This window comes from Lynx canadensis, chromosome C1 (assembly GCF_007474595.2).
Source record: "Lynx canadensis isolate LIC74 chromosome C1, mLynCan4.pri.v2, whole genome shotgun sequence".
Taxonomy (NCBI): Eukaryota; Metazoa; Chordata; class Mammalia; order Carnivora; family Felidae; genus Lynx; species Lynx canadensis.
In genome coordinates, this window is record NC_044310.1 from 32,725,414 (window position 1) to 33,013,771 (window position 288,358).

General features: G+C 41.8%; 7 protein-coding genes and 2 long non-coding RNA genes across 14 annotated transcripts; 7 read left to right on the forward strand and 2 right to left on the reverse strand.

Annotated features, from left to right (window-relative positions):
- Positions 1 to 3,825: 3,825 nt before the first annotated feature.
- LOC115520118 lies at positions 3,826 to 15,984 on the forward strand. Its single transcript, XR_003970697.2, has 3 exons — positions 3,826 to 3,955; positions 11,298 to 11,502; positions 15,910 to 15,984. It is a non-coding gene; the product is annotated as an uncharacterized LOC115520118 (long non-coding RNA).
- A 927-nt stretch (positions 15,985 to 16,911) lies between these two features.
- On the reverse strand, positions 16,912 to 22,343 carry LOC115520117. Its single transcript, XR_004343962.1, has 3 exons — positions 22,290 to 22,343; positions 21,512 to 21,579; positions 16,912 to 16,972 (listed from the first exon to the last, which is right to left on the reverse strand). It is a non-coding gene; the product is annotated as an uncharacterized LOC115520117 (long non-coding RNA).
- Positions 22,344 to 22,698: 355 nt separating this feature from the next.
- On the forward strand, positions 22,699 to 55,767 carry RIMKLA (ribosomal modification protein rimK like family member A). Its single transcript, XM_030327130.1, has 5 exons — positions 22,699 to 22,861; positions 39,133 to 39,363; positions 43,662 to 43,748; positions 49,352 to 49,555; positions 52,244 to 55,767. The coding sequence occupies exons 1-5, from the start codon at positions 22,699 to 22,701 to the stop codon at positions 52,732 to 52,734; spliced, it is 1,176 nt and encodes a 391-aa protein (XP_030182990.1). The 3' UTR covers positions 52,735 to 55,767.
- A 12,819-nt stretch (positions 55,768 to 68,586) lies between these two features.
- On the reverse strand, positions 68,587 to 95,166 carry ZMYND12 (zinc finger MYND-type containing 12). Its single transcript, XM_030326209.1, has 8 exons — positions 94,740 to 95,166; positions 84,188 to 84,329; positions 82,900 to 83,071; positions 74,499 to 74,668; positions 72,624 to 72,746; positions 72,280 to 72,391; positions 70,566 to 70,711; positions 68,587 to 68,940 (listed from the first exon to the last, which is right to left on the reverse strand). Exons 1-8 carry the CDS (start codon positions 94,847 to 94,849, stop codon positions 68,815 to 68,817), a joined length of 1,101 nt encoding a protein of 366 aa, XP_030182069.1. The 5' UTR covers positions 94,850 to 95,166; the 3' UTR covers positions 68,587 to 68,814.
- A 183-nt stretch (positions 95,167 to 95,349) lies between these two features.
- Positions 95,350 to 98,759, forward strand: PPCS (phosphopantothenoylcysteine synthetase). Of its 3 annotated transcripts, none has more exons than XM_030326210.1 (3): positions 95,350 to 95,939; positions 96,111 to 96,214; positions 97,908 to 98,759. In XM_030326210.1, the coding sequence occupies exons 1-3, from the start codon at positions 95,432 to 95,434 to the stop codon at positions 98,229 to 98,231; spliced, it is 936 nt and encodes a 311-aa protein (XP_030182070.1). In that variant the 5' UTR covers positions 95,350 to 95,431; the 3' UTR covers positions 98,232 to 98,759. The 3 variants fall into 3 exon arrangements, with proteins under 3 accessions (XP_030182070.1, XP_030182071.1, XP_030182072.1); XM_030326211.1 differs by having other exon boundaries at positions 95,412 to 95,494; XM_030326212.1 differs by lacking the exons at positions 95,350 to 95,939; positions 96,111 to 96,214 and adding an exon at positions 96,237 to 96,433.
- Positions 98,760 to 101,384: 2,625 nt separating this feature from the next.
- Positions 101,385 to 147,028, forward strand: LOC116738255 (myocardial zonula adherens protein-like). 2 transcript variants are annotated; one of them, XM_032594268.1, is made up of 12 exons: positions 101,385 to 101,968; positions 106,589 to 106,644; positions 109,720 to 109,794; positions 110,549 to 110,605; positions 111,941 to 112,061; positions 115,746 to 115,939; positions 119,244 to 119,333; positions 121,144 to 121,297; positions 131,419 to 131,490; positions 138,337 to 138,452; positions 141,445 to 141,543; positions 146,660 to 147,028. In XM_032594268.1, the coding sequence occupies exons 3-12, from the start codon at positions 109,786 to 109,788 to the stop codon at positions 146,861 to 146,863; spliced, it is 1,116 nt and encodes a 371-aa protein (XP_032450159.1). In that variant the 5' UTR covers positions 101,385 to 101,968; positions 106,589 to 106,644; positions 109,720 to 109,785; the 3' UTR covers positions 146,864 to 147,028. The 2 variants fall into 2 exon arrangements, with proteins under 2 accessions (XP_032450159.1, XP_032450160.1); XM_032594269.1 differs by lacking the exon at positions 110,549 to 110,605.
- An 11,415-nt stretch (positions 147,029 to 158,443) lies between these two features.
- Positions 158,444 to 233,121, forward strand: LOC115521692 (coiled-coil domain-containing protein 30). The gene is made up of 14 exons (XM_032594270.1): positions 158,444 to 158,566; positions 159,920 to 160,057; positions 162,016 to 162,185; positions 174,210 to 174,453; positions 179,260 to 179,439; positions 188,560 to 188,769; positions 192,611 to 192,765; positions 203,487 to 203,652; positions 204,242 to 204,354; positions 219,465 to 219,606; positions 222,952 to 223,088; positions 225,965 to 226,079; positions 232,341 to 232,408; positions 232,763 to 233,121. Exons 1-14 carry the CDS (start codon positions 158,450 to 158,452, stop codon positions 232,959 to 232,961), a joined length of 2,154 nt encoding a protein of 717 aa, XP_032450161.1. The 5' UTR covers positions 158,444 to 158,449; the 3' UTR covers positions 232,962 to 233,121.
- Positions 233,122 to 235,111: 1,990 nt separating this feature from the next.
- On the forward strand, positions 235,112 to 251,764 carry PPIH (peptidylprolyl isomerase H). Of its 2 annotated transcripts, none has more exons than XM_030326409.1 (10): positions 235,112 to 235,220; positions 235,563 to 235,627; positions 235,949 to 235,972; positions 236,243 to 236,287; positions 236,557 to 236,599; positions 240,576 to 240,668; positions 244,015 to 244,102; positions 244,579 to 244,619; positions 245,443 to 245,531; positions 251,561 to 251,764. In XM_030326409.1, exons 1-9 carry the CDS (start codon positions 235,155 to 235,157, stop codon positions 245,509 to 245,511), a joined length of 534 nt encoding a protein of 177 aa, XP_030182269.1. In that variant the 5' UTR covers positions 235,112 to 235,154; the 3' UTR covers positions 245,512 to 245,531; positions 251,561 to 251,764. The 2 variants fall into 2 exon arrangements, with proteins under 2 accessions (XP_030182269.1, XP_030182268.1); XM_030326408.1 differs by having other exon boundaries at positions 251,585 to 251,764.
- A 4,962-nt stretch (positions 251,765 to 256,726) lies between these two features.
- Positions 256,727 to 277,190, forward strand: YBX1 (Y-box binding protein 1). 2 transcript variants are annotated; one of them, XM_030324718.1, is made up of 8 exons: positions 256,728 to 257,045; positions 257,746 to 257,809; positions 267,740 to 267,773; positions 270,601 to 270,690; positions 270,987 to 271,289; positions 271,565 to 271,647; positions 275,657 to 275,922; positions 276,802 to 277,190. In XM_030324718.1, exons 1-7 carry the CDS (start codon positions 256,880 to 256,882, stop codon positions 275,889 to 275,891), a joined length of 975 nt encoding a protein of 324 aa, XP_030180578.1. In that variant the 5' UTR covers positions 256,728 to 256,879; the 3' UTR covers positions 275,892 to 275,922; positions 276,802 to 277,190. The 2 variants fall into 2 exon arrangements, with proteins under 2 accessions (XP_030180579.1, XP_030180578.1); XM_030324719.1 differs by lacking the exon at positions 270,601 to 270,690 and having other exon boundaries at positions 256,727 to 257,045.
- Positions 277,191 to 288,358: the final 11,168 nt, after the last annotated feature.

Below are 288,358 nucleotides of genomic sequence, written 5' to 3' on the forward strand. Positions count from 1 at the left end.
CTCCCTATGGGTTGAGCAGCTACCCTGCCCATCTCTGCTCTTCCCATGTTCGAAGCATGAGGCAGTCACTGACCTACCACCTGGAGGAGTTACAGATCAAGGTCTCCAGGTGGTCCCATTGAAATGGTTCCCCCTTGAGAATGGGAAAATATCCCCTACCCCTGCTCACTGAGCATAGCTCTCTTCAGAAAAGTCCTCTTTACAAAGTTTTACAGCAACCTTAAACCCCTGAAGGTGAGAGGGTTGAGAATGTGTAAACTAGGTTTTTTTAAAGTTTATTTATTTATTTTGTGGGGTGGGGGGGGGAGGGCAGAAAGAGAGGGACACAGGGAGAATCCCAAGCAGGCTCTGCACCATCAGGACAGAGCCCGATGGGGGCTCGAACTCCTGAACAGTGAGGTTGTGACCTGCGCTGAAATCAAGGGTCAGACGCTTAACCAACTGAGCTACGTAGGCAGCCCTGTGCAACTAGTTTGACCATTTACTTTGAAACTTCCACAAGATGGTTTGCTGACAACTTTGTTATCTAATATCTACTGCCTTGGGGTTTCCGACTGAAACTTCTAATTTAAAATCCTATTACACTTGCATTTGTGAGCTAAATGCTACTTGGATGTGATGGATTATTCTTTTTACTATCCTAATGGATTACATTTGTCAATGTTTTATTTAAGATTATGGAATCTGCGTTCATAAATGAAATTGACTATACTTGTGCTTTTTCTGTACGAACCTTGTAAGTATCATGCAGCAGGACAGAAATTTGCATACTATGACTCAGATGTGCCAAAGAATATAATGTTCACTATTTTCTACAATAAATTCTTAGACTCAAGCCTCTATTCCTGCTAATAGCATGGGGAAAAAAACTTTTAATTATGTTTATGTCTCTCTAAGTTCAAATTGAATTTAGTCAATTCAAAATTCTACTCCCTGCTGGCTGTTTTACCCACTCATGACAGCAGGGGAGGAACCCCACGCTGTCCTGTGGCCTCCCCTGATCCCACTGTTACAGCCTACTGAGGAAAAGCTAGTCCTACCTTATCTTTTGCAGTATTGTTCTGATGTCTACTACTGAAATTCATCATCTCTGCATTCTGCACCCCCCATGACAACCTCAGGCAGGAAGAGAATCCAATTAAGAAGGGGAAAATGCATCAGGAGGTGTTTTCTAAACATTTTAACTAGCTTACTTATCTTTAAATCCAAGACATTTATTGTTCGTATGTTTTTGTGGCTAAATCAAGAATCCAATCACAGGACAGTTCCCAGTTATAATGGTGGGAGCGTTTCCTCCAAGTGCTTTACTCAACTTCTCAGAATCCTCTCAGGAGCCCTATGCTAATAACTATTACTTATAATAGCTCTGTCAGGTGCCTTACTTATATTTTTTAATGTCTTTTTTTAATTTATTTTTGAGAGAGAGAGAGAGAGGCAGGGGAGTGGCAGAGAGAGAGAGAGAGAGAGACAGACAGACAGACAGACAGAATCCAAAGCAGGCTCTAGGCTCTGAGCTGTCAGCACAGAGCCTGATGCGGGGCTCGAACTCACGGACCAGGAGATCATGACCTGAGCCAAAATCAGATGCTTAACCAACTAAGCCACCGAGGCACCCCTTACTTATAATGTTTTAAATTCTTGCTATAACCCAGTGGAGTACATAATGCCATTTCCATTTTACAGAAAAATAAACCGAGGTACAGAAAGGTGACTGTATTAATTAGGATACAGGCTAAGTTGCTGTAACAAAGAGATAACAAAAGACAGTGGCTTAAACAAGCTGGAGGTTTATTTCTCTCCCCAAACACAGCAGAGGCAGGCAGAAAGTCCAGGATGCAGGTGGCTCGGCTTCACTCACCCCGTACCTTTCTTCTGTCTCATTACTCCACCATTGAATCATCCATTGTGCCATCCTCATTTGTTTGGTAAAAGCTGGCTCACCACTACACATGCATGTCCCAGCCTGTGGGAAGGAGGAAGAGAGGATGAAGGACAGGCAGTTCCTTTAAGGAAATTGCACACAAACACTCAGCTCGTGTCCCATTGTCCAGAAAGATCATAGTCACATGGCCACAACTAACTGCAAGGGAGGCTGAAAAATAGAGGCTCTACTCATGCCTAGGTAAAATCTAGTGGTAGATAGATGTGGTAATGATTCTATTACTAGAAGGAGGGACTCACGGGGGCGCCTGAGTGGCTCAGACTGTTGAGCGTCCCAACTTTGGCTCAGGTCATGATCTCACAGTTCATGGGTTCAAGCCCCGTGTCAGGCTCTACACTGAGCTCTTGTTCAGAGCCTGGAGCCTGCTTTGGATTCTGTGTCTCCTTCTCTCTCTGCTCCTCCCCCGCTCGTACTCTGTCTCACTCTGTCTCTCAAAAATAAATAAATGTAAAAAAATTTTTTTCTTAAAGAAGGGAATCATGGACACTGGGGATTGGTTAGGCATTGCTGCACAGAATCTAATATGATTCCCTCCTTCCAAATTCTGAGCACTGTGTGCAGATGAAAAACTACAGTTCCCATTTGCCTTGCAGATAGGAGCCACCAATTAGATATCAACAGAAGTCACTGTGTGGGGCTCCTGGAAAACTTCTGTTGTCCTTCCTCCCTTCATCCATTCTGCTGCTTGGAAAGCAGATGAGGTGACTAGAGCTTCAAAAGCCATATTAGACCATGAGTGACCTAGAAGGTGCTAAGGATGGTGAGGCATGCAGAAAGGAACTAGAAACTTAATGATCAAGGAGCCACCATACCAAATTGGGACAACCTAACTCTGCACTTCTTTATTTTGAGGGAGAAATCAGCCTCTTTCACTTTTCAGCTGCTTTATGACCTACACACAGCCAAATGTAATTCTTAACGAATTCAAATTATTCATTTAAGCAACATATTCACAGTCGTGCAGCTAGGAAGATGTTTGTACTCAGATTTACCTGGTTCCAAAGCCCATATTCCTGCCCCTGCAGGTTTAAATTGGCCTTTTACAAGACAAAAATGGTATCCTTTTGTTAAGATTCTACAATGCAATGAAGAAATAGTGGTATAGTCTCCATCCTATTTAGGGAAAGATATTTATCCTTTACATCTAGAGTCCTTTATGTGATACAGCATTTTGGCTAGCAAAATATTTCTCTGTTGGATGTATGCAACATAAAATTACAGGAAAGCACCATGAGCTATCGAGCCAGGCATGATTTGTTATTCTTATCTTTGACTTTTTTCTATTAATTTTAATTGGCTTCCTATTCATTCCTTTTGTTGTCAGCTTGCACGTGCTGACAGGCAAGCGGTAGGAAGCACCAGTGTGAAGGAAGATTAATGGGGAACATTTTTGAAATGTGTAACAATCTATTCATCACTGTAACTTTTTCCCATTTGGAAAAAAAATCCATAATTATTTAACTTTTAATTCGAATACACTGGGCCCACCTTATGGGACACATAGTTGGAGATTCTCTCATCTACATGGTTGACAGATGAGCCTTATATGCCAGGATGGAAAACACATAGATAAGAAACAGGCCAGGAGAGCCACTATGACCCTATGAACCTGGATAAAGGCTTTATTCTTTCTTGTCTGGAGAGCATTTGGTTAAAGTAGGAAATCAACTACATGGACTGTTTAAGCCACATGTTCTAAATTGCTATTGGGGATGATATCACTAGAATTAGGAAAATTGTGCTACTTTGGGGGGGGGGTGGTAAAATACCAGAAAGTTGACATATGTTGTTTAGAAGGGTTTATTAGATAATATTGTATTTATCTCCTTTTGAGAAAAGGAGAGATGATTGTCAGAGGCTGTCAAAATACTTAGATTTAGAATGTCCTATGTAGTATAAAGGAAATAGGTAAGATTGTGATTTACCAGCAAATGTCACTTTTTCATTGTAGGGGTTTGTGGCAGATAAAAGAATGGCCCTCCAAAGATGTTCGAGTTTTAATCCCCAAAACCTGTGAGTATGTCACCTTACATAGCAGAAGGGGTTTTGCAGATGTGATTAAATGAAAGGTTTTAAAATAAGAACATTCTACTTTTATTTATTTGAGAGAGAGAGAGTGAGCATGAGCAGCAGGAGGGGCAGAGAGAGAGGGAGAGAGAGAATCCCAAGTAGGTTTCTGTGCTGTCAGCACAGAGCCCAGTGTGGGGCTCAATCCCATGAACCGTGAGATCATGACCTGAGCTGAAATCAACAGCCGGATGCTTAACCAACTGAGCCACCCAGGCGCCCCATAAAATAAGAATATGTTAAAGGTTGCAGGAGTCGAGATGCCATTGCTGGAAGGGGCCATGAGGCAGTGTGGATTGCCACCAGAAGCTGAAAAGGCAAGGGACTGATTGTCCCTCAAGTCTCCAAAAGGAGCGCTGCTCTGTCAACACTTGATTTTAGCCCCATAAGGCCCGTTTCTGACCTCCAGAACTGTAAGATAATAAATTTGTGGGATGCCTGGCTGGCTCAGTCAGTGCAGCATGTGAATCTTGATCTCGGTGTTGTGAGTTTGAGTCCCACGTTGGGCATAGAGATTACTTAAAATAATAATAATAATAATAATAATAATAATAATAACGACAACAACACCCAAGTGCCCCTCAAATGAGTTCATTTTAGATACAAGTATGCAAATCAGGATAAACTCTGGCTCCTTGGAGAAATGGCTGATTCTAGGATTGGGACAGGAAATATTCAAGATGAGCCTGAAGCATCTTGTAGTGCCAGAAAGTAATGGAGTGCTAAAAGACATATAAATAAATAAATAAATAAATAAATAAATAAATAAATAAATAAAATAAGACAGTGATGGGGATTTGTCAAAGAGGCAAAGGAAGCACCTGAAAGAGCTCCTAATGGCCGAAACTGGTACAATTTAAGCAACAAAATAAACAAAGTAGTATTGGGTTATAACCCAATGTACAGAATAAATATCCATGAGAATCCAATGTGATTCTCTCCTAAATTCTGAGCATGTGACCAGAAAAAAACAGACAAACTACAAAACTACATGTCCATTTCTTTTGCAGATAGGAATAGCAATTGAATATAAGAAGTCACTAGGTGATAATAATGATTGAATAAATAAGTAAATGGGGGAGAAGAGACAAATGTCCCGTGCAAAAAAAAAAAAAAAAAAAAAATATATATATATATATATATATATACACACACACATATCTATATATATATCCAAATAATTTATGTAGATGCTCTGCTTTTAAGGAGGTAGAACAACTCTTGATATCAGGTATCAACTGATAGGAGGTATCAACTCTTGATATCAGCTCAAGTCATGATCTCATGGTTGTGAGATAGAGCCCTGTGTCGGGCTCTGTGCTGAGAGTGGAGACTGTTTGGAATTTTCTCTCTCTCTCTCTGCTCCTCCCCTGCTCATTCTCTCTCTCTCTCAAAGTAAGTAAATAAACTTTAAAAAAAAAGGAAGTGGAATATAATTGCCTCCCCTTACGTATGAGCTGTGGAGTGACATCTATCCAAAGAGTACAGTATGGAAAGGGGGGAGGGGAGAGTAATTTTACAGTAGAGAAGCCTGACCAACACTACCTCAACCAGGTGATCAAGGTCAACAACAGTAGTTACAAGTCATATTGATAGTATGTATCCTTGATACAATGTGATGAAAACTGGCATCTATTAAAAAGAAAACCATAAGCCCAAAATGGCATCACTTAGACCAACTCACCAAACCTGGGCTTAATACCTAACCTAAATGCAATTTCAACCTCCCCCAGAAATGTAGTCTTAACAGGTCAGTCAAGAATTTTCTGGGGTGCCTGGTTGGCTGAGTCAGTGGAGCAAGTAACTCCTAAACTTGAGGCCAGGGGTTCAAGCCCCATGTTGGGTGTAGAGCTTATTGAAAAAAAAATTTTTTCTGATAAGCACCAGTGAGGTAATCTGTCACATGGGCCCTCACTGTTCCACACCGCCCAACCGGGTCCCTCCCTCCCCCCCCCCCCCCCCCCCCCCCAACAAAGGAAGAGGACGTAAAACTCCCTGCTCTTTCCACTAAGAGAAGTGACCCAACCTGAAACAATCTTTTCTTTCTTTTGCTAGTAACTTCCTTGCCCCACCCTCCTCCCTATAACAATCCTATTTTATACAACTCTTCGAGCTCCTACTTGCTGGCTGGGATGCTGCCCAACTCATGAATCACTTAATAAAGTGAATTAGATCTTCAAATTTACTCACTTGAATTTTGTTTTTAAAAAAATGAAAAATAAATGGAAGATTCAAAGACTATATATGCTCTCCAAGCAATCCTCCCTAAATACTGCTTCTCTGAGCCAAACTAATAACAATGGAAAGCATTTTGATTCCTAACAAGTGGTGGGTTGGAAGCTATTCTGCTCATGCTAAATACAGACCCAGCTGGGAGCAGCACTGACTGAACTTGCTTGTAAAAACTGAAGGGCTGGGCAGAGACCTGGGGCCAGAGCCTCACACAGGTGAGCAGAGCAAAGACATGGCCGGGACAGGAATCTCTGTAGAAAATGGTTTTGGATCCACTCCAACACACAGATATCTAGATGATGGAGACCCCAGAGTTCTCCTCCAGTTAGTACTGACATGGGTTAGGTCCCAGAAGACACTAGGGGCAGATTTAGCCACACTCCCAGCTCTGTCATTAAAAAACAAAGGAAACAAAACTCCCTTTGGATAACTAAAAATAAATAAGTCAAATTTGTTTTTTTAACAACCCTTACCTCTTGTGGTCTTCCTCCCAAAAGGCAATGACCTTTTATTCTATAATGATAATAATAATAATAATAATAATAATAATGTATCAATATTTTCATATGCTCATATATTGTCATTGTTCATATGTTCATTATAACAAATATGCCATAGTAATATAAGACATTACTAATAGGGCAAACTGAGCACAGCGTACATGGGAAATATCTTTACTATCTTTGCAAAATCTAAATTTTTCTGTAAATCTTAAAGTTTTACATTATAAAGCTTACTTAAATTTTTTTTTAACGTTTATTTATTTTTGAGACACAGAGAGACAGGGCATGAACCGGTGAGGGTCAGAGAGAGGGAGACACAGAATACGAAACAGGCTCCAGGCTCTGAGCTGTCAGCACAGAGCCCGACGTGGGGCTTGAACTCACGGACCATGAGATCATGACCTGAGCTGAAGTAACCGACTGAGCCACCCAGGCGCCCCTATAAAGCTTACTTAAAAAGAAGGAAGAATGTGGGGCACCTGGGTGACTCAGTCAGTTAAGTGTCTGACTCTTGATTTCTGCTTAGGTCATGATCTCTTGGTTCATGGGATCAAGCCCCAAGTAGGGCTCTGCTCTGACAGCACAAAGCCTGCTTGTGCTCTCTCACCCTATCTCTCTCTGCCCCTCCCTTGCATGCTCTCTCTCTGTCTCTCAAAATAAATAAATATTAAAAAAAGAAGAAGAATGAATCTTAGTTTCTGATATATCATCTGTGGGGATAACAGACCAACGATAAGCTAGTCCTTAATCTTGTGTCATGTTGAATCTGATATTCTTGGAGGATGTCCTAAGATCCTTCATCATTCAATTTTTCCTAGGATCTCAACAGGAATTCAGCATCTACCAGGTAATTATGCAATTCCTCAATAAGTAATTATTCAATTCAACTGTCACCACACCCTGTGGCAGGCCTGGTTATCCTAAAAGAGGAAGGTACTCTGGACATAGAGCTGGAAGAAAACAGGATGAACCTACTATCCTACTAATTCTTTATCCCCTGCACCCTAATGAACAGTGTTCTGCTGGGTGTTATGTGCACTTAATTATTTTGTCCCAAGGGGTAGGTTAGATGTGCTGTTTCACTTCCGAAACTTTAAGCCTCCCTATGAGACTAGAAAAAGGTCTAGGACTTTGTTAATGGGAAGAGTGGCTGATGGAACAGTGCTTCCTCTCAATTTCACACATCCCTTCCGTTTGGCAGGTGCAGTACTCTTAGCATAATACTGGGGAGGAGAGTAAGTTTCTGATTGGTAAGTTTGAAAGGAGAATCTGAGGCTGGACAATTGGTTCCTAGACCTGTTTGAAAGCAGAAACAACACTATAGCTTTTTTTTGAGAGAGACAGAGAACACACACACACACACACTCAGTGGGGGAGGGGCAAAGGGAGAGAAAAAGAATCTCAAGCAGGCTCTATGCCCAGTACAGAGCATGACATGAGGCTCAATTTTACCACCTTGAGATCATGACCTGAGCCAAAATCAAAAGTTGATGCTTAACTGACTGAGCCACCCAGGCACCCCAATAGTTGTATTAGTTATATTATTAACGTAGCTCCATGTTCTGTTCCCTACTTAATTATGTTTTATGCATGTCTTAAGCCCAGTGCACGACCAATCATTAACTGTGCCCTTGTAACTCTACCACTTGTTTGCACATTGATTATTATAAGAATCTGACGGGACACAGATGCTGACATTTGTCTTAAAACTATCTGATGTACCAAGTCCTGAATGGCACCTCATTGTCTGGAAGCATGTATACCTCCAGATGTTTCAAGCCCCGCCCCCCCCCACTTAAGGTTTCAAGAAACCCTTCACTCTCCTCTCATGAATTTATCTTCTTCTCCAAACATACATAAGCTGTGCCTAGGCTCAGCAGGGGAATGCAGCTGTTGGAAATGATCCCCTGCCTCCTCATCGGGCTGCCCTCTGATAACAAAGCTTTCTCTGCTTCAAAACCGGTGTCTCAAGACATTGGCCTACGGCACATCAGGTGCACAGACAAGTTTGAGTTCAGTGACAAAACTAGGTATGCACAGCAGAACCTCTTTCCTATCTCCTTCCTTTGGAGAGTGTGTCTGGCCAGAGTTAGCAGGCTCTATGCTCTGCTCCTTCATGTTCTCTTCATGCTCCCTTCCCTTATGGAGGAGTCCTACAGAATTCAGTGATTTCTCTGACTAGGTGGTAAATCCATCTAACTCTAGGTTTCAGCATTAAGAAGACAGTTGAACTCTCACATCAAAGCCACGTTCTCTGATGTCATAGAAACATAGTCTTTTGGCCTCCATCTACCAGCTCTTGCCTTGTTTATCAAGTGGTTCAGAACTTGGATAGAAAAGAGAAGTGTTAAGCATTACCCCTATAAGGCCTAAGCTTTGGAGTAATACTCCCCAGGGAAGTCAAGGCCATGGTGTATTGTGCTCAACTGAAAGCAAGTGTATGCAGTAGGATGCCTTGCCTTGATTCCAGGACTCTTGTGTTGGGACAGAGGATCTGCACATAGCCTGGGACTATCTCTTGAAATGCTGGCGTTCAGAAAGACTTCCTAGGTGTCTCATATGTCTCGTCTGCAGCCTGTGGGAATGTGATGCATATTTCCAGACCTAGACTGAGCCTTGTGTCCTATAAGCCAGGGCCCTCTCTCCTGTCTTGTAGACAACTAAGAGGGCATTTGGAACCTAAGCTGCGCCATCAACAAAGTACAGATCATATCTTAGGAACGTGAACGATATCAAGCAAGGCCGGGGGGTAACCAGTAACCTTTGGGTCACATTTAGGCACATCTACAATGGCTACAACAACATAATTCTTTATGCTAGTGTTAACCACTGGTCTGTTATGTTGTGTACAGCCTCAGCCTCTATAGGCACATGAAGAACTTTACTGTGTGAGTAGATCTCTTGGGATATATTTCTCTACAGTTATAATAGACAAAAGGGGAAAAGAGGCAAATCACAGAGCACTTTTAGATGTATCTATTTTTTTTTTAATTTTTTAAATATTTATTTTTGAGAGAGAGACAGAGCACAACAGGGGAGGGGCAGAGAGAGCGAGACACAGAATCTGAAGCAGGCTCCAGGCTCCAAGCTGTCAGCACAGATGCGATGCAGGGCTCGAACTCATGAACTGTGAGGTCATGACCTGAGCGGAAGTCAGACACTTAACTGACTGAGACACCCAGGCGCCCCTAGATGTATCTTAATCTCACACCTAGACCAAAAGGAACATTTAGGGAGCCCAGGACTAAGTATTTTCCCAGGACTGTCTGCCATGGCCCCTGTGCCCAGCCATCACACAGCTCCCTGGAAAACAACGGCAGACTTTGCAGCTCTCTAGCCTTTACCAGCATGGGCTTGTTTCCTCTGCTGGTGGGCTTAGTTCAGTCCATTTACTCCTGGCTCCTGGTATTTGTCTATGAGTTTCTCGAATACCTAGTGACGTTCCAATAAGACTATGGAATTATAGCATTGTAGTTTATTTTATTTTTCAAAGATTTTAAGCAATCTCTATACCCAAGGTGGGGCTCAAACTCACAACCCCGAGATCCTGAGCCACACACTCCACCAACTGTGCCAGCCAGGCGCTCTGGAATTATAGTATTTTAGAGCTGGCTTTAGAGATTATTTACATAATGGGTTATCTAATTTAAAATTCTTCATCTTGCAGGTAAAGACTAGTGAGGGTTAAGTGACTTTTCTAACATTCCATTGCTGGCTAGTTACGGTGCTAGCTTGCAGGACAAGAACGTGGGTCTCCTAATTCAGTAGGGTTTTTTTCCTACTACCTGTGCTGCCCCCCATGTATCCCATCTCTTGTCTGCTGTATACAGTACACTCTCTTCTACTGGACATGACTAAATTACCTGATGCTTTAGCTGGTATCAAGATTTTAAAAATAATACAATCTGAAGTCTTCAGAGAGACGGGACCAAAGAAATAACACACAGTGTGTTGTCCGATTCCCTGGCAAGAAGGGACAGAGTCAATTACTATTAGTTTTTCCAAGTAATGGGTGTGACTCATGCAACCTTTGCTTTTCATCAAGGGTTTAGTTCATCAAGGGTTTAGCCCCATGACTGCTCTCCCTTGGCAAACCAGTTTGAAAATGAATTATTCACAGATGTTTCACTCTCATTGCTGAAAGTATCCTTCTTCACAGTTTTTTGGTGTGTGTTTTTTTTTAATTTTCTTTAATTGTGAGCAGTCAAATAGAAGCTCCTGTGCCTCGGGCTGTCTATCTTACTATCTCCACTGTCTCTAGATTAGTTTCTTCCAACTCTCTTTGATGGATTCGGTAACCACCTCAGGACACATCCCTTCCACACCTCCCTCCTACCCTGGCCCTATCACTGGCTAGAACCCCATCCGATTTAGTTTTATGGAGGATAACACAAAAGGAGAACAGGAGAACGTCTGAGCAGCAGAGTAGGAAGCAGTCCTGTGTCTTCAATTTTACACCCTTCTGCCGAAAAATAAAGCCCTAGGGCAGTGGTAGGAGAGACACAGATTGAGAAATGTATACACGTTTGACCACCTTTGACTCACCACTCCAGGGGACACCCCAGATGGCAACAGCGGACACATTCTCCTCTATCCCTACTGGAGCGAGTGCCCACTGGGATCAAAGTGGGATTTGGGTACTGCTGGAGTGTTAACGAGATGACATGTCTCCCAGTTTTCTGCTGCATTCTGTTTTGCCCGATTGTGAAGGAGCCTTCCAGGAAAAGAACTCAAGCCATATCCACGCTGTGTATGTAGGTATGTCTGAGGGGCTGGGGGAAAGGAGGCAGGGGAGGGCTGACAGAAGCAAATTGCAGGCAGGACTCCAGATTCCCAGGAGAGCATTCATCACAAAAGAAAGGGTGCAGTATCATCAGCCACGTGCAGCATCAGGGCTACAGGTTTGGTTCGTATGGTAGTTCTGGGACCAACATGGTGGCTATTACCTAACCTTGTCAAACCCAATCTCTTGCCATTGGTATCTTCTCTATGTTCTGGGGAACAGGAGAGGGCCAGGTTTAAGCTGCATGTAACACTACAAAGGCCTGCCTTGGCACATCGGAGAGCCATCACGGTCTTAACAGTGTGACTAAATGTGAGCATGGCTTACTCTGACATGGTGTGATGGTCAGTACTTCCGTGAGATGGTTCTCACAGCTTTTCTTTTTTTTTTTTTAGTTTATTTTTTTTGAGAGACAGAGAGAGAGAGAGAGAGAGAGAGAGAGCAGGGGAGGGAGGGAAAGAGAGAATCCCAAGCAGATGCAGGACTTGAACTCATGTACCACGAGATCATGACCTGAGCCAAAATTGAGACCTAGACACTGAGACACCCAGGTGCCCCATGACAGATTTTCTTAGATTTTATTTTCTATCTTGATAAGAGATGTACCAGTTTCAGAAAACATAGAACCCCCAATGCTTCATAATTTCCACAGCTCATGACTGTGTGCTTTTGACAGCTCTGTCACATTCGTGATGGTTTTTCATTATTTGTTTGCTTTGGCATATTGAGAGGGCATATGAGGCTGTTATAGTTGGATGACAAGGTGGGATGGGCCTGTGATCCCTCCTGCTCTCCCGGTGTTATGTTTAACATAATGGCATTTCTTTGATACACTGGCAAACGAGAGGAAGCTGCTCCTTTGCTTTTCAGAGGAAACAGTAGGAGCTGTGCTCCTGGTAGCCTTCAGCTGCCTAGGGGCAGTCACAGCTCCTGAGGGCAGGGATCAGGACCCTAGTACAAAGAGAAAAAGTGCTTCTTCCTCCTGGAGAACACAGGTGGGTGGGTGGGTAACTCAACCTTAATGAACTACGTTTCGTGCTAGACTTTGGTCCCCATGCTTGCCCTTACTGGGTGCCCTTGTGCACTGCACAGTCTATACAACTGGACATAATGGCACAACTCTCTGGACTGGACCCCATCAGATAATCTGGGAAACTCACGGGCACATCTCCAAATAGAGTACTAAAAGGAGGTGCAGGAAAGAAACACAGCACAGGCATTGGCCTGAGCACCAGAGTGGCCAACCACGGTCCAGCTAAGTAGCATCAACAACATAAGCAGCGGGAAATCCAAGGGAACCATGGAGCAGGAATCCACACAGAAAGCAAGCAGTGATCAGTGTGGAACGTTAAGAGCGGAAACATCGAAAGTATGACATGAAGCCTGGGCTGTTTCGTGGGAACACTGGAGATATTTAGTTGGGGACTCTCAGGCATTAGAAAGGAGAATGTGGTGGAAAGTTCTTGTTTTGTCTGCCCAGACCCACACAAATTGTGTGAGTCTGGTGAGGCTGCCAACTATTCCTCCCCACTTCACAGCCACAGGGCCCAGCCAACCAAGGAACCCAATAGCCTTGGCTATGATTAGCCCAGAGGTAGGCCAATCAGGTTCTTCCTGGGGATTTTTTTTTTTTTTTTCCATTTAAAGGTAGAAGAAAAGGCATGTGGCCTTCCAGATAAAGAGTGTTAAGAATGTGAATGGGGGCCCTCTTCTCTGCCATGTAGAGGAAGGTATCTCTTGTAGAAGAGAATGGGGCCAATGTCAGAAAGAAGCAGAGCAAGAGTGAGAGAAAGGAAGGGACAGGGATTGAAAGAGTGAGAAAGACCAATTTTGAAAATGTATTTTAGTCCCCTAGATCTAGCTGTGACTGAAGTCCACTCCTAGACTTCCAAGGGTTGTAAGCCGCCAGTACATTCCCTTTTTGCTTATGCTAGTTTAAACGGAATTTGTTACTTGCAAATTGTCAAATGTACATGCAGGTGGGACCTATCTCTAACTCTTTAAAAATCTTTTTAAAAGTTTATTTATTTTGTGAGGGAGAGAGTGTGTGCACATGCACACACATACACATGTGTGCACATGAGCGGGGGAAGGGGCAGAGAGAGGGAGAGAGAGAATCTCAAGCAGGCTCCATGCTGTTGGCTGAAACTCACAAACCATGAGATAATGACTTGAGCCAAAATCAAGAGTCGAATGCTTAACTGACTGAGCCACCCAAGTGCCCCCCTATCTCTAACTCTTAAGTGACCTTTTAGAGTTGGGAACCTTCAGTTCATTACAAACTGCCAATGCATCTTCATATTCTCAAGGATGCTAAGAGTTACCTGCCTCTCAGTTCCCTGGATATTCCCAAGGTCTTTGGATGATTTGACCAAATTCCTGACTTTTTATGGTTAAACTTCCTTGCTTCTGACCCATCTCTTTGATATACAGAAGGACAGATTATGTGGCTGACCAAATCATCCATCTGAACTGGGAATTCTGCCTTACTGAATAATTACTAAAGTTGCACCAAAAGAGAGACATATTAATTCTTAAGATTTTACTGGCAACTCCTTTTGTAAAAATAAAACATATTTGCAAATGAGTAACCTGCTCAATACACTGGTTTTGCATACTCAAATATTTATATTTTAAGCTATATATGTTTGTGTGTGTATGTGTGTATATATATATATATATATACTTTCAAAATGTTTATTTTATATATTTTATAATATGCATTATAAAATAAATAAAAATATATACACACACTAGTAATTTTTCATCCAAAGAAAGTCTATATAAAGAAAAAAGTATATATCACTTTGTGCCAGTGATATGCCACAAAGCTAAGAATTGATTCCTATCTTGGACCAGTTATCTTCAAACAGAAGGTACAAACAATACTTATTAATCCTAACATGGGCACATTTATTCACAGGTCAAGCATGATAGAGCTTTAGCAGGATGACCAGTGGTGAATGGGAAATGGACAGAGCCCACCAGGAGCAGAACTAGGGAAAACTGACCTAGCTAAAGGGTCATTTGTCAACATGCCAAGATAAAGAATATGCCAGGACTAAGTTCCAGCTGGTTTCAGTATCAAGGAAGTACACAGCAGATGAAGCATAGCTTAGACCTAGTGAAGGGTCTAAGATCAATGTCAGCAAATGGCAGTCATACCATGGTTCTAGGTTGGCAGCCAGCCCCTAGAGGGTAACAAAAACAGGTCTTGGGCTCACGAGGGACAGGAATTCAAAGAGCTAGGATGAGGGTCAGGATCTTAGACCTGCTAGGGTTTCAGGCTAGTCCTTTTGTCCAAATGGGAAGAATGCCTACTTAGACAGCCTGGCCATTATGGATGAAAGCTACACCTCAGTGGGCATGCAGGGGGTCAGGCGATGGCACAATTTATTTCACCCACTGGCGGGAAAAGGAATTCAGCTCAACCTAGGTAGTAAGACACAAATATGACTAAGACGTAGCAAAATTGCTCTCAAATGGCTTACAGTCTAGACGGAAACAGAGCACAAGGAGATGATTTCACATGTGTGCAGATACTGGAGGACTTTGACAATTGCCAAAGGAGAAAAATGCATAGTGTGCTACCGTTGGGAAAATGAATACAGTTTTACACCATAAGATGGCCAACGGGACTAAAACAAGCTCTGGTCTCTAGTTTGGAGACCCCTCTTCCAGGTTCTTCTTGCCCTGTTTGCCACGCGCACAAGCCTGCCACAGATATGGAAGCTGACCACTATAAATTACCCTTCCTCCCTTCATTCGGAGCTCGGATCTTTGGAAAAACAGTCTCCTCTGAGCCCGCTGGTGTTAAATAAATCTCCGATCCACCAAGATCTCTGAGTGCCACTTGGTTTTTCCGCCAGCGTTCCAGCCTGGTTCCGTAACACTATCAGAACACAAAGAAGGGCACTTACCCCAAACTAAGATACAGGAAGATTTCCTAGGGAAGGTGCTACTTGAGCCGATGCTAGCAGGCAACGAAAGTGAGAAAGATTTACCGTGAACAGTCGTGGAGGTGGGACACAGAAATGCATATTCAGGGAATTTGAAGAAACTGGAGATTACTAGAGTGGCACATCTGTAGGGTCTCTTATCCCCACATAAGGATAGGGAGGTACGGTGGGAGCTGTTCTTCATCTTCATGTCCATTTCTTCTCTTCCTTTTAGTAACAGAAGCCCTTCTCACCCCACACTGAGTTTTAGCTGGGCACACACCTAACCAATTAGGGAGTACAGTCTCCAGCCTCCTTGCAGTAGATGTGACTATGGGTCCAGGTTCTTGGGATGTGAATGGAAGTTAGGAGTATAATGTTCATGTTACATCTTTCAAAGGCGGCCACTTGTCCACTTCCTCTTTCCTCTCTTTCTCCTTCCAGAGGCCTGGAACACAGATGTGGCCACAAGAGCCGGCCCCAAACATGCCAACAATGAGTTGGTGGCACACTAGGATGAAAGGAACCTGGGTCCTGGGTTGAACCAGTGAAGCAGAGCTACTTCCCCATCCCGGACGTCCTCCTTACTGGACTACTGAGTGACAGAGAAATTACTTGTCGAGTCACTGTCTTCTGGGGTCTTTTGTTATTGAGCATAGCCTGTTCCCTAACATGAGAGGAAAGGAAAGATAGTGTTAGGATTTCTAATAGAATTCCCGACTTGGTCAGAAAAGGCTAAGGAGCTAGGAAAGGACGACGGAACAACTGTCTTAATGATTACAGCTGCATGAGGCTGGGGCTGGCAGATAACAAGATAAGCAATTATGCAGCCTTGTCTCCAGACAGATAGGGCAAGCCCCTTGAGAACTATAAACTCCTACCCGGTTCTGGGAGCCTAGTTCATCCAGAGCAGGACAGCAGCCGGCAATCCCCTCCTGGACGTCTTCTTTGTACCCTGCCTTGCAGACCTGTGTCCGCTGTACTCTTCAAAAGCTGGCTCCAACAAGCTCCACATGAAGACTTCATGAAAAAACCCCATTCAGTCGTTTTGTGTTAATTAGGTTTACAAAAGAAGAATATTATTTATAATCGCCTTCTATTTCCTGAAGAGGGAAGATCCTGTAACTGGAAGAACTTGCTGTTTTGCTGAACATGGTCATTCGTTGGGCACAGGTTTGGATGTAGAAACTAGGATGAAATGCATTCCTCTGAATAATGAAGGGTTGAGGAGTCTACATAGGGCTGGTGGGGGGGAAGGTGAAGAGCAGGAAAGCTGGAGGCTGGGAGGTAGGATGGGGTAGGGGATGGGAAGAGATCCCTGTGGCAGAAGCGGAGAGTGTGTACTCTGGAGAAAGAGGTGTGTCATAGCGGGGTTCCAGCTGCTACAGCCCACGTGACATAAATCACGTCTCCCCTTCAGCAAATTCGATCTTGTTCACTAAGATGCTGGTAGGAGAGGGCATAAGGGGTGTGAGCTTGAATAAGAGGAGGAGGGGAAAACTGACACCTGGATTACATACAGCACAGAGAGAAGAAACAAGAGCACAGAAAGTCAGAGTCAATGCCAATGATGAACAGTTATAGAATTGCAGACACCTTCTGTTAGTTATTGTTTCTATAATTCAAAATTATGTGTACTGGACTGTCTTAATCTGAGTTACTATTCACCCAGTAGCTACCCATTGTCCATTACTGGAATAATCATCACTAGCACATACTCATCACTTACGAAAATTCAGAAACAGAGAGCGTTCTTCTAGTTGAGGGTAGGCTGAATTTAAGGAAGGCACCAGACAGGAACTGTATTTGAGCTGGGCCTTGAAGAATGGACAGGAATTGGTTATGCAAAGTCTTCTCAGAGGAAGGGAACAGCACGGATAATCTGACCAAAGCCAAAGTCATGCATTTTTTCCACATATACTTAGCAACGTGCACTGTGTGCCAGGCACTAAGCAAGGTCCCAGGGAGGTGAAGATGAATTTGGCTTCACAGGCTTCTGTTAATATATCCTGCTGTTTTTCTTTTCGTTCTGTTATTGGTTTGCCGCATCTATCAGGTCTTTTTTGGCCACATTTCTGCCCGGCCAGTTTTTCTTTCTTGAATTGTGTGTGTGTGTGTGTGTGTGTGTGTGTGTGTGTGTGTGACAGAGAGAGAGAGAGATGCTTCTTTTGCTATCTAATGCATTTTAACCTGCCATTGATGACCATTTCTCTAATTTATTGAGGTCAATTGAATTTTGATCTTCTATATACTTGGCACATCCATCTGCTTAGGGTCATATGTAATATTTATGAAGACTATCACTTTCTTTCCACTGTCCACACCCACATCTCAATACCCATTTGTGCCAGTCTATACTGAAGGTTAAAAGTAAGATGAGAAATATAGCCCCAGAATCCCAGGTTACAAAACCTAGTATACTTGACCCTTGAGCAACACAGATTTGAACTGTGTGTGTCTACTTATACATGGATTTGTTTCAATATAGTACAGTCCTGTAAGTATATTTTCCCTTCTTTTTGATTTTTTTAAAAATTTTTTTAATGTTTATTTACTTTAGAGAGAGAGAGAGAGAGAGACACGGGGAGGAGCAGAGAGAAAGAGAGGGAGACACAGAATCCAAAGTAGGCTCCAGGCTCTGAGCTGTCAGCACAGAGCCTGCCGCAGGGCTCAAACTTACAAACTGCAAGATCATGACCTGAGCCCAAGTCAGACACTTAACTGACTGAGCCACCCAGGCACCCTTTGATTTTCTTAATAACATTTTCTTTTCTCTAGCTTACTTTCTTGTAAGAATACTGTGTAGAACACATATACAATATATGTGTTGTTTATGTTATCAGTAAGGCTTTTGGTCAACAGAAGGCTGTTAGTAGTTAAGTTTTTAGGGAGTCAAAAGTTATAAATGGATTTTCAACTGTGCAGGGGGTCGGCATCTCTACCCACCGTGTTATTCAAAGGCCAACTGTTTATCTGTAATTGACCACAGTTTTGTCAACTGAAATTGCAATGATGTCTCTTAACGATGGTCATAACTATTATCGACAGTTACCTGAGTACCTACTACAGGTAGAAACAGTGATACACAATGCTTTAGCCCCTGTTCTTAAGAGGCTTACTGTCTAGATGAGGAGGCAAATAGATGGTGCACAGGCCACTTTTCTATTCCTCTTCCTAACAGAGTAAGAACAGAAGTGAGAGTGTGGGAACATAGGAAGGAATTCCCTTTTCTGCCCTTCTATTTATTTATTTGTTTGTTTGTTTTGAGAGCAAGTGGGGGAGGGGCAGAGAATGTCCTGTCTTCTTAATGGTTTCCTTCAGAAGGAAGAATTTGTTAATCTGATTGTTCAGAACCCAGTACATTAATGAGTTCACATTTTACGTGGTTACGGTCGCTTTGTCTTCAAAGGTCACGTGGCCGTGTGTGCTGCTTTGCTCCCCATTTCCTGCTAAGCGGCCCGGCTCAGTCTCTAGCACACACTAAGAAAAGTAAATCCGGTCTGCTTTGCAGATCTGATCATCTTCTCCCCTCTTTCGGCAGGCATGCCCACGCATACTGGCCCCGAAATGTAGAGGGGGGAAAGGGAACAGGGAATTAGGGAGCTTCACTGTAGCCTGAAACCTATGCCATGTCATTCAACCTAGTCTTCTGGCAGATTTCTGTTCTGGAGGTTATTGGGTGCCAGCTCAGCTATGAGTAAAATAATCCACTGGTTTCGATTCCAATTTCTTTCCTGTGCATAGTCCCCTTGGGAACTCTAAGGAGAGGAGAGATGATTAGCAGAGCAAGATTTGGTTATTTCTGGTCCTTGTGTGTGGCCCGCTGTGTTGTTGGTCACAGTTTTAAACAAATGTTTGCTGTCCTTCCTTAGTGATGCCAGAGTTGGCCAGAGGAACTTTTTGTGACCAAGAACATGCATCAGTTCCAGGCAGAAATATTAAGAACTACTGTGGGATTCACATGATCACTTTTCTTCTTTCATGAGACCAACTGTGTTCCAGATAAGGGTCCAGCGTGGGTCCCAGCATAAGGACAAACTAGAATATAGCCAAGTTGACCTGCCATGAACATGTAGGGTATTTCAAGAAAAAAACTTTGCTGTCGTAAGACACTTTGAGATCATCTGTTACCACAGCCTAACCTAGCTGACATATTTACTGTATTACCACATGTATTAAACACTGCTATTTGTCCCCTTAACATCTATTCTCCTTTCATTCCTCCTAAGAAAACCCCCATTTTGCCCAGGTTATTCACCTAAGTCTACACGTGCTTGGGGGAAAAAAAGTCTAATTCTCAGCCACAGGGGCGAATCATAATTAATTTAAGCCATTCATGATAGTTTCTTCCTCCTTGATGGTGACTGGTTTAGATGTCAGCATATGAGATCATGGGAAGATGGCTTGAAGAATTCCAAGACAGGTTTTCCTTGATAATGAAAGGGATACATGGGAAGAAACAGTCTCTCTACTTCTGCCAGATGTTACGTGTATGCATGTGTTAGGTGGAACTGTGGCAACCATTTTGTGACTACGAGGGGCACTAACCTAGGAATGTCAGAGTGACAAAACGGAAAGAATCTGGGTCACTGAGAATGTTATTTAGCTGTTAAATGAACTAAATCTAAAGCTGCCCTACATGCCACATGAGATAATATATTTTCCTTACTGTTTAAGAGAGTAGAATCTAGGGGCGCCTGGGTGGCTCAGTCGGTTGAGCGTCCGACTTCAGCTCAGGTCATGATCTCGCGGTCCGTGAGTTTGAGCCCCGCGTCAGGCTCTGTGCTGACCGCTCAGAGCCTGGAGCCTGTTTCAGATTCTGTGTCTCCCTCTCTCTCTGACCCTCCCCCGTTCATGCTCTGTCTCTCTCTCTCTCTCAAAAAATAAATAAACGTTAAAAAAAAATTTAAAAAAAAAAGAGAGTAGAATCTGGAATGGAGGGGAAAGAGTGAGTTTGGCTTTAGGTATGTTGAGATAATGGCAGGACAGCATTCTGTTTTATACTGCTGAAGCTCAAAAGATGTCAGGATTCAATGTGAATTTGGGAGTCATCTATGGAGAAAATTACATAACATAATACATCTGGGAAAAATAATCCTAAACCTGGGACCATATCTCTGTGCGTGAGGAATTTCCGTAATATAACAAAATGTTACCCTATACAAGCATAGCCATCTCCTAACGGGATATGCCGCTGTCCCACATCCTCACCTGTCACCCATCCTAGAAAAGGGAGACCACAGGGGTGGTATTAACTTGCTAGCAAGGAAGAGCAAAGACAGTGAGGAAGCAGACCCTGCTCTCCTCAAGCCTGGATATGCACCTGTATCTTCATATGACTTAAGTATTCTAGCCTCGTATAGAGAGCTATGGACATAGATGATAAGCAACTTCTAAATTTACAGACCCTTATACAGTTTTCAGTAAACAAGTGTGCCAGCACTCTATGGTTCGTCATCTCATAGACATGCTATGTGTGATACTGCAAAAGCCCCATAGGAAGCACCAGGGTCAACAAGGTGAATACCATGGAGCATCAAGGAAATGGCCAATGTAGAAGACAGAGTCTCTAGTGCCCAAGCTCATCTGTGGTTAGAAGATATTTTGGGGGGGGGGCACCTGGGGGGCTCAGTCAGTTGAGGGTCAGACTTCGGCTCAGGTCATGATCTCATGGTTCATGAGTTCCAGCCCTTCATCCAGCTCTGTGCTGATCGCTTGGAACCTGCTTTGGATTCTGTGTCTCCCTCTCTGTTGCACCTCCCCCTCTCACACTGTCTCTCAGAAAAATAAATAAACATTAAAAAAATTATAAATAAAAAAAAGAGAATTTTTGGAAATTACTAATCCATAGGGCACTAGTGTACTGATTCTTAAGAAAATACATGGTAGTGGGGGGGGGCATTTTGCAACACAAAAGGATTTAGTTAACCTTGCTTGAAAAAGAATTAATTTTGAAACTCTATTTAGATATAACTTTTCCAAAGGCACATCTAGTGGGGTAAATGCACACATCTGCATGATATTTACAGTGAAGCCTGTACCTTACCTGAGACATCTTAAGATGGGTTTCCAAGTCGTCACTGCTGGGCCTGCCTTGAAATTACTCTTGCTTCCCTAAGCCAAAAAAAAAAAAAAAAAGACTCTATTTTAATGAGCTGGAAGAGCAATTGCGATCTTCAAAGATGGCTAACTTCAGTCTTGCAGTTATTTAGAAGGGATCTGGCTTCAAACATTGTTTGCAGGCGGAATCTGCAATTGGCTAGGACCGAGGACGGTATTTAAAGATGACTCAGTTGTACGGCCTGTGGGGGTGGAGAGAGGGAAGACCAGCCAGTGGTCCTTCTAAAAGGACTCTTAAACCCGTTTTCGTCACATTGAGGTTCTGAGGCCCACAGCCGCCGCAAACTAGTTGGGGTGTCCAGTGCAAGAAAATCTGAGACCCTGAGAAATGTACCTTCAAATTATCTGAATGGGAGGCGGCTAAAGCCTAATCCCCCTCAGCACCCCCACCCTCCACCCCAGCTCCAGGCCGGGATTTCGGCAGAGAATTCCGAGGCCAGGGTCCAACTGGGGGCCTTCCCGGGTGACCTTCGCCAGGCCCCAGAATCCCCCTTGGGATGTCCCTGAGGCCCTGCCCGGGACTCTGCTGGGGCCCACCGGTGCCCCTCGGACCCCCGCTGCTCGCGACCGCGTTTGGGACGCAGCCCGCCGCCCGCTGCGCATCTTTAGCGGGGTAGCGGGGACACCTCCTCCGCCCCGCGGGCCGCCGCCCGGCCCCTCACCGCTCCCGCCGTCCCCACCCCGGCCGGCGACGCCACGCCCACCGGGGTCCCGGGCGGGGCGGGATGCCCTCCGGCTGCCGCGCTAGTCGCCCGCCTGCCACCCGCGGACTCCCCGGGGCCCGTCCGCCGGGCGCCGCCCCTCCCCCTCCGCCGCAGGCCCCGGCCCCGCCGCCCCTCCCGGGCGCCGCCCGCGGAGGCCGCCTCTGCAGCTGGCCGCGCGGCCGGCCCGCGCCCGCCGCCGCGCGCTGATTGGCTGGCCCGGGCCGGCGGCGGCGCTGAGTGGCCGGGCAGATTCGCTGGGTCATGCAGAGGCGCCTGGCGCACCGGCGGGAGCGGAGCCGCGGCTCGCGCTCGCCCGGGACGCCGGCCGGCCGCCCGCCCGCAGCCCGAGCGAGCGGCCCGGGGCGTCGAGGGGGCCCGCGCCGCGCCGGGCGCCGCCGCCCTGGCCGCCATGTGCTCCCAGCTCTGGTTCCTGACGGACCGGCGCATCCGCGAGGACTACCCGCAGGTGCAGATCCTGCGCGCTCTCCGTCAGCGCTGCTCCGAACAGGACGTGCGCTTCCGGGCGGTGCTCATGGACCAGATCGCCGTCACCATCGTCGGCGGCCACCTCGGTGAGCGAGGCGGGCCCCGGGAGGGCGGGGGAGGCGCGCCGGGGTCCCCGGGAGCCGGCCGGTGGGCGCGCGCACCCGGGCCTCCCCCAGCCAAGTCTCCTTCGGGCCCCGCAGACCAGCCGCCCTCCCCCGCGAGCCCTCCTAGGGTTGGAGAAAGCCCCTAACCTTGAGAGCTTCCTTTGACCACCACCATCTGCTCCGAGACCAAGATTTGAGAACGGAAATTTCACGTACTTAGGGACTTTGTTTTGGGAGGAACTCGAATTTCACCTGAAGCCGTCTGGAGGTCCGAGGAAAATTTGCAAATTCCGCTCGCATCCATACCCTGTCAGTATAGCTTTATGGAAACCCTCACTAAATTTACAAAATTGCCATTAAGGTGAATGTTTTTAAAAGTTTTCTAGGAGCGTGTAAGCGTCAGTAATGCACTACATAGAATGTCATTCCCAGACTAGGAACCTACATAGGGGAAGACATTTACGATTGGAGTCACCTCTTGAGTATGTAAGTGGGAGAGTGGACCGTGATGGCTTCTCTTTAAACTCATCTCCTTCCTAAAAGTGTTGAATTCTGATCCAGAAAAGCCAAGATTTCAGGTACAGACCATTCTGGCCTCAGATTCTCTATGCTGTGTCCAAGAGGCATTTTTTGGGTAAGACATGGTTATCATCTGTGACCCTGACCTCAAAAGGTTAAGTATGTTTTTAGATATTCTTAATTATCTTTAATACAAGCAGTCTCTGACAGGAATCCGTGGCTTAGGAACCTCCCTCTGGTTTGCAGTTTGAGTCGCTCCAGCCTCCACTCTGGAAGTAATCCAGCTACTTCAGGGGGATCAGATGTAGGGCTGGGGGTGTGAGGGGAATAGGGGCCCAGTTCAGGGTGCTTTTTGGGACACCATTCATAATATTTCAATCATTCCTGGTTAAATAAGCTCATAATTTGTTACTCTTCTTTAGCAGAGGAAAGGGATTCCAAATTCTGAACAGGATACTTACAGGCATTTTGAATGTGACCTGTGTAGAATGTATCTGTTCTAGATGCTTCATCCATAAATTTATCTAAACCCTTCATAAGTAATATCAGATTATATAGCCTGCTGGAGAATATACTGTAAACATTAGGTGTCACACATTAATCTAAAGCAATGTGTCATCTATAAGGGGTACTGTTTCTCTATTCCTGATTTGTTAAAACGCTTAACAGTTAATGTAGAGTTAGATTCCTGAATAAGGGTTCTGCAAAGCTGAATTCTTACCACAGCTTTGCTACTAACAAGTATCTTGGCTTTACCTTGGCCAGGTCCCTTTATGTCTTTGAATCTCAGGTTTCTTGTTTATAAAACAAGTGGTTCTTGCAGCTCCAAAATTCTTAAATGGAACAATCTCTTATATTTACTGATCTAGATCTAGTATACATTTTTCTACCCCCAAGGTCAGTTTGTTTGCTCTTCATTTTATTTATTTATTTTGCAGCTTGTAAAGATGCCATTTTTGAGATATAGTCGTTGAAATTCCACATCATATTCCTGTTGTAACCCATCACACATTCTGTGAAAGAGTAGGGAAGTGCTGTTTTGTATCTAAAATCCCCTTTTAGGGGTGCCTGGCTAGCTCAGTTGGTAGAGTATGTGGCTCTTGATCTTGGAGTTGTGAATTTGAGCCCTATGTTGGGTGTAGAGATTACTAAAAAAATTTTTAAAACATTTTAAAGAATTCATCCCAGAAAAAGAGAAAATTAAATTCTCGGTGCTGCAGAAAGCATTTAAACACTTCTGTTCAGTGTCTTAAAAGTTTATAGGAATTATGTGTGACTGTATCTCAATCTATTCACAAACTAGGAGTTACTTCTTCTTACAGTAGAAGAAAATATAGTTATTTGCCTAGTTAAAGGAGAAACGAAGACAGGTATTTTTGAAGCGTTTTAATCTGTTTGCTAATTCAGAGATAGCCACACACAATTTATATAATATAAACAAACCTATCAGATAACTATTTCCTCCGTCCAAAGGAAAGGGTGTGAAGGGTGATCTCGTTTGCTTGTTCAGTGCTGTAGAGATGACTGGAATAGTGTCTTACAATAATAGGCACTCAATATATATTTTTGAGTGAATAAAGATATGCACTCTATTTCCCAGTTTCTTCTGTAGTCAAACTATAGAAAAGACTTGGTGATTGGCTGAGCCAAGTATTCTTCTGAAATGAACTCTAGAAACTTACTGGCTTTGAAATACAGAAATAGTTACTGATATTAATGCCATTTCCCATTTGAAATTATTGAGTGAGAGCTGGGGAAGCCTTTGGGATTGTCCATCCTGACCCTTTCGTTTTACAAATGGAGAACCACACACTCAAATATACTCAGTGCCCACCCAGCTGGTAAGCAGCAGCGACAGTTAAAGACCTGGTCTGATTTCCAGCTGTGGGATCGGAAATAAGTCTGTGCTGGGGCATCCCCAGCCTGTAGTACCTTTTCTCTGGGATGTGGAATTGAACTGAATTAAATTACATTGAGGCTAGAGCGTGACCTTTTCAAAGCGATTTTAAGTTTAGGAGTTTAATGCACCACCTTTACCAAGTCTTCATTCATACCATTGCTTCCTTCATTCCTTCTTCAGATTAGTGTAGGGGTTGATGCAGGAGTCAGTATGGTCAGGACCTCAGCCAATTACTTCAGTTCTTTCCTGAGCTTCCCCCTGTGGAGGCTAGTGGGACCTTAGATCCAGAGACAGAATTTCGGGTTATATTCAGACAAGAGATGAAAAGTTTAGGATTTAAAGAGGCAGTTATTTTATTTTATTTATTTTTTTTTTATTTTATTTTTTTTTTTCAACGTGTATTTATTTTTGGGACAGAGAGAGACAGAGCATGAACAGGGGAGGGGCAGAGAGAGAGGGAGACACAGTATCAGAAACAGGCTCCAGGCTCTGAGCCATCAGCCAGAGCCCGACGCGGGGCTCGAACTCACAGACCGCGAGATCGTGACCTGGCTGAAGTCGGACGCTTAACCGACTGCGCCACCCAGGCGCCCCAAGATGGCGGTTATTTTAAACAAGATAATACAAGTAAGCTGAAAATGCCATGCAAATGCAAAGTTTTGTGATGAGTATTTTTTTTAGTGTTTATTTATTTTGAGAGAGAGAGAGAAAGAGAGTGTGCACAAGCGGGGGAGGGACAGAGAAAGAGGGAGAGACACAAAATTCAAAGCAGGCTCTGGGCTCCGGCTGTCAGCTCTGAGCCCGATGCAGGGCTCGAACCCATGAACTGTGAGATCATAACCAGAGCCAAAGTCGGATGCTTAATTGACTGAGCCGCCCAGGTGCCCCAGTGATGAGTATTTTTAACCAGTGATCTAGCTGCCCCAGCCTACCTTTGGATGGGGTGAGTGGGAATGGCCACTGGGAAGAGTGGAATGACCTTCAGGTGACTGAAGCAATCCTGTAGAAAACACTTTCCCTTCACCTTTCCGTGGGACGTAGCATCTCTGTTCCTTCTTAGAAACCACAAGTTCTTCATTCGTCCAACAAATATTTCTTAATTGTTCCTAACCACAGGCTAAGGTGGTGGTGCATGTGTCACCAAAACGCACATAGTAATAGTCAAAGCAAAATATGTGTAATGTTTGTTGTGTGCCAGGCAGCTGTTGAGGTTCTTTCTGCAAATTAACTCTCAAAACGTCACTAGGGTGTCTGGCACACAGTACTGGCTGGCAGTGAGGACCAGTACTCAGGAATTCCAGTCTCAGCAAATTTGTTTCCTCTCTTCCACTCTGCCCCATGCATCACCTGCACTGACTTCCCTGTGCCCCGTGCACTTGATTCCCTCGGCCCAAGGTGCCCATCTGGTGCAGTTCCCCTCACATGGCACACTTTCTTTCTTTCTTTTTTTTTTTTTAAGTATATTTTTATTTTGAGAGAGAGAATACATGTGAGTGAGGGAGGGGCTGGATGAAAGGGAGAAAGAATCCTGAGCAGGCTCCATGCTCAGCATGGAGCCCAGCGGGGGGCTCGATCTCAAAAACCATGAGATCATGATCTGAGCCGACATCAAGAGTCAGATCCTTAACGGACAGAGCCACCCAGGAGCCCCTCATGTGGCAAATTTAGTCCTCCTCCATCCTCAGCTCCCATGATTCACCTCTGTACAGTCTTTCTTGAACTTCCTCCCCTCCCCTCCCCTCCGGCAATCTCTTTCCCATTTGCTGCCAAGTAACGTTGTGTATCCTTCTAAAATAGCATCCATCGTATTTTATTGTAATTTATCTATTTACAAAGTTTGTCTTCTCTTTGTCTCCTGAAACGACTGGGGATCCCTCAAATGTATGTTCTGAAGCTGGCCTCCATACATAGTAGGCCTCCAGTTAATGTTTGGATGATTGAGTCAAGGGCATGAGAAGCTAATTTGAAGCGTATGAGACTTTTACTGTAATTAGGTTCTGTTTGGGAGATCATTTTTGGCCATGTAAATGTTTTTGTGATGAGCCATTCTATGAGGACAGAGCCACCAGTGTAAATTAAGTTCTTTGATCACCCACAGGTCTTTACAATGGCAGTTTATTGTCTCAAAAAACAAGTATAGTCACAAACTCAGGGATAGACATCGAGACCAAAAAGATGCACCTGACCTGGAAATGAGGGTGTGTGGCAGTGTGTCTCTTAGGAGCAGAATGACTCAGCATTCCTTGTCTTCCTTTCAGAGCTGAAACCTTGGTGGCCATATGGCAATTTCTAGGTCAGGTTCTTTAAGTTAAGGTGTTCTGGGATATTTTTCTTTGGTTCTTTGTTGTAATCAGCTGAGTAAGATGTAAGTGCTCGAGTGGGAGGAATCCGAACTGAATTTGATGAAGTGGTCGTGTCGCAGCCTTCCAGAAGATGGCAGAGGCCTCACAGAGAAGGGATGGTCTCCCATTGCTGTGCAAGGAGGCCCTAGCAGGCAAGGGTACATACTAACCTGTGCATAGAGGTTGATCTTTGACCTCGCGCTCTGCCCAAAGCCTGGGCCTGACACTCTGTAATCTGAATAAGCTACCATACAGGACTAGTGGAAAAGTCTGAGAGTGGATGGAAGCATCTGCCATATACTGTTTCTAAAGCGACGTGAGCACTGAATGGATACGCCTTACCGCATGGGTCCACATTTATATCTGTGGGCCAACCTCAAGGACTGAGGATGGACTGGATGTGTACTTTATGATTCTAACGGTAGTTTTTAGGGATACGTCATGAACTGTGTTGGAAGGAATTCTAGAACCAATAGATTGGGGTCCTTAGTAGATCTCAAAGCCTTACTTACAGAGTTCTGAACCACCTATTGCTGTTACCGTAACACTTCCTCCAAATTTGTTAGGATTGACTGGTGGAAGGGGTAGAGCCATCATCAGAGAGGTCCACGTAATCCCCATCCCTCCACACGTCCTTGTCACTCCCCTTATTAGCAGGGAGTCCAGTGACATCCAGGTATGTCAGTGCTAGCCTCACCCCATTCCACCCTCTTCTCCAGTGCTTAGGTACGCCAACCTTACCCACTTTCCTGAGACACGTCACCTTATCATGGGTTTATATTGTTTTAACACATAACTACAACATGATCTGAAATGTTTAATCTAGTCCCATTTGATCCTTCACTCTTAAAAAGTAACTCAAGCGATGCCTGGGTGGCCTAGTTGGTTGAGTGTCCGACTTTGGCACAGGTCATGACCTCACAGTTCATGGGTTCAAGCCCCACATTGGGCTTTACACTGACAGTGTGAACCTGCTTCATATTCTCTGTCCCCCCCGCCCCCCCCCTCACGCACTTGTGCACTCTCTCTCTCTCTCTCAAAAAAAACTTTAAAAAAATAAAAGTAATTCAAGAAGATCCCCCCCCCCCACCATGAGAAAGTGATAAATTTAAATTAGTTACTTTGCATTGAGGAACCAACAGGAATAATGGAATAACTATTTCTGTAACTCTGTTATTAATGCTTTCATATATTTTATGTGCCTTCATCTTCACAACAGTCCTTCCCATTCACAACTGTTGCCTGCCCAGTCTGTGCCAGGCACTGTGCTAGGTACTGGAGATGTGATGGAGAGTAAGAACAGTCTCCATCCTCATTGTTGGGATTTCGTTCATTCTTTTGGTCAACAAATACCTGTTGACTACCTATGTGTAAGGTATCATTCTAGGTACCAGAACAAAACAGGAAGAAATCCCTGCCTTTCCAGGAAATTAGAGTCTAGATGGGAGAGATAGGATACAAACAAGATAAGTAAAATATATAGTATGTTGGTGAAAAGGGCTAAGAAGGAAAAAGCAGGGAAAGGGGATGGCATATTTCTGGAGGCAGGAGAGGAGATGCAATTTTGGATAGGGTGGAAGGGTGTTCCTCACCTAGGAGATGATGTTCAGCTAAAGACTTGAAGGAGGTGAGGAAACAAGCCATTTAGATATCTGAGATTAGAGTAGTTTAGGCAAGAGGGAGTAGCAAAGCAATCAGTATGGCCACAGCGGACTGAGCCAAGGAGCAGGCCCTGGGAGAGAGGTCAGAGAAGTGGAGAGTGAGGGGAGAAGAGCCAATATATCGGGCCTTGTGGGTCATGGAAGGACTTTGTATTTTACTCTGGATGAACTGGGAATCCATTGAAGGGTTTTGAGCAGAGGGGTGACATGACCTGCCTTATGGTCACAGGGTCACTCTGGTCACAGTGTTGAGAATAGACTGATGGTACCAAGGGCAGAAGCAAGGAGATTGCTGAGGTCGTTGCTACAATTTGGGTGAGAGATGACGATTGTTGGACTAGAATGATTTCAGGGGAGGAGGTGCAAAGTAACTGGATTTGGGGTAGATTTGAAGACAGAGTTGTCAGGATTTGCCTACTGGATCAGATGTTGGATGTTCAGGAAAGACTAGTCAAGGAGGACTCCAATGTGTCTGTCCTGAGCAGCTAGAAGAATAAAGTTTGCCATTTACCCACCTGGAAAGGATGTAGGAGTAGGTTTGAGCAGGGGTTGAGGATCAGGACCGAGACTGAGATGCCCGTTAGACATCCAAGTGAAAATGTCAAGTAGGCGGTCTGTTATATCAGTTGGGATAAAGGGGAAAGCCCTGGCCCGAAGATATCAAAAGTAGAAGCATCTCCACATACCTATCAAGGGAGTGACTTCATAGAAAAGAGAAGAGGTCCAAGGACTGGGCTCTGGGGCACTCCAGTTAGTGGTTGGGGAGATGAGGAGCAGCCAGGAAGGAAACCTAAGTATAAGGGATGAAGAAATCCAGGAGAGAGGAATGTCCTGGAAGCAGAGTGGACAAAGTATTTAAAGAAGGAAGACGTGATCAGACTGTGTCAGATTTTGCTGATAGATCAGGTTAGATGAGGAGTGAGAATGGACCATTGGATTTAGCAACATGGAGTTAGCATTAGTGTCCCTGATAAGAGAAGCTTCATGAAATAATGGACAACAATGAATATACACACTGTCTTAGGAGTTTTGTTATAAAGGGAAGGTGAAAAATGAATTAGTAGCCTGCTATGAACTGAACTATTTCTCTCTCTCTCTCTCTCTCTCTCTCTCTCTCTCTCTGCCTTCTGATGATACAGCAAGAAGGCAGCTATCTGCAAGCTAGGAACAGGGCCCTCACCAGAACCCAGTCATGCTGGCACCCTGATGTCAGATTTCCAGTCTCCAGAACTGTGAGAAATATATGTCTGTTGGTTAAGCTCCCCAGTCTGTGGTATTTTGTTGTAATAGCCTAGCTGACTAAGACCTTGCTCAAAGGGGAGATGGGTTTGAGAGTCTTTCCTTAAGACAGAAAAAACAGTGTGTTATATGCTGGTGTGAATGATCCAGTAGAGAGAGAGAAGTTGGTGATGCAGGGGAGGTGGATTGCTGGAGCAGTGCTTTATAAGTGAGAAGGAGGGATTGGGATCTGTTACATATTTCAAGGAATTGGCCTAAGCTAGGAGCAAGGATGCTTCAGCCATTGTAAGAGGGAAGATAACCTACATGGCCCAGGTGCCAGTAGATGGATAGATGTGCTTGTGGGAGCTTATAGGGAAGTTCCTTTCTGATTACTTCAGTTTCTCTCATTGAAATAAGAAGGAGGGAGAAAGTAGCAAGAAGAGAAAGTGAAATCGTTCTTTAGGGTCAGGGAGAGTGAATGGACCAGGGAAATAGGGTGCTCGCCAGGCAGCAGTAAGAATGCCTTTGAGACCAGTCGGCAGGTTTTTGTATTTTTTTCTTCATGTTCCACTGCACAGGAGGGAACACGAAGTAGGCAGAGTTGGATTGGTCTAACCAGGGATGTGGTTCAGCCAAGCAAAAACTAGGTGCAAGATCTGAGGATGTACCGTAGATTTGAAGATGCATGCTATGGTGCTTTCCTATGAAATTTAAATAGGTTAAGGCAGGAAGTGAGGGTCTGAAGCGAGGGGCAGTAAAAAACAGGGATCTACACATGGTAGTTCCTAGGGTCAAAGTGGGGTCAAAGTTTGGCTGGAGTTGGGGGTACTAGAGAGAGTAAGCTGGAAAGATAGGAGACGGTGTTTGGAGACAGGAATTATGATGATTGCATCAAGTGTAGAATGTAACCCGGAGTGGTGGCTGAGTTGGGGTGGTGGACTTCAGCCAAGGACTTCCATCCTTGGAGGAAATGAGGTCAGGAAACAGAGGCATGGGCATTGGAAGAATTCTGCACAAGGGTACTGAAATCAGCATTAGCTGGGGCAGTGTTGAGGGGTCAATGAGTCAGGAGCTAAAGCTTCAGAGACAGAGGTGGGTGACTGGGGTCCCTGGATGGCCTGTACAAGTGGAGTGCTGTGCAGTCTGATGAGAGCTGAGCTGGGAGTTTTAGGGGAGAGAGAGGAGGAAGTTCTGGAAGCCACAATAAGGAGCGCATCTCTCCCACTGGCAGGTTCGCGAATCCCAGGTGCCAGGAAGAGAGCACAACCACAACTGGGAAGGACCGTTAGGGAAGCGGGTTAACTGGGGAGAGTCGGGGGTGAGCCACACTCAGGAAAAGAGGGTGAAGGGAACACTCACTGTAAAGGTTGAGGATGGGGGATTTGCTGCCCGTTGAGTCCCAGAGGACACCGCGAGGCGGAAAGGGGTGGAAGATGGGAGTAGAAAAGACAATGTCAGAGCCAGGTGGGGATTAGCGTGTAGGGAGATGAGGTGGCCTCGGAGACTGGAGTCTTGGATGACTGATGTGAAAGGGATAAAGGGCTTGAGGAGATTTGTCTTCGTGGTTGCAAGGAGGCTCGTTACGGTGAGGTAGGGGTGGGGAGGGTTTGGGAGAGGGCAGGTTGGTTTCCTGGGACCCTTCCATTTTACGGATGAGGAAACCGACACCCACAGAGACTTGTGTCTTGCCAAGTTGTTGAATGACAACGAGGCATTTTTTTTAAGTTTTAGATATTTATTTTGAGAGAGAGAACGCGTGCATGCTTGTGCACAAGTGGGGAGGGGCAGAGGGAGAGAGAGAGAATCGCAAGCAGGCTCCACGCTGTCAGCACAGAGCCCAACACGGGGCTTGATCTCACGAACTCCAAGATCATGACCTGAGCCGAAATTAAGAGTTAGGCACATAACTTAACCTACTGAGCCACCCAGGAGCCCCTAAATGACAAGGAATTGAATCACATCTCTGACTTGGAGACTAGCACTTTATCTCCTTCGTCATAATGGCCTTTCATCTCAAGTTGTCTTAACTTCTTCCAGTGCTTTTGCAAATACATTCACCCTGGGATATCCCTGAACACAGTGCTTGTAAGATGCCAGACCTTGACCATAGATTTATTTCTGAGAGGTGAACGTGCATTTATTAGTTTCACACATTTTTTCTGAGCCCAAAGGCACCATGAGTCAACATTTCCTTTCCGAAACTTTCCCTGATTCTCTCTCAGAGATTATCACTAACCACTCCCTCCTCATTCACTGTCACTGTGCCCTGACATATATACCTGTTCGACCACTTGTGTTATAATCAGTCACCTCCTGTCCCCACCCACTACCCAAACCAGACTGATAACTCTTCCTAACACCCAGGTACTCTGTACAGAGCATCGACAGCATTAACCACAATTGTATGTTGTCTTTCTTCTTAAATTCCAGGGATATCATCTGTTTCACCCACACCCCTCTACCCCCGTGCCCCCCTTAAGATGGTGCCTGTTCCTTAGCTGTGAGTGGCCCCCAGTGTCCCTGTTGCCCTCCCATTTGATGGCACTGGGACCCCACTTCTAACCATCAACACCCGAATCTCTGAGGGCTCTCTCCGATCCCAAGAGGCCACTTGGCCCATACATGCAAGGCAAGCCAGAAGGGCCAGGAAATTAATACCACGTCCCCGGAGCAGCTTTCAACCAAAGACTGAGTTGGTGCACAAAAATTATCAATTGCCAACTCCGTCACCCCTCATGTGGGATAACTGAGGCGTGTGCACTAAACTATTTCTTACTGTTACGCAGCAGGATTAAGCCCTGGTTGCCAAGGCGGTCCCTCACTTAATAACATACCCTCTATTTGCCACATTCCCTTCTCTCCTCTCGCACCCGTGTTTCCTGAAATTACCATCCTAATAATAAACTTTTTGCACCTGTCTCGGGAGCGCTTCTGGAGACACCCAAACTAACAGTGGACTCAGCCCAGAGTAGCTGCTAAATAGATAATTGCTGAATGGATGTGTTGAGTGACAGACTGAATGTTTACGTTGTGTCTGTATGTCCCTAAGGAGACTAAGCTCCTCATAGGCAAAGATCACCTGGTTCAGCTTGGTATTCCTGCTTCATAGTGTGTGTGACTCACCCCAACAGTTCACTAAAGGTTGAATTGAATTAAATGACCTGAAAATAGCAATTGGTGGAGAACAAAAGCAGCCACTTAATGACTGTGGGTTTTAATGAGGTGGAGGTAAGACCTCTTTGGGCCTTGTGACAAAGAACTTTAAAAGGGAAGGAGTGGTGATAGCATCTCCTTAAAAATAAAAATAACTTCCTTCTAAGAAATAACTTCCTTATGGGGGGGGGGGGCGGGTGGAGGCTAGAAACACGCAGGGAAAGCCTGGAACATCATCGAGAGGGGCCAGGTCATGTTTCAAATGACACATCTTCCTTATAACACGATGAGATCATGTGAAGCGCTCCGTGGATCATCCACTTACTTTACTTCTACTGTCGATTCCATTCTGACAACTTTCAGAGCTTCACTACCAGCCACTGTTACACAATCCTGAGTCTGGGTGGCTCACTCTGTTAAGTATCCGACTCTTGATTTCGGCTCAGGTCATGATCTTGAGGTTCATCAATTTGAGCCCCACATTGGGCTTTATGCTGACGGTGCGGAGCCTGCTTGGAATCTCCTGCCTCCCTCTCTTTCTGCCCCTCCCCCGCTCTTTCTCAAAAATAAACGTTAAAAAAAAATATATATATATATATGCATATACATATATATGTATATGCATATATATATATTGTGTGTGTGTGTGTGTGTGTGTATATAGGGGTCCCGAAAGCTGCCGTAAGTGAGGTCCTTGCTTGCCATCATCCTATAGTGTCCTGTGATTTTCTTATCTCCGCTGCTTGCTTTGTACATGAAGGTTTTTTCTAGTGCACTACAAACCAGTTTACTTTTTTTTTTTAATGTTTACTTATTTTTGAGAGAGAGAGAGAGTACGAGTGGGGGAGGGTCAGAGAGAGAGGGAGACACAGAATCTGAAACAGGCTTCAGGCTCTGAGCTGTCAGCACAGAGCCTGACGCAGGGCTTAAACTCACAGACCACAAGATTATGCCCTGAGCTGAAGTCGGACACTTAACTGACTGAGCCACCCAGGCACCCCTAAAACCAGTTTACTTTTGAAGCTTTCTCTCATGAAGCCAAGGATGTGTGCGTCTGTGCACATAGGGTGGGAGGTAACCCATTATGCATCAATGTGGAGACTTTTAAAGTCAGATCTGGGCGCCTGCGTGGCTCAGTTGCTTAAGCATCAGACTTCGGCTCGGGTCATGAGCTCGCAGTTCATGGTTTGAGCCCCACGTCGGGCTCTGTGCTGACAGCTCGGAGCCTGGAGCCTGCTTCAGGTTCTGTGTCTCCCTCTCTCTGCCCCTCCCCTGCTCGCGCTCTGTCTCTTTCTCAAAAATAAACATTAAAAAAATTTTAAAAAATAAAGTCAGATCTAAGGCAGGGATCCATATGACAAGAAATCTTTTGTTTATTTGTTTATTTTTAATTTTTTTAAAGTAATCTCTATATCCAGTATGGGTCTCAAACTCACAACCCGGAGATCAAGAGCTACACACTCTGCTAACTGAGGCAGCCAGGCGCCCCAAGGAATTTTTCCTTTAAATGAGATAATATATGTGAAAGTTCTTAGCAAAGTACCTAAAATACAACAGATGCCCACTAAAAATGCTAGCCAGATTCAGATCTGAGTGGCCTCACCTCTGACTATCTGTGCTTCTGTTTCCCTCTATTGATGTGAATGGTTGAGAATGGTTTTTAATATTGAGAGCTCTACTTTCCAAGAATGATTTGCTTCTTTCTAAACCGATTTCTCTGTATTATAAAGTACATGTCTTTGCTGTTGTACATATAAATGCAAAAGTCTAGTTTTGATTAACTTAATTGAACCTGATATGTGAGTTAGAAAAAAGCAGGCTCAGTTCTTTGGAAAAAGTTATCCCATTTTTCTATCCTGTTTTTAATGCAGTAAAATATTTCTGAATGTAAATAACAGACATCAAAAGGAAATCAGAATATAATAACCCATGAAAGTAGATTATTCTTTTTAGAAGTAATATGAAGAAAACATTGTTATGGCTTTAAATGGTTGATTTAGATCAGATTGGCTGTTGGCCACTGTACTAACTAGTTTGGGGTCTGATCTTTTTCACTGTCTTACTGACTTGTTTGGGGACAGAATGATATAGTAAAAAAAAAAAAAAAAAAAAAAAAAGTGGTTTGCGGCTGAACAGTAAATTTCAAGCCCAATGTAGGAGTCTGGGAGAGTCTGAATATTCCAGAAACAGTTCTGCTCCCTTCCTCCTGCCCTGTCACCCAAGTCAAGGTGATGCCCAAAAGCACTGGGGCACTTAGTCACATGAAATCCCTTGTTATTTGTTATTTGAGGGCAGGAGCCTCTCATTGCTGAGCGCTTTCCCTCTATCTACAGGCTGCCAAGCAGAGCCCTGCCCTACCTGATGTCCTGCATCAGCTCTTTATTCCCTTGGCCTGAGGCCTTTGGATTGCAGTGGAAATGTTAAGGACTCTGGGAAAGGTGACACATTTAGGCTGCATCCTGTATTAAGCGTATCAGTTCCTTTCCTGAGAGCAGATATTTGAATGGGGAGAGGGGAAGCCATTTCTGAGTGGTTCAAGGTCTCAGAGTTCAGCAGCAGGTTTGCCAAGAGCCAGTCTTAAACTCAGGTTGTTCTTGGCCACGGCCGTGTGGAACCGCCGTTCGCAGTGAAGCCACAGGCCAGCAGCAGCCTCTTGTCTACTACTTCTAGAACCGACGATTTCTTTAGTTTTAGACGGCAAAGAGAACAGGAATGACCGGGGCAAGGGAAGATGCCCACAGCAAATATCGCTGGAGCTGTGGACGTGGGTGGAGGCGGAGCTGGGCGTGCACATGTAATTCCTTAACCTGTCCCACCCCTCTCGGCACAGAGCTGGAAGCAGGCACGGCCAGAGACCACACCTGTCTAACTGCTTGGTAGAGTCTTTTCGGCTACACTTAACCCCCTTCCATTCTTCATTTATTGAAGGCTCCAGTTGGAATGAGCCAGGCCCAAAGATTTACCTTTGGGGAAGAGAGATGAAGTTCTGGTAAGATTTCCTAGGTGTACGTGACTCTGCTTGAGGCCGCGCTGTCTCCGTCCACGTGTGGTTGATATTTCCAGAAACGATTGAATTCTTTTCTTCCCATTTAGAAGCTTCACTGTTCATGTGTGGCCTCGTGTTGGGATTTAAAAGCCAGACGGTTCTGCTGCTTCTCGTTTCTCTAGGTCACTTTTCTGTTGCAAAGCCATTTTCCTCCCCAGCGGGCACGAAGCTGCATAAGTTGTCCTCGCTGGCTTCATCGAATGTGCAGTGATGATGCCAGCGCCTCACGTGTGTATGGCACTATATGGTTTTCAAAGCATTTTTGCTCATATTAGCTCCTCGTGTGATGTCGTCTCAGGCTGTTGCTTTTGCCCTGCGTGTTTACTCCCCATTTTCAGCAACATGAATACTTTTCTTTCTTTCTTCTATCAGTTTTGAGGATGCTATACGGGGTTTGCTCTTTTTTTTTTCTTCTTCTCCTTTTATGTTATTTCCCCAATGGCTGTAAGTGGCAAAAGGCAAAAGGAAAAAGCCTGTATAAATGATACTGTTTTCTGACGGCAAGGGAAGATAACCTAAATGCTCTTTATAAATCACCCCTGAGAATTCTGTTCTAGTTCCTCGGGTTCACGCTATCCGCAGAAGTACTAAAAACAATTTATCTCCGTGATTACGCCGACCCCCTTTTGTTGCATTGATGAAACATCTTCTAGAACGCAGGGGAAACTATGCAGGTTAGATCCATGTAGTCGTTTTGTGGTTTTGGTTTCTTTGCTTGTTTACTTTTGTTTTGCTCTGAGTTTTGTATTGAGATTCTTCATCCTCCCCAGTGGAGAAATAGTGATTTCATGAGCATCTTTTGTGTTCTCCGAATTCTGTGGTTGTATAGCGTGTCACTTATGAAGTAGAAGGCACTTGGGTTAAAGCCTATAAGATGGTTCTGACACTGTTTAAATTTAATTTTTTTTTTAAATTTTTTTTTTTAACGTTTATTTATTTTTGAGACAGAGAGAGACAGAGCATGAACGGGGGGGGTCACAGAGAGAGGGAGACACAGAATCTGAAACAGGCTCCAGGCTCTGAGCTGTCAGCACAGAGCCCGACGCGGGGCTCGAACCCACGGACCGTGAGATCATGACCTGAGCCGAAGTCGGACGCTTAACCGACCGAGCCACCCAGGCGCCCCTAAATTTTAGATTTAAACACTGTGTTTAGATTTTCTTTAGAGCCTGGTAGAGACTCCTTTAAGGTTCACGAAGCCTGACCAAGTAATTCCCTGAACTCACTCCTCATTGCCCTACCCATCCCATTTCCTGCCTCTGTGGTTCCAAACCTATTTCCCTGGGGCCTCTCAACAATTCAGCAACCATCAAGTGCCTATCATGCACCAGGCACTGTTCTAAGGGCTGGGGATACAGGAGTGAACAGACAGACAAAATAATGCTCATGGATAGCTCTATCTCTTGGGGCTACAGAAGATAAACCAAATTATGTCTTCTGCATGAAAGCCCTGCAGATCCATGAAGACTGAACTGCTGATCCTCTTGAGTCTTCACTCCAAGCTGATACTCCCAGTTTGCCCGTGCCCTTATGCTGTGTGGACCAGCTCTCTTCAGATGCATTCTGATTTGTTTAATATTGAATTGATTTTTAGCAGATTGATATTTTTTTAAGAGTTTTGTTGTTATAAGGAGAATATGCACTTGGAGACATCTTGGAAAATACAGATAAGTAGAAAATAGGAAATTACCTATAATCCCATTACCCATTGTTCAAATGTTGGTATATTTCCTTCTAGTCTTTTCTAACTTGTATTTATAATTTTGTGTCCTGTTTTTTTCCACTTAACATTGGCATTTTTGCATTTATTACATTCATGAAAATCATTTAAATGGTTATATAATATTCCAGACATATTTTTATCTTTTTTTTTTTTTTTAAGTAATCTCTATGCCCAGTGTGGGGCTGGAGCTCACAACCCCAAGATCAAGAGTCACCTGCTCCCTGACTGAGCCATCCAGGTGCCCCTCCAGATAGACTTTTCAAGGTTAAGTCATAAAAGACTAGTAAGGATTCCTTAAGTGAGCTGCACTGCTTCCTTTTATTTCGTCTCCAGCCTTGAAAGACACTACACTTTGAGTAATACTAGTGCTCCATCGAAGGAAGATGCTGGACTATGTAAATCTCCTGTGGATTCTTCTAACTTGGATTATTCTTGATATGCTGCTTTTCTTTTCTTTCTTTTCTTTTTTTGTTTCCTGTTCATTCTTTTGTGTTTCCTCATGATCATGCTCTGCCCATTTGTGTGGAGTGCGGGGTTGACTGTAGCTTTCTTGTTACTACAGGATATCCAAGTGCCATTTTCAAGGCTGTCTCCCTGCTGGGTTGAGCCTTGAGTCTGTCAGAACCAGTTCTTCTGGTGGGACCAGACCGTGGCAAGCATAGAACTCATGCTGGCCCTTCGATTGCAGGTCTTCAGCTGAACCAGAAGGCACTTACCACTTTCCCAGACGTGGTGCTCGTGCGGGTGCCCACACCCTCAGTGCAGTCAGACAGCGACATCACCGTCCTGCGCCACCTGGAGAAGCTGGGCTGCCGCCTGGTCAACCGCCCACAGAGCATTTTAAACTGTGTCAACAAGTTCTGGACTTTCCAAGAGCTGGCTGGACATGGGGTTCCTATGCCAGACACCTTCTCCTATGGTGAGTGTCCTTGGGATTGGAACCTAGCTTTCCACATCACCTGCATCTCTATGGTTTTTTTTGCCCAGAAGCGCTCCAGTATCTTGGTTTTCAGTGTGAATCTGTTCCTCTTAGGTGGTTCAACATCTTGAGTTTTTCACATGGCCGTTCCCTCTGTCTGAAATGCCTTCGCTTCTTTCTGTCTGTGATTCACTCATTCTACATGCATCTGGTACGCACTGTGTGCCAACCCCCATGCTAGGTACTGGGCTATAGCAGCAAGTGAGACAGAGTCCTGCCCGGAAGGCGTTCCCAGTTCACCAGAGGTGGAGCACGGCAAGTAAACTGGCTGGGTCAGGGCAGTGTAATAAGTGCCACGGTAAGAGCCAGGGCAAGGTGGTACGGGACACGCAGGAGGGCTCCGCATGCAGTTTAGGAGATGTCGAGGAAGGCTTGCTGAAAGAGAGAATGTCTGAACTAAGCTGAAGTTATCCAGCTAAAGCACTGGGGACAAGGGGGTTCCCTACACAGAGAACAGAATATAGATCAGCCTGGAGGCAAGCGAGAACATGACGGATGGGTGGTACATAACATAACAGATTATGTAGAACATAAAGGTGATGGAATTGAGATTTAAACTAGAACGAGTAGGGGGCGCCTGGGTGGCTCAGTCGGTTAGGTGTCTGACTTAGGCTCAGGTCATGATCTCATGGTCCGTGAGTTCAAGCCCTGCGTCGGGCTCTGTGCTGACAGCCCAGAGCCTGGAGCCTGCTTCAGCCTCCCTCTCTCTCTGCCCCTCTCCCGCTCACACTTTGTCCATCTGTCTGTCTGTCTCTCTCTCAAAAATAAATAAACATTAAAAAAAATAAACGGCATGGGAAGTGGAGTAGGGTGAATCCTAAGACTAATGGGAAGTTACTAGAAGGTGTTAATCAAGGGGTGGCCCAATCAGACTTTAGTACTTCATACTTTGGCTAAAGTATGAAGAAGGAATCAGACAGGGGCAGAGTAGAGACAAGGTGGCAGTAGGGTTTTTAAACTGTCAAAGTGAGGGGCACCTGGGTGGTTCAGTTGGTTAAGTGTCTGGCTTGATCTCAGCTCACATCTTGAGCCCAGGGTCATGAGTTCAAGCCCCACAATGGGCTCCATACTGGATGTGAAGCCTACTTAAAAATCAGTCTGTCTATCTATCTGTCTGTCCATCCATCCGTCCAAGTGAGCAGTGATGATCTAAACTAAGGTAGCCATAGTAAGAATGAAGATATGTGAACAGATTCAGAAATTATGAAAGAGATCAAAATAACAGGCCATGATGACTGGTTGGATGTGAAGAATATACAGAGGACTCCAGAGTGACTCTGGTTTCTGGTTTGGGCAACCAGATGTGAAAGCAAACATTCACTGCAACTAGAAACACCAGGGAGGAGAAACAGGTTGGTGGGGGGCAGGGGTGGGGTGGTGAGGGGTTATCAGGCAGAGATGATTTCAGTTTGGGACACATTCTTTTTGAGGCGTCTATAGTATGAGCAAGTAAGAATACTCAGTAGGCAGGAGATAAATGGATCTGGAGCTCCTGAGAGAGGTGTAATTTAGGGAAGCGGATTTGGAAACCTTCATTAGGTTAAGTGAAGTCACAAGAATGGATGAGATTGCTTCAGGGAGAACGTATAGAATGAAGAGAGTGCTGAACTCTACACTTAAAATGGTTAACATTTTATGTATATTTTACCACAATAAAAAATAAAATTTAGTAAGAGAGGGTTCAAGAGGGAACCCTTTAGAAAATGGGTAAAGGAAGAGGAACACATATAGGAGACCAAGCAGGAGCATTTGGAGAGGTGAGGAGGGAAGGGAGAGATGCTAGATGCCAGTGGAAAGAGCATTCCAGAAAGGATGAGTGTTCTTTGGTTCTGAAAGGACAGGTGTGTTGGGTAAGTGATAGGGAGAAAAGCCCATCAAGGGTCAAGGATGAGGGAATGAATGAGAAGTGAGAAGATGAAAACCCGTCTCAGTAGCTGATGGTAGTTAAGGGATGATACAGGAGCAAGGATGGCGATTTTGTTTGTTGAAGATGGGAGAGAACTGGGCATGTTTAAAATGGCGACAGAACTAGGAACGGGGAGGCTGAAGACCCGTCAGAGAGAGCACACTTAATAGCACAAGAGCTCCGAGGAGGTGAGAGGGAGAGGGGTCTAAAGCACAGGTGCAGGGATGGCCTTGGATAAGAAGGACCCCTCTTTCACTGTTGTATACGGGAAGGAAAAAGCATAGCTAGAGACGAGTTAGATATGTCAAGGGATGTCAGGAAGTTGGGATATCCCTTTTTTTTTTTTTAAGGAGATAGAAGTTTATTAAATACACTGCAAGGGAGCGGCGGGCAGGAGAGAGACTGTCTGCAGGAGTTCCTTTCTAATAAAGTGTACTCTTCGTGAGGATGTTCCTGACTACCTACACGGCCTCACCATGGTTTTGTTTTAATCATTAACACTTTTGTAAACAAGGCAGATCTTATTAGTATGCCAGGGTATTTTGCTTTGCAAAAATTGATGAACTATAATACCACCTGTGGCAGGCAGACTACTGTCCCCCAGAGAGGCGAATGTATAGAAAATCACGGACGCTTATGAAACAATTTAGAAAGATTTTAATATACATTATTATTCATATTTTAAAAATTAAGAATTAGCGTATAGTGGAGGTAATTCAGGCTTTTTTTTTTTTTTTTTTTTAATTTTTTTTTTTTCAACGTTTATTATTTTTGGGACAAAGAGAGACAGAGCATGAACGGGCGAGGGGCAGAGAGAGAGGGAGACACAGAATCGGAAACAGGCTCCAGGCTCTGAGCCATCAGCCCAGAGCCCGACGCGGGGCTCGAACTCACGGACCGCGAGATCGTGACCTGGCTGAAGTCGGACGCTTAACCGACTGCGCCACCCAGGCGCCCCAATTCAGGCTTTTGAGTCATGCCTTAACTGGTGAGACAAATCCCCAGGCTTAGTTTCTTTGGGCATCGGCTTTCTATTGTTGTACCGCAAAGTACTAAAAACTTAGCAGCTTAAAATATCACCTGTCTAGGAGCACCTGGTGAGTTGAGCACCCAACTCTTGATTTTGGCTCAGGTCATGATCTCAGGGTTGTGAGATTGGGCCTCACGTGGGGCTCTGCCCTGGGCTTGGAGCCTGCTTGAGATTCTCTGTCTTCCTTTGCCCTGCCCCCTGCTCACGCAGCCTCTCTCTAAAAAAAAAGAGAGAGAGAGAGGGAGACATCCATTTATTATCTCACAGTTTCTGTAGGTCAGAAGTCAAGCCACAGCATAGCTGGGTTCTTGCTCAGGCCTCACCAGACTGGAATCAAGGGACAGCTGGGCTGTGGTCTCATCTGGGGTCTGGGGTCTTCCAGGCTCACTAGTTGTTGGCATTTAGTTCCTTGCAGTTGTAGGACAGAGGTGTCTACTACTTTCTTGCTGGTTATCAGCTGAGGGCTATTCTCAGCTTTTAGAAGCTGACTGCTGTCCCTGTCACATGGCCTTCTTGACAATGGCCAAGGACAATGTGCTCCTTCAAGGCCAGCAGGAGAGTCTCTCTAACTTTTCACCTTTCCTTAAAGGACTCACCTGATTATGTCAGGCCCACCATAAATCCTCCCCCTCTTTATCAACTCAAAGTAGACTATTAACCTAGTCACAGGAATATCCCATCATATTCACTGGTCCCTCCCATACCCAAGAGAGGGGATTATACAGGGCGTGTAAACCAGGGTGTGGGAATCTTAGGGCCATTTCAGAGTTCTACCTACCACAGTCATTTTCTTTCTTAATGTTTATTTTTGAGAGAGAGAGAGAGAGGGAGCATGTGCGGGGGAGGGGCAGAAAGAGAGGGAGACACAGAATCTGAGGCAGGCTCCATGTTCTGAGCTGTCAGCACGGAGCCTGACGCGGGGCTTGAACCCACGAACCGCGAGATCATGACCTGAGCCGAAGTTGGCTGCTTAACCTACCAAGCCCGCCAGGTGCCCCCTGCCATAGCCATTTTAAAGGGAAAGATACCTGCCCTGCCTATGGGATTGTTAGGAGGATCGCATGAACTAAAGCAGGTGCAGCCTTTGCCACACTGAAATACTTGAGGCGCTCCAGTTTCCTTGTGTCTCTACTCCTGCATATAGTATAGGTGCCCCATGCATGTCTGTCAGATGGAATGGGTTCGAATTGCTTTAATCGGGAACACGAGGCCTTGAAAGACATCCTACAGAAGGGGCACTGCGGGGCTGACCGCTCCCGACCATTAGCCTTACCTTCACTGACGTTTACCTTTTCTTGGCAGGTGGGCATGATGACTTTTCCAAAATGATCGATGAGGCTGAGCCCCTGGGCTACCCGGTCGTGGTGAAGAGCACACGAGGACACCGGGGTCAGTGCTGCTCCTCCTGGACTTCCGTTAGGGCCGCACCTCTGCGAGGGCAAGACCCTCATTGGGTGTCGCGGAAGCGCTGGTTTAGAGAAGCGGAGTGTCCCCTCAAGGGGCTCACAGTGTAGTCCTTCCTCTGTCCCCTCCTCTCTGTCCCCACCGTCCTTGCTTGGTCAGACCCTTCTCATCCATCCCCTGGACTCTGACTGGTCTCTCTGACTTCAGCGCCCGTGTGTCCTCTCTTCCTTGGAAGTGATTTCTCTGAAACCTCTGTTCTTGTCACTGCCTTGCTAAAAAGCCCTCCCGAGAGCCCTGTTGCCTGTTAGACAAAGCCCATATTCCGCTCTGTAGCTCCGAAGGCCCTGAAGCTTCAGCCTCCCTTTGTAGCCTTCTCTGGCCCCGTGAACCCTCATAGTCCACCGCAGACTACTTCTCATTCACCAGCTGGACCGTGCGCTGTCTTCTCTTTCCTTTGCTGGAAATGCCATCTTCCTCTGGCACCTAGGGATGCCGCCTGTAAAGGCCAGCCCTGGCTATTGTCTCTTTCCCCTCCACACCCCCGGTCTCCCTGCCTCTCTGCCAGGCAGAATTAATCATGTTTCCGTAGCACGTTGACCGTGCCTCTAACAGTACTGCGCTTTATGACAGTTACGTGTGCCTTTTCCCCCTCATTGGCTGTGAGCTGCTCAGGGTTGGGAACTCAGTCCCAGAGTCCTGCTCCGGCGCTCCATGCATAGCAGGGACTGGTGCAGCAGGTGAGCAGGTACCCCCTGATGCAACCCAGATGGCGTACTTAACTGCTCAGGGCATCTGCAGCGAGTGGAGGCACCGTGAACAGACATGTCCTGAGCAGTTCCTGGGATGTAGGGACTGGGCGGTGAAATGAACTGGATGCAGTCACTGCTGTCAGGGAGCTCCAGTGTGCAGAGAGTAGAGTTGCAGGGTAGCCTTGCAGGGTGATGGCCACTGTGGCAGGCTCATCCAGCACCCGCTTGTACCCAACAGAGGGGGACCAGCTCTGCCACGAGTAGGGTGGGCTTTGCTGGCGGGAGAGGAGACTTAGGCTGGAGTGTGCAATTCGAATTGGAGGAAGGAAGTGCAAAAACAGAAGTAGATGTGAGCAAAGCAACTCGTGGGAAACAAGGACACTGTCGAGGAGAAAGAAGAATGAGTTTGGGGGGCAGAGTGGGGCCCTCAGTGCTATTTAGATATGCTACAGTCCTGAAGTTCAACATCCCATTTCTTTTGTGCTAAAATATACAGAATTTAAAATTCAACTAATATTATTAGCCTGCAGACTGCCAAGGACTGTTCTAGCCTCTGGGGATACAGAAAGGAACAAAACAAAAACTCCTGTCCTCAGGGAGCTCATATTGTAGAAAGGTTAGAAAGACAATAAGCAGAAATTAAAATACATCGTATTGTCAAACGTTTCAAAAATTGAGATTGTAATTCACATAACAAAGAGTTCACCATTTTTTAAGTGTACAATTTAGTGGATTTTAGTACATTCACTGTTGTGTACAACCATAGCCACTATCTAATTTCAGAACATTTCCATCCCAGAAAAAAAACCCTGTATCTATTAGGGGTCAATTGCAATTGCCCTTCCCCTCGTCCCTGGCAACCACTAATCTACTTGTTGTTTCTATAGATTTGCCTGTTTCGAACATTTCATATCAATGGGATCACACCCTATGTGGTCTTTTGTGTCTGGTTCCTTTGACCTAGCATGATGTTTTCATGGGTCACCCATGTTATAGCGTGGAATAGTACTTTGTCCCTCAGTAATACTCTGTTGTATGGATAGACCACATTTTGTTTATCTGCTCACCAGTTGATGGACATTTGAGTTGTTTCCACTTTGTGGCTATTGTATATAATGCTGTGATAGACATGTGTGTAAGTTTCTATGTGAACGTATGCTTTCATTTCTCTTGGGTATCTGCCTAAGCACGGAATTGCTGGGCCAGTATGGTAACTCCATGTTTCACTTTAAAGGAACTGCCAAACTGTTTTCCACATTGGTTATGCCATTTTGCATTCCTACCAGCAGTGTATGAGGGTTCTAATTTCTCCACATCCTCCCCAACCCTTGTTTTATTCATTCATTAGTGATTAGTTGATTGATTTATTGATTGATTTTTTTGGGGGGAGTAGTAAATAAAACTTTTTGATTGTATATATTAATTTGAAAGCTTGCAGCCTGAAAAGTGAGCAGGTTTAACTCTTAGAATATACATGTATGAATGTCCTCTTTGCCTTGACAAATAAAGAAAATAGCCCCCACACTTCCACCATAAAAGCAAGCCACAAGCCAAAATACATGTTTTTCAAGCATTAGTGATGTAGAGGCCCACTTCATTTATTTTACATGTTTTTTTAAGATATGGATAAACAACATAATATCAGTTTCAGGTATGCAATGTAATGATTCAATATTTGTATATATTGCAAAATGATCGGCACAGTAAGCCCATCACCATACAGAGCTACAGAACTTTTTTTCTTATGATGAGAACTTTTAAGATTTACTCTCTTAGCAGCTAGCAAATATGAGATTTGTTTTTACTCTTGTGGTATCTTATCATGGTTTTGCTTTTTATTTCCCTAATGACTAATGATGTTGAACATCTTTTCATGTGCCTGTTGGGCATGTGTAGATCTTCTTCAGATAACTGTCTGTTCAAATCCTTTGTTCACTTTTCACTTGGACTGTTGGTCTTTTGATTGCCGTGTTAAGAGTTCATGACATACGAACATAATTGGAACAGGTTTTTTCCCTACACTGTAGCTTTTCGTTTTCACTTTGTTTTTTTTTATTTTTTTTTTTTAAATTTTTTTTTTCAACGTTTTTATTTATTTTTGGGACAGAGAGAGACAGAGCATGAACGGGGGAGGGGCAGAGAGAGAGGGAGACACAGAATCGGAAACAGGCTCCAGGCTCCGAGCCATCAGCCCAGAGCCTGATGCGGGGCTCGAACTCACGGACCGCGAGATCGTGACCTGGCTGAAGTCGGACGCTTAACCGACTGCGCCACCCAGGCGCCCCTCGTTTTCACTTTCTTGATAGTGTCCTTGAATGCACAGAAGGTTTTGATTTTGATGGAGTTAAATTTGTTTATTTTTTTTTCCTTGGGTGACTTGTGCTTTTAGATGTCATTTTCTGGTTGCTTAATCCAAGGTCACATAGATTGACACCGGTGTTTCCTTCTAAGAGTTTAATAGTTTTCACTCTTACAAATGGGTCTTTGATCCATTTTGAGCTAATTATGTATATGGTGTGACAAAGAAGTCCAGCTTCCTTCTTTTGCATGTGGATATCCAATTTCCCCAGTATTACTTGTTGAAGACTATTCTTTCCCCCATTGGATGCTTTTGTAACTCTTGTCAAATATCACCTGACCATTGTGGGCTCTCAGTCCTACTCTATTGATCCCTATATCTTTTTATGCAAGACCACACTGTCTTCATTACTGTAACTTTGTAGTAAGTTTTCAATTGGGAAGTGTGGGTCCTCCAACTTTGTCCTTTTTTTTTCCCTCAAGATTGTGTTGGATATTTGGGATCCCTTGCATTTCCATATGAATTTTAGGATCAGCTTGTCAACTTCTGCAAAAAAAGAAGTTGGACTTTTAGTGGGGACTGCATTGAATCTGTAGATCAATTTGAGGAGTGTTACCATCATAACAGTATTAAGTCCACTGGTCCCTGAACATGGGATGTCTCTCCATTTATTCAGATCTTTTTCTCAAAAATGTTTTATAGTTTTCAGTGATACGTCTTCTACTTTTTTGGTTGAGTTTATTTTTTTTTTTATTTTTTTTTAACGTTTATTTATTTTTGAGACAGAGAGAGACAGAGCATGAACAGGGGAGGGGCAGAGAGAGAGGGAGACACAGAATCTGAAACAGGCTTCAGGCTCTGAGCTGTCAGCACAGAGCCCGACGCGGGGCTCGAGCTCACGGACCGTGAGATCATGACCTGAGCCGAAGTCGGACGCTTAACCGACTGAGCCACCCAGGCGCCCCTGGTTGAGTTTATTTCTAAATTTTTTGTTCCTTTTGATGCTATGGAATTGTGTTCTTAATTTAATTTTCAGGTTGTTCCCTGCTAGTGTAATATATAGTATCTTAAGGGAAATGGGTTGGGAGTAAACAAATTATAGCAGCTATTAAACTTTAGTATGTGGAAATAAATCTGAAGAAGGCAGTGGGATGGTACAGGCTGTGCCCTTGAGAAAGTTACTAATCTTGTAGACCTTTATTTCGCTCTACTGTAAAACAAAAATAACTATCCTGTTCTAATGGCTTCATAGGGCTAGTATGAAGTGTAAATGAAATAATAAAAAAAACAGGGTTTGGCACATGGTAGATAATTAACTAATCTTAGTCCTCTTTCCCACCCCCTCCCCCTTTTTGCTCTGTGCCTAAAAACTAACTGCAGGGTAAGCCCCATACTGGAACCTGCCAGCAACCAAGGAACCAAGTCGCTGTATCTAGCCCCCATTTCTGCTGAAAATCCTAATGTCCAGGGAACCCCCAGTGCCTCTAATTGAATCCCAGCCATCTAGTGTCAGTTGCCAGATCTCCTGGTGCCAAATGTGCAGTGATGGAGACGTGTGTTGGAGGTTACTTCTCAGTCTCCTAAGCCACTAGGGCCTGAGATCCATCATCACTCTTTTTATTAAGATTTCAGAAGGGTCCCAGTCCTTTTAAGGTGGTTACACACCTCCTAGGAAAACCGTGTCTTCTTTTCCCATATTTGCTAACAAGAAGGCTCAGACTGGGTATGCTCATGTCAGATTTGCAGACATCAGAATCTCTTGCTCAGATTTGTTGGCTAGTATGCAGATGGAAAGCAGGTGCCGAATAATTGTAAAAGCAGTGATGATTCAAGCAGAAAATAAAGAATTGGGAGTCAAGAAGGAATGCTTTCCCTAGACAGCAGAAGTATAGATCATTCCATCTAGGATTGAACAGGTATAGCCAAGTAAGAAACTTCCTATGTTTAAAGGGAGGAGGGAGTCTGTCAGTGGCTTCTTCTTTGAACTCCCATGGCATTTTGCATAGACCTCTTTTAATGCTATATCATGCTGTGTTGTAGTTACCTTTTGCGGGTCTCTCTCCGTCTAGACTTGGAATTCCTCTGAAGTGTGTTTAGTTAATTGTGTTCTGTAAGCGTGGATTGGCACCTGCCTTGTGCCTCGAGCCCAGTGTAAGTTTTGGAGATTAAATAAATGGGGTTAGAGATGGACCCTGCCTAATCAGCATCCTGGGGTGATTGGAGATGCTAACTGCTTTTGGAACTGAATTGACTAGATCCTTAGGATTCTATGTTGGCCTCTTCTCTGTGTCTCTGGAATACATTATTGTTTCATCTTAAAAAAAGAGTTGTTGAGGGAGAGGGACCTGAGTAAAACCAAGAGAAAATAAGGTTCAGTGGCCATTTGATAAGAAGCTCGAGTCTGGTCAGGAAACAGAAGGGGCCAAGGTAAGGCAAGTTTGGGAAGAATTGACAACTGTATGGGCCAGGGAGATGGGAGGGCAAGGACAGGACTCAGAGGCTTCTGTAACTACTCTTACTCTGTGTCTTTCTTCTTAAAGGAAAAGCTGTTTTTCTTGCAAGAGATAAACATCACCTCTCAGACATCTGCCATCTGATCCGCCATGATGTGCCCTACCTGTTCCAGAAGTATGTGAAGGAGTCACATGGCAAAGACATCCGGGTGGTGGTGGTCGGGGGCCGGGTGATAGGCTCTATGCTCCGCTGCTCCACAGACGGACGGATGCAAAGCAACTGCTCTCTCGGTAAGGTATAAAAGCTCACAGTCAGTGTGTCAGTCACGGGAGGCCACCGGGATTTTTATTAGGATGTGTGCACCCATTCAGTAAATGTGGATGGATCCCTCCTATCTTGTCAAATGCTCTGCTAGCCGCCAGGATCACAGAGAAGAGTTAGAAACAAGCCCTTGCCACAGCGAGCAGTCCAGGAGAAGAATGGACAGGTGTAAGTGCTGTGATAGAGGTCAGGCCAGGGGTATCACGACACTGAGGTTGAACCCTATCTGGGAGGTGTTGGGACTCAGTCAGGTTTAGTGTAAGGGGTGACAGGGGGATCCGTGTTTGAGAAAAACCCTGGGTAGGGGAGGGATCGAAGGCATAAGGCAGGAAGCAGGAAGATGAGTTCAGAAGATTTTACAGTAGCTCAGGCAAGAAATAATGAGGGTCTACACTAATGCAAGACAGGAGGAGAGTGATTCTGCTTTTACATTGTAATTGAAAATTGTGTTTTTCTTTTTATTAAAAATTTTTTTTTTAACATTTATTTATTTCTGAGACAGAGAGAGACAGAGCATGAACAGGGGAGGGGCAGAGAGAGAGGGAGACACAGAATCCGAAATGGGCTCCAGGCTCCAAGCTGTCAGCACAGAGCCCGATGCGGGGCTCGAACTCACGGACCGTGAGATCATGACCTGAGCCGAAGTCGGACGCTCAACCGACTGAGCCACCCAGGCGCCCGAAAATTGTGTTTTTCTTATATGTATGATACTATTAGCTGCAGTTTATGTTTGGGTCAAACGCATAACCCCATCCCATGAACCTATTGTTTTTGTGGGTTTTTTTCTTAATGTTTTTATTTACTTTTGAGAGAGAGAGAGCGAGCATGTGCAAGTGCTAGCGGGGAAGGGACAGAGAGAGAAGGGGACAGAGGATCTGAAGCAGGTTCCACCCTGACAGCACAGAGCCTGATGCGGGGCTCGAACTCACCAACTGTGACATCGTGACTTGAACCCAAGTCGGGTGCTTAACTGACCGAGCCACCCAGGTGCCTTCCGTGAACCTGTTGTTAATCTTGTTTTCTGTTATGGTGAATGGAGATGTTCCAGGAGGGATGTAAATTTTTGTCCCCATCAAAGAAAGCTCTCGTCACCCTCATTGAATGAATGTGTGTGTTGAAAGAAACAACAACAAAAAACAACTATGGTTATTTCTTAAATGGCCCAGTGAGTGTACCAAGGCTAGTGATTAAGAAAGAGGCCGAGACACAGATTCGGTCCTTCATTAATACTGGTTGAGCAGCCACCGACGACTCTGTGAGTATAGCGATCAGCCGGGGAGCCCCTGCTCTGGAACAGCTTACGGATCCATGAAGGAGAAGACACGAAAGCACATCATTGCAAGACACTGTGATGAAATGCTGTGAGGGGGGCAGATGCTAGGCTCAGGCTGACACAGTGCTAAGTACCCAGCATGCTGTCCCATCTCATTTTCGTTTGTGGTACCACCACAGTGAGCCTCGTGGATGATGCTGTCTTTTTTAGTCACCTTACAAAATCCCTTCTTTAACTAGGAACCACACAGTTTTGTCATTTACCCATGTTACTGAGCTAGTCTAAAACTCTTTTATAGCCTTTTCCTTCTATAACCTAACAGGTGGGGAGGGGACAGTGTTAAGGTAAAGACGTTAGTTGTTGGACCTGAAACACAAGTCTTAAGTCTTTCCGGGGAGACTATTAAACCTGAGGTCTTAGCTTTGTGGTACGTAAGGGCAGTCAGACTCTGTGTGTCTTTGGTATAGGATTTTGTCTCATAAGCCTTTCCGTCTCCCTCTTCCTAAGACATAATGTTAATTTTGCTTTTTCTATACGAAAGGAACACATTCTCGATGTAGAAAATTGGTAAGTATGGCAAAGTCAAATGAAAAAAGATGTCTGTCATTAATCCCACTCCCTAGACACAGCCATTGTTAACATTTTCTTATCATTATTTCCAACAACATCTATTTTATTTATTTATTTGGAGAGAGAGAGAGAGCACGCATGCACAGGGGAGGGAGGGAGGGAGAGAAAGAATCCCAAGTAGGCCCTGTGCCGTGAGCACGGAGCCCGACATAGGGCCCATTCTTACAACTGACCTTGAGGTCACGACCTGAACTGAAACCAAGAGTCAGATACTTAGCTGACTGAGCCACCCAGGTGGCCCCAACCAACAATATCTCTTTGCACACTTGTGGTCATACTGCACAGTCTTCAGTCCTTTCACGTGTTTTTCCAAAGGATCACAAGCTCTCTACAAGCATTATTATTAATGATTCTAAAATATGCTGCTTTCCTCCATTAGGAGATATTTGTAGCTTTTCATTTATTTATCAACAAATATTTAGTGAGTGCCTACTATGTACAAGTATTTCAGTTTTCCAGGATTTTAAATAACTCTACCATCCATTTTGTGCAAAAAGCTTTTTTCCATTATGTAAGATTATTTCCTTAGTGGTAGGATGAGTGGGTCTGAGGAAATAAACATTTTAAAAACTCTTAGATAAGACATGACCCTGTTGTTTTCCCAAAGGGTGTCCTGATTTCTGAACAGACCTTCTGTGAGTGATGACAACGCCCGTCTCACTGCCCCTCCTTGGCATTCCCCATCTCTTCTTTGAAGGGTTATTGTGTCCTCGGTGTCTGATGTCACCATTATGTCACTGTGCTTTCCCCACAGGCGGTGTGGGTGTCATGTGCCCGCTGACAGAACAAGGCAAGCAGTTGGCTATTCAGGTGTCCAACATCCTGGGCATGGACTTCTGTGGCATTGATCTCCTCATCATGGACGATGGCTCCTTTGTGGTGTGTGAGGCAAACGCCAACGTCGGCTTCTTAGCCTTCGACCAGGCATGCAATTTAGATGTGGGTGGCATCATCGCGGACTATACCATGTCCTTGCTGCCCAATAGGCAGACTGGCAAGATGGCTGTCCTCCCGGGACTGTCCAGTCCCAGGGAGAAGAAAGAGCCAGATGGCTGCACTTCAGCTCAGGGAGTTGCAGAGAGCGTCTACGCCATCAACAATGGGTCTACCTCTAGTGAGAGTGAGCCTGAACTGGGAGAGATCCGGGATTCCTCAGTGAGCACAGCGGGGGCCCCGCCCCCCATGCTGCCTGAACCTGGCTACAACATTAACAACAGGATTGCTTCAGAATTAAAACTTAAGTGAATTCCTGCTTTTTGGGCAGCAATTAAACCAAATCCTACTGCTTCCCTATAGTTTTGAGTGAATAAAATCTGGACTAATGTGATTTCATTTGCACAGAAACTAGAAATCCCATCTGGGCACTCAGCATTCTTTCTAACGATGATTTAAGCAAACGGCTTAGCTTTGTGGTTTTTACAAAGACTAACCTAAAGACACTCACCACGAGCAACATCCCGACTGATCAACTTGAGACCGACGTCTGCTGCGAGCACTTGGATATACGGCTGACTTTTAAGGCGCTGACTCTGTCCTGCTGCTTCTGGCTGTGATCAGCAGAGCCCATTAACCCAGAACGGCCCCTGGAAATACTGTACTCAGAAGCCCCACTGGACGGAGGCGGGTGCAGAAGAGACCGAATGTGACTGCGGTTATGTGCTCTTCGTTAAGTGTGTGTGTGATGTGTGGAGAATACACAGTCCAAACGCTATGAGAGGATCGATCTCTGCTCCCCGTCAATCACCATCTTGGCCATATTTCTCTGACACTCAGGATATGGTGTTTTAGGGAGCTTCCTCATTAGCAGTGAAGCACTTTGTAGAAAGTTCGAGATTGAACGTTCTTTGACTTCACTGGTTGGCAGATATCCTGCTGCGTAACTGGGGCTTTCTACAAATTGCTTTGCCGCTCCGAATTTATAGACCCTGCTTCAACTAATGCCAGCCCCAGCAGCCTCTTGCACCTTTGCTGCCTTTGGCCTCAGCTGGAAATGCACTTCAACGAGCTAGTGGCCACACACTTTATTTCTTATGCGTGCACTAGAATTGAACACCATGAACTTTCTTGTCAATGGACTCTGTTCGTTTGTCATCCAGAAGCCGGTGGGTTTTTATCATAGAAGCTACTGGAAGATAATCATTTTCCCTCTTCTCTCCTAAAACTTTGTGTACTGCTTAGCTGTAGGAGGTTTTCTTGTACGTGTTGGTGTTGTGGGCCTGTTGGGTAGATTGAGCCATTGGAAACACACTCTAATCCCCTTGACCTTCTAGTCCTATCCAGGTTTCAGAGACCTGTCCTTACCACTTTCCACACTGGGGAGACTCAGGTATTAGGAATTGCCCATTGCACATTTTGGGGGAGGACGGTGTTGGATAATATAGACGGGACACCAAGTGCTTTTCATTTTAACTCTTTAAGCAGTAGATGATGATCCTTCCCTTGGGAGAAATCATGGAGATAGAGTTTTCCATTTCTGCTCATATGAAGTATGATGAGAATGAGCAAGGCTCCCTCTTTAACCAAATACGCTAAAACGTAAGCCCTCAAGAGTTACCATAACCTATTATTTCCTCGAGAGATCGTACTCTGGAGCTGTGATGTTACATATGCCAAGAACACATAGACTTCCTCTTTGGAATGATTTCTGAAGCCATGCAAGGTAAGAGGCCTCCCAGCCTTACAGTGAGACCTCGTTTTTCACACCACCCCTACCCGAGAGGTAGTCCCAAGCTCCATCCACCCGTTTTATTTATCAGACTTATCTTCTAATGCTCTTTGGCTCTTAAAAAAAAAAAAAATCATTCCTCAAAACATAAATCTACCCATAAAGGACAAAGACCTACCAACACTGAGGAAGCTCACAAGTGGACAGTTTCCAAGGAAGGCTCTAGAAATAGTCTGACTTAAGGTCAGCTTCACTGGACTAAACATCCATCTTCCCAAGGTGACTAGTTTGAAGGCAGCAACACCCATTTGGGTGTATAAATTCCTGGACTTAATTCTGCTGTAAATGTAAAAATGTGTATAAAGCCAACACTGTCACATTTTTTCACAACACATCTAAGTAGCAATTGGCTTTTAAAATATTGTGGCTAAAAGCACATCTCACCAAGTAGTTCTTAGACAACTGAAAAACGTTTGGCTCCATGATATGGAGATAATGCACTACACCATTGTAGTCTAAATGCAGTCCAACGTAGGGTGCATGCCACTCAGTTGTAACTCTAGTAAATTGTACGGTTGACGGATGATAACGCTTCACCTTTATACAGGTTACGACATTTACCTTATCTTTACCACTCAGGGTGGGTTTAGGAGGACAGTTCTAGGTCTGTTCTTGTTGAATTGTCCAAATGCTTTCTACGTAAACATCTGAACTGAGTGATGACCTTCTGGAAGCTGCATTCACTCATTCCCACTGTTCAGTGTAAGCCCAATCTCCCCACTTTATCTCAAAGGATATTAGCGGGCCCTGTGCTAAGCAGAGCAGCTAGAGGGTGCTTCCGGATTTGTCAAAGGGGGCTCATCTTCCAGCTGCTAGTGACATCTATAGTCATTGGCACCATTGCTTTTTGGCCCAGCCTAGAAGCAGAGAAAGCTGGGTCACACCCAACTCATAGCTCCCCTCCAGGATTTCCCTACTGGCCGTGGGCCCTGTGAGCTCGTCATGCGTCTGGGCCACGCTTGTTTACACCTGCCGACCAGACCTGCTGGAAGGAACGTGGGGCTCAGAGCCAGATCCCGGTTTGGCTCTCCCCTTAAATAGCTCACCTAACCTTGTGCAGTCAGGTGGAGTCTGGCCCCATTTTTCCATTCTGATAGGGGAGATGCCTACTCTGTTTACCTCTTGGGGTGCTTTGAGGTTGAACGCGAGTTAATTAATGAGACTTGCATCATGTGGGAGGTGGTAGAAGAATACCTCCCACATCTGGTTTAGTAAGTTTCTCCTCACCCCTCCCCTGAGGGGTTAAGAAAGAAAGAGGCCACGAATTCTTGGCATCAGCACATTAAAGAGTGTCAGGGGAACCTGAAAAGGATGCAGCTTCTCAGAGGCTTCACCGCCTGAAAGAAGGAAGGCTCTCCGGTACTCAAACAGCCTTCTGGATGTATCGTATATAACCGGAAACTCCTGACTCTCCGATATCACTAACGTCTTCCTTGTGTAACATAAATTGCAGTGTCTGTATACCGGTCTTCCCATTATCTTGAAACTGGTCGAAACTTGAATGCCAATAGCTCAGTCACTGCAGAATATATATGATCCTGCCTTGGGAAAAATGTCTTCATGCTATCTGTCTGATTGCTGAGGGGCATGGGGTTGCCAGAACGTGGGTTTGGGCCTTTTAGGTCTTTAAAATCCGATAAAATCCTAAGCTCTTACTGTCACCGTTGCAGACTCCCTGCACCCAGCTCAGAGGGGATTCTGTGACAGTTGGGGGCGGGGCAGGAGGAAAGGGAAGGAGAAGGTCTTGGATACTTTTGTGACATTTCAGGGGAAGAAATAAGAAATTGGATCATTTGGAATTCCAGGGGGAAAGAGGAAGAAGTGGCTCTTCTGTGGATTGTTTTAAGGAAAGAATCACGCACACGTATTCATTAGAAGTAGGGGTCTTTGAAACCCTTCTGTAGAAAGAAAATGAGATGCACGATTCTCATGAACCCTGAGGAAGTGGAGAGACATCCCCTAGCGCTTTATGTCCTGATGAATGTTGGTCTAAGGATGATGCAAAATCATCATCTGGAGATTGAAGCAGCTCACCGGGGGTTCCAGGATCCCCCTAGTAACAGCTTGGCCCTTCTGAAGTTAATGAACAAATGCCACGTGCAGGCAAGCTTAGAGCCAAAGCTCTCGAGGTGGTCTAAGGAGCCGGGTCAGACCGATCCAAAGGCAGTAAACAGGCCACTTCAGCTTAATACTTTCCTTTGCACCTGGAGGTGAGGCTACTATTTGCTGTAAGTCTATGCAGATGTTCGGGGAAGAGTCCTGACAACGGTCATCTTTGTCCCTGTCCCTGAAGTTAGTGTTGTTCCATCTGTTGCTGCAGCCCAGCAGCAAGCCTGGTCCTATTTTTGCCTCTGAGACTCAAGATCATGACTTTAAAATGTTTCTACCTGGAGAACCCCCATCTCAGGAATATGTTGTTTGAATACTTTCTTAAACTATATTATGCTTCCGTTCCAAGCCTACAGTCAGACGCTGCAGCCCTCCCTTCCAAATGAAAATTTTTTTCCTTCAAGCTCTTCCGTTTCTTCTGGTGTGGCTCCTGTGCCCACGTGTGGCACTTTTCTGGGCCCTTGTGCCGGCATCCCAACCCTGTCTGGTAGTCTCACTGTGCCATTTCGGGTTCACTGTGGCTTCGAGGCAATACTGGGAAAGTCACCCATGAAGCCAGATTTGAGGACACAGGAACAACAGCGCTTTGGACACCAGTTCGGTTCCCCATTTTATAGATGGAGGATCTGAATCCCAGAGGCTGAGATCATTTAGCGAGTCAGCCACAGGGCTGGGACCTGGGCCGTCCGATTCCCCATTCTGGTTTAGCATGCTGCCAGAGGTGGCTCTGTTCTTCCCTGGCGCCTAGCCCTTGCTCCCGTCCTGGGCTCACCCTCTGCCCTTTTCCCTGCTGAGCCTCTGCTCGGGATTAACGTGGTGTTGATGTGCCAGCTCTGAAGCGTTCGGCTCTTGGATGGCTTGTAAATGAGAGCCCCAGAGGTGTATATGAGATTTCCATGGTGCAAGCTGGCCTATGGCCCGAGCCTTCAGACCGGCTAAGACCATTTAGCCCCGCCCCACACCATCCGTGAGAGAAAGGGAAGGTCCCGGCTGAGCTGGCCGAAGGCTCCCTCGGCCCCAGTTTGGCTGATGTTTCCCCATTGCGGAATTTCTTGGATTTGTAGAGGCTTTTATGGGCCTCCGTGGAAGCCAAGGGCTTGAAGGGCCCGTATTTCTCCCATCAGGCACCCCTGCAGGGGCATCCTGATGGACGCACACGCTCCAGCTACAGCCAGCCACAAAGTCAAAAGTTCGCTCCCACTTGGTGCTTCAGCTACATGGCGCACCCGCCTGCAGCCAGCCACTGGGCCGGATCCCTCCCTGTTGTAGCCCTCGTGTCAGCTGAGGACCACCTACCCCTCGAGATCCAGACAAGCCTGATAACTGGGCCTTCAGATGTCTGCGATTTCTAAGGCGCTTACATTGTGGCAGCCACAGCTGACTCCAGACTTCTGCTACCTCATTTTAAGCAATGATGGAGTCTCATCCCTGCAGTGCATCAGCTGACACGAAGCTCGGTTCTGTCCATTTTCACACAACAAAATTCAAATGAGCCAGTGTGTGTGTGTGTGTGTGTGTGTGTGTGTGTGCGTGTGCGCGCGCGTGCATGCGCATGCGTGTATGAGCACCTGTGTGCTTATGTATCTTTCAAAGATGTGAGAGGAAAGGACATTGCAGCATCGCAGACAGGGCACTCCCATTCATTAAATGTTCTTTTGATACGCTACAGAGGAACCCATAACCTTCCACCCCACAAGTACCTGTCTCCCTTCTTGGGACAGACCCAATTCATTTACATTCTCTTGTACAGCAGCATAGCCAGTCCTTTCCTTAATTTGATTCCTGCCAATGCCATTACCTTTAAGGTTTCCCCTTCTCTAACAGGTGGCTTATTTAAAAACAATTTTTTTTAATGTTTATTCATTTATTTTGCGAGAGAGAAAGAGTTTGAGCAGGGGAAGGGCAGAGAGAGAGGGAGAGAGAATCCAAAGCAGGCTCCATGCTGTCAGCACAGAGCCCGATGCAGGGCTCGAACTCATGAACCGTGATATCATGACCTGAGCTGAAACCAGGAGCCAGCCACTTAACTGACGGAGCCACGTGGGTGCCCCACCAGTGGCTTGTTAAAGGTATTTTCCTAAACAAAGATGTCTCCCTCCTCAAGAGAAACTCGAGTGTCATCTCCCAAGGTGATATTTCATTCCCACTATGCTAGCCAGGCATCACCACGACTGGCTGTCAGGATCGTCACGCTTTATGGAAGGCAGCACGAACTCACGTCCGTGGCGCCAGTTTGAGTTAGACATCCCCAGTTCAAATCCTGACTTGATAACTTCTAGCATGGGAGACCTCGGGAAAGTCACTTAATCTTGCCAAACCTTTGTTTCTCTACCTATAAACGTGATAAATAAACACAATCTTGAGTGTGGAGCACTTGACCACATGCCTAGCCTTCAGCAGCTTCCTTTCCTCTTGCTTCCTCCACCGTCAGCAGTCACAAACAGCTCCTGGCGGTGACCGTGGCTCTGTGCCAGGAGATAAAAGCTGGCAGACAGCAGCTTTCCAGCTGGGAGGGTGAGGAGGGCCGGCAGCTGCTCAAGCATGCCGTGGCTTAGGCTTAATAATTGGAAGGCCCCCTCCATGCTTGAGATGATGCTATAGTGTAAGATGTAGGTGGTGTATTTGGCTTAGGCTTGTATTTGAAGGAAAGGCTGCCTCGGACAACTGGGAGGCTGGAAAGCTGCTGAGCAGCCTGACCTTGGATGATTTAGCACCTGGTTTCCTTGGCTTTTCCTGTATTAGGTTTGCTGGCCTTACATCAAATGGAGGGAGGAGGTGCCAGAGACTTGAATGAAATCTGTCAAACAGAGGGTGAGGGGAGTGCAGAAGGCCAGGGTGGCGCAGGGCACTCCGATACCCCAACGGCACCATCTGGACTTGGCAGGGATGACAGCCCTGAGATCAGATGGGGAAGCAGCCGATACAGTGGCTAAAGTCCCGCTGGCCTGGGCCTGTCCTGAATGAGACTCCCATACTCTCCTGTCTACAAGGAACGCTCGTCTCCTGAAAGGGGAGCTGGGGCTCTCGAGCCCTCTGCTGAACTAACAAAGGTCTCTGTGAAGACAGGATCGGGCAGGTCGCTGGTTCCTTTCAGTCCCACCCGGAAGTCCCCCAGAGTGCCAGCGGTGTGCTGGAGCCGGCCCGTAGTGGCCCATGAGAGGAATTTGGAGAGCTGGTTTTTAAACACGGCCATCATTAAACATTAAATTCTATAAACCTACAATTAAAGTATATTAAAAACATAGGTGATAAGTACTCAAAACTCATCACTTCCTAATTATTTTACTACATTTTGCCATTCTCGATGCTCTTGAGGTTACGCTGTCCGTTGTATCTGTGCGGTGGAAACGCCATGTAACGAATGGCGAGCTGCTTGCGCGTCTCTTCAAACGCCCCCCATTCAGGGACATCACTTTGGCCACTTGAAATCAGCCGTGGTAGGATATGTTCACCACAGAGATGCATATCCAGTCGTTCCCCCCGGAGGGCTGGTTGTTCAACATTTGTCAGTACACCACTGCCATGGGGTGACGGAGAAAGAAACTGAGCCACGTAAGCATTGGCACGCCTGACCCCAGGGAGGTGGCCTGTGTGATGTATTTCTCAGAAGCGAGTGTGCTGGTCTACTGTGCAGAGCTGGCAAAGGAAAACACTCGAAAACGCTGCTTCTCCGCCTGTTTTGTCTTGCCTCTGTTTGTCACACGTGAGCAAGGTGTTTAGTTTGCTCCTAAACTGAACGGAGTCATGTGTAGGTTCTGTCTCACTGTGGGCTGTGCTTCAGTTCCCTCCAGGAAAGTGCGTTCGGTTCCTCCACCCTAATTGGCAAACTGGAAAATGTGCTATAAGGGACGTACCTTAACTAGGCACCAAAGGAGCTCATTTCCAAGTGGTTTCTACAGCAATAACAATGTTAACTTCTCCGACAGGGAAGAAATCATTCCTAAATGATTGTTTTGCTGTCTTTGCTTTTTATTAAAATTAGTACTGTGGGACAAAATGCCTTGTCTGCCTTTGTTCTCCAAACCCTGTGCCTTTTTCAGTGAGAACCACATGCTGAATCTACATTTTATTATTTTCATATCATAAAAGGAGGGAAAAAGCGTCACAAAAACTTCATCCCATTCACTGGCACACCAGCTGCATTCTGAAAAACCGTAATTTTCCTTTCAAGTGCCGAGTGTCATCTGAGTTGTAACACTGCCAACTCTCAACCGTCAAAATGATGGAGGAAAATACTAATGCAGATGGTGGGAGCTTGTCATGGGCCTGCTCCGTGCGTTCTCCTGGGCTATTTGAACTAAGACTCAAACAGCAAGAAAGGGCCGAAAGCCATTAACGACGGATGGCCGCGTGGTGCAGTCAGGGTCACGGGGGACTGAAAGGATCTGTGTACCCATCTGAAGAATGCTCCCGGGTCAGGCTGAGCTGGCGGGACCTGTGTCCGCATAACGCTTCGCAGGGCTTCCTGGCAGAAAACTGCGATCTGACCTTGAACTCACCGTGGTCAGCACCAGGCCTGAGGCTCCTGAACTTAGGCTGTTCCTCAGTTTGTGAGGGGGAGGGAGCCCAGCCTGAGGCAAGAGAGTGGCTCCATTGTTGCAGCCAGGGATGATTTGGGCATCGCTACTGTCATACCACTCATGTGCTTCAAACCACATACTGGGGAATGTGACCATGTTTCTTTTTATTTTATATGAACATCTTTGAAGGACACAAAAGCAAAGAGTTTAGGAAACCACCCAGATTTTAAATTATCAAACTTTTCTATTTTTACTGCATCTACTCATTTCTTTTCCTTAATTAAGCATTTAATACAAATCCCACACACCACATCTTTTCTCCTCTGCATTCTTCAGCATGTATCTCTTTTTTTTAAAATTTTTTTTTTCAACGTTTATTTATTTTTGGGACAGAGAGAGACAGAGCATGAACGGGGGAGGGGCAGAGAGAGAGGGAGACACAGAATCGGAAACAGGCTCCAGGCTCTGAGCCATCAGCCCAGAGCCTGACGCGGGGCTCGAACTCACGGACCGCGAGATCGTGACCTGGCTGAAGTCGGACGCTTAACCGACTGCGCCACCCAGGCGCCCCTGTATCTCTTTTTTGAAAGAGGGCATTTCCTTATGCCTTGACCACATCTACCAAAAAAATGAACAATAATTCCTTGATAACACCCACTTCCCATTCTTTATATTTATTTATTTTTGAGGGGGGTGGGTAGGAGCAGAGAGGGGGACAGAGGATCCAAAGCGGGCTCTGCACTGACAGCGGCGAGCCCAATGTGGGGCTCGAACTCATGAACCATGAGATGATAACCTGAGCCGAAGTCGGACACTCAACCGAGCCACCCAGGTGCCCCACCCACCTCCCATTCTATCTCACTCCCCAGGTTGTCTCAAGAACTACCTTTAGCTGCACTGTAGACCAGGGCATTTGATGGGGCAGGAGGTACACTGGAAAGGGTGGTGGTCGTTTTCCCACCATCCTGATTATGGCTCTGGCAGAAACAGTGGCACCAGGGGAGACACCACTGGAGGGGCACCAGCTGCCTACAGACACCCTCCCAAGTTGCGGGATCTTGGGATTTCTTCTCCTCAAGGAATAAGCCTATGAAGCTCCCCTTCTATTTTCCAGGGTCCCATGGTCTTCCTCTGAGACTTCCCCAGCCTCCACACTGCTGGCACCCACCTGGCTGTCACACTGGTGCCCACTGCTTCTCCTGCGGCTGTGTCTTTCACTGCAGGAATTGCCTAAATCAGGGAAGGGGCTTCTCCCAAGGATGACCTCTTTCCCCAACCTCAGATCTATTGTACCCTTACGGAATCACAACTCTTCAGATCTCCCAAAGATCCTTGGCTTCTTCATTTGTTAGAAAATTTTGGCTGCGGGGCGCCTGGGTAGCTCAGTCGGTTAAGCATCCAACTTCAGCTCAGGTCAGGATCCCACAGTTTGTGGGTTGGAGCCCCATGTCGGGCTCTGCGCTAACAGTGTAGAAACCTGCTTGGGATTCTGTCTCTTTCCCTCTCTCTCTCTGCCCCTCCCCCACTCACGCTTTTTTCTCTCTCTCTCTCCCTCTCTCTCTCTCTCTCTCTCAAAAATAAATAAATAAACTTAAAAAAAAAAAACCAGAAAATTTTGGCTGGATTTCTCATGAGAGACCAAGAGGATGTCTAAAGAGCAGCTCACTGTCACATCCGAAGGCACACCTCTGACTAAAGACCCAGGGCAACCGATGTACTGCCTGCTCAGGGATTTTCTTTTGCTACAAAGAACATTAAGACAATTGCTGAAATCTGAATAAGGTCTGGGTTTTATTGTCTGATAGTATCATATCAATGTTAATTTCCTGATTGTGATCATTGCGCTGATGAGCATACGTATGTAAGAGAGTGTCCTTGTTTTTAGAAAATAACACAGTAAATGTTGGGGAGGTAAAGGGGCATCATGTCTGCAACTTGCTTCCCAATGGTTTGGAAAACAGTGAATATGTACAGAGAAAAAATAATAAAGTAAATGTGGTATGAAATGTTTGGGGAATCTGGATGAAAGGTACACGGGAATTCTCTGTCTGAACAGTCTGAAGAAATCTGAAATTATGTCAGCCTCCCCTATCTTTGGTTTGGGGGCATTTCCTTTTTTCTCTTCTCTCTCTTTTCCGTAGGCGATCTCCTCCTTTTCCGCGGTATTAATTACCATCTACACGATACTCTCAAATTTATCTGGGGCTCAAACTCACGAACGATGAGATCGTGACCTGAACCGAAGTCGGGTGCTTAACCGACTGAGCCACTCAGGCGCCCGTAGGCTGCTCTTCTTAATGTCAGAATGAATGCCCAGTTGTACCTTTCCATCTATCTTCAAATGTCTCACCTGTTTCTCAATCTTGCCCCGCCCTAGTCTCAGTGCATGTTCTTCTTTTTTTTAATATAAAATTTATTGTCAAATTGGTTTCCATACAACACCCAGTGCTCCTCCCAACAGATGCCCTCCTCAATGCCCATCACCCACTTTCCCCTCCCTCCCACCCCCCATCAACCCTCAGTTTATTCTCAGTTTTTAAGAGTCTCTTATGGTTTGCCTCCCTCCCTCTCTAACTTTTTTTCCCCTTCCCCTCCCCCATGGTCTTCTGTTAAGTTCTCAGGATCCACGTAAGTCTTCTTTCTTCACAAACCCTCTCCTCTTCCAAGTCCTCCTCACCTGAGTGCACAATGCCAACTGCCTGCTCAAACCAGAAGAAAATAGGGGTGCCTGGGTGGCTCACTCAGTTAAGCATCCAACTCTTGGTTTTGGCTTAGGTCATGATCTCGTGGTTTCCTGAGTCCAAGCCCCTGACTTCAGGCTTTGTGCTGGCAGCACAGAGCCTGCTTAGGATTCTCTCTCTCTCTGCCCCTCCCCTGCCCACACTGTCCCTGTCTTTCTCGAAATAAATAAATAAACTTAAAAAAAGAAAAAAGAGAATAAGAGACTCTTAAAAACTGAGAACAAACTGAGGGTTGATGGGGGGTGGGAGGGAGGGGAAAGTGGGTGATGGGCATTGAGGAGGGCACCTGTTGGGAGGAGCACTGGGTGTTGTATGGAAACCAATTTGACAATAAATTTCATATGTTAAAAAAAAGAAAGAAAAAAAAAGAAACAGAAGAAAATAAACCACGACTCCAGTACTTACTTTTGGCTACTATCTCCCCCATCCCCCATGTACACGTTTATTTCTTGTGGTGAAACTTGACTTTCAAATTATGAATGGTCTTTTGTCACTGAAACCTTTTTTTGCCTTGTTCATTAAGATGTTCTGTAAGGATCTACGATCCTTACCAAAGTTTGCAAGCAAAGGACAACAATTTTATAATATATGATCCTAGCTTTATAAGCTGGTCCCAATAGTAACTTGTTCATATGCTTTTAAAGCCTGCTGATGTTTATTGAAGACTTTGCTATGTTTGTGTGGGGGTAGACATCAAAATGTTTATCTCCATCACACTGCCATCAATATTGATGAATATCAGGAATGACATAGCTTTTCTATCAAACAAAATGACAGCATGGCCTGTCATTCAAGTAATGGCTCATTATCTTTTTTTGAAGTATTTACTTTGTCAAACAATTGTTTCTCGTGACCTGTTATTCTTGAGAGATGTCGCACTTCATTGGGCCATCGTGAATACAGAGACCCCTCACTTGCCTGTGCATGTACATCTGTAGGTAGGGGGACCGACTGGTGGGTAAAGCAGTTTGTTACTAAGCTTGGTCATTGGAGGACCTATGACACAGCACCACTCCACAGCCATCAGTGATTAAACGTTATATAGTAGGAAGGCAGAGCAACCACTCAAAGTGAATTTCTGTTAAGGTTCATAGACAACATGATCAAATTTGTAACAGTGAATATGTACTTGCTGGTAGAAAAAATTTAGCTAGACCTTTCAAGGATGATTCCTCAACTCCATGCCCGAAAATTCTGCTGAAGATGCATGGGGAAGATGCGATGACCAGGCGGGAAAGACAAGAGACACTCTGTGGAGGACCCAGAGCCTCACCGAAACTCCTGGTTCTCTTTAACCTGCTTGTACCTTTCTGGGTCAAGCAAACCCCACTTCGCAGAGATCTTTGGAATTGAGATTATGTCCTGCATCACTGTATCACATATGAAAATGAAACACATTTTCATTGAAGAGTCAAAAAAGTGAGGGCAAAATAAAACATTTTAAGATTAACGAAAGAAAGAAAATCTGAGAATTTGTCATCAGCACACCCTCATTACAAGAAATACTGAAGGATGTGTAAGTAATGTGAGCCCAGATCAAAGTAGGAAAAGCAAGAAGGATTAGGACTTTATAAAATAATAATTGTGACTTGAGGCCTTTTTTTTAAAGTTTATTTATTTATTTTGAGAGAGCAGGAGAGCACATGTGCGTGCTTGAGTGGGGGAGGGGCAGAGATGGAGAATCCCAAGCAGGATCTATGCTGTCAATGCACAGCCCATCAAGGGGCTCGACCCCACGAACTGTGAGATCATGACCTGAGCAGAAATCAAGAGTCGGACACTTAACTGACTGAGCCACCCAGGTGCCCCATAAGGTATATTTAAAATAAATAACACTGATAACATATAAGTTAGGGGGCAATAAAGGAATTAAAAGGTTTTAAAGATCCTGTATTATCCAGGATGAGAGTAAACATCCTGAGGAATTTGAGACTTTGTTAAGTTAGGAATGAATATCTGAATTTCTGGGGTAACCACTGAAAGAATGGAAACAATGGTATATACCCTACAATCTAGTAGAGAGGAGGAGAAAATAAAATGAGAAAAATGTATAATCAATCCAAAAGAAAGAAGAAAACAGAACATGCAGAATAAATAGAAGACATAAAATAAGATCGTGGCTTTAAACTCAAATAATTCAGTGTGTAAATAAAATGTAAGTGGCTAAATGATTCTTTAACAGTCACCAATATAAAAATATCCAACTATATTTTTACAAGAGATATATCTAAAAAATAAGGATACAGACTGTTTGAAAGTAAAAGATTGCAAGAAGAAACATCAAGCGTTTCAGTCAGGTTTTAGCTGGGAAAACAGAAGCCTCTAGGTGTTCAGAGTGAAGAACTTTATTTAATACAGGGAATTAGAGACTTCAATGATCTTTGAAACAGCCGGTGATAAAGAGCAGGGAGCAAAGGTCAGCAAGCTGCTTTCACACAAAATCTGCTTTCAGGAAAGCACCTGGGTGATTTTCAGCAAGATTAATAGCTGCTCCTTCTCCTCCAGTTTCCAAATCCTGTGCAGTTGTCTCTCATTGGCTAGGTTCAATCCAGAATCATAAAGAAAAGAGATACAGGGAACTGTAGTTCCAAGCTTCCTATTGGAAGCAGAGATAAATGCTTAAGGAAACAGTGAGGATGCCTACCTGAGATCAAGCAAACCAGCCCAAAAGGAAACAGAGGTAGCTATGTGAATATCAGATCAAAGTAGACTCTAAGGTCAAAAGTATTACTAGAGACAGAGAGAATCGCTTCATAATACAAAAAATAATAAAGATTCAATTCACGAGCAAGATCTAATATTTGAATTTGCACTTGCCTAATAAGAAAGCCTCAAAATATATAAAGCTGACAGAACCACAAAGAGAAGTAGATACACCCACAATCATATTGGATGGGTTTTATATACTTCTCCCAGAAATAAACAAATAATTCAACAAGGATGTACAAGATTTGAAAATATGAACAAGGTCACCTTAATGTACATACATAGGGCAATGTGCTCAATAATTCTATTCTTTTCTAGCACACACAGAATGTTCTCAAATAATGAGCATATCCTGGGAGATAAGGCAAATCTCAACAAAGTTCTAAAAGTCAGAGTTGTACACAACTGACCTCAATAAAATTAAGCTAGAAATCAACAACAAAGAGGCAATTAAGGTCATCTTGTTTCAGAAATTAAGAGTCATAGATCATAAAAAATTAAGAAATATTTAGAACAAAGAAGGGGTGCCTGGGTGGCTCACTCAGTTGAGTGTCCAACTCTTGATTTCGGCTCAGGTCATGATCCCAGGGTCATGAGATCAAGCCCCACATCGGGCTCCATGCTGAGCCTGCTTGGGATTCCTTCTCTCCCTCTCCCTCTGTCCCTTCCTCACTTGTGCATGTGCACTCCCTCTCTAAAAGAAAAAAAGAGAAATATTTAGAACAAAATGACAATTAAAATGCTGTACTTCATAGTATGTAGGATAAACTAAGGCAGTATTTAGAGGAAAATTTGTAGCCTTAAATGCAAGTGTTCGAAAAACAGAAAGACTGACAATTAAATTACTAAACATGTGAAAAAGGAGAAGACTATGGCCCATAACCAAGAGGAAAATTGGTCAAAAGGAACAATAAACTAAAACACTTTAATTTAAACAATAATTTTATAAATGCACTCAGTGGGGAAGGACTCATGAACAAGAACTCTGGGGTAGAGAAGACAGAGAACAGATATCAGAGGGGGGACGAAAGAGAAAGGGGCCAGTGAATATGGTTGAGGAGAGAGCTAGGCTTAATGAAATGGATTTGACAGACATCTTCGGAATAGGGAAGTTCCAATATTTTCTTTTAAATTATCTGCTAAGGGTTGTTGATCCCCCTCCGCACCCCTCCAGTCTTCACCAGACGTCTGTTTGAAAGAGCCGACTCTTATCTGGGGTCAGAGGGTGAGAGTCAAGCAGCAGGGGGTGTGTTCTGGGAGAGAGGAACAAACAGCTGCGAGATGAACTGTGCAGACAATGATGCAGCTGGAGTGCCAGGCGTGGGGCAGGAAGTAAGGCCCTGTGACTTTAGCCATCATGGAGAAGCAGAAGAAACCCACGGGTACGGAACAGGGGTGCCAGCAGATTTTCCCTAGACCTGTTTATTATGCATGTCGGGGTGACTGAATTTACAGGGAGGAGCATAAAGCTACCCCACAGGTCCTCGGCATCCTCTCCCCCGGATGCAGATCTACCCAGGATGCAAAGTGCTAACGGGCAGGCTGCTTGGCGAGTCTGGAGGCAATAAAAGGATGTGCTAAATAACCAGAGTCATCGATGGGACGTGCCGATACAGCCATGGTCACCTCTGGGCCGTTTTACAACAATGGATGAAGTTATGGGCGGGGGAGGGGATCAGGGTCACAAAGCTATTAAAGTGAGAGAACGGGGATTTGAACCCGGGTATGTCTGCCACAGAGGCCTGCACTCTGTCCTTCACATCAGCATAGATGGCTCATGTCTGTTTCAATCATTGTCGAGGAAAAGAAAGACCCCAGCCTGGAATGGTATCTCAGCCAAGCCAGACTGGGTGCTCTGCAAAGACCTATGATGGATGTCGCATTTTGCTACTTGTATTTGACATGTCTCGTGTCTTTTTGTTCTGCTATTCCTCCTTTTCTGCCTTCTTTTGCATGAAGTGGATATTTTCCAGTGTACCATTTTAATTTCTTTGTCGATCTATAACTACCTTTCAGAGTAATTTTCTCAGTGATTGCTCTAAGAAGTATAATGGACATTTAAGTCACAATCTACCTCAGATTAATGCTAACTTAATTCCAGTAGAACAGGAAAACTTTGCTCCAATATAACTCTATCCCCTACACCCTTCTTTGGCAAAGATCTATGAAACATGTGTCCCTGGGAGACTTCTGGTAAATAATAAACTATTTGTGCTTTACTTATAAGTACCATATTAATGAGCTGACAGCACATTACTCAAAGTCATACAAAGTCACGGCAAGTCAAGTGCAAAGGTCATAGTTAAGATCACTTTTACTTATTTTTATGTCTAAAGCTCTATAGTCCCTCGCATATGCTGTGTTAAGAATAAAAACATGGCTATGTTTGCACATGTGTGCAGTGCCAGGGGGAAAGAGTGTGAACTTCAGCAAATCATAGTACCTCAAAGCAGTTGTGCAAGCTGGAATGCATTAGACGTTCAATAGCCCCTTGAATAGCTCCTGATGCAGAGTTCATGGGTCACTAAGTAACAGGATGAGTTTCTTCAGCTGAGATAAGACTTAGTAACTCTTGAATGGTACTTTGTTCATGGACACTGAGATGGTGTTCTTTGGCTAGACCGAAGGCTCTCTCAGCATATTCTTGTGCCTGGAATGGAATTACAGTTACAAAAGGAAGTCGTCATAGGAAAGCTTTACACTGGGAAGCCCCATCTGTGCTCAACATGGGAAAGGACCCATCAGCTTCTCACGCCACCGGTGTGAAAAATTTCCACTTTTGGAGTTTCCACTTGCTGGAGACTTGCGAATACCCACTAGGTCCTTACAACTAGCCACACATGTGCTGAGTGGGGCATGGGGGACCAGAGAAACCCACCTGGCTTGACAAACTAAGTACAAAGTACGCCTTCTTAACAAAGTGAGATCTCCACAGGATCTGAATCAGGACCCTCCGAACCAGCACCGGGAGGCCAGGGGTGACAGGTTCCACAAGCGGCTTCCCATCCTAGGGGCCATGGTCTAGAGTTTTGACTTGGACAGAGGCCTCACAGGACATCCTGGGACAGATTCTGGGCTGGCTCTTCTCCCCTCCTCCCCCTTCCTCCCTTCCTCCCTCACTTCCAATAAATATTTATTGAATGGCTATTACGTTCCAGGTACTATGACCACAGGTGGAAATTCCTGCCCTCCTGGAGCTTACAGTACAGTGAGGGAGAGAGGCAATAAACAAGAGGAACAAGTAAAACACCACAGTATCCTCAATAGTGATACATGTTAAGGAAAACGATAAGGTAGGAAAGGGGGGCTGGAAGCACCAGTGGCAGTAGCAGGGTTTTGCAGCTTTCAGCAGGGGGGCCAGAGAAAGCTTCGCTGAAGACAGTTGAGGAAAGACCTAAAGGAAGTGAGGTGGCAATCTGGAGTAGATATATGTGTCCCTATTCTCTAAGGACCTCTTATAGATCTAATACCCTTCACATGCCTTAGGGTAAGGACTTCCTTGAGTACACAGTAGAAAATTGGACCTGGAACTGTAGAAAAGAGGTTTTTACAGTGTAAGCTTGGAAATTCAATGGAAATGTTTTCCTGTTCCCTAAGCACTCTTACTACAACCCAGATAGGGTTGGTGTCCCTCCCTCGCATTCCCACAGAGCCCCGGTCTTCACGATCACACTGAATTATAACCTACTGACTGCGAGCACCTCTAGGTCCTGGCATACAGAAGGCACTTAGTAAAGTTTGCTGAAGAAAGGTAGGAAGGGAGAGGGGGGAAGGGAATCCTAAATTTTCCGTGACACCCACACACAAAGGCCTCCTCCAACCAGCCCTCCCTCTCTCCTTGCCTGCATTCGTTTTCTTTACAGAGCTATTTGCGATCTGAAATTTTATTCCCCATTAAATGTTGCCTTGTTTATTGTGACCTCCCCTCCTCCAAAAGAAGTTGGGCAAATAATGGACCCTCTCTGCGCCTCAGTTTCCTTACCTGTAAAGTGGGAATAATAAAATACCTACATAAAGTTGGCCTGACAATTAACTGCATTAGTTCGTGAGAAGTACTTAGGCTAGTAACGGGCATATCCCTCTGGAAGAAGACAATGCAGTTTCCATTATGCAGGCTGGACTCAACAAATGAGAAACATCATGAACATCTGAACTCTTCTGAAGTGCGGCCTTACTCAGAGGGCAGAAACCAGTGCAACTGGGCAAAACACAGCTGAATTCAACTAGAGGAACTTCTACCTCCATTAGACATGGCGCTTTTCTGGGGAAACTTGCCTTTGAAGAATTCATCATCAGGTAGTAAAGCATGACCAGGGTATTCAGAACAAAGATAGTTTTTTGGGGGGCTGTGTCGGATGTAGATTCTCGAATGTTCCAGACTGAAGTCAGGATCTGAATGGCTTCTGCTTCCTGGGCTTCATCTGCAAGGGGAAAGGGAGGAAGCTGGAAAGAAGAAACAGGCTGCGGGGAGCCGCTGGGTCTCCCCTCATGGGTGAGCACAGAGCTGACAGGGTGCTGGCCTTGGGCACAAGGCACAGCAGGTTCTTCACCCAGAGGACTGCGGCCACACGCGAGCAAGAAGCCGGGCAGTTTCAGGCAGCTCCGTAAAACCTGCTCACCCCAGTGGGTCTCAAGGTAACTGCGATTTCTGTCTTTCAGAGTCCTAAACTCTCGATTTCTTAGGCTCCAAATGCAGAGGCTATCCCAGCGGGATTCCTTGGTCCCACTTAGCTTCCGCCTGAGAGCCAGGGAGGGAGCGGGGACTTCCAGCAGCCAGCAAGCAGCTTAATCTTCTCCCAAATCCAAGGGTGCTGGCGCCTCAGCCTTGCTGCTTCCCCGTGTAAGTTTGTTTACACTTCCTTCCAGTGGTGTTAGGCCCTACTCTAGCGACTATTTATTCACTTATTATGAGTTATTTGGGGCCACATACTTCTAAACACTTTTTACATACTAAGAAGTACGTAAGAGAAGAAGACAGAAAGGGCACACACCATAACCCTGAGGTTGGCTGCCTTTGGATTTCTAAGTTTTCTGCTTTCACATAAACCACTTTTATAATGAGAGAAAACTGAATAAAGTTATTAATTTAAATTGTTTTTAATGTTTATTTATTTTTGAGAAGGAGGGACAGAGAGAGCATGAGCAGGGGAGAGGCAGAGAGAGGGAGACACAGAATCTGAAGCAGGCTCCAGGCTCTGAGCTGTCAGCACAGAGCCTGACGCAGGGCTTGAAGTCAAGAACCATGAGATCATGACCCAAACCGGAGTCACTTAACCAACTGAGCCCCCCAGATTAGCCCTGTCCTAATTTTTTAAATCTTAGTTCAAAACCTCTCCTCCAAGAAGTCTTCCCTATTTAACACCATCCAACTATCCTCACCTCTTCATTCTAGGACTCATCTTGTGATATAATTTGTACTTGTAGGCATTTCCTTTTATTTCATATAGGTCCTGTGTCATCAACTACACTGCATGTCTCTTTTGAGCAGGAACTAGATCCTCTGTCCCTTTTTATTACCTCAGAGGGAATGATGCTGTACAGTGCCACTCAGTACTCACCCTCTGTTGAGCCTGGGGACAGAGAAATAATGAGACCCGGCCCTGCCGCTGAGAAGCTCACTGCCCAGTAAAGGAAGAGGTGAAGGCCCCAGAACAAATGCGCAGTATGAGAGAGTTTACCTTGCCTTATGTGCCCTGGAGAAATGGAGGCTCTGCAGAAATCACAGGGGGCTCTTGTAAGTCTTTTTCTCTTCACATCCATACCTTATGAGCCCCCGGAAAGGCTGTGTATAGTACCAGGGCTCTGAATTCTTCCCAACACTGGTGAAATCCCTTTGGTTTTCCTATCTCAGTGTCCGCTTCAGCAAACTACAGGAGATGGCACTGGTGTGCTCGTGACAGGGACAGTGGCTCTCCCTCTTGGGGAGAAGGCCTGTGGATTAGGTGGGGTGAAGCCACTGCTCTGTTTCCCAGGGAGAGCTGCCACTTACCCAAGCCGGTGTCAGTCTCAAATCGTTTGCCCAGTAAGTCTATCTGTTGGATGCGAGCCTCTGAGAGCACTTGGTAGCGATTGTTCAAGTATTTACTCCAGATCTCAGAGACCTATTGGGAAAGCAGACACAATCAGAGAAGGAGGCCAGACCTGAGCCTCGTGTATTTTGCTGGTGGAGAAACAGGAAGAAAGAAAAGTGGGATATATCGTGTATCAGGCCATGTGATCTTGGGCAAATCATCTCATCTTTCTGTGCCTCAAATTTCTCATGAATAGTCTGACGCCAGTTGTAACTTAGAAGGCCAAAGCATCAAGGCTCAACTCCCATATTCCCCACCTCACCTTTGTGTACAATGTGTCTGCCACGTCCAACTTTTTAAGGCCATAGAAGATATTAGCCAGGTGGAAGTAGCCTCCTGATGTCCTGATATCCTCTGTTCCAAATGCACAACTGGCAAAATAAATCTACAGCAGAAGGAAGAAGGGGTGCTTCAGTTCCCTTTGTAAATCATGTATCTGATTTTAAAAACTTGTACACCTAGAATTCGTAACGATACAAACAAAATTAAAAAGCGGGCAAAGGATCTGCATAGACGTGTCTCCAAAAAGATATGCCAGAGGCTAATAACACAGGAAGTGGTGCTCAACATTATTAGTCATTACAGAAATGCAAAATAAAATTGCCGTGAGATACCACTTCACGCACACTAGAATGGCTCTCATCAAAAAGGCGGAAAATCAGCGTTGGCAAGGACATGGAGAAAACAGAACCCTCGTCCACGGCTGGTGGGAATAGAACATGATGCAGCCTCTGTGAAAGACGGTTCGGTAGCTCTCCAAACATTCAACAGTGAGTTACTACATGACCCAGCAATTTCGTTCGTGGACGCACACCCAAGGGAAATGAAAACTTGTGTCCACACTAAGACTTGTACACAAACATTCACAGCAGCGATACTCATAACAGTGGAGACAACCCCAATGTTCATCAAGTGATAAATGGCTGGACAAAAATTGTGTATATCCAGAAGATGAACACTACTCAGCAATAAAAGGAATGAGGTATTGATACAACAACATGGATGAACCTCTAAGTAATTCTGCTAAGTGACAGAAGTCAGATGAAAAGACAACATATCATTCTGCTTTTAGTAAATGTCCAGAAAAGGCAAATCTAGGGAGACAGAAAGTGGTTGCCTGGGGCTGGGGGTCAGAGTGAGAAATAAACTGCAAATGGATATGAGGGATCTCTGGGGTGATGGGAATGTTCTAAGACTGGACTGGACTGATGGCTGTACAACTCTGTGAGTTTACTAAAAATCATTGAGCTGTATACCGAAAGTGGGTGAGGTCTATGATATGTTATCAATGAAGCTATGGTTGATTTTTTTTTTTGAAAGGTAGGCAGAAGAATCTGAGTTTGATCTGTATCTTAACTGTATTGTGCTGCTAGCCAGCACAAGTTTCCAGTGGATTTATCGACATTGTGCAGTGGCAGGCAATCAGAGGGAGGGCTGCCCGGTGGAGAGGCTGAAGAGACAACCAACTTGCGTGGAGATTGCATCCTGACCCTAACCTCATCCAGATTTCAGGCTCAGGAACTTTTCTGTCTGGTAATATTGTCCACAGCTGAAATCCTAACAGAAACAGCATAAATTCTGAAAGAACAGCTCAGTCCTCACCCTCATCATCATCTTATCTAACATTTGTACATAGTTTCATAGTTTATAAAGTATAGTTTATAAGAACTTTCATATGCCAACAGCTCTGAAGTAGAAACATTGATGTTATATGTAAAAATAACAGCCAAAATGCTGCATAGATATTGTCCTATTATTAATCTCTCCAATGACCCAGTGAGGCACAGGCTATTTGATGATTTCTGTCTTATACTTGATGAAAGAGTTGAAATAATTGGTCCAAGATTATGGCCAAGAGTAAAAGTAAAGCCCTTCTCTTAACCACTGTGCTGTTCTGCCTCCCTTTCTTATCCTCAGAGCAGTCGGGTTTGCAGAAGTGGCGTGACCTGGCCTAAGGATGCACAGTCAGGAGGTGGAGAGGCTTGAACTCAGGTTGTTAGAACCACGTCCTCGCTGATACCTCACCGGTCAGTTGTAAACGGAAAGTTTTAGAGAAGGGCTCAGTTAAAAAAGAACAAACAAAGCTCAGCATAGCTGTTCTCAGAAACATTCATGTGTCATAATTTAGCTTGTTTACATCATTGGCCAGATGATAACGGGCTTCCTCGTAGTTCTCCTTAGCTATGTGGAGAAGTCCCAGGTTCCGATGCAGTAAAGACTGGATGGCATAAGAGCATTCCATTGATTTGAGGACTGTCCACTGGGCTTGGGATAGGTATTCCTCAGCTTGGACAGTCTGGCCCAGACCTGCCCAAAAGAAGTAAAGAAGGTTAGAATTTATATCCTGGCCAGAGAACACATGATGAAATATGAGTCAGCACCCATTCACTCATTTATTCATTGACTCAAACATTTATTGACGCGCAAAACTTGTACATGAACATTCATAGCAGCCGAGCCATAATAGCCAAAAAATAGAAACAACTTAAATGCTCATCAGCTGATGAGTAGATATACAAAACGTGGCCTATCCATATCCATGGGTGGAATATTACTTCAGTCACAGAAAGGAATGAAGTACTGATCCAGGCTATAGCATGGATAAACCTTGAAAACATTGCACTAAGTCAAGGCAGACAGATATAAAAGGCCACATAATGCGGGATTCCACTGATATGAAATGTCCAGAACAGGCAAATCCATAGAGACAGAAAATGGTGGCCAGGGACTGTGGGATGGAGAACGGAGGGTGACTACCAATATTCCATATTGGTATGGGGTTCCATTTTGGGGTGACTAAAATGTTCTGTAATTAGACGTGGTGATGGTTGCATAATCTTGTGAATACACTCAAACCGCTGAATTGTACTTTAAAGGAGTGGATTTTATGCATGTGAATTGCATCTCAATTAAAAAGTTATGCCTATGTATATTTAATATCTTTTATGTACCAGGCCTTGTGTTGATTGATGAGGATTCAAAGATGAATCAAAGCCACTGCCCTTCAAAAATTTACAGCTGGGTTCAGGAAATGCATGTGTGTGTGGCATGAAAACAAACACATTTGTAAAATAGTGTAAGTGCAACAATAGTAACATCATAAGGTTTGGAAGTGGCAGAGATGAGGAGGTGTTTAATTCTATGGATGGGTTGGAGAGGGGGCATTGGAATGGGGAGAAGCATGGTCAGTGCTCTGGATTGAATGCTGTAGTACCCCAAAATCCATAGTTGAAGCCCTAATCCCCAAAGTGATGGTATTTGGAGGTGGGCCTTTGGGAGGTAATTGGGTCATGAGAGTGGAGCCCTCAAGAATGGGATTGGTGCCTGTAAAAGAAAAGGTACAAGAGAGATGATCCCTCTCTCTGCCCTATGAGGATGCAGTGAGAAGGTGGCTGTCTACAAGTCCAAAAGTGCGCCCTCACCAGATACCATATCTGCTGACAACTTGATCTTGGACTTTCAGCCTCCAGAACGGTGAGAAATAACTGTTTAAGCCACCCAGTCTGTGGTATTTGTTACAGCAGCCGAACTAAGACAGGAAAATCTGAGCTGAGTTTGGAGGATGAAAAGAAGTTTTCCTGACAGATAAGGGAGGGCGGGCATCCAGGGTGGAGGGTAACATATGCAGAACCATAAGATACGAAATAGCGGGCTGTGTTTGGAGAACCATATATGGGTCTGTGACGCTGGAGCACAAATGTGTGAGTGATCGAGTGGCAGGAAATGAGGCTAAAGAGGCAGTCATAGGACAGGTCATAGAGGGCTTAGTAAGTTGCGCCAAGGAGCTGGAAGCACGTGGATAAAAGGTAGAGGATTTTCAGAAAGGGAGAGAGAATTGGATTTAGATATAGAAGGATACCCAGGAGCCAATATGGAGGAGGGACCAGAGGGGAGGAAGAAAACTTGAAGACTCTGGAAGACTTTGGAAATAGTTCAGGCCAGAGCCTGAACTAAGGCAGTGAGTAAACATAGAACAGATACACAAGAGGCATTTAGGAGCCAGAATGGACAACACATAGTTACTAGGTAAAAGGCACCTTTATTTCTAATGTTCAGATATTGCTGATGCTTAAAACTTTTTCTTTGGTTGTGGGGCGCCTCGGTGGCTCAGTCAGTTGAGTGTCTGACTTCGGCTCAGGTCATGATCTCACAGCTCGTGGGTTTTGGCCCCACGTCTGGCTCTGTGCTGACAGCTCAGAGCCTGGATCCTGCTTCAGATTCTGTGTCTCCCTCGCTCTCTGCCCCTCCCCCGCTCATACTCTGTATCTCTCTGTCTCAAAAATAAACATTAAAAATTTTTTTTAAATAAAAAAACCTTTTCGTTTGGTTGTAAAGATACATAACAGTTTCCTGCCTACCTGCTTGCCTTCTAGGGAGGCTGTCAGAAAACTAAACAGAAAACTTCTGTGACAGCCTTCTGCAGAGCAGGAAGCATGCTCTGGGTGCAAAGTATTTCATGTAATGGGTGCTGCAGCAGAAATGGTCAGGAGATGAGGCCACACACCCCTCACAAGACAATCTTCAGTTCTGCTTGTGCTTTCTCCCAGGCCCAGTTCATATGTAGGCATTTTTTATTCTAGTTGTAATCACAGGTCACCGAACTAAAGGAGGCGAGCTGAAGAAACAGCAAGCTAAGGGAGGAAACAAGGAACTTATCTTGACTGAAGTTCAAACTAAAACAGGAAAATCCTCAATGAGAAGCAAGAGGCTGAGGCCATGATCCTGGCTCATGCGGACATGGCAAGTCACATCTTCCACGCGGATTTGCTCTGTAAAATAAGAGCTTGAGACTGCGGTCCTCTCAAATTTAAAGAAGCAAATGACTCTTAGCAAAGATTATTTAGACGGGGGAAATTGGTAGAGGGCATTGACGTATATTGGACATTTCTCATTCTCATTGTCCGGTTTTCATTCAAGAAGGCCATGCCAAGGAAGGAAGGGCCCAAGGCCAAGCTGTACCAGCAAATAACAAGCATCCCAAAGGAAAAGGCATCCTTGGGAGAAAAATATTTGAGCCCCCAAATCCAGAGAGCAGGGATAGTGAGGCAGGAGGAGTGCACTGCTCCAAGCAGGTCAGAACTGAGACTGCGGCTGCTGGGTCGGTAAGTTCAGGCATGTTCTCCTAGGCACAGTGTTCGCCTGGACAGGCGTAGGGATGGAGTGGAGATACTAGATACACAAAGTTGCCAAAGGAAGTGAGACTATCCTAAAAGGTCATGTCCTAAAACGTATGGAATAGAAAAAGAAGGGATAGCCAGTTAAGGAGTAATGACACTCATCTGCAGGGTGAGACAATAGGCTTACGCCGGGCTGGCGGCCGAACTGACATTATGGAGGAAGATTTTGTAAGGCTTGGTGACAAAAGCAAAAGAGCACAGAATAAAGCAGTCACAGATAATCATCTGGGAGGCTGGGAGGCATCCAGGGGGAGGAAAGGGAATTCGTATTTACTGAGGGCCTGCTATTTGCTGTGTGTACGTCACGCTAGGCCATTTGCATCTGTGATCGAAGTCTGCCAACAACCCTGTGAAATACGTATCAGAGGAGGAAACTTCATCCATTCATTCAACCGTACATTCGTCTAATTTAGACTCTGCACCGCTCTGCTAGCTGCTCAGCGCATGCTAGTGAGTGAATAAAACACACGTGATCTCTGACCTCAAGGAGCTTATAACCAAGGGAAGTAGACACACAGTAAAGAAACAAAAATGAAGTGCTGTGAGGGAAATGAACAGAACACGGTGATCAAAAACAAAGAGGGAAGAAACCTACCCTGATTGGATGTTTAGGGAACACCTCTCTGAGAAGGTCATATTTACGCAGACACCTGATGATTGAAGAGAAGCCAGCTGTTGTATAAGGGACTAAAGCAAGAGTTGGAATTCGAACCCAGGTTCTCCTGCTTCCAATGTGCTGACAACAGTGGGGGAGGGTGAGTGAGGTGGCTCTTCGAAGTGTGACTGAAAATATCATCTCTAGTTTATTAAAACTCCAAAGTTCGACGGAAAGGAAAAGAATAGGCTAAAATACCTCTTATTTTTCCACTCCAGTCTGAAGGAACCTCTAAGATGAGAAAGAGACATGTGCTCAAGGAATGTGATTTATTTAGGGGCGCCTGGGTGGCTCAGTTGGTTAAGCGTCCGACTTTGGCTCAGGTCATGATCTCACGGTTCATGAGTTCGTGAGTTCGAGCCCCATGTCAGGTTCTGTGCTGAAAGCTCGGAGCCTGGAGCCTGCTTTGGATTCTGTGTTTCCCTCTCTCTCTGCCCCTCCCCTGCTATTTAAAAAAAAAAAAAAAAAAAAAAAAGAATGTGATTTGTTTAGACTGACAAAAAGGTTGAGAAAGTTTTCAGTCAATGACCGGGGGAGGTATTAATGAGAACTTCTATTTAGACAGAACCTTCCAGCTTGCAAAGCACGCTCACGTTCATTACACACAAATTCATTTAATCCTCAAAACAATCCTGTGAAGGGCACTTAGATTTGCCAAATGCTTTCTCAGGGCCCACTCGGCGCCAGGTTTGTGGGGGGGGTGGGGGTGGGGTTTGAGCACCTCCTCTGTGTTAAGTGCTGTTCTGTGCGTGAAGACACTCTGATGAGTGAGAATAGGGACAGTTCCGGTTCTCCCTCAGCTTATAGTCCAGAGAGAAAGAGAAACTGTAATTAAGTAATCTCATCAATGGATATGTACACCCAGAAGAGGAAGAGGTTTTTAAGGGGACATATAAAAAGAAACCTGGTCCAGTCTGGGGGCTTAAAGAATTAACTCTTTAAATTCTTTTTTTATATTTTTTTATTTTTTATTTTTATTAAAAAAAATTGTTTTTAGCGTTTATTTTTGAGAGACACAGAGACAGAATGCAAGTGGGTTAGGGGCAGAGAGAGAGGGAGACACAGAATCTGAAGCAGGCTCCAGGCTCTGAGCTCTCAGCACAGAGCCCGGCGTGGGGCTCGAACTCACGAGCTGTGAGATCATGACCTGAGCCAAAGTCGGACGCTCAACCGACTGAGCCACCCAGGCACCCCCAAATTTTTTATTTTGAGAGAGAGAGAGAGAGACCAAGCAGAAGAGAGGGGCAGAGCTGGACAGAAAACCCCAAGCAGGTTCCATGCTCAGTGCAGACTCTGATGCAGGATTCGATTCCATGACCCTGCGATCATGACCTGAGCTGAAATCAAGAGTTGGATAATTAACTGACTGAGCCACCCACGTGCCCCAAGGGGGTGGTAACTCTTGAGTTTAGACCTAAAGGATGAATAGGAGTTAGTTAGGTGGAGGGGAGGGGAGAAGAGATGGGGAGAGTGGCTAAAGAGGAGCCTTCCCAAACAAGGAGAAGGCCAATGTAACTAAAAGGGAGAGAGAAGATGTGAGATGAGGTGACAGAATTCATAAAGGCTCGATCACGCTGCAGCTCATAGGCTGCTTGGAGAATCTGGTCCTCACCTAGTGGAATGGTCTGATCACATTTTGTGTGGAGGCCAGACTGGAGGGAGGCCAGATCTCAGCTAGTGAGCAATAGTCCAGAAGAGAGATGATGAAACTTAGGCTAGGGAGATTTTTCCCAAATCCCACAGCTAGTCAGTGTCAGAAATACACAGAGCCTGAGCTGTATCTCTTTGTCCAGTGCTCTTCCCAATAGTTTTGGTGGAGGGACAGTTGGAATGGGGAGCCAGACCTGAGCGAGTGAGGAGGGGCATTCTCGCAGTTACATGGCCTGGTAGAGGGGAGTAAGAGTCCAAACTGGTGAGGAGGGGATCGATGCAGAAGCAGAAGCCCTGATTGAGGAGTCAGAGCCCATGGAAGGAGAGAAGGACATCTGCAAAGGGAAAGAGTAGGGATGGAGATGGGAGATTAGTTCATACAGGGGAACTGATGAAATGTATTAATGAAAAAGGAAGCCAGCATTCTCACTGTCAGAGAAGAGAACTACAGATATGGAATGAGAGGAAATTAGATTGGGCATGGGTTCATGCCAGTACCTCTAAATTCAGTCCAACAGGTGTTGGTAGAGGTACCAGGTACTGGCATGGACCCATACTCATATCTCTATCTCTATCTATCTATCTATCTATCTATTCATCTAACTATCTTTCTAGAGAGAGAGAGAATGAATTTAGATGTAAAATGTGCATACATTATTATATTCATACATATTCCCTAACTCTGTCCATTGAGAAGGCCTAGGAGTAGCCCTACCCCAACAGCAATGCATATGTCTAGTGCACAACTCTTGGCTTCTGAATCCCATTTTCCACTAAAAAAAAAAAAAAAAAAAAAAAAAATCAAGGCTCCTTGGAGGTATGTTGAGAAAGCAGGAATGTGATAAAGAACATTGGGGATTGTCAAGGAGACACAGAAGCCAGTTTGAATGGGCAGCCACAAAGCATAAGAGACTCTTAAAAACTGAGAACAGGGGCGCCTGGGTGGCTCAGTCGGTTAAGCGTCCGACTTCGGCTCAGGTCATGATCTCGCGGTCCGTGGGTTCGAGCTGCGCGTCGGGCTCTGTGCTGACAGCTCAGAGCCTGGAGCCTGTTTCAGATTCTGTGTCTCCCTCTTTCTCTGACCCTCCCCTGTTCATGCTCTCTCTCTCTCTGTCTCAAAAATAAATAAACGTTAAAAAAATTAAAAAAAAAAAAACTGAGAACAAACTGATGGGGGGTGGGGGGGTGGGTAACGGGTATTGAAGAGGGCATCTTTTGGGGTGAGCACTGGGTGTTGTATGGAAACCAATTTGACAATAAATTTCATATATTTTAAAAAAATGAATGGCCAGCCACTTAGAATAATCTAACCACCAAATTAATGATAGTAACAGATTATTAACCCATTGAATAGAACGGGGAACCAAGAATTCATTCTGATATAAATAAATAAATGAATATATTAAAAGTTTGATGGAATGGGATATTTCTATAGTTTCAGAATACCTCCCCATAAAATACTTACTAATTGCAAAGAGAGGGAAGAGTATACAAAGAAGCCTGTCAGACGCCACCAGTAAAGTAACTTAAATGGGTATCATCAGTAATGAAACAAATTGAAAACATATGCCAACTTTCAGGATGAGGTTGAGCCCCGCTTCTGTGATATTCCTGCCAAAGATACATCACCTGAGTCCAGTTGTGAAGAAACATCAGAGAGACCCAAATCAAGAGACATTTTATAGAATACTTGGCCTTTAATCTTAAAAGTGTCAGAGTCATAAAAGCCAAAGAAAGATTGAGAAACTATTCCAGAATGAGGGAGACTAAAAATATATAGCAACAAAACGAAAAGGATGATTTTTAACTGTATCCTTCTGCTATAAAGATGTTATTGGGACAGTTGGAGAAACTTGAATGGGATCTGCTTAGTAGATGATTGTAGATGGTGGTGGTACTGTGTTATGAAGAACGTCTTTGCAGGAGATGCATCAGGCAAGCAACTTACTCTCAACGTAGCTCAGGGAAAAAAAAGTTCAAGGTACTGTATTTCCAATAGCCTTTCGTTTGAAAAGTTTGCTTTTACAATTTTTTTTAATGTTTATTAATTTTTGAGAAAGAGAGAAAGAGGGAGGCAGGGTGGGAGGGGCAGAGAGAGAAGAAGACACAGAATCTGAAACAGGCTCCAGGCTCTGAACTGTCAGCACAGAGCCCAAGGTGGGGCTCAAACTCACCAGCTGTGAGATCATGATCAGAGCCAAAGTTGGACACTTAACCAACTGAGCCACCCAGCGCCTCTAAAAGTTTGTTTCAAAAAATAGTGGCTATTAAGATGTATAAAATGGTTGGACAGTAATTAAAACATTGCAGAGGCTCAAAAAGGTTAATTCCCCTCCAAAATGCTAATTGTCTTCTTGTAGCAACCACCGTGTGGGATGGAGCTCCGCCAAGGCTGTGCTTCCCACTCTCAGAACCCCCTCTCCTATCCACGGGAGCAGGTTCCTATACTCCTATTACCATGTGACCCTGACACAAAGGTAGGTAAAGGTAAACACCACACTCAAGCTGAGTCAACACAACCGTCTCTTCTAGGAATTGAACACTGGAAATCAGATGCTAATTAGTTTCTATTACCCTCCTTGAACCTGGAGGACATGTAGATTCCCTGTAAATTCAGCTACATCTGATATCTTGGGGTAGCTGTCTTCTGTGGTAGGCATCGGGCAGAAAAATCTGCAGAGATGGAAAATAAAGCAGATGCGAAGACAGAAGCAGAGACAAGAGACAAGGCCCAAGAGAGAAGCAGAGCACCAGCCTCAGTTGGTTACAACACTCTGATTCTAGTGCCTCATGAAGACTCAATTCCCCTGGGACACCCCAGGGTCCTCGTAAATGTCCTCTTTCTGCTTAGACCAGCTATTTAGTGGATTTCCATCAGTAGTAGCCCAAAGTTGATGACATCTGCTTCCCCACCTTATGCCAAACTTTACAGCAACACTGCTCTTTTACGAAAAGTGTCTTGGTGCCACTTCCAAGGTTGCACTCTTTGGCCACTGAAACGACCCGGTATAGTGCTCTTTAAGGGGCCCCCGGGGATCTCAAGTCATTTCCCTTACCCAGGCTCGCCTCGGCCAGCAGCAGGTAAGCAGGCACAAGCTCTACGGAACTCAGGCCGTGTAGGTTCATGCGGAAGCGAAGCGAATGCAAAGCTGCCGGGACAGCGGCTTCGTGTTTTCCTTCAAAGAGGTATTTCTGGGCTACGGTGTAGCAGAATTCAATCAAGTGCTTCTGCGGAAGAAAAAACTAGACCATCAATGGCGGGCATAGGTACACCTGGAGCAAGGCCAACACCTAATGAACTGGTCGAGGGCACCTAGCTAACCTGCTTGTATTAGGGTGGCCATGAAATCCAAAATAGGTGATAGAAAAAAACCCGGATTGTGAGTTCCTCAAGGGCCAGGAACAAGTGTCTTTTCACCGTAGTTCATTGATCAGCATAAATGAGTGCTTAATAGAACTATTCAATAAATATTATTCTTATATTTGTAATAAAATTGTGGTTTAGCAAAACTGTCATGTCTTAGGACATTCTAAAAAATTCTGGCTTTCTGCTTGAGTTAATTTTGAGAGAAATTATCTTCTCTTTCCTTCTGGAGTTAGGATAACAGATATAGCGAATATCAGAAATAACTTAAACTCTGCATTGTCCCAAGGCCATTCTCAAAGTGCCACAATACTAAAATGGATGAATCTGGTGTTTTGAGATTTATGGCTTATAAAGCCCTAATTTTTTTTAGAATAATTGAGATGCTTATCAATGCCATAAAATCTCCTTTATGTATTCCCTAGTGTATTCATACATCATTTTTTTGACCTCCTCCTATGCACCTATGCTGTTATCAACATACTTGGCATATATGGGTGTTAAGGCTGAATTCTGTTCTCCCCCCCGCCCCCCGCAAACTCAAGCTCTAACCCCTAGTACCCAAGAATGTCACTGTGTTTAAAGACGGGGCCTTACAGAGGTGATTAAGTTAAAATGAGGCCATTAGGGTGGCCCCTAATCCAATTTGACTGGTGTCCTTTTAAGAAGACATTTGGAAACACCAGGGATGCCTGTGAACAGAGAAAACCAAGCCTGTTGATACCCATCCTTGATCTTGGGACTTCTAGGTTCCAGAATTTCTGTTGTTTAAGCCACCCAGTCTACGGTATTTTGTTATGGCAGCCTTTGGCACCTAATACAGTAGGTATTCAGTAAATATGTGGAGAACAACTGACTGAATGGTACTGAGGGCATAGAGCCACAAAACAAAGTCTCTGTCCTCAAGGAGGTTCGCCCTTTCTCCTGGGAAGTTTCGCGGCACCCGTGAGCCACCCCTGTCACAGTCCCGCAAGACCCACCTGCCGCTGCCGAAGCTGCTGCAGGCCATGCTGCCGCTCTTCCTCTGAATTGTAGAAGGGCATGGTGGTGCGCAGTGGGATCAGGAGCTGACAGATCTTCTCATGGATGCTGTCCCAGTCAGCTCTTTGATGAACCACACCACTGACAATAAAAGCACGGATTTCATGATCTTTACCTTGGGCCTGACCCACGATTCTCTTGGCCCTACTCCTGGCCCAGCCCTAAAACCTAGAGAAGTAAGCCCAACACATACCGTCAGGCAGGGAACCCAATGCCATTTCTGACACAAATCTCTTTTTTGTCATGAGGCTGTTTGATGGTGTAAGAACTAGTTGGGGAGGGAGGCTGCTGTTTCTTTGGGCACAGGGTCACGTTCCGAAGTCATGTGGTGATGCCGTGGCTGTTGCGCTTTTCTGCTTGGTTAGGAACAAAGACGACTTTATCTCTCCATTGTTCTAAGACCATTTTCAGAATATCTGAACACCAAAGTTGATGGGTGAGAGGGTCTTTTCCTCGGGGAAGGGAGAGGAATTTACATTGGTTGAGGCTCTAGGAGACAATTTCCTACCATGAGTGCCACTGTGTCACTTAGCTCTGGAGAGCTCTGCTTGCGGTGTCTGTTGTTCCAGGGGGCACACTGACACAAACACCCTGGGAACGGCCCCAAATCCCAGTGGTGCAGCAGGTGTTTTTGCTAGTAACTATTTAATTTTTTGAGAGCAAAACCAAAGCTATTATTTCAAAGATAAGGAAGCATAGGTGTGGAAAGCTTAAGTAGTTACTCCGAGCCTATACTCCAGAGTCAGGTGTTTTCTTAGTTCTCCAGAGGGAAGCACTGTGACAGTTGGTATAAAGCTTTTCTGAAATTTACATACAGATTTAGTATGTTTAAACACTTAATTGGACAGGACAGCAGCCCTACAGAGAATCCATTCCCATTCCTTAAGTAATTACTTCTGTGAATGATTCCCAAACCTATTACCTGATTCTGACCCTTTCTCCAATTATTTTTGTTTTACATTTCTTTTACATTTTTTAAATGTTTACTTATTTTTTGAGGGAGATGGAGACAGAGACAAGAGTGTGAGCAGGGGTGGGACAGAGAGAGAGGGAGACACAGAATCCGAAGCCGGCTCCAGGCTCTGAGCCGTCAGCACAGAGCCCGATGTGGGGCTTGAACTCACGAACCGAACTGTGAGATCATGACCTGAGCCGAAGTTTAACCGACTGAGCCAACTAGGAGCCCCCTTTTTTTACATTCTTAAGTATACTTTAAATTTCGTGGTTTTTAGTATAATCACAAGATTGCAAAACCATCACCCTATCTAATGCCAGGACAATTTCATCAATCAAAAAAAAAAAAATCCATTTGCTCTAGCCGGTCTCCTCATTTTTCTCTCCACCCACTGATGCCCAGAAACCACTAATCTACTTTCTCTCTGTGTTTGACTCTTTGGGACATTACATATAAATGTTAACAGATAACATGGGACCTTTTGGGTCTGGTTTCTTACACTTAGCATGATGTTTGCAAAGTTCATCCATTTCATAGCATTTATCAATATTTTATTCCTTTGTACGACGGAATGATATTCCACTGCGTGGCTGTATCACTTTTAATGTTTATCCATTCATCAGTTGGTGGACATTTGAGTTACTTCTACTTTTTGGCTATGATGAATAATGCTGCTATGAATACTTGTATACAAGTTTTTGTGTGAACATATGTTTTCTTTTATTTTAAAGTTTGAAATTTTAATATTTTAATAGTGTGGGAAGAGGAGAACTTTCACGCAAAAATTTGGATGGTTTTATGGTGATGTCTAGCAAATTGATACATATGCATGACCCTTGTCCAAGCAATTCTCATTTAAGAATTTGCACAACATATGCACAAAACTGCAGACTACATGTGAACATATTATTACTTGCAGAGAAAAACAGACACAACTCACATCTCCATCATTCTAGACTGAACGTATGTTTTCAATTCTCTGAGCACATACCTAAGAATGGAATTGCTGGGTCATATAGTAACTCTATGTTTGACTTTTTGAGGACTGCCAAAACGTTTTCCACAGAGGCTGTACACTTTTATAGCCCACCAGCAATATATGAAGGGTTCGGTTTTCTGTATCTTTGCCAACACTTGCTATTCTCTTTTTTTTAATTAAAGCTATTTTAGTGTGTGTGAAGTAGTATCTCATTGTGATTTTATTTTGCATTTCCTTAACAAAAACGTTCAGCATCATTTCATGTGCTTATTGGCCATTTGTAGATCTTCTTTGGAGAATTGTGTATTCAAATCTTCTGACCATTTTTTAACTGAGTCTTTAGCTTTTTGCTGTTGAGTTTTAAGAGTCCTTTACATATTCCAGACAGAAGATCCTTATCAGGTATCGGATTTGTAAATATTTTCTCCCATTCTGTGGGTTGTCTTTTCACCTTCTTGATGATGTTCTCTGATGCACAGTTTTTTGGGTTGTTGTTGTTGTTTTGTTTTGTTTTTTGGTACTTACTTTATTTGTAAAAAAAAAAAATCTGCCTTTTCTTTATAATAAATTTCTAATTCTTTTTTTTTCTCTTTTGAGATTTTTATTTAAATTCAAGTTAGTTAATATATAGGGTAAAATTGGTTTCAGAAGTAGAATTCAGTGATTCATTACTTACATACAACACCCAGCGCTGATCACAAGTACCCTCTTTAATACCCATCACCCATTTAACCCATCCCTCTATCCACCTCCCCTCCAGCAACCCTCCATTTGTTCTCTATCATTGAAAGTCTCTTGTGGTTTGCCTCCTTCTCTGCTTTTTTTCTTATTTTATTTGTCCTTCCCTTCCTCTATGCTCATTTGTTTTGTTTCTTGAATTCCACATATGAATGAAATCATATGGTATTATCTTTCTCTGACTGACTTATCTTGCTTATCTGATGCACAGAAGTTTTAAATTTTTATTTTTTAAGTTATTTTGAGAAAGAGAGAGAGCAAGGGAGGGACAGAGAGGGACAGAGAGACTCCCAAGCAGGCTCCACACTGCCAGTGCAGAGCCCCACACGGGGCTTGAACTAACGAACCGTGAGATCATGACCTAACCCGAAATCAAGAGTCAGGCACTTAACTGATTGAGCCACCCAGGTGCCCCTGATGCACAGAAGTTTTAAGTTTTGATGAAGTCCAGCTAATCCACTTTTTCTTTGGATCTTTGTGTTTTTGGTGTCCTATCTAAATGGTTGCCTAATCCTAAATTACACAGATTTACAACTAAGTTTCCCTCTGAAAATTTTGGTTTTAGCTCTTACATTTAGCTCTTTTCATATATGGTGTAAGGTAGGAGTCCAAATTCATTCCTTTGCATGTGGCTATGCAGTTATCCCAGCACCATCTGGAAGGGACCATTCTTTCCCCAGTTGAATGGTCTTGGCACCTGTGTTGAAAATCAATGGGCCATAAATGTATGTGCTTATTTCAGGACTCTCAATTCTAGTCCATTGATCTATATGTCTATCCTTACGTCAGTACCACACAGTCTTCACTACCGTAGCTTCATAGTAAAATGTGAAACTGAAAAGTATGAGTCCTCTAACTTTGTTCTTTTTAAAAGACTTTTTGGCTATTCTGGGTACTTTGCATTTTCATATAAATTTTAGGATCAGTGTGGCCATTTATGCAAAAGTGACAGTTGGAATTTTGACACGGATTGCACTAAATCTGTAGATCATTTTTAAGTGTCACTATCTTAATAAGTCTTCTTAATACTTCATAAACATATTCATAAACTATGAATATGGAATGTCTCTCCATTTATGTAGGTCTTTCATTTCTTTCAAAAATGTTTGTGTCTTGCCATTCTTGGATTAAAAAAAATTTTTTTGACGCTATTGTGAATGGAATGGCTTTCCTAATTTTCAGATTGCTCGTTGCTAGCATACAGAAATACAACTGATTTTTGCACATTGATCTTGTATCCTGTAACCTTACTGAATTCATGTATTAGTCCTAATAGGTTTTTTTTTTGTAGGTTCTTTAGGGATTTCTCTATATAAAATCATGTCATCACCAAAAAGAAGTCTTTTTTACTCCTTCTTTTCCAAGTTGGATCCCTCTTATTTCATCGTCTTGCCTAGCTGCCCCAACTAGTTCTAGAACAATGTTGCATAGAAGTAATAAAGGTAACATTCTTGTCTCATTCCTGATTTTTGGGGGGAGGGGGAGAAGCTTTCAGTCTTTGATCACTCAATATGATGTTAGCTGTTTCTCTATAAGTTTATTCACAGATACCCTTTACCAAGTTATGAAAGTTTCTTTCTATTCCTAATTTGTTGTGTCTTTATTATAAAGGGTGTTGGATTTTATCAAATGCTTTTTCTGTATCTATTCAGATTATCGTGTGGTTTTTGTCTTCGAATCTGTTAAAATGATGTCTTAAACTGATTGATATTAGCATGTTGAGCCAACCTTGAATTCCTGGAAGAAATGCCACTTGGTCATGATGTATAATCCTTTTTTATATGCTGCTGGATTTGGTTTGCTAGTATTCTGTTGAGGATTTTTTGCACCCATATTCATGAGGGATGTTGATCTGTAGTTTTTTCTTGTGATATTTTTGTCTGGTTTTGATATTAGGGTAACGTGGGCCTCATAAAATGAGTTGGGGACTTTTTCTTCCTCTTTTACTTTTTGGAACAGTTTTTGAAGAATCTTGAAGAACTAACTAGCATTAATTTTTAAGTATTTGATAGAATTCACTAGTGAAGTCATCTGGTCCTGGGCTTTTCTTTGTGGGAAGTTTTTGGTTGCTAGCTAAATCTTTTTAGTTAACAGATCAACTCAGAAATTCTTTTTCTCTTGAGTCAGTTTGCCAGTTTGTGTCTTATTAGGAATATATTTCATCTAGGTTTTCTAATTTGTTGGCATACATTTCTACATTGTATTCTCTTATAACCTCTTTGATTTCTGCAAAGTTGCTAGCAATGTCCCCACTTTGATTTCTGACTTTAGTAATTTGGGTGTTCTCTTCTTGGTCAATCTAAATAAAGGTTTGTCAAGTTTGTTAATCTCTTTAAAATATCAATTTTTAGTTTTGTTGATTCTTTCTCTTGCTTCTCTATTCTCTATTTCACTTCTCTCTACTCTAATCTTTAATATTTTCCTCCTTCCATTAGTTTTGGGTTGAGTTTGCTTTTTCTTTCTCTAGTTTCTTAAAGTGGAAGGGCAGGTCACTGATTTGAGATCTTACTTCTTTTATAATGTATGTGTTTATAGCTAGAAATTTCCCTCTGAGTACTGCTTTTACTGCATCCCGTAGGTTTTAGTATTGGTATTTTTGTTCTCATTTCATCTCAAAGCATTTTCTAATTTCCCTTGTGATTTCTTCTTTGACTCACAGGTTAAGACTGTGTTATTTCCATACATTCATAAATTCCCCAAATTTCCTTCTGTTATTACTAATATCATTCCACTGTGGTTACAGAACATACTTTGTATAATTTCAACCCTTATAAATTTATTGAGACTTGCTTTATGGTCTAATACATGGTCTATCCTGGAGAATATTCCATATGCACTTGAGAAGAATGTATATAGATGTCTGTTAGGTCTAGTTGGCTTATAGTGTTGTTCAAGCCTTGTATCTCCTTGCTTATCTCCTGTTCATTATTCACGGTGGAATACTGAAATGTCCAACTATTAATTATTTCTCCCTTCTCTACTTCATGCATTTTGAGACTCTGTTGTTGGATACATAAATCATGAATTTTTGCATTTCTACAGCCGATTATATATTTTTACTCAAATGTCTAAGTTAACTGATTCCATTTATACATATTCCAAAACTGGTAACAATAACCTAGCACAGGGTCAGCAAAGTTTGTCTGTAAAGGGCCAAATATTTTAGGCTTTGAGAGCTACATGGTCTCTGTTGTAAAAATTCAACTCTTGTGGTAGCACAAAAACAGTCATAGACAACATATAGCTTTGTTCAACCTCTCTCTCCTTCTTTCTTTCCTTCTGGGACAACAGAAAGGCAATAAGGTATTTTCTCTTTAAACTGTAACTGCTATCATAGAAATGACATAAAGCACTTAAAAAACTTTATAGAGAATTACTGTAAACAAATCAATTAAAGCACTTAACAGCCAGGATATAGAAACAGTTGAGTTCCATAGGATATTTATTAAATAGGGACTTTTTGAATAATCGTGTGAGCAATGGAAATATTAATTTACTTAACTGCCTGAATTTTTGTTCCACTGAGAGCATTTGACATATCTAGCCTTTCCAAATAAAATGAGCATTATTTATATATTCATGAGTTCTTTTTTCTTATTCATCTGTCTAATCCCTAATACCCAGCACAGAGTCATGCATAAAGGAGTTGAAAATATGTTTTCAATCAGGGCTCACAATCAAGTAGCCTGTGAGCTAGACATTTTTTGGCCAATATCATGTTTTGTTTTGTGTTTTAATAAGTTTGTTTAATTTTTTTTAAGTTTATTTATTTAAGAGAGACAGAGACAGCATGAGTAGGGGAGGGGCAGAGAGAGAGAGGGAGAGAGAGAATCCCAAGCAGGCTTCACGCTGTCAGCACAGAGCCCAATGTGGGGCTTGAATTCACCAAACCATGAGATCATGACCTGAACTGAATCTAAGAGTTGAACATTTAACCGATGAAGCCATCCCAGCCCCCCAACCATTACCATGTTTTTTAGAGTAAATTTGGAAGACATTAGGCAGGACACTCATTCTGCAGTTTACCACAGATCATACTGTCTCCTACTATTGAATGCCACTTCACTATTCGTTTTCTTTTCCTGATCAGTGAAAACATTTTAATTTGTGCCCCACATGTTAAATAAAACTTACTGCAAATCACTCTTATCTATATGCAATGATTTGCTAACTTACACTACTAAAGCCTCTTGTAACTTTCTGTAATGTTTCAGTGTGTACTTTAATAAAATTGCCTTTTCTTACAAATGTTCTGTTCCCTGGCTACATTCTCATAATCCAATATAGAACAATATGTGCAAGATTAACAGAGTGTATAAAACAGATGTATTTATAGGAAAAGAGTATAAAGAAATTGACCAAGATATCAGACTATTAATCTCTAAATTGTGAGATTATAGATTATTTTTCTTCTTTATTTTTTATATTTTCAAATTCTCTATAGTAAGCATGAGTTACATTAATAATTAGAGAAAAAAAATCTTTTGGGGTGCTTGGGTGGCTCAGTCAGTTGAGCATCCAGCTTCGGCTCAGGTCATGATCTCACAGTTCATGAGTTCAAGCCCTGCATCGGGCTTTGCGCTGACAGCTCAGAGCCTGGAGCCTGCTTCCAGTTCTGTGTCTCTGGCTGTCTCTGCCCCTCCCCTGCTCACCCTCTGTCTCTCACTTTCTCAAAAATAAATAAACATTTTAAAACATTTTAAAAGAAAAAAAACTCTTTTGCAAAAAAAGAGAAAAAAAAACTTTCACAAATTCAAGTTTACTGTCCTTCTCGCTCCTTAAATTTGGAATGAAGGAAAAGAATATTTACTGAGTGTCAGTTTGGTTTCAGGCATGATGCTACATGCTTTGCACTCGACCACAAAACCTGGTGAGGGAGGAGTATTAAAGCCCCCATTTCTGAGATGCAGAACAATTAACTCAGCCTTATTTTATGGATAAATCTTAAAATTCCCAGGACACAAGCATAGAGAAATCTGAAGAAAAGAAGGTGGAGGGGAGAGGAGAATACCTTAAAGAGAATTAAAGGCAGTGAAAGAGGAGAAAGGAACTAATGGTGGATAAGGGCATAGGAAATAATAACTTATTCATGCATTCATCACATATTTAGTTCCGACTGTTTCACGACACTCTGCAAGAGACTGTAAGGTATATACAGATGGGTTTGACACAGATCAAAAGACAGCATTTGCAGGATAGTCCTTCTACACATATTCAACATAATATCCTGCATTAATGGAACATAATAAAATTGAGATAGCACACGTGTCAACAACTAAAATGAAGAAGGGAAGTAAGAGTCATCTGAGAGTAGAGAGTGACGACAAAGTGAGTTGAGAGGAAGAAGGAATTACTTCTGGCTGCAGGGATGAAGGCAAGAGGGAAAGAGGTAGATGCTCATATCAGGTAGAGGCTCTTCTCTCTCCCCTGAGTGCCAGGCCTGTACTTGAAGTGGTTTACTAGCCATCTCTCCCAAGGGACCTGAAGGCCCTCAAACTGTGTATCCCCTACCCAATCTGTCACCCCCCATCACCTCCTTCTGTGTTAATAGGTTTACTATCCACTCAGAAGCTCGCTTATTCAACAAATGATCACTGAGTGTGCGGTATGTGCAGCCAGTGGGTTTAGTAAGAGACACAGATACTAAACAAGTAAACACGAAATACAAAAGTACAGGAAAAACGAAGAAAAAGGTGAGCGAGAAAACTCAGAGAGGAGTACTTCCAGAAAGACCTCTTTGAAGAAATAACATTCCTGAGAACTGAAGGATGAGAGGGAGCTTGTGGCTGAAGAGGACGTTCCTAGTAGAGAAAACAGTCCAGGCAAAGAAACTGAGGGAGGAAAGGACTTGGCAAACTAGACCTGAAGAAAACCTCGGTAACTACATGAAGGAGAAGAGAGGGTGAGTGTAGTGGGAAATGAAGGTAGAGAAATGACCAGGGCTTTGTAGTTTTTGCTACAAATCCTGAATTGTATTCTAAAGGCAATGAAGACACTGCAAGAAAAACACAGATGCCGTCCCTTCCCTCATGGGATATACAGACCTAGTGAGGAATATGGACTATTAAACAACTGATGTCAATCTGTGTCCTAAATTTTAGGCTAGGGAACATATAGAGTGCTGCGAGAGCACTGAGGAGGAACACCTAATTCAGTCTGAGAGAGGTAGATTCACTTTCCGCTAGGATCACTGCAACAACTTTTTTTTTTTTTTTTAACATTTATTCCTTTTGAGAGACAGAGTGTGAGCAGGGAAGGGGCAGAGAGACAGAGAGAGAGAAACAGAATCCGAAGCCGGCTCCAGGCTCTGAGCTGTCAGCAAAGAGCCCAATGAGGGGCTCAAACTCACGGACTGCAAGATCATGACCTGAGCTGAAGTTAGATGCTTAACTGACTGAGCCACCCAGGTGCCCCAACTGCAACAACTTCTTAATCAGTGATGCGGCCTCCAGGGTCTACCTTCCAATTTATCTTCCACACTGCTACTGTCATCCTTCCTTAACACAAGGGAGAGCCCATCAAAACGATCCATGACACCCCAGAGGATAAATTCCAAACTTCTCGATCTCATGTCACCATCTGGCCCTAACCTGTATCTTCTTGGTTTAAACTCCTACTACTACCTACCACAATCGTTTTTAAACGTTCTTTTTAGTAAGAAATACATTTTACCATTACAAACACACATATCCACATAAAATGCTAAAAATTTTCAAGAAACAATTCAAGTAGGGTTACTCTGATACTTTCTATGTTATTCTACTTTCTTCCTTAAAAAAGTGCATTTTCCTTAAAATGCTGGTTGTGATTTATCCATGATCTGCTAATGGGTCCAGTCTGCAATGTGAAAATCAGCAACTGCTTCCTCCACTACCTTCTCTACCCGGCTCTGAATAAACTCTGTTCTTTTAGCTTTTACCCAAGTAGACCTGGATGCCAGGAGTACCCTGCCCTTCTGTCTTCATTGTTCATTCACCTAGCAATTTCCTACTGACCTTTCAAGAGTCATCGCAAACATTATTTACTCAGAGAAACCTTTCCAGATACTGCCCCCAGCCACTAGGCTTCCATCCTTAGAGGTCCCCGGAAACAGCGCACCTTGAGTGACAGTACTTGTCATGCTGAGTCTATTATAATGACTTTTTAAAACAAGTTAGTTTGCTGGACTAGGTTTCTGGCCATCTGCCACCTAGCAGTTTTATCCCAGGTCCAACATAGGTCTAATTGGAAGCAAAGATCAGGGGATGTTATGTTGAATGAATGAAATCTCATCTCATTTTCTACTACCCTCCCCACACTCTCACCGTCTTGGCTGTGCACCAAACTGGCCTGGTTTCTATTCCTCAAACACACCACAGCCTTTACACCCTCAGAGCCCAGCATTTCCACGGTGGACTGCTCCTACTTTATTTTCACATCAGTATCTACCCTCCAAGAAGCTGTCTGCCCTACATCCCATCACATTTTCTTTGTCTTTATGGCATTTATGACTCTCTGAAATTATCTTGTTTTCTTTTTGTTTATCTATCTTCCGCATTAGTATGTTAGATCTTTGAGGGACACAGTCCACCAAGTTTCCACTAGTTAACTTCAGCTTCTAGAACAGTGCATTGCGCACAGTAGGCGGTCAACAAAACATCTGGTGACGAATGAATGAGTGGGAGAAGAGGCACACACAGAAGTCTTGGGGACCTGTCTTGAAACCGCGTTGAGTGTTCCCTGGCAGAGCTGGTGCTATGGCTTACGCAGGGCACCCAGACCTGTAATGGGGAGAGAGGGAGGGAGTTGAGGGGCCCACGTGCCACATTTCAGGGCCTACCAGTAATAAGTGACCGTGCAGGCCGTGCACACGCGCTCGGCCGGGGCTTCGCACACTTCGCAGCAGAGCCGGCGCCCCTTGGGCACCGCCAGCGGGCAGATGATGTCCATGTTGCAGCCAGCGGCGTCTTCGGTCCCCAGGACGGTTGCCTGGAGAGGACAAGCCGGACGCCGGCGTCACGTGACCACTACCGGGCAGCCTCGTTCCCAGGAATTCAAGCTCAGGGGGGAGAAGCGCAGTTCCACTGACATCTAGAGTGTATTTGTGGGGTTAAAAAATAATAATAATTAAAAAAAAAAAACCCACAAAACTCCCCCCAGTTAAGTCCCGAAGGTTAAATGGCCGGGCAATCTGACTCTAGTGGAATCAAAGTCCAGGAAGGCCTATACGGTGGCCGGTTAGAGGCAAACATGGACAGTTCGTTACCGGAGGAGGAAACTAACATGAGGGGAATGTGACTCTTCCAGATGCCTGCCCGCCCACAAGTCCCGCTAGCTCAGGGTCACCTCTGCCGCGCTGTGGGTCGAAACCGGCACGCCTCCCCCGACGCGGAGAAGGCTGGCGCCGGCGTGCGGCGTAAGGTAAAGGTCCGCCCCCTCGCTATTGCGGCTGCGCGGGGACCTGGAGCCGGGCTGGGGCGCGGCGCCGGTGGCGGTAGAGTGTGCGCCAGTGTGGGGCGCGCCCAGGGACTGATGGCGGAAGTGGACCTGGTCGCCGAGTTCCCCAAGCCTGCGGGAGCTGCGCGCTACGCCGAGGTTATGGCTCGCTTCGCCGCCAGGCTGGGCGCGCAGGGCCGGCGGGTGGTGTTGATCACGTCCGGCGGCACCAAGGTCCCCCTGGAAGCCCGACCAGTGCGCTTCCTGGACAACTTCAGCAGCGGGCGGCGCGGTGCCACCTCGGCCGAGGCCTTCCTGGCCGCGGGCTACGGGGTCCTGTTCCTGTACCGCGCTCGCTCCGCCTTCCCTTTTGCCCACCGCTTCCCGCCCCAGACCTGGTTGTCGGCGTTGCGGCCCAGCGGCTCAACCCCTCCGGGCTTGCTGAGCCTGGAGGCCGAGGAGAATGCACTTCCGGGCTTCGCGGCCGCTCTGCGGAGCTACCAGGAGGCTGCGGCTGCCGGCACCTTCCTTGCCGTGGAGTTCTCCACTTTGGCGGACTATTTGCATCTGCTGCAGGCTGCGGCCCAGGCGCTCAATCCGCTGGGTGCGTGCTCTAGGAGTCCAAGGTTTCCTGCAGGCAGAGCCTTTCTCCCCCAGACACTTTTCCCCTCACCTTTTCATTATCCGCGGTCTCACAGCCAAGGGAGCCTGAGTTGAAAAGGACCCGATCCCATATCCCACTCCGATTTATTACACCCTGTGCTTCTCTCTGCAGGCTCTTCTGCGATGTTTTACCTGGCTGCGGCCGTGTCAGATTTCTATGTTCCTGTCTCAGAAATGCCTGAACACAAGATCCAGTCATCTGGGGGCCCACTGCAGGTGACAGGCGCTTCTCTTCCAGAGATCTGATCCCCCTATAATCAATCTTGGGTTAATTCCCTCTTGATCTGGAGATGGCCTTTCTGCATTCCGTATGTGCTAGGCACTAGGGATACAGAGATGAATAAGACACCGCCCTCCCTCAAGAACCTCACACTCTAGTGAGGGAGCTGGACACAGACATAATTACAGTACAGAGTGATAAATGCTCTAGTAGAGGTACGTACAAAGTGAAGTCAGAGCATGGGGTGAGTGAATCTTGGGGAAGTCAAGGAAGGCTTCCTGGAAGAGATGACATAACTGGGTTTTAAAAGATGAGTAGAGAGTATACCAGACAAAGTAGGGAAGGTCATTACAGATTGAGTACAGATTGAAGTTTGGAAATGAGCAGTGTGCGGTGAACTGAAATTCTTTGGTAAGGCTGGAGAGCAGGGAGAGTGGGGAGCCTGAAGAGAGCTTACTTCGCAGAAGATTTTGTATTCCCTCTTAAGGAACTTTATCCTGTGGAGCTAAGGAAAACAAGTAGGAGAATGAGACAAAAATTCTTGTTTGAAAAGAACATTCTGGCATCAATAGGAAAGGTAAATTAGAGAGAGAGCGGTGGGTGTAAGTCAGATAACCATGATGGCTGTAGTTTGAGGAAGGGGTATGGGGTGACTAGTGGTGTGGTTCAGATGTTGAGATGATCTGGCTTCTTGGAACCTGAGAGAATTCTTAATCATTTATGATACAAGCAGAATTTAAAAGGAGAAACTCTGCCTGTGGGGCACTTGCTGTTCATTTGTTCAACAAATAATTTATTGAGTACCCTCTATATGGCAAATACTATGGCAGGACTTGGAGATAAAGCAGTGTAAAGAAATACACTGTGCCCCTGTGTTGCTTCTCCTTTGCCGAGGAGACCATAAATAAGCCAAATGCATACTATGTTAGATAGTGGAAAATGCTAAGCAGAAAAATTAAGTGGGGAATGTATGTATAATCCCTATGCTAACTTTCTGAGGGGGAAATCCTGATAATTATCGTAGTAAATTCACACTTTTAAAAATCTGGGAGCTTTGGTGTATCCTGTATTTTTCGGTTCTTCCTTGAAAATACACAAACCGACTCAACATTCTTAGAAGGGATCAAGAATGGCATAGTGGGAGTTTTGATCAAATGAAGATAAAAATCAGTTCTGTTTCTTCAGCGCTAAGATGTGTTACGAGTGACAGTGTTTAAGTGGAGTCAAATAGCCATTCTACCGGTGCAAGAAATATTTTAGGCAGAGGTTTAAAAACCCAACTTTAATTAAATTGCTGCCAAAGTTACATTTGGGTTATAGATTTGCATGAACAGATTATTTGCATTTGTTTATTTGAGCGTTTGGTAAAATGAGGGGAATGTTTAATAAAATATAATGCTCTTTTTCTAGAGCTCTGTTAATGGTAATGAGGGTGGTAGGGCAAGGTTAATTCATGGCTTGTCCCAGGATTTGTATAAAGCCTTGGAATTAGGTATCTTTATGAACCCTCTAGAACCAAGGCTTTTATGCCAAGCATGTATAAATGCTTTGAAAAGTTTGACAATGAGAAATACCACTTAAACTGACTTAGCCAAAAATCTGAGTTCTTGCTTCCTTAGTTTCCCATGAGATTGACCTGGTAGATACTGAGCTTTGTTTGCTTATTAAGCTTTTCTTTTTCCTATACAGATAACAATGAAGATGGTGCCAAAAATGCTTTCTCCTTTGGTTAAAGACTGGGCTCCCAAAGCATTTATAATTTCCTTTAAGTTGGAGACTGACCCTTCCATCATACTTGATCGTGCACGGAATGCTTTGGAAGTTTATCGACATCAAGTGGTGATAGCTAATAGCATTGAGTCACGACGGTCCTTTGTGGTTATTCTAACCAAAGACTCAGAAACCAAGATATTGCTATCAGAGGAAGAAGTAGAGAAAGGTGTAGATATAGAAGACAAGATAGTGGATGATCTTCAGTCTCGACACACAGCTTTTATACATGACAAAAACTGAAGTGAAAAGCCTTTGTAGGATCAAAACTTGTTCAGTGGATCAGGGCTCTTACAAGTGGTGAAAATAAACCCTTTGCTTTCATAAAGACAGAGAAAATGAAGGGAGAAAGCAGTGAGTGGTATGCAGGTGAATATAGTTTGGTATTTGTCTTTTAAAGGTCATTTCATACTCCATAAAAATGAAAACAAGAGCAAAGCAGTTACGACCAAACCACCTGACACACTCACCTGATTATCATCTGGATTTTGAAAATGAACACAAACTGTTGCTCACCTTTAGAAAAAGAGCTCATTGGGAACTATATGCCTCAGCATATACATGTGAGGCCTGAATATCAACCTTCTTCATACTATGAGAAGGATTAGGGATGCATGAATGGCCATGCCTTGAAGATCAAATATTTCTTGATGCCTACTATGTGGTAGGTCCTGAGGATTATGAAGATTGAAAAGATGAATAAATATGTCTCTGTTTGGGAAATGGATGTATGAATAATAAAGTGCAATAAAGTATGTGCCCAAAAGCCAACACAATGGAAATGATGTTGTTTTTATCAAAGATGGGAGTAGGAGAGAAGGACACTTCCCTTGGTATAGATTCCCTGTAGAGTGATGTGCTTCCCCCTACATTTACTTTTTGCTCCTTTTTCTAGATTGACTCTATTTGAGATAACAGTTTGCCTTTCAAATATTTTAGAACTGCTCTTAGGGGAAATTTAACTTTGGCTTCTACCCCGGGGCCAGGCAGGGACCTATTAGTGACTTCTGCCTTGAGGGAAGCTTTACAATGTGGTAAGGAGTATGGGTTTTGGAGTCAGCCTAAGTTTGATGGTTCCAGCTGTGTCACCTGTGACCTTTGTAAGCTTACACCCTTAACTTCCTCTCAGGCTCCTCATTTATAAACCAGAGATAATAAATCTCTCTGCTAAGTAATGCCCTTTGTGGCGAGGATTAGATAAAACAGTGAAGATAAAGCATTAGTCTGGTGCCTGGCATGTAGATTTTTCACCTGCGCTTAAATTTTCTGGTGTATTTTCTGGCGGTGGCAGTATTATTCTGGTGCCTCTCTTGGTCCCTGAATTCTTAAGATTTCAAAGCAACTTTCACTGTTCTGCGCTTTGGGTTGGGAGTGCACAAGAAGTGTGGTTCAGAAAAATCCCCTAATGATCTGTAGGATGATCCAGAGTGCATATTGAAAAACTACCATTAATAAGTAGATAGAAATAGGAGTTATACATATTTGATTTAAAATGCTGTTAGTGGAGCACCTGGTCGCTCAGTAGGTTAAGCATCTACCTCTTGGTTTCGGCTCAGGTCATGATCTCGCGGTTTCATGAGTTCAAGCCTGGAATCGGGTTCTGCACTGGCAGCACAGAGCCTGCTCGGGATTCCCTGTCTCTGTCTCTCTCCCTGTCCCCCACTCGCGCTGACTCTCTCTCTCAAACTTTTAACAAAATAAAATATAATTAGTGCTATTTCATGGAGTTGGGAAGGGTACCCCCTTGTGTCTAATGACAGGCACAATTTTAGTTGAAAAGATTTGAGTAGAGGTGCCGAAATGCATTGAAATAAATCAGTAAGTCAGGAGATGTGACTCTGTGAGCAGAGGAAAAATAACTGCAGCAATCAGGACTATTCTGTAAGCAGCAGTTTCATTGAACAAAAATTTTAAATTAACTTAAGGTCCAATTAGCAAAACCTCAAAGACAACAAGCTCTGTCAGCAGTGGCTGCAGTACTGAAGGGATAGGAAGCAAAAGATTGATTTTCTTCCCTACATCTATTGCTTTATGTGAATGATGACTGTCATTATGATGTTGGAATGTCCAATAAGAGCAAATGGAGTGAAAACTAGAAGAGATCTTAATGTTTGTTTCTGCCATAATTATTACTTCCCTGGAGAACCATTTCCTATCCTGTTTTGTTATGCTTAAATAAACGCCACTTCCCTACATGCAATTATTTAAAGTGTTTCCCAATTCAGTTTAATTTTCATTTGGAGCACTTAAACAGTATTCACACATGTTAATATTCCAAGAGATTTTTTTGTTTGTTTCTTTAACAGCAAATAGGAGTGTGCAAGGGAAGAAATAATGAAAAGGAACATGAGTCAATGAGAGCGAATGAGAAGGCACTTGATCTAGATTGGATGACCAAGGATTGTTTGGAGGAAGTGACACTTGAACTGATAAGTAGGAGTCAAGTGGGCCGGAAGTGATGGTGGTGAGCATTTTAGATCAGAGTAAAAACACTTCTTGCAGGGCTCTTGCACGAGGAAATGGTTGAAGCACTTACAGAAAGTAAGGGATAAGATCTGTCCAGACAACTGGCCAAGCTTTGGAAAGGATCCTATGTGGAACTAGAATAAGACTGAAATGTACCTGTGTGGGGTATCAGCAAAGCAAGGGCCCCCAAAACAGGAGTCAAATCAAGCTTTGAAGAACTAGAATCTTGCAATAAGAGCATTTAAATGAAGATGATATAAACCAAGCCTCTGTCGAATTGTCACTTAGAAATTATTTTGCATGACATAGGTGGAGGAAGGAAGGGTTCATCCAAACTGAATTTTCAGTGCTTGGGACTTCTCCTTCCCCTCCTCCTCCTCTTCTTCCTCCTCCTCCCCCCCCCTTTCTTCTTCTTCTCCTCCTTCTTCTTTAGTGCTTAGAACTTCTAAAGAGCTCTGTCTCAGGGACAATTCTAGTCAAGTCCGGTTTATTCATGTTTTACAGTAATAAAGACGGGTCCAAAAATGTGATTTGTCTTAGGCGCCCCAGGTAGTGACGGATCTAGGCTTAAAACTCAGAACTCCTGACCCTCTCCCTTTTAAGAATGAAGTTACTTCTAGAAAAAAATAAAACCATTAGGCCCGGTCTTTAGATAAGGCCAGGCGGGAAGCTATTTGATAGTTATAAATGCCCGCTAACAAAATGTATCCCCGAAGTAGCAAGCGTGCGCCCGGTTGTGACCATGGTTACTGCAAAGCCAACGGAATGAGCCGTACCTTCAATCCTGCCGAAAAACCCCACCCCACGACCCAAAAGCCAATGGTGTGCACTGTCTCCACAGGAAGAGCAGCCCCTGAGCCAATGGTGCGCGTCGTTTCTATGGTTCCCGCCGGAAGGATGCCTTGGCGTCCCTGCGGCCAGCGCGGTTGCTATGACGCTCCGGCCTGAGAAGGCACCTGCAGCTGGCAGCGGAGCAGCGGTGGAGGAGCCGTGCGACTCGGGACTCTCCAAAAGACAATTTCCGACCTGGTTCCTGAGGTTCCCCCTGTTCCCGCTTCAGCCCCGAGGAGGAAAGCGCCTACTCCCCGTCCCTTTTCAGCATTCTACGTCTTTCTCGCTCGTCTCCCCAGTATGGCCTGAAACAGGAGAGCCTGTCGTAGCTCTGCCTTTGTAGTCGCGGGCTGGAGTGAAACCGCCTGAAGAAGGGCTCGTCCGTCTCCTGGGACCCAGCCGCCCCAGGCCTTTAGGTTTAGGCTGCCTGTCTTGCTGAGAGAGAGCTTGGAACCCTGTCAGTCAGCTAGGCGGGCGTTCCTTTTCCCACCGCCCAGGCGAAGACTCGGCCCTGCACCGCCAACCGCGCCTGAAGGTCCCGGCCCGGACGAAGTCCTCGGAGCCACGGCTTCCCCTGGTTGTAGGCTGTTTTCTGCCTTTTCGCCTTAGGTTCATCATGCGGAACCTTAATTCCCGATGAAGCTCTGGAGGCCTTTTGCATCTTCAGCATCAGACGTCATCAAGTCAGTTACTTTCTGCCTTTCCAGCTACAACCTCATCCATTTCTCTCATCACCCAGAGTGCCAGTTTTCTCATCCTGCTCATTCCACAGCCATTTTCACCCTTTCTTGTCCACGCTGCGCGTCACTGAATGTCCATTCGTCTCCACCACCTCTGCCATCTATAGACCACCTCCCTCTGCTTTCCTACTACAATGCTTTGGGTAGCTAAGTATTCCACATTCTCCAGCTCTGGGATCATTTGGAAGATTTTCTCTGTTTCTCTGCACTGTGGCAAGCTTCCTGTCTTGGGTAAACTAGAGACTAACATGGAGAAGCGCACATTGGTAAATACAAACAGTAAATTTCTACAAGCCTAGTGTGTTTTGAAAGTGGAGGGGAAAACAACCAAAATGCATTTTTAGGCCGGTCCCAGGCTTATATAAAGAAAGAAGATTGTTCCTGGCTCAAGTGAATACTATGTTAGGTATACACGATGCTTTTGTGCATGTGAAAAGATCATTCAGGATGATCATGTAACAGGATTTCAACTTTCATGAGCCCATATGAATTCAAAGCCTTGATACGATAGAATTTTCTGGAGAGGAGATGCTTGAAACAGCATCTCTTGTGCCTTCTCTTCATGTCAGTTTCTTAACTAGAAGGCATTCTTTGCTATGTGAGCCAAGAAACAGAAATGACGAGGAGTGGTTGAAAAGAAATATTTTTGGCAAAGGAGCACTCTTAGTGGTCCTTAAAAGACTGGAACATAGGACCTTAAAAATAGAGTGAGTTTCATTTAGAGCCAGTGCAATTTCCTTTTAGTTGGAAAACTTTATTTAAATTGTCTTAAAGTATGTGTTCCTTGTTGAGTCATACTATTTCTTTCTCAGTATTTGGATTTAAATGTAAACCATTCTGAATATATGCAAAGTGTACACTTTGAGAGGGTATTTTGGGAGCCAGAATGATTTGGATATTTTTATTTCTCAGGTCAATTACGACACTTATTTATGATATCTCATACTTACAGCCAGGTCAAGTTTCCAAACACTGAGAAGTTCAGCTTTCTCTTCTATAATAGATTGGGGGGGGGGGGTAGAAGTTCTGAAACTTTTTCAGTTGTTCACATTTAATGGATAAGTTCTAACTTTTGAAAAACAGTGTTAGATGCTATATCGCAAGGGGTTTACCTTTCCCTTCCAAAATGTATATACTGAACAAACATGATGGCAACATTGAAAAGTAACTCTTTTTTTTAAGATTTTATTTTGAAGTAATCGCTATACCCAGCGTGGGGCTTGAAACTCACAACCCCACAACACCGAGATCTGAGATCCGGGGTCCTATGTTCTACTGACTGAGCCAGCCAGGCATCCAAACAGTAACTTTTAAAAACTTTTCTTTCACCCTGCACAGTAGTTCTAAACCCAGGGGGTGATCCTGCTCCCCAAGAGATGTGTGGCAATGGATAGAGACATTTTTAGTTGTCACAGCTAGGGAGATGTTACTGGCATCCAGTTGGCAGAGGCCAGGGATGCTGCTTTATATCCTTCTGTGCACAGAATATCCCCCCACAACAAAGAATTATTCAGCTCAAATGTCAACAATGCTGAGGTTGACAAACCCTGCCCTAACGTATCGAGTTTATTTTTCTGTTCTGGGTCAGTCCTTGCTCGTGCGTGTGCATTTTTACATAGCTGTAATGATAGTGTACACGTTGACTTTCCTTTTCTCTTAGTTTTATATTTTAAGCACTTAAACATTGCTTTCAATTTGAGAGAGGGGGGGAGGGGGCATGCACGTGCCAGCGCAAGCAGGGGAAGGGCAGAGGGACAGGGAGAGAGAGAATCTCAAGCAAGCTGCACACCCAGTGTGGAGCCCAACGAGGGGTTCAGTCCCACCACCATGGGATCATGACCTGAGGCAAAACCAAGAGTTGGATGCTTAACCACCTGAGCCACCCAGACACCCCTATAATTCTCTTAATGTGTATTTATTTTGAGAGACAGAAAATGAGTGGGGGAGAGGCAGAGAGAGAGAGAGGGAGAGAGAGCATCTGAAGCAGACTCTGCACTCTCAGCATGGAGCCCAATGCAGGGCTCAATCCCACAAACCATGACATCATGATCTGAGCTGAAATCAAGAGTCAGACACTCAACCGACTGAGCCATCCAGGCAGCCCAAGATGTCTATAATTTTTAAATTGTATTTGTGTAGAAGGAAGAAAGAAGGATTAGGGTCAGTAGCCTATCTGGATATTTCAGTTTTTGTGGCCATGCTATTTACGTTTGTTTCCTAATGTCATTCTAAGACCATGAGATCCCAACCTCATCTTTCGCTCGGAGCCAAAAGATGTGCTGTAGCACAAGGTGTGGTCCTGGCCCCTTCACCGTAGTTTGAGGGCACCTGTAAGGGAAATACGAACGAGAAGCGATGAATCTACACCCATTCTTCTTGCCCTCGTTCCATTTAAAATCCTTTTTCTCTGTCTCAGCTTGCTTTGACAGCTTTACCAACTCATTCTTTACATCTGGAAGTTTTGAGGGGCCCCTAAAAGTTTTTAAGATACTTAATGAGCATTTATTCAGTATCTACTTTGTAGAGAATAGTTGTGTGTGCTTTGATATGTGGATAATTTGAGGCACAGTTTAGATGTCAGAGCATTTATAATTCAAATAATGGATTTATATTGCTTTAAGGTCTGCTTTTTTAGAATTTTCAATCTCCATTGAGTCCCAGTAAGTCCCCTGGGAAAATGTGCATTCTGGGATGTCATAGCAGAACAGGCAGAGGGGCCCAAATGTTCAAAGTCATGGAAATAATCAGCAGCATGAGGGGGATCAGTGAGTGTACCGGCGTGGAAGGCTAATGTCAAGGTGTGGCGGAAGACAAGGCTATAGAGACAGGCAGGAACCAGGTTGTGAAGAATCTCTGGTGCCAAGCTAAGGGGTTGAACTCTTCCTGAAAGCACTGCAAATGATAAGCAGCAAGTGATTTGCATTCAGAACGGTCAGTCTGAGGGCTGTGGATGGGGGTCAGCCTGACAGCAGGGACATCAGTTATGGATACAATAAACTGGATAATAAATGAGGAGAGCCTACACTAAGGCAGCACCGTTAGATAAGAGGGAGAATCTACACATTCAGGACTGGTTGTTAATGAGAGTGGGATAAGTAAGAAGGCAGGGCCATGGATGCCTCCCAGGTTTCTGGCTTAGGAAACTATATTGATGGTGATTTTATTAACTATTGAATACAGAAGGCGGACCAGGTGGAAAGGAAAGATGAGTGGATTGTTCAAACTGAGTTGTTCATCAGACAATTAGATATGCATTGGCCTTAAATAGTAGACTCATTTTAGATTGCCTTCCTAGCCTACATCCTCTTCTTTGGAATTTGTACCTCTCCAGCAATCCTTGCTTAAAGAGTAGACTTTGGTTGGGGCGCCTGGGTGGCTCAGTCGGTTAAGGGTCCGTGACTCTGGTCATGCACGAGGCGCTCTGTGAGTTCAAGCCCTGTGTCGGCCCTGTGCTGACAGCTAAGAGCCTGGAGCCTGCTTCAGATTCTGTGTCTCCCTCTCTGCCTGTCCCTCCCCCGCTCGTTCTCTCTCTCTCTCTCTCTCTCATCCTCTCTCTCTCTCAAAAAACAAATGAACATTTAAAAAAAATTTTTAAAGAGGAGACCTTGGTGGCTGTATTTATACCCCTACTTCCAACCCATTCTAGTCACAATGGACTGAATGAGGATTATACAACTAACTTTGGAGAGGGGGGCACAGTTCATTGGGTGAGCAAAAAATAATCATCCCTCTTTCATGAATTTGAACTAAAAGATAAAGAACAGAAATGACTTATCTGAAAAGTTAGATAGGCTTAACATGTGAATGGCTGTTTTTAGCCTGGCCGATGAGCAGGCAGAGAAAGTCCATCCATGTAGAAAAGCTAGCAAATGGGGGCAGATTCGTGTGGAAACGACAGAGCCGAAAGACCTCATGGGTCAGGCTAGACTAGTTCCAGTCTAGTCCAGGATGCGCTGCACAGTTCCATATCCAGCTCCTATGTAGTTATATTTATTTTCCAGTGTATGCCCTTGTGTTTTATTCTTTAAGTAACCCTCCTGTAGTAGTTTGGATTGGTTGGCCATGAGGGTCAGAAAGCTCAAAATAAAAATGGCTGGAGAAAGATAGAAACTTATTTCTGCCAAATAAGAGTCAAGAAGAAATCAGTCCAGACATCTTGAAATTGTCAGAGATTCACAGATTTCTTTTCTCATGATAGTATATTATCTGTGGCATGTGGCTTCTACCCCATGGTGTCCAGGATGGCTGCTCGAACTTCAGCTATCTTGTGTGCATTCCAGCCAGTGGAATGGAAGAACGAGTGAGGAAGGGGGAATCCTGTTCCTTTCAGGGCACTTCCTAGAGGTGGCACACAATTCCACTTGCATCCCATTGATTAGAACTTAGTCACATGGCTGTATCTAGCAGTAAGGCAGGCAGACGTGTGATCATTCGGGAAACCAGATTATCTTACGCTGCGGGAAAGGGAAGAATAAATATTGGAGGACAAAGCGCAGTCTTTGCCACATGCACTTGTGTTTGTTCTAACTTCAGTGTGTTTCTGTTTCTTCCCATTTTTTCTAGATAGATCCGGAGCTTCACAGAGATGGATTATTATTTAATGCTAACAATCCCATGAGGTAGGCATTATTATTAATCCACTTTGGGGGGAAACCAAAGTTTAAAGAAGTTAGGTGACTTGCCTAGTCATGAAACCAGAAAGTGGTGGAGGCAGGGTTTCAAGATGTGTCAGACTCCTATACCCAAGCTGTTAATGACCATAGTAGTGAGAAAGGCAGAGAGCCAAAGGCAGAGTTCTTAGGAATGGCAGCATCTCAAGGGGCTGTGGATGAAGAGGAGCCCAGGAAGAAAACAGAGAAGGAAAGGTCAGAGAGGTAAGAGTAAAAACAGGAGAAAGTGATGCCACAGAACAGAGAAGGGAACCACTTTCAAGATAGGAGTGGACATAATGCAGAGAGATCATATATAAAAGTTACAGAAACATGTCCAATTTGGCATTTTGAAGGTTATTGGTAACTGATTTTTAAAAAAATTTTTAACAGTTATTCATTTTTGAGAGAGACAGAGCATGAGTGGTGAGTAGCAGAGAGAGAGGGGGATACAGAATCCGAAGCAGGCTCCAGGCTCTGAGCTGTCAGCACAGAGCCCGGCGTGAGATCCAAACTCGTGAACTGTGAGATCATGACCTGAGCTGAAGTCGGAAGCTCAATCAACTGAGCCACCCAGGTGCCCATTGGTAACTGATATTTTGAGTATAGTGGTAAGAACAGAAGCCAAAATGTAGTTATTTGAGGAGGGGAAGACAAATTAGAAGGAGGACAGTAGCTTCTGAGGAATGTGGTGGGGTCAAAGGAGGGTTATTTTTGTATCTTTATTTTTAAGACAAACATCTTGAGCAAAGGGCGAGAGATCAGTAGAGAAGGAGATAATGAGTATACAGAAAAGAAAAGCTTTATTGAAGAAGCCATAGGGACAGGATCTAGAACACAGGTGAAGAAATTTGCTTTGGTCAGGAGGATGGAAATCTCCTCCACTGAGGGGGAAAGAGAACAAGGTCTCTAATGATGAAGGCTAGTACCTTGCTGGAAGGGAAGAAGCTGACAAAGTCATATGATGACCCTAGTTTTGCTAGTGCTGTGGGAGACAAGATCATCTGCCAAAAGAGGGGAGAGGTAAGACTTGGAGTTTGATGGGAGAGATGAAAGTTCTGAATAGCTGCTGAGTGAAATGGTAACAGAATCTGGTAAAGAATGCATAGAATGATCTAGCAGCCGAGAAGCTTGTCTCAGGCTGCAACCATGAATTTGTAGTGGCTTCAGTCGGCTTGCTTGTTTTATTTTTCCATACCAGCACTCAGCAAACTAAAATAGATGTAGAAAAGGCAAATGGTTGAACTTTTCCAGGGCTAGGATTTTCAGGGAAGGTGGGGCAAGGAGCAAGATAAGGGGGGACATTGATGAGAGGTGAAATGATCAACTGTTGGGTCCAGGCTTGGCAGGAAAAGCCAAAAATATCTGGTAGTTTGAGAGAGGTAATGGTCCAGGGACTAAAGTCTCACTGTCGTTGTAAAAACAATTATAGTTTAAGAGAGCAATCACCTCACACCCGTTAGTATGGCTATGATATATATCACTGTATATATAAAACAAATATAACAAACGTTGTCAAAGATGTGGAGAAATGGGAACCCTTCTACATTGCATGGTAGGAACATAAAATGGTGCAGCTGCTTTGGAAAACAGTACAGCAGCTCCTCAAAAAGTTAAACAGAATTATATGATAACAATTCTACGTCTAGGTATATACCCAAAACAATTGAAAGCAGGGACTTAAATGGATATTTGTATACCCATGATCACAGAACTGTTAATTCACACCAGTTGAAAGGTGGAAACAGCCCAAATGTCCATTACAGATGAGTGAATAAACAAAATGTAAACACATGTGTGCACACACAGACAGGAACTAGAATATTATTTAGCCTTAAAAAGGGAGAAGGAGAATGTGAATGGGGACCAGATGATGGGAGTGTGGGGGGGAGGAGCATGACAAGATTTTTAGCTGTCAGCCATGAGGAGGACACATAGGGTACAAAGATCCAGACCTGGGTCCTTTTTTCTTCCTGTGTGAGATTCAGATGATAATTAGAATTCTATATTGTCCATTAAAACTATTAATGTGAAAATGATAAGACTCTGAAGAACATAGCAAGAAAGGAGAAAAATAATTTAAAAAATATGATTTTGCTGTTAAAAAAACAAAACAGTATTATTTCTGTGGACTGTCTGCAGTACAGTAATAATTATGCATATCACTACAATTTGGGTCAGATTAACTTGGTTAAAAGTTGTGTTTGATTTTAACAGCAAGTCTGATTCACAGCTGGAGGTTCTAGTAACACAAATACAAACAACTCCAGCAAGCGGGAATCTATGTTTCACCTACTATTATAGTGTAAACTGTTTTGTAGCATGACTACTTTGAGCTGAAAAAGCTAAAGATTATATTGATGGCAGGCTTATATCAGGAAGTTTTGGAAGAGAGCTGAATGATTTTGAAGTCACCAGAAATTATAAGCCATATACTGTGAGCACAATAATTCCTTGATGGCACAGGAGCAGTGTGCAGTCTAGCTTCCAGAGGAGTCCCTGTATCTCTCAAATTCAACTGAGGGCGCTTCTTTGGAATTTATAACTTTGCAAGGGGTCTTTGGGCGATTTTCAGATTACTAAATTATAAACTTCAGAACTGGGTATACAGAAAAGCGTGTATTTTTTTTAAACACACATTTGTATTGTGTGTGTGTGTGTGTGTGTGTGTGTGTGTATATATCATGTTATCATTTCTTTTTTTTCATCATTTCTTATTTTAGAGATACTGTAAAGCCATTTGAAACTTTAATTTTCTTTGTGTTGTTGGCTACTTCATGTAAGTGTTCATCACAACTGGATAACATACCCATTAATTAACAGAACTAAACTATACTTTGTACAGAGACTAACTCTGGGTGTATATACATATCAGATTTCTTGAATGCTCAGTTGTGTGTGTGTGCGTGTGTGTGTACATACACATATGCTCATCTCTTCCACCAAGGCACAAGTGCAGTTAGAATACGTACTTCACCATCTTGACAAAGAAGGGATTGGACCCCTTGTTGCTACAGAAGAACCACTCTATTTTGTTTATTCCAGAATGAAGACAGGCTGAGCACTGCTACCAGAAATTTAGAAGAGCTTACAGTGAAGCACACGGAAGCAATGAAAGAAGTAAGAGCTAATAACATAAAGTTTTAAGATACCTGTGGTTTTGTTCATTGTCCTTCATTAAACTGACACATTAAAAACCAACATTTGAATATTACTGTGTAGTTTGCAAAGCACTCACAAGTATAATTTTTTTCATGAACTATGCCAACAGTCTGCATTGGTTTCCAGTAGAGTACATGTACAGGATGTTACCCAGAAATGAATGGCTGAAGATCCCAACAGGTCTGCTCAAGGTGGCTTTCATTATCTTTGTTTCAATAACCCACCCTCCAGCCGACTCTCTTGCTTGTAGGCTTAGAAACCTGAGTAGTCAGTGTTCTGTAAGAGGATCTGTTTCTCAAAGATGATCTTGAATTAACCACACTCACAAAGAAGTTTACAGAAAAATAGATACCAGCTTACTAACTGACGGTAAGAAACATAATTGTCACAGGAACGAGACATACATGTCCTGTGGTTGATGGATTCTTTCCCTACAGGTACACTACATGGGAAGCCAAACAGATGTTTGGTTACAGATGTTTACTCGCTGAACAAATCATTCTAAATTTTTATAGCACTGGCTAAGATAGCCTGAATTCCACAAGAGGGCTAATCTATACCTGCCCTTACTTCTGGACCTGTTATAGACTAGAACCAGGGTCCCCAGCCCTTAGATGAGTAGATAATGACATCTTTTGTCTTTCTTATCACTCTTTTTGATGTTTCCAATACTGATCAACATACTTTCTGACGTATTCTTTCTTTAAACAAGTTAAGAAATTCAGATTGCTTGGAAATCACTCTGCTGTGTTTCATCATCTCAGCTCAGGTATGCAACTTACTGATTTTTAAATTTAACTCTTAGAGGACAATTTTATTTCCAAACTCAAAGAAGAATGCAGCTCCTTTAGAACAAAAGCAGGATAGCATAATAGACGATGCTATTATTATCTATAGCATAATAGACCAATAATAGACCATGAACTTTAACATTAGGCACAAGGGGGTGAAGCATTGCCTTTAGTACTGTCTTTGTGTGTAACCTTGGGTAAGTTTCTTCACTTCTTTGAACTTGAAATTCCTCACCTGTAAGATGGGGATGATAATAGCTTCTTCAAAGAGATTTGTGAAGTTTACAAGTACATGTGAGGTTAAAGCACACAAAACATTTCACACACACATACTTGACACCTAGCAAGTATTCAATAAATTATAGGTGTTATTATTAGAAATAGGTAGTGTTGTTCCTGCCATTTTGAAGAGAAAGACATTGAAGATTAGCAGAAAGTTATTAAGTTGGGTGGCAGTGCTCTGTTACCTCTACTATACCACTCAGCTTTTTGTGTTTGTATTGTGAGGAGTTGTCCTCATAATTCAGTAAAACTAAATTCAGTTACTTTGGTAGTCTATCTCTAAGCAATTTGGCACAGTAGGTAAGAGCTTAGCCTCTGGGTTGGCCTGCTGAGTGTGAGGTCTAGCTCCTCCTCTTACTCAATTCTGCATGACACAGCAAACCCCTTGGACTCTAGCCACCTGCTTCCTCCCCTACAAAGCGGGAGGATAACAGTCTCATAGGATTGTGGTGAAAAGTAAATATTTGATGTCCTTAGTACAGTACCCAGAGCATCGAGTTAGCTTTTAATCTATTATTATGAGCCACATAAAAGTACCTGTTGTGAAGCTGCCATATGAACCAGAAGCTATTTTTTTAATACTCAATAATTTATTTCAATGCAGTCTTCTATTAAGATTTCAGACTTCTTAATCATCATTGTTAGCATAGGAGTATAAACAATTATTGTGGAGATTTTTCTCTGTTTATGAGTATCATGACTATATTCCCTAAACTATAGATAAGGCAACTTGATTTAAAACCTGATATGTTAATGGAAAAAAAAAAGTAGAGATTGTGACTGTCCCAGAAATTTGTGGTGATATATCGTCATATCTATGGGAAACAATGACTGATAACATAAAACAGCTGGAAGGAAGTTTAGGGAGGGAGACCCACACTTAAGGAAAGCTGAATTTTCTGCCTATTTCTTAGATTATAGACACAACAGTATAGTGATCTCTTCATGACTCTTTCACTTCATAGACTTGATATGGGATACTATATGATCCATGGACTAACAGTGAAAAAAATGTATTATTTTCTTTTTAGATGGAAAAGTATGCAAACCGTGTCCATACCTTAACAGAGGAAAGAGAAACATTGTCTCACGGTTGTGAAAAGGAAAACAAACAGTTTAGACATGAGGTTAAAGTGCTCCAACCGAAACAGGGTAATTTTTCCTTTTATAAAAATATAAAGTTAATTTTTTTTCTAATTCTAAAAGTAATATGCGACAATTACAGGAAATTGGAAAATGTATAAAAGAAGGAAGGGGAAAATTACTATATGTCTTCCACTCCAAGAAAAGTACTTATAATGTTTTGGGTGTATTTTCTGCCTGGTCTTTTTAAATTATCTGTTGTGAAATAGTCTGAAATGTGTGTGAGAGAGCACAGGATGGTCATTTCCTTCAGCCTCTATTAGAGCACTTACCGCACTGTCCTAGTGACCTGTGTCAGCTCCTCTGGGGCAGAGATCTTGCCCTGGTCTTAGTGATTTCTGTGTTCCCCATCACACCTGCCCTGTAAAGTACCTAGCATATTATGGACTCAGAAAATATTTAAGTACTACAAAGCTACAAAAGAGGATACAGATTAGACCCCTTTAGAATATTCTATTTTGTTTAACCTCACAAATTAGATATTATTATTATATATGGTCAGTGATTATATCTACCACACATTAATTATTTTCCGTACTCAGCATTTTTCCTTGCATCTCAGATATTCTATTTGAAATCTTTTTTTTTTTTTTTTCATTTTAGAACTTCCTTTCATGAGGGTCTGCTGATGGAAGTTTTTTCTTTATTTTGAATCTCAGACGGAAAAGTTGAGTTAATCACAGGATATATCTCATATGTACTACACTCTTGTTTCCTTTATTTTCATTTCTTGTTTTGCATTGAATATACTGAGTTTCCTTCTGCTGGCTTAATAGTTTGTGTTCTATTTTTGTTTGTATAGTGGTTGCATTTTAAGAGTTTTAAGTTTTCTTCTGGCATTTTTAGTTATTCTCAGCAGGAGTGTTGTTCAGGGCTCTAAGCTGCCATTCCATGAGAAACAGAAGATATGTATGTCCTACTGCCAGCATAAATTAGCTTTTGAAGGATTGGTAAATAGGGGAATTATGTCATTTCAAGGCAGAAGTTCATATACAGTTTCCCCCAGCATGTTAATGATTTTGGCTTACCAGCAAGCAAGCCTTGGAGTTTACACATGAAACTCATTTGTCCCACATTATTCTTCTGGCCTCAGTTTGACCACATGTTTCTCCTCGGAAGTGCTTATTGTAAAGATATCCCTAATCTTTGTGCATTTTGCCTTTGTTTCCATAACTCCACAGACTCAACTCTTTTAGCTCACCTTTACAGCAAGCCTGGTTTTTTAAAAGAAGATAAAGCCCTATATTTACTATAGTATTTCTATATTTGATGGAATCTGATGTAATTCTTTTAATGTACCGGTATAATTATAAGGATTGTCAGTGTTTTTTATAGCACTCTAGTTACACAATGACAGAGATTTAGAATGGTCTATACCAATCTGTTTTTTTCAAGAAGCGCTATTATTTTTAGTGAGCACTTTACAAAATACAAGTTTGTTTGTTTTGGGCACATAAAACTTAATTACTCCAGAAAAGCTTATATAGTTGAAGGTTGAAGATAGAGCTAATATGACTAGATAATGGACGTAATGTTGGGTGGGAGAAAATGGGGGAAATCACTGGTGTCCCAAAGCTTTCTGGCCTGGGCATTTGGAATATTAGAGTTCCAGCTACTCAGGTGGGGGAGACTATGGGAAATCCCATTTGAGAAAGACCGTAAAGAGCTTGCTTTTGGACATGTACATTTTGATGCATGTATTAGACATCCAAGTGGGAATGTCAAGTAGACAACTGTGTAAGTTTGGAAGGCACCGCAAGCTGCAGCTGTGAATTTGGGAGTCATCAGTATATAGCCAAACCTAAAGCCTTGGGACTATAGGGATTATCTGGGGAGTAAAAGAGGATTCGGGGATGGGCCCTGGGACATTCCTATGTTTAGAGGCTGAAAAGGTGAGAAATTAGCCAAGGAGTCTGTGAAGAAGTGGCCTGCAAGGTGGGAGGAAAACCAGCAGAGTGTGGGGTCCCAGAGAGAAATGACGACAGTGTTTTAAGAAAAGGATGTGAACAAGTAGGTCATATATCACTGATAGGATATGTAGAACAAGGACAGATCATTCACTATAGGATTTGGTCACATGAAGGTCATCAGTAACTTTGACAAGAGCTGCTTCTGTGGAGTGGTGGGTATGAAAGCCTGCTTGCAGTGAACTCAGGAAAGAGTGGTAGGAGAGGAAGAGGGGACATGGCAATGGTTGATCCCTTCTTGAAGCTGTGCTGTAAAGGAGAGTGAGGAAGTTGTGTAGAAGCTGGAGAGGGATATGAGATTGAAGGAAGATTTCTTATTGTTTTCATTGCTGTTTTTAGTGGGAGATATGATAGCATGTCTTGAAGATAATTACAACTCTAAGTTGGGAAGAAAGCTTGATGGGGCAATCAAGAGAGGAGTCAGCTGCAAGCATGTGGTCTTTGAGATAAGTGGGAATGGGATCCAGTGCACAAGGGGAGAGTTAGGAGCAAGGATAGTTTGTTAAATTGCACAAGAGATTTATAAGATTTAAAAGATTTTGGAATCTTTGAAAGATCGTGGAAGCTGTCTTTGGAGTGTGCTTTTTTTCTCCGTGAAATAAGAAGCAGGGTATTCAGCGGAGAGTGAGGGCAGGGAAGGAGCTGTTGGAGACTTGAGGAGAGAGAGGAATGAAATAATGGTCTAAAGCTCTAGAAAATATAAGAAAATGAGAGAGAATTCTGGGGAATTGTGGGAGGATTGCTGGACAATAAGGACTCACTTGGGGCGAGTAGACATGAAGTGAGAGTGAAACCAATCAGCACTGGCTGTGCAGTTTTCTCCAGCAACATTCAGCTTCTGGAGTGAGGTGCAGTAGGGCTGAAGGGTTGGACTTAAACAGGCTGGAATTCTGTCAACCAAGTATAATGGAAGGAAAGAGGGGCATGGGAGTTGTGAATGTTTCAAGAGAGTGATGATAACAATGAACTGATTGGATGAATCTAAGCTAGTTAAGAAAGTGAGAACAAGAGTGGGAAAGGAACATTGAGCAGTGTTTCAAGTCAGTGGATTATAGTTACCAGTATAGCCAAAAACTTGTTGACATCCAGCTACTAGAAGTACATAGGAAGGGGTGATTGGAGAATGGGATGCTTGAAATTGAGACTGGGGAGTTGCTGCTAATGACTCCCATAGAATTACTATGGGAGTAGAGAATGAGATGGCGTAGAGGACTCTTTGGAAGTTAGTTGCTAAACAGACTGAGAAGCCAGGGCACTAGAATAATCTCTTCTGAATGTTGAAATCACCAAGAATTTTGGTAGGACTTGTTGCGTAATGTCATGCAAGTTAATTGGCTTGTCGGTGCCTGCATCCTTGTCCCATAAATGAGATAATCATGTTTCCTACCTCAGTGGCTTTTGCCAGGATTAGATGACATAAATTTATCTTAAATGCTTAGTACAATACCTGCCACATAGTAAGCACTCAATAAAACAACAACGAATTTTAAAGTTATCCAATAGTAATATCTATCATTTTTGAGAACCTTTCCCATTTTTTTTTTGTTATCATTTCTGAAAGTTTGCAAACACCCTGGACAGATAGAAAGAAGAGTGGTAGTAACAGTATAACTGATTTTTAAAATTAATTTGCTGTGTAATTAAGAACACATTTAACATCATATAACAACAATTATTTGCCTGCATTTCTTTTAATAGTTTTGTATTTGTTATTTCTTCCGAACAGAAGTGCAAATAAAAGAGGTTGAAGAAATGTTGTATCAAGAGGGCTTATCTGAAATAGCTCTGAGCAGCCCCAGTGAACAGATTGCATACTTACTGGTAGAAAGAAGTACACTCTTGCAGAAACTGGAAGCCCGGGGCCCAAAGCCAGAGTCACAAAGGTGTATGACCAGTAAATTCCTGAAAGAACATCCCCAGGTATTCTGAAATTAACTAGGTAATTGAATAAGAGGCAGGCCAGTCTTTTAGTATTTGTTTTTTCAATCATTCATTCATTAAATTATAAGGAAGCCAGTTTTAATAATGCTTAAGAATATAAGTTTTAGGGCACCTGGGTGGTTCAGTCAGTAAAGGGTCTGACTCTTGATTTTTTTAAATTTTTTTTTTATGTTTTTTATATTATTTTGAGAGAGAGACAGAGTGTGAGTGGGGAAGGGGCAGAGAGAGAGGGAGACACAGAATCCAAAGCAGGCTTCAGGCTCTGAGCTGTCGGCACAGAGTGCGACGTGGGGCTTGAACTCAACGGACTGTGAGATCATGACCCGAACCAAAGCCGGACACCCAACCAATTGAGCCACCCAGGTGCCCCTGACTCTTGATTTTGGCTCAGGTCATGATCTCACGCTTCTGCCTGAAATCTGAGCCCCACTGTGGGATTCTCTCTCTCCCCGCCTCTCTCTCTGCCCCTCCCCTACTCACATGCTCGCTCACTCTCTCTCTCTCTCTCTCTCTCTCTCTCTCTCTCAAAATAAACTTTAAAACAAAAAAAGAATATAGGTTTTAGATTGGGGTGGACTTCCCCTGCTACTTGTTTGTGGTATGACTTTGCACAAGTTACCTTTTGTGAACCTTGATTTTCTCATTAATAAAATCTGAGATCCACTCAACTACTCCACAAGGTGATCATGAAAATGAAATAACATATATAAGGCTCTAGAATAGTACCTCACACATTTATTAGCATTATTGTAGGGGACTTTTTCTCCACAAAAATCTGTAGTAAAAGGTAAAAGATTTATGCCATCTGAAAAGAAACCAGAGTATTAATTAGCATTATTGTTTTTATTTATTGAGAACGTTCCATGTGCCAGGATCTGTGCCAGTGGATGTAGAAACAAAGTCAAGTCAGACATGATTTGGACTTCCAAGGAACTTACAAGCTAATGGAGGAAGGAAAAAAAGCCAGTGGTTACAGTTCAGTGTGGAAAGTCCCATGATAAAGGCACAGAAGGCTAGGGAAACTCAGAGGAAGGGCTGAGTCAGATGTGATGGGTTACAGGACAAGAAAAGCCTTCCAGAAGAGGTGTTGAGTAGGATTTTGAAAGCTGAATAGGTGTTCATAACGCAGCTGGGAAAGGCATTGCTGGCAGGGGAAACAGTGTATAATGCATACTGGTTCATGTGAGTGAATGCTAAGAGATGTGGCTGGAGATATTTTCAGGAACCACATCATGGTGAGACTCATATGCTGAACTGAAGTTTGTACTTAGCACCCAGCAATGTTCCTGGATCACAGTAGAGGCATAAAATCATTTTTTAAACGATTTTATTTTTAAGTAATTTCTACACCCAAATGCAGGGCTCAAACTCACAACCCGAAGATGAAGAGTTGTAGGCTACACTGACAGAGCCAGCCAAGCGCCCTGAGGCATAGAAACATTTGGAATGCATAGATAATGGACTTGGGTGTAGAAGGTCTGGAGAGTCACTAAATAATTTTAAGAGGAAAGAGTAACGAGTTGATTCATGTTATTACAAAATCTGAGATTTTGATTTTTGGTTGTATTGAATCTATAAATCAGTTTAAGAGGAATTTACTATCTTAAAATATTGATGTGATCTGTGATCATGGAATATCTCTCCATGTATTTTTAAAAGTATATCAGTAAAGTTTTATGATTTTCCCTACAAAATCTTGCACTCTTTGTTACATGTATTCCTAGGTACTTCATATTTTTGGATGCTATTAATAGCAAATGCTATCTTTTTTAAAAGAATTTAATTTTCTAATTATCTTTTGCTGGTATTTGGAAGTATAATTATTTTACATATTGGCCTATACCTAGGATTGTTGCTAAAAATTTCCATTCATTTTACTTATTTATTTATTTCTAAAATATTTTTTTCTCTATTTATTTTTAAAAATATTTACTTATTTATTTTGAGAGAGAGAGAGACAGAGAGACTGAGCAGGGGAGGGGCAGAGAGAGAGGGAAAGAGAGAATCCCAAGCAGGCTCTGTGCCACCAGCACAGAGCCTAACATGGGGCTCAAACTCACGAACTGTGAGATCATGACCTGAGCTGAATTCAAGAGTTGGACACTTAACTGACTGAGCCACCCAGGTGCCCCTTGTTTATTTTCTTAAGTAGGCTTCACACCCAATGTGGGGCTTAAACTCACAACCCCACAATCAAGAGTCACATGCTCCACTGACTGAGCCAGCCAGGCTCCCCTCTCGTTCAATTTAATAAGTAATTTAAAGATCTAAAGTATTTTCTACCTGTACAATCATATTACCTAAGAAGAATGATACTTCTGTTTCTTCCTTTTCAGTCCTTATTCCTTTTAACTCTTTTTCTTGCCTTATACTGGCTAGGCTCTCTAATATTATCTTGAAATTCATCTTATCACTGGTATTATCTAGTATTATTGTCTTGTTATTGATATCAGAGAAAGTATTCAATGATTCACTATTAAGTATGATGTTTGCTGAAGGTTTTATTTCAATTTTAGTATATGTGCTGCCGAAGCGAGCACTGAAGGTTTTATTTCAAATGGTACTGTTTATTTATTATTTATACTCTTATTCCTAGTTTGCTAAGAGTTTTTATTAGAAACCAGTGGTAAGTATTTTAAATATTTTTTATAGCCACTGAGATGATGAAATAATTTAGAACTTTAATCTGTTAATGTGAGAATTTTGTTGATTTATTTTTCTAATGTTAAACCTATTTTGCATTCCTGGGGCAAATCCAGCTTGTTCATGATATATTATCCTTTCTAGGTATTACTAGCTTAGATTTGATAACATTTTGTTTAAGATTTTTACATCTATGTTTATGAGTAAGACGATTGCCCTGTGATTTTTCTTTCTCATGTTATTTTTGTTGGGCTTTAATCTCAAGGTTTGTCTAGCCAGTGTTAGCCAACCATTTTTCGTTATTTCCTCTATCATGAGAATATTTAGATAATTTTTCCTAATCTCTCTCCCATGAAATTTTAATACTACTGATAGAGTTCTATTTATATACTGTGGAGTTCTATTTATATACTGTAGGTATATCTTGCTTTGTAATAAAAAGAGTAAGATTTTTTTCGCCCCCTCAGAGTCAACTTTCACTCCCTTGGGGATGATATTGTCTCATTGAGAATGCATGATCTAGCCTCACAAAATGGATTGGACTGTGCTCCTATATTTTGCTTTTAAAAAAAAATTTAAATGACATTATTTAGGAAGACCGATTGATGTAAATTTCATTTATCTCTTGTTATTTATTTAGGAGAACTTTGAACAAAACCACCAGCCTCTGCGGAGAGAACAGGAGAAACATCAGGAACATGTGCAGCAGTCTAAAAAAAATGTGAGAGAGGTAAAAAAACAATCCTTTACTTAATAATAGTAGCTTTTACCAACTATTTTGTTTGAATATATTAAAATGTATAGATTCGTGCTGTGAAAATTATAAAATTGTGCATAAAAGTATTATAAACACATCACAAAAATTTGAGAAGAAAGAAGTTAATACTGATTTTTATTGAATATCAAAATTTAAACAGCGTGTGTTATATCCCTTGAAAAATCACTTTGGGATAATACATACTTCTTCCCAAATATGTTTGGAGCCCTTTTTGTGGGTAGTCCTTTAATATATAGCACATTGTTTTAAGTAGAATCAATTCTCTTCATAGAATTAAATTTTTTGATCTGAGGAAATGTTATTAAGCACTAAATCCAGTGAATAAAGTATTTGCTGGGAATTTAACCACAGGAAGTAACCCAAGATAAATATATATGGATGAAACTGTATATCATAGCAGGTTGTTTTGTTTTGTTTTTTGATTTTTTTTTTTTTTTGAGAGAGAGAGAGAGAGAGAGAGAAAGAGAGCGTGTGCACATGCACGTGCACAAGCGGGAAGGAGAGAGAGAATCTTAAGCAGGTTCTGCACTCAGCGCAACCCTGAGATCATGACCCCAGCTGAAATCAAGAGTCTGTCACTCAACCAACTAAGCCACTCAGGCACCCCTCATAGTGTTGTGTTAAATAGCAAAAATTTGGAAACTACCAAATGCTTAAGTGATTATATAAATCATGTTGCACCCACTCTGGAACATTATATAGACTTTAAAAATTATTGTTACAAAATCGGCGCTGTTATGTGGGAAAATGTTTCTCATGCAATGTTAAATGAAAAAGCCAGACAGAAACATGTACATAGATTGGGATTATGGCTATGTAAAAACTGTCTATAAATAAAAAATATTGCAAGGATATATACCGATACACTAGTAGTTTTGTTATGTATATGATATTTTGGTTGTCTTCTTATCTTTTAGAAAAATTTGTATAATGACTATATAAATTAATACATATGTGGGGATCAAAAGCAAGGTATAATTGAGACTGAATTTCTTAGCTCTTAAAATGCTTTGACAATAATTACAGGGACACCTGGGTCGCTCAGTTGGTTAAGCATCCAACTCTTGATTTTGGCTCAGGTCATGATCTCATGGTTTGTGAGTTCAAGCCTTGTATCATGTTCTGTGCTGACAGCATAGAGCCTACCTGGGATTCTGTCTCCCTCTCTCTCTGCCTTTCCCCTGCTTGCTCTCTGTTTCTCTCTCAAGATAAATAAAAATAAACTTAAAAATAAAGAGCAAGGTATAATTGAGACTGAATTTCTTAGCTTTTAAATGCTTTGAAAACAATTGCAAAAAAGGAGCTGGAGCTGTAAACATGATTTGAGTGTGTGCATATTTTGAAATTAAATGAAATACATTATGTGAATGAATTTTATAAACTGTATTTAATGGACTGTATACATGAGGATGACTTTCTCTCTTTTTTCCAGATGATACTCACTTTTATGATAAAGTTTCTATTTTTTATAATTCAATAATTTAAATTATATATTTAATTTAATATAATTATATGTATAAATTATATAATTTAAATAATAATCTCTTAGATTAGGTTGAACTATATGAAGTTGTACGTTTATAGTGGAAAAAGATTAAATATCACCAACTTTATATGGTTTAACTTAATAAAAGAAATACATATAAATGAAATATTGTTTGCTACTTTCCTTTATTAGCTTTCAAACGCTTGTAGGAAATAGTACAGTGTTAAAAGAGTACATTTAATTTTTGTTTTATGACTAAAAATAGTTTTATTTCAGTCCCATAATGAAGACCTGGAAAAAGATAAAACATCACAAAACTGCCTAGAGAGAAATGCAGAACAAGTAGCAGAGAGGTTAAGGATGGCCCAAGAAGAAATCCGAAGGCTCACTGATGAGCTACAAGGGAAGGAGAAAGAACAGAGTAAATTAGGTAAGTTGTGGTTACAGAGGAACATTTCTGACCATGTTTTAATTATATATTATATATGATACATTATATATTATATTATGTATTATATTGTATATAATATTATATATTATATATATTAAATTGACATTTTCTCAGGATAGAATTTGAGTACATTGAGGGAAAAAAATCTCAGTTTGATAAACAGCTTCTTTTTCCCCAGTGTCCAGAAATGTTTTACTGAAGCATAAGCATAACCTACCTACCAAAATGCTTAAGTCCCAAGTTTACACCATGCCGTGCAACAAATTCCCAGAAAACCCCTTTGTTTCTTCCTTCTAGGTCTACATCTTACTCAGAAGTAACTTTTAGCATTATTTCTGAGTTTTGATTGCAGGCAATACGCATTCTTAAATTGGGTTTGTTTCTCTTGTTCAATCTTATGTTTGTGAGATTCCTTCATGTCATTGCATGTAGCCGTAGTTTATTCACTTATGCTGGTTGTGTAATATTCCACTGAATAAATATACTACAGTTTACTTTATCTAGCCATTCTACTGTTGATGGATATTTACATTGCTTCTACTTGTGGCCTATTACGAATAGTGCTGCTATGAATATTCTTGGACTTACCGACACATTTCTGTTTGTGATATACCTAATTATTGGATCAAAGGGTTATGTGTAGATTCTACTTTGGTAGATAGCTGCCATACTGTCTTCCAAATAGTTGTATTAATTTAAGCTCTCCTCACTTGTATGTGAGACTTTGTGAGTACTTGATATTGTCTATCTTACTAACTTTGCCTTTTCTGGTGAGTGGGTAGTGGTATTTAGTTATGGCTTTAATTTGCATTTCGCAAATGGCTAATGAAGTTGAAAACCCTCTCATTATTTGTTGTTATTGTTGTTGTTGCTCATTTGAATATACTATTTTGTGAAGTACCTGCTCAAGTCTCATGTATATTTTTCTATTGGGTGGTATCTTTTATTAATTTGTAAAATTTCATTTTTTTTCTTTTTTTTTAAGTTTACTTATTTTTGAAAGAGAGAGTGCAAGTGGGGGAGGGATAGAGAGAGGGAGAAAAAGAGAGAGAAAGGGAGAGAGAGATTGAGCCGGGGAGGAGCAGAGAGAGGGAGAGAGAGAATGCCAAGCAGGCTCTGTGCTGTCTGTGCAGAGCCCAACGAGGGGCTCTATCTCAGAAACTGTGAGATTGTGACCTGAGCCGAAATCAAGAGTTGGATGCTCCACCGACTGAGCCACCCAGGCGCCCCTAATTTGTAAAAGTTCTTTATATATCCTTGGGACTGTCGGCTGGGTCAGCCAGTTGGCAGAGCATGCAACTCTTGATCTCAGGGTCATGAGTCCAAGCCCCATGCTGAGTGTTGAGATTACTTAATAAAAAAATTTTTGGTTAATTCTTTATGTATTCTGGATATGAGCCTTTTATTGGTCCTAAATGTTATGTTGGAGTTTTTGCTATATCAAAATGCTAATATTTATCAAGTCAGGTTTAACACAGTTATTTTGTATGGCTTCTAGGTTTTCACTCATAAAGCCTTTTCTATATCACTATAAGATTATTGAAATGTTCATCTCTATGGTGTTTTATTGTGCTTTTATGGTTTCATTGTTTATATTTCAATCTTTGCTTTATCAACAATTTATTTTAGTATAAAGTTTAAACTTTTAAAACTATCCCCTTTCTATATTATAATTTACAGTGATTATGAAATTAGGCTGATTTTCAAATGCAGCATATAGGTTTCTTTAGGATCATATCTTGAAAGCGTTAAATGTATAAAACAGTAATTATTCCGCCAAACCGATCATGGGTTTAAAAACAATATCAGGAGGGTTGAGATTTTGTTAAGTATGTGTTTTAAATAATGAACACAAATGAAATTTTTGGAATATGGAATTTTTCTATATCCTAATAGGGTATATACACCATTATATATATTTGTTAAAATTCACCGAACCATACACCGATAAGGGTGAATTTTACTGGATGCAAGTTAGAAACCCAATTTTAAAAAAATTTTGAAAAGAAATTCGGCTATGTGAGTATGATGAGAAGCAGTCTTTGCTGCTTGCAATACAGAAGGAAAAAGGAAAAGCAGGACACCCATTCCTTTTAGTCACATTTGGACACAACAGAACTCAATCACATGGCACTCTGTTCCATCAGCAGTTGGTTGGTCTGGTAGATCCTAAACTATTAACTGAAAGTTGTCACCACAGTAAGTATACTGGGGGGCTGTTGGGAAGCTGAATTAGCAAGTCCTTTAAAAACATATGTAGTATCATGGGGCACCTGGATGGCTCAGTCGGCTGAGCATCCGACTTCGTCTCAGGTCATGATCTCATGGTTTGTGAATTCGAGCCCTGCGTCGGGCTCTGTGCTGACAGCTCAGAGCCTGGAGCCTGTTTCGGATTCTGTCTCCTCTCTCTGCCCCTCCCCACTCGTGCTGTGTCTCTCTGTGCCTCAAAAATAAATAAATGTAAAAATAAAAGTTTAAAAACATATGTAGTATCAAAAAAATTAAAATAAAATATCTGTAGTACCAAAGTGTGCCCTAGATATAACTTCTTGAGTCATCGGTTTACAAGTCAGAATGTATTCCTAGGTAAACGTGTTATTCAACAGTGTTTACCAAGTATCAGTCTACTTTCAACACCCTTTTTTGTTGTTGTTGTTGTTTTGTTTTTTTTTTTTTTTTGAGAGAGAGAGGGCGCAAGTGAGCAAGGGACAGAGAGATGGAGACAGAGAGAAGTGGGGCTCACCTGATTCAGGGCTCCAGTTTTACCTGAAGTGGGGCTTATGTTCACCCAAAGTCAGATGCTTAAAACTGAGCCACCCAGGTGCCCCCAAACTGACTCTTCAAAAAAAAATTTTTTTTTTAAGTTTATTTAGTTTTGAGAGAGAGAGACAGAGACAGAGTGTGAGTTGGGGAGGGTCAGAGAGAGAGGGAGGCACAGAATCTGAAGCAGGCTCCTGGCTCTGAGCTGTCAGCACAGAGCCTGAAAAGGGGCTTGAACTCATGAGCCATGAGATCATGACCTGAAGTCAGAAGATGCTTAACTGACTGAGCCACCCAGGTGCCCCCAAATTGACCCTTAAATGAAGGACTCTATTTTAGCTTAATCTCTACCTCTGTCTATATCACATCCAAAACCTTGGATGGGAATGAAAAATTTTGGACAATAACAAAGATATTCTTCAAGAATAAAAAAAGAGGGTCACCTGGGTGTCTCAGTCGGTTAAGTGTCCGACTTCGGCTCAGGTCATGATCTCATGGTTTGTGGGTTCGAGCCCCGTGTCAGGCTCTGGGCTCTGCTGACAGCTCGGAGCCTGGAGCCCACTTCAGATTCTGTGTCTCCATCTCTCTACCCCTCCCCTTCTCGACTCTTCATCTCTCTTTCAAAAATAAATAAGCATTAAAAAAAAAGAATAAAAAAAGAATTAATGTCAAATATTTATAGTATTCTTCAATAAATAAATTATATGAAAAAGATGAATTTTTTTTTCATTTAAGGGAATTATTAACCAGTTATAATGTGTGGACTTTACTCGATACTGATTGAAACAAATTTTTAACATTTGTGAAAAAAATTGGAAATGTGGATATTTACTGGATATGTAAGGAATTGCTAAATTTTCTTAACCACATGTGTATTGAATGTTTAAAAAGACTTCTTTTAGAGATATATAGTGAAATATTTATGGTTGAACAATATGTCTGGGATTTGCTTTTATAAAGACCCCTGTACCACACCCACACACAAAAAAATAACTCAAAATGGATCACAAAGCTAAATATAAGAGTTAAAACTGTAAAACTCTTAGAAGAAAACATAGTAACTCTTCATGATCTTGGATTAGGCAATGATATTTTAGTAGAGCACCAAAAGCAAAAGTGGTGAGAGAAAAACTAATAAATTGGACTCAGTCAAAATTTGAAACTTTTTACAAATTAAGTTATTTATTTATTTTAAGAGAGAATCCTAAGCATGCTCTACTCTGTCAACACAGGGCCCAATGCGGGGCTTGATCCCATGAACTGTGAGATCATGATCTGAGCCAAAATCAAGAGTCAGACACTTAACTGACTGAGCCACCCAGGTATCCCCCAAATTGAAACTTCTATACTTCAAAATGCGACATCAAGGGACACTTGGCTGGCTCAGTCAGTAGAGCATGTGACTCTTGATCTTGGGGTTGTGAGTTCAGGTCCCATGTTGGGTATAGAGATTACTTAAGGAATAAAATATATTTTTTAATTTTTTAAAAGTTTTATTTATTTATTTTGAGAAAGAGAGAAAGACAGCATGAGCATGGGAGGGACAGAAAATGTGAGAGAGAATCCCAAGCAGGCTCTGTGTTCAGCGTGGAGCCCAACACAGGGCTCCAACTCACAAACCACGAGATCATGACCTTACCCAAAATCAAGAGTCAGACACTTAACCAACTGAGCCACCCAGGAACCCCTTAAGAAATAAAATCTTTAAAAAAACAAAACAAAACAAAACAACATCTGAATGTCCCAATCAGATGTGACTATTTCCATTCATCAGTTTTTTGGATTTGTTTTATATTAATAGTGACACAAATAAATAATGATATTATTGTCATGAATCTAATATTTACAGATAGATGAATAATTACGTGACTCATTAAATCATAAAAGGAAAACAATTGTATTTCTATATGCTATCAAGAAACTATTGAGGGGTGCCTGGCTGATTCAGTCGATTTTTGATCTTGGGGTTGTGGGTTCGAGCCCCATGTTGGGTGTAGATTACTTAAAATCTTTAAAAAAAAGAACTATTGAGAAATGAAATAAAAATTACCACTTGCAATATCAAAAGAAAAAAAAACAACCAACATCAAGAAAGTGAAAAAGACAACTCACAGGCTAGAAGAAAATGTTTGCAAATCATGTTTGATACAGGACTTATATTTAGAATATGTAAAGAATTCTGATAATAGTAAAAGAAAGCTTGATTTAAAAATGAGCAAAATATTTGGGTAGACATATCTCTGGAGAAGATATATGAAAAGATGCTCAACATCATTAGTCACGAGGGAAGTGCAAATTAAAACCACAATGAGATACCAGTACACACACACTAGAATGGCTATAAAAAACCAAAAACAAACAAAAACAAAACAAAACAAAGCATGACAAGTGTTGGTAAGGATGTGGAAAGATTAGAACCTTCATATATTACTGACGGGAATGTAAAATGGTGCAGACACTGGAAAATAATTTGACAGTTTCTCAAGATGTTAGATGTAGAATTATCATGTGGCCCATCAATTTAACTCTTAGGTATCTACCCAAGAGAAATGTGCGTGCGAATGTTCAGAGCACTATTTACAATAGCCAAAAGATAGAAGTGACCCAAATGTCTCTCATTGGATGAATGGATAAACAAAATGTGATACAGTAATTCTGTGTAGGAAATAGTTAACAGAGACCTGACACTGCTGTCCTTAGAAAGGCATGCTTGTGAGGTCAGCCCTTGACTAGTATCTGGGAACTTGGATTTTGGGAGTGTTCCCACCATTCCCTAACTGATAATAGGGGCTCACTGTGCCTAAACTGTTTGTGCAAACAGTGTGGTTTATACTTATATAGGGTCCCAGGATACAATTTCAAGGTGGGAGAGGGGTGTTTCTCTCACACCACCAAGCAATTCTTGGACATCATTTGGGTGTCCTACGTTTCCACTTAATTCTGACACTATTTACCTTTAATTCTGACGCTGTCTACCTGAAGATAGTGTCAGATTGTACAGGCTAAGGCTCAGTCTTGTAAGACTGCTCCCCTCCTTCAGATGTCAGTTGCAAGCCTAGGGTATCACCTGTGCTTCTGACCAACTGGCTATAGATTAGAATTTCCAATTACCCCCTCCTTGGGTTTGATGAATTTGCTTGAGTGGCTCATAGAACCCAGAGAAATATTTAATTTGCTAGATTACTGGTTTATTATGAAAGGATATAACTTAGGAATAGCCGGATGGAAGAAATGCATAGGGCAAAGTATGGGGATGGGGTGCAGAGCTTCCGTGTCCTCTCTGACTACACCATCCTCCCCAAACCTCCATGTGTTCAGCAACCCAGAAGCTCTCCAAACCCTCTCCTTCTGGGTTTTTACAGAGGTTTCACTAGAGGCATGTTGATTAAATCATTGGCTATTGGTAATTGATTCAACCTCTTGCTGCTCTCCTGTCCCTGGAGGTCAGAGGATAGGACCTCTAATCCCATGGTTGGTTCTCCTGGAAACCAGCCCCTGTTGTTAATTGCTGGCCAAAAGTCACCTCATTAACATAAGATGGCTTTATCGCTCTCATCACTTAGGAAATTCCAAGGGTTTTAGGATCTCTGTGCCAGAAATGGGTTGAAGATAAGGTCAAATGTATATTTCTAATCACAAATTGCAGTATCACAGTGCTCAATACCTGCCTTCCTTCTGAGAATCTGGAATTTTGGTACCTGGTGGGCAGAAGTGGTATATATGTGACTAGCTAGCCCCAAACAAAAACCTTGGGCACTGAATCTCTAATGAACTCCCCTGATAGAAGATACTTCACATGTATGATCAGTTTGTTGCTGGAGAAATTAACCACACCCTGTGTGACTCCACTGGAGAAGACTCTGGGAAGCTGGAGCCTGATTTCCTCTGGCCTTTGCCCCATGCACCTTTTATCTTTGCTGATTTTGCTTTGTATCCTTTTGTTGTAGTAAGTATCAGCTGTGACTATTAGTATATCTTTAGTCCAGTGAGGCAAGTCCTAAGAGTCACCGAACCTGGGAGTGATTTAGGGGACTCCAAACACTCATGCAATGGAAGACAATGTGCCTGTAAAAACCAAATACTTAACGCTTGCTACAACATGGATGAATCTCAAAAACATAATGCTAAGTAAAGAAGTCAGATGCAAAAGGTCACATATTGTATGATTATATTTATATGAAGTGTCCAGAAAAGGCAAAGTAGATTAATGGTTGCCCAGGGCTAAGAGTGGGAATTAGGGTTAACTAAATGGGCATGAGGTTTCTCAATGGGGTGATAGAAATGTTCTAAAATCAGATTGTGGTGGGTTTCACAAATGTAAATATACTAAAAGTCATTTTGTTTTAATTTTTTTTTAACGTTTATTTATTTTTGAGGCAGGGAGAGACAGAGCATGAACAGGGGAGGGTCAGAGAGACAGAGACACAGAATCTGAAGCAGGCTCCAGGCTCTGAGCTGTCAGCACAGAGCCCGATGCGGGGCTCGAACTCACGGACCGCGAGATCGTGACCTGAGCCGAAGTCGGCCGCCCAACCGACTGAGCCACCCAGGCGCCCCTAAAAGTCATTTAATAGTACACTTTAAAAAGGCAAATTTTATGGTATATAAATTGCACCTCAATAAAGCTGTTAAAAATAGAAGAACTGGTGGAAATAGGTGTATTAGATAGAAATCTAAGATGGTCTCCACGAGCCTCACCTGGTATACACATACCTTTTCCAAGTTATTCAAAAATCAACTACAATATAGATGCTGCTATGAAGAGCTTTTGCAGATGTAGTTAAGGTCCCAAATCAATTGGCTTTAAGAAAGAGAGATTATCCTACGTGAGACTGACCTGATCAGATGAGCCCTCAAAAGAGGTTAGGCTTTTCCCTGAAGAAGATATTCAAAGTGTGAGAAGGATTTGATGTGAGGTAAATTCTCCTTTGCTGACTTTGAAGATGGAAGAGACCACGTGGCAAAGAATGTTGGTTGCTTCTAAAAGCTGATAGACCTCCCAGGCTAACAGTTAGCAAGGAGATGGGGACTTCAGTCCTACAACCATGGGACTGAATTCAGCCTGCAGCCTGAGTGAGCTTGGAACTGCATTCTTTCCCAATACCTCAGAGATGAACACACCCAGCTCATACCCAGCTCATACCTTGATTTCAGCCTCTCACGAATCTTGAGATCATGACATGAGCCAAAATCAAGAGTTAGACACTCAACCAACTGAGCCACCCAGGTACCCTCATTTTAAGTCACTGAGTTGTGGTGATTTGCTTTATAGCATTAGAAAACTAGTGTATAATAGTTATGGATATAAATGAAACAAGATTGGCCATGGCTTGATAATTGTTAAAAGCTGGATGATTTAAAAAAAAAGCTGGATGATAGATATGGGTGTTTCCATAACTGTTCTATCCACTTTTGTATATGTTGGAAATTTTCCTTAATAAAAAAAGTTCTTAAAAAAATACCCAGGCAACCACTAAAAGGAGTAGACTTAGAAAATAAAACTGTTAAACAGTAGAGTGGTCATAGAAACTTGGTCATAGGGGCGCCTGGGTGGCGCAGTCGGTTAAGCGTCCGACTTCAGCCAGGTCACGATCTCGCGGTCCACGAGTTCGAGCCCCGCGTCGGGCTCTAGGCTGATGGCTCAGAGCCTGGAGCCTGTTTCCGATTCTGTGTCTCCCTCTCTCTCTGCCCCTCCCCCGTTCATGCTCTGTCTCTCTCTGTCCCAAAAATAAATAAACGTTGAAAAAAAAAAAATTAAAAAAAAAAAAAAAAAAAAACTTGGTCATAAAACCAACACAGTTTTAGAAATATTACTAGTTTAAATGCTCTGAGAGAGAGCTATGATTTTCAAATATCTGTGTGGACATGACAGGAGATGCTAACCTGGCAGTACGAGTTCATGCATTTGGTGGTCTCTGATATATCTGACTTTGGTATATGACATATTTGGTGTATGTGTTATTGTAGAAATAGGGTTTTTTTTTTCTTTAAGTGGAAATTAAATCTAATGTTCACAGAACCTCTCAATTACCTCCTCAGTACTTTAAGCTTCCATAAAAAAATTTATTGTGTAGAGTAAATTCTGAGCTCTCTAAGGCTTTTCTGGTTTGCCTCCTGCGTATCTATCCAGCTTCATATCCCACATTTCCCCTAATCCTTTGCTCTGTAGGCCCAAGCAGTATCAGACTACATATAGTTCCCAGAACACTCAATGTTCTCTCCTACCCATTCTCTTTCATTTATGCTCTTCACTCTCTCTGAAACATCCTTCCACCTGCTATCATTCTACTCCCTCTCTTTCCATAGATGACACTTAGGAAAATCATTGTTTTAGTAAAACAGAGTAATTCTTACATCTCTGGCACAGTGTAGTCAAACAGACCTGAGTTCAGATCTCAGATTTACCATTTGCTTGTTGTGTGACATTGAGCAAGTTGGTTGATTCTTCTGAGCCTCCCTTATCTTATCTATAAAATGAGAATGCTAATATCTACTCTGAAGGTTTGTTATAATGTTAATACATCTGACACTAGTAACTGCTGTTGCCAGTAGCAGTGGCAGTAATAGTATTGTTATGGTCAGAACCTAATTTTAGGTGAATCTGGTAGATTAGACTAGGATTTACTCCAAAGAACTGAGCGTTTTGGGATCAATAATGAGACATGCACGGTTGTGCTGATGTACTTACCTTGTGATTAGGAATGATCTCATAAGATTCACCTTAGTCTCTTACCTCTCGGAGGTTCTTCATCCTGACATAGGAAGCCAACCAGACATACCATTGGTGATGACTAGACTCCAGGAGGCCAAATGATAAAACCTGGATTAGAAAACGCAAATCCGGTTGACTCCAATGCTCCATGTTCTTGCCCTATACCATTCTGCCATCTTCATATAATTCTTGAATAGTATCAAAAGATACTTCCTGAAATTCTGTTGTTTTGATATTTCTAGCAACTACTGGTAAAATTCTAAATATTGCTAATTGCAGGAACTAATTTTAATATTTCTGAGTATAATTTTCTTTTTTTAAAGCTGATAGTACCATGCTTAAAAAGTTTAGCTTTTTTTCTATTTGTTTATAGTAGTCCCAAACTCTTCGGCATGGAATCTAGTTAGGGAAACAGAAATATTATCAGATCAGATAATCAGGAATAATAATAAGGTGCAGCAGGAACACTAAAAGGAGTCTGGAAAACTTCCTGGAGGTGACGTTTATGCAGAAACTTAAAGGAAAATCAGCAGAAATAGAGTGTTCCAAAACAGGAGAACACTTCAGATTTGATCATTACACTAACCATTCACTCCTTACAGAAATATTTTGTTTCTTTTTTCTTTAGACTCTGCACTTAAGAAGGCTCAACTAGAAATAGAACACTTGAAAGAAAATTTGATAAAGCTGAAAGAGAATGGTGAGTCATGCATGTTAGTAGATATAATGTTTAATAATACATTAAACAATAATTTAATGTGTATTAAATATGTTTTAATATAATAATATCTTTGATAATAATACTAATAAAGCACTATTGCCATTGTTACTACTTATTTCTACTATTACTACTACTATCACTTACTGCTTACTAAGTAACAGGTATTCTCCCAGGCACTTTATATGCATGAACTCTAATCCTCACAACCCTTCCAAGTAGTATTATTATTCCCATTTCAAATACAAAAAAAACTGAGTTATGGAAGGTTAAGTGAGTTATCCAATAGCTACATTAAGTATTAATGAATTAAGTAATGCAGAGTGAGTATTAGAACCCATGTATCTGGGTTAGTCAGATACTCATGTATCTGACTCCAAAACCTGTGGTCAACACAAATAATACCTATTTTGCCCCTGACATCAAGACACCTTATGATGAATTTAACAATACTTCACACACACGTGTTCACTGGGAAGCCAATAGGCTTGGAATCCATGGTGAATTAGTTAACCTGTCCCTGGCTTGACTGTAAAAATGCTACCAACTATAAATAATACAACAAAAGTTGAGTGTTGTAATGGTTAGCAACTACAAAAATAATTAAAAACATGTTACCAGTTTTAAATAATTCTAAAATTGAGCTTATGTAGTGATACTGTGACTTATAATAAGAAATTTATATTTAGTCTTTGGCCCTGTTTCTGACACCAAGCTTCTAAAACCCTGCAAATTTCCCATGTGGAAATTTGTTAATGAGGACTCTTGGAAAGCCCCTGGTTTACCAATGCTGGAAGGGGACAGGGCTGGAGACTGAGTTTAGTCACCAGTGGCCAATGGATTTAATTACTCATGCCTATGAATGAAGCCTTTATAAAAACCCCAAAGGACAGGGTCTGGAGAGCTTCTGGTCAGTGAACACATGGAGATTTGGGGAGAGTGGTGTCCACAGAGAGGACATGAAAACTCCTCACCCCTTTACTCATACTTTGCCCTGTGCATTTCTTCTATCTGGCTATTCTTGAGTTATATCTTTTTATAATAAACTGGCGATCTAGTGAGTAAAATGTTTCTCTGAATTCTGTGAGCCACTCTAACAAAGTAATCAGACCAATATGGGGGTCGTGGCAACCTCTGATTTATAACCAGTCAGTCAGAAGCACACATAACAACATGAGCTTGCCATTGGCATCTGAAGTGGCGAACATTCTTGTGGGACTGAACCCTTAACCTGTGCAATCTGATGTTATCTCCAGCTAGATAGTGTCAGAATTGAGTGGAATTATAGGATGCCTGGCTGGTATCCAATAATTGCTTGGATGTATAGGAGAAAAGAACCCTTACATTGTAATTGGTGATCAGGATTGTTAACCCTCCTTTTCAAAAGTATGTGATACAGTTATAAACACAGCCTCCTTAGTAATTGATAGAACAATAAAACAAAATCAGTAAAGATATGGAAGACTTAAGAACACTACCAGCCAACATGATAATTATAGAAATTGATAATTATGGAAATGTTTGATAATTTCTATAATTGATAATTATAGCAAACTCCACCAGATGACACATTCTTTTCAAGTATACATGGAATGTTCACAAGGAGAGACCATACTGAGCCATAAAATACATTTTTGTGGAAGAACTGAAATCACAAATTATGTTCTCTGACCATAATAGAATTAAACCAAAAAACAATAACAGAAGTATGTTTAAAAAATCTCCAAATATCATAATTGCACCAAGAAGCATAAAATACCTAGGAATAAATCTAACCAAAGATGTAAAAGATCTGTATGCTGAAAACTATAGAAAGCTTATGAAGGTAATTGAAGAAGATATAAAGAAATGGAAAGACATTCCCTGCTCATGGATTGGAAGAATAAATATTGTCAAAATGTCAATACTACCCAAAGCTATCTACACATTCAATGCAATCCCAATCAAAATTGCACCAGCATTCTTCTCGAAACTAGAACAAGCAATCCTAAAATTCATATGGAACCACAAAAGGCCCCGAATAGCCAAAGTAATTTTGAAGAAGAAGACCAAAGCAGGAGGCATCACAATCCCAGACCTTAGCCTCTACTACAAAGCTGTCATCATCAAGACAGCATGGTATTGGCACAAAAACAGACACATAGACCAATGGAATAGAATAGAAACCCCAGAACTAGACCCACAAATATATGGCCAACTAATCTTTGACAAAGCAGGAAAGAACATCCAATGGAAAAAAGACAGTCTCTTTAACAAATGGTGCTGGGAAAACTGGACAGCAACATGCAGAAGGTTGAAACTAGACCACTTTCTCACACCATCCACAAAAATAAACTCAAAATGGATAAAGGACCTGAATGTGAGACAGGAAACCATCAAAACTCTAGAGGAGAAAGCAGGAAAAGACCTCTCTGACCTCAGCCGTAGCAATCTCTTACTCGACACATTCCCAAAGGCAAGGGAATTAAAAGCAAAAATGAATTACTGGGACCTTATGAAGATAAAAAGCTTCTGCACAGCAAAGGAAACAACCAACAAAACTAAAAGGCAACCAACGGAATGGGAAAAGATATTTGCAAATGACATATCGGACAAAGGGCTAGTATCCAAAATCTATAAAGAGCTCACCAAACTCCACACCTGAAAAACAAATAACCCAGTGAAGAAATGGGCAGAAAACATGAATAGACACTTCTCTAAAGAAGACATCCAGATGGCCAACAGGCACATGAAAAGATGCTCAACGTCGCTCCTTATCAGGGAAATACAAATCAAAACCACACTCAGATATCACCTCACGCCAGTCAGAGTCGCCAAAATGAACAAATCAGGAGACTATAGATGCTGGAGAGGATGTGGAGAAACGGAAACCCTCTTGCACTGTTGGTGGGAATGCAAATTGGTTGCAGCCACTCTGGAAAACAGTGTGGAGGTTCCTCAGAAAATTAAAAATAGACCTACCCTATGACCCAGCAATAGCACTGCTAGGAATTTACCAAGGGATACAGGAGTACTGATGAATAGGGGCCCTTGTACCCCAATGTTTATAGCAGCACTCTCAACAATAGCCAAATTATGGAAAGAGCCTAAATGTCCATCAACTGATGAATGGATAAAGAAATTGTGGTTTATATACACAATGGAGTACTACGTGGCAATGAGAAAGAATGAAATATGGCCCTTTGTAGCAATGTGGATGGAACTGGAGAGTGTTATGCTAAGTGAAATAAGCCATCCAGAGAAAGACAGATACCATATGGTTTCACTCTTATGTGGATCCTGAGAAACTTAACAGGAACCCATGGGGGAGGGGAAGGAAAAAAAAAAGAGGTTAGAGTGGGAGAGAGCCAAAGCATAAGAGACTCTTAAAAACTGAGAACAAACTGAGGGCTGATGGGGGGTGGGAGGGAGGGGAGGGTGGGTGATGGGTATTGAGGAGGGCACCTTTTGGGATGAGCACTGGGTGTTGTATGGAAACCAATTTGGCAATAAATTTCATATATTGAAAAAAAAAATCTTCCTCATGAAGAAAACTGAGTTCAGATATCTTCACTAGTGAATTCTAAAAAACTTTTAAAGAATAAACAATACCAATTTTACATAAATTCTTCCAGAAAATTGAAGAAGACAGAATACTTTCCATATGGGCAGCATTACCCTGATAACAAAAACCAGGCGGAAATATAACAGTATCCCTGATGACTATAGAAGAACTTGTGAAAGTATGGAGAGTAAGAAGTAACTTTGGGAGTAGTTGTGTTTCTCCACAATGAATTGGCCAAATAAGTGGCTGTGCATCTATTCATAAGAATGACATAGATGTATGTGCATGACACAAATAGATGTCCGTGATATGTTATCAGGTGAAAAAAGCAAGTTGTACAGTACTATATGCGGGACAGTGTTATTTTAGCTTTTATTTTGGGGGTCTGGGTGTATGTGTGTGTGTGCCCACAGGACTCTGATGAAGTGGTACACATTAATGTGGGGCAGTAGAGTCGTGAAGACACCGGAATAATTTTGCGTAAGTTGTAAATACCTACTGCACTGAGTGTTTCAACTGTCTACCACGTACCCCACTATCCCAGCTCCTTCCAGCCCCTGTCTTCCCAGCCGCTAAAGGAATAATACTTGGCAGTTCTCTAGAATTTTCCTCCTGAGCTCATTCTTACAGGTGAAGGTCCATGCTTTAAGAGTTGTTAAATATTTTTAATAAAACCCTTGTCTGTATGTTAGAATGTGTATATAGAATCTTTTGAAGAGTATTTACTAAGTATTAATATTATTTTGGGTGAGGGTGGTGAATAAGGGTTAGATGAGAATATTCAGTTTGAACATAACATTGTTTGTTTGTTTAACTAAAAGCCTATATTCCATTTGTGATCAGCAAAACAATATTGCATTTAAAACAAGCCATAATTCAACTGCATTTTTAAGATTTATGAAAACTAAAATTCTGGTAACCTCCAGTGTGGACAAATGGGGAGTGTCATTGTACAGAATGTAACTTTGTACAATCTTTTTGAAGATTTGTTTTGGCAGTATCTATTACATTTCCTAAATGCACATATCAGCTGATCCAGTGGTCCAATTTCTGGGGATTTGTTTTTTGGAAGTAATGTCATAAGTACCTAAAGACTGATGAAAAAGGATAATGATTTTAGAATTGTTTATAAGAGCAAGTCATTGGCAACACACCTGAATCTTCATCAGTAGGGGAAATGAACGCACTGGGCAGAATAAAATGAGAGGATGCATTGAGACCAGTAGATTAGTAAGTGATGTATGAATAAGATGGACTAAAGTAGACAGGAATAAATTACTGATATGACACAGCTGCATACCCAAAATATATATTGAGTGAAAGAAGCCTCACACACACAAAATATGTATATTAAGAATCCATTTGTGGGGCGCCTGGGTGGCGCAGTAGGTTAAGCGTCCGACTTCAGCCAGGTCACGATCTCGCGGTCCGTGAGTTCGAGCCCCGCGTCGGGCTCTGGGCTGATGGCTCGGAGCCTGGAGCCTGTTTCCGATTCTGTGTCTCCCTCTCTCTCTGCCCCTCCCCCGTTCATGCTCTGTCTCTCTCTGTCCCAAAATAAATAAAAAATGTTGAAAAAAAAAAAAAAGAATCCATTTGTATGAAAACCAAGAACCAGTAAAACTAATTTAAAAGTAGTTCCAAATGAGAAATGGAAAATGACTTTGTAAGGACAGTCCTGTAAAGACATCCATGATACAAAACAACAACAACAACAAAACCCACACATCGATATGGTAAAGTTGCAGACAGATTGTGTAGCATCATTTAAATCTTTGAAAAATTGCACAAGCCAGAAAACAAATGTCTCTGTCTCTGTATATATGCACCCACCCACTGACACATATACAAGGTGGGATTGTGAATGATTTTTTTTTCTTTTTGGTGTGTGTTCAGCACTTTTCAAATTAAAAAAATTACATGCTAAGAGGGGGAAAGGAAAAGGAAGCAAGGGGGAAAAAAGGAAGAAAGGAAAAATACAAGGAATAATTAATACAAAACAGGTGATAAAGAGGGAAAACAAAGGAGACTCTTTTTTAAGTTTATTTATTTTATTTGTGTGTGTGTGTGTGTGTGTGTGTGAGAGAGAGAGAGAGAGAGAGAGAGAGAGAGAGAGAGAGAGAGAGAGGAAGCACAAGCCAAGGGAGTGGCAGAAAAGGAAGGAAGGAGAGAGAATCCCATGCAGGCTCCATACCACCAGCACAGAGCCAGAGCCCTATGTGGAGCTCGAACTCACAGACTGTGAGATCATGACCTGAGCCGAAATCAAGAGTCAGACGTTTAACCAACTGAGCCACCCAGGTGTCCCAACAAAGGAGACTTTTAAGCAGAAGAAGAAAAATAAGAGAAATATATGTGGAAATGGCTAAAAAGAAACAGCTACAAATTCAGGAAAGTTTCCCATAGCAAGTTTGCAATAATACGGAAACTGATGAACCCTGGAAAGAGCAGGTCTTAGAGTGGACTACCATTTTTTGGGCTGTGGTGCAGGCAGAAAGATGGTTTTGATACATTAACTTGATTTAGCTTAGAAAATTTGTCCATTCACTGCTCGTGGCTCACCATCTGTTGTCTGTGGGGCCCTACCGTTGCTGAATAGAAGTGTCTAGGAGTGTATGTGGTATGTATGAGAGATAGGACCACAAGCAAGTAGGAAGATAATTTTCTCTGCTGCTGAACTTCTAGGAGGTAAGCTCCACTGCTTTAAAAGTACATCTCCGGGGGCGCCTGGGTGGCGCAGTCGGTTGAGCGTCCGACTTCAGCCAGGTCACGATCTCGCGGTCCCTGAGTTCCAGCCCCGCGTCAGGCTCTGGGCTGATGGCTCGGAGCCTGGAGCCTGTTTCCGATTCTGTGTCTCCCTCTCTCTCTGCCCCTCCCCCGTTCATGCTCTGTCTCTCTCTGTCCCAAAAATAAATAAACGTTGAAAAAAATAAATAAATAAAAGTACATCTCCTCCAAGAGCCTCTAGTGCCAAAAACCCTATCCTCAAAATATCCAGCTCTGGGGCGCCTGGGTGGCTCATTTGGTCAAGCGTCCGACTTCGGCTCAGGTCATGATCTTACGGTCTGTGAGTTCGAGCCCCGTGTCGGGCTCTGTGCTGACAGCTGAGAGCCTGGAGCCTGCTTCAGATTCTGTGTCTCCCTCTCTCTCTGACCCTCCCCTGTTCATGCTCTGTCTCTCTCTGTCTCAAAAATAAATAAACATTAAAAAAAAAAAGTTTAAAATATCCAGCTCATTAGTCTGGTGTGAGAAACAAAAAAAAAACTGTGTTCTTTTCTCTGTTTTAGATTCAACTGACCTACAGAGAGCAAAGGAACGTAATCAGAGACTGGATGAAGAAATTCTGGCTTTAAGAAATCGGGTTCGATCACTTGACTCAGAAAAAAAAGTGCTTGGAGAAGTAGTAAGTTGTTGAATGTCATTTGTTCTTAGAATTTATTTAAATGTGTATAAAATAACAATCAGCAGCTAGAGCAACATAGATATGTATTACCTATATATATGATTGTGTGTATATATATATATATATATATATATATATATAGTCATTAATGAGGACTGATACTGGCGGCTATAGCATCCCAGATAGATGCCATACTGTGACTTAGATGACCTATCAGTATTTATATTTTATACATTTTAGCTGCCTGTGCTAAACAGTAATGTTACTGCTCTTATGTCAGTTTAGGACCTTTTTAATAAGGATTTAAATATCAGTTTACACTTAATTTAGCAAATAGAAATTATTATTCTATTATATTGGATAAATTTGAGTTGTGCCACATTGTTGAATTATTTCTTTTTAGTAATGTATTGATTTTTTTAATTTTTAGTTTTTTTAATGTTTATTTATTTTTGAGAGAGACAGAGACAGAGCGTGAGTGGGGGAGGGGCAGAGAGAGAGGGAGACACAGAATCTGAAACAGGCTCCAGGCTCTGAGCTGTCAGCACAGAGCCCAATGAAGGGCTCAAACTCACCGACTGTGAGATCATGACCTGAGCTGAAGTTGGATGCTCAACCTACTGAGCCACCCAGGCGCCCCTGTATTTATTGATTTTTAATATGGACTTGTAAGTTCTGGATATATGTCTCTTCAATTTTAGTTTATATTCATTTTACAGTCATATCTCTAGTGTCTCACACAACAGCCCACATAAACTAAGTGCTCAAGTAATTTTGTTGCAAGAATGAATAAATACCCAAGAGGATGGCTATTATCAAAACAACAGAAAAAAAAATGTTGACAGTAATATGGAGAAATTGGAGCCCTTGTGCATTGTTATTGAGAATGAAAAATAGTATTGCAGTGACTATAGAAAACAGCATGGTACTTTCTTTAAAAAGTAAATGTAGGGGCGCCTGGGTGGCTCAGTCGGTTGAGCGGCCGACTTCGGCTCAGGTCATGATCTCGCGGTCCGTGAGTTCGAGCCCCGCGTCGGGCTCTGTGCTGACAGCTCAGAGCCTGGAGCCTCTTTCAGATTCTGTGTCTCCCTCTCTCTGACCCTCCCCCGTTCATGCTCTGTCTCTCTCTGTCCCAAAAATAAATAAATGTTATAAAAAAAAAAAAAGTAAATGTAGAATTACCATATGATTGAGCAATTCTGCTTTTGAGTATATACCCAAAGAATTGAAAGCAGGGACTTGAACAGATTTGCACACTCATGTCACAGCAGTGTTATCCACAACATCCAAAAGGTTGAAGCAATGCAAGTGTCCCTTGATGGATGAATAGATAAACAAAATGTGGCACATACATTTGGAATATATAGATAAACAAAATGGAATATTACTCAGCCTGAAGGGCATTCTGACCTGTGCTACAACAGGGATGAAACTTGAAGACATTATGTTAATTAAAATGTTAGTCACAAAAGGACAAATAGTGTATGATTCCCTTTATATGAGGTACCTAGAGTAGCAAAATCACAGAGACAGAAAATAGAATGGTGGTTGCCAGGGGCTGGGGGGAAAGAGAGGGACAGAATAGGGAGTTCTTATCTAATGGGTAAAGAGTTTCAGTTTTGGAAAATGAAAAGAATTGTGGAGACTGATGATGGTGATGGTTACATAATAATGTGAATGTACTTAATAGTACTGAACTGTGTGCTTAACAATGGTCAACATGGGGGCGCCTGGGTGGCGCAGTCGGTTAAACGTCCGACTTCAGCCAGGTCACGATCTTGCAGTCCGTGAGTTCGAGCCCCGCGTCAGGCTCTGGGCTGATGGCTCAGAGCCTGGAGCCTGTTTCCGATTCTGTGTCTCCCTCTCTCCCTGCCCCTCCCCCGTTCATGCTCTGTCTCTTTCTGTCCCAAAAATAAATAAACGTTGAAAAAAAAATTAAAAAAAAAAAAAAAAGGGGCGCCTGGGTGGCGCAGTCGGTTAAGCGTCCGACTTCAGCCAGGTCACGATCTCGCGGTCCGTGAGTTCGAGCCCCGCGTCGGGCTCTGGGCTGATGGCTCAGAGCCTGGAGCCTGTTTCCGATTCTGTGTCTCCCTCTCTCTCTGCCCCTCCCCCATTCATGCTCTCTCTCTGTCCCAAAAATAAATAAACGTTGAAAAAAAAAAAAATGGTCAACATGGTAGGGACGCCCATGTGGCTCAGTTGGTTGAGCATCCAACTCGATTTCAGCTCAGGTCATGATCTCACTGTTCATGGGATTGAGCCCCAAATCAGGCACTATGCTGACAGTGTGGAGCCTGCTTGGGATTCTCTCTCTCCTTCTCTCTCTGCCCCTCTCCCATTCATGCTGTCTCATGCTCTCTCTCTCAAAATAAATAAATAAATAAAACTTTTTTAAAAAGATCAACATGGTAAATTTTGTGTTACGTAGGTTTTATCATAATTTTTAAATGTAATCATAAGCATGAATAAACAATGACTGTTCAAGTTGTCTTAATCTTTGTAAATTTATATATTTAATACTGACATATACTTATATGTTTAATACCTGCATGTACATATATACACCTGCATGATAAAATTCAAGAAGGGTACATCCCATACAGTGTTGTTTCTGGAAAGGGAAAAGGGATTGTGGCGTAAGGTTATGATAGGATAATATCATTTTTTTTAAGTTTATTCATTTTGAGATAGAGCGTGTGAGTGGGGGAAGGGCAGAGAGAATGGGAGACAGAGAACCCCAAGCAGGCTCTGCACCGTCAGTACAGAGCCCGACTCAGGGCTCGAGCTCAAGAACCATGAGATCATGACCTGAGCCAAGATCAAGAGTCGGAAGCTTAACCCACTGAGCCACTTTTTACTCTATAAACCTATGTGTGTTAGTTGAATTTTTTTCGTGAAGAATGTATTCATGTATTACTTGTACCTTTTAATAGCAAAGCAAACCCCCTCCCTAACCCCATACTCTCATATTTAAAATACTTTTGTATTTAAGGTTGAAAGGCTCAAAGGAAAGATTCATGAGTCTCAAGAGAATAAGCAACTTGGAAACCACTCCCCTGGGAAAACTGTGGGTGCTGAACAGAGAGAACAGGTATTTGAAAGTCTATTCTTTCTGGTTTCATATTTTGAAGTGAGTCCCATTTTTGCAGAGTATACCAGAGCGATTGGTGCTGATCATTTATTACTCTCCTCTTATTGCCTCTTTTTCTATTGCTCAGCCAATTAGAGTGGAGGAAGAAATTGGGGTTCAGAGGATGTGTTTCTGTTCACTTCTTCCCCACAGGGAAAATGTATGTGAAGAATGTGATGGATTATTTCTTTTAAAGAAAAGAGGAAAGGAATCTTACAAAGAGACAACCAATTTGAGCATTTTTAATCATCACAATGAAGTTGATTTATAGAATCAACCAATGGTGGGAGAGGGGGTAGTTGGAGTCACACTTAAAGTAATAAACCAGGGTAGAGAACGAGAAAGGCCTAGACGCCATGTACAGTGTCTAGTCTTTTCAGTGTGATCAGCATCTGAAGCGGTGGACAAAGTGATCGACTTTAGGGCTGGAATGAAGCAGGAGCCAGTATGTGTTAGACAGGGCTGTTTCACTCAGGGCAAGGAGCTAGACTGCTTTGGGGGGCTTTCCTCTTATATACTTAAGATGAGTGACATCCCTTGTTGCTGAGGGGTCTCATTCATGAGAGCTGTTTTTATTGTAGCTCCCTGGGCCCTATAGCCCAGACCTCTTAGGTATCATGGAAACTACAGCTACAGAATTTCTTGGCTCTGACCCAAGGAGTTAGTATCCTTTCTTGTCTTCCAAAACCCTTTTCCATATAAGCAGTACATTTTTGTAGGAAAGAGAGGAAGAAAAGCAGGGAATGAGGAGTGGAGGAAAGAAAAGAAGGAATTTACAATCAAGACTGCAGTAACTTTTACCAAAATCATTCCCCAAACACTCAGTAGGGCTCTAGTTACAAGCAAGTTGATTATTAATAACTATTTTGATTAGTTTCTTACTTATCCTTCCAGTATGTCTTTATGCAAATATAAGAAATTTGAATATTTACTCAGATTTCCTCCTTTCCTGATTTCTTTTTCTTTTTACTTCTGTATCATACAAAAGAGAGATCCTTCTGTATCATACAAAAAAAGTCTTCCTCATTCTTTTGTCTTTTTAATTTTTTTTTAACATTTATTTATTTTTGAAAGACAGAGAGAGACAGTGCATGAGCAGGGGAGGGGGAGAGAGAGAGAGGGAGACACAGAATCCAAAGCAGGCTCCAGGATCTGAGCTGTTTGTTAGCACAGAGCCCAGCATGGGGCTTGAACTCACGAATTGCAAGACCATGACCTGAGCTGAAGTCAGACGCTCAACCAACTGAGCCACCCAGGCGCTCCAAGTCTTCCTCATTCTTTAGAGCAGTGTAGCTTTCTATTGTGTGGATGTACTACATTTAACCAGTCTCCTCTGATGAACACTTGGGTTGTTTCTAGTCTTTTGCACATGTATGCAGGTGTTTCTGTAGGATAGAGTCACAGAAATGGGATTATGGGATTAGAGATTAGATACATCTGTAATTTGGGTAGATATTGCCCGATATCCCTCAGAAAGAATTATACCATTTTCCTCTCCCTCAGCAATGCATGTGAAAACCACTTGGTAAAAAATTCACCAACTGAATATATTGTCAAAATTTTGTGTTTTTACTAAATGAGAGCTGAGAATGGGTATCCAAATGTAGTTTTCATGTTTATTTATCTATTTACAGTAAGACTGAGCATTTTTCATATGTTTAAAAGTTATTTGTATTTCTTTTATAAAATAGCTTGATTGAAATACCTAATACAATACAGACATACATATTTTAAGAGTTGAGTTCAATGAGATTTGACAGGTGCATACACCTGTATAACCACAACCGACCACTGCAATCAAGAAAGAAAACACATTCATTAGCCTAACATATTCATTAGCTCCCTCCCCCTTTGCCATCACACCCCTCCCTGCCCTGTCCCCACTCCACCACTTTCTGTTATAATACGTTTTCTAGAATTTCTAATAAATAGAATCATCTGGTATATACTCTTTTGTGTTTGGCTTCTTTCACTTGAAATGATGCTTTTGAGATTTATCCATGTTGCTGCCTGTGTCAAGAGTTCATGTTTTATATTGCTGAGCAGTATGTGGATATACCATAAACTATTTGTCTACCCACTGGTTGATAGAACATTCAGATTATTTTCAGGTTTTGACTGTTATAAAATAAAGCTGTCACTAGTATCCTCATACCAGGTTTTTTTTTTCATCTTGGATAAATACCTAGTAGTGGAATTATCAAGTCATAGAGTCAGTGCATGTTTAACTGTATGAAAAACTGCCAGACTGCTTTCCAAAGTAGTGGTACTAGTTTACATTCCCATTGACGATGGTATGGAAGTTTCAGTTGCTTCCTCATCTTCAACAACATTGTTATTGTCAGTCTTGTGAATTCTAGACTTTCTAGTGGACACGTAATGGTATCTCATGGTGCTTTTAATTTGACTTTTGAGAGTATCTAATGACAATGAGTATGTTTTGATGTGTTTATTGGCCATTAGTGTATGTTCTTTTATGAAACCTCTGTTCAAATATTTTGCTCGTTTTTAATTCAGTTATTTATATTAAGTTGTAGGAATTCTTTCTATTTTTTGGATAACTGTCCTTCATTAGATAGATGTATTTTCAATATTTTCTCTCAGTCTGTGGCTTGTCTTTTCGTCTTTTAAAACAGTGTTTTATGAAGAGTAGTTGTTTTAAAATTTTGATGGATCCCAATTCATCAAATTTTTCTTTTATAATTTTATGATAGGACATAAAAGCCATCTAAGAACCAAGGACACAAAATATTTCTCCTCTCTTTTCTTCTAAAGGTTTTATAGTTTGAGCTTCTACATTTAGATTTATGATCCATCAGAGATCATTTTTGTATATAGTGTGATGTAAGGGTTGAGGTTCATTTATTTCCAAATGTATATCCAATTATTCCAGAACCATTTATTGGAAAGAGAGATATTTCCTTATCGAATTACTTTGGCTCCTTTAGCAAAAATTAGTTATACAGCTCAGTTTCTGGACTCTATTCTGTTCCATTAATCTACGTTTATTCTTAAATAATGCCATGCTGTTGTTTTATTGTAAGTCTTAAAATCAGAAAGAAAACCTTTCCAACTCTGTTTTTCTTTTTTAAAATTGTTTGGACTGTTCTAGGTCCTTTGCATTCCCATATATATTTTATTTTTTAATGTGTATTTATTTATTTTTGAGAGAGAGAGAGAGCAAACATGAGCAGGAGAGGGGCAGAGAGAGGGGGAGAGAGAGAATCCTAAGCAGGCTCTGCACTGTAGCAGGCTCTGCGCTGACGGTGCAGAGCCCAATGCAGGGCTCAAAGTCACAAACCATGAGGTCATGACTTGAGCTGAAACCAAGAGTAGGAAACTTAACCGACTGAGCCACCCAGGTACTCCCCTATATACATTTTAGAATGAGCTTGTCAGTTTTGACAAAAATGCCATGTAGGATTTTGATTGGAATGGCATTGAATGTTCAGATCAATTGAGGAAGAATTTATATTTTAACAATATTGGGTCCACCAATGTGTTAACATGGTCTATATCTTTCCATTTATTTGGGCCTTTAATTTGTCTCAGCAATGTTTTGTAGTTTTCAGCACACAGTTCTTACCTATGTAGAATTCCATTTATTCTTTTAAAAAATGGAAGTATAATTTACATTGCCATAAAATTCACCCTTTTAAAGTGTATATGCAGTGAATTTTAGTATACTCACAAAGTTATGCAATTGTCACTACTGTCTAATTTCAGAACATTTTTATCTCCCCAAAAGAAACCCCGTATCCATTAGTAGTCATTCTCCATTCCCTTAGCCCCCAGCCTCTTGGCAACTACTAATTTACTTTTTGTCTCTAAGAATTTGCCTATCTGGTACATTTCGTGCAAATGGAATCATAAAATATGTGGTCTTCTGCATCTGGCTTCTTTCACTTTAGCATAATATTTTCAAGACTCAAGCCTATCATAGCATAGGTAAGTGTTTTATCTCTTTTTTGTGGCTAAATAATATTTCATTGCATGGATTATACCACGTTTTGTTTTTCCATTCGTCAATTGAGGGGCATTTGGTAGTTCCCACTTTGTGGATATTTTGAATAATGCAAACTTTTTGTGTGGACATGTTTTCATTTCTTTTGGGTATGTACCTAGGAGTGAAATTGCTGGGTCATATGTTAACTCTCTGTTTACCCTTTTGAAGAAATGCCAGGCTGTTTTCCAAAGCAGTTGTTCCATATAATATTCCCATCAGCAGTGTATAAGAATTCCAATTTCCCCACATCTTCACCAATATTTGTTATAGTCTTATCTTTTTTATTATAGCTATCCTAGTGGGTGTGAAGTAGGATCTTAATGTAATTTTGATTTGTGTTTCCTGTGTAATCTTGAGCATCTTTTCTTACGCTTATTGGCCATTTGTATATCTTCTTTAGAAAATGTCTATTCACGGGGTGACTGAGTGGCTCAGTCTTTTAAGCATCCAACTCTTCACTTCAGCTCAGGTCATGATCTCATGCTTTGTGGGATCGTGCCCATGTTGGGCTCTGTGCTGATAGGGTGGAGCCTGCTTGGGATTCTCTCTCTCCCTCATTCTCTGCCTCTCCCCTGCTCACGTGTGTGTGCACTCACGCGCACTCACGCATGCACACACGCGAGCTCGCTCACTCTCTCTCAAGATAAATAAATAAAGGGGTGCCTGGGTGGCTCAGTCGGTTGAGCATCCGACTTTGGCTCAGGTCATGATCTCACTGCTCGTGAGTTCAAGCCCTGCATTGGGTCCTGTGCTGACAGCTCAGAGCCTGGAGCCTGTTTCAGATTCTGTGTCTCCCTCTCGCTCTGCCCCTTCCCTGCTCATGCTCTGTCTCTCTCTGTCTCTCAAAAATGAATAAACATTTAAAAAAATTTTTTAAAGATAAATAAGCATTAAAAAAAGAAAATGCCTATTCATATTCTTTGCCAGTTTTAATGGAGTTGTCTTTTTATTGCAAGAGCTCTTTATATACTCTATTTATTAATCTCTGTCATGGACTGAATTGTGCCTCCATTGAAATATGTTGAAGTCCTAACCCCCAGTACCTGTGAACACGACCTCATTTGGATACAGGGTCTTTGCAAATGCAGTCAAGTTAAGATGAGGTCATTAGGATGGACCCTAATCCAATATGACCGGCGTACCTGTGAGAAGAGAAAATGCTATGTGAAGACAGAGACACACAGGGAGTGCCATGTGATGACAGATGGAGAGATTGGAGGGATGCACGTACAAGCCAAGACATGCCAAGGATTGACAGCCACCACCAGAAGCTAGAGGAGGCAAGGAAAGATTCTACCCAGAGTCTCAAAGGGAACATTGCTTTGGCAATAGCTTGACTTCAGAGTGCCAGCCTCCAGAGTGATGAGAAATAAATTTCTGTCATTTTAAGCTACCCAATTTGTGGTACTTTGTTATGGCAGCCCGCAGAAACTCGTTGACACTTTGGTACCAAAAAGTGAGGTACCTTCTATAACAAATAGCTAAAACAGTAGAAGTGGCTTTGTACTTGTATTACATGTGGAAGCTGGAGTAATGTTGGGGTGCTAGATAGAAAAAGCTTAAATTGCCTTGAAGGGATTGTTGGTATAAATACAGACTTAAAGGTGATTCTGGTGAGAGTTCATGAAGAAGTGAGACTATAGGGAAAGCTTCTGTCTCTCAGAGAATACGGAGATTGCCATGATCGGAATGTTGCTTAGAAACATGAACTTTGAAGCTGCTTCTGGTGAGGCCTCAGAGAGCAGTGAGGAACATGCCCTATTTGACTCTGAAGAAGAGCTGATCCTTGTTATAAAGTAGCAGAGAACGTGGTTGAATTGTGTTTTACCACTGAGTGGAAAGTAGAACCTGGAAGTGATAAACTTGGATATTTAACTGTGGTGATTTCTGAACAAAATGTATAAGGTGTGGCCTGTTTTAACCATGATGCTTATGGTAAAATATGAGAGAAAAAAGATAAATTGAATGAACTTCAATAAAAAAGAACAACACTCAATGTTATAAATCCTATAATATATTGTTAATTATTTTTGCTTAAGCCTTTTAAGGGGAACCTTTTAAGGGGAAAACAAAAGTATTTCATATTTAACCACATACTGACCACTGCTAGAGTTCACCATTGCTTTGCATAGATCCAAATTTCTACCTGGTACCATACTTCTTTAGCCTAAAGACCATGATTCAACATTTCTCCTGGTATAGATCTACTAGTGATCAACTTTTTGTTTTTTTTTTTTCTTTTTGTCTGCAAAAGTCTTTGTTCTACTTTTGTTTTTCAAAAATGTTTGTTATTGTGATAAAATACACATAACTATTCTTAAGTGTACAGTTCAGTGATAGTAAGCACATTCACAATGTTGTGCAGCTATTACTAACATCTACTTCCAGAACTCCCTTCATCTTGCAAACCTGAAACTGTGTATTCGTTAACCAATAATTCCCTCTTCTGCCCTTCCTCCCAGCCCCTGGTAACCGCCATTCTACTTTCTGTCTCTATGATTTGGACTACTCTAGGTACCTCAAAGAAGGGGAATCACATTCACTATTTGTCCTTTGGTGACTCACATTTCAATTAGCATGATATCTTCCAAGTTTCATCCCTGTTGTACCACATGTCAGAATGCCCTTCCTATTTCAGGCTGAAATTCCATTGTATTGCCACATTTTGTGTATCTATTCATCCATCAAGGGACACTTGAGCTGCTTCAACCTTTGGGCTGTTGTGGATAACACTGCTATGAACACAAGTGTGCAAATATCCATTCAAGTCCCTGCTTTCAATTCTTTTGGGTATATACCTAGATGTGGAATTGCTGGATTATAGTAACTGGCTTTCATTTTGTTGAAGAACCATCATACCGTTTTCCACAGTGACTACACCATTTTACTTTCTCACTAACAGTTTCACAAGGGTTCCAATTTCTCTATATCATCATCAACAACACCTATTTTCTGTGGTTTTGGTGGTAGCTATCCTAATGAGTACAGGGTAGTTTCTCATTGTGGTTTGAGTTGCATTTACCTAATAATTAATGATGTTAAACATCTTTTCATGTGTTTATTGATCAATCATATGTCATCATTGGAGAAATATCTATTCAAGTCCGTTGCATATTTTAAAATCAGGTTGTTGTTATGTTGTTGAGTTTTGGGAGCTCTTTATATTTTCTGCTTATATCAATCCCTTATCAGCTATATAATTGCAAATATTTTTCCATTCCATAGGTTTCATTTCATCTGTGTTGATGCACAAAAAATTCTAAATTTCATGGTCAGTTTGTCTATTTTTTCTTTTATTGCCTGTGCCTTTGATGTCATATCCAATAAATCATTGCCAAATTTAATGTTATAAAGCTTTTTGCATGTTTTCTTCTATGAGCTTTATAGTTTTACATCTTATATTTAAATCTTTGATTCATTTTTAGTTAATTTTTATATATGCTGTTAGGATACAACTTCATTCTTTTTGTACATGGATGTCCAATTTTTTCAGCATCATTTGTTGAAAAGACTGGTCTTTTCCCATTGAATGGTCTTGGCACATTTGTCAAAAATCATTTGACCATATCGGGACACCTGGGTGGCTCAGTCAGTTGAGTGACTGACTTCAGCTCAGGTCATGATCTCACAGTCTGAGTTCGAGCCCCGCATCAGGCTCTATGCTGACAGCTCAGGGTCTGGAGCCTGCTTCGGATTCTGTGTCTCCCTCTCTCTCTGCCCCTCCCCTGCTCATGCTCTGTCTGTCTCTCTCTCTGTCAAAACTAAATAAACATTAAAAAAAAAAATCATTTGACCATATACATGCAGGTTTATTTTGGGGCTCTGTATTCTATTCCATTGGCCTATATGTCTGTATTTATGCCTGTACCACACTGTTTTGACTACTCTGGCTTTGTACTAAATTTTTAAGACATGTTTATTTTGAGTGAGAGAGAGAGTGCATGCTTATGCGCATGTGAGCGGGGGAGGGGCAGAGAGCGAGAGCGAGAGCGAGAGCGAGAGAATCCCAAGCAGGCTCCATGCTGTCAGCACAGAGCTCTAGCACAGAGCATCATGGGGCTCAGTCCCACAAACTGTGAGATCATGACCTGAACAGAAATCAAGAGTTGGACCCTTAACTGACTGAGCCACCCAGACACCCTGCATATTTTAAAATCAGGAAGTATAACTCCTGAAGCTTTGTTCTTCTTTTTCAAGTTGGTTTTAGCTGTTCAGCATCCCTTGAAATTCCATATGAATTTTAAGATGGGTTTTTCTATTTCTGCAAAAAAAAAAAATGTCATTGGGATTCTGATAGAGACTGCATTGAATCTTCAGATTGCTTTAGATAGTATTGACATCTTAATAATATTAAGTCTTCCAATCCATGAACATGGAATGTGTTTCCATTACTTTCTCTTCTTTAATTTTTTTCAGCAATGATTTCTAGTTTTTATTGTACAAGTCTTTCACCTCCTTGGTTAAATTAATTCCTAACTTTTTTTTTGATGCTACTATAAATAGAAGTGTTTTTGTAATTTCCTTTTCAGATTGCTCATTGTTACCATGTAGAAGTGTGACTGAGTTTTGTGTGTTGACTATGTGTCTTGCTACTTGGCTAAATTCATTTATTAAGTCTAACTGTGGAATCTTTAAGGTTTCCTACATATAAGATTATATCATCTGCAAACAGAGATAATTTTGCTTCTTCTTCTCCAGTTTGGACATCTTTTATTTATTTTTCTCTTGTTTAATTGCTCTGGCTAGAATTTCCAATACTATGTTGAATAGAAATGGTGAAAGTTTGTTCCTGATCTTACAGGGAAAGCTTTCAGTCTTTGACCATTGAATATGATGTTCACCGTGGGTTTCTTCTAAATCTTTATTATGTTGAGATAGTTTTCTTCTTTTCCTAGTTTATTTTGTGGTTTGTTGTTGTCATTGTTGTTGTTGTTTTAAGTAGGATCCATGCCAAGCATGGAGCCCAATGCAGGGCTTGAAATCACAACCCTGAGATCAAGACCTACCTGAAAATCAAGAGTCAGACACTTAACCAACTGAGGCATCCAGGCGCCCCTCTTTAATGTTTTTTTAATCATGAAACGGTGTTGAATTCTGTCAAATGCTTTTTCTGCACCAATTAGATGATCATGTCAATGTTCCCTCATACTTTTAATGTGGTGTATCACAATGATTAATTTCTGTATATTGAACCATACTTACATTTCAGGAATAGATCTCACTTGGTTATGGTGTATATCCCTTCTAACATGATGTTAAATTCATTTTGATAATATTTTTTGAGGATTTTTACATCAATTCTCATAAAGGATATTGGTCTGTAGTTTTTTCTTCCTTATAGTATCTTTGTCTGGCTTTCATGGCAGGGTAAGCTGACCTCACAGGATGAGTTAGAAAGTGTTTCTTCCCTTTCAAGTTTTGGGACAAGTTTGAGAAGGCTTGGTGTTAGTTCTTTTTTTAATGTTTGGTAGAATTTACCAGTGAGGCCATCAGGCCTGAGACCTTTCTCTGTACTGGAGATTTTTGATTACTGACTCAGTATCCTTACTCATTATAGGTCTATTCAAATTTTCTGTTTCTTTATGATTCAGTCTTTGTTGGTTTTGTGTTTCTAGGAATTTGTCCATTTCGTGTATGTTGTCTAATGTATTGTGTACAATTGTTCAGAGTACTCTTTTTTTAAATGTTTTTATTTATTTTTGAGAGAGAAAGAGAGAGAGAGAGAAAGAGAGAGAGAGAGAGAGAGAGAGAGAGAGAGAGAGCACAAGTGGGGGAGGGGCAGAGAGAGAGAGGGAGAAACAGAATCTGAAGCAGGTTCCAGGCTCCAAGCTGTCAGCACAGAGCCCAATGCAGGGCTCGAACTCATGAACTGCAAGATCATGACCTGAGCTGAAGCTGGAAGCTCAACCAACTGAGCCATCCAGGTGCTCCTGTTCAGAGTACTCTTATAATTTTTTTTTTAATTTCTGTAGAATCAGTAGTAATATACTCATTTTCAACTCTTACTTTAGTAATTTGAGTCTTTTTTTTTTCTTAGTTAGTCTAGGTGAAGGTTTGTCAATTTTGTTCATCGTTTCAAATAACCAATTTTTGGTTTCACTGATTTTATATATTGATTTTCTATTCTTTATTTTATCTGTGCTCTAACCTTTATTATTTCTTTCTACTATGTTTGGATTTAATTTGTTGTTCTTTTCATACTTTCTTAAATTATAAAGTTAGGTTGTTGATTTCAAATCTTTCTTGTTCTTTAATGTGAGCATTTATTGCTATAAATTTCCCCCTTTTATTACTTCTCATAAGTTTTGCTATGTTGTACTTTCATTTTCATTCATCTCTGGGTATTTCCTAATCTCTCTTGTGATATCTTCTTTGATCCATTGGTTGTTTAAAAGTAAGTTGTTTAATTTCTACAAATATGTGAATTTTCCAGTTTTCCTTCTGTTCTTAATTTGTCTCCATCCTACTGTGATCAGAGAAGATACTTTGTATTACCATATTACCAATCTGTCTTTTAAAATCTGTTAAGATTTAGTCTGTGGCCTAAAATATGGTCTGTCCTGGAGAATGACCTGTGTGCATTTGAGAAGGATGAGTACTTTGTTGTCATTGAGTAGAGTGTCCTGTATGTCTGTTAAATATTACTGCTTTATTGTGTTGTTCAAGTCCTGTTTCCTTACTTATTTTATATCTGGCTGTTCTATCCATTATTGAAAGTAGGATATTGAGGGGTACCTGGATGACTCAGTCGTTAAGCATCTGACTTCAGCTCAGGTCATGATCTCATAGTTTGTGAGTTCGAGTCCCACATCGGATGAGCTTGAGCCCCGCTTCGAGTAAAAACATGAACCCCAGGTGAGCCCTGCTTCTCTCTCTCTCTCTCTCTCTCTCTGCCCCTTGATAACTTGCACCCTCTCTCTCAATCAAAAAGAAAAAAAAAAGAAAAAGAAAGAAAGAAAGAAAGAAAGAAAGAAAGAAAGAAAGAAAGGTATTGAAGTCTCCAATTCTTGTTGTAGAAATGTCTCCCATCTTCTTTCAGTTTGGCCAATTTTTGCCTTATATATTTTGGTTGGTGATTAGGTACTATTATATCTTATTGCTGTATTGAATGTTTTATTAATATATAATGTCCTTCTTTGTCTCTTGTAATTTTTTTTGATTTAAAGTCTATTTTGTCTGATATTAGTTTAACTAGCCCTGCCATCTTTTGTTACTGTTTGCATGAAAAACTTTTTTTATCCTTTATCTTGCAACCTGTTTGCATCTATGAATCTGAAGTGAATCTTGTGTGGACAGTATATAGTTGGATCATGTTTTGTTTTTATTCATGATACCAATGTCTGTCTTTTGATTGTAGAGATAATTACCTTAAATTTAAAGTAATTATTACAGTAGGACTTTTGCCATTTTGCCATGTTTCTATGTGCATTATAGCTCTTTGTCCCCCTCATTTCCTGCATTATTGTCTCTCTTGTGTATAGTTGATTTTTTGGTAATAAAACATTTTAATTCCTTTTCATTTCCTTTTGAGTATACTCTATAACTATTTTCTTTGTGGTTACCATAGGGATTACATTTAACATGCTAAAGTTATAACACTCTAATTTGACTTTATGCCAGCTTAACTGTAATAGTATGCAAAAATTCTACTCATTTACAGCTCTGCTCTCAGTAACTGACATCCCAAAATTACATTTTTATATATTGTGTGTCCAAAAACATGAACTAATAATTGCTTTTTTAAATGTATTAGTCTCTTAAATTACATAGAAACCAAATTATGGAATTAGAATGAAAGTTACAATAATACTAGCTTTTAGGCTAATAATTTTAAACAATATATTCATCTCTTAAATCATGTGGAAAAAAAGTTGAGTTTTAAACCATTGTTACTATAATACTAGCTTTTATAATTGCCCATGTATTTACCTTTACTGAGATGTTTATCTCTTCATATGGCTTTGAGTTACTGTCTGGTATCTTTTCATTTCAACCCGCAGGACTCCCTTTAGGATTTCTCACAGGAAAGGTCTAGTACTAACAAACTCCCTCAGCTTTTATTTATCTGTGAATGTCTTAATTTCATTCTCACTCTTGAAAGGACAGTTTTGTTGGATATAGAACTCTTGGCTGACAGGATTTTCCTTTTAGCATTTTGAATATATCAGCCCACAGCCTTCTGACCTCCAAAGTTTCTGATGAGAAATCTGCTCAATAATTGAGGATTATTGAGGATCTTATTGAGGATCTCCTGTAAGTGACAAGTCACTTCTCTCTTGCTGCAGTTGAGATTATCTCTTTGTCTTTGTCTTTCAATAGTTTAATTATAATGTGTCTTGGTGTGGGTCTCCTTGATTTCATCTTTCTTGCAGTTCATTGAGCTTCTTGGATACTTGTATTCATGTCTTTAAACAAATGGTCATTTTCTTTTGTCTTTGATGGTGACCATGACTGTGGCCCATTCCTGTTCTGTCACCCTTATATCCACTGAAAGGAGACTGATCTGGGAAGCAGGCACCAAGACAAACCTAGAATTACAGGAGAGTTATTGGGGGTGGTACCCGAGAAGGATCAGGGAAGGGCAGACATGGGCTAGCAAAGCCTTTAGATCGTGATTCAGGTCTGATATCTGTTAAAGAAGAGGGAGATGGAAGGAAGATTGGAAGGAAGAACCTCAGCCTGTGGTGTAGCTCTGAGAAGTCTCATTCAGACCAACAGGGCTTTGGCTCTGTGATAACCTGTGACGAAATTCCACATTAACCAGAAATGGCCAGGCCTTAATATCCCTGACCATGCTCAGTTGTTCACTGGAGGATGCCTGGGAAGTGTGCGCCAAGTTCTCTCCTGAAGAGAGAGATACCTACCAGGGGTACAGTTCCATGTGGCCCTCTGTATCACAGAATCCTTTTTTTTTTTTTTTTTTTTTTATGTTTATTTTGAGAGAGAGAAAGATCGCTGGTGGGGGGTGGGGGTGGGGCGGTAGAGAGAGAGGGAGACACAGAATCTGAAGCAGGCTCCAGGCTTCGAGCTGTCAGCACAGAGCCCAATGCAGGGCTCGAACCCACAAACTGGGAGATCATGACCTGAGACAAAGTTGGACACTCAACCAAACCCAGGCGCCCCACAGAATTCTGGATGGTAGAAAAGATTCTTGTAGAGTAACTGGTAAATCCACCTCCCTCTATGATAGATGTTATCTATGACATTCTGAATAAATGAGCATCTGTCTTATTTTAAAACATGTTTAGAAAAGAAAACACATTTTCCTATCATGTTTAATATTAAATACCAGGGTTTTTTTCTGTCTGATCTTAGTCCTGCAGCTATGGTATAAACCAGTTTTCTTTACCTTGTCATCAAGACTTGAAATATGTGTGGATTTCTAAAATAATAAAGATTTATATTGACTTTTAATGATCCTTTCATTTCATCCCACATAGAGCCCCCTGGAAGGGGCTAAGAAGGAACATTGTAAATATATGTGTCTTCCCTTTAAGAGTGTTTACAAATAGAAGTCTTTAAAATTAGAAAAGGTATTCAATGAATAAGTAATAAATTATAGTTAAATGGCCTTTTAAAGTCATTTCTTGGGGCACCTTGGTGGTTCAGTCAGTTGGGCGTCCAACTTCAGCTCAAGTCATGATCTCACGGCTCGTGGGTTCCAGCCCCATGTCGGGCTCTGTGCTGCCGGCTCAGAGCTTGGAGCCTGCTTCAGATTCTGTGTCTCCCTCTCTCTCTGCCCCTCCCCTGCTCATGCTCTGTCTCTGTCTGTCTCAAAAATAAATAAGAACATTAAAAAAATTTTTAAAGTCATTTCTTGAGGAAAGAGGAAGTAACTAAATAGATTTTTGCCATTGAAGTTCTCTTGTGATCTTTCAAGAAGAAAAAGACTGAAGCTTTCTTGATTGTGTTTAGCAGCCAGGCAATGGTGATACCACTCAGTATTAACCAAAGAATCATTCTCAGCAGCGTAATCGAGTGAAGTGAACGCTGTAATCCGGGGGTTAGGAGGTTTAGATCTTGATGCAGGGTCACGCTCCCCTTGGCCTGCATCATCAGCTTTTAGACGGGTGCTCAGGTGCCTCATGCCATCATTCCTGGTCTCTGACTACTTTACTTTCTGTTTCCTACAAATAGAAAGTAAAAGGATGGAAATTAAGATCTGAGTGCCTACGATGTTGTAATGACTCTGCTGTGGGTTTGATAGAACTCATGTAATGTTAACAGAAAATTCTGGGAGGTAAGTATCGTTCCGTCTTCTGCATAGTGAGGAAACCAAGATCACAAATTCATAAATGTGGAAGATCTCAAATTTCAACTGACTACAAAACCCACATTTTTGCCACTGTGACTTTCAAACTGTGTTTTAGGGATCCTTGACGTTCTACAGATGCAAAGCTCCAGGCCTTCTGCCTCCACACCGACCAGAGAAGCTTCCATTTCTGGGAGCCCTGGAGGCAGTTTCCCCATAAGAATTCTTTTGAAAATAAATGAGAGGGGGTGACTTAAAAAGAACAAATAATTTGGTGACTACTGGGTGGCTCAGTCAGTTAAGCGCCCAACTCTTGGTTTCTGCTCAGGTCATGATCTCACAGTTCCATGGGATCGAGCCCGCATCAGGCTCTGTGCTGGCAGCATGGAGCTAACTTGGGGTTCTCTCCCTTCCTCCCTCTCTGTGCCCCCTTCCAAAAACAAATAAGCATTTAATTAATTTTTTTTAATTTTAAAAGAAGAACAAATAATTTAGAAAAGAAATCCTTTAAACCAAGTCCTCAAGATAATGATCTGTATTCCTTACCAATTTCTATATGCAGACAGATTTATCATTAATTAGATCCTCTTAATGTGGCTAGTATGCATATTCTCAGAGAAAATGCTTAAAAGAGAAGAAATGCTAGGTATCTGGTAAGAATGATAATAGCCACAATATGTCAAGCATCTCTCATATGCCATGTTCTGTTCTAGATGTTTTATAAACATAGTCTCATGTAATCCCTATAACAACCCTCCCGAGGTAGGAGAGATAGTCCCACTTCATATTTGAGAGAATTTAAAGGAACTTGAACAATGTAAGAGACAGAGCTAGGAGTTATTCCAGGTTTGTCTGGCCTTCCAGCTGATTTTGTTCATCATATTAACTCTTATGAGGATTTATGGAGGAATTTATACAGGGGATTTATTATAACTGATGGGGGTTACAGCATGCCCAACACTGAGCACATGAACCTGGAGGTGATGGCCTGGCATGTTTCTTCCTGTCTGGCACCCACATCCGCCACCCCATTGGCTATGCCTGTGCAAGGGCAGAGCACAGTGCAAGCACACAGCACGGATGGCAGGAACACTTGTCATACTGTGCCCAGGAAGCACAGTTTGGTTCAGAGCATTAGATGATCCCCACCTTTCAGGTAGTGGAACACTGAAAGTGGAAAATTCCAAGCTGTTACACCGTTCTCCAGAGCCATTGGTAGCTACCCTGTGCCAGTTAGGCAGTTCCTTAGCACGTCAGTCAGTGCTTCCCTCTGTTTGCTGTTGCCTGACAGATGAGGTAGGCTCCCTTCAGCTACCCAGAGCTCTCGCCATCCCACTGCTCATCTCTCACGTTGTTTGCTGCCCTTTTCCTGTGTATTTCTGCTTGAAACTTTGGTCACCACGAAGTCTGTGAAGGACATAAATTGCCTAAGTGCATAATTATTTTTAGAATGGCATAAATTATGGGAGATTTCAAATATATATCCCTTTGAAAGCTATCTTTTATAAGTTATGGCATTAAAATACATGACATTCTTATGCTAAAAAACACAAAGGAAATGAGGGGAGTTGAACCATTTCCCTACACTTTGCACAGAGGCATCTCAGGTGGTGGAGGGGTGGGGCCAAGAAGAGCTTTGCCTTGAGTGCTGAATGTTCAGCGTGTCAGGTATGGATGTGCAGAAACATTCACCAGGGCAGAAGAGGGTGGGTGATATCCTTTCCTGTATCCTTGTATGGTGCTGCTAAGAAGTCGACCTCATTCTTAGCCAGGTCTTTTTTCTATGCCCTTAGACAGGAGGATTTGCAAAAGTTACACTGAGGTTTTAGCATCCATTTTTCCAGTTTCCTTTTCCATTCTTTCCAACCCATCTCTTCCTGTTTTATTGATATTAAACACAAAAAAGGGAAGTTATTAATAATCAACGTTACTAAACTAATGGATTAATTCTGGAAAAACCTGTAGGTCAAATGAATACATATCTGGCAGTAAATTATGAATCCAGAAGTACAAGCAAAGCTCCAGCATACTTTTGTCCAAAATTTAATTAGGTAAAACTCTTTGGTTGATCCACCCTTTCCTTTCTTCAGCTTAAGTAAATATATCTGAGCCTCACCTCTGTTCTCTGTAAAAAGAAAAAAAAAAGTAGTTCCAATTTTGTAGGGTTCTGGGAAAATAAAATGAGATTGTGCAAGTAAAACGTGTACCATAATGTCTGACATATGCTAAGCACGAACTAACTATTAGCTGATCTCATTATTATTGCAATTATTATTACCAACGAATTTAGAAAGATTTCAACAATACTTTGCATTTGGTAGGTGCTTAACATTTACAGAATACTTTCAAAATCTCACTTTATTCCTACTCTGATGGCCATAGTGTAGGTAGGACAAGTATTAGCTCCATTTTACAGTTGAGAAAACAGACTCAGAGAGAAAAATGTCTCTTACGAACTATGGTACCATGAACTGTTTTTCCCAGCTTTATATCTCCTTTAGGTGACTTTATAATTTAGTTAGGGTGTAAATTAGTATTATTAGAATTTATAGGAAACATTATTGTACGTAGAAATAATTATGTAAAATGCTTTTTTGCAGATTTTGAAAATGAGCCAAGAAAAAATTGACATATTTGAAAGTAAGTTGTCAGAAGAGAGAGAGAGGAGAAAGCAATCGACATCTGATCTTAATACTGTACAGAAGGCTTTGAAAGTTGATAGTGAGGTATTCTGCCACTCAGGATGTTATTCTCCTCTTTTTGCATTCCTAATTTAGGGATTTCATGTTACCATTTATTTTGATTTTAAAATAAATAGTAGCTCTAGAATATGTGTTTCTGTTAGTAATAATGGGGTGACTGTTGTTCCCTCATGCTGAGTTCCAGCTCCAGCACTAGCCAAAAAGAGACCTTTAAGTAGTAGGTGGTTTGATTATTAGGGTGGCCATAGAGTCATGGACTTGTCTCTCCTTTTAACTGCTTGTCCTACCATCTTGGAAAGGTCTATCAGGAGACAACCAGCCTATATTTAAAAGAGAGACCTGGAAGTGAGTCCATGGAAGTCTAGATCACCAATTTAGAGGATGGTGACATTTAAACAGTTTGCAGGGTGGGTGACAGCCAGTGCAATGCCCCAAATCCCATCCTGATGACCTACAGGAATTTCCAATACAATGAGGTAGGAAACTGATACCACTTGCCTTCTTCCTGTGGCCACTCTCTGTTCTCTCTCCTTTTTGCCCAACACTTTCCTCATCAACATTCCCTTCTCCTTCTGATTTGAAGGCTTTGGGAAAATACCATGTAACTCCTTTCCTAAAGTAAATTTAATATCATCTGTTTCCTTCACAGGACACCACAGACTAACTCTCAGGCCCCAGTCATCCACCAGCCAAACTACATCTTCCATGTCATCAATGTAGAAATTTGATAAGACTCTACATATAACTAAAGGGTTTTCTCTCACAGATATAGGGGGAAGAAATCAGAGGATTAGAGGAAGCCCTAGTTGATTAAGTCACTGAATACACAGTATTAACTAAGGCAGCATAATTTGTTGTGAAGAACACAGAGTTTGAAGTTGGTCAGATGGTTGAATCTCAGCTTTACCACTTCCTGGCTATGTGAACTTGGGCAGGCCACTTACACTCTCTGAGCCTGTTTCAGTAGCCCTTCTGCATGAGGTTGTCACAAGATTAAAGGCTCAGTTATTCTGTAAAAGGTACATTTGAAAAAAGATACACTTTAAGCAAGAAAATATAATTTGTGCAGGAGTTGCTGAAGAATGTACCCTCTCTACAAGCCTTGCAAAAAGTAGGAAGAACTCTAGAAACCCAGTCCTTCCACCTGTGAGTGATAGAAGCTAAGAATGCTCAGTTTCATTAATTGACTTAAGTAAACTTTACTACTTAACTACCTTAACTACTTTCTTAAAAGTAGTTCTGCTAGAAGAATAAGTTGGGGGGAAAAAAGCAAAAAAAAAAAAATTGTGACAGTTGTTTCAAAGATTCCATTTTAGAAATATTATACCTTTTATGGGGAAAATCTCATTTTACTAAATGTCTTTATTTCTTAATCAGGAGTTGCAAAAATCAAGGTCAGAACTTATATGCCTTTATAATGAAATTCAAAGTCTTCCAAGGGCAGCAGAATACAGAGACAATTATTTAATAACATATGACCTGCTACAAAGAGAGAATTCTGAATTAGAAACAAAGGTGAGACTGAATTAATTATTTAAATGTTCAGTGTTTGCCTTTATCTCTTATGAGGATACAATAAAAGGAAATTAATTTTCAATAAGAGATTACATGTAAATTGGAGTTTCTTTTATTATTATAGAATAAATTCCCATATAGTGTAGGCTATAAGCCAAGCTATGACTCAGAATAGACTTCAGTCTTTCACTCTTAGAATTAATCTGTGAATTTTTTTTTTTTTTTTTTTTTTTTACTTTGAGTCAGTTTCCCAAAAGCTTAAATTTTGGAGCACATATTATAATGTAAAAGGTTTGCTCAAAAATACAACCACCAAATGATCCAGCAATTCCGCTATCTAGAGAGATATACCCAAAAGAATTGAAAGCAGAGTCACCCATTTTCACAGCAGCATTATTCACAATAGTTAAAGCTTAGAAGTATCCCGAGTGTTTCTTGATGGATGAATAGATAAGCAAATTGTGGTATATACACACAATGGAAAGTCATTGCGCCTTAAAAAGGAAGGAGATTCTGCAATATGCTACAACATGGATGAATCTTGAAGACTTTATGCTAACTGAAATAAACCAATCACAAAACCACAAACACTGTATGATTTCAATTATATGAGGTACTCAGAGTAGTCAAAATCATAAAGACAGAAAGTGTAATGGTGGTTGCCCAGGGACTGGGGGAGACAAGAAAAGGGTGTAATTGTATAATAGGTATTGGGTTTGTTTTACAAGATGAAAAGAGTTCGGGGGATGGGTGGCAGTGGCTGCACAACCGTGTGAATATATTTAATACCACGGAACCACACACTTAAACTGGTTAAGATGGTAAACTTTATGTTAGGTCTATTTTACCACCACCCCCAGTACTCAAAACAAACAAGTTTACTTAAGTGTCTTCAACCTTAAATCTTTGAATCAAAGCATTTTTTTTTCAGTTATACTGAAAATTAGGCTTATACTTAGAATTAGAAAAATATTTAAATGTCCTGACCCCACTTTGTTCCCCAAGTGTAAAAATGGCTGCCAGACCAGGGTTAGTCAACATTGGAGGTTGCCTATAGAGTAATTTCTGGAGTCCCACCTATAATTAACAACTCTGGGTTGAAAATTCCCTTCCTCAGTTACTCTCTGGGTCTTGATTAAAATGGCAGAAAGAAGTGAAGGCTTGAACACACAGTTAAAAGATATTGGGTTATGTTTTGGTACATGTGAAATGGAGGACTAAGTCCAGGCCTCATTTATGTGAAGTTTTTATCCTGAAAGCAGGGTACAAGTTGCTGAGAGATTGGGATATGGATCAAATAGTATGTGACTTAGGGAGGGAAAGGTTCAGAACATGGGGTTTGCTGTCTGGGAAGGTAGATTATGGGGCATAGCCTATAACTAAGCTTTGTTTGTGGGATCTTGTCAGCAAAGTGAGTTACCCTCACACTGTGCAGTTAAAGGATCTTGTCTTATGAAATATCATTGGATAGTTTAACACAGGAGATAAATGTAGGCAATAAGAATATAATATAAAAATGAGAGAGCCATATCACTATCCTGCTAATCTGGCTCTCTCTCACTTAAAAAACTTTTTATTTTGAAATAATTTCAAACTTATAGAAAAGTTGCAAAAATAGCAAAAAGAATGCCCATGTACCCTCACCTCTCCAATGTTAACATGGTTGGTACTACATTTGCTTTATCTTTCTCTCTCTCTCCCTCTCTCCAAAAATACCCTTCTTTAAAACCATGGATTTATGCATCCTTATGCCTATGGTAAAAATGGATTAATTATATAACAACTGCAAAGTGTTAAGTTAAACTAGAAGAAGATCCTTCAATTAGATGTTAATTTATATTACTTGTCAATAATTATTTAAGCATTTAATGGACTAAATGACTAAATGTACTTTTTTTCATAATTATCTGTAACAGTATGCAAAATAGAATATTTGTCTTTTCACTTTAACTTTATAGGTCTTGAAGCTTTCACAAGAATTTGAACAATTAAATCATTTTACTGTAGAGAGAAAAACTGCAGCTACTAATTTAATTACAGGTGAAAATATCTGTAAAGATCATGTGTCTAAAGAACCAATTTTGGAAGTAGAGATTCAAAACCCAAAGGAAGAGGAAAAGGAACTCTGGTAAATTGAGAAAATCCCATATCACATTAATTATTTGGGGGTACATTTGGCTTAATCATCATAAGAATTTGATATTTGTTGCCAAATGATGTGAGTGGAAAAATTAGTTATAAGCAAGCATTCCCCAAGAAGTTTGTCTTTTAATATATTATTAAATTTTTAAATCTTTTCCTGCTTTTTAAAATAATTTTATGCTTCTTGTAGAAAATTTGGAAAGCATGGAAAAGTGAAAGGAGATGTTAATAGCCCATAATGTCACCAGGGGGATATGTTAATGTCCTAATTTTTCTTTCTTCTCTCTATAAACATACATATATATGTAGGATTTTTTTTTTTTACATAATTGGACTATACTCTAAATATCAAAAAAGCTGAGAGATTTTTGCTGTTTTTATTTAACATTGTATCTGATAATTTTGATAACCCTTTTCTTTCTTTTTCATTCTTCTTTTCTCTCTTGTTAATCTTGCCCTTTAACTCTTGCCTTTCTACTTTTTCACCAAAAGTATTTTTTCACAGAAACTTGTTAGACTTTGGGCAAATGTATTACTCTGCCTTGGCACGATAATAGATGCAATCGAATTCTGTCCAGGCAAAAGCCTAGAACTAGATCATCAAAAGGGAATGAAAGATGGCAATTTGACTTATATATTATATACTAAAGGATACATCATCAATGAACTAGGAAAATATGGTCTAGGTATGGCCACATTTATATCTTTCAAAATGTTTTAACATACAAGGAGGGTTTTTTTGCTAGTTTTGGACCTCTGAATTGTATGCCCTCCTAAAAGTTGCTTTTAACTTTAGAGTGTGCTTTGAGTCCAAGATTCACAACCATGAAACCTAGTTGCACAAGTGGGAAAAGCATATTGGAGAGGTGGTGGGGAATAGGTGTAATAGTGGTCACAAGAACAAAAAGCCAAGAAGCTAGATCACAGCATTTAGGTTTACTGTAGGGGAAAAAGGAAGTCTAGTTCTTGAGCACTGGAAAAGTATATTACTGGGTTTTTGAGGGAGATTATTCTAGAATCTCTATAAGAGATAAATTAAAGAAGAAAAATGGACCAATTAATCCAGATATGAGCTACAGATGAAGAGACAGTGGCCTAGATTGAGTAGGCAGCAGTGGAGACGAAGCGTCCAATTTGAACACTCTTCAGAGAAGAAGTTGACATTAATTATCAAAGCTGACAAAAATCCACCCACCTGACTTGGGGTAATTGGTAGGGATACTTGCCCCACAGAACAAGGCTATGGCCTTAATTCATTTGGAGGTGGGGAACCTTGCCATGATAAAGATACTGGACTTCTCTATAAAGAGCTCCTTGCTGCCACCGGTTTCCATGACTTGGTCTAAATTACTTCCCAGCACCAAGACTGTGAGATGTCTACATATCTGCCCTATGCTTCCCTCTCTCCTCATAATGTTTCCTTGCTTATCTCCTCTGTCCCACTTCACAGCCTCCACATATCTCAGATCCATTACACAATCACAATCAACAGTAAAATTGCCTATCTACCATGTGCCAGGTACTATAGGAAGACACTGAGGATACAAAATAAGACACAATTCCTACCCTTATGGTCCAAATAGCCTGCTGGGGGAAGATAGTGTTGGATACTATGGAAGCACAAAGGAGGTGCCCTGGCCCGGGCTAATAAACCAGAAAATATTCTTAAAGGAAATAACAAACCGAATCCTAAAGTATGGGTAACCGAGAGCCAAGCAAAAAGATGGGGGATTAATTTTCAAGGGGGATATGACATGTACAAGAGAAGGCATGATTTGTTTGAGGAACTCAATGACCTCAGTGCTGCTACAGCATAGAGCTTGAAGAGAGGAACTGGGGAAGGAGACCGTGAGAGTGAAGAAGTAGGCAGGGACCTGATCATGAGGGAACATGAGTGTCTGCATGAAGAAGTTTGGACAACAGGAAACTACCACAGGGTTTAGTAACATAAAAGAGACTAAGAAGATTTGTGCTTTAGAAAAATCACTCTGCCAATTGTGTGGGAAATAGATTATTGTACAGGAACAAAGGCAGTGAGACCAGTTAGGAGACTGTTGCTATAATCTAGCTGAGAGATGGTGGTATTTGTGAGGAAGAGAAAAGTAAAGGGAATTGAGAAGAGGTAGACTCAACAGGACTTCAGGATTAATGAGTATAGGAAATGAGGAAGAAGGCATGGAAGTCAAGAGTGTGGGCAGAGTTTAAAGAAGACTTTCAAGGTTCTGGTTTGATGGTGTCATCCTCTGAGTTTGGGAACACAGTTTAGAGGGAGGAGGGGAAGGAGTTCAGCTTTTGAAACACTGACTTTGAAGTGTCTCTGGAGCAGCCATGCCAAGAGCAAATGAAGACTGGGCTGGAGATAAATTTGAGAATCATCTATAAGTGGACATAAGCAGAAGTCATATGATGGATGAGATGGCCCTGGTTGTTGTCTGATGAAAGTACCTGAAGGCAGAAACCAAAGAAAAGCCTCTTTATAAAAGACAAAAAGAATTACCCTCAGAAGTAACTGAGACAAAACAGCCAGAGAGGTAGAAGGAAAGTCAGGAGAGTATGTGTTACAGAAGCCAGATTAAAGAGTGTTTCAAGAAGAAAGGAATAGCAAATAGTGCCAGGTACTGCCAAGAAAATAAAGAATAAAGAGTGATTACTGAATCAGATTAAGAATGTGGTTGAAGACTTTAGTAAAAGTAGCTCCAAGGAAGGGCAAAAAACAAATGGCTTCCTAGATCCCATCTCATGGGATGGTGAATGGGAGTGAACTGAGGAGTGAGTGGAATTTGAGGAAGTACAACTGGTGAGTGTAGCTGCTTTCCAAAAAGTTTGGTTGTGAAAGGGAGAAGGGAATATGGAACTGAAGTGAGAGAAAATTTGTGTATGTTTAAATGCTGATCAGAAAGAGTCCCCAAATGGACAGGTTTAGGATTCTGCATACCAGAGAGGGGCTAGCCTTAGGAAGTTAGCCACCTGGTCCGCTGTAACAGGAGGAAGAAAGGGAGAATGGACAGAGATCCAAGTGAGTTTTTAACTTGAAACCAAAGGATTGTGTGACGATTTGTGTCTTCTGTGAAGTAGGAAAGAAAGTCATGTGCTGAAAGAGGAATAGAAATATCAGAGTTTATAACATAGTGAAAAAAGTTTGAAATAATCACTATGGTGAGTGGAAAGGGAAGCTGACTAGGGAGGGCAGGTAGTGTTGAGGACCCAGTAAAGCTAGAGACTGTGACTTTGTATGGCATCTGTCTTTGAGAATATGTGATCTGTGGGGCAACATTTAGTATAGGCATGAGAAGACAGTTGGATTCGTCCAGGACCAAGGTTTTGCCACACAAATGCAGTGGAAGGACAATGGGGGACGAAAGTTGAACATTTTATTTAGGCAGTGATTAAAATAATGAACAGTAGGCTCTACGTTGGATAAAGAAGCAGGTAAAGGGAGCTGATAGAAAAAGGGAAAAGTAATTGAAGGTACTTATGTAAAAATTATGTAAAAAGAAAAAGCTGAAATCTGGATATCTAATTTTAGTTATTTTGGAAGTGAAGCATTTGCTGATGATACAACTCATAGTGTGGTTATGCAAGTAGCTGGCAAAGAGGGAGAGATGAGAAGATAACTGGAGATAAGGAGACTGAGGAAGTGAGATGCCAAGGCATTGGTGGGTGATCTGTATGGACCTTGGAATCTTCCAGGATGATTGCAGGACTTGGGGTGAAGAAGACACCAGAAAGCCATGAGCCAAAACCTTCCATTTGAAGAGAAGTAGAAAGTATTTACAGCACACCTAGCATGGTCCAATGCACATAGAAGCTGCTCCATAAGCCAAATCGATTGATTATTGTAGCACATCTCTTCTACTAGATTTTAGCTCCTTTAAGATAATGGACTCTCTCTTGTTTTTCTGTTGTTTATAGTGCCTTTCTTTTAGAACAACAGATCTTAGAACAGGAGGGACCTGCAGATCTTCTAGTGGTTTACAGAGGTCAACCTTCTAAAACTTTAGGAGCTCTGTAAGGGTCTCAGAAACTGCCATGGGAGATGAGGAAAGACTGATGAGTGGAATTCTGTGTAAGATTTTACTTCAAGAAAGAAGCCACAGCTAAAATGTTTGAAAACCACTGCTATTCAGCTAAGTCTTCTCCTTTCACAGAAGAGGTCTCTGAGACCAAGAGAACTAAAATGACTATTTTGGTCACAATCACATACTTAGCAAGTTATCAGCAGGACTGCAAGAGGTCCACATCCCCTAACTCTGAGTCAGAGGTTACCACTTTATCTACTTTGTATAGGACATAGTCACAAATATCCCAAGGGCAAGAAGGTGCTGGGACACTTGGGGTCTAGGTAATTGCTATGAAAGTGAGCATTATGGTGTTAAAAAATTACTCAGGACTCTGTCTCTGTATATGCATAACATGGAGGGGGGAAAGGGGAGAAGAATGAAGTCCCATCTGTCTCGTTCTGGACTGTGTCCAGTGTGTAGAACAATGCCTGACACACAGTAGGTACTTTTAAAATATTGGAATGGGGCGCCTGGGTGGCTCAGTCGGTTGAATGGCCGACTTCAGCTCAGGTCATGATCTCGCGGTCCGTGAGTTCGAGCCCCGCGTCGGGCTCTGTGCTGATAGCTTGGAGCCTGGAGCCTGCTTCTGTTTCTGTGTCTCCCTCTCTCTCTTCCCCTCCCCCATTCGCGCTCTGTCTCTCTCTGCCTTTCAGAAATGAATAAATGTTGAAAAAAAAATTTTTTTAATAAAAAATAAATAAATAAAATATTGGAATGAATGGAGATTTCCTCCTACTCCCACTGTGTACTTGCAGCTAAACCCAAAGTTGGACTTCCAAGAGCAGCTCTAAGCTTGCAGAGCCCAGCTGATCTCAACCTGGGTTTGCTTTATTAGGAAGCTTGGGCCAGAGCAGCTGGTAGCTTCCCTTGACCTTAATGAGCTGTATTTTTTTCTAACACATTCTCATTTACCATCTCATTACATCTTACTACCTTTATCAAGAATTATATGATAAATCAGGGCACTAGTGTGGCTCAGTTGGTTAAGCATCTGACTCTTGATTTCACCTCAGGTCATGATCCATAGTTCATGGGGTTGAGCCCCACAACGGGCTCTGTGCTGACAGTGAGGAGCCTGCTTGGGATTCTCTCTCTCTCCCTCTCTGCCCTTCCCCAGCTCATGCTCCCTCTCTGTCTCTCTCAAAATAAATAAGTATTTTTTTAAAAAGAATTATATGATAAATGTTCAAGTTGATTTTCATTTCCGATTCAACTTTACAGTGAATTTATATCCATTGCACAAACTACTGATGCAATTTTCCTCTTCCTCTAAACTATTCCTTCCCCGGTCCAATCTATTTAGTGAATAGTCCCTCCCTTCACACAGTTGATCAAACCAAAGCCTAAGGAGTCACTTGCTTCCTCCCCACATCTAAGTCATCAACAAATCCTGTCAGTTCTACCATGAAAACATAAAATATTTAACCTATTTATTTCTATCTGTATCTCCACTGCTACTACCCCACTCCCTGACACTGGTATCATTCACTGGAATGATCACAATATCTTCTTAACTGACCTCCCTGCTTCAATACCTCTTTCCTAATCCATTCTCCATAGATTAACCAAGGTGGTCCTTTAATAATGCAACTTGAATAATATTACTCCCTCTCTTAAAAACTTCTCAATGGCTTCCCATTATGCTTGAAATAAAATCTAAACCCTTACCATAACCAGTAAGGTCTTCTGTGACTTGGCCTCTGCCTACCTCTCCAATTTTATCATCATACCATTTTCTGCCTTGTTTATCATGCAGCCTTTCAGAGCCTCTAGCCCTTAAAGCACTTTCCCACTTCAGGAATTTTGCACTGACAAGCTCTTCCTGCCCAGAATGCTTCTCCCCCAGTTTTTCATGCGGCTGACTTCTCTGCACATTCGCAGGTAATCACTAAACACCATGTTAGGAAAAATCCTAACTCCTGCTCTCCCATGTTACCTTATTTGTGATGTATCATAATCTGATGATCTTGTTTACTTGTTTGTTGTTTGTCCTCATATTCTTCCTCTTGGTGTGTGCTCTATGAGGGCATGGTCCCGGCTGTCTTGGTCACCGTTAACTTTTTAGCACATACAACAGTGCTTGGCATATAATTGATATTCAATAAATATTTGATGAATGAATGAGCTCATCTTTTCTTTTGCTTCCTCTCTGGAAACAGAGTTCTATTGCTACCCAGAAAGAAAATGCACGTGAGCAAGGGAGATAGGCAGAGGGAGAGAGAGAGAGAATCTTAATCAGGCCCTATGCTCAGTGGAGAATCCTATGTGGCACTTGATCCCACGACCCTGGGATCATGACCTGAGCTGAAATCAAGAGTCGCACGCTCAACCAACTGAGTCACCCAGGCACCCCTCTATTTTTTTAAGGAAATCTTTTTATTTTTAGGTACTTGTAGATTCACATGCATACGGTTGTATGAAATAATAGAGAGATCCCATGTACCCTTTATCTGTTTCCCCCATTGGTGACATCTTGTAAAATTGTATTGTAATAGCATAACCTGGATATTGACATTGATACGGTCAAGATACAGGACACTTACATCACCACAGGGATCCCTCATGTTGCTCTTTTATAACCACCCCTCTCTTCCCTCCCACCTCACCCACTCCTTAACTCTAGACCCTATTCTATTGTAATTCTAACTAGTCTATTCTCCATCTCTGTTAGTTTTTCATTTCAAGAATGTTATATAAATAAAACCCTAAAATATGTAACCTTTTGGGATTGGCTTTTTTCACTCAACATAATTCTCTGGAGATTCATCTGGATTATTGATACAATAATTGGATCCTTTTGACTGTTATGTAGTATTCCATAGTATGGCTGTTCCACTTTAACCACTCATCCATTGGAAGACATCCAAGTTATTTCCAGTTTGGGCTATTTTAAATAAAGCTCTATAAATATTCAAGCTTTTATATGAACATAATCGTTCATTTCTCTGGGATAAATCCCCAGGAGTGCAATTTCGGGCCACATGGTCATTGCACATTAGGTTTTTTTTGTTGTTTTTTAAGACACTGCTAAACTGTTTTTCCTCCAGTGGCTATACCATTGTACATTCCCACTAGCAATATAGGAGTGATCCATTTTTCTGCATCTTCACTAGCATTTGGTGTTGTCACTTGTAAATTTTAGCCATTCCAATATGTGTATAGTAATATCTCATTATAGCTTTAATTTGCATTTTCCTGAAGGCTAATAATATTGAATATCTTTTCATGTGCTTATTTGCACCTGTCTTTCCTCTTCATTGAAGTCTCCTTTCATACTTTTGCCTATTTTCTAAGTGGGTTTGTTTTTGTCACTGTTCAGTTTAGAGAGTTCTTTATGAATTCTAGACACTAGTCCTTTGTCAGACATGTGATTTGCAAATATTTCTTCCCAGTCTGTAGCTCATCTTTCACCCTCTTACCAGGATTTTCTCAACGTGAAAGTTTTTCATTTCGATGACATATCCATTTTTCCTTTGATGGATCATATTTTTGATGTTAAGTCTCAGAATGCTGCTTAACTTTAAATCTTGAAGACCCTTTCATTTTATTTGTAATTTTGCATTTAGGTCCATTTTGCATTTGAGTTTTTATTTTGATTATTGTATTCTTCATTTCCAAAATTTCCATTTGATTCTTCCTTATATCTTCTCTTTCTGTGCCAAGACTTTGTAGTTCTTTTCTGAGACTTTGCATTTTTTCATGCATTTCAAGTATATTCATAAGTTTATCAAAGCATTTTTATAAGAGCTGATTGAAAATCTTTGTCAGATAATTCTGACAAGTTGGTTTTTTCATCTATTTTTGCCTTTTCTCATTTCCCTGCATTTTGGAATAAGGAGTAATTTTAGATTAAAATCTGAATATTTTGGGTATTATAAGACTCTAGGTCTTAATTAAACCTTCAGTTTAGCTGGCTTCTTCCGATACCCCTCTAGCAGGGGGAGTAGGAGAATGCTGTCTCATAACCACCCCAGGCAGGGTAAAAGTCCATGTTTCCCGTCAACCTCCATGGACACCCAAGGAAAGGGGAGGGTGCTCATTACAGTTGGTGAGGATGGGATTTCTTACTCCCCACCAGGCCTCTGCTTAGACTGCTCTGGCTGTGAGTGGGGGGAATGCCTTGTTACTGCTACCACTGGGTCTCCAAGACCCCACAGGGAAGTGGGTAGGGATGATCTTGTTATGCTGGACAGGGGTGAAAGTCCTTACTCTCCACTAGGCCTTCTCTGACACCACCCCAGTGGAAAGGGAGAAAGGTGCCTCCTCACTGCCAGGTCGGGGTGAAAGTCTCCCCGTGTCTTTTACTGCTTGGCAGGGATGAAAGTCTCTGCTCCCTGTTGACCTGTGACACCACCCCAACAGGGAGTTGGGATGCCTCATGATAGCCTGGTGAAGGTGGGAGTATAGACTCCCAACCTGACCTTTGCTGACATGGGTGAGGGTGGGGCCACAATTTTTTTCTGTGGCGTTTGGAGTAAAGCAGATATTGTCCACAAGTTTTCTTACTTGTTTTGCTGTCCATTTCCTGGTCCTCTGTGTTTGTTGGTGCTGTCTGGGTTGCCGGCTTCTCCACCTGCAAGTCTAAGATATTTGAGGTAAAAAGAAAATGCAGGAAGCTTGCAGTCATGTCATTCCTCAGGTCCTGAGTACCCTACCTAGTCTGCCTTCTCTCTACCTGTCAGAGGCTTCTTATGTCTGTCTTACATATAATCCCCATGTTTTTAGTTGTACTTGGTGGGAGAAATAGGGAAAACTATGTTTACTGTTTTCCTGGAAACAGAGTTACTTTTTCCATTTTAAAAATTATGAGGTACAGGGAGCCTGGGTGGCTCAGTCAGTTAAGCGTCCAACTTCAGCTCAGGCCATGATCTCACAGTCCATGAGTTCAAACCCTGCATCAGGCTCTGTGCTGACAGCTCAGAACCTGGAGCCTGCTTTGGATTCTGTGTCTCCCTCTCTCTCTGCCCCTCCCCTGCTCATGCTCTGTCTCTCTCTGTCTCAAAAATAAAGAAAAACATTAAAAATTTTTTTAATTACGAGGTGTATGTTTGCATTTTCCCAGTCTTCAAGTGTATTTGGCTTCCACTGGAAGTAGGAAAAGGAAAAGAGTTTATGGAGGATGGAAAACATCATTGTTATTTTATCAGAAATTATTTTTAAAGGATTTTAGTCTTTATTTCATGTTGTTTTGTATAGTTTGAATATATCTTTTTTTTTTTTTAAGTTTATTTCAAGAGAGACAGAGAGAGTGGACAGGGGAGGGGCAGAGAGAGAGGGAGAGAGAGAATCCCAAGCAGGCTCCACACTGTCAGTGCAGAGCCCTATGTGAGCCTGAAACTCATGAGATCAGGACCTGAACTGAAACCAAGAGTCAGACATTTAACTGACTGAGCCACCCAGGCACCCCTCGTTTGAATATATTATCTTTAAAAAACTGCTGAGTTCAAAATAAAATATTTAATTTTTTTTAATACAATACTAAAAGAATTTTAAAAGGGAAAAATAAAGACTCCCTGACATAATTTTTCCCCTGTTCCTTTCCAGTTTCTTCTGTATGTACATTTCCCATGGTATCATATATGTTTATACACATATACATACACATATATAGTTTATTGTCCTACCATTTTACTTTAATTAACGTATTTTTCATGTTGACGAATAGTCTTTATACCACTTTCAAGTTGATTTATCTTTAATTCTCTCAGCCATTTCTGTGTCTCCATTTAATCACTGTTTTAAATAGCATGCTTATGAGCGTTATTATACATTCAGCTCTTTTCTTCTCATGAATTATTCTACTGCAGTAAATTCATTGGTATTCAATTATTCAGTCAAAGGGTCTGAACATTTTTATGGCTCTTGATCTGTACTGCCAAATTGCCTTCTTGAAGAATTTGAGCACCAACTATGATTTGTGAAGCATGCTATGCTAGGCTCCAAGATAGCTGAAACAAATTTAAAATGAAGGAGCAAAAATAAAATCGGCATGCTTGTGTTCATACTACTTTTCATCCACTCTATCTAACCACTGAAGGTGCATTCCCTCCCCTCGGCTTCTGTGTCTCACAGTCTCTTGGTTTCCCTCCTCCCTCCCTGGCTTCTCAGCTTCCTCTCCAGACTCTCATTCCCCTGCTTGTTCCTTACCAGTCTTTAGGTTCCTATCTAGAATGGTCCTCCTCCTCTCACTTCCTGCCTTCTCCTTGGCTCATGTTATCCCATCCCAAGGCTTCTCACATTCTTCTGTATCTGTATCTTCACCAGAGGCATTTTTCCAATTTTTTTTTAATGCTTATTTATTTTTGAGAGACAGAGACAGAGAGGGATCAGGGGAGGAGAAGAGAGAGAGGGGGACACAGAATCCAAAGCAGGCTCCAGGCTCTGAGCTGTCAGCACAGAGCCCAAAACGGGGCTCAAACTCATGAGCTGTGAGATCGTGACCTGAGCCAAAGATGGACACTTAACCGACTGAGCCACCCAGGCGCCCCCATCTTTCCAATTTAAATCCCCATTCCCCCTTCTTGGTCTACCATCCACTGGCCTCTCTGCTCCAGGCAGAAATCCAGGTGTCATCCTTTATTCCTTTTTCTCTCTCCCCTGCCACAGCCAGTTCATAACAAATTTTTATCAATATTGTGTTCTAAATATCTCTAGAATCCACCACTTGTTTCCATCCCCACCACCCTGTTCTAGTCCCTGTGGTTTATCACATGGATCACTACAGTAACCTCTGGTTTCCCTGCCACGTGACATCCAAATGATCTTCCTAAAGGACGTTCTCTCTTTTGTCTCTGGGCCTTTACCCATTTTATTTTTTAAGACATCCTCGAACACCCTTTTTTTCCTCTCTGTTCTCATCTATACCAACACCTTCTCCCAACACACCTACATACACACGAGTATGCACACACCTGTCCCTTTATGTTTTCCTAGTTTGTGCCTACTCATCCATCAGGACTCAGATGGCTTACTACTAGTTTAATCTACTCCCTTATTTACTTATCTTTTTTTACTCACTAAATTGTAAGCCCTTTAAGGCAGGGATATGTCCTAGTGCCTGCCAAAATGCCTGGTGCTTAGTGAGTAATTTAAAAAAAAATCTTTAGGGGTGCCTGGATGGCTCAGTTGGTTAAGCAACCAACTTCGGCTCAGGTCATATCTCACGGTTTGTGAGTTTGAGCCCCACGTGGGGCTCTCTGCTGTCAGCACAAAGCCTGCTTCAGATTCTCTGTCTTCCTCTCTCTCTGCCCCTCCCCTGTTTTCACTCTCTCTCTCTCAAAAATAAATAAAATAAACATTTTTTTAAAAACAAATTATAAAAATTTTTAAAAATCTTTATAAGCTGTGTCTGCCCAATGTCATATTTAAAGTTGAAAAGTGAAAAATTCATTTAACTGGTTGTTTTGGTATAGACAAAAGTCTTTGATGGGTCATCTCCCTGAATGTGAGTAAAAAAAAAAAAAAAAAAGGACTCATCTGTATTTAAAGTTTATTTATGAGAGTAATATAACTGTTCTGCTATAGAATTCAAGTTGGAGGGGTGCCTGGGTGGCTCAACTGGTTAAGCATCCAACTTAGGCTCGGGTCATGATCTCACAGTTTGTGGGTTTGAGCCCCACATGGGTCTCCGTGCTGACAGCTCAAAGCCTGGAGCCTTTTTCAGATTCTGTTTCTCCTTCTCTCTCTGCCCTTCCCCTGATCATTCTCTCTCTCTCTCTCTCTCTCTCTCTCTCTCTCTCTCTCTCTCGCTCTCTCTCTCTCTCTCCCTCCCTCCCTCCCTCCCTTTCTCTCTCTCTCTTTCAAAAACAAACATTAAAAATTAACAAAAAAAAAAGAATTCAAGTTGGAAAATTGGCTTGTAGCACTGTTAGGGTTTTTTTTTTTCCTCCATATTCTGCTACTGTAATGAACATTTTGACAGTTTTTTTTTTTGTTATATTTGCACCAAGTCCTGAACTAGGAGAAAGTAAGCAGAAGGAAATTCCTGAGGAGTCAGTAGAGGAGGGCACTTTGCCAAAAGAGAGGCAGGAGGAGGAGGACTCACAACAGAACCAAGATATGAAAGGCGGAGAACAACAGTTGACCTTGAAGCCTGAGGAAACTGTGAGGCTTAGAAAAGAGCTGAATTGTATAAATCGGAGCTTCCTTCCATCTCAGAGTTCTGGGGATAGTTCAGATGACAGTGGTACCCAGGTAGGTGCTGTAAACACATGCTCTGACTGGGTCCATTTTCTCCGGTCAGCTGCGGATATAGGCATAATTTTTACATCAACATCAGTGTGTTTTGTTAAGCACGCTCATAACCATGGCCTGAATGGTAATCAAATAGCAACCAAAATCTGAACTAAGCCCGGTCATTGAGGCACTTTGTTATAAAGGGCTCTTAGGCTCTGTTAGGCTCCGCAGAAAAGAATGCTGATTGGTTGTCAATGTCTGCCCTGGGGAGGTAAGACAGGGAAGGGCAGGATTTGTGCCGCATTTTCTGTTCATTGCACCTAGCTTAGATGTACAAAATACTTTGTTTGGGTGGGGAAGAGATCACAGACTTGGAATTAAGTTTGGCTTTTGCTACTTACTAGAGATCTACCTGCTGGAGAGATCAAGAGAGTGATGACCAACCACACTTCAGCTCTTACAGCTCAATTTTGCAGGTTCTCTCTTATACAAATTAAGATATCCCTACACATACCTTTCTAGGAATTATTCTGAGATCCACAGAGGGAAGCCTTTGTACACATAAGTAAACTAACTTCAAAAGACTGACAATAGGCATTTAAAAATGGATTCAAGTGTATATTTGGGGGGGGGGGGAGAGGCAGAGTAATAGTAAAGGAAGTAAAAAAAAACTTTTGAAAAGAGATTCAGATATACAGTCTGAAAACTAGGCAAGTCACAGTAGAGAAAGAAAATAGATACCTGAAAGGAGATTCAGATACATTTGAAAAAGAAGGGAGTCTCTGGGTTTGTTCAGAAGACCAGAGGGATCTAGGACATCAAAGGTTCAAAAAGAAGTTCATTTTCAAGCCCCCAGGCAGTCTGTTTATTGGGAAGTAAGCCAGTGTAGGCAACTTGGAAAGAGGCTGAGCACTGTGGTCACAAAGATTATAAAATCTTTTGTTTATGAGCTTAAAATGATCAATGCACTTAACAGAGTAATGAGTTGAAGAGTATGAGAAGTAACATCCTAGTTAATTTATTAATTTTATTTAATTTATACTTTCTCATTATTTGAAGAATCATTTCTCAATACTAGGGGGGATGTGACAACTATTAAATATGTATGAATTATATGGGAAATCTGGGCAAATAGCCACTTTGTGAAAGGACAGATAGCCCCTTTATGCCACACAGCTTCTTAGGGTTTCACTGAATTCTTGCAGAGTTCAGTAATTTTATTCCACAATAATGACTTTGAATTATTGAAAGAAGAGTAAGTTGCTCTTACTCGTTTATCCAGCTGTTGTTAATTGAGCATCTATGATGGGTCAGGCCCCGTGTTAGGGCCCATACAGCAGGAAACAAAATAGATGTGGGCTTCATGGGAAAAAATAACGTATTCGTGTTTTGAACTTTACATTTCCCAAAACAGTATAACACACACTATTTCATTTACTTCTTTAAGGAGGCAAGGATTTTGGACAGACTTTAGTGTTTCTGCAGTGTGCTGTGCAGTGATAATTTCAGAACCTTTTTCTGTGTAGAGGGTGCTTGGATCTACTGGTGGCTATAAATTGTTGTACTTTTTAGTTCTTGTGTATGTGAGGGTTGTGGTCTTCACCCTGTTGTCGGATTACAGTGTCTAGTGCCTAGCGGATTGTTCATGTGTGCTGCATCTTCTTAATCTCATAACGTACACATTTAAGCAACGATAGCTAGGGGTGCCTGGATGGCTCAGTCGGTTGAGTGTCCAACTTCGGCTTAGGTCATGAACTCACTGTTCATGAGTTCAAGCCCTGCGTCAGGCTCCGTGCTGACAGCTCAGAGCCTGGAGCCTGCTTTGGATTCTGTGTCTCCCTCACTCTCTCTCCTTTCCCTGCTTGTACGTCTGTCTCTCAAAAAATGAATAAATGTTTAAAAAAATTTTTTAAGCAACTGTAGCTTGAGACTAGGTATCAGACTTTAAAGAATGCTTATTGATAGTAAATACATAGAAAAAGAATGGTGAGAGCCTCTTTTATGAGTAAGTACATGAGCTCTATTGTTCATATGTATTTGTGACATCATTTGTGGCTGTCAGTTGCCTTTGGTGGCTTAACTGCTGTTCAACAGTGTTCCAGGTACGATTGTAATAGCTGAATTCTAGATTACTACTTTCCCAACATTCATGAAACCAACTGGAATCACCATTAATTATCTGAATGTTATAGGTTTAAAATCTAGTTTCATGGTTTTACATAGCATTATTGAATATTTACTATGTTCCAGGCACTATACTAAATACCTTGTGTATATTAAGCAACACAACAAGACAGGATATTATTGTTGCCACTTTATAGATGAGGAAACTGAGCCTTTAGAGAGGTTAAATAATTTTCCCAGAATAACACATTGTGATGGAACCTGGGTCTGTCTACTCTAGAGCTTGACCTTTTAGCTGCTATTTGATTTGTTTCCCCCTGCTGAGAAGTTCAAAGAAAGCATACACTTCTCATGTAGAGCTAATTTCCTGAGGAAGGCTGACAAACTGTCTCCCAAAAGGCCTCTCAGGGTGTCTGTTATAGATTATCTGGGTGAATTCATTCAGGGTTTGATGTAGGCTTGTAGGCTTGATGTATTAGTCCCCCTAGAATGGATCTGTATCTTGGGGATAAACTCAAACCAAACTTTTGAGACTATTGGGTAAAATCAGAATGGCTGTTAGTTATTATTCTGTAACGATTAATCATAATTATCACTTGAACTTGTTTAAATAAACAGCACATTTACCTGTAGAGAGTGAAGAAAAATCAAAATCTGAAGGATGTTTGCTGAGTAGAGAGTCAGAACAAGTGGACTTTGTTTGTTGAGTGACACATTCACAGGTTGGATAGCCCGTTCCATCCACATTCACTGGATGAGAATATTTAAGGTTCGTAAGCTTTAATTGTTTCCACAAAAGGAATGATCTTGTCATTGGGACCACTATATGGATTTGGTTCATATTAAATTTTTCTTTTGTGAAGACAATATTTTAAAATATTAAAAGCTAGATTTTAAGCCTATAAAATTAAGATAATTAGTACTGGTTCCATTTTTATTTATTTTAATTCTTAAGGAATCATGAATTCCTTAAGAAGAGACATTACGCATCATCTGGTCTTATGCCTTTAATTTGCAGATGAGTCAGCTGAGACTCAGAGAGGATAATTGCCTTAATAAATCTGTTGATTGATCAAGAAAGGATGCTTGTGTACTTTCCTTTGCACTCCTACATGGTTCCTAGTAGCCTGGCTGAGTCTAACCGCCTCTGTAATAACTTTCTACCAGGAAGCAATTTACACGTGGGGAAAAAATAAGGACCCTGTATGTTGGTCACTTGACTGGTAGCTTCTTTAATGGTTGCCTTTCATGAAAAATAATTTGCATTTCTACTCTGGCAAAGTGACTTGACTAGAAAATGTAGGCAAGAAAAATTATTGTTCTGGCTTTTCTCATCTTCAAAACAGGCTAAAAACTTCTGTACCTGGGTGTAAAGGGGGTGCTTCTCTTGTGTATCTTGGGCATGTTAAGCGGTCATATGGGCCGTGGATTACTAATTGATTATTAAAAGCTGCTGTTGTCTGATAGTTAAATAAGAAGCTGGACTGGTGATCAAGGCTTTCCAGGTTTCAGGAGAACTCTTGTTTCAGGTGGAGCAGAAGGCAGTTAAAATAAAATTGGGCAGCATCCACAGTAATGGGTAGTGGGTGATGGGCGGTGTCACTGAGTGCTTCTTGTGTACTACGTCATGCCGAGTTCTTGCATGCATTATCTTACTTACCCTTCACTCCATCCAGCAGTTATCATTATTATCCCCATTTTAAGATGAGGAAGATGAAAAGCAGAAGGACTAAGGAACTCCTCCAAGACAGATTCAGGACTGAAACCCAGATGCATCTAGTTCCAAAGATAGGGTTCTTAATAACTACATTATAATTCCATTAAAGAATTTTTTTCTAGGTATCTTAGACACTTGCAACTCTGGGACAAGCAAATTGGATTTAGACTGCCTTTTTGAATATACCAAGATGAGAATTGAAGGGCTTATAGGACTTGGGCAATTCTGTGTTGCAGTTCTGTTGTAAGCAAGAGAGACTAATGACATGGGCTTTCTGGGAAGTCATGGACAGGAAGTACACTGGACCAGGACTCAGGAAACTCTAAATATATCTTATCTGTTAACTGGATACAGTTGAATTCTTTATCTACACAGCACACCGATGTGAGCCTACCTTTTAGAGAATCCAAATGACTCCTCCTTTGGTCAAGGCGGTTTTATTGCACTGGAGGCCTGACAGGAGGGTGTATGGTTGTCGAATAGTAACTGAAGAAGAATCATCTGGTAGTAACAGGGAAAGTGATGAGGAAGGCTGAAAATTTAAGATCTCCTGCTAAATGTTCTTTCTTTTTGCCAACAGACACCACACACATGCACACATACTACATACACATTCACACTTTCCTTCTTCACATATTGACTCTTTGAACTTTCCATTGAAATATTTTACCCTAAAATGGTCCATGCTTCTGTTTCCCTTCATTGATGTGAAAAATAAGAAAGTTAGTTGTCTATGCTTAACTGCTTTGCCTAAATAATTTCTTTGATATGTTCATTCTAAAATAACAAGAGTGAAATCATACGAACATGTACCAACTAAACACAAGTATAAAAAGAGTAATTTGCTATAGGTAAGCCAACTCCAAAAATATTTACCTATGAATAATCAGGTCCTGACATTTCTGCTTCTGATAGCTGGAACCCACGTTTTACCAATATTCTTTCAAATTGTCCATGTTTCTCTTTTAAAATGTTTGTTTTAGTATCTATCATCTGGAGAAAAACAGAAATACCAGCAGCAAGAGGATATACAACAGCTTCGCCAGAATTTACATCGGCTCCAGATTCTGTGCAGCTCAGCCGAAAAAGAGCTCCGGTACGAGCGAGGAAAGAATTTGGACTTAAAGCAGCATAATAGCTTACTTCAGGAAGAAAGCATTAAGGTAACTCTAGTGGGTGTGTCCTTGATGGGAGGGTCTCAATTGCTTAATCACCCCTGTGGATAAATGAATTAGAACTCCTCAGCTGCATAGTTCATGATAGGATCCACAGATGTGTGGACAATGTGAGCTCTCTGATAACTCCCTCTGACTCTGCCCTACCAAGTAGGTACACAGTTCAGTTGTTTTTCTGCTGCTGAAGCTGTGTGTATACTGTCAACCTGTCAATGTGAAACACTTTAAGTTATACAATCTTTTGAAATCATTAGCTACAACTTTTAACACTTAATCGATTTGAACCACCTGACCCCAAACACTAGTGGTCTTGACCTAGTTCTAGCTGCAGTCTTATTTAGTCCCTAAGAGATGTATCCATTATTATTGGTTGAATCAAATATCAACTGCACCGAGGTACAATTCCTAGGAGGGCAAACTTGTTCTTCCTGACTCAAGACTATCAAAAAGTTAGGAGGACATCCCCTAAACATGCCTGTTTTAAAATAACCTATCGTGGATGCCTAGGTGGCTCAGTCATTAAGCATCTGACTTCCACTCAGGTCATGATCTCATGGTTTGTGAGTTCAAGTCCCAGATCAGATGAGCACGAGCCACACCTCGGGTAAAACACGAGTCCCATTTCGAGTGGGCTCTGCTTCCTCCCTCTCTCTCTCTCTCTCTCTCTCTCTCTCCCTCTCTCCCTCTCTCTGCCCCTTTCTCACTTGTGCCCTCTCTCTCTAAAAAAATAAACAAGTAAAATAAATAAAATAATCTATGGAGAACTGTCATCCACAGAGTCATCTAAATTTTGTGAACCACATAAATATTCAAACTGAACCATCATGTAAAGTAGTGCTTCCTTTTAATTGAGGTTCAATTCTGTAAGCATATATCAGGGACCTAGTTTCTATAAGTCCCCATCTAAAGTTCTGGAATTCAACATTCAACAAATATGTGCTAAGCATCAGTCATATCCTGGGCAGGCAATCTTGTTGATACCGAAGGTTTAATTGTAGGTAAAACCAATACAATTCTTATCCCCTGGTTAGTAGGGACCCATCCAGGGTCAAATCCTGCCTACCTTTTGTTTTTGTAAATAAAACTTTATTGGCACACAGCCATACCTGTTTGTTTACATATTATGGATGGCTGCTTTTGTACTACAAAAGCAGATTTGACTAGTTCTGACAGAGACCATGTGGCCCACAAAGGCTAAAATATTTGTGCTCTTGACCTTTTATAGGAAAATTTGTCACATCTGGTGAGGCAGGAACAGGGTAACTTATTCCAATAGTGACATAAAAATGAATTAAGGGGCACCTGGGTGGCTCAATCAGTTGAGCCTCTGACTCTTGATTTCAGCTCAGGTGATGATCCCAGGGTTGTGGTATCTAGCCCCGTGTCGGGCTCTGCACTGAGCATGGAGCCTGCTTAAGATTCTCCCTCCCTGCCTCTCCCCTGCTCACAGGCCCTCTCTCTCTCTCTCAATAGAAATAAAAAATAAGATAAAATTGTAATAAATTAATCAAGAAACGTCCCTACTTTTTAGTAACTCACAATCTAGTAGAGGAGATATAGATGAAAACAAGCAGTCATTTATGTCAAACTTTAAGGGAAGCCTTTCTTTTCTTTTTTTTTTTTTTCAATATATGAAGTTTATTGTCAAATTGGTTTCCATACAACACCCAGTGCTCATCCCAAAAGGTGCCCTCCTCAATACCTAAGGGAAGCCTTTCTAGGGAGTCCTAGTGTTCCAGGATTATTTGAATAAACCTCTTTCTTACCCTCACTCCTCATGATTTTTTTAATATTGGTCACATTCTCTCAAGCCTTTGTAGTTTTAAATTAAATTCCAAATCTTTATCACATTTCCTTATAACACATTTCTGAGATCCTCTTAACTATCTAACTCTGAAAATATTCAAGCAATACTACATCTTTCTTAAGGTGTGATGATCGGACAACACAGATTATAATGCCTTATCTGTGGTTGACACCCTAGAAATTTTTGTTGAATTAATGAATGAGTCCTTCAGGGATAGGTAAATGATAAATTGGTAAACAGTAAAGCCATCTTTTGTTCTGTTTTAAATCCCTTCATGGTGGGATAAAATATTGGCCATTCTAGTAATGAGACATCAGTGTTTTGGCTGGTCCCTTAGGCCAGACACCTAAGCAAAGTCATATATAACAGCCAATTACCTTTTATTGACAGTTTGTCTGTTTTATCTCTTATAAACCTCCCTACAGCCCTAAAGGGTCAGCATTTTATAGATGAGAAACTATTCAGTATTGCAAAGCTAACAAATCATGGAGTCAGAATTTAAATTCAGGTCTGTTTCTCTTTTTCCTATGAAGGAATCTTTCTGTATTATACCTTTCCTCATTTTGGAACCTCAGCTTTGCAAACTTAGAACTCACTCTTTAAAATCCACTCAGAGATGATCAAACTCTGGGGCTCTGGCTAATGTTAGGCATACTTATAAGACTGATTAAGAAACCAGAGAATGGGATGCTTGGATGGCTTGGATGGTTGAGTGCCCAACTCTTGATTTTGGCTCATGTCATGATCCCAGTGTCATGGGATCAAGCCCCAAGTTGGGCTCTGCACTGAGCATGGAGCCTGCTTAAGATATTTCTCTCTCTCTCTCTCTCTCTCTCTCTCTCTCTCTGTCCCTCCCCCACGCACACACATACACTCTCTCTCAAATAAGAAAGAAACTAGAGTATTAATTTATTACTTTTAAACCATTTTATTATGAAATATAACACTCAGAAAGTATATAAGTATATAGTTTAACAAATTGTTATAAAGCAAGTACCCATATAACCACCACCCTGGATAAGAAACAGTGCATTGCCTGCACACCAGCAGCCCCTGCCTGCCTCTTTCCCATCTATAATCCTGTCGCCTTCCCATTTTAGCAGTAACCACTAATCTTGATTAATAACTCTTTTGCTTTACTTTATAGTTTCACCAACTGTGAATCTCAAACAAAATAGTTTTGCCGATTCTTCAATATTTTACAAATACAATCAATCAGTGTATGCACCTTCTATCTTTTTATGACCTACTTGTTTGGAACATTCACCCATGTTGTGCTGTATAGCTATTGTTCGTCCATTTTCTTTGCAGTATAGCATTCCACCATAAGAAATTGCCATTACCTATTCTTTCTATGGTTTATGGGCATCTTGTATGTTTCCAGCCTGGGCTATTAAGAAGAATGCTATAGGCTTTCAGAGCTTCAGGCAGAGAATTGTTCTGACATCACCAGCACTGAGACACTGAACTGGATCCTCTTACTGATGGTTGAACATCCCAGCCTGAAGCTAAAAATGCCCTCCTACATGCACATATCATTGGCCATAATAGTGTTTGCTCCACTGTTGTCTCATTCCATCAGTACCAGCATGATCAAAATGCTGCATGTTAGCCCTATGACTGATGATCACAGGTCCCGGAGGCCTTTAGCTTTCTTGGCCTGTGGAAGAGGTGGTCTTGTATGAAAGGACTTGTGCCTTTTCTGTTTACAGTAAGAAGTTTAGGTTTCAGGGCGCCTGGGTGGCGCAGTCGGTTAAGCGTCCGACTCCAGCCAGGTCACGATCTCGCGGTCTGTGAGTTCGAGCCCCGCGTCGGGCTCTGGGCTGATGGCTCAGAGCCTGGAGCCTGTTTCCGATTCTGTGTCTCCCTCTCTCTCTGCCCCTCCCCCGTTCATGCTCTGTCTCTCTCTGTCCCAAAAATAAATAAACGTTGAAAAAAAAAAAAAAAGAAGTTTAGGTTTCAAAACCCTGAACTATCCAGTGCACCAAATATTCCAACACTTGATTTTTTCTTTTCCCCTATTTCTTCGTTTCTTCTTCTAGTCATTAGATCTGTGTCTTACTGAGTTTTTCATGGCTACATTTTTCTTTTTTTGTAACCTCATAATCCCCTTCACCTCTTTTGCCCATCTGCCCCACCTTCCTCCCTCGTGGTAGTAACCAGTTTGTTTTTTGTATTTATGAATCAATTTCTGTTTGGTTTGGTTTGTTTCAGAGTTCCCATATAAGTGAAATCCTATGTCTTTATCCGTGGCTACACTGTTCTTGAAAAATGAAAGTTCCAGGCTAACTAATAGGTTAGAGTGCCCTTCGAGAAGAAATCGAGATTTAATAGATTTGTTCCTGTCAATGAAGTTTCAAAAGCTGTACCAATCCTCCAAAATAAAATGAGAAAAAATTTTTTTTAAATTAAAAAAGGGGAGAGAGTAGTTGAACTGGTTTAGAATAGTGGAGGGAGATAAAGGAGGATTTTTACTGAGAGAATAGGAGGCTTATTAAAGTCTGATCTAGAATTTCTTTTTGATAATACCAAAGAGACTAGCTTATTACAGTAGTTTTTTCCTCTTGATCTACATTGACCCCCCAGTGATACCAAGGCATATTACTTGTAGGGTTTAATTTCTTCATTTCTACACGCATTCATTTCTACTCTGTTTAATAAATTATTTTGACCTTTTTACATGCCTGTTAACATTTTTGGAGATGGCATATCTGGTCTTCAGAAATTAATGCAAAAGGAGGTATCATAAGCTTAGCACTCTGGATGCTTGAGTAGCCTTTATGCAAGGATCTTTGCTTTAAAACAGAGAGCATAACAGCACATTATTTCAGATATATTCATTTATTGAATGTAAGACTCTTTCCTGAACAGTGAGATGTACAAAAGGATCTGAGTTAACACGTCTACTTTTTAAAAAACTGCTGCTGGGGCGCCTGGGTGGCTCAGTCGGTTAAGCGTCCAACTTCGGCTCAGGTCATGATCTCATGGTCCGTGAGTTCGAGCCCCGCGTCGGGTTCTGTGCTGACAGCTCAGAGCCTGGAGCCTGTTTCAGATTCTGTGTCTCCCTCTCTCTCTCTGCCCCTCCCCTGTTCACGCTCTGTCTCTCTCTGTCTCAAAAATAAACGTTAAAAAAAAATTTAAGGGGCGCCTGGGTGGCGCAGTCGGTTAAGCGTCCGACTTCAGCCAGGTCACGATCTCGCGGTCCGTGAGTTCGAGCCCCGCGTCGGGCTCTGGGCTGATGGCTCAGAGCCTGGAGCCTGTTTCCGATTCTGTGTCTCCCTCTCTCTCTGCCCCTCCCCCGTTCATGCTCTGTCTCTCTCTGTCCCAAAAATAAAATAAACGTTGAAAAAAAAAATTAAAAAAAAAATTTTTAAAAACAAACTGCTGCTATGAACGTTCGTATACATGTATCCTGATGTCCACAGGACCTATTTCTCTAGGAAGGGAGTGGGAGTGGAATTATTGCATCACAGCGTATGTGTTACTTCAACTCCTGTCTAAAGGTTTATACTCCCACTAGCAGGTAGGAAGGTTCCTGTTGCTCTGCGTCCTCACCAACTCTTGGTACTGTCAGACTTTAAATTTTTTGCTAATCTCGGATACATGTATAGTGGTAGCTCCTAGCATTTTAATGCGCATTTCCCTGATTACAAATGAAGATGAACAGCTCTCTATAAATGTATTTGACATCTGAGTTCCTATTTTGTGAACTCCCTGTTTAAGATTTTGTTTACTTTTCTTTGGGACTTCTGTCCTTTTAATTTTCCCATTCATTTGTAGGAATTCTTTGTATATGAAGCCTTGATCAGGTTTGTATCACCAACACCTTCTACTCTGTGACTTGCATTTTCACTCTCTAAATAGAAGTTTTGATGAATCAAAGTTTTTCATTTTAACCTAATCAATGTTTACCTTTATAATTGGTGATTTCAGGTTCTGACTTAAGAAATCTTTGTCAGCCTCAAAGTCATAAAGATATTCTCCTACATTACTATACTGTCCACTAGGACATAAGAAATGTGTGTGGTCTGTTTCTGAGCTCTCTCTTTTGTTCCATTGTTCTGTCTATTCTTGTGCCGATAGCATGCTATCTTAATTAATTTAGCATTATACAGACCTCAATATTTGATAGAGCACAGCTTTTCATTTTGTTGTTCTTGTTCTAGGATGCCTGGATATTCTTGGCCATTTGAAATTTTATATAAATTTTGTCATCAGTTTGTCAAGTTACACGCACAAACCCACATGTACTCACACACAACATACATATACTAACACATAACCTTTGGGGATTTATACACTGAATTTATACACTAAATCTATAGATAAATTTGGGCAGAGTTTAAATCTTTACAATATTGAATCCTCCATGAAATATGTGTGTATTATATTTAGGTCTTCTTTAATTTTTCCCAATATCCTAATTTTCTTTGTGGAGATCTTATACATCTTTTATGTTAGACACATTCCTAGGTGCTGATGTTTTCCATACTATTGTAAATGGTAACTTTTTAAAGTTTCATTTTCTAACTATTGCTAATACATAAACATGCAGTGAATTTTTTTGAATAAAAACCTTGTCATATTTTTAAATTACTTCTTACAATTGATGCTTATATTATTTTGTATTGTATACACAAGCAATCATATCATCTAGGAATAAATATAATTTTCTTTCTTTCCTTCCACATGTTATACCTTTCATTCTTTTTTCTTGCCTAAGCAGTGGCTAGTACAGTGCCAAATAGAACTGATGATAGTGGGTAACATTTTCTCATTCCCAGTCTCAAAGAAAAAGTTCTAAAATATCAGTTAATATGCCTTGTAGGGTTTTTTTTAATAGACATTTTTTAATCACATTAAGAAAATTCTTGGGGCACCTGGGTGGCTCAGTTGGCTAAGCATCCAACTTCGGCTCAAGTCATGATCTCACGGTTTGTGAGTTCGAGCCCCATGTCGGGCTCTGTGCTGACAGCTCAGAGCCTGGAGCCTGCTTCAGATTCTGTGTCTCCCTCTCTCTCTGCCCCTCCCCGGCTCTCACTCTGTCTCTCTGTCTCTCTCTCTCTCAAAAATAAATAAGCATTAAAAAATTTTTTTAAATAAAATTCTTTTATAGTGTTCATTCAATGTTTTTGGGTGAGTACATGTTGAATTTCATCAAATTCTTTTCTGCATAACTTTTTGAGAAGATAAGATTTTTATATCTGTTAATACAGTGAATTATACTGACTGATTTTCTAATGCTAACTCAACTCTGCATTCCTAGGATAAACCCATCTTTATCCTAAATTATTATCCTTTTTCTACATTGCTGGTGTTAGCTTGCTAGTATTTCTTTGGAATTTTTGCATCTTAGTTCGCAAATGAGACTAGCTTGTCATTTTTCTTCCTTATAACATTCACATCAAACTTTAGCATAAAGGTTACCCTAGCCCCTTAACATAAGACAGGTAACATACCTTCATTTTTTGTTCTCTGGAAGAGTTTGTAAGACTGAATTACAATTGGGGCACCTGAGGCACCTGGGTGGCTCAGTTGGTTGAGCATCTGACTCTTGATTTCAGTCCAGGTCATGATTTTGGTTCAGATCGTGATTTCACGGTTGTCAGATCGAGCCCCATGTTGGGCTCTGTGCTGACAGGGCAGAGCCTGCTTGGGATTCTCTCTCCCTCTCTTTCTCTCTCCTCCCCAACTTGTGCATGCTCTCTCTCTCAAAAATAAATAAACTGTAAAAAAAAAAAAAAAAAAAAGGAGTAAATTACAACTATTTCTTCTTTAATAATTATAAGACCTCATTTCTGAATCCTTCTGATTCTAGAGTTTTCTTTTGGGAAGATTTTCAATTACTGATTCAGTTTCTTAATGGTTATAAGAAGTCACATTTTTTATTTCTTCTTGTATGAACTTTGGTATATTTTATTTTTATGGAAATTTTTTTCATTTAAATTTTCAAAATTTTTTATTAAAGTTAGTCATCAACTTTTAAAAATAGAGATGGCCCTTTTTACTTTCATGATGCTAAATAACCTGTGATTTAAAAGAGGTTGGCAAAGACCAGACCATAGAAGGCCAGGCAAGCTGCTGGGATTTGTTTCCAGAGTTTTAGGAAGCCTGAAAGATTTAAGCAGTGGGGTGAATAGTTCAATCTATGTTTTTAAAAGAACACTTTGGGGGCGCCTGGGTGGCTCAGTCAGTTAAGCGTCCGACTTCGGCTCAGGTCACGATCTCGCGGTCCGTGAGTTCGAGCCCTGCGTCGGGCTCTGTGCTGACAGCTCAGAGCCTGGAGCCTGTTTCAGATTCTGTGTCTCCCTCTCTCTGACCCTCCCCCGTTCATGCTCTGTCTCTCTCGGTCTCAAAAATAAATAAACGTTAAAAAAAATTTTAAAAGAACACATTGGCTGCATTGTAGAGAACAGATTAGAAGGGCGTAAAAATGGAAGTGGCAGAACCATGTCATTATTGCAACAACCAAGTCTGGAGACCATGATGTTGGAGACGAGGGTGTGGTAGACACTGATGGGCCGATGCAAGACGTGTTGTGGAGGGAGCACGACAGCAAGTGCCGAAGGGGCTCAGGATGGGAAAGGAAGACTCAGGATTACTTTGAGACTACTGGCCTGAACAAAACCTTGGATGGAGGCATCATTTATTGAAATCAGGAAGACTGAGAGAGAAAAATCATTTTTGATATGGACAGAATCAGGGCGTTTTATTTTGGCAGTTCCAGGCACAAAGATGGCATTTCAGATTGTGACAGTGAACTAGGGAAAGAATGATCAACTCTCAAAGCCTGGGAGAGTCCAGTGATATTTAGAAGCTGGGCAGCATTAGAAGAGTCTACACAAGAGACCGGGAAGGAACTGCAAAGAGATGCAAGCAAACCAGGAGAGTTTGGTATCACAGACTCCATGATAATTTTCTGAGACAGAGGGAGTGAATGCTACCTAAGAGGTCAGTTGTCCACTGGATTCATTTTGGCAGTGGGGACATCAGTAGTGCCCCAGCATAAATAGTTTCATGGAGGAGTGGGAATGAAAGCCAGCGTGCAGTAGATTTTTAAAAAAGGATGGAAAATGTTTAGACCGTGCATGTGTAGAAACATTAGGAAAATTCCTCTGTCCAGCGGCCACCTGGCAAACCTTACTGACACAAGACAGTTCCGGGGAGTTAATCATCCACGTGACATTCGTTATTTGTCAGCTCTTAGGGGACTGCACTGCTTGGAAAAGTGCTTATTCTGGCTCATGTTCATGTTCTTTCCACGCTTATTTCTATCACTCTTGTTTATTCCCCTCCTCTAGATCAAAATTGAACTAAAGCAGGCCCAGCAGAAGTTATTAGATGGTACAAAGATGTGCTCTTCACTCACAGCAGAATGGAAGCACGGTCAGCAGAAAATCAGGGAACTGGAGCTGGAGGTACTTAAACAGGATCAGAGCATTAAATCACAGGACAACCTGAAGGAAAAGCTGGCTCAAGAGAAATCAAAAGTCGCTGATGCAGAGGAAAAGGTAATTATCCTCATGCTTAGTAAATAGCATACGCTGGATACCAGTACTAAAATCCTGTTTCCCTAAGGATTTAGGAAGTAGATATGATGCACACTTCATAGAATTCCAGGGTTTTTCTGTGCTCTTCCATGCTTTCCTCTCTTTTGACTTCACCTGCTCCTGCAGTTCCAGTAAATCTCATGTTTCTTTAAACTGCATGAACTTGAAAAGGTAAGCGTCTGGAAAGCTATAGCATGAACTTAAAGTAACTGACTGAAACCATATGACTTTTGTTTTATACTTTCAACTTTTAAAAGACTTATTCTCCTCTCCTTTGGATTGTCTCTCTCTATGGTTTTTATTTTACAATTTGGGGGTGGATTCGTGTTGTGAAATGAACCATTTTGAAATAATGCCCCTGCATTTTAGATTCGCTAACACCAGGTGGCAGTAGTACGCAACAGTTGCACATTTTGATCTGTGGGTTTGAGTCAAATCTCACGTAAAAGATAAATCCTTAAATAAATAAATAATGCAATCTAACAGTATAAATATGAAACAAACATCAAAAAGCAGATGACAGCAATCTTAATTATGCTCCAAAGCCTAATTTTGAGCTAAAGAAACCAGAACAAAAGACTTCATACTATGTAATTTCATTTATAAGAGGTTTAAGAAGAGACAAAACTAAACAGATGAACATAAGGGAAGGGAAGCAAAAATAATATAAAAACAGGGAGGGGGACAAAACATAAGAGCCTCAAACATAGAGAACAAACAAAGGATTGCTGGAGGGGTTGGGGGGGCGGGCAATGGGCTAAATAGGTAGGGGCATTAAGGAATCTACTCCTGAAATCGTTGCATTATATATGCTAACTAACTTGGATGTAAATTAAAAAATAAATAAATTATTTACAAAAAAAAAGAATGACAAAACTAAGCTACGGTCAGAGGATGTTGGTTGTCTTTATGAGGGTTATTAACTGGGAGAGGATGAGAGGGACTCTTCCATGGTGCTGGGAGCATTCTTTATCTTAGCATGGGAAGTGGTTATATAAGTAATTTCATTCAGTATGCTTCAAGATATGTGCACTTTATGTATGTTAGTACTCCATTAAAAACGTAGTTGGCTGGGGCGTCAGGGTGGCTCAGTTAAGCATCCGACTCTTGATCTTGGCTCAGGTCATGATTTCACAGTTCATGGAAGTCAGCCCCAGATCAGGCTCTGTGCTGACAATGCAGAGCCTGCTTGGTATTCTCTCTCTCTCCCTCTCTCATGACCCTCCCCTGCTAATGCTCATGCTCTCCCTCTTTCAAAATAAATAAACTTAAAAACAAGAAGTAGTTGGTAAAACTGATACAGATTAGTAAAAAACTCTAAATTTAGACAGTACTAAATACTGGTGAGGATTTTGTGCAACAGGGACTCATATATTGACTGCAGTTGGAAGAGTAAATTAGCATAAACACTTTGGAAAGCAGTTGGCATTTGCATCTAGTTAGGTTAAAGACGTGTGTATCATACAACCCAATGCTTCTACTACTGGGCATAAATACTAGAAAAAGTATTATACTGCACAGAGGTATCAGGAGACAGGAATACAATCATTTTTGTAGAAATATTGTTCCAAATAGCAGAAAATTGGAAGCAACCCAAACGTCCCCTGACATAATATCAAATAAATAAACTGTATATTTACACAATAGCATACAACAGTGAAAATAAATGAATTACAGGTACATGCTGTAGTTCAATATATATTGAATAAAAAATCAGGGGCACCTGGGTGGCTCGGCTGGTTAAGCGTCCGACTCTTGATTTTGGCTGAGGTCATTATCTCACAGTTTGTGAGTTCGAGCCCCATATCGGTCTCTGCACTGGCAGTGTGGAGCCTGCTTCAGATTCTCTCTCTGCCCCTCTCTTGCTCGTATTCTCTCTAAATAAATAAATACATAAATAAACTTTTTTTTTAATTTTTTTTTAATGTTTATTTATTTTTGAGACAGAGAGAGACAGAGCATGAACAGGGGAGGAGCAGAGAGAGAGGGAGACACAGAATCGGAAACAGGCTCCAGGCTCTGAGCTGTCAGCACAGAGCCCGACGCGGGGCTTGAACTCACGGGCCGTGAGATCATGACCTGAGCCGAAGTCGGACGCTTAACCGACCAAGCCACCCAGGCGCCCCAATAAACATTTAAAAAAATCACCAAAAACATGGTATGATTTCATTGATTCAGAGGTCAAAATTATGTAAAGTAAAAGCCATGTTACACAGATTATATATTAAAGAAAAAGCAAGGAAATGATTAACCCCAAACTCAAGATAATTGGTTTTCTCAAGTGAGGAGGGAAGGGGGATAATTGACAAGGTCCCAGAGTAGACTTTAAAAGTATTGGAAATGTTCTTTTCTTAACAGGGTGACAGGTTCAAAAGTCTGCATATGTCCCTGATAGAGAAGCCAATGGGGTGGTGATATTTGCCTCTGTGGAATTAAGAGTGAATATCTTTAAGGAAGCATTTTCCCTTTGTAGGACTAAACAGGGGCACCTCAAAGGAACTTGAACTGGCCATGGATGACTGGCCACCCACTGCCATTGCCCTCGAATCATTCTGCATTTCTGCATCTTCACCTCTCCTATAGTTTGTGGGCTCTGCCAGGACCTAGGGCTGGTGCACAAAGCCCTGCTCTTAAAAAGGGGGCTGCCGTGCACTGGTGTTCACGAGTGTTTGTGGGGACTGTGGTGCCAAACTGTCATAAAGAATGCATTTTTAGATCAGGAATACATTCAGGAGACAATAGCTATTCTGCTAAGAACTACTCATTCAGCAGATATTTATTGAGCATCTACTATGTATCAGTCACAACTTAGGGTGACACAAAGGTTCATAAAAATATGTAAACAAATTAAAAGGAGACTTATCTAATAAAAAAAAGTTTTAATGAAGCTTTTAATCTAACATGTAAATTCTAAAATAAAATTATACATCTGTCTTTCAAATTCATAAATCTTATTGTTAGTCCTACCAGTGCATTAAAGAGCATATTACTGGTGCGAGGTGATACGCTAACAGGAACTCGATTTGTAAGAGACTCCTACTTCGTTTTAAGATCTTATCCTGAATCTAGTCACACTGTGGAGAAACTAGACACACTCCTACATTGCTGTTGGAAGTGTCAATTGGCCTAATACCTATGGAGCCAGCTTGGCATTATCTATTAAACAAACAAATAATAGTAATCTTTGCCCTAGCAAACCCACATCTCGTAATGTATTCTAGAGATCTGTTGGTAATAGCAAAAGATTGGAATCAATTCAATTGTCCATCAGTAGGGGTCTACTTAAATAAGTTATAATATATCCTTATATATGCAGCTGTAAAAGAGAGGGCGATTCTACATAAACATATAATATGGAAAAACCACCAAGTGTATTTTTATTTACAAAAAGCAAGCTGCATAAGTATATATGGTATGCCATCATTTGTGTAAAAAATATGTATATGAAGGAGAACTGTATAATAGTATTTATTTATATAGGCATAAATAAATCCCTGGAAGGGTACGTAAGATACCAGTAATTGTGTATTTAGTGGAGGAAAAGTGGCAGGAAGACAGGATAAAGATGGGAAGGAGTTTTCACTGCATAGCTTTGTTTACCCAAACATACATTAAACTACACGAATGTATCATGTAGTGTAAAACTTAGGTAACTTATTTTAAAATTAAATCTAGCCACATTCTCTGCTTTAGATCAGATTTGGTTGTTAGCACTATGTTTGCTAGTTACTCATCCAGCATTTCCCTGATTGGAAAAAAAAGGTCATGCTTAATGTTTTATTTGTGAAATTTTTCCTTCAAGATTTTGGATCTGCAGCAGAAATTAGAACATGCTCATAAAGTCTGTCTCACAGACACTTGTATTTCGGGAAAGAAGCAACTAGAGGAAAGGATAAAGGAAGCACTAGAAAATGAAGCTAAGACAAAGCAACTATATCAGGAGGAACAACAGAAGAGGTAAGAGGAGCAAAGATGTCAGTTTCCCATGGGCCAACCTGATTGAGTTTAGCAGGAATGTCAGTTTACGGATGTATTTCCTGTGTGTTCCCACTGCAGTGAACTACATTACATAACTTCTTGTATATAGCACTCGTTACACTGTATTCGAATTGTTTTTCCTGTTTGCCTTTCACAAAAGACTGTCAGATTCTTAAGGGCAGGGGTTATTTCTCATTGCTCTGAGCCGGGTGCGCAGGGTGCACGAGTAAATTTTCTTGAATGACTGACTAGATTACTTATGAAATATGATACTCTGGGCTTTGCTTTTCCAACTCTCACATGATTGGCATAAACTGCAAACTAAAGGAAATTGATTTTTGTATTTATCACCTGATTTCCTTGAAAGAAATTCCAAGTACTTTACAGACCTCTTAATCATCAGTAATCTGTCACCAAATAGGAGCTTTCATTTTTTTCTAAAATTATTATGATTACTATTAGAATTCTTACTTAAATGATCTTCCTGGATGCCCTAAACTTCAGTAACTGATGCTTCTTATTTCTATGGCACTGAAGAGTGAACCACATATGCTTTTTTTTTTAATTTTTTTTTTAATGTTTATTTATTTTTGAGACAGAGAGAGACAGAGCATGAACAGGGGAGGGTCAGAGAGAGAGGGAGACACAGAATCTGAAACAGGCTCCAGGCTCTGAGCTGTCAGCACAGTGCCCGACGCGGGGCTTGAACTCACGGACCGTGAGATCATGACCTGAGCTGAAGTCGGCCGCTCAACTGAACGAGCCACCCAGCCGCCCCAGAAACAAAATCTTTTTAAAAGATTTTTTTAATTTTTTTTTTAATGTTTATTTATTTTTGAGACAGAGAGAGACAGAGCATGAACAGGGGAGGGTCAGAGAGAGAGGGAGACACAGAATCTGAAACAGGCTCCAGGCTCTGAGCGGTCAGCACAGTGCCCGACGCGGGGCTTGAACTCACGGACCGCGAGATCGTGACCTGGCTGAAGTCAGCCGTTTAACCGACTGAGCCACCCAGGCGCCCCTGAGCCACATATGTTTTAAGAAAAATATGGTTTTAGCCACTGAAAAGACATGCAGACATTCACATATATAATGAAGCTCAGAAATTTATTTTCAGCTTTAGCTAAAAGCTCTAACATCAGCCCTGGCACTAAAAGGTACTCAGTAAATACCCAGTGAATGAATAATGTGTAAGTAAGTAAATGAATGAATGTATGAATGAATAATGAGCTTACTCAGGAAGTACAGTAGAAAAATACTTGTCTCCCTGCTACAGCTAACAGGATGGCAGACCATCCTGTTGTAATACACCTAGATCCTGAATAAACTATAGTAAGTATACCTTTTAAGTGTTGCCCGCAATAAAGCAAGAGAAAGTGCTAAGAGCAAACATACAATAAGCTACAACAAAAATGATGAATGGGGCAAACAAGCTTCTAAGTCAGGGGGCAAATAATAATATCAGCCCCAGGTTTGAGAGAAGGAGCTGAGGAAGTTTGCCCCAAGGGGGAAGAGGTGAACTAGAGATTCTAATATTAAAGCTGGGAAGCTTGAAGGAGCTGAAGTGTTCCCAAACAGGCAGCCCCCTGGCTTTCCCAAATTACTCTGGAGGAAAACAACCCCAATTTTGATATTAAAGATTCCCATTTTTTTTTTAATTTTTTTTAATGTTTATTTATTTTTGAGACAGAGAGAGACAGAGCATGAACGGGCGGGGGGGGGGGGGGGGGTCAGAGAGAGAGGGAGACACAGAATCCGAAGCAGGCTCCAGGCTCTGAGCTGTCAGCACAGAGCCCGACGCGGGGCTCGAACCCACGGACAGTGAGATCCTGACCTGAGCCGAAGTCAGATGCTTAACCGACTGAGCCACCCGGCGCCCCTAAAGATTCCCATATATTAAGTTTAGTCAAATGTAAGCTTACAATGAAAAATCAGCAAATAACACAAGGAAGCTGGCTACCATAAATGATAGTCGGTAGAAACAACAAACACCAAAGTTGTAACCCCCAAGAACTCCAGCAGCTGGGATTATGAATAATAGATTGTAAAACAACTCTATGAAGTTTTTAAAGAAACACAATGTGAAGGAACCCTCATACGCTGTTGGTAGGAATGTAAACTGGTGCCGCCACTGTGGAAGACAGTATGGAGGTTCTTCAAACAATTAAAAATAAAACTATCATATGATCCAATAATTCTACTACTGGGTATTTACCCAAAGAAAATGAAAAAACATTAATTTGAAATGATACACACATTCCTATGTTTATTGCAGCATTATTTATAATAGCCAAGATATGGAAGCAACCTACATGCCCATTAGTAGACAAATGGATAAGGAGGATGTGATGTGATGTGTGTGTGTACCATACATAATGGAATATTATGCAGTCATAAAAAGGATCCAATCGTGCCATTTGCAACAAATTGGATGGACCTGGAGTGTATTATGCTAAGTGAAATAAATCAGACTGAGAAAGAGAAATACCATATGACTTCACTCATATGTGAAATCTAAAAAAAACAAATGAACAAACAAAAAGCAAAATTGGACCTATAAATACAGAGAACAAATTGAGGATTGCCAGAGGGAAAGGAGGTAGGGACATTGGCAAAATGGGTGAAGGGGTGTGGGAGATAAAGGCTTCCAGTTATGGGATGGATAAATCATAGGAATAAAGCAGCATAAGGAATATAGTCAATGGTATTGTGATCGCATTGTATGATGACAGACTGTAGCTACACTTTTGGTGAGAACAGCATAATGTATAAACTTGTTGAATCACTATGTTGCTATGTTGTACACCTAAAACTCATGTAATATTGTATGTCAACTATAAGTAAAATAACACAATTAAAAAATAACTCAAAGAAAAACATTTTTTAAAAAGGGACAAAGATGTAATTCAAGAATTGAACAAGGAAAAAGGCTATTTAACTTTCCTGAAACTAGGTTTTTTGTGTCTAAAGTGGGATTAGTAATACCAGCTCTATGCATCTTCTGTGAAGCCTGGCTGAGATGAAATATGTTGAAGTAATATTTAAGCTAGCTATAAGAAAATGGAATACTGTAGGGTAGGGAAATTCTTCTCTACAAAACGAATAATATAGTATACATTGTTTCAAAACCTGGAGGAAAGCAACTCCAATTTAGATACTTAGATTATAACCTACTTTTTTCACTGTTCTGTTTATCTTCTTTTAAATCTTCTAGAACATTATTTTCACAATGTATCATAATGAATTTAATCCGTTATTGCTGGATATTTACATTTTCCCCAGTTTCTTGCTATAATAAACAACGATATAATATTTTATCCTTGTAGTCAAATTTTTGTGCACATCCTTTACTACTTCCTTGGAATAAATTCTAGCAAGTACAATTGTAATTATAACTACTTATATGAAATTTAAATTATTAAAGAGCTATATAAAATAAAAAGCATAAATCCTTCAGATTTCTGTTCTTTGGCAGTAACCACTTCAAGTGATCAGATTTTTTCTATGCATATGTATATATTTTTTGTTGTTCTTATTTTGTTAACAGAAGTTGAGCCATTTAAATTATATTGCTTTGGAATTTGCCTTTTTCACCTAACAATATTACATGGGCAACCTTTAGCCACTTAAGAGCTACAAAATCTTAGACAAGTTTATCTTTTCAGTGCCTGTCTGTACCAACTTCATAAGATCATTGTGCGGATTGCATGAGTTATAAGTGGTTGGTTGGCTTATATTATCAGTATATGGCACATAATAAGCACTTGTATCAGTCCAGGTTCAATCAGAATAGAACTAGCAGGAGAAATATATGTTTAGTAAGAGATTTGGTATGGGGATTTGCTCTTTTTTTTTTTTTTTTTTTTTAAGAGAGAGCACACACAAGCTGGGGAGAGGGGCAAAGGGAGAAAGAGAGGATCTCATGCAGTTTCCACATTCAGCACAGAGTCCTATGGGGGCCTTGATCCCACAACCCTGGGATCATGACCTGCTCAGAAATCAAGAGTCAGAAGCTCAACTGACTGAGCCACCCCAGTGCCCCAGGGGTTTGGTCTCTCATGCAGTTGTGAGCAGGGCTACACAGCCTGTAAGGCTGTCTTCATTCATCTTATGCTGGAGCTTGAAGTCTACTCAGGAAGTGAAGATGGGTACCACAGGAGGGAGAGCAATGTCAAGCTAAACCTATGAGCACAGGATGAACCCATGTCAGTTCTCCCTACCTCCAAACCTGATAAAGTAGGCGTCCTGCAGGAGAAGATGGCCCCCTCATCAAGGACCTAAACGGACACCTGGCCCAGGAGCTGGGGAAAGTGAAGGAGGACCCGAGGGAAAGTGGAGAAGTTGCAGGCCTGGCTTGTTGCCTCATGCAGAGGTGAGCAGCAGATACCTGGTGATGGGGATGAGCTACAAAAGCACTTGGTCCGACTTTCCAAGTGTAAAATCCAAACTGCTTCACTTCCGCCCTCCATCCCCTGCACCAGTAAACTGTACGTCTTGTAGCCCACTCTAATCAGAAATATACACGGAGGTCATGCCTAGCTAAGCTGACACATTACCAGCCACTACTAAAAAGGTGCTGTTATTATTCTTGCAATATTTTATGTTATTTTTGTTACTATTGCCATCATCATCTTCAGTAAAGTGAGAAATGTTCATTTTTGCCAGAACAAAATGTTTGGGGATGAGGGAAGTATGGAGAAAAGGAGGCTAGAAAGGTAAGCTTGACCTGGGTCCTGCTGGACCTAACAAGCCACATAAAGGACCTTGGACATGTTCATGGAAGACACTGGTCCACAGCTTTTGTGTCCTGTAAGGTCTAGATCTGGTTTTGGTATTAGGGTGATGCTGGTGTCATAGAATTGAGTAAGTGTCCCCTCTTCTTTGCTTTTTCTGGAAGAGATTGTAAAGAATTGCTATCTTTCCTTTTCCTCCTCCTCCTCCTCCTCCTCCTCCTTTTTAAAAATGTTTACTTATTTATTTTTTGAGAGCAAGAAAGTGCAAGTGTGAGCAGGGATGGGGGGCAGAGAGAGAAGGAGGAGAGAGAATCTCAAGCAGGCTCCACACTGTCAGAGCGGAGCCTGACGCGGGGCTCAATATCACAAACTGTAAGATCATCACCTGGGCCAAAATCAAGAGTCAGGAGCTTAACAGATGGAGCCATCCAAGTGCCCCAATATTGTTTCTTCTTTAAACGTTTGGTTGATGGGGCACCTGGGCGGCTCCGTTGGTTAAGCATCCGACTTCAGCTCAGGTCATGACCTCGCAGTCTGTGACTTTGAACCCGCATCAGGCTCTACGCTGTCATTTCAGAGCCCGGGGCCTGCTTCAGATTCTGTGTCTCCCTCCCTCTCTGCCCCTCCCCTATTTATGCTCTGTCTCTCTCTGTCTCTCAAAAACTGAATAAATGTTTAAAAAAAATTTAATAAATAAGTAAATAGAAATAAATGTTTGGTTGAATTCACCAGTGAAATCACCCGGGCTTACTGCTCTATTTTTTGGAAAGTTATTAAATATTGATTTAATTTCTTTAATAGGTATAGGCCTATTCAGAATATCTATTTCTCCTTAAGAGCTGTTAGATTGTGTCTTTCAATGAATCAGTCCATGTCAGACAAGTTATCAGATGTGTAGGCATAGAGGGGCGCCTGGGTGGCTCACTCAGTTAAGTGTCAGACTTCAGCTCAGGTCATGTGAGTTTCTGCTCGTGGTTGTGAGTTCCAGTCCCGCATCAGGCTCTGTGCTGACAGCTCAGAGCCGGGAGCCTGCTTGGGATTCTTTGTCTCCCTCTTTCTCTGCCCCTCCCCTGCTCATGCTCTGTCTCTCTCTGTCTCAAAAATAAATAAAAACATTAAAACAAAAATTTTAGGGGCGCCTGGGTGGCACAGTCGGTTAAGCGTCCGACTTCAGCCAGGTCACGATCTCGCAGTCCGTGAGTTTGAGCCCCGCGTCAGGCTCTGGGCTGATGGTTCAGAGCCTGGAGCCTGTTTCCGATTCTGTGTCTCCCTCTCTCTCTGCCCCTCCCCTGTTCATGCTCTGTCTCTCTCTGTCCCAAAAATAAATAAAACGTTGGAAAAAAAAAATTAAAAAAAAATTTTTTAAAAATGTGTAGGCATAGAATTGTTCAAAATATTCCTTTATTGTCCTTTTAATGTCCATAGGATCAGTTGTGATGGTTCCTCTTTCATTTCTGACATTAGTAAATTGTGCCTTCTTTGTTTCTTGATTAGCCTGGCTAGCAGTTTGTCAATTTCATTGATCTTTTCAAAGAACCAGTTTCATTATATTTCTCTATTGTTTTCCTGTGTTCAATTTCACTACTTTCTGCTCTGATTTTTGTTACTTCTTTTCTTCTGCTTTCTTCAGGATTATATTGATCTTCTTTCTCTAGTTTCCTAACATGGAAGCTTAAATTATTGATTTTTGATCTTTTCTTTTATAATATTTGCATTTAATGCTGTTAAGTTTCCCTCTATGCACAGCTTTTGTTTCCTCTCACAAATTTTGTAAGTTGTATTTTCATTTTCATGTAAAATATATATAATTCATAATATTTTTAAAACTTCTCTCAAGACTTCTTTGACATGTATTATTTATAAGTATGTTGTTTGATCTCCAAATATTTGAGGATTTTCCAGCTATCTTTCTGTTATCGATTTTTAGTTCCATAATATTATTTTAAACAGTTGTGTGGCATTCTGTAACACAGATATATTATAATTTATGTGAAATGCTTTTTAGATATTTTTGCTGTTACAAATAATGATGTAACAAATATCCTTGTACATAGACTTGATGATAAGTGTTATACAAAGGGAGGCTTAGGATGCTGTGATAGTGCATAGCAGAGACACCTCATCTGGTCTGGGGAGCTCAAGAAAGCCTTCCTCAAAGAAAGCTATTCAAGCTGAGTGAGAGGTATTTGGGATGGATGGCTAAAAGAGAATATTAAGGAAAGGAAGGTCTGGAAGAGGAAGATAAGGAAAAGGAGTTGTAAGGAAGGAATAAGTGTAGAAGATGACTTATTTCAGGAAGTGAAAAAAAGTTCATTTTGCCTGGAGCAAAATGCTTGGGGGTAGAGGGAGGGCAAGAGAAAGAGGCTAGAAAGGTTAGCTAGCTCACAAGCCATATTGAAGTGTTCGGACTACATGATATGATGAGATTGGTTTAGAAGGACCACTCTGATTGCTATATAAGGGATAGATTGAAAGAGAGGTTAAGGCTATTGGGGAGACAGAGTTTTATCAATCCACTGATTTCTTAATTTCTTTTTCCTTTTTTGGCTGGGTATAGTATATGTTATTGATGGTAATGACAAGGTAGGGTTCCCCAAGTCCCTCCCCTTCTTCAGGAGGTCTAGGATAGAAACTGTGGAGGTCAAATGATTCTCAGTGTGTTAAGGGATGCATTGGGGCAATGACTCCCCAACAGTCCTTCCTCTAGCTCTCGCTGGGACTGGTGGTCCAGGAGGCTCTTACTCCTTGGAGGCCATGTGGACCCTAAGGTCTGCCACCCAGTTGGTATAGCCAAATTCATTGTCATACCAGGAAATGAGCTTGACAAATTCGTCACTAAGAGCAATGCCAGCCCCAGCATCGAAGATGGAAGAGTGGGTGTCACTGTTAAAGTTGCAGGAGACAACCTGGTCCTCAGTGTAGCCCTGAATGCCCTTGAGGGGACCCTCCAATACCTGCTTCACCGCCTACTTGGTATTGTCGTATTTGGCAGCTTTCTCCAGGTGGCAGGTCAGATCCACAACTGATGCATTATGGGTAGGGACACAGAAGGCCATGCCAGTGAGCTTTCACTCAGCTGGGATGACATTGGCTACAGCCTTGGTGGCACCAGTAGAAGTAGGGATGATGTTCTGGGCAGCCCACGGCCATCACACCACAGCTTCCCAGAGGGGCTGTCCGTGGTCTTCCAAAGGGCAGTGATGGCATGGACTATGATCATAAGTCCCTCCACAATGCCTAAAGTCGTCATGGATGACCTTGGCCAGAAAGGCCAAGTGATTTGTGGTGGAGGAGGCATTGCTGACAATCTTGAGGGAATTGTCGATTTTCTCATGGTTCATGCCCACCACAAACATGGGGTCATCAGGAGAAGGGGCAGAGATGATGACCCTCTTGACCCCACCCTTCAAGTGAGCCCCAGCCTTCTCCAGGGTGGTGAAGACCCCAGTGGACTCCACAACATACTCAGCACCAACATCACCCTATTTGATGTTGGCGGGATCTTGCTCCTAGATGATGGAGATTGCGGATGCCTGGGTGGCTCAGTCAGTTAAATGTCCAACTTCAGCTCAGGACTTGATCTCACAGTTTGTGGGTTTGAGCCCCACATCAGGCTCTGCGCTGATAGCTCAGAGCCTGGGGCCTGCTTTGGATTTTATGTTTCCCTCTCTCTCTCTCTCTGCCCTCTCCCACTCATGCTCTGTCTCTCTCTCTCCCTCTATCTCTCAAAAATAAAATAAACATTAAGATTTTTTTAAAAAAGAAGATGGTGATGGGCTTTCCACTGATGACAAGTTTCCCATTCTCAGCCTTGATTGCGCCATGAAATTTGCCATGGGTGGAATCATAGTGGAACACGTAGACCATGTAGTTGAGGTCAATGAAGGGGCATTGATGTTGACAGTATCCACTTTGCCATAGTTAAAAGCAGCCCTGGTGACCAGGTGCACAATAGGGTAGGGCCACATTTGTTTACTCTAACCATCACCACCATATCTGGGGGATGCAGCTGGCACTGTACCAGGAAATGTGGCCATCTGTCGAGTGGGGAGGAGCAGAGAGCTTTCTTAATCTCATTCATTGGCATAGCTGGTTTATTTGTTAGTCTTTGTTCAAGCTATATGTAATATAGGAGTTAATTTCTAACATATTTATGAGTTGCTCTTTAAATGTTGACTTCCTATATTTCAATGCCGCTCTCCAACTCCTAAATTCTATTGAGGTAACTCAACTTTCTTTAATTCTAGCAGTTTAAAATTTCCCTTTCAGCCCCAAAGCTTTTCTCTTAGTCTGGCCCCTTGATCAGAAATTCAGAATGGAACCAAAAATGGGAATGCAAGCTGGTGTAGCCACTCTGGAAAACAGTATGGAGGTTCCTCAAAACACTCAAAATAGAACTACCCTACGACCCAGCAATTGCACTACTAGGCATTTATCCACGGGATACAGGTGTGCTGTTTTGAAGGGACACATGCACCCCTATGTTTATAGCAGCACTATCAACAATAGCCAAAGTATGGAAAGAGCCCAAATGGATGAATGGATAAAGAATAAAGAAAATGTATATATGTGTGTGTGTATATATATATATATATACACATACATACATACACACACACACACACACACACACAATGCAGTATTACTCGGCAATCAAAAAGAATGAAATCTTGCCATTGCAACCACGTGGATGGAACTGGAGGGTATTATGCTAAGTGAAATCAGTCAGTCAGAGAAAGACAAAAATCATATGACTTCACTCATATGAGGTCTTTAAGAGACAAAACAGATGAACATAAGGGAAGGAAAACAAAAATAATATAACAGGGAGGGGGACAAAACAGAAGAGACTCGTAAATATGGAGAACAAACTGAGGGTTACTGGAGGGGTTGTGGGAGGCGGGATGGGCTAAATGGGTAAGGGGCACTAAAGAATCTACTCCTGAAATCATTGTTGCACTATATGCTAACTCATTTGGATGTAAATTTAAAAAAATAAAAAATAAAATTAAAGAAAAAGAATAATAAAGAAAGAATGGAACCAAAAAGAAGTAGACAGTAATAGCTGGGAATTGCTCAGGTTTATAATGATGAAACAGGTGAAGGGGGTGGTGCTGGTGCAGGGGTGGATGTGAATGGGAGAAGTTCAGCTTAGGGAGCCTGTAAGCCTGCACTTAATATCAGGAACCATGACAGGAGCTGGAAGTGCTGGAGGTTGAGAGTGAGGAGTCCCACGTCTCAAATATCAATCTTTGCCAGTAAACCATCGTTTTTTTCGGAAAACTGAAGTTAGAGAAAGGGAGCGCTTGTCCAGTCTCAGTACTTTAATGACCCAGCATGTAAGTGCTACCTCAGCATCCTCATCATATTCTTCTGGGTAATCTCCTAGATCCAAAGAGCCTTGTCGGAAATCTTCCACAACTATAGTCTGATGAGATTCCCTCTGAAGGAGTTAAGTGCTTTTGGCCCTTTTGAAAAAGGGTGAATTTCCTCATCAAACACAGGCTCATTTATGATTCAGCTCCTGCAGCCTTAACATGTGTGCATTAGTATCAGTAGTGTTTGTAACTTACAACCCTATATTGAACCAAGAAAATCAAGGGACTCAACTTGTAAAGCAGTGAGGATGAGTAGAAATAAAAGAGGATTCAAGGTTAGAGCCCCACCTCCATCTTGTCCTAGCAAGTTAATTAAAACTCTCTGTTGCCACAGCTTCTTCTGTGAAATAAGGGGAGTTATTTTCTTTTTCAGAGGTTTTTTGTTTTTTTTTTGTTTTGTTTTTTTTGATGAATGAGAGAGAGAATTGAGAAAAGCCTCACAAAGGAGGTCCCCTGTGTCGGTCTCTTTATTTTATGGACACATACCCGACCTCATTGAACTAATAAAATCCCTTGTAATGGTATAACAATTTTAGGTCAAAGAATTTCATAAATCCGGTGTGATTTAATGTACATTAATTGCCCTCAGGAAACTCCTAGATCAGAATGTAAATGAGCTACAAAAGCAAGTGAGAATCTTACAAGATAAAGGGAATCAACTGGAAATAACCAGTTCTCAGCAACAATCCAGAATTCAGCAACAGGAGGCCCAACTTCAAAAATACTTGGAAAACAAGAAAGAAAAATCAGATGAGGTAAGAAAGTAAATAGACATACTTTCTCAGTTTTCCTGTTTCCGTAGACCCGAGTGATCTAATCATAGCTAATAATAGCTAGTAATGAGTGCCTAGCATTTTACCCCTTAGGTTTATCGGGAAAGCAGAAACTACTCTAGGTATTTCAAGCAAGAATGGGTTTAACACAGGGAATCACATGCTTACAAACTGTTGGAAGGGAGATGTAAGGGTGAGGAGAAGGTCAGAAAGAACTGCTGCTGGCCTTTAATAACCCCAGTTCAGAAATCCCAGGGAGGGGCGCCCGGGTGGCTCAGTTGGTTGAGTGTCCGACTCTGGCTCAGGTCATGATCTCACAGTTTGTGAGTTCAAGCCCCACACAGGGCTCTCTGCTGTCAGTGCAGAGCCTGCTTCATATCCTCCGTCCTCTCTCTCCGCCCCTCCCCTGCTCATGCTCGGCTCTCTCTCTCTCAAAAAAATAAAACATTTGAAGGAAGGAAGGAAGGAAGGAAGGAAGGAAGGAAGGAAGGAAGGAAGGAAGAGAAAGAAAGAAAGGGAAAGGAAAGGAAAGCACAGAATGTTCTCATTTTTAAAAAATTTGTTTTTTCAGCATCTCAAGAGCAACGGAGAACTGTCAGAAAAGCTGTCCAAGTTGCAGCAAGAGAAGGAAGCACTGTGTAAAGAATATGCGCAACTTTTGAAGCAGATGGATGCCCATATGAGGTAAACAAAAAAAAGTTCTGGAAAGGGATTTCATGCCTTTTCCCAAATACACCCTTTTCATTTGCCTTCATGCTTTTATTCCCCTTCACATACTTTGCTCAGTCTGGACCACCCCCTCCCCATTTCAACTCTTCATTTCAAATCCTAATTCTTAGACTAGGAGTCACCTTCTCCAAGAAGCCCACCTTTCTTTCTTTCTTTCTTTCTTTCTTTCTTTCTTTCTTTCTTTCTTTCTTACGTTTATTTATTTTTGAGAGACAGCGTGAGACAGAGCACGAGTGGGGGAGGGGCAGAGAGATAGGGAGACACAGAATCTGAAGCAGGCTCCAGGCTCTGAGCTGTCAGCACAGAGCCTGATGTGGAGCTCAAAATCATGAACCGTGAGATCATGACCTGAGCCGAAGTCGGACGCTTAACCGACTGAGCCACCTGGGCACCTCTCCAAGAAGCCTTTCTTGACCCCACCAGCCTGGGCTGGGTGAAGTACTCATTCTTTGTAGCCTCCTCCTAGCCCTTTGCACATGCCTCTTTGTACTTATTTCAGAGCTTGCCACTTTGTCTTGAAATAGTGTGAGTTACTACCTGTCTTCCTCACCAGACTGTGTAGGCTTTTCAAGGGCATGGGCCATGGTCTTATTCATCTTTTTATCCATAGTTCTGATTATATAGTAGGTGCTCAATAAAAAATGTGTTTCTGAACTTCCTTCTCTTTCTGCCATTCACTGCTCATCATTCCACCAGATTCCTCCCACTCTCCTCCTCTCTGGAATGTAGCAGAGTAGTTCAGAGTATGGACTCTGGAGCCATATTGCCTGGGAACAAATCCTGGTTCTTCCAGAAACTAGCTGTGCGACCTTGGGTGAGTTATGTAAACTTTCTGTGCCTGAGGTCCCTCATCTTTAAAATGGGTAAAATAACAGCACTTACCTCAGAAAGTTGTTTTGAGAATTAAGTAAATCACTATATGTAAAGCACTTACTTAGAACAATGTTTAGCACACAGCTATTATCATATCTAGTTATTGTTCATTGTTTTTCCGTGATCCACCTTTCTCCTACCAGCTCTGTAGTCTTCTGCTCTATTCCTTCCATTAGGCTGAAATATCTTATTCTCTTGTGTTCTTACCTGCGTAATTATCACATTGATGAGAATGATTTAAAAACCCCTGTTTACTGCTGTAGAGCAGAGTGTTTTTAGAGTCACTGGTATCCCTTACCTTGCTTTGATCATCATAATACTGAAAAATGTAGAAACCATGGTCAGGGGAGTATGTGTGGTTCAGTTCATGCTGCTTACAAACCTAAAGCTAGAACTCAGTCGTCTAATAAGCTCTTTAGGGGCACCTGGGTGGCTGAGTTGGTTCAGTGACAGACTCTTGATTTCAGCTCAGGTCATGGTCTCACAGTTTGTGAGTTCAAGCCCAGCTTTGGACTCTGCACTGAGAGTGCAGAGCCTTATTGGGATCCTCTCTCTCCTCTCTCTCTCTCTCTCTCTCTCTCTCTCTGCTCCTGCCCTGCCCTGCTCACTCTCTAAATAAATAAATAAATAAATAAATAAATAAATAACTTAAAAAAAAAGTGAATAACCTATATAGGGCTCTTTCCACATCTTGTCTGGGTATTAGAGGGAGTTGAAAGAATGAAGTGCTAGGTCTAGGGCATATAAAATGCCACAATTCCTGACAAGTGAGTTGATCCTGAATCTAATATGTGTAGAAATTGCTTACCCAGAATCCTTTCTGTGTTTACTCCTAGTCTCTGTCATTTAAACACAGTTTTATGACTTTACTATCATAGCTTGGATAAAATTTTATATTCTCTTCCTCTTTTTTTTTTTGATGCAAAAAAGGTGATTTTATTAAAGCACAGGGACAGGACCCATGGGCGGGAAGAGCTCTCTACTGCAAGAGTGGAGGTGACCCTTTTATAGAGTCTGGGAAAGATAAAGTCAAGAGGAAGTTTCCAAAGAGACTTTCACATGCTAAAGACTTACTGGAAGCCTAGCTATTGTCAAGCTAAAGTTGTTTATCTCTTTAGCAAAGCATTATCATTAAGACCGGAGGGAGTTCCTGGACTTTTGGCCATTGATGGGATTGCCTTTTTGTTGTAAACTGGTAGAGACTATTTGTTTTTTGTCCTTTCCTGTTTTGGGATAGCTGGGAGTGTCCAAGGACTATCATACATGTCCTACCTGCGGGGGTGGGGGGTTGCTGTTAGCCTGTACTTTACCCCCAGCTTACCCCATGCTCCCCACTGAAAAATTTTGACCCTTAAATCTTTAAGGTTGTTGAAAGTGGAAGGTCTCATCTTCTGTAGCTTCTTCCTGCTGAGTAGGGGTGTAGAAATGTCCCTACCTATAAGGGTCAATATTGTTCAGTTGGGGAAGGTATAGGGGAGTTACAAAAGACAGAGGCAGCTGAATCCAAGGTGGACAATGTGTATGAACCTTCCTGAGTAGAAAGGATCATCTGTTGGCTTGAAGTTATTGCAGTGATGGAGTCTTAGCACCAGGCAGAGAGACATGGCAGAAAACAGCAAAACATGATTAGAATAACTAGAAAGATTAGCCCAAATAAAAGTCCTTTGGTAGTTGACAAAAATCCTCCAGTCCAGAAATTTAACCAATCATTAAAGGAAAGAGAGGGATTGTTTCCAGCACCAATTCAAGTATTCATGTCAGTTAGAAATCCGGAAATATTTTTGTGGTCATCTGGAATGTATACACAGCATTTTGTTTTTATGAGAGTACAAGTTTCACCTTGTGCAGCAGTTAAGACATCTAATACTATTCTATTTGGTAGAACTGCTCTATGCATAATGTTATTGAGAGTCATTGAAGGCTTTAACTGTGTAACAGGTGGTGTTTAACCATCATATAGACTCTGTTTTGTTTAGTAAGCAATTAGTCAATCAATAAAAGGTACTTTTATAGAAACAAGAAAAATACAGGTTAATGGTTAGAGCAAATTACAAACCCAGTGTTTACCAGTGCTACCAGTGAGATTTTTAGATGTCAGGCTTGAAGCATCCTCCAATGGGAGTGGGAACAGGCAGCAGGAATCAGATGGGTTTTTCTGATTTGTAATTCAGATGTCTCTTGTGATCCTTTTGAATGGCCCATTTTAAGAGGAATTGTTAGTATAAATTGGGGAAAGGAGAATGAAAAAGAAAGGTACAACCATCCTAAGAGAAGTTTGAGCAAAAGTTTGAGGTCTTCCACGGGTTTACAAGAACAAGAAGGCACATTAGTTTGCTCATTGGTTTTCTGAAGGAGGTACGGGTTTTATTTTAGATATAGGAGCCCGTAAAGAGTGCCCCTCTAATTTTACTTCAGTGGGAGTATATGATATGACCCCGTAGGGGACCTTTTATTTTAGAGTTAAATTCCCTACTATATTGGACTTTCAATTTACCAGGTCTCCTGGGTTTATATGGATGGGGTGGGTTTCTAGTAAATGTCAGATCAGGTTTAGGGAGACTATGGTTTGCATATCCACTTAAGAGATTTATGAATTAACCTGGATAATTCAAGTGAATAAATTAATAAAGTGAATAATTTAATAAAGGACTATAGTCTTTATCTATTGATAGGTCTACAGGGAGAAAAGTCTTTTCATACAATCTTTGGGGAATCCATCCCATTTTCCAGTTGTTTGGATAATCATATGCCCCTGGGGTTTTGTTATTATCACCACAGAATAACAAGCAAGAAGATTGTCCATACCTGTGGTATTATGACAGTTTTTCTGAAGTTTACCTCAAGTTGTCTAGTTTAGGCAAACAACATTTAAGACGATCAGAACTAGAATTTAACATTCATAAAGGTGTGTTATTGAAACCTGTTATTGAAACCTCTAAAAACCCTCATTTCCAAAGACAGCCAAATGGAAACCAATTTGTTTGTAGAACAAGTCCAGTTTTAACAAACTTGGCCTACTTATTTACAGAAGTTCAGCAAGAACAGTTATTGATCATATATATCTTTTAAATTTTACTTTGCTGGAACTTTTTAGAAGGAATCTCCAGATTGAACTTTTTAGTAGCCTCTCCAGGCCAGAAGCCAAGCCAAGTACTTGCTGTCAGACATGCCTGCAACACCTGTAGATTTGGGCGAATTCCTCTTCACAAGGTGCCGAAGATATCCCGAGGTTCCTGCACCTGCCAGGAAGTGACATTCTTTACTCACCTGGTTAGGCTGCTGGGAACTTAGCCAAGGAGCTTTATGGCTCCATGTGTCATAAAGTCAACCTTAGTTCCTTTTAACTGTATGGTCATAACTGAGTCTATGCATGTCTCTCAAATATGACATTCCAGTTAAAGCCTTGGTAAAATTACCAATATTTCCAATGGTGTCCGGTTCCAAGGAGAACAGATTCTCATTGAACTTATGTAGCAGTGAGACATACACATGGAGATGGGACACCAAGGCTTTTCTTTACAGGAAGCAGTTTTATTTGTGCCAGCACAGGCTCAGCGGGCTAAGACCCAAAAGGCTGAGCCCTGAGCACCGTGGGGGGCAGGAGAGGGTCGCCTTTTGTACAATTTTTGCTCCTTTGTCTCCCGCATATGGTAACCTACAGTCTGAATGGGCGGTCTATGTTACAGAGTCGTGAGGAATGTTGTGCACGTGCACATAGCCAGGTTGCCTTCTCTTGTCTTGAGGTTTTCACCACATTCCTTAGGGAGGGGCTCTACCACACTTAGGCAAACAAGTATGATGGCCATGGAAGAAAGAATGCTCACTGAGAACTTTTGAATTTGAGAGGGTTTAGGTAGAGAGAAAAGTTAAATACTTTGTACACAAATAAATACTTTATGACATTTCTGTATAGCACAGATATCTTGAGAAAGTTTCCTTAATCTGGAAGAGCAAATGTTAGAGAACCAGCAATACTTCAAAACAAGAGCTGCAAAACGATAACCATCTTTTTCAGTTCATTTAGTCCCATGTTACTAATTCTTGTTCTGTTTCAATGCAACTTTTTAGTTCTGAAAATTCTTACCCATCTTAATATTAATCTTAAAGATGTCAAATGCCTGTATGTGTCCTAAAAGTTCTTTGTATAAGTCTCCTTGAAGATGAAACATGTTTTCTTATATGCTTCCAGAACAAATAACTATAAATGACAAAATCTCAGAAACGGACATTGGTAACAATCTAATATGAGAGTTCATTAAGATGCAATTGACAGGGGCGCCTGGGTGGCTCAGTTGGTTGAACGTCCGACTTCAGCTCGGGTCATGATCTCGCCATCTCTGAGTTCGAGCCCGGAGCCTGTTTCGGATTCTGTGTCTCCCTCTCTCTCTGACCCTTCCCCATTCATGCTCTGTCTCTCTCTGTCTCAAAAAAATAAATAAACGTTAAAAAAAAATTTTTTTTAATTAAAAAAAAGATGCAATTGACAAGGAAATTCGGTTATTTTTGTGACACATAACACTTCAATAATCGGCATAGCCAAGTGCCGACCTTATTACCAAAACATATTAAAACATCAGGATTTGCATTTATATTGGAGCATTTACCCATGCATTTACCCATGCACTTACCCGTGCAACACAACCTAAGGTTTACCATGAATGACAGTGTCTTCCAAGTAACTTCACATACCAAAAAAAGGCCTAACTGGTCAAAAAGACTTCATTTACAATTTAAATCTTGGGAAGTTTGTTAAAACCTTAGAAAGTTACAGAGCACAACCTAAACAGGATTACTGCTCATTACAAATTTTATTTATTCATTTAACCAAGGTGGCACTGAGAGATTCCAAAGGCAAATATATAGGGTTATATAGTTGTTAGCAGAACTTAGCTCCTTTCACATTGAGAAGTTTTAACTTGAAGTAATCAAAGACTTGATAAAGAGGAAACCCAAAGCTTTGGTTTTCTCCGGCAGACCAGAGAGAAAAATTTTGCATATTATTTTTTTATCAAGAGCAGATCAACAATCCAAGAAAACTTTTGTGTTTTTAGCAGAGAGAAAAGCAGAATTTTAACCTTATACCAGTGTACTTTTAAAATCCATTCGTTGCAACCTTTGTGCATCCTAACCACACATGAAATTCCTTTCCAGAGATTTTCCTTCACGAACCTTCTACAACTTTCCTTTGCCATCAGATTTTGTTCCAAACCATTTCTCTCCAAACAGCCCTTCTCATTTAGGACAAAATTACTTTCTTTTACCTTCCACAAAAATGTATTTCCATTCCTTATATTCTTCTTACACATTTCCTACATTTTTACATACCGAGTTGTTTCCCTTATTTCCATTAGTATAAACTACATTCAGCAGAATTTTAACTCTTAGAAACCTTAGTTTCCAGTGAAAACTTAGTAGTAACCGATTGTGAACTGTTACCAGAATTCTTAAGATGGCAAATTTATGAACCACTTAAGCACAAGCATGTTTGCCGACAGACCCAAATAGCCTTAGTTTCTCTGCAATAAGAAGTCAAAGCGCAAACCTAATTAATGTTTTAGCATTCCATTCTATTTGGAAAAGACCTAGATGTCCAATGAATTCTATCCCGTTCATTATACAATCGAAACTTTAATGTTTCAGGTTACCAAAGACTTTGAAAGCTGTCTTAACAATTACTGCTGAAAACTTCAAGACAGACAAAATTAGCCATTATTTTAAGTCATCTTTTTGCTAACAAATTGCAGAGGTAACCTGAGCTTATTTGACCTTCAGCAAACCCAGATAGAATAAAAAAAAAAAGTTTTATATTTAATGCTGATAAACAGGTTTATCTCAAACCAGCAAACTTAAATTAGTTTAACTACCAAAAATGTTACCCCTGCATCCACTTAAAAGTCAATCAATTTGTTCCCCGTCTTTAGTTTTTACCTGGAACATCAGCGGGGAATATGAAGTGGGGAGTCCAAGGGGGTGTCCTTTACTCCTTGACTTAGAGGGTGGGAGGAGGAGCCAATGGTGCCTGAGGCACCAATGATGGTATAGGAACCAGTTGTGCAGGCTGCACCCAAGGTGGTGCAGAAATAGGAGGAGGGGGAGGGGAAGGCTGAAGAGGTGAGGTTCTACCCAGAGGCCTGAAAGCAGATAAAATTCCAGAGGGCAGAGAGAGAGAGAGAGAGAGAGAGAGGTCTACTTGGTCCTAAAGCCTGTCCACTTGGACAGATGAGCAGGCACCAGGTTTTTTGTTTTGTTTTGTTTTGTTTCCAAAGTGGAAATATGGAGTCCGTGTCAGGTAGGAGAAGGCAGACATTTGTTTCCCTGAAACAAATGGAGTTTCGGCAGCTGCTTGGGAATATTCCTTAAAGTCCCCGTCCCTAGGTAGACTAACCACAGTTAGTTCCAATTATAGCCATTAACCCAGGAAATGAATGAAGGAGAGGCCCTCACATCTATTAGCAGAACAGAGAGAGAGTCAAGTGTCCCCTTCATTAGGGATGGCCTGGGTTTCCTCCAGCAACTTAGTTCTATCAGGAGGAGGCCTGTTTAGACATCCAGTATGTCAGGAGGGAGTTTACTAACCAAACACATTTAGGCAAATACATTCTGTAAGAGGACTTTTCGTCTGGGTCCTGATTTAGAGCCGTGAATGCCTGGACCTAGAGTACCTCTATCCATTTGCCAGATTTCCTGCAGAAGAGATCTAATGGCTAGATCCTAGTAAGGCCATGCAGTGTTACGGGAGATCAGTCCTTTCCTAAATTTTGCAATGCAAATTGTCTCCACTGGATTGAAAAGGCATCTCAAGGGAGGATCCCTGAGAACTGAAGAGGAGCTCCCATGTTCCTCCTTCCTAGAGAGAGAAGTAGAGAAGGTCCATTACTACGGAGATCCGCCACCTCACCACCACCCCCCCCCCCGCCCCGACTCCCCACTCCCAGTTGGCGTCCCATACGCAGGATGTGTCAGAGGTTCCTGGTGTTAAAGTGACCTGAGGCATCCCTCGAACAAAGTTGCTATGATCACTGACTGACCAGCCAACTAAGGGCCCCTGAAGGAAGGATGCTAGGGTCCCTCCCTCCCTCCCCCGGCTTCCCCATTGCATCCTAGACTACAGATGTGTGCTGACGTATGGACTGAGTTTGCCTTGTCAAAAAGGCTGAGAAGAAACCGCCATTTTTAACCCAAGGAAAATACTGGAAAAGTTTTACAAGGGGGAATTAGCCAATTTTGTAATGTAAGTAGCAGTTAGTAGAAGACGTTGACAGAAAACAGTAAAGATAGAAATCTATCATGATCTAAGTGACATTCCAACACATATAGGCTTTACAGCCAACTTCCCTGGGAAATGGTCCCCAGTTGAGTTTTAATTCAATTGAGTACTGGTTTCGGCTGGCTCCTAGTGGGGGTCTCCTGGCCAGAGGCGGCTAGTCCAGAGATTTGGAGGGGAATTACATTAGACCAATGAGGAGGAAACCTCACACTGGAGTCTTAGGATCGGTGGCCGTCCTGGTGACTTAGGTGGCTGTCCCGTCCCCAAGACAGACAACTTTGTATAAGGACAGGAATAAAGAGAGGGCATCAAGCTTCTGGGTCTTATTACCATTCCCGCCAGGGTACTAACTTTCAGCCAAAAGGCAGGCTTTTTCCTCCCCATAGAGTAGCCACAGCTAGAGGATTGCAACCTAAGCAATCGACATGAAAGTGTTCCAATTCGACCACATTCCTTGAAAAGCCCCTGAAATGAGAGTAAAGGAAGAAAAGAAAAGGTACTCATCAAGTTTGCACCAAGGCTCAGAGTCCAGATGAAAAGACTCAAAGCTCCCATGTAAGGGCACCAAAATGATGGGATTCTTACCACATGTAATCTTTTGTGTCCAACTTCTTTTGCTCAACATATTCTATGATTTTTGATGCTCACGTATAGTCATAAATATTTGTCATTTTATCTTAAAATTTTTTGCCGGCTGTGAGGCTGGTGATTCTTCCATGTTATTTTCCCCTTGCCTTTGGGACAGTGGATCCTGACCCTAGCTGCATGTGCCTGGGCACCAGCATAGATTTAGTTAGATCAGAAGCAGTGGGGATAGGGCTTAGGGATGGATCACTGTTTTTATAAAAGCTTCCTCATGTGATTCTGATGTGCCATCCGGTGTTAAAAAACACAGATTTAGGAAAGAAAATGGAAGAACTGTCAAAACTCGAAGTTCATTTTTGTTTTCATTCCCCTGATCCCAGTCCTGGCCTTTATGGACCATGCCTAATTTTTCCATGTTTTCCCAACCACTCTTCCAGAGGAACAAATTCCTTGCCTTTTTGAAAGAAAAATAATGGAAAAATCCATCTGGTTCTACTCGAACATAAACAAAAAGTTGTCCTAAATTTTAAAACATGAGTATTGTGCTGCCTCATAGATCTAGTAGTTAATAAAACCAAAAATAAACTTAGAAAATGCATGTGCTCTTCAGGCAAGTTGGCCAACAGAGCTTCTGACCAAAGCAGAAAGTGTGCCAAACAGCCAGTCAGCAATGGCGAGGGAAGGCTCCAGCCTCTCACCAGCTGTACTGCGTCAACATACTCTTCAAACCATGCGTAACACTACAGGAAGAAGCCTGAGTATCAGGCAGTAGGAGCTAGTTAGGTCAACCCTAATCCACTCACTTAATGGAACTTCATTCCACTGTAAAAGATGGGGGCCCTGAAGGTGAGACAGCAGCATGAGGAAATGCTTACAATATAATAAATGAAAAGGGCATAAGGTAAAAAGTTTAATATAGGTAAGATTTAAGGAAAAGATGCTTATAAAAAGACTAGAAGGAAATACAACCACTATTTTAATACTAATCATATTGGGAGTTGGGTTTTCTTCCCAAATTTTCTATAGCTTATCATCTTACTTTAAAAAATAAATTAATTTCTGGGGCGCCTGAGTGGCTCCAGTGGGTGTCTGACTTCGGCTCAGGTCATAGTCTCACACTTTATGAGTTCAGGCCCGGCATCAGGCTCTGTGCTGGCAGCTTGGAGCCTGGAGCCTGCTTTGGATTCTATATCTCCCTCTCCCTCTGCCCTACCCCTGCTGGTACTCTTTCCCTCTCTCTCTTTCGAAAATAAATAAAACATTAAAAACAATTTTTAATAAAAAAATTTCTTTTTTTAAATGTTTATTTATTTATTTTGAGAGAGAGAGAGAGAGAAAAAAGAGAGAGTAGGGGAGGATCAGAGAGAGAGGGAGAGAATCCCCAACTCCGCTAACAACACAGAGCCCGACCTGGGGCTTGAGCTTTAAGCTCGACACTGACAGTGTGGATCCCTCCCCCTCTCTCTCTCTGCCCCTCCCCTGCACCCGCTCTCTTTTTCAAAAATAATGAACTAAAAAAAAAAAAAAAAAAAAAAAAAGGACATAATTTACAAAGCTGTACGACTCTCTTGGAGTAGCTCTTCCATCACAGTTTGATTAGAATTAGCATCTAGATAAGTCTGTTTTGCTCCTCCCCTCCAGCTGGTTCCTAGTACTTGTATAAAACAAAATATCAAACCCACACATATTTGGTCAATTTATGACAAGGAAGCAAAGAATATACAGTGGGGAAGAGACAGTCTCTTCAATAAACAGCGTTGTGGAAACTGGATGGTTACATGCCAAAGAATGAAGCTGGACCACTCTCTTATACCATACACAAAATTTTACTCAAAAAATGGATTAAAGACTTGAATGTAAGACCTGAAATGTAAGCCTACAGTTAACACAATATTCAATGGTGAAATGCTGAAAGCTTTCTCTAGTAGATCAGAAGATATAAACTTTCTGTTATAAAACAAATAAATCGTGGAGATGCAATGTATAGCATGGTGACCAGAGTTAGTATTGTATTGCATCTTTGAAAGCTGCTAAGAGAGTAAATCTTAAAAGCTCTCATCACAAGAAGAAAAGTTTCTATATATGGTGACAGATGTTAGACTGTAGTGATCGTTTTGCAATATACACAAATATCAACTCATTATGTTACACAGCTAAAACTAATATAATGTCAATTATGCCTCAATTTAAAAAATAATGAAATTTAATTTCATTTTTAAAAATTAAAAAATAAATTTCTTACTGGAGAAATCAGCGACATCTGGTTTGCTTGGCTTTGCTGGCATTATAGCATTAGGGTAGAGTGGGAGATCACAGGCTCTAAGGTCAGATTCTTCTTTGTACAAGTAACTTCCTTCTGGGTCAGGAGTCTCAAGGGCACCCTTAGGTTTGTGATTCATTCGGACTCACAGAACTCAGAAAAGCCGTTATACTCATGGTTATGGTATATTACAGTGAAAGAATACAGATTAAAATCAGCAGAGGAGAAAGGCACATAGGATAGAGTCCAGGAGAGACAGGATGCAAGCCTGTTGTCCTCTCCCAGTGGAGTAGAACGGACAGTACATAATCCTACCAGCAATGATGTGTGACAACACGTATGAAGATTTCCCAACCAGGGAAACTCACCTGAGCCTTGACATCCAGAGATTTTTATCGGGGGTCAGTCTCATCGGCATGGAGTGCCCCAGTGATTACCGTTAATTACTCAGTCTCCAGACTCCCAAACCCCCAAGGTCAAACTGACACAGCATGGCCCAGGGCCCTAGGAGAACAAAAATGCTCTCACCATAAATCATATTGGGTTTTTTTTTTTTTTTGAAATGTTTATTTATCCTTGAGAGAGCACAAGCAGGGGAAAGACAGAGAGAGGGGGACAGAGGATCCTAAGCAGGCTCCGTGCTGACAGCATAGAGCCCGATGCGGGGCTCAAACTCATGAACCGCGAGATCATGACCTAAGCCGCAGTCAGATGCTCAACCGACTGATCCACCCAGGTGCCCCGATCATATTGTTAACATAAAATATTGGTGTGGTCCAAGGCCACAGGTATACAAAGATGTTATTATCGAGCAGGATATTCCAAGGCCTTAGAGAGCTAGTCAAGGAATGTGAAGGGTTTAGATACCTCAGTTCCACTGAGTAAACTCTACTGCCCAGCCTCCACGTCCTGATTCATAGAGAAGGAGATTGGCTGCACAGCTTTGCTTTAAAATCAAATGAGAAAAAAATAAATAAATAAATAAATAAGTAAAATCAAATGAGGTGTGTGAAAAGCCTGGAGCACAGGTTTTTAGTTAGCTGGTAGTTCCCTTCCGTCAGGGCTTCCCCCAGTTTAAGTATCAGAGGTAAGATCAGACAGTTGACATGTGCAAACTGCTCAGCACCGTAGGCCTGAATGACTGTGCCCTCAAGTGTCTACGGTACCCAGAGTGGATTTCTCATTCCTTAAACACTTTCTGTTTCAGTTAAAAAGGCATTACCCAAATGTCTAGGCATTCAGGGAAATCGGGGCTACAGAGACCATTAGAATAGTTTCTTCTTGTTTGGAGTAGTTGTGTTTTTTTGTTTTTTAAGCTATCAGGATGTAATTAACCACAAATAAAAATAAAGTGAAACGAAAGAAACCAAAAACTTGACATCGATTTAGACCAAAATTTTCTCTTACATAACAAGAAATCTGGAGGAAGGTGATTGTTGGGGTAGCTTTAGCTGCTCAGTAGTGTCGTGAAGGCCCAGGCTCTTTCCTTCCTTTCGCTCTGCCATGCTTGGTGGGTCAGCACCTTTGTCTTTAGGCTTGTCACATCATGGTTACAAGGTGGTGACTGTAGGGGCAGGTGGCGCAAGCTCAGCAGGAGGCCAGCCAGCGCAGAGAGGGCTGGTTTCTGAAGTTCCTGGAAGTGCCCAGCAAGCATACCTTTGTCACAGGTCCATCCCTGTAGCCACACACACACACACACACACACACACACACACACACACACATCTGGGACCCACCCACCTTTCTTGAGGTCAAGAGCTCTCTGTGGGCACCTAAATGAAATCTGGGTTTTGCCAGCAGGAGCGAAGAAAGGCTCTAGGTACACTTAGCCTGCCACAAGTAGTCTGTTTATGATGAAGTGGAAGTGGTGAGGGATCCCTCCCAAATATGCCCAGGGCTTTCTCTCAAGCTTTAGGTTGCATTAGAATCCCCAGAAGCGTTGCTAAAACACAGATCCACTCCCACAGTTTACTATTCTGCGGTTCAGGGAGAGAGCCCGAGGCTTTGCACCTTCGAACAAGTTCCCAGGCGATGTGGATGTTGCTGGTCACAATGCAGCTTGGGGAACACTGCTGTAGGCTGAGAAAACCTGGTTTAGGAACGTTAGCTACAGCAGTGCTTCTCAGTGAGCAGTGGTTTGCCTCCCAGGGCAAGGGAACATTTTGCAATGTCTGGAGACATTGGTACGACTGGCATCAAGTGGGTAGAGGCCAAGGATTCTACAAAGCACAGGATAGCCCTCCACAACAAAGACTTATCTGGCACACGATGCCAACGGGGCAAAGGTCAAGAAACCCTGGTGTGGAGTGATTTTCTGTTATCAGACCTAATAGGTTCAAAGTAAAACTTCTCCTCAATTTTTCATTAGAAGAAGCACTTTCTGAATAACAATGTTCTTACTTCGAAAGCACAGCCATTCTCAAAGAGGTTTGCCTAGTGGTGGCATTGAGGTATTAATCTGTTTTCTTGTTTGCTCGGGTTAGGTGTTACAGTAGCTTGAAATGATCATTTAGATTTTTGTTCTTTAAAAAAAACCCAACAGGTTTATTGATATAATCAATACACCGTATAGTTCACCCACTTAAAGTGTACAATTGAATGGCTTTTAGTTGTACATCCATCACCACAATCAATTTTAAAACATTTCACACCCCCAAAAGAAGCCTTTTAGCGGTTGTCCGCCATCCTCAGTTTCCCTCCCCACCCCTAGCCCTGGGCGACAAGAAATCCTCTATTTGCCTGTTCTGGACGTTACATATAAATGGAATAATATAATATGTGGTCGTTTGTGACTGACTCTTTTCACTCAGCATAATGCTTTCAAGGTTCATCCATGGTGTCACATGGATCAGTACCTCATTACTTTTTGAGGCAGATTCGTGTTCCATTGTGCAGATATCCCATATTTTATTTATCCATTCTTCAGGTGATGGTCTTTGGGTTGTTTCTACCTTTTGGCTATTGTGAATGGTGCTAGTATGAATATTCACATACAGGTTTTTGTGTGGACATATGTTTTCACTTCTCTTGGAGAAATACCTAGGAGTGGAATTGCTGGGTCATATGGCTCTATGTTTAACCATTTGAGCCAGGCTTTCTCCAAAGAGGCTGCCATTCCTACCAGCAGTGTTTGAGAGTTCCAATATCCCTACATCTTTGCTAGCACCTGCTATTATCTTTCTTTTTCATTTTAGCCATCCTAGTGGGTGTGAAGTAGTATCTCGTTGCGGCTTTGACTTGCGTTTCCTTAATGCCTAATGACGTTGAACGTCTTTTCATGTGCTTATTGGCGTTAAGTTCAACTTATGTCAGAATCAGAGTTAGAGTCTTGAGCAGAAACCTACAGAGAACTGGCCTGCAGAAGTTCAGACTTGGGGCAAGGATCGAGAGCAGACTCAGTTATCAGAGACTGAAGTGGGTTAAATCACTGTCCACAGGTATAGCCAAGAACTAGAAACTTAAATTAACAGCTGACTCCATGGAGCAGGATTCAGAATTAGATGTCAGGGGTCAGAAGTCAAGGAGTGTTTCCTGAGTTGGGGATGACTAAAGCTGGTGTTATTTAAGAGGTTATCCTTGGTCCATTCCCCTACTTGGGGGCAAGAAGTCCTGCAGGAGTGAGGCAGGACGAATATCTACATCTGGTGGCAGGCCTCGACAGAGCAAAAAGAGGACACCCGAGAGAGGCGCACACACACGAGGAGGCAACATAAACTTCCACAGTGCTCAGCTGGGCCTCTATTTAAATTTACTTTGGGGGCGCCTGGCTGGCTCAGTCAGTTGAGCGTCCAACTCTTGATTTCAGCTCAGATCATGATCTCATGGTTTGTGGGATCGAGCCCTGTATTGGGCTTCGTGCTGTTTGTGGAGCTTGGGATCTTCTGTCTCTCTGCCCCTCCCCTGTTCACACACACACACACACACACACACACACACACACACACACACTCTCTCTCTCTCTCTCTGTCTCTCTCTCTCTCTCTCAAAGAAACAAACTCAAAAAATAAACTAAAATAAAATAAGAATAAACTAATAAATAAGCAAACAAATAAATAAATAAATAGAAATTTACTTTTACAGAGACTTCAATGAGAAACATCACCACCACAAAGTCAAGCTTGGCCGAGTCAAGAACCTTTTACTTCAGGAAGTAGAGCTGCGAGAAAAGAGAATTGAGCATTTGGAAAATGAAGTCAGAATCCTGCAGCACCAAGTGGAAAAGGTGGGCAGAAGCGAAGAGCTCCCCAAGTTGTCGCTGCTCAACCCATTCGGGAGAGCGCGCTTGGGCTGCAATCCACCTGGTGGCCCCTTTGCAGCCCAGGTTTTCACTTCTTTGCACCTTCTTTTGATGTGAGTCATCCTTTAAGACCTTCCAGAAAGGATGTAAGACTCGTGGGGATGCTGAACCGAATCAGACGCTGAAAATAGCCCGCACTTCCAACTCAGGAGCAGTGTCTGGTCTTCTCTGACATACCCTTCCGAACCACACTCAGTAACTCATTCCTACTCCACGTTGCCCTCATCATGCCTCGAACTCCTGTCGGTCTTAAATGGCAGTGAAAATATGTGGCCCCTATTCCTTTAGCAATCCTTGTGGGGTGTCTCCAAGCCTTTTTCTAAATATCCGTGGTTTCTTTATCCCTGTCCCGTTGCCCCTGTGACTTACTGGTAAGCAAGAAGACAATGAGGCAGATGGCACGGTATTGACTGCAGAATGGTCTTGAGATCATCAAACGACACAAAGTCAAAATGGAGAGCGGCTGACGAGGCCAGTCATGCTTTCCCTTCTTGAGATTCCCTAGCCCATTTCAGAATTTTGAAAACTCTGTCCTCACTCCTAAAATACTCATAGCTATGCACGTGCCAAGGATTCCAGAAGAATTCATGCAATTTCAGTCATTCCACGGGCTGTTATGGGATGGTGAAGAATTCTAGACTACACACATGAGACATTTTTGGATTATAACAGATGGGTCACCAATGTTGGATTCTTAATTAAAAAAATCCTCCTGATACTCTACACTATAGTGAGGGAGAAAAATAAGCTGGATTTTGCAGTATCCTTTTATCTGGGCACTACATCGCCAAACTTTCAAAGACTCAGATCTAGGTTAGATTCACAACTAGGAAAGGTATGCAGAAGAAAGGAGCAATCCTGGCTCATGGGCCCACCAGAAATATTCTGCATTATCACTTTCTTGTACTGCCTGCCTTCCACTTCTAGTCTTACATGACAGAAACAGCCCCCCTCCTTTCAGCAGGCGTCTTCTCTTTCTCCCTGACTGTACCGGGTTAAATAACGTCCTCCACAAAGTCGTGTCTATCCAGAACCTCAGAGTGGGATCTGATTTGGAAATAAGGTCTTTGCAGGTGGGATTTGTTAAGATGAGGTCATAGTGGATTCGAGTTGGCCCTAAATCAAGGCCTGAAATCCAGTATGTCTGATGGCCCTATGAGAAGAACAGACACACATAGACACGTGCAGGGGAAGATGGATGATGGATGCAGCTCCATCAGGGAGCACCAGGGAGGGCTTGCCAACACCGGAAACTGAGAGAGAGGCGTGGAGCCCCCAGAAGGAACTAACTCACCCAACACCCCAATTTTAGATGTGTGGCCTCCAGGAATGTGAGAAAATCAGTTCCTCTTGTTTTAAGCCATCCAGTTTGTGGTTCTTTGCTACAGCAGTCCTGGAAACCTGACATATCTACCCAGAGAGTGGCAGGTCTCCAGGAAGTACACTGGAGGAGGCAAGTAAGCAGAGGCTAAGGAAGAGCAGTTGTCCCTTTTCTCACTGCCCTTGAAGGGGGGCTGTGGACTCTGGCCTTAAACAGACTTGGATGCAAAATCTAGCCCTGCCACTTAATAGTTCTGTGACCTTGCACAAGCCTCTGGGTATCCTTTCCTCATCTGTAAAATGGCATTGCTAGTACCCATCTCACAAGGCTTTTTGTGCAGTTAAAATATGAAATGCCCGTACCTGGCACATACAACTTTCCATAGATGTTACTTTCTTCTCTTTTGTGTGTAAGCTCTCCTAGAAACATGTTAACTGGTAGATGCACAGTTCACAAGAGAAATTGTTAATGGAGTAGGAAATAGCCTAGAGAAGACTGATGTGAGATCTTCTAATGCCACAGTGGTACAAACCTGGAGGTCCTGACTTTACTTAGTTTAGCGTCTGTGGATCAGAGCCATGAGCATAAAAAAGCTGGGCTCCCTTTCCAAGCACCAAATGTCCAGAAAGTAGTGCCACTTTTTTGGGCTTTGTTCCTTCAGCCTTCTCTTTATAGGGTGAGCCAACTGAGTCTCCTGACTATTGTAAACGTCCAAACCAGAGTTCTCCAAATATTTTATCCTTTTATTAGAGAATGTGTCCTGATTTTCTGGCTAAAAAAAAAAAAAAAAAAATAGGGTATTTCCAAAGGGCAGGGTGTCAGTAGCCTTCTCCCTCCAGTTTCCTTTCTAATCCAGTTGTAACCGTGGAGTATTATCTGTGGGATGGCTTCTTCTCAATCCTTACCAAAAATGTATTTAAATAAGAGTAGGCAAGATTACTGTTAGACATTGAAGGGTCCTGGATGCAGGACTTTAAAACCTGGAGTGGTTTGTTTCAGAACATAATGTAATATCCTTTCCTATAATTCTTAAATAATAGATGGAGTCTTTTCTGAATGATCTATATTAGTGTATTTCTTAAAAGTAAGAAAGAAAGTTGCCCCTCTTAACTCCATGATTCACACCTGCCAGCAGCTCAATATTCTTCTCCTACCCCAACTCACTCCCGCCATCAGCACGTGGGAACAAACACAGAAGGGTGAGGGCACTTAACACTGACAGTCATTAGTGACATGAGGAGGGCAATTCTACACTTTTGAGCTTCTAGAGTCCTTCCCAACAGTGACATTTATTAATATCTACTGACTCCTTCAGTATAAGAAGTTTAGTATTGTTTTCACAAGACACCCTCCTTTCTCACTTTAGCTATAGCTTCACTAGCTGTTGCTTTCAGGGAAAATTGTTGGTAGAAAATGAAACATGGTGTTAGGATGGAAGTCTCTTCTGCATGATCACTATACGGATATTCTCAGTAGCCAGCTTACCTGCTTGATTTGCCAAGCCAACTGAGATCCTGACACTGGTTGCCAAGTGAGGGGACTAAATGTCCATCTTCTTGCCTTTGCTTTAAGAAGACTATCACCACAATGCAGATGGAGATGTATTATGTGAAAAAATGTCAAACTGGAGCTTCAGGGAATTCAGTTGTACTTGTTAGTGATTTGATACCTATGGTATTAGAATAAATATGAGAAGCTTGGGAACTTATTGAAGTTGAGGTCTCAGATATTTTTAAATGTTAACCCAGAAGAATGATTAATTACTCAAAAAAAAAATACATGACAAAAAAATAACCGAAATAAACGGAAGAACTCTCTAGCTGACAATGTCAGCAAACAGGTGAAAAACAGACCAGGGGGCAGGAGAGGAAAAGTCAACAAGGGAAATTTGCTGTCAACTTTGTAATTCTTTCTCCTGCTGTGGTAACAAGGGGCTTTATTATCTCTAGGAGAAGGCATTCCAGGACAAGATCATTGCTCAAAATGATATACTGCTCCTAGAGAAAAGGAACCTTCTGGAAAAACTCACAGAGAAAGAAGAATTAATCAAGAGCAATAAAGGGGTAACATCATCAGTCCAGAACAAGTAGGTGCAGTCCTGACTGAGGAGCCAATGAACTCTATAAAGGTGTTCCTCCCTCCACAAAGAGATTGCTCCAGAGACTATCCCTTGAGTTTGCAGCCTATCTCATAACTGTTGCTCTGCTGTCTGCTGTTTCCAGTAGTTTATGCAAAAGTTGTGAAATTAAAGAGAAAAAGATCACGGAGGAGGCGGGTTGGCCATTTAAATTTTTTTTTTTAATGTTTATTTATTTTTGAGACAGAGACAGAGCATGAACGGGGGAGGGTCAGAGAGAGAGGGAGACATAGAATCCGAAGCAGGCTCCAGGCTCTGAGCTGTCAGCACAGAGCCCGACGCGGGGCTCGAACTCACAGACCGCGAGATCATGACCTGAGCCAAAGTCGGATGCTTAACCGACTGAGCCACCCAGGCACCCCGGGTTGGCCATTTAGATGGGCTCTCTCACATAGGCATTGCCTGACTGAGGGCCTAGCTATGCTTATTCTGGCCTGTCACTTTGTGTTTTAACACCCATTTGTATCATATGATACCTATGGAATCAAGAGAGATCGAGAGAGGAACAGGCTCATACTAGTGACTTAAATTCATTAAACCCATAGGATACCCAATGTATTAACTTGTAATGAGAAGTATCCACAGCAAAGATAAATTCACATATTAGCCAGCCCAAGCCCTCTCTCCTCGATAGGAAACTTCAATTATAATCAAAGTTTTCTTGGAGCACAGAATTAGGGCAAAGAGAGTGGGTTGAACTTAACAGATAGTGTCACCAATAATAACTGTAATGAGGGCACCAGGGTGGCTCAGTCCTTAAGCATCTGACTTTGGCTCAGGGCATGATCTCACAGTTCATGAGTTTGAGTCCCACACTGGGTGAACTTGAGCCCTGCTTCGGGGGAAACACAAGCCCTGGGTAAGCCCCGCTTCCCTCCACCCCCCACCTCTCTCTCTGCCCCCTTGCTCACTTGTGCCCTCTCTCTCTCTCAAAAACAAAACAAAACAAAACAAAACAAAACAAAACTATAATGATTAACATTTTTCAAGCACTCACTATGTGCTTGGCACTGTTCTAAACTCTCTCTCTCACCAATCCTCACACTAATCCCAGGAGGGAGACACTGGGATTAGACTTATTTCATGGGTGAGAAAGCTAAGGTCCAGAGAGGCTCAGGAACTCAGACAGCCTAGTCACTGACAGAGCAGTGTGTGAACCCCAGTAGCTTGGCCCTAGAGCCCACAGCACCACAGTCTGTGGGGAGATCTGTTCAGCAGATTGGAACTCTCCTTTCTGCTGTTGGGGGCACCTGCTTCTCTGGGCAGACCTGGAGAGTCTCTGATTATCTTTTACTATCTATGTCTCCCCTTTTATGTACTCTAAATAATCCATGGCCCTTCTCAATCTACATCATTGATTTTGACATTCCCAATGCAACTGACTTGTTAGCTGTGCCTTAATATTAATGATATTTCCATATTGTCCTCCTGAAGGCACACTCTGGCCATCTGGATTGGATTTGTATGTTTTCCTTAGAGTAAGTTTCTTCTACAGGATGCTGCTTTCTTTTACAGATGAGAAAAACTGAGGCTCAGATTTGGTTTTTGTCAAGGGTCACACAGCAAGCAAATGGTAGAACCAGAACTCAAACACAAAACACAAAAAAAATCTCTGATCAAAACTATGTTTTGATCATGTGTCCCACATAAACCATGGTCCTGGAAAATGAGCCTGGTATAGTGATTATACCAGGGCTTATATAACTTCTATAACTCGGGCTTAGAAGTCTGAAAGATCTGGATTGCATCTCAGCTCTCCGATTTTCTGGTTTTATGTTGCTTTTCTCTGAGCTTCAGTTTCCTCATATGTAAGATAGGCTCCATAACAACATCAATTTCATGGAGTTGTAAGGATGAATAAAATGAGCCAATACAGGGGCGCCTAGGTGGCTCAGTTGGTTAAGCGTCTGACTTCGGCTCAGGTCATGATCTCATGGTTCGTGGTTTCAAGTCCCACTTCGGGCTCTGTGCTGACAACTCAGAGCCTGGAGCCTGCTTCTGATTCTGTGTCTCCCTCTCTCTGCCCTTCCCCTGCTCATACTCTCTCTCTCTCTCTCTCTCTCTCTCTCTCAAAAATAAATTAAAAAAAAAAACATAAAAAAATTTAAAATAAAAAAAAATGAGCCAATATATGAACAGTTTTAAGTGTCTACTCTGTGGGTAGGTTATAGTGCCTAAGCGCATGGTAAGTACTTGGTAAATGGTTGCTGCTGCTGCTACCACTACTGCAGCTGTTACTACTATTACTACTACTACTGCTACTACCACTACTACCACCACTACTGCTGCTACTGCTACTACTACCACTACTACTGCTACTGTTATTGGTGCTACTGCTACTACTACTGCTGCTACTATTACTATTCCTGTTGCTGCTGCTGCTACTACAAAAGTAGAGGATGACTGTATGAGATCAGAACCAGATGCAGTCTGTGTAGCTACAATATTTGAAGGGATGCAGAGTCTCTTGTTTCAGTCCCACCCCTGAATAGGATCGTATCCTTTGTTAAGTTTCTCTGTTGCATACGGCATGTCTCTGTTCTCAATTTGTATTTAATGACTAGGTATAGGCCAGAAGCTTATTAATTTCGACTTCATCTTGGAACATGGTAGGAATTATTCTGCCAAAGTTGGTTCCAAAATCTGGGCAGTGGGCTAAGACCCAGAGCTAGTGGGAAGTGAGGACACAGTTTTGAGTTTTTGGTAATTAATAAATACTATGCATTATTATTATTTATAATAATACTATATTATGAGTTAGAAAGTAATAAATTGGTTAAAATACAGAAATTTTTAGTTATTCCTCTGATCTATCCCATTCTTAGAGTACTTCTCCTGGACAAAGAAAATAAGCATTTGCAGGAAACCAGTCTCTGGCTCAAACACCAGGTTGGCTTCTTAGAGAGTATCATAAGGAGCATCCAGATTCGCAGAGAAGAGGTAAGCTGGGTGCTGCTCTGAGGGCCTTCATATGAAGCCTGGTTGCTAAGACTATCGTGTTCTCTCTTCCCTTCATCTTCCTGTAGCTGTAGGCTGTACTTGGCCTCATGGTGGACTATGGCAAAGAGGCCCATGGGCTGCACCAGGGCAGCACACCCCGAGACTACTCTTGGCCAGCTTTGCTCTTCTTTGGGTCAGCTTTTATTAAATATCTCATCCTATGTGATCCCAAAGCAATTTGTGCATGCTTCATAGCTTCTTCCTTAACACTGTATCATCATTGCCTATTTTGCTTCTCTATCTCATCCACTTAGCAGTGAGACCCTGGAGGGCAAGGATTGTATCTCGTATGTCATTGTATCTATAGGCAGGTGCTCCATAAACATTTCAGAGTGAATGAATATTAGATATTTTCACAGATATGCCTCATTCTCAACAACCCTGTTTGCCATGGATTGTTTTAGCCCTGTCTGAGAAATGAGCATATCTGAGACTCCGAGTGGTAAATGAAGCTAGTCTGGTCTGGCAAGGAGTCAAGCCTAGGGAGAACATCAGAGTCAGAGAAAGAAAGAGAGTCAGAGTTCGAGAAATTATGTTACAAAAATCCAAACAGACAAGTGGCCAAGTCCAGGCAGATGTGGCAAAGAGTATAAGTTCAGAGAAGGTCCAGAGTCTAGCTGGTGAATGTGTCAGCAAGAGGGACTTCAAGGAGCAGAGTTGCATTCTGAATCCAGGAGAGAGGCTGCTTTCTTTCTCCCCTGGCTTATATCACCTCCTAGATGTTTCATCCCAGGATACTTTATGTAGCTCCTGCCTGTTGGGTACTATTGCTATGGGCATAAGACCCACATCTGGTTTGCTCTAGGAAAGGTGATTATTTCCAAGCTATATGAGTTGTCTTGTAGATTTTTTTTTCAAAAGCAGAACTTCCAGAGGTGCTTCCAGATTTCAGCTCAGGTCACGATCCCAGGGTTGTGGGATTGAGCCCCGTGTCAGGCACTGCATTGAGTGTGGAGCTTGCTTAAGATTCTCTCTCTCCCCCTCTGCCCCCTCCCCTGCTCACGCTGTTTCTCTCTCTCTCTAAAATAAAACAGGACCAAAAAAACTATTTTTTTTAAAAAAGGAGAACTGCCAGATTATATGGCTTAATTTCCAGTAGTTTATGTCTTTGCTTGAGCTACAACTATGCTCAACTGTCTAGTCATTCATGGGTGCCTGGCTGGCTCAATCAGAAGGGCATGTGGCTGTTGATCTCAGGGTCGTGAGTTTGAGCCCCACGTTGGGTACAGAGATTACTTAAATAAATACATATTTTTAAAAAATTGTCTAGTCATTCACTATTTTACTTATTCATTCAACAAACATTCATCAATTCCAGGAACTATGCTATGTCCTAGGAATATGAAGATAGACCCTGTTTCCAGAGGTCTTTAGTCTAGTAGAGAAGGGCAGAGACATACATGAATAAGCACTATAGTATTATATAGGTGGTGAGTTGGAGCCTTAATGGAGTATATACTAGAACAATAGCTTTGATATCCACAATAGTATCCTCAAACAAAATAAATGTGACATGGGTCAGGATTACACTACGTTGAGCTCAATGTTTCACATGTGACTAAAGTACCAACTTATAGCATCTTCATATCTGTTAAACAACCCCAAAATTGTTTTTAAATTTAGAATCTTAAGGATCTTCCAATTCAGCCCCCTCATTTTATACAGGAGGGAGAGAAAACTCAACGAGGTTAAATGATATGCCTGAGTCACACAGCAACTGCTGACATTTCTCATATCTCTTGATTCTCGGTAATTGAGTATCATGCTAAAAACAGACCAGCATATAGATCCTGAGATCAGATATATCCTAGATCTCTTCCTTCCTTGCAATACCTCAGAAGCTAAAGTGGTGAGAACTTGACCTTTGGTGAGTGCTTACTATGTGCCTGTTATTGCACTAAGCATTTTATGTATATTATCTCATTTAATCTACGACGTAGATTCCCATTTTCACAGCTGAGGAAAACTGAGCTCTAGAGAGGTGAAGTGACATCATTGCCCAGGGCACATAACTAAGAAGTAGAAGAGCACGGACTGAAAACAACTCTCTTCGGTACTTTGTTCTTTGTTCTTAGCTGCTATCTCATTATACCCTAAGTCTACTGTTTCCCTTTCAAGGGTATTGGGGTAACTAGGGACCTAGCCTTGTAAGAGACCATATTGCTTCCTGCATTGTAATTCCATCTTTCTTCTCTTCTGGATTATAAATATACTCCATGAGAGCAGGATCTATGTCCATCATGTTACCCTCTGCATCCCAAGCACTTAGCACTTGAGTTACAGCAACAACTTAATGCAGTCTTTCCTCCTAATCTGTCCTGCCCATGCCTCTAGACTAATCTTCATGAAGCACTACCTGCTTTCATAGTACTTCATCTCATAGAGTTTCAGAGACTTCCTTTGTCTATGAGACAAAATTCATTCCTTCAGCAAATATTTATTAGACATATATAGGCATTATAATCCAATATAGAATATGGGCCTCATTCTGTTCCCTATATGGTCTAGATATGATGATGTATGAGATACAGTGTCTGCCCTCACAGAACTCAGCCCTAGTGAGAGTGACGCCAGATAGCTGGCAACTACCATACGTTGTGGCAAGTTCTATGATAGCAGTAGGCCCAGAATGCTGTGAAAGCAGAAAGAGCGATATCTAAACCTATCTGGGGTACTTAGGGAAGGCTTCCAGAGTTGTTGATGTCTAAGCCAGGAGAACTGAAGCCACGTAGGAAATACCTTTCTGACATCAAACAAGCCTGATCAAATGAACCAATCTATTTATGGTTTCCCCCAAAGCTCTGAGGTTTCCTCCCTCTGGATCTTGTATTTCCCTTACTTGGAAAGACACATCCTACTTTCCTTCTTCCATCTTCCTGGCTTTTGTGTTTTGAAGTCCTACTGTTCCATTAATCTATAGCCAAAGTATATTTACAAAATACGCTCTGAGCATATGACTCAAAACGATGCAATGGCTTCCCACAGTCTTCACAATAAAACCCAAATTTTCCAATGCAGTGTTTGTATCCTCCATGACCTTGCCTCTGTCATTCTTATCCATCTCATCGCATCTCATCCCTGGTTGGTTCCCCTCTCCACTCTGGGCTCCACATTGTCTGTGTCCCTGAATTCTATGGCATCAGCTTCAGGCTCTTCCAGGAAATCCCTCTCCCTCCACTGCCTTCTCCCACGCCTTTCTTCCCTCAGATTTTCTCTTGGCTTGTTCCAACTGTCTCTCAGAATGCAACCTAAATAGCTTCTTTTCCATAGAGCTTTTTCTGAATCTTCCCCTCCCAAAATCTTATCCTCCCCTCCCAAAATCTGGCTTTGTGCCCTTGATAGGTTTTCTCATTGCACCTTATGTGCCAAATCCCAGCTCAGCATTTTACTAGCTGTGTGAAAAAGGGAAACCTTGTTCACCTTCTAGTTCCCTCATCTGGGAAATGAAGTAATGACACTCAAAGGTGACTGTTCCACATAAAAATCTGCATATGAATATTTATAGCAGCATTATTCATAATAGCCAAGAGGTATAAACAAGCCAAATGTCCATCAACTGATGAATGGACACATAAAATGTGGTATATCCACACAACAGAATATCATTCAGCCATAAAAAGGAATGGCGTATTGATCCATCTTATAACACAGATGAGCTTTAAAGATATTATGTGAAATGAAAACAGCTGGTCACCAGAATAGGCAAATCTATAAACATAGAAGTAGATGAGTAGTTGCCTAGGGCTGAGGCATTGAGGTATAAGGGGGTATAGTTAAAGGGTATTAGGTTTATATTGGGAGCGATGAAAATGTTCTAAAATTGATTGTAATCATGGTTGTACAACCCTGTGAATATACTAAAAACAATTGAATTGTGTATTTTAAATGAGTGAATTATATAGTGTGTGAATTATATCTTCATAAAGCTATTGTAAGAATGAATGAATGAATGAATTTCAGAGATGGCAACTGGGGATAAAGTAGGATAATTAGAATAATGTACATAAATTACCCAATGTAATAGTTGGCAAATAGATGGCCTTCAATAAATATAGCTTCTTTCTCCCAGTACACATACATTCACTTGCTTCAAAATATATTGAATATTTACTGAGTTCCTCCCATTGTTAGGTATGTTCACGTTAATTTTCACAACCCTGGAAGATTAGGTATTGTTATTCTCTCATTTTAGATGTAGGAAACAAAACTCAGAGAGGTGACAAGACATATCAGAGTCTAATTAGTAGAGCCAGAATTCAAGCCTGGTCCTCTCAGTCTAGTAAAATTTTTCTTTTTTTTAACATTTATTCATTTTTTTTTTTTTTTTGAGAGACAGAGAGAGACAGAGCATGAGTAGGGGAGGGGCAGAGAGAGAGGGAGACATAGAATCCAAAGCCGGCTCCAGGCTCTGAGCTGTCAGCACAGAGCCCTACACAGGGCTCAAACTCACAGACTGTGAGATCATGACCTGAGCTGAAGTTGGACACTTAACTGACTGAGCCACCCAGGCGCCCCTAGTAAAATTTCTAATGCATTATAAATTTCTCTGAATGCTAGTTTTTTCCTCCTTATAAAAGCTTCTCATTTATTTCAACACAACCAAGAATTTCTTACAGGAACTAGTTGGCGTGCATCAAAGGTTAAACAGAGGTCCAAGTTTAGGGGAATCAATAAGCCTCCATAACTGTATGTAAAATTTGGTCTGTGTTGATTGGTTCCTGTGAGAAAGGGTATTTGGTTTGTTTGTTTTTAATTTTTTTAATGGTTATTTATTTTTGAGAGAGACAGAGACAGAATACGAGTGGGTTAGGGGCAGAGAGAGAGGGAGACACAGAATCCGAAGCAGGCTCCAGGCTCTGAGCTGTCAGAACAGAGCCCGACACGGGGCTCGAACTCACGAGCTGTGAGATCATGACCTGAGCCGAAGTCGGATGCCCAACCGACCAAGCCACCCAGACGCCCCAAGGGTATTTGGTTTTTAAAGTCATAGGATTTACCAAAACATAGATACTTTTTATCCATGATTTAAAGGGACATAAAATGTTTGCCAGAGTATTAAATAAAAACTTACCTGAAAGTAGAATGGACTGATTATATCAGCCAATATAAAGTAATTCATGTATAAAAATAGATATAAAAAGCTGGCTTACAATGAAAGCGCTAATACAAAAGTGTAAGATTTATAATGGCCAAATATTCTTCAGGTATTTAGGGATTACATTTTCTTCAGTTTTTTCGAGATGTAATTGACATATAACATTCATTGTATAAGTTAAAAGTATCCGGCATAATGATTTGATATATGTATACAATGCAAAATGATTATCGAATTAAGATTAGTTAACATCTATCACCTCACATAGTTTTTTTCCCTTGTGATGAGAACTTTTATAAGATCTACTCTCTCAGCAACTTTCAAATATACAGTACACTATTGTTGACTATAGTCTTCATGTTGTACATTACATCCCCAGAATTGATCTTATAACTGGAAGGTTGTACATTTTGACCATCTTCACCTAATTCCTCCAACCACTACACCCCCACCTCTGGCAACCACAAATCTGATCTCTGCTTCTAGGAATTTGGTTTTTGGTTTTTTTTTAGATTGTACATATATGTAAGATCATGAAGTATTTGTCTTTCTCTAATTAACTTATTTTACTTAGCATAATGCTCTCAAGGTCCATCCATGTCGTTGCAATTGGCAAGATTTCCTTCTTTTTTCATGGTTGAATAACATTCCGTGTGTGTGTGTGTGTGTGTGTGTGTGTGTGTGTGTGTGTGTGTGACATTTGCTTTACCCATTTATCTGTCCATGGTGTTGTAAATAACGCTGCTACAAACCTGGGGAGGGTGAAGATATCTTCAGACAGTGATTTCATTTTCTCCAGCTATCCAGAAGTAGAATTGCTGGATCATATGGTATTTCTATTTTTAATTTTTTGAGGAAACCCCATACTGTTTTCCATAGTGGCTGCACCAATGTACATGCCTGCCAACTATGCACAACTATCCTTTTCTCCACAACCTCACCAGCATTTGTTTTCTCTTGTCTTTTTTATGATAGCCATCCTAAGAGGTATGTAGTGAGGGGATTAAATCTTTAACCAAAAATGTATATAAAGTATAAGTTTTAGGATAGTATGGCCAATGGCTTATTATTATAATTTTAAATATTCATCCTTTCTTTTCTTTTAGGAGACAAAAATTAGTAACATCCCTGAATTTGAAGTATTTTATAAAATCTTGCCCCTTCCAAACTCCAGGTTAGTAAAGCCAAGACAATCAACTGCATGCTTGAGACTCATGTCTGCCTAACTCATCCTGAGTTGCTTGTCTTGAAGAAACATAGCATTTGGGGGTAATTTTCTTTTATATTTAGTATTTGAATCCTTTTCCAATTCCTTTTCTCTTTCCACTTTTTCACTCCTACACCTGACAGAATCTTGACTTAAGGTAGAAAGTAATCATAAACATAAGTTTACGCTAAATGTTATTTGGTTTCCTTTGTGCTTGACAGTTGTAAAAACTGAAATCCTATTGATGCCTTATCCCCATACCCCCAAAGTGCTACCAGGACATCCTGTTTTCACAAAGTTCTCACATGTGGCCATTCTTAGTTTTTCAGGAACAGGTTTGGTAGAGTCAGATGGAAGTCTTCAAGGGATTGAAGAAAATAAGTCAGAAGAAGCAATGCCAAACCCCAAGTCCTCCAAGTCTCTTTCATGTTCACAGAATTCTAAAGCTGGATATGTAAATGTGCCTTTTCTTAAAGAGACACATTGCATCGTAGAAGAAGACCAGAAGTCAGAACTATAACATCATTGGTGGCTAAACTAGGCTGATCAAAGCTGCTAACTTAAAGCTTGGGCATGAAGGTGGAACATGACATGGAGAACAGTTACCACAGATCCTCATGGGACATCAACCAGGAGCCTTCAGAATTGCTGATAAATTCATTAAACCAGTTGTAAAAATGGATTTCTCAAGTTTGCTTGATATCCTCAAATATCCTTGTATTGATCAATAATAGTGATTAGTTCAATGGTTTAATTAGGTTTCTGTTTAGCAGAGCATACATAGGCTAATTCAGCACTTTTTTACTATTATGGGTATTATTCATTTTTTAAAAGTTAAAAACAATGTAATCATATTAAAGCAAATACTTTAAAAAGAAAAAGATATCTCCTATAATCCTGCATTCTCAACACAACTATTTTCATTTATTCCTTTTGGTTATTCAAATGCATATATTTTAAATGGTTGTTATATTGTATGTTCATTTTCATGGTCTGATTTTTAGTTTAATATAGTATAATACATTTTCCTGTATTTCAACAGTCTTCATAACTATTCTTTCAATAGCTACACGATATCCTATCATGTTGATGTTCCATAAATTCTGTTGTTTGCATTTTAATTGTTTCTACTTTCTCACTATTTGAGATTATGTTGTGGTGAAAGTGTTTGTGAATGTAGCTCTTTTTTTCTATTGAGTTACTCCAGAAAAGATGAGCATAATTGGGTCAGCAGATACAAATGTTATATAGTTTTGGTATATCACTTATCTCATTGCTTTAAAAAAAAAGTTGTGTCAACATAATGTTTCTATAGTGAACCTCCAAGCTTCAATTTCTTGATGCATAAAATGAGAACAATAGTCATTCCTGTCCCATAGAGTTGTGAGGACCAAATGAAGTGAAGCATGCATGCATTTAGAACTTAGCAACTGCTTAACAAATGCTAGATATCATCATTTATTTTCACTAGCAGTTTGAATATACTAGTCTTTCCACAACCTCATCAACATTGGATATTACCAATTAAAAAAATTATTTTAAAATAGTATAAAGTATACTGAAGGGTGATTCCTGTTCCTTCTTCCCTTCCTGCCCCTTTCCCTACTTATTCTCCTCCTCTTCAATTGGAGATAGAGAAGGAGACCAAAGGGAAAGGAAAAGTAACCAAAAATTAAAAAAAGATGTAAGTTGAGACATTGAATTTTTACATGTAACCCTTGCTTCCTCAGACCATTGACCTAGAAAGGATGATCAAAGGATATAAGACATAATAGCTATATCAGATACATGCTCTGGCTCCAAACTTTGCCCAAGGTCACCTTCTTTCACTCAATTCATCGAATCTATTTACTGAATTCCTGCTATGGGCTAGTCAATAGTAGGCACTATAGCTCACCTATAGTCTGTCAAAGACAGACAAATTTGGCATGAGGAAATAAACCAGTGATGCATCTGAAAGAGTGGGCTACTTTAGACTGAGTGCCAGTGTTCCCTTCTGAGTGACATTTGAGCTGAGACCTGAAGTATAAGGAGCACTTCCTACCTCCATTAAGACCTAGAAGAGTATTAAAGACAGTTAACATTACCAGGTCTCTACAGTATCGATCTCCGTGACCTCGAGGGACAGAAAGGCCTGAGTATCATACCTATCCGGCTCCAGGTATGCGGGGCCAGATAATGTAATATAGGCCCTTGTATGTAAGGAATTGGATTTTATTCTAAACATGGGAAGCCAGGAATGATTTATAAGCAGATTAATTTTAAAAGCTCCAGCTGGAAGAAAAAAAAAAAAAAAAAAAAGCTCTAGCTGCTCTGCAGGAGTGAATTGTAGGTGACAAAAGCGGAAACTTGTGCCCCAACTGGTGTCCGGACTTAAAAGAAGGGGTACCTATGTCAGGCTGTTCTAAGCGCCGAGGACAGATTCCTGTCTTCGTAGGGCGCACTGACTTATAGGCGGGGGTAAGAAACACCACGTATAGCGGTTTAGAAGTCCTGGCCGAAGCCACTCCTGGCCGAAGCCACCACCGCAACGCCCAGTTTCGTCCAGAGACGGAGAGAGCGCTCCGCAGGGTGGTCGCAGGGCGGGGCTTCCGGGGGCGGGACCCGGCCTAGGTTGGTTGGTTCCGCGCCTGCGCCGGAGAGTAAACTGGCGGAGCGGGGAACAGGTTCACCGGAACCCGGCGCCCCCGACTTCTGCTTCCGGGTCGCAGCCATGGCGGTGGCAAATTCAAGCCCTGTCAATCCTGTGGTGTTCTTTGATGTCAGCATTGGCGGCCAGGTGAGGTCCAGGCAGCCACCGCGCCCAAGGGACACTGCACAGGGCCAGCCAGGAAGATCTCACCCACCCAGGGAAAGCGGACTCGAGAAGCCAGATAGCATTACTTGGACCAGAACCTACCGACCTGCGGGGCGGGGGCGAGGGAGGGAGAGGAGGAGTCTTTCACATTTGAGCGCCCCTATGGGGGAGGGAATGGGCGCCACGCGAGGATAGACTATGCAGGCGGAGGTGGGAGAGACCAAGCGGCAAGCGGGAGAGAGGGGTCGGACCCTCCTGTTCCCTGCTGGCTGAGTCCTCGGTGGTCTTGGACCGGCCATTCTGACCGTCTCCTGCCGCTTGCAGGAAGTTGGCCGCATGAAGATCGAGCTCTTTGCCGACGTTGTGCCTAAAACGGCGGAAAATTTTAGGTAAGAAGATGCTGCTCCAGCTCTGCCAGATTAACCCAAGCAGAAGCTGGACCGGTCTGCGGAATCCTCTGCCTGCCTCTATCCGTCCACTCACTGCCCTTGAGATCTGAGTCCCCTTTGTATCGCTCTGTCTGAATAGTCACCGTTTTTACTGTTCCCATGTCAATATATGTTGTTAGTTTTATGCTTAGTGTCTGGACGTCGGCTGGCCAGTTGATGGGCTTGCTGGCGCGAATGTTACCCCACCCCCACCTCGCATATTAGGGGCGCTCTCAGCTGTGATGTCATGGTAACTGAATCATTCACTCTTTTCTCTTTCAGACAGTTCTGCACTGGAGAATTCAGGTAAGTCTCAGACGTGGTTGGTTTCTCTGCTTGCTCCTGAAGCGTGTCCTGGGGCTGCAGTGGGGTTTTGGGGGGAACCACCGGCAGGCCTTGAATGATTATTGGTGGCAGTAATAGGTAATACCGCCATGAGTCTGTCTTCAGTTTATTTGCCTTCTTTATCTCTGTTCTCCTGACCTTTAGGAGAGTCCCTTGGCTCGAGTGTGTGGTAAACTGGAAAGGCCTATGATTACCTGTCATCATTCCAAGTCTCTTTCTTTTTGGTTATAGAAAAGATGGGGTTCCAATAGGATACAAAGGGAGCACCTTCCACAGGTAAGTCCTTGGCAAGCCATCCCTACAGGCTTTTAGAATTACTTCCTTAGGGGATTAGTCTCTTTAGAGGAAAATAAAACCATAGGATAATTCCTAGATCTTGAGAAGGAATGGTTTTGTGAACTCAAAAGCTTATTTGAAGGCTTATTAAAAGCCAAAGTGATAAACATTTTATTTTTAAATCAATGTTAACCTAAAGTATAATGACTAAATCAATGTTTTTCTAAACTGCAGAGCCTTCTCTCAGGATCCTTAATTCTCTGTTTCAGGGTCATAAAGGATTTCATGATTCAGGGTGGGGATTTTGTTAATGTAAGTACTATTCCTTTGCTATCAAAGACCTATAGGAATATTATTTTTTGTTATTGCTGCTACTGCTGTTTTTACTACAGGGCCCAGTCTTAAGGCTTGAAAACAGTAGCCAAGTTTGAAGGAGGAGGGGGTGATAGGAATGTCCTTTAGGGTTGCTGGCTACTACTCTTTAACCATTAGATGATAGACATCAGCGTTTTGATTGAGTCACTGACTTCCAAATCTTAGCCTTTTAGGGCCAGAAACTGAACTTTTCCAGCACACCTTTAGATGATTCATGAGAGACACAAACTAGTTAGTCACATGAAACTTCGATAGATATCAGATGAAATTTTTTTTTGTTAATTTCTAAATGGCAGTAAGTCCTTTTCCAGTGAGCTAAATTCTTATGCCCCATTTCCCTTCCATTCCTCATATCACAATGCCTGGAAAGCTGAGTTTTTCATCAGAAACTGATTAGTGGACAAAGAATTAGAGCATCAGAGGTAGATTGTTCTGGAGGGGTATTTCCTCTGTTTTCTAGGAGAGCCTGGTGGAATAGTTCTTCACTGCGAAGCATGTCTTTCTTTTGACCAGACTACCTGTGTCTCTCATACCAAGTCTCATTTCCTTCTGACCTTGGCAGGTGTTGAATAAACCATATCTTTTCTTCTTAAACCTACTTTTGTCCTTGGCCAACCTCTTGTGTGCATGGTCTTTCTTATTTATATCATTTGGTTAGTCATGTTGGGATTTTCTTGGATCTGGAAGACATTCTTTCTCCTTCATAGGTATATTTATTTAACTCTTAGGAGTTTTTTTGTTTTGTTTTTAACTTTTTAAAATGTCTTATTTATTTTTGAGAGAGAAAGAGAGACAGAGTGCAAGCAGGGAGGGGCAGGGAGAGAGGGAGGCACAGAATCTGAAGCAGGCTCCAGGCTCTGAGCTGTTAGCACAGAGCCTGATGCAGGGCTTGAACTCATGCCGTGAGATCATGACCTGAGCTGAAGTCGATGCTTAACCGACTGAGCCACCTAGGTGTCCCTAATTCTTAGGAGTTTTTGAAGACCTGTCTCTTTCCTATCTAGGGAAGGTTACAAAGGGGCAGATTTTAGGCCAAATCAGGCTTTCAGATATGCTTTGTTTCATGTGTGTGATGTTGTAAAACTGGGAAATTTCACCAGAAAATTCCAGAGTTTTCTCTCTAAAGAAGGGAAAACAGAGGTGCATTAGGCCTGTGTTTCTCACATAGCAACAATTGTTTGGAATCACGTAACTGCTCCCTTTAAATAGCATGTGTCCTTGCCATTTCACCACAGCCACTACCACCTGCTTTCCTTATTTATGTCACTTGCCTCTGTAGGCATTTAAGTTTGCAATCCCTGGCCATAACTGATGGTAGTAGGGCTTGAGGGACCGTATACTTTTTTTTTTTTTAATTTTTTTTTTTTTTCAACGTTTATTTATTTTTGGGACAGAGAGAGACAGAGCATGAACGGGGGAGGGGCAGAGAGAGAGGGAGACACAGAATCGGAAACAGGCTCCAGGCTCCGAGCCATCAGCCCAGAGCCTGACGCGGGGCTCGAACTCACGGACCGCGAGATCGTGACCTGGCTGAAGTCGGACGCTTAACTGACTGCGCCACCCAGGCGCCCCCGTATACTTTTTTGTTAGCTGGTAAGAAGGGCTAAGAATCTATTCTCTGCCTTCTTTTCTTTCTTCCCTAGGCTCCTGTGTTGCCATGTTGTCTTAAGAGGGCCAGGACCAACTTCTTGCATCATTGCCAGGCACATCTAGTTGTTTGCTGATAGCTCTAGAATCAGACAGTACAGTTGGTCAGCCAGAGGCTGTGTCAGCAAGAAACAATTGTTCAGAGCCACTCTTAGGAAAGAAAAAATAGAATGAGCAAGAAGCAGAATAAGTAGGTATTGAGACCTTCTAAAGTTGGACCAAGAATATGTGTTTCTTTGTTTTAATAATTTTTTTTCTGATTGCAAAATTCTCTCTCAAGGAATCTCACTTCTCAAGGAATATATTCTTGGCATTTTAGTTTACATTTGCCAGTCTCATCATTGCACGTGTATGTGTGTCAAATATAATTCTTAACAGACTTAAAATCACGTATATATTTTAATTTTTTATACTTAATAATTATCTACATTTTCCCTTGTCATTAAGTCATTTTTTATAATAGCTACCTAATATTCCATTATGAATAGATAAGTTATTTGATCAGTCCACTGTGGTAAAAAGATTTAAGTTGCTTTCTATTATTTTCTCTGAAAATTAATTTTGTCATTTTCCCTACTCTGGCTCCTGGAGAGCAACCGATAGTGTAATTATAGAGAACGATGTGGTAACTGATCTGTCCCCCAGGTTTGTTGGGAAATTGGAAATGAACTTGTTTTTCTCTTCTTTCTGTATATATGTAGGTATTTATGTGGAGTTAAAGATATAATAGCTCACATGTATATAATTGTGTATCAATTGCAAGGTCTTTTCTCAGACACTGTTTAATTCGATCTCCATGGCAATGCTGTAAAGAGCAGGTGATTTCACCTTCACTTGATAGTTGAGGAAACTGAAGCTCAGCTATGGGAAATGACTCTCCCAGCTTATAAATGATGGACCTGGAACTCACATCCAGGCCTTTCCACCATACAGAGCTTAGTTTTATTGATAATTTTTAGTCAAATAAAGGTTTGATTTTGATTTTGATTCTTCCTTCCTTGGCTTATGTTAATACCCTTTGATAATCTTTTTCCCAATGAGGGCCCTTTGATTCTGCCCTAGGCCGGTGCTTTCCCTCTCTACCATTCACCCAATATTCTTTGGCTGGAAGAGATTGGGTTTTGGCAGGCACCTTCTCATTATTAGCTTTAGACCCCAGGGATTCTGTTTAAGGTACTGCAAATATGGCTGTGGTCAAGTTGCTTTATTACCCTGACATAAGTTGGCTCACTTGAAAAATGAGGAAGATGATAGCGCTTATTCCACACGGTTACTGGAAGAGCAAAGAGATAATGAAAATAAAGCTGGTTTAAGCTAGTTTAAGAAGAAACAGAACTAAGAACTGGAAAGCCACATAGGACCAAGGCAGTCCTTTTTCTGTTTCTCTCGTGCTCTCTACACCTGTGTATTGCCTTCTCTTTCTGTTCTTCAGTCCACCTTGCAGAGCATGGTCACTGCTGGCTTCCAGGTTTACATGATACACATTCAACATCAAAGAGAGCATCAGTCCTTCATGATTCCCAGAGAAGGAACTTTAGTTGGCCCTGCATTAGTTAGGCGTGCTCTCCTGATCAATCAACTTTGGTCAAGAGGGTGGTGTCCATACAGACTAGGCTTCCAAGAGCCCATCAACCTGCAGTTTTGGGGAGCAGGGATAGTGGCATTTGAGTGGGTAATTTTATTTGATAACAGGCATGAGAGTCTTTGGAAGTGGCAAGGATTATGTATGGGATCACTATACTGTTGTTCCCTACTCTGCCTTGTCTTTTTTTTTTTTTTTTTTTTAATTTTTTTTTCAATGTTTATTTATTTTTGGGACAGAGAGAGACAGAGCATGAACGGGGGAGGGGCAGAGAGAGAGGGAGACACAGAATCGGAAACAGGCTCCAGGCTCCGAGCCATCAGCCCGGAGCCTGACGCGGGGCTCGAACTCACGGACCGCGAGATCGTGACCTGGCTGAAGTCGGACGCTTAACCAACTGCGCCACCCAGGCGCCCCTACTCTGCCTTGTCTTAACTGAGCTTTCTAGAGGCCCAGCTGTGACCTGTTTTACCCAATCTGTGAGATGCCCCGGCCAGTCTGTGAGCTGCAGGTGCCTGGGACAGGGCCGGCTTTGATTATAAGACAGGGTCAGAGAGGTATGGCTCCCAAAGTGACCTTCAGGAGTAAGAGTGCACCTTCAAAAAGTTGGCTACGGTACAGCAGCATTCCTCCAGGGGGCCCAAGGACTCAACACTTGCTAACACGTCCTTTCTCTCTGCTCAGGGAGATGGTACTGGAGTCGCCAGTATTTACCGGGGGCCATTTGCAGATGAAAATTTTAAACTTAGGCACTCCGCTCCAGGCCTGCTTTCCATGGTAAGTGAGAGCCAGTCAAGGTTTTGGGTTAGATTTGTAGCCAGCGGGTCTGTGGGCGCCCCTTGAGGCACGGTGCCATCTCTTGGGATGGAAGCTCGTTCTTTACTTCTCTCACTTGTCCCAGGACTCAGCTCTGCCACACCTACCTCCTTCCTCAGTCGGCTTTGACTTGGTTGGGCTGGGCCCTCAGCATTGGAAGTTTTGGGGGGGCGGGCAAAACTGAAACTCTGATGTGTGTTTTCTTACCTCGCTCAAGCGAGGGTGTGCACCTCAGCCTTCAGCCCTGCCGCTCGGAGTGCAGCCAGCTGTGCTGTCGGGACATGGCGCCCATGCACTTGGTGCTCCACCGTGGCGTCCCGAGATGACTTCCCACTCATGCTGCCTCCTGGCTGGTCCTCCTCTGGGCTCGCTGACCACTCTCGCTCCCTCGGCCTGGCACCCCTTCCTACTTAGACCCCCCACTCCCACATCTCACTTGCCTTTCTCAGCTCCCTATCTACCCCACTTAACCCCCTCATCTACCCACTCCTGATCGCTCCCCCTTCTTCTCCGTATTTACTCTGCCCTCATTTTTCCTTACCCGTCTCACCTTCCTTCCCTCTCACTCTCCAGTCTCCTCCCTGCCTCCCCTCATCACCCATTTCCTTGGCAGTTTCCCCACACTCTCTCTCCCAGACTCAATATTTACAGGCACACTTTCTGTCCTTCTTGCCTCCCCTTCCACTTATCTACACAGGCCTTTATCAAGTGAAGGTTTACCGACACCCACTTTGTATCAGGTCAGGGTAGGGTACAAGGATACAGACCTGATCCCTGCCCTTGTGACACTTAACATCTAATGGGGGAATCACACATGCAAAATGACAAGTCCAGTATAGTGTAATTCATGCCACTGTGTATTAAGATGAGGGCACCTTAGGGTATGTAAAAGTACCGTGAGGGCCCCACGGAATGAGAGTAATTACTTTGAGGGGTCAGGCACAGCTTCATAGATGGGAGAGCTTTTGAATTCTGGAAGGAGCTCTATTCCAGATGGCATTTCAAGTTGAGCAAATAGCCTAGGCAAAGCTGTGTGACCATGAAATGGCAGGGTGGCATAGTCAAGGGACCAAAGGTGAGGAAGGTGATGAGAACATAGGATGTGCATGGGGAGGGGGAAGGGCCAGTAGAGACTACTGAAGAGACTGGTGGGTCTAGCTCCTAAAGGGCTTTAAATGCCAGAATAAGGATGAAGTGTGTGGACTTGAGTTCACAGGTTATGGAGAGGTGTACGCTTTTTTGAGCAGGGTTGATCAACTTTGTGATTTAGAATGAAGACCCTGGCTGCAGTGTGAGTGGCAGATGGGAATGGAGAGCTGGGGGCAGAGAAGCCAGGAAGGAGGCTGCCATGAGAACTGGGCAACACTAAGCCTAGCAAACAGTGTGCAAGTCCCTTTTTTCAGACAGCCAAGCCAGGCAAGTGCAGGTTAATGCTGCAGGAGTAGTTTAGGTGGGCTTGGATCTTTGCCAGGAGGACTAGAACCCTCTAGGTGCATGCCACCTGTTAGCATCTATGGAGGACTCAAAACTGGAAGGAAACATTGGTCTCTACGCCCTTCAGGCTGACACTGGTGAAGTTGTGCTGTCCTTTCACATACCGTGTAATGTCCTTGTTTTTGTTTCCATCCTCTAAATCATGAGTTCCTCAAGGGCAGGGACAGGGCCTCATTGATCTCCAAGCCTTACTTACTACCTGATACTGAAAGGTGCTGAGTAGATACCTATAAACATGAATGACTGAAAGATAATCAGAATGATGGCTACCATTTATTGGACAGTTACTCAATAAGCACCTTATTTGCATTAATTTGTTTTAATCCTCTCAACATCCCTTTGAAATGGGTACAAATGAGGATGCCGAAGCACAGGGAGGTTATGTGACTAATCTGAGGTCACACGTTCAGTGGTGAAACTGGGATTCCAGCTAGGTCATCACCTGGCTCCAGAGCTTCTTCTCGAAAGTAGTAAGCCATGCTGCCTAAAAAAATGAATAAACAAGTGGCTAAGGGCAGAGTGTGTCCCCTGAGCTATAAAAACATATGGGACTGTTTTCCTGCCTGTTTGCTAATAAATATTTATACAGCAAGCAGCTACTTAGGTAGATTGATTGGTGGAAAGCTTGATTGAAAGGAAAGAACTGGGAGTCTGGGAAGTCTAGCCCTTGTTCCACAGCGCCCTCCTGCTGCTGCTGACTCAGGCACCCTCAGCCGACTGAGCCACTCAGGCAGCACTCACATGGGGAATTTCTAAGTATAATATAAAATCCCCAATGAGAATGTACCCCTGGACAGTATCTTTAATGTCTTTCATACACATTTTATTCTTGCACGGTTGAACACAGAATCAACCAATTTAAATCCATTAAGCATCCAATTACTGCTAGTGACCTATCTAATAATTTCCAGTGCTGCTGTAGTCATATTAATTTTAGGAGACCTATGCTGTTAATAGTACTTTCAACTTCCCATTTTCCACTCCTTTTTTCCAAAATAAGGGAAGTATGCAATAAAATGTGCACAGAGTTAGTAGGGCAGTGCTTTTAAAAGGTAACTTGGATTTGTTAATGTACAGAAATCTGAATTTAGCATATTAAAGGCAGTTTAGTAGTATCAACATGTAAAGTATGAAAGTACACTTCCTATGAAAGTTAAATTTCGCTTTACAAAGTATTACTTTGCATTGTAATACTTGCCTGTTCTTTTACAGTGCATTATGAAATGTAAAGATACAGAAAGAATTTCAGGGGAGGAGACTCTCAGATTCTCAATTAAAAAATACTTCTTCCTGTAAAATTCAATAATAAAAGATTTGGGTGTAGCTGTAAAAAGCAAACATCATTGATTACATGTAGTCTTTTTTTCCTAGCACAGCACTAGTGTAGCAACTTCTCGCACCTTCTTAAACTTCTTTATTACCATTGTTATGATGCAGTACAAAGCTATTCAGTTTATGGCATAGGCAACGGGCTTTTTCTCACTGGTATCTAGTTTATAACTGTAATCCAGTTCTAACCAGTATTGGATTAAATACAGCAAATTGGGCCCCATGAACAATTGTTCCTTTAATAAAAATTCACACTGCAGGGGAATTGTACATTTATTCAAGAATCTGGCTCCTTGACGGCAGATATTGTGTATCCTGTTTATCTCGGTATCCTTGGATCCTAGCTCAGGAACTGGCTTATAGTAGATATTCAGTAAGGTTTGCTGAAAGAAAGGAATCAGGGCTATGGGCTCTTTGGAGGGATCTCACCCTTCGGCTAGCATGGCCAGGAAAACTCACTGAAGGTATATTTGGTTTCTGTCAGGCAAACAGTGGTCCCAGTACAAATGGCTGCCAGTTCTTCATCACCTGCTCTAAATGTGATTGGCTGGATGGGAAGCACGTAGTATTTGGTGAGTCCTATTCCTGTCCTGGAGTCCAGGCCCCATTCACCCAGAGTGGGACGTCCAAAGGAGCCAGCCCCCAGACTCCAGTACCGAGAGTGCCCACCTGGTGTAACTGCTCTGGCAGTAGCAGGGAAGGCGGAAGTGATGGGAGGTGGAGAGAGCTAGAGGGAGGAGCAGAGGGCTGTGTGATGTCGAATGCAACCACTTGGGTGATACGTATGTCTGGGGTGGACCCGGATGGTATCACTTAAGAAATGTCCTACAGAGGCAGCCTGGTACAGTGGGGCTTTGCAATCGCTCAGACCTAGTACTCTGCTCCTTATGAACTGTCACCTTGGGCAAATCATTTCACTTCCATCAAGTCCCAATTTTCAGATGGTCGTATGAAGAGCAAATGAGATGATAGATAAGAGTGGACATTGCAAGCTGGAAAATACTCTGCAAATGAGAGTAATAAAGTCCAGCTCGTACTCTTCCCACAGGAAAAATCATTGATGGACTTCTAGTGATGCGAAAGATTGAGGTGAGTCCTATTTTGATCTCCTCTCTCGCCCATTCTGGTCCCGTAGCACCTGACTAGTGTGGAGGGGCTGGAGAGCCAGGAGATGGCTCCAGTGTGTTAGGTCCAGTGTTTACTGCCTCCAGTTGCATGGGCTTCCTCAGGAAGGGGGAGGGAGTACAGGAGTAAAGGACCCCCCCCTCTGTTATCTTGGCCTGTAAATTTGCCTCTAGTGCACACTGAGGTTCAGCCTCTGGTGGCCCCTTCACCTACTTGATAAAGTCCTACTCAGCATTGAATTCAAGATCCTTCATGACCTGGTCCCCGCTGTCTCTCCACAGCCTCTTCTGCCACTGCTGCCTCCATGTTCTAGTCATGTTAGGCCACTAGCTCTTCTCTAAATATGCCATACACATTCCTGCCTCTTGTTGCTTTCTGCCCCCAAACGTTTGCTCATGCTCTTTCTGCCACTGGAATGCTCTTTTTCTTTCTTTTCCTCCTGGTGGGATCCCATTCGTCCTTCTAGGCCCAGCTCGAATGTCCTCTCGTGTGAATCCTTCCCTGACCTGTTTAAGCAGCACTTTAGTTGCTTCTTCTGCCCTGTTGTATAAACTCCCTCTTATAACTTATTACACTGTTTTATGTCATAGGTTTGCTATTTTTTTTAAATGTTGTACATTTTCTTTTTGATCTGGATTATCTATACCCTTCTGCTAGGACATGCATGGACTGTTACCATTTCAGTCTCTGAGTCCTCGGTCCTTAGTACAGGGGCTGGCAGGCGTCAGTAAATGTTTGGTGAGTGCATGTGTAAGTCGATGAATCTCCACCATGCTTTCTCTCCTAGAATGTGCCCACAGGCCCCAACAATAAGCCCAAGCTACCTGTGGTGATCTCACAGTGTGGGGAGATGTAGTCCAGAGCGAGACTGATCAGGTACGTGTGTCTTTCTCCTCCTGGTTAGGAGTCCCTAGTGAAGTCAGCACCGTCTAGGGGAAAGAACTTTAGACTTGAAAACTTGGGGATTGAGCCCATTTCCTCTCTCTGTGACCTTAGGGAAATCCCTTCCCTTCTCTGAGCCTGTTTCCTCATCTGTCAAATGGAGATAATATCTATCTCTTAGGCTCATTGTAAGGATCTAAAGAGAAAGGGTTATTAGGGCATTTTCCTCCTACCACTCTGCGGTTTACAAAGTATCAACCTGAAAAACAGTAAATAAATAAACATTAAAAAAGTTAGGGGCACCCGGGTGGCTCAGTCGGTTAGGCATCCGACTTCGGCTCGGGTCATGATCACAAGGCTTGTGAGTTCAAGCCCCATGTCAGGCTGTGCTGAGAACTCAGAGCCTGGAGTCTGCTTCGGATTCTGTGTCTCCCTCTCTCGCTGTGCCCTTCCCTCATTCATGCTCTGTCTCTCTTTCTCTCAAGAATAAATAAAACATTAAAAAATAATAATAATAAAAATAAAATTAAAAATGGGCACCTGGGTGGCTTAGCCGGTTAAGCGTCCAACTCTTGATTTTGGTTCAGGTCATGATCTCACACTTCGTGAGTGTGGAACCTGCTTGGGGTTCTCTTTCTCTGCTCCTCTCCTGCTCGCTCGCTCTCTCTAAATAAACTTAAAAAAAGAAAACCTGACAATATACTATGTTTGTAGCATATAGCTTTTTTTACCCTTCTCTTAGGATTTGAATAGTTACAAATTCTGAGTCTTTGTTCTTTATTTTATATGTCGTGACTCTTTTGTCCAGAATGTGTTTTAAGCAAAAAACTAACATTGTGTTGCTTATCTTAACTTTGGTGATCTTCTTTGTTAAACAGAAGTTCTAAATTTTGATGGGGTCAAAATTATCAGTCTTTTCTCTTATGGCTTTTGTGGTTGTGTCTTATTTAAGAAGGTCCTTAGTATCTCAAATCATAATGTCTTTTGTATTTTTTCTAATATTTCTATGATTTTATTTATATAGTTAAATTATCTAGAATTTATTTTTCTTTTCTCTGCCTTTTTTTTTCTGAATGGAGATGTAGTCAAATGTCAGACCATTTTAATGACTGTACATACCTCTTTATGTGACTTAATTTGTGTTCATAGCATCTGGCACTTGCAGGCATTTATTAAAAATTTACTACATGAGTTAATAGAGAGGGAGAATGTCAGGCATTTTAGGCAGGGAACTGGTGTTAGCAAATGCTGGCAGGCGTGCACAAGTGTGTGCTAGAAGCTGCACGTGGTCCTCTCTCTTGTCCAGCCAGATGGTCCCTTCTCAGGCACAGGCGACACCCTGAGCTGTCTCTCCTATCAGTACTAGAGGTCCCTAGCTCTCAACCTGGTGTCCCCCTTCAGTAGTGGCTGGCATTTCCCTCCTAATCCCACTTATTTCTTTGCTGAACCTAAGTTAAGCTACCAGGTCCTTTTCCTTTTAAGGATTGACCACTGATCACTACTGGAGGACAGAGATGAAAAGAATAAAGTTTAGGGGTGCCTGGGTGGCTCAGTCGGTTAAGTGTCTGACTTCAGCTCAGGTCATGATCTCACAGTCTGTGAGTTCGAGCCTTGCATTGGGCTCTGTGCTGACAGCTCAGAGCCTGGAGCCTGCTTCAGATTCTATGTCTCCCTCCCTCTCTCTCTCTCTCTCTCTCTCTGCCCCTCCCCTGCTCATGCTCATCCCTGTCTGTCTCAAAAATAAATAAAACATTAAAAAAAAAAAAAAAGAATAAAGTTTAGAAATTTTTTGTTTGGGGCCTTTTTTCTGTGTTTTTCTGAGTCCCTTACAGAAAGTTAGTGGCAGTCCTTGTTGGGGGTTTGATTTCTGAGGGTGGTTCTCACAACCCTCCCCTCCTCATCCCTTAATAACAAAGGGCATGTAAACCTTTGCCCCCATGGAAGCCTCTCTTCCCAGCCTGCAACCCAAGCAGAACAGATCCCACAGGGGCCATTTGATGTTCCAGAGGCTTCTAGACCAGAACTGTCCAATAGAAAGTCCTCTCTGTGGTGGTGGAAATGTTCTGTGTTTGTGCTGTCCATCATGCAGCTTCCAGCCACATGTGACAGTTGAGCACTTGAAATGTGGCTGACGTGACTGAAGGGCTGAATTTTTTACTTTATTTAATTTTAATTAAATTTAAATATAGTACCTCCAATTCAGTCTCCTACCCCTGACTTGATCAGGATTGAATCTTTCATAGCTAATACTTAGGGGCAATATAATAATAGCAGTTATCATTTATTACATCTTCTATCATTTATTTATTCTTCTTGTGCTCAGATATTGAGCTAAGAACTTGAATGATCTCATTTAACTTTACCAAAAATCCTTATCATGAGTTTTAAGGTGTTAGGGAATCTAGGTGCTTTGGGTTTCTAAGTAATGTGATGTGGGAGAAAGTAAGGAAAAGTAGAGATTAATTCCCCAGGGAGTATGGGAGTATCATCCCATTATTTACCTTCCTAGCTGTTAAAGTTATAAGCATCTCTAATTCCCATGGGAGTGTTTCAGCTCTCCCAGGTTGTTTGGGCAGGATAATGGTTGACAGCCAATACAGAGGCTGTTTTCAAGCCCTGTTGAACAGTACTTCTCAAACTTTACTGCACTTACAAATCACCAGGAGATCTTGTTAAAATGCTGGTTCTGGTTCAGTGGGTCTAGATGGGGCCAGAGATTTTGCATTTCTAACTAGCACTTGGGAGATGCTGATGCTGACTTTGAGTGGCAAGGCGATAGTGGAATAACAGAGCCTGCTTTCTCATTGAGAAGCCACCATATTCCAGTCAGAAAAGACCCAGGAGATCCTCTCTTGGTGGCCCTGGTCCAGCAGGAATCTACTGCCTTCAAATCAAAGTATCACCTAATCATGCATGTGGGGCCTTGTGTCTAGGCACTGGAAATAAAAGAAGATGGGACGGAGATAGAAGACAGGTACAGTGATTTAATCAGCAGTACTTCCCTAGGAAGCACTTCCTTCTAGAACTTCTGTGTTTTGCCTTAGGGTCCTGACTTTGGTTTTGGTGAGGATGAAGTTTCTGTACAACTCTAGATGTAGAAACCATGTTTTTTTTTTAATCTCCATGGGTCCTGTGAAAGCTTTTTGTGAGGAATTTGGTTAGGTATACATAAGTGAACCTTGGCCCTCAGGGTTCGCCTGCTCTAGTCTGAACTGGGTTCTTTGCTACTTACAACCACTTGAGGGCTGGTGGAACCTCTGTTTTGAAAGCCAGAGCGTCTCTTGGAATAGAGAGTAGCTGTGGGCTCTGGCAGCCCAGCTAGTCTGAATTGTTGCCCTTCCAGTTATCCACAAATCTGGGGCCTGTAGCAAGGTGTAGATAGCTTTCTTCTGTCGTTGTTTCCCAAATTTCCCTAAGAATCAAATCACTCGGGGGCATTTGTTAAACCTACTAATTCCCAGATCCCTCCCCCGGAGAGTTTGAGTGAGTGAGTTTGAGTTAGGATCCTGGATGCTGTGTTTGTAACAAGCACCTCAGATGCTTCTTATCAGAGAAATGTGGGTAACACTGCTTTAGGTAGTCCTGTGATGAATATCTTTTAGCATTTGCATCTTAGAAAGAATACATAATTAGCGCAACACATAATTTTACAGTTATTATAACTTACAGTAAGGCATTATTAAAGTTGTGATTATGTTAAAAATTAATTGTACTTGTGGATGATGGTTATGAGGACACTGGTGACGGTGCTGTTGGAATTACTGAGCTTTAGGACACACTGTCCCCCAGCTCCTGGGATTACCTGTCGATGTGATGTGTTACTGTAGAGGAAGGTTATGAAAGACATGTTGGTGGCACATGGACCGGTCCTTCATTCTTTCCACGATTAAGCACTACTTAATTGAGATGGGTCCCATGCTGCGTATGAGGATGCAAATATGAAAAGCCCAGTTCCTGTCTTCAGGGAACTCACAGTCTCTTGAGGAAACTGACAATTACAGTAGAGTAAAGCACCGGACTGGAAAAAGTCAGGGAAGCCAGAATGCCTGTGTCTGCCTGGAGTGGTTTGGGAAGACTACAGAAGAGACGATGCTTTGGCTGAGTACAGGAAAGAAGAGAATGTCTCGGGTGGCGAAAATGGGAAGGCATTCCAGGCAGAGGGAACAGCATGGGCAAAGTGTAAGGGACACTGCTAATAATTCCATATGGCCAAAGCAGGAAGGTATGAAAGAAAAGCAAAGGGTAAGAGGTAAGGCGGGTGGAGGCCAGGGCCACTCGTGAGAACCAATGCAGTCTGAGACATTCATATGTTATCCTGAGGTAGGCTTTAGACAGTATGCACCTTTTTCCCCCGGGGGTGAGAGTCTTTGGTACTCCCCAGATTCTCAAAAGGGAGCCTGGCCCTCCAAAAAGAACCAGGCCAAGAGGAGCCACTGGAGGATTTTGAGCAGGAAAACTTGGGGATTGGACTTCCTTATTCTGAAGATGATTCTGGCAGCCATGTGGAGGATAAGCTCAGGCCAGGGAGGTGTCCACTGCAGCAGTCCAGGCCAGAGAACAGGTTCCACATGAAAATACGGGTCTAGGGAGCTCCAGAGATTTGGCAGCAAATATTTGCATGCCTGCTGGGTTTGTGACACTGTTTGTTCCCTGCCCTGAAAGACAGACGCCCTGCCAGCTAAAAAAGGGAGGGGAGGGGAACATGGCTGTATTCCAGTTCGATCCAGTACAAAGGCAGAGCTCCCAGCCTCGTAATCAGGTCTCAAACATTGAGGTACACCACATCAGCAAAATACTACATGGCCTTAAAGGTAGATGTGTATGTGTTGGCAGATTTCTAGAGTACATTAAGTGACAAAGTCAAGATTTAGTACATTTGAGTAACTCTTTCAGAAATTACTGTTGTGACATATAGCCAACTGTTAGTAATGGTTACTTCTGCAATGTAGAGATAGCAGAGTCCTTTCTTCCCGTTGCTCCTACTGTTGTGTATATGCTTGAAATTTCTATATTGAGCATGTATCTTATAAGAGAAATATATACTGTATATACATAGTTTTAACAAATCCTCCTTCCTCTCAGCTGCTCCGAGGAGCATGTGGCTGATATCAGTGTGTCAGTCACTCCCTGGTTACTCCATCTCCTCCCAGGTCTAGGCCCAGGCAACGGCGCCTTCCTCGGTGCTCCCACAGCACTTGATTCATCTCTCTACACAGCATTTAATGCAGCATATCACAAATGTGTTCACTTGGTTTTCTCTAGACAGAACTCCTTGAGGCAGAGACCATGCTGACTGACAAACACAGTGCCTGGTCTACAATACAGCTTAGATCCTGGAGCACCATGGAACTTACAAAGCACATCTATGCAGTTTTGTACATTCTGCTTGGGGGCCCAGGGTTAAACTTCTGTCTGAGCCTGCAGTATGACACCAGGACTCACTGTCCCCTGGAGGAAAAGGGGTGTGGCTATGTTTAGGGAGAGGGAGACCAAAGTTTCTGAGTGTACTCATTCTGTTCTTTTAGTAAAGCTAACTCCAAGGCCATAAACAGAGGGTGTGACTTTACTTTCTCTATAACCCTGGGACCAAAACCTGCAAGGAGGAAGGATTTCTCTTTGTTCTAGAGTTCCACAGAGAGCCGTCAAGGTCTGGCAAAAAGTACACAGACTTTGGAGCCAAGTAGACCAGGAAGCCCCATCACTGTCAAACCATTAAACCCCTTGGGACTCTAGTTTTCTCCTGTACTTAACTACAGGCGATATATACCGCACAGAGGTTCTGAAGGGTAAATAAATGCGATGATATGTGTGGCCATAAATGTTAGTTTCTTTCTTCTTGGTTCTTATGTAATATACCTCTCAACTTTACCCTGGGGAACCAAAGGTCTGACCTAGGGCAAGAGACCAGTTCTGCTCTTTTGGGAAAAGAAGATTAGGAGTGTAGAGAAGAGCCGGGGGTGTTGTCTCTCATGAAAGTCCCCTTCCAGTGCCTCTGAGCTGCTTATCTCTTCCATCCCTAACAGACTTCCATGTCTCTGCCATTGTAGGCCTTCCCTTGCTCTGGGTGATGCTCTTGAGTAAGATAATCTGGATTGGCCCCTGTGTTTGCTTCCCTGCCTGCTGCTGCCCTTTTTGATCGAGAGACCTTGGAAGTGTCACAGATTCAGAACCCAAGATTTTCTGCTTAAGTTTTCAACTGTAAATAAAGTGGTTTGTTTTTTTTTTTTTTTGTTTTTGTACACGTGTTGTTTTTAAATGGTTGTAATAACAGACTGTCTCCTCACGCTTTAGCTTCAGCTGGGGAGACTGGCCCTTGCCAGGGCTAGCGGGGACCAGACCCCTACTGTGGCTGTGACTAGGTGATGCCTCAGACCTGCAAGCAGTTGTAGCAGTCCCCCCTCAGGCTCCAGCTGCTGGGCAAAGACGGTAAAGCCTCAGGGCTAGAATCACTAGTTATTCCAAGGATATCTCCAGTAGGTTCAGTTTGGTTGGTTCTAGAACCTGTGGGAAAAGGGTCACTAACTTGGGATAGTTGTGGATGGGAGACCATTTGGTAGAATGTGTCTTAATCATGAGGAATTGGGAATAATTTACTAAAAAATCTTTGTTTCAATCTGGGGTCATTTTATAAACAACAGAGGTCTTGAGAAATTTTCTTCCCCTTTCATAGCCCCAGTTTTCTCCTCTGTAAAATGGGGATAATAATACGTATGTACTTCATAACACTGTTGAGAGGGTCAAATACGAGAATGGATAGGAAGGTAATTTGTAAACAATAACATGCCTTGGAAAATGCTTATTTTGAAAGGACCTAGCCCAACATAGAAAGATCCCACTGAGCATAATGTTCAGGAGGTAAAGGGAGTTCCATAGTGTTGCTTTCAAGAGGCAGTTTCTATGCTATCCCATTCCTCCTTTTTCTCTCTTGGCTCATGGGCAGGGATGATTCACCTCCTGGCAGTGGCAGAGGTAGCACGGAGCTGAATTCTATGACAGAAGAGAACCTGGTTAAAAGTGCCATTTCAGTGTATTTAGGGTCCAAGGGAGCTGGTGTAAGGGCCCTACAGTATAGATATTTGCAACTCTCTGTAGCTAGGTAAACAGGGTTCAGGGAGCAAAGGGAAGGAAGGACTGACCTAGCAGAGGAGAGATCTTTAACTAGACAAGGTGGAATTAGAGAGTACGGAGGATGAGCTGCTGGGATCCTAAGCTGACGTTCCTATGATGGGCCATTAAACTGAATTGTTACACTTGGCACCTGCATTCTAGGTCAGGCTCTGTCCTGGGCACAGGAGCCGCAAGATGAGTAGGATGTGGCCCTTGCTTATGACAGGAGATAGGCACATTTTGATTCAGTGTGGTATTAGAATGTGAGCCCTTAGGGGGGCAGGAAATTCGGTCGTTTTGCTTTGTTTTACTGCTATGTCCCCACACCTAGAAGAGGTATCTAGTACCTAGTAAGTGCTCAAGAAAGACCTGTTACATGAATGCTATGTACAAGATGCTGGAGTGGGCAGGGGGTTGGGGGAAGAGGGTGCGGGCAGGGGGAGGTGTGAAAGGAAGAGGTAACATTTGTGGTAAGTATTGATGGATTGGTTGGAATTAGCCAGGAGATAAAGGTGGAAGGGGCTTTCTAGGAAGAGGAACTATGTTCTTGGGCCAGAGTCTGTGAGAGATAGAGGACAAGGTGTATGTTATTTTGCAAAAGAGATTCTTGGAATGAACTCTCTTGCCTTTCACACCACTTAAACGTAGGCACTGGGGTTGTCTACACTATGGTCACCATGCTGGGCAGTGTGGCAGGGGTCTAGCCAAACTGGAGTGGAAACCTCCCACCTTGGAAAAGGGGTTGAATTTTGACATGAACTCTTTATCCTCTAGTGCTTCAGTACTATTTTGGCAGTGGTATGGAGGTGGCTACAAGGAAACTAGTTTCTTAAATAACTCATCTTTATGCTTTTTGAGCACCTCGAGAGAGCTTAGTGAAATAATTGAATAAGTAAGTAATGATACTTTTAGGTAACATTTTAAAGACAAATGTTACAGAATTTAGATTTCTGCTGAGGAGCCATCCCTTCAAAGCAGTTAGAGAAGGTTGCTCTTTATTGGCAGAGGTGCTAGTCCCATTGTTCAATCTGTCTTTGTAACTCTACCTTGGGAAAAAAGTCTCAAGCCAAAGGGCACACTTTTAAAGGTCCCCAATGTTGGCAGAACTGCCTTTTGAGAAAACATTTTCTTTTTAACAGTCAAAAGTTATCTGGAGCTGGGGCACCTGGGTAGCTCAGTTAAGCACTCTTGATATTGGTGCAGGTCATGATCTCATGGTTCGGGAGTTGGAGGCATGCTTTGGGCTCTGTGCTGATGGGGCCCAGCCCGCTTGCTGTTCTCTCTCCTCTCCTCTCTCTACCCCTCCCCTGCTCGTGCTTTCTCTCTCTCAGAATAAATTAATTTTTAAAAAAAAAATTTTTTTTTCAACGTTTATTTATTTTTGGGACAGAGAGAGACAGAGCATGAACGGGGGAGGGGGAGAGAGAGAGGGAGACACAGAATCGGAAACAGGCTCCAGGCTCCGAGCCATCAGCCCAGAGCCTGACGCGGGGCTCGAACTCACGGACCGCGAGATCGTGACCTGGCTGAAGTCGGACACTCAACCGACTGCGCCACCCAGGCGCCCCTCAGAATAAATTAATTTTTTTAAAAAGTTATCTGGAGCTGGAACAGATGAGTAGCAGTTCTAGAATCCACCTATTCTCTCCATACATATTGTTGCTGCAAGCCTTCTTCACCTGCCCAGATGACCTCTCTACTGCCAGTACCTCCTCCAATCCATTTTCTGTACCACGTTATTCATATAACAGATTTCTTAAGATATTGTGTGTCTGGTACTAGGCCAGATGCTCAGGAACTCACAGTCTGAAGAAAGGAAGATTTAATTCATGCAATACAGTGTGTTAGGAGGGTCTCCTAGTGAAGTAACATTTGAGGCAAGACCCAAAGGATGATGAGTTAAGCAAGCAAAAGAAGGGAGAAAGGAAGAATGTTATAAGTAGAGGGAATAGTATGTGATAGCTTAAAGGAAGCAATGTCTAAAAGATCACCAGGAAGGTTGAATAAGGAATGTGAAAGAAGTGTCAGGAGGTAAGTTTAGAGAAGTCCTACAGAGTCCTGTAAATCACAATAAGGAATTTAGACAGTAGTAGTCACTGAAAGATTTTAAGTAAGACTGTCATGATGAGATGTTTTCAAAAGAACACTCTGGATGTCATGGTGGAGAATGTTAGAGAAAGAAAGAGGTAGAGACTGGCTAGGAGGCCACAGCAGCGCTCTAAAGAGAGGGGTCAGCAAACTGGTTGGCAGGTCAGATCACATTCCCTGTTTTTCAGTGGCTCATAAGCTAAAAATAAGAATGCTTTTTTAAATGTTTAAATAGTTGAAACGACTATTTTGTGACATGTAAAAATATGAAATTCAAATTTCAGTGTCCATAAAGTTTTCTTGGAACACAGGTGCACTTGTTTATTGATTGGCCGCTTTCAGGCTCTAAAGTTGAGCAGCTGAGACAGAACTGTCTGGTGTACAAAACTTAAAATATTTGCTATCTGGCCCTTAGAGAAAACGTTTGCCTACCTCTTCTGTAAGCAATAGATGATTGCCTACACTAGTGTCATGGCAGTAGCAATGAAGAGACTCTGGTTTGGCATTGAGAGATATTTATGACTGATTCTGATTCGGGAGGCCTTTAGGAGGTGGAAGTGACAGGCTAGATGACACTGCTGGGGTAAGGACTACTGCACTAGCTTGCTGTCTCTCTACTTCCATTCTCACCCCTCTTCAACCCATTCTCACCCCTCTACAACCCATTCTCCACACTCATTAGCCTTAAAAAAAAAAATCTTCCACTCCCTACTGACAATTCTAAAACTACCCTTTCCGCTATTGCCCTTAGGATAATTTCAAATAAAATGTTACTAATTTGAACCTGCCTACCTCTATAACCCAATTTTTCATTCTAGTCTTTCTCAACTACTTCACTTCCATTCTCCCAGACCCCCATCTTCTTGCCGCTAGGCTTTTCCATAAACCTTGCTCCTGGAGTCAGCATTCCACCTTATCACCTCCACTCCCAAAATGCTTTGTGCTTTTGCAGAGCTGGAGTATTTGTGGAGTGTTGGGTGTTTAAATTTCTGCCTTCATCCGTAGACTGAATTTAAGGCGGAAACTGACTCGCGAACCAAAGCATCCCCGGCCGATGGTAGATAGTAGAAGCTTAATGAAGAACAAATGAAGGTGGAGGACTTGAGCTACATCAGGTGGCAGCCTCAATTATAAACCATTTGTGAACTGTGGGTAATAATCCCCGTTTCGCATGGCTGTTGAAAGGATAAAATACAAGGGAAATGCCTAGCTTGCTCAATAAACGTGAGTTGAAATTAAATCTGATTTGTGTCCAATACAGAAAGACGTGAATACTTAACGAGGCAGTCCTTGCATGCCTGGTAAGATGGATCAGAAGGCAGGTCCCCGTGGAGTACACCACCGCCCTCCGCCCTAAATATGCTGAGCCGGGGCGGTCTGAGGGACTGCATGGTCCCTCCAAGGTGACTGACTGCTCCGCCGAAACAGACGCTCTTTGAATGCATACGTTCCAGAAACCCTCGGCTGTGCCGAGAGTACACGGCCATTGTAGAAAAGACGGCTTTATCCGCAGTAATGGTCCGGGGTCACAAGGACCACATTTACAGCAGAGGGAGAGAGGGAGGCCTTTCCTCCCTATGGGCTAAGGTGCCGTCGGGTCCCCTTCCAAGCCCTAGGGTCAAGGCCGGGTAATCCCGGCTCAGGCGTTTGGCGGTTGCCCTTCCCTTGGCCAAGACCCAGCCCTGGACGTGGGGCCCGCCCGCCCGCGCTGCAGCCTCGTGAAAGTCACGTTCACTCTGCCCGTCCTCTCGGGTACTCTATGGTTCTCGTGGTGACTCTACTCTAATTCTAGTTCCGGTCTCTATGGCGGCGGCGGAGGCAGGAACGGTTGTAGGTCGGCCGAATTAGCCGCCTAAGAGCCAATGAGAATGGAGGAGTGATAAAGTGTTAGCCAATAGAAGCCAGGAGTCGGGGTCAGGTGGTGAGATTGGCAGCACTAGTGGCCAGTGAACGATGCTTGGGGCGGGTCGCTCGCAGGGCTTATCCCGCCCGTCCCGCCATTCTCGCTAGTTCGATCGGTAGCGGGAGCGGAGAGCGGACCCCAGAGAGCCCTGAGCAGCCCCACCGCCGCCGCCGGCCTAGTTACCATCACACCCCGGGAGGAGCCGCAGCTGCCGCAGCCGGCCCCAGTCACCATCACCGCAACCATGAGCAGCGAGGCCGAGACCCAGCAGCCGCCCGCCGCCCCCCCCGCCGCCCCCGCCCTCAGCGCTGCCGACACCAAGCCCGGCACCACGGGCAGCGGCGCAGGGAGCGGCGGCCCGGGCGGCCTCACATCGGCGGCGCCTGCCGGCGGGGACAAGAAGGTCATCGGTGAGGGCCGGACGGGACGGGGGTGGGGCCGTAGGGAAGCCTGGCGGCGGAACCGTTACCCGAAGCGGGGCGAGCCGGCGAGCGCGCGGCCGGCGGGGACCGACTCGGCGGCGCGCGGCCGCCCCTCCCCCAGCCTTCCTCACCCGCGCTCTCGCGGACGCCGGCCCGCCCGGTCCGCGTGCCCGGCAGGCGCGCGCGCGCACCGTCTCCCGCGCCCCCTGCGGACCCCGCGCGGCCGCGCGCCCCTCCCCCCGGGCCGCCGCGCGCCGCCGACCGCGTGTGCAGCGGGGTCCCTCCCCTCTCCGGCGGCCGCGTGCGCTCGGGCCCGCACGCCGTTGTTCCGTCCCCCCCGGCCCGCTCCCTTCCGCGTGTACCCTGAGGGCGCGGCGCGCCGCCTACGCAGGCCCGTGTGGGCCGGACGCTTCCCCTTCCCTCACGTGCTCCCCGCCCCGCAGCCGCGCCCGCCCGCTGAGGCCCGCGCCCAGCGCCTGCCCACGGGCCTCTCCGCCGCCCCGAGCTCACCCACGTGTGCCGCGGGGCCCGTGCGCGGCCTCGGAGGAGAGAGGCTATCAGGGGGTCTCTGGCCGCTGCGGAGCGCGTGCGGGGCCGGGTGCCCCAGCGTGGCGGGTCTAAGAAAGGACGTCTGGTAATCGTGCGTTTTTTGTTTTTGTGTGTGTGTGTGTGTTTTTTTCCCCTCCAGCAACGAAGGTTTTGGGAACAGTAAAATGGTTCAATGTAAGAAACGGATATGGTTTCATCAACAGGTGAGATGACCGCTACCGTAGTCTCGGTCCTACCTTTTCGCTTGCTCTGCTCCTTGGGCAGGCCCTGCGGGCTTGGAAGGGGTTAAGCATGGATAGCTTGTTCCTTCTGGTGGGGTAGTGAGGTTTTGTTTTCCTTGAAGACTGAAGGGATTAGGGATCTGGAGATGGTCTTTTGTTTTGCAGCTAAATATTAATTTAAAGCTAAGTGAAGAGGCCGCTTCTGGTACAGAGCAATTTAAAAAGCGAGCGCAGTGGACGAGCCAACTCTCAACAGTTAGGGCAAACTCAGGTAACCAGGATCTAGTGTGATTCTCCGAGGTGCATTTTTATCCGTGTCACGTTAGTGAAATTGGTATTGAAAAATGTGATGTGATCCACTGGATTAGTACGTGGAGATTATTTCTAAGTGGTTAGCCTTTGGAGGTAACAAGAGTTGACAGTGCAGTAGGGGAGGTCTTGTCATCTTGACTGCTAAGGTTATATCGCCTTTGTTTAACGTTTCAGTGTATGATGTCTTGAAGGCCTTGGAGAAATTTCACGTTAGAACTACAATTTCTATTTGTTCCTGTGTGGCCTCTGGAAGAAACTACCCTTTTCCCTTTCTCAGGTTTTTTATTTCTCCTACTTGTTTGTTCTCATCTTTAGGATTAGTCCTTCGAGTCGTTTGTAGCAGTAGTGATGATAGCGTGCAGTTTTCATACACTGTACTCTTCTTCATGGTCTCCCTTGTGAGCCGGGCATCATTTCCAAGATGGCTGCCAAGCAAGGCTACTAGTGCAGTTGCATATGGGTGTAGGGCATGGTGTGTGCTCCTAGCACATTGGCCTTACAGGTAGGATACCTTCATCTCCGCGTTTTCTTACATTCTTGTTTCAGAAGGCATTAAACAACTAGAAAAGAACACCTAAGAGTAGGAAATAATACTGAATGTTTGTGTAATGGACACTACTGCAAGAAACCAAGTGGGCAAGATCAAGCTTAAAGACAGACATAATTGGCTGATGAAAAACCTTTCATTACTCAACCATAAAATATTGTGGAAATGCTCAAAAGCAAAAGAGATTGTAAGCATTTGATGGTCTGTTTTCCACGTTTGCAGTTGTGGGGAAATAATTTTGTTTCTTCCAAAATCTTTGGGGAATTTTCCATCTGTTATTAACACTTTTTGTGACAGGTCAAAGCTACGTTTTTTTCCTCAGTTTTTTTGATAATTGGTTACTAGTGATGAAGAGAATGCATGGGTGCTTATATTTGACCACTTTTTAGTTGCTCTCTGAATATTAGCATTTCAGTTATTATTTCCATCTTATCCTGATTCCTGATTCTCTTTAGTGGTCTATACCTTAAACCAATAGTTCTCAAATTAAAGTATGCTTAGTACCTTGGAAGGGTGTTAAAAATGCAAATTCCTGAGTTCTTCCCAGCCTAGATTCTTTGGTTCTGGGGTACATTTTTAACAAGAATTCCAAGTGATTATGTCTTGTGGGCCATTCCTTGAAAAATAACGCTTCTAATTTTTGACCCAATGTAATGCTGGTGTGTACATTAGAAGGGAATGTAATGTGCAGCGTTTTCTGTGGTTGGATTGTAGTTTGTGTACTTTTGAAAGTGTATGCGCGTGCCTTATTTTTGCTATATTTTGTTAAATGGACAGAGGTTATGATTTTTTAAGTGAACAGTTTCTATCCAAGGGTAAAAGTAGTTTATTTACATATTCTAAGTTTTTTTATTTCATGAGATGCCATTCCTTGAGTTATCTTTATTCCAACCTGCAATTAACCCAATTGGTAGTCCTCCAGGGCAAGTTAAATGTAGATTGACTTTTGATGATCCTTCGCTTGGACTGTCCTAACCTCAACTATTTTGTCAAGTTAACCGGTTTAAATGTGCTTTGTGTTTCTAAACTGGTTTCAATGATTGTAAGACTTTCAAGTCACTGTAAAATGTGACGGTAATAAGTCCAAGAGAAATTTACCTTGATGAAGGGAAAATGTAGGTCTTAAAGAACTATAGTCTGGAAGTTTGCGAGTTGGTTGGGTATGTAGACAGGGGTGGAGGTACCTGGCTGTCGATTGGGAGGGGGTGGGTAGACACTGCTGCTGCTGTGTAAGGGAGAGGATGTAGTCTTTGGGATGATGGCTGTGACTCTAATTTTAACCTTGGGAGTTCTGTGAGTTATAATCTAGGTTCTTCAGATTTTTATAATTAAAATTGAAGGTATTTTTATGTAAACTTTTTTACTGTTGAAGAATGTATTTTCATTGTAAATATTGTGATCTAAATTATTACCCATGAAAATAATGTTAGTTTTGTAAGGATTATATTTAAAAGCGTTTTCTTCTGGTGGTTTTATTGTACAAAAGGCATAAGAGCTTTTAAAACATCAAACGTTTGGCAGCTTTTGTTAGGCTGCAGAATCTAGGAATTGTGAGAAATTCATGGTTAGTCTTCCTGTGCTGTCTTGAACAATAATTGGATTATGTGACTAAGAGGGGTTTGTTGAACACCACCACCACTTCCCCCCCCCCAGTTTCTTTTCAGTTTGTTATGAAAAACTTCGCTCAAAACTGTTGGAAGATGTCATTAGAAGGATGCCGCAGGGGTCAGTGGTTTCAGGGTTTGGTTCTTTGCTTTTTAAATCTGGAAACCTGATTTTTGTCTTTTGCTTCCAGCTGTTGAGGATTAATCCATGCTCACCAAACTCATGAAAAGTTACCATGAGTTGGTAACAATGGGACATGCATCTTTCATAGTGACAACAAGAGAAATACTCTGACTCTGTTCTCCAGAGTACTTAAAAATGCTTAATTAATCATCCTAGGGTTTGGTGGTGAGCGAGGAATTTGGAGCAAAGAGAATCCAGTAGGGCAGAGGGCACAAACTGGTGACCTCCTAGCTGAATCTACCCCCAGATGTTTTGTTTGGACAATAGTGTTTTAAAAAGGATTAGAAATAATTACTGACACTTAGGGAGATAATACCCAAATTTTCAAGTTACCTTTTTTTAAGATCTGAATTTTAGCTTTGGGGCCTGAAGTCCATGTAAATAAAAATCAGCTGGCCATGAGTATTATTACAACTTTCAAATAGGGCATACATTCTTTTTCTTTACCGCAATATGACAGGTTGGGTTTTCTCCTGTTGTTGACTTCCCTTCCTGCTTCGCTTCTGTGTATGCATTTGAATTTATTACCTGTGGTCTAGGAAGATGTATGATAAACCAAGCCAAGGAAGGACTTAGCTATCTCTCTTTAGCAAAAATACTGAAGTTGTGGTTATCAGGTTTAGTCTCCCTTTTAGGGATTCCATGTGTATGTAACTGATGAAGGTGACTTACTTCACACAGTGATGGCACATAAAAGTAGCTAATATTTCTCAAACACTTAACACCAGGAACTATTGTAAATGCTTTAGGTGAACTAAACTGTTTAATTTTTAAAATCTTTGAGGTGTAGATACTATTCTGAAGACAGAGGTTGAGTGATTTGCCCTAGGAAGCATAGTAAGTGGCAGAGGTAGGTTTTGAACTGTTTTCTTACTGTGGATTTTGTTCATTAGCTGCTGTTCTACTGTCCCTGAAAATATAGGCCCTTAGTCCTCTTCAATTTGGTTGGTGTCCACAAAGTTACAGGTAATTTCTTAGTGTGGCTATTCTTAGCCATTGAAAGACCTGTTTTCCTAAGTGATACCCAGCATGTCACTGGAGCTCCTATATGTGCTCACTGTTAGTTCCCTGGATTTTAAAAGCTTTCTGCTTTGCACTGCCTGTTTCATGTAGTTCGGTATTGGCTATAATAGTCCCAGTTTAGTGTGCAGATTGGCTTTAACAATTAAAAAGGACTTGCTTAATAGTCAGTATTGGGATGCAGTTGAGGAATTAAAAGAGAGAGCCTTTGACCCTTATTTCTTGGATCTTTTCACCCCGTCTTTATACGACCTGCAAGCTAAGGACGGGTTTTACCTTTTTAAGGGTTATTTAAGAATATGTGACAGTCTGTGACCTTACGTGGCCTAAAGTATTTACTGCCTGGTTCTTGGATTTTAAAATGTGTAGACTTATGGAAAAGTGATTGCCAAGTCTTTTGGGCTATTAAAAATCAGACTGAAGTTGATTATGCACAGTAAGGTCTATCTAAATCATAGAAGACATGGGTAGTCTGTAATATAACTAAATGCTGTGACACTAAGAAGACTGTGCTACTAAGGCAGGATGGGTGGATGGAAGCATAAAAAATGATACCTAAATAGTCCTTAGGTCATGATGTATCATTGGCAGTCTTGAAAAAGCAGTTATTGGTTGTGGAGGGGGGATTTGTTTTGATTTCAGAACTGAGGCTTTTCAGACAATGGCTTTGCATACAAGGCACTTGAGGATTAATTTACATGCTGGTTGGGTTAGTTGCTCATCTTAAGTTGGCCAGAAGTCATCCTTGTTCACCAAGTCACTGATAATGTAAAAGCTTTTCATCTTAAGTCTAGAGAATGAATGTATTCACCTGCTGGGTTTTTTTTATGACTATAGAATTAATAATTTGTGCAATTGAGCAATTTAAGTTGTTAAAAGGGCATGGTGTAGTAATCTGCAACAAGGTAATAGAATAAGAGCGTTTAGTTATGGATAGATGAACTTATGTATATGTTAGGTTTCATTTAAGGCAGTGCTGTGGATGGGCGCAAAAGTTTCCTGAAATTTTAGGACATCTTAAAACACTTTAATCTGGATAAATTTAGTAGTATAGGAGTTTAGTGCTAGCTATGTGTTTTTGCCTTCATTGTGCTGCATTAGGAACTTTTAAGAGACTTGTATTTATAAGTCCCAGCAGTATTTCTCTTTAGCATTTTCCCAATTTAAAAACGGTAGCCTCTTTTTTTTCTTCAGCTGCTCGCTATCTGTGATTCCTTTTTTCCTTGAAGTCAGTACTGTGTCCTCATTTGCTGAATAAGGACAATACTAGTTAAGAGTGAGAAAACCTAAGAGGAGGGGTTTTTGTGAAAAATTTTCAGTATAAATAATGCCCTTAATAACAGCAAGAGGTGGAGTAGAAGAATACAGCAGAGAGCATACATCTGAGTGCAGAACAGGACTGTGTGCTATATGGAATGACACTGTTGTAATATTGTAGGCCTGTGCTGTCTATACGGTAACTATTAGACTTGTATGGAAGTGTAGTTAGTGCATGCATCTGAGAGACTGAGTTATTTTTAACTTGAATTTTAAAACATACCCAATTTAGTGTTTGTTTTGAACCACTTTCTTTTGCACAGCTTGCATTTGTGAACCTACTTTTCAGAAGTGTAAAACATAGAGCAGATTATGAAGGCTTAGTATGAAAAAAGAAATGTAAAATACTTGGCATTTTTAATAATTGATTTGTACGTGCTTAAATGCAAAACTCGTTTTATCTGTTTTTACTTTTTTTATTGTGACTACTGGAAAATAAACTTAGATACAGATTTCCCCATGTTGTCCAAAAGTAGTGCATTTCTGTGAAACCTTTCATGAAAGTGAAGTGGTGTAAAAGTTAAAGTGAACTTTTAGGTAACTAGGCAAACCTGTATTTATTTAGCTTGCATTTGATTTCTTTTGGACAGCAGTACTAGGCACTGAACAGCAAGTAAAATAATTGCCTCAAGTGGCAGCAGTAAGGAAGGGTTGAGGTTTGATTATAGTGTGGCCTTTAGGTAAGTGTTTTATCCCCACTATGCATATAAGGTAACTTGCCCCAGATCATGTAGTTAGTAATGGAATAGCCAGAATTCTAGCCTTGGCTCCAGTGGTTCTAGTAAGGAGTTCTAAACCACTGCTCTATGTATATTGCCTGCTCTTCTCTCCTCTTCACCCTCTCTGATCAGTAGGACTTAACGTACTATATAGTGTGTGGAAAACAATACTTGGTAATTCTGCTGCATTGCATTGAATGTGGTGGCCTTCTAGGTTGAAATCCTAGGACGGACCATGTCCTATTTTTGTTACTGTTGTTAGCCTAGTGCCTAGCTAGCTAGTTAGCCTGTTAAAGGGATGCATAAACTAGTCTGCCCTGCCCATAGTCTTCCACCCTCAGTGAAGTATGGTAAAGACAGAAGAAGTGTACCTTTTAGTTCTCGCGGATAATACCACAAAAGGTAAGGTGCAGTCCTGGGGATGTCTCTCTGTTCCTTCCTTATTACGTTAGTAACAGCTAAAAGTTTCAAACATACTTCTTGATGATCCATTTTGGTCAGCTTATTTTAATTGCTGCTTTTCCCTCTTTGGTAAGCTCTCTCTATATAGTAGCCGTGAGCATGCATTATTATTTCCCAGTGTTACTGTAGATAGGGGTCTACTCCACAGCGATTTCTATGACTTGTGAGGCCAAAATGGTTTTTACATTAGGGGAGGGGATATGCAGCAGAGCCTTGGTCTATTTACAGGGAATAATTTGTAGAGTGGGGTTAATGATGGTGCCTACCTTGGGTTGTGCGGATTGAATGGTATGTATAGTTAAAGCACTTGGGACAGTATCTGGAACCTAAATCCCTCAGTAAGGTATGCCGTTGTGTCTAGGTTTTCCCGTTTTGCAGGTGGAGATATAGTGAAGGGGAGGCAGCTTTCCAGGGTTGCACAGCTAATAGTGGAATGAGAACTAAAGATTGGATTTTCTTTTAGCAGTACCTTGAATTTCTGCACAGTCACTTAATAAGTTGCAACTAGATTGATTTGGTGCATCCAAACTGTAGTATTCTATCTTGGCTAAAACTGCATTTTTTGAGCTGTCAAATTTCTTCCTAAAATCAGATGCACTTTGGCCATGGTAATTCCTCTAACAGGCCGGTTTGTTGTCAAAAGAGTGAGTGCTGTTGTTGGCACCACACCAGTTAATGAGCCCATATTGGTTTCCACGTATCTTTGTACCTGCAGAATATCTTAAGCTGTCTTCCAAGGCATTGTGTATATTGCCTACTTTGTACTGTTTTAGGAAGATACGTTCTAACTAGATAAGTCATTTTGGTAAATTTTTTAATTCCTTTTACAACCTTGAAGTAAAATTGTAGATAAATTTTTATTGCAGTGCATAGTATATTCTGTATGTACATAGTTACTTGCAGCTGTATTAGAAGACATGATGAATAGTCAGTGCCACCACAAATACTGATCGACAAAAGAAATGATGTATTGGCTACCCAGATACGCAGGTCGCATTATCAGTAATGGAAACTTCTTTCCATGGAAGTTGCATTTTTAGTAAATTCAGTGCATGTTAAAACAGTGTAAAATACCAGATTCAAAACTCAAATGTACTGGGGTGCCTAGGTGGCTGAGTTGGTTAAGTGTCCGGCTCTACCTCAGGTCATGATCTCACGGTTTGTGGGTTCGAGCTCCACATAAGGCTCTGTGCTGTCAGGTCAGCTCAGTCTGGATCCTGCTTTAGATTCTGTGTTTCCTTCTCTCTCTGCCCCTCCCCGTTCACACTCTGTCTCTCTCTGTCTCTCTCTCAAAAATAAGTAAACATTAAAAAAGATTTTAAAAAAGCCCTCAAATGTACTTACATGAAAGTCTACTAGGGTACTAAATAATTCTTTACCTAGTTCTCTAGCGCCTGACACCCTTCACCCCAGTTATGGCAAATAGTGCCCGTCTTTGGAACAACTTTAAATGACCTGTGGTGGTCAGCACTGCCCCTGTTGAGAGTTCCTGTTCTAGACTTTCCTACTCTACTAGTTTTTCATTGTACTTCTTCTGAGGGCCTTAGGGTTCAAAATTAAAGGGTTCACTATTAAAGATCTTAATAGTGATGGCTATGGAATTGTTTGTAGGATGCCTGAGGACCTATTTGACAGATGGGCATTTTGGCAACCATAATTCCCTAGGTGTTCCTGATACTCAACTAGCTTATAGAAGTCAATTTTCGGTCACCTGCCTTGAGTAGCTTTTGCAGTGTTCTGCATTTGTGTGTAGGTTTTTCTTCTAAAAATTTAAAATTGTGTTCCCATAAATTAAATGTCCTCATGCTACGGGGGTTCTTTGGCGCGCAGCATTTGTTGCTCCATGGTTCAACAGGAAGCCAACAGTCAGTAAGCCAGTCAGTCTAATTCACTGTAACCTTTGTTCCTTTTGTCATTAAACATTAGAACTGTTATTAAGCCCATTCACTCTGATCTATCTGACAAAATGAAGAGGGTTGGAGGAGGTCAAAAAAGATCTGGAAATCTATTTCTCCTGTGGTGTTTACTTACAGTATCATTGCCTTCACTCCAGCGTCCTAGGTGAAAAGCTAAAAGCTCATTCTCCTATTTTCCTCTCACTTCCAAAATCCACTTGTTCATAAAATTTCCCCTGCTTTTACCTCAAGAAAGAGACCTCAAATACTCTCCCTCACATAGGCTTCCATCAATCCTGGTCTGGGCTTCTAGAATAGTTTTTTATTTTTTTTATTATTATTATTTTTTTTTTTTTTTAATTTTTTTTTTTTAACATTTATTTATTTTTGGGACAGAGAAAGAGACAGAGCATGAACGGGGGAGGGGCAGAGAGAGGGAGACACAGAATCGGAAACAGGCTCCAGGCTCCGAGCCATCAGCCCAGAGCCTGACGCGGGGCTCGAACTCCCGGACCGCGAGATCGTGACCTGGCTGAAGTCGGACGCTTAACCGACTGCGCCACCCAGGCGCCCCTAGAATAGTTTTTTATAACTAACTGGGCTTCTCTTGTATCTGAAATTTTCATAGTTGCTACTAGGTTGTAATATTTGATGATGTTATGCCATATTCCTCTACTCAAAAAAGCCTTTGCTGGCTCCTCTGCCTACATAATTTAGCTCTTGTTCTTTCCCTCCTCCACAGCCATATTCCTCATGACCCAGCCAGTTTGAACTCTTCTTGCATTGAGTTTGCTAGTTGCTGGTTTACCCATGTCCATGACCTCCTTTCTGTCTACCTCGGGAACATCTTTCTCATTTCCGTTAACTTCTCTAAGACTTAAGGCAAATGTTGCCTCCTTTAAAGTCCTGGAGCAGGTATTTTCAACCATATTTCTTTAGCACAGTTTAACTAGACATTTAATGATTGTTGCAAAATGGTGTCTGATAAGAAGTAAAGGGGTTGTGTGCTAGTAGGAAACTCATTCATCTTCATGTCCTTAGTTCTCCAGCACAATGCTTGCCTGCTTGCCACAGGAATGATGGGGGTATTGATGGCATCCATGTTTGTACCTCATTGTGGTCTTTTGTTTTTCTTTAAGAGCAGTTTTAGGTGCGTGACAAAATTGAGCAGAAAATAGATTTTCCATGTACACTGTGCTCATGCATGCAGCCTCCCCAACAGGGTCGACTCCTGCACGACCTCCACCTGCACTATCCACCACAGTAGTGACATTTGTTAAAATCAACAACCTTAACATTGACGTGTTGTCACATCACCCAAAACCCATAGTTTACATTGGTACTCATTCTCGGTCTAGTACATTCTGTGAGGGTTTTTTAGGAGTCACCTTTATGACCTCGAGGAGATCTTGGAAATTGGAAATGGTGAGGAGGAACTGAGAAGGAAGCTAGTAATTAATGGAATGAGCTGTATTTTTGGTCTCCTACTTAAATTAGTAACAGTGCTCTTAGGAGTAACAGTGGGGTGTGCTGGAACATTGTTTATGTTTAGTAGGATAAGTGTGACAGTTGCTAGTCACACCTTAATGGCTTAGTAGGTCACACTTGGACTTTTTTAAATCCTGCAGTAGTAACGTTACAACTGTTGGTAATCTCTTAGTCTTAAATGGAACAAAACAAAACTTTCTGCTTTAAATTTTCTAACGGCTGTATGGCAGCCAGAAAGTCCCAAGTGACGATAGGAAAAATGGGGGCGGGGGGAGATGTACAGAGAACCAAGCTTATGCTTAATCTTTGGTAACGTGAAATGTATTCCATTTTCTGACTTGTTCAACTTGGTTCTGTCTTGTAGGAATGACACCAAGGAAGATGTATTTGTACACCAGGTGAGTGCTTGTGTGAATGTTTACAATTCTGGTTTTAAGGGTTGTGAGAAGGGATGCATGTTTTCTCAACTATTGTTCCTTACAAAAAGGTTATTCTATCCAACCACCAAACAATTTAGTTCCCACAGGAAGTGCTCAAATGTATACATTGAAATATTGTATTGGCAGCTCACTTAATTAAAATAGGTGTATCTCAGATGGGTATTTTGTTAATAGTAGTTTTTAAATGATGAAGTCTGCTCAACTCATACTAAATTTTTAAACCCAATTTCAGAGGAAGAAAAAAAATCTCCCATTAACCTAAACTTGAACTAATAATGCTATAAATACACAGAAACTTTGGTGAGGTGTTTGCAAATGCTGCTAGGTTTTATCTCTGTGGTAGGGACAAAATCACAATAATCATGGGGGAGAAGTAGGACTAAGCTGCAAAACCTATAAATTTGAAGTGAATGCTGGGGGGAAAGAAACTAGCAAAGTAGCCTAGGCCCCTCTGTTTATGTTAAAACACTTTGAATAGGAATTACCTTTGGAGAATTTTGTTTTGGCTTGAAAAATTTAATTAAGAGTCCTTAGTTTAGGGTTGAGGTGAAAAGGCGGTGTGGCAAAGTTGGTAATTACTCATTAAATAATTTTTAGATTGGCTTCAGTGTTTTGTGGGTAAAAAACTAACACAGGATTAGGTGCTACAATGCTAAACTTTGACAAGTACATTTAAGAAAACTACTTTGGAAAATGCGCATTGAGGAATTTTATTAAAGCCACTGCCAAGTAAACACTAGTATCTCGAACTTAAGTACATCATGGGCTCCGTTGGACTTCATTATCTTCACAGGTGTGCTGTGGGTAGGAAAAACACATTTGTATGTGTGTACTTGAAGTTTTTTCACTAAGACTATTGAAATATTATCAGCTTGTATTGAAAATCACTTTAAGAACTTTTTAGCCACTTTATCTTTTTATTCAGACATCAAAAGACATAGTTGGTTTTCACACTCACTGTTAATCAGGCAGGTGTGAGCTTGGATGGCAGCATACTTCTTAGGAAGAGCTGTCTGAGGTTGGTACTTTGTCACCTTCTGAGGTATCCTATGCAGCATTCAGTGGCAATCAAGGGGGGAGCCAGATCAATTTCTTGAATATCCAAAGCCCTATCAGATAGTCTCAGGGTCAAATATATAAGAATGGAAACAAATGTTCTAAACATAGGGGCCCCTGGCTGGCTCAGTCAGAAGAGCTTATAATTCTTGATCTTGAGCTCATGGGTTCCAGCCCCATGTTGGGTGTACAGATTACTAAAAATAAGTAAATAAACTTCAAAAAACAAATTCTAAACATAAATATGGGACTGTTCAATGTTACTTTTAAAACAAGTGTTTAATAAAATTGAATGCCAACGGGCCTTTGTGTTCTTAATTTCCCTTCACATGTTCAAAAGAATATGCATAATTAGAAACAGGAGACAGCAAGGCTGGTCAGTCTTGTTACTTGTCAGCAACATTAAAGAGTTTGGGGAAATTGGGGTGTTTTGAAGATGCTGACTGAAAGAAGTTTTGAGATTATAATTCTCCATACTTCTGCTATCCCCTATGACTGCAGGTAATTGAGAGTTGGCTATATATGGAAGGTATGAAAACTTTGTGACAGTTTAGATGACAGATGAGCTCAATTATTTGGCTGAACGCATGTCACCCACTTGGTACTGACCCACAGGTGTCACCAATATGCTTTCCTCTTTATTTTGGAAGTGGTTTCAACATTTAGTTGTTTCTTGGGACTTTGGATGCTCAGGTCTTCGTGTATCCGGGAGACTGTAGTTCTGGGCAACTTAGCTTAATTGGCTTCAGCTTTGTTGGTTGTCCTGCCTCCTATGGAATGGAAATGCATGAGTGATCCCGTAATGGATACCGCTGTGATGTAGTAGAATGAACATGGGATTTGGAATCCCAAGACCTGGATTTAGAAAAGTCCATACTTTTTGAAGTGCCACTTAGCTGTGTGACCTTGGGCAAGTCACCTAAGTTTTTTTAAAGCCTGTTTAATTGCCTGTAAAAAGGGAGTAGTAATAACCTCACGTCATTTGTCATGATGAGTTTGACTGGGTAACACATGAAAGAACTTTATTAAGTAGTACATTCAAATGTGAGGTGTTATTCTTCCCCTTTTACTTTGTTGTAGCAGCAGTCTAGAGAACAAGTAACAATGTGAGATTTCTTGTATTCTGAGGAGGTAATAACTGACTATCCCACACGGTCAGATAATGTAAAGAGTGGCGCATAGTCAATACATGTGAATTGCATTTCCATTGAAGTATTATCACAGAGCGGTTGGAAGGGATTTTGGTTGACATTTGTAATTGAGTTTGATACGGTTAACACAGGGACAAAGTTGGTTTGGTCAACTTTGAAGCATGCAAAACTAAACTCGCCTGTCATCTAAACTGGCCCTGTGTGGGGCTAGCTTCTACTATTAAGTGCAGTCTTTGGGGGATAGATGGATATCCTCATTTTGTCTAAAGCTATATATGATGCTTTTGCAAAAAGCGTGTAAATACATATATATATTGTTGTGTCTTGAGTGTTAAATTACTTGTTTTAGTTTGGAAAATAGTGGTAAAATGCTGGGGCCTTGTAAGTTTAGAGTATTTTGGTTGAGGTTGGGGGTAGCATTGGTCCCTGTTTTCCTAAATTTATTGACGGTTTGGTCTTATTTAAAGCTAATATTAAGTGTATATCCAAGCTAAAATAATATTGACTCTGGTACATTTTGATTGAAAAAGCACATTATTCTCCCCTGTTAATCTATTTTTGGAATGTGATATTACTAGACTGCCATAAAGAAGAATAACCCCAGGAAGTACCTTCGCAGTGTAGGAGATGGAGAGACTGTGGAGTTTGATGTTGTTGAAGGAGAAAAGGTGAGGATGCTTTTTGTGTAAAGGTTTGACTTCAGTTTGGAAATATTTTGGAGATCTCATCCATTAGGATGGTGGCTCTAATGTGGATGGATGGGTCAGGTGACCACATGAACACAGGTGCATCAAGCCTTATGTGCTGGCTGCAGTTAGAGGGCAATCTCTTCAGAACAGTGAGGAACTGATACTTAATCATTTCTATGCACCCCTGGCCACATAGACCCTTTATTTGCTTTGTGTAAATTTTGTTAAGTGTACTTAATTCTGTTGTCACTGTCAATATATGATGGCTTTTGTAGGGTGCGGAGGCAGCAAATGTTACAGGCCCTGGTGGAGTTCCAGTGCAAGGCAGTAAATATGCAGCAGACCGTAACCATTATAGACGCTATCCACGTCGCAGGGGTCCTCCACGCAATTACCAGCAGAACTACCAGAATAGTGAGAGTGGGGAAAAGAACGAGGGATCGGAGAGTGCTCCCGAAGGCCAGGCCCAACAGCGCCGGCCCTACCGCAGGCGACGGTTCCCACCTTACTACATGCGGAGACCCTATGGGCGTCGACCACAGTATTCCAACCCTCCTGTGCAGGGAGAAGTGATGGAAGTAAGTTTTCACCGAAAAAAGTAAAAGAATGAACAGCATGCAAAAACTTTGAATAAGTCTGCGTTTTAAGCATATTGTGAGTGTCTGTCTGTATTGGAGCAGTTAATCTAATGGGAAGCATTTTTTTGATTCCTAATGAAAACCCCAAAGATTAATTTATAATATAATTACAGTTAGGTGATTTCTTTATTTTTAACTCCTGTAGGCAGACTTTGGATTTGTCTGATGGGGTTCATTTACTGTTACTGATTGAGTCAGCTTGATTGTCTTTCCAGGGTGCTGACAACCAGGGTGCAGGAGAACAAGGTAGACCAGTGAGACAGAATATGTATCGGGGTTATAGACCACGATTCCGCAGGTATGGTTTGTGTTAAATTTCTCAAGCATGTGTTAGGACTCAGCAGCATCATAATTCTCCTGCAGCCTTTTTGAGTCATTTATTTGTTAACACTTAACATTTTCTTTCATCAGATGCCTAAGAGGTGAACCTGAAGTCAGTTATCTTTGAGAATGTGTTCTTTGCATCTTCTTGCTGGTACTCATTAAAAACAGCTTGTATAGATGAGGTCTACTTTATATGATTGTGTCCCCCCCCCCCCCTTGTAATAAGGGTGTACGGAATTTCAGTTTTTCTGTCCTTGCACAGGTAAGAGAATAGTTCAACCTGTATTCTATTACATGTTTTAAGACCTGCTTCATTAGGAGGGAGATAGGTAAAGGTAAGCATTGCCTTTCAAGCGTTAGGAGTATCTGAACTGTACCTTAACATAAATGAGGAATCGATAGCGTAACCTCTTGAGATGGTATAATTTTCCATTAATCACGTCTCAATTGAGGGTTTTTTGTCACCCTTAAATTGCAAAATAAAATCACCCAGTAGAGTATAGAGTAATTGGAGAAGCGTTTCATGAGCCAGATGTGTTTGTTTAGTATATAAATATGCTAGTCCTCTTTGAGGCAGTATGCCCAGTCTGTCCCACAGTGGGTGGATAGAATGGTGTAACAGTTACTTTTTAAGGCTCTTTTTTTTATTAAAGCATTGAGTCTCTAGGTGTGATCCTATAACTAACAGTATACTCAAGGCAATACAGTAATAACTCTTAACTAACGATGACTTATATAGCAACTTTAACCGTTGATGCCTAAGTAAGTTTTAAGAAACAAATTCCTTACTATAAAAAGTATCTAAACTACAATATAGAAGTCTTCAAAATACATTGTGATTCTAATTTCTATTAAAGAGGTTTCTCACAACACCACCACCCCAATCTTTTGTGTACTTCAACAGAGATGGGATACTGAAGCTTTAGAAACTAGGGAACCCAGCTGAGATTACCCTATCTGCATCAGTATATATGCATTGAGAGTTTTGCAGTAGCCAGTGTCTATAACGTATTCTTGTTTCCATTGATGTATGTTGTGTCCTGAGTTTATAATTCATGAAAATAGCCTGGAGTTCTAGCTGGTTCATTTAAAATCTCCACCAGGAGTTTGTTAGCTGTGTGTTGGATGTTGGAGATAGATGGTGTTTCCCTGTTGAGTGTGGAAGATTATTTTTGATGCTGACAGATGAGCTTTGTTGATCTTGAACTCAGCTACTGTTCAAAGTAGTTTTAAGCCAACACAAAGATACCTTGTTGAAATACTGCAAATGATATCACAATGTCATTTTTCAAAGTGATCAGTGTTTTTAAGATTGGTCTAAAATAGGCTCTCGTGGCAGTTTCCATTATATCCAAGAGTGCCAACAGCAGAAAACTTGGTTTGCCTTTTTGTTATGCTATAAAGTTGCTTAAGTTTTCTGCCTAGCTTTTATTGGTGTCTTTAAAAAATAGCCTGTGAGTTTTTATTGTTGAGTGCTTTGGTTTTACTGTTTGCCTTTTAATTAGACGTAATAGTCTTCATTTGGTGGATAGACGGGTTGACAGAGCCACATACGATGCATGGGGTTAAAATCCTGATTAGTGTAGGTTCCGGGGCAAATTGAAAGATCTAAGGCAAGTATAGCAGTTTCACTGAGGAGACAAATGAAGTGGCAAGAAGGGAGAAGTGGCATCAAGAAAGTGTTTTTGAGAAGTAAGGGCACTACTATAGGCTGGAAAATTCAGTAGAAGACAATTGTCAGGAAAGTGAGTGTAGAACCATCTTCAGATAGGGTAGGATTTTGTCCACACTTAAGGGGTGGGCCCTTTGTTAGGAACCCTCGGTGTTTTATGTGTAAGAAGCCCGAGTATGTGGGTATGATGTGTTAGTGGCATCAAATGGAGGGGTCAGTGAAGAGGTGTGAGGAGTTTGGGCCAAAGATGTGGGATTATCTCAAGAAGAGAAATCAGGAAAATCAAATAATAGAATAAGGGTCACAAATTTAAAGTGGGGCCAACCAATGTGGTTGTGTTTTCCAGCCATTTTTGAGCAGCAGGCTCAGGTTGAGCAGAGTTGAATTTGTCCTACATTTGTTGATCCAAATGAAGAACCTGGGGTTGGGATTGGTTATGCTTAATTAATGGTCAGCTTTTTTACTTGGGTAAAGGGGGAGACAAATATTAAGGAAGATTGGGAGATAGAATAATTGTAGCATCACTGGATTATAAATTCTCATGGAAATAAAGAATGGACGAACAAGAAGGAATTAAACTAGGAAAATCGGAAAGGGTGTTTGGAGAATGGAATACTTGGAAATTGAGAGAACCCAAATAGAAGAAAACTGGATAGGAGGTAAAGAACTTAAATACCCAGGTTATTTGGGGCTGTCAGGATAACGATAACAGGAAAAGGATAGTAAATGGAACATAACCTAACATAAGATGTGAAAGCTTGGGGTTTTAGAAAGAAATGGGGAAAACTGACTTAGAAGCCACAGTGATAGGTGTAGAGCAGCCACTCTTGAAGACTTCAGGGGAGAGCTAGAGCAGTTTTGCCTAAGACTTGCAGTGAGGTCCCAAAACTGGGGGGGGGGGGGGGGGGGGGGGGGGAGAAATTAGAACCCATGATGACCAATATGTATAAAAGACATGATACTAATCTTGATGTTTTTGAGGTGATGTAATGTATGGATGGAGGAAAGGCCAAGAAAACCTCACTGGTTTCTAACACTTATAGTTATCAGCTGAAGAAATTCTCATCTTTTCTTTGGTAATAGAAGTGTTGATAATTTCTTTGATCCTGATCACCTTTAATTTCAGGCCATTGACCATAATATTGCTACAGTGTAAACTTGAACTTTGTTTTCTAAGTGTATAGCTCTGGATTTTAGTAGTATAGTCTCATAGTTATGCAACCATTACCACTATCTCTTAATTCCAGACGTTTTCACCCACCTCCCGCCAAAAAATACCCTTGCATCCATTAGCAGTCACTCATTTACTTTTTGCCTGTACCCCAGCCCCTGGCTACCACCAATTTCTGTCTGGATTTGCCTGTTTTGCACATCTCATGAATGGGATCATAGATTTGTATGTCTGCCCTCTTTCACTTTAGCATATTTTTTAAGGTTCATCCATGTTGTGGCATGTAGGATTTAATTCCTTTTCATGGGTAAATCAAGGTCCGCTGTATGGATATCCTATTTTGTTTCTTCAGCAGTCAGCTGATAGGCACTTGGATTGTTTCCACACTTTTGTTAATGTGAATATTGTAATCATAAAATAGATATTTTCTTGGGTATAGACCACTGAGTGGAGTTGATTGCTGGGTCACATAGTAACTCTAACAATTTGAAGAATTGCTGGACTCTTTTCCAAAGCTGCTACACTATTCTTATATTCCTGCCAGCAGTGTATGGGTTTCCAGTTTCTCCCTATCTTCACCAACACTGGTTATGCCTCTGATCTTTTGATTATGGCCATCCTGGTGGGTATGAAGTGGTCTCTTACGGTTTTGATTTGCCTTTCCTTAATGACTGATGGTGGCTGTGTGCTTTTGATTTCTTTTGAGAGAACATCTTGTCTTTGATTTTGATTTCCTGCCTTTTTAGCAAGTGCTCATCTATCTGTAAAGGGTTAGTGGCACTTGTTCCCAAACCTGATTACCATGAAGCCCATTTAAAATGACCTCATCCAAGTATCTGTGGTGTGTCACTTTTAGTCAGCTCATGATTTACTCACTGTATCATCTATTAAAAAGTTAGAATTTGCTGGTCCATTAAAACCAGTTTTAAACTCTCGTCTTGTAGTTTACACTTCCAAATCCTTGCACTAAACCCTCTCATTCAGTTTGTGAAATGCGAACCAAGTTTTGCGCTTCTCATTTTTGATAAACAGGCCAGATGTGGTGTTTAGTTGTCTGAACCAAGTGATAAACATTGGTGGGTGGGTTAAAGAAAGCGTGAAGGTTTTCTCACTGCAGTTTTGGCACAATGTTCACTCCAGGGGTCCTCCTCGCCAAAGACAGCCTAGAGAGGACGGCAATGAAGAAGATAAGGAAAATCAAGGAGATGAGACCCAAGGTCAGCAGCCACCTCAACGTCGGTACCGCCGTAACTTCAATTACCGACGCAGACGCCCAGAAAACCCTAAACCACAAGATGGCAAAGAGACAAAAGCAGCCGATCCACCAGCTGAGAATTCGTCCGCTCCCGAGGCTGAGCAGGGCGGGGCTGAGTAAATGCCGGCTTACCATCTCTACCATCATCCGGGTAAGTAAGCTTAGATGGCCTCTGGCTTCTGAGCAGTCATGCGTGGGGTCCGTTAATGCAATAGAAAGATGAGCCATTGTGACTTAGGGTCTCTTCACCCATATTAATTTTCTAATTCCCTAAATACGCAGTTTTGGTAGTGGCAGGTATCAGGGCCATACTTAGCTTCTCGCCCACCTCAGTTCTGACACTTAGAGGCCTAAGTATTTCTTGAATATTAATTAGAGCCTTTGTCAACTGTTCTGAATGAATTCTGTGATTTTACCAGTAAGCTGAGGAAAGTCTTGCTAACTTTATTTACCCTGAGAAGTATGATGGTTGCGTTGTGTTTCTTCTCAAAAAAGAGGTGGGATAGCTACTAGAATTCACAACCTGTGTGGTGATGAGCAATATAGTCTCTTTGGGGAAAGTGGCAGCTTTGACATCATACCAGTTCCAATATTAAAGGATTCCTTTGCATTCAACCATTTACTTGATACTCAGAGGCATGTAATTGTCTCTGTTTTGTTCCGGAATTGTCATTTTCAGCCAGTAATGCTTTTGTTTTTTTCCCCTCTGTTATTTTGTGGTAAAGGGGAGAAGGCATGCTCCAGCATCCAATAACTGGACTCATGCCTGCATTATTTTCCCCTCTGAATGGCAAAAGGTCATTCAGAACTTACAAGTAGCCATTCTTGTCACAGCATTGTCAGCCCCCTGTTGGAAAATCAGTGTCTTGGAATAAAAACATAGATTTGTTAATGCCTTCCTACTTAGCTAGTGTGATCTGGAGCAATTTGGTATGTACTAAAAGAATGTTGTAGACGATGTAGTGCGAGATGATCTTAAATTTATTTATTTATTTATTTATTTATTTATTTATTTATTTATTTTCTACAGTTTAGTCATCCAACAAGAAGAAATGAATATGAAATTCCAGCAATAAGAAATGAACAAAAGATTGGAGCTGAAGACCTTAAGTGCTTGCTTTTTGCCCATTGACCAGATAACTAGAACTATCTGCATTATCTATGCAGCATGGGGTTTTTATTATTTTTACCTAAAGATGTCTCTTTTTGGTAATGACAAACGTGTTTTTTAAAAAAAAGAAAAAAAAAGCCTGGTTTTTCTCAATACACCTTTAAAGGTTTTTAAATTGTTTCATATCTGGTCAAGTTGAGATTTTTAAGAACCTCATTTTTAATTTGTAATAAAAGTTTACAACTTGATTTTTTCAAAAAAGTCAACAAATGGCAAGCACCTGTTAATAAAGGTCTTAAATAATTGTCTTTGTGTATATTTTTGTCTTGTCTTATTTTAGTTTGTAAGTCCTTAGCTAGCTTAGATGATACTGGTAATTATTACTCAGGGAGATTTCCTTAAAACATGTAGTTCTTTAAGGGAAAGTATTTATTTTGACAACTTGGCCATTTTCCTTCTTGTAAGATTCCTTTGGCTGTGGGGGGCAGTGGTATAAAGGGGAGAGGGCATGCTCCAGCATCCAATAACTGGACTCGTGCCTGCAAGCCACTTATTTCTGGCCTTTTGGAAAGTTATTTTACCCTGCCAGTTGAAGATACCCACCTTAAGAGTTACCATATTCCTGCCACAGAGCCTATTGTGCTCAGTAAAGAGGTTCAGCTCCTGTGTGAGGTTGACTGAAGATGGTAACAACAGATAACATAATGCCTATAGGAAGACTTGCTAAAGAATGTGGAAATTGGTGAAAATAATTTTGTGTTCTCAGCTCCCTTCTACCCTAAGCCTCTTCTGGTTATTTTTTATAATATCTTGCTAGATGTTCACTTGGAATCCTCCTGGTCAGCTTTTGGGGCCCAGGGGAGAAAGATGATGGGAATTTAGAGAGGCACATCCAGGAGTCCTACAGTGCTATGTAAGTCCAGGTGGGGGTGCCCCTTTCCAGAATGTGTCAGAATTCACACAACCAAGATTGCATTGTACTGATGCTTTTAATTCTAGGGGACTGGTGAAATAAGGCAGGAAAATAATATCAAGTAAGCTAGTATCTTTCAAACTCCTTCCAAACTCAGGACCAACTTTTTTTTTTTTTTTTTTTTTTTTTTTTGCCTGCTGTAAAAAAATATGCACTGCTGGCAAGAATGCAGTGGAACAGCTTTGAATACTGCTGATGGTTGTAAGATGTATTTTTTGTAATTACATACTTAGGATGTGTTATAATGCTATCATGGAAATTACAACACCAACAATACTGGTTAAATATCCAATACAGGTATTCCTCACTTTTCAAAAGTTAACGTTATATACTACGTTGCCTTTAGGAAGCATATACGTTATTACTTGTTTTTGCTAGCAAAGAAATCTGAAAAGAATTTTTGCTTTATGAAAATAGCATTCAGTGTTTGTTTTGCTGCAGTGAACTGTTAACAGAGGGCAGTGCACACTGAGCAAGAGTGGTGCCACCAAGTTCCTTTCCTAGAAACTACACTCAGCATCAAGCTGCCATAGCGTGGAAGAAAGTTGCCTGCAGTGTGGTCTTGATGCCAATGTTGCAAACAAAACTGCTTATGCATTTTTTCATGTGTATTTGTCTTGGGTCCTGTTGCCCAGCACCTTATGAATGCCTTTGCCAAATGTAAGAATTAGATAGCCTATGAGTCTCTAAGGCAACCCAGAGAACGTATTTTTTTCTCCAGCTAGGATGAAGGTTGAGTGCCCAGTCTGGCAGTCAGATGGCACAAGCATGAGACTTGGGAGAGGTCAGCACTTTGCTAGGCGGGAGTAGGGTTCTTCAGAAGCAGCGGTTTCCTCATCTGACAACTCTGCTTTAGTTTTTGAGCCTGGTGCTCCAGCCTTTAACAATTACAAGTATCTCATATCCCTTTATAAGAATTATTTATGTGGCTGTAGCAGAGGGATCATAGGAGAGTGGTAAGAAATTAGGTACCGAAAATGAATGAGGTGGGGTGCCTGGCTGACTCCATTGTCAGAGCATGCAACTCTTGATCTTGGGGCTGTGAGTTTGATCCCCACATTAGGTGTAAAGATTGCTTAGAAATAGTCTTTGGGGCATCTGGGCGTCTCAGTTAAGTGTCTGACTTCCAGCTCATGATTTCACAGTTTGTGGGTTTGAGCTCCACGTCTCTGTGCTGACAGCTCAAAACCTGGAGCCTGCTTTGGATTCTGTGTCTCCCTCTCTCTGCCCCTGCCCCAGTCGCACTGTCTCATATAATCTAAACATTTAAGAAAAAGTTTTCTTAGAAAGAAATGGCAGTGGTGTGATAATAGAAGAAAGCCCACCACCAAGAACCCTGATGCTTCAGGTTTCAGGAGGAAGGAAAGCCACTGAAAGGGCTCTAAGGGAAGTTTAATTTAGAGGCAGACTAAGGGAATCAGAAGAGGCTGGGGACCAAGTTTCAGAAGGCACAGTTGAAGGTTTGGGAAGTGAAGCAGCATGGGTCAGATTTGGAGCTGGTGAAAGCTAATGGAAATTGAGTAAGTGCTGACCGGAGTAAGCTTGAACATCTGCTTAAGCGACAGGTAAACCAGAAAGTGTCACGTGACTGGCTTCATGCTGAGGTTTTGCTAGCGGAAGGGTTAGTCTGATCTGTCATGGTTAGTTGACTTGTGGCTGGGGAAGGAGCAGTCTTCTGGAACTCTCCCTTCTCTGAGTGGTGCTCTGTAGGTAGAGGAGGTTGTATACCTTCAATCTGGCTGCTGTAAAGTTTACAAATAGTACAAAAGTGAATAGAAGGTTAGCTTGAACCATATTCACACCTTGAGTGATGTTTTAGTGCGTCTTACAGGTTTGGGCAGTTAGCTCTATAGTCCTCCTGCCCTGTAATTCTGTCTAGGCTGAGGAGCTGGTGATGGAGTTACCTGGATTATTTTTAAAGAGAATGATTTTTATTTTAGAAATCATACTCTGGGGCAAGAAAAAAAGTGATCAAAAAAGAAATGGCCAATTTGGTCATTATTGCAGGAGTCCAGATAAACAACGAGACCTGTATCATAGTTACGGCAATTGGAAAGAAGGTCAAATTTGAAATGTTTTCAGAAATGGAGTTGAGATCTAGGTGACTAGTTGAATGTAGGGATGAAGAAGTCCAGCATGATGGCAGAATGTTGATACATACAAATGACAAATGGTGTCATTTGCTAGAATAGAGAATGCACAAAGGGGAGAGGTCTTTTGAGTTTATGTGGTGTTTGAGGTGCCTATGTATGCAGCATCCATGGGGAGTATACAGGAAGCAGATTTGGAGCTAAGGAGTGAGTTATAGGTGGAGTTGAATGACACTCATCTGGCGGCCATTGAAAGCTGTGGTCATGGATGAAATTCCATCACTCTAGGGCATCTGTGGAGAACAGAAGGTGGAGGCCCAAACTTTTGGAACAAGGTCAAGATATAAAAGCAAAGGCCAGAAAGATCTGTGGAAATTCCAGAAAAGGAGGACCTCACAGAATCCTAGAGGACAAAATAGGAAATGACTCGTTTGCCATTACTCCAAAGAGGTTCAAAAAGCTAAATGTGGAAAAGTGCATTGTGCTTCACAACAAGGAGACAAGTCATGAGAGCAGTTGTGGAAACGTAGGGGTGGGCAGCAGGTTGAAGGGCTGTTGCTCCCACAGCCTGCCTTCCATCTCAGTAACAGCTAGCCCATCCCTCCAGGTCCCAGCCAAAACCCTCAATCCTGATTTCCTTTTTTTTTTTTTTTTCCTCATCTCCTACCCTGACATGGGTCAAGGCCTCCACCTTTCTGCTATAGTTCATTTTAAAAATCTATCAGCCAGAGTTACGTTGCTAAAACTCTCCAGCGGCTTCCAGTCTCACTTGTGCAGAAGCCGGCCAGGTATGGAAAACTTCACAATGTACCCCAGCCTGTCTTCCACTTTCTCAGCTCTCCCCCTGGTTTACGCCAACCTCACAGGCAGTTTTTTCCAGAGAAACTCCCAATTTCTAGGCTTTTCCCTCTTGATGGGGAAGACAGTTTCCCCAGTTAACTAAATGGCTTTCTTATGTTCTTTCAAGTCTAAAAAGCCTTCTCTGACCATTGTTTAAAACAGCAGCACCTCCCCTCCCCATGGCCAGATCTCCCAGCTTCCTTACCTTGCTTGGTTTTTCTCCAGTGCATTTCCTCATCTGCTAATTCTATATTTGTTTGTTCTTTGTGTTTGAGATTTTTGTTCTGTTTACTGCTGCTGTATCCCAGCATTTACAATAGGACTGAAAGAGTAAAAGCTCAAAAAATATATGTTGAAGTGGGATAAGGAATGTGAAGGCTGCTGGTGAAAGGGCAAGTTTGACCATCCAATTTACATATTAGCCAGATAGGATGCTCTTGAGTGGAGGGTTGTGGTTCTTAGTTACACTGGCCTGAAAGGACTACCTTGAGCAACATGGACGTTCCGGTCCCTCTAAAGATAAATTGGAGGGAGGCGCCTAGGTCACTCACTCAGTTGGGTGTTCAACTTCAGCTAAGGTCATGATCTCACAGTTCGTGAGTTTGAGCCCCATGTCAAGCTCTGTACTGACAGTTCAGAGCCTGGAGCCTGCTTCGGATTCTGTCTCCCTCTCTCTTTGCCCCTCCCCTACTCCCACTGTCTCACTCTGTTCTCAAAAAATGTATAAATTGAAGGGAAGGGTTCTTTTTTTAAATGAGGGGACATGTTTATGAGGGGGAGAGGAGCAACCAAGAAGATACCTTTAAGATTATAAAGCCTTATGTACAATAAAATGCCTTATTTTATCCTGTGCATAATGTAATTTGTCAAAAATCATTTGAGCCAATAGGAAGGAAAGTGGTTTAGAGTCAGAATACCTGAGTTCCAGTTCTTTCAGTGAAACTTGACCTTCCAGAGCCTCAGCATGGAGCTACTATGTAAGAGTCAGTCCTGAACTTTGAAATCGCTCTCAAAATAAGATCTATGGACCATCCACAAGAATATGAACAGATTTTCTTGGATCCCACCTTCAAACTGCCTAGTCCAAATGTAGGGGAGGAGCCTCAGAATGAGCATTTTATATCTTTAGAGATAACAAGAATTACTTCCTGAAATTCTGGTGAGGATTAGGTGAGAGTAAAGTAGAAATGTCTGACATTTTGTTAGTGCTCAGTAAATGTTGGTCGTTACTGTTAAAGGAACATCTTAAGGGTCAACTGAGATAATAGTTGTGAACTTTGTAAGCTGAAAGTGATGGACATGGGAATGTGACTTGTAGATCTCTGACTGTAGGAAACATAAAAGACCCAACATGCTTTGCTTTGAAATCTACTATGTTTGCCCTGGGGCCATAATTCCCCAGGGTTTCCAAGCAAGGGAGTGACCTGGCAGAGATTCTAAGGCAGACCTGACCTGTTCATGGAAGATAGGGCTCCTCTGACAGCTGACTTTGGCTCAAGAACTCCCCTGATGGCCTTGCTAAATTTTCCATGATGGTCTAGGATGCTTCCCCCTGATATTATTTCACTCAGGTCCTGTCTGATGGCTCTCTCCACTCCCTCCCCGTTTTCTCTTACAGGTGTTTCCCTCATCCTTGCGTGCTTAATCCTATATGGGGGTCTACTGCTTGAAGGACCCAGACTAAATGAGCATCATAGAAAAGTAAGGAGGAGAAAAGTAAGGATGATTCTGGGAACAGAATCTGAATTCTGGGAATTCAAAATCAGGGACAGAGTATGAAGCACCAGGAATCTGTCCCCCTCCCCTGACAACAAGTACACTGGCAGAATTCATTTGATGTAATTATTTTGGAACTGGATTCTTGAAGGCTTGAAACATTCAGGGAAGGCATAGATGGCAAAATGAGATTAATTTGGGGGAATTCAGCTCTTAGCTAAGCTTCGGCTACCCATCCCTCACCCAGCCCAGCCCCATGGCAGGCGGTTGTGCACATGTTCTTCCTGGAGTAGCTTACAGGAGCCAGAGAGCAATAAGGAGTCTGTCCTCCAAATATGGGGGCTCTGTGTTCTGATTGTTCACTGCTGCTTCTGGTCAAGGAAACGTAGACCCAGGCCACAGCCATTACTGTTCTGTCTTCTCTCCCCATTAGTGTAAGTCCCTCCCCTCCAGCTAATGTGAATTTTAGGGAACATAAAAGGCTATTCCTCCCCCACTTGTTGATTTTAGTCTTTTCCCCTTTGAGGAGCCAGACATTAAAGGGCAATCAAAAGTAACCAGTGTGTGGGGAAATTTTTAAAAAAGACATATATATATGCCCAGGGGAGGGCACAGGCTCAGATAAGAGCTAAAAAGACCTTAAATGTACACCTTAAAGTCTAAAGGGGCACCTAGGTGGCTCAGTTGGTTAAGCGTCCGACTAAGGTCCTGTTTTTAACAAAACTCCTAAAGCATATAAAGAAAATGGGAAATCTGGCCCATTCAAAGGAAAAAAGGAAAACCAGCAAACCATTTCTGAGAAAGATCTGATGGATGAACTACTAGACAAAGATTGTAAAACAACTATCTTAACAGATGCTCATAGAGCTAAAGGAAAATGTGGAGAAAATGAAAATGATATATGGGGACGTCTGGGTGGCTCAGTTGAGTGACTGACTCAGGTCATGATCTCACAATTCTGGAGTTAGAGCCCACTTTGGCTCCTCTAATCCCCGCCTCCCCCCGCCCCACCTCTGTCCTTCCCCTGCTTGCACTCCCTCTCTCTCTCAAGAATAACAAATATTTTAAAAATGTATGTGCAAAATGGAAGTAATAAAGAGATGGAAAACATAAAAGTTCTATAGCTGAAAAGTATAACTGCAATGTAAAATTCACTAGAGACATGCAAAGGCAAATTTGGGCATAAAGAATCCATGAGCCTGAAGCTAGGACAATTGAAATTATTGAATCTGAAGAGCAGGAAGAAGAGGTTGAAGAAAAGTGAACAAAGTCTAAGGGACCTGTGAGGTAACGTATCATGGGAGTCCCAGAAGGAGAGTGAAAAAGGGGCAGAGAATAAATATTTAAAGAAGTAATGGCAGAAAATGTCCTAAATTTTATGAAAGACATGACTAGCGCCATACAAAAAGTTTAACAGACTCCAAGGAGGATGAACTAAAGAAGGCCCACACCAAGACACGTTTTAATTCAAACTGTGGAAAGCTGGAGAGAATTTTGAGATTGGCAAGAAAGAAGCAACCACGTACAAGGGGAAGCCTCTGTAAGATTATAAGCAGGTTTTTCATCAGAAACTGAAAGCCAGAGAGCAGTGGGCTTGATACATTTAAAGTGCTAAGAGAAAAAAACCATATAAACGAAGAATCATGTATCTGGAAAATTACAGAAGCAAATTCTGTATGATTCCACATATGTGAGGTACTAGAGTCCAACTAGAGGAAAGAGTAGAAGAGTGGTAATGGGGAGTGGCTGTTTAATGGATATGAGTTTCAGTTTTGTAAGATGGAAAGAGTTCTGGAGACGGATAGTAGTGATGATGGCACAGCAATATTAATGTACTTAATGTCACTGAGTTGTATACTTTAAAAAAAAAACTTTTATGTTTATTATTATGTTTTTTGAGAGAGAACGAGAGTGGGAGAGGGTTAGGGAGACAAAGAATCCGAAGCAGGCTCCAGGCTCTGAGCTGTCAGCACAGACCCGATTGGGGGCTCGAACTCATGAACCACGAGATCATGACCTGAGCCACCCAGGTGCCCCTGAACTATATGCTTTAAAGTGGTTAAGATGGTAAATTTTATGTGTATTTTACCCCATTTAAAAATTTGGGAAAAAATCATGGGAAAGGTGTTGAATAAAGGTATAAGAGCACATTGGAAACAAAACTGATTCTAGGGTCTTGCGGTCATTGTCAGTTTTATAGGAGAGAGGGCTTGTCCAAGGAAGAAAATCTTTACTGGAAACAACTGATATTTAAAGGCCATTTTATAAGGCTTTGTCATTTGGAGATCATCTTTTCCATTTTTGTAAGAATGTCATATAGCAAGGTTCATGTGCTCAGTAGATGATTTTTGGAATGCGTATTTAAATTAAAAACTTTTTTAAATAAAGTGGTATAATTTTAAACCAACTCCGGTAAATATTTTAATATCTAATGGTTCTTGTGTTAATTTGGATTGATCATGACCACTCACTTTCACAGAAGTAAAAATGTTGTAAATTTTTAAAATATCTTTTCTTAAGTTTTAAAGTTCTATTTATTTTGAGAGAGAGAGAGAGCATGCATGAGTAGGGGAGGGGCAGAGAGAACGAGCAGGCTCCACACAGAGCCCAATGCAGGGCTCAATCCCACTACCTGCGAGATCATGACCTGAGCTGAAATCAAGAGTCTGACACTTAACTGAGCCACCCAGACGCCCCGGTAATAATTTTTAAATGTTCTCTGAAAGTATATCGTAGCCCTTTGAAAAGATAAATGTGGACTTCCACTTGTGGTAATGTTGGACCAACTATTCTGTGGAAGACAGCTAAAAAGATTGGACAAAGTATATTCTAAAATCTTATCAAAAGCAACAAAATTTTGAGGGATTCCTAGGCGAGGTTCAGGAAGAAGGTGGTAATGTAGCAAAATGATGTTCAAGGCTACTTTTTCCCTGGATATGTTTACAAATCTGGAAGGCAACTTGAGAGGCTGAGTGCTGATCTGAAAGTATGTTTGCTGAGCTGGAAGAGGCAGTTGTACAGTGCTGGAGGGAGAAAAGTCCAGCCCCACCAACTATGGGAACGCTTGTAAACTACCTTATGCTTTGAGTTGGGGACCTCCAACGGTTGTACGATAGTGGCTAATTAAACCAACCCTCGTGTTGATTGCATTGCAACCTGACTTGGAGCCACTTGAGGACCCAGAAATCTCAAGTCCTGAGTGGATAAACGTGATCCCGAATAGCTAGTGCCCCTAGGCACAAGTAAATACTATCTGAAGAAAATAATATAATCCTATCTTGAAGTTATTTCTGCACATATTTTACAGATGCCAAATCAAGTGCATATTCAAAGATAACTAGGTTTACAAGGAGACAAGGAACCATGAACAAGGTTGAAACAATAGAAAAGGACCCACAGGAACCCCAGGTGCCAAAGATAACAGACAAAGAATGTGAAGCAAACATGTTTCCTATATTCAGTGGAGATAAAAGAAGTAACTTGAAAATTTTAGGTGTTGGGGCGCCTGGGTGGCTCAGTCGGTTAAGCGTCCGACTTCGGCTCAGGTCACGATCTCACAGTCCGTGAGTTCGAGCCCCGCGTCGGGCTCTGTGCTGACAGCTCAGAGCCTGGAGCCTGCTTCGGATTCTGTGTCTCCCCGTCTCTCTGACCCTCCCCTGTTCATGCTCTGTCTCTCTCTGTCTCAAAAATAAATAAACATTAAAAAAAAGTTAAAAAAAAATTTTAGGTGTTGTGGGCTGAATTGTGTCACTCTCCCACTCAAATTCATATATTGAAGTCAACCTTCAATACCTCAGAATGTGACTATTTCTGCATAGAGTATTTAAACAGGTAATTAAGGTTACATGCGGTCATTGAGGTAGACATTAATCCAATGGGACTGGTCTCCTCAAAAAGATCAGGAGATGGGCATACACACAACTGAAGGACCATTGAAGATACCAGAAGAAGACAGCCTTCTACAATTTCAGAAGAGAAACCTCAAAATGAAACTAATTCCGCGACACCTAGATCTTGATCTAGACTGCTAGCCTTCAGGAACGTGAGGAAGTAAATTTCTGTTGCTTACGCCACCCAGGCTGTGATACTTTCTTATGGAAATCCTCACAAACTGCAATAAAGAAGGGAACCAGAAACTGTATAATTAAACCAGCAGATTTTTAAAAAATTAACCAGGTGGCAATCTGAGAACAGAAAAATACAATACCCACCCCAAAGAAATCAATAGATTTAGAAGCTGGTTAACGCAACTGAAGGTAGAATTCGTTAACTGGGAGATAACTGAAGGAAACCATATATAATGAAGTACAGAGAATTTAAAGACTGGAAAGTAGAGAAGAAAGGTAAGAGAGAATAGAGTAAGAAAATCAAGCAGGCTATGACTGAAGCCACAGAAGAAAGGAAAAAGAGAAAGAGAGAATGTCTGAGACTTAGGGATAATTAGGGGGAAGGAGACACCAAAAGAAAGTCAAGAAGTCCAAAACCTACTTAAAATACCCACATCTACACATCCATAACAGTACCACAGTTTTTAGATGACAAAAGAGGAGTCAGGAGGAAAAAAAAAATTACTTTGAAAGGGATGATATTAAAGCCGACATCTGATTTCTCAACAGAAAGACTGGGTGCCTTAAAACTGTGGAATGCTATCTTCAGTGATCTGAAAGAAAATACTTGCCAACCTAGGATTCCTATACACACTAGGATATGAAGGTAAAAAAAAAGACATTTTGAGGCAAAAATGGAGAGCATTGGCAAGCAAGCAGACGAGCAAAAGAAAATGATCCTGTTGGAATATTAGGAGATACAAAAGCAATGAAAACAAAGAAGTAAGTTCCAAACAAAGGTTGCCTACTTCTTTTGTTTGTTTGTTTTTAAATTTGCATCCAAGTTAGTTAGCATATAGTGCACTAATGATGTCAGGAGTAGACGCCAGTGATTCATCCCCTACTTGTAACTCCCAGTGCTCATCCCAAGTATCCTCCTTAATGCCCCTTACCCATTTAGCCCATCCCCCCACCCTCAGCCCCTCCAGCAATCCTCCATTTGTTCTCTATATTTAAGCATCTTATGTTTTCTCCCCCTTCCTGTTTTTATATTATTTTTGCTTTCCTTCTCTTATGTTCATCTTTGTATCTTAAATTCCACATATGAGTAAAGTCACGATATTTGTCTTTCTCTAATTTCGCTTAGCATATACACTCTAGTTCCATCCTCATTGTTGCAAATGGCAAGATTTCTTCTTTTGATTGCCGAGTAATACTCCATTGTATATATATACCACATCTTTATCCATTCATCTGTCAATGGACATTGGGCTCTTTCCATACTTTGGCTATTGTTGATAGTGCTGCTATAAACATTCGGGTACATGTGCCCCTTCGAAACAGCACACCTGAATCCTTTGGATAAATATCTAGTAGTACAATCACTGGGTGGTAGGGTGGTTCTATTTTTAATTTTTTGAGGAACCTCCATACTGTTTTCCAGAGTGACTGCACCAGTTTGCATTCCACCCAGCAGTGCAAAAGTGTTCTTTCTCCACATCCTTGTCAACATCTATTGTTGTCTGAGTTGTTAATTTTAGCCACTCTGACTGGTGTTAGGTGGTATCTCATTTGGTTTTGATTTGTATTTTGCTGATGATGAGTGATGTTGAGCATTTTTTCATGTGTCTGTTAGCCATCTGGATGTCTTCTTTGGAGAAGTGTCTATTCATGTCTTTTGCGCATTTCTTCGCTGGATTATTTGTTTTTTTTGGGTGTTGAGTTTGTTAAGTTCTTTATAGATTTTGGATACTAACTCTATCTGCTATGTCATTTGCAAATATCTTTTCCCATTCTGTCAGTTGCCTTCT

Excerpts from the sequence above, each read along its gene's own strand:
- RIMKLA (XM_030327130.1), top strand. The coding sequence starts at position 22,699 with ATGTGCTCCCAGCTCTGGTTCCTGACGGACCGGCGCATCCGCGAGGAC. Across the intron at positions 39,364-43,661 it reads GCCAGACACCTTCTCCTATG|GTGGGCATGATGACTTTTCC; the intron begins GTGAGTGTCCTT and ends TTTTCTTGGCAG. Across the intron at positions 49,556-52,243 it reads GCAAAGCAACTGCTCTCTCG|GCGGTGTGGGTGTCATGTGC; the intron begins GTAAGGTATAAA and ends CTTTCCCCACAG.
- ZMYND12 (XM_030326209.1), bottom strand. The coding sequence starts at position 94,849 with ATGGACATCATCTGCCCGCTGGCGGTGCCCAAGGGGCGCCGGCTCTGC. Across the intron at positions 74,669-82,899 it reads GCTGGCCGAGGCGAGCCTGG|GTCTGGGCCAGACTGTCCAA; the intron begins GTAAGGGAAATG and ends TCTTTTGGGCAG. Across the intron at positions 72,392-72,623 it reads CAGACACATTGTACACAAAG|GTCTCTGAGATCTGGAGTAA; the intron begins GTGAGGTGGGGA and ends CTTTCCCAATAG.
- PPCS (XM_030326210.1), top strand. The coding sequence starts at position 95,432 with ATGGCGGAAGTGGACCTGGTCGCCGAGTTCCCCAAGCCTGCGGGAGCT. Across the intron at positions 95,940-96,110 it reads CCAGGCGCTCAATCCGCTGG|GCTCTTCTGCGATGTTTTAC; the intron begins GTGCGTGCTCTA and ends TTCTCTCTGCAG. Across the intron at positions 96,215-97,907 it reads CATCTGGGGGCCCACTGCAG|ATAACAATGAAGATGGTGCC; the intron begins GTGACAGGCGCT and ends TTTCCTATACAG.
- LOC116738255 (XM_032594268.1), top strand. Across the intron at positions 112,062-115,745 it reads AGTGCTCCAACCGAAACAGG|AAGTGCAAATAAAAGAGGTT; the intron begins GTAATTTTTCCT and ends TCTTCCGAACAG. Across the intron at positions 141,544-146,659 it reads GTGCTGAACAGAGAGAACAG|GGTCTTTGCAAATGCAGTCA; the intron begins GTATTTGAAAGT and ends ATTTGGATACAG.
- LOC115521692 (XM_032594270.1), top strand. The coding sequence starts at position 158,450 with ATGAGCCAAGAAAAAATTGACATATTTGAAAGTAAGTTGTCAGAAGAG. Across the intron at positions 158,567-159,919 it reads CTTTGAAAGTTGATAGTGAG|GAGTTGCAAAAATCAAGGTC; the intron begins GTATTCTGCCAC and ends TTTCTTAATCAG. Across the intron at positions 204,355-219,464 it reads CAGATGGATGCCCATATGAG|AGACTTCAATGAGAAACATC; the intron begins GTAAACAAAAAA and ends TTACTTTTACAG.
- PPIH (XM_030326409.1), top strand. The coding sequence starts at position 235,155 with ATGGCGGTGGCAAATTCAAGCCCTGTCAATCCTGTGGTGTTCTTTGAT. Across the intron at positions 235,973-236,242 it reads TTCTGCACTGGAGAATTCAG|AAAAGATGGGGTTCCAATAG; the intron begins GTAAGTCTCAGA and ends TTTTGGTTATAG. Across the intron at positions 244,620-245,442 it reads TAGTGATGCGAAAGATTGAG|AATGTGCCCACAGGCCCCAA; the intron begins GTGAGTCCTATT and ends TTTCTCTCCTAG.
- YBX1 (XM_030324718.1), top strand. The coding sequence starts at position 256,880 with ATGAGCAGCGAGGCCGAGACCCAGCAGCCGCCCGCCGCCCCCCCCGCC. Across the intron at positions 257,046-257,745 it reads CGGGGACAAGAAGGTCATCG|CAACGAAGGTTTTGGGAACA; the intron begins GTGAGGGCCGGA and ends TTTCCCCTCCAG. Across the intron at positions 271,290-271,564 it reads TGCAGGGAGAAGTGATGGAA|GGTGCTGACAACCAGGGTGC; the intron begins GTAAGTTTTCAC and ends TTGTCTTTCCAG.